At 46.9% G+C, this 288358-nt stretch overlaps 2 protein-coding genes and 4 long non-coding RNA genes across 10 annotated transcripts in view; 5 read left to right on the top strand and 1 right to left on the bottom strand.

Moving 5' to 3' along the window:
• Positions 1 to 77596, top strand: part of LOC126528204 (structural maintenance of chromosomes protein 6-like) — an 82277-nt gene extending 4681 nt beyond the window's left edge. The window contains exons 3-22 of the mRNA XM_055069184.2: positions 3010 to 3124; positions 7212 to 7317; positions 7650 to 7848; positions 9155 to 9235; positions 11961 to 12062; positions 13008 to 13145; positions 16302 to 16382; positions 19668 to 20068; positions 27588 to 27766; positions 35114 to 35295; positions 40824 to 40928; positions 43040 to 43242; positions 45206 to 45422; positions 47360 to 47530; positions 55529 to 55666; positions 62502 to 62620; positions 65136 to 65235; positions 70350 to 70508; positions 76267 to 76425; positions 76922 to 77596. Of these exons, the coding sequence (XP_054925159.1) occupies positions 3010 to 3124; positions 7212 to 7317; positions 7650 to 7848; positions 9155 to 9235; positions 11961 to 12062; positions 13008 to 13145; positions 16302 to 16382; positions 19668 to 20068; positions 27588 to 27766; positions 35114 to 35295; positions 40824 to 40928; positions 43040 to 43242; positions 45206 to 45422; positions 47360 to 47530; positions 55529 to 55666; positions 62502 to 62620; positions 65136 to 65235; positions 70350 to 70508; positions 76267 to 76425; positions 76922 to 77131 (3165 nt within the window). The 3' untranslated portion in view covers positions 77132 to 77596. The remainder of the gene's footprint in view (positions 1 to 3009; positions 3125 to 7211; positions 7318 to 7649; positions 7849 to 9154; positions 9236 to 11960; positions 12063 to 13007; positions 13146 to 16301; positions 16383 to 19667; positions 20069 to 27587; positions 27767 to 35113; positions 35296 to 40823; positions 40929 to 43039; positions 43243 to 45205; positions 45423 to 47359; positions 47531 to 55528; positions 55667 to 62501; positions 62621 to 65135; positions 65236 to 70349; positions 70509 to 76266; positions 76426 to 76921) is intronic.
• A 56061-nt stretch (positions 77597 to 133657) lies between these two features.
• On the top strand, positions 133658 to 135866 carry LOC126528202 (uncharacterized). The gene is made up of 3 exons (XR_007598916.3): positions 133658 to 133768; positions 134872 to 135040; positions 135630 to 135866. It is a non-coding gene; the product is annotated as an uncharacterized lncRNA (long non-coding RNA).
• Positions 135867 to 167124: 31258 nt separating this feature from the next.
• Positions 167125 to 169339, top strand: LOC126528201 (uncharacterized). Its single transcript, XR_007598915.3, has 3 exons — positions 167125 to 167473; positions 168289 to 168460; positions 169125 to 169339. It is a non-coding gene; the product is annotated as an uncharacterized lncRNA (long non-coding RNA).
• A 308-nt stretch (positions 169340 to 169647) lies between these two features.
• LOC126528197 (uncharacterized) lies at positions 169648 to 283610 on the bottom strand. 4 transcript variants are annotated; one of them, XM_072284213.1, is made up of 6 exons: positions 283183 to 283610; positions 275739 to 275857; positions 272822 to 272860; positions 238151 to 238389; positions 229321 to 231315; positions 224585 to 225785 (listed from the first exon to the last, which is right to left on the bottom strand). In XM_072284213.1, exons 3-6 carry the CDS (start codon positions 272843 to 272845, stop codon positions 225368 to 225370), a joined length of 2676 nt encoding a protein of 891 aa, XP_072140314.1. In that variant the 5' UTR covers positions 272846 to 272860; positions 275739 to 275857; positions 283183 to 283610; the 3' UTR covers positions 224585 to 225367. The 4 variants fall into 4 exon arrangements, 2 of the variants coding, with proteins under 2 accessions (XP_072140314.1, XP_050032046.1); XR_011890012.1 differs by lacking the exons at positions 224585 to 225785; positions 229321 to 231315; positions 238151 to 238389 and adding an exon at positions 169648 to 170524 and having other exon boundaries at positions 283183 to 283338; XM_050176089.3 differs by lacking the exons at positions 272822 to 272860; positions 275739 to 275857; positions 283183 to 283610 and adding an exon at positions 240649 to 241508.
• On the top strand, positions 178951 to 181346 carry LOC129384068 (uncharacterized). The gene is made up of 3 exons (XR_008611828.2): positions 178951 to 179054; positions 180053 to 180224; positions 181156 to 181346. It is a non-coding gene; the product is annotated as an uncharacterized lncRNA (long non-coding RNA).
• LOC126528198 (uncharacterized) lies at positions 211269 to 215518 on the top strand. 2 transcript variants are annotated; one of them, XR_008611827.2, is made up of 3 exons: positions 211278 to 211472; positions 213765 to 214097; positions 215424 to 215518. It is a non-coding gene; the product is annotated as an uncharacterized lncRNA (long non-coding RNA). The 2 variants fall into 2 exon arrangements; XR_011890150.1 differs by having other exon boundaries at positions 211269 to 211472; positions 213765 to 215518.
• Positions 283611 to 288358: the final 4748 nt, after the last annotated feature.

The raw sequence follows: 288358 nt of genomic DNA, 5'->3' as shown, positions 1-288358 counted from the left end.
GGCCTCGTCAGAGTTGGGCTCGAGCTAAAGCTTCCTCTTGATGTCATTCTGGTCAGTGTGCACCTAAAATATGACTGGTGCTTTCCTCCATTTCATACACTTCGGGCAATGCCATGAAGGCAATGCTACTCACTGTGTGCATGTGTGGCCATAATATCGTGTGCCATGTAGTACGAAAGTCATAGCATCATGCAATTTGATGTAACTGTTAGTCGTACTTTCATGCCACAGAAAATGGCCCAATTATCGCATGGAAAGCGTTCAGATTTGAATCTGCTTACTGCTGAGTTAATTAACCCTGTGAGACGCCGACTATTTGTATTGCTTAAAATTTTACATTGATCACAATTCTTGCATCTTCAGAATCGTAAAAAGTGTACAGCTGCAGAATAAATAATTTTCAATTCTTCAACAAGCTTTGCCAAGATTACAGAATGTGGACTCCATGTAAAAACTTGCTGCACGTAGATCAAGTATGAGAACATAAACTATTTCATGTGTAGTGGGCTTGAAGTGCACTTATCCAGCCACATTAAAATTATACATGGTACAACTCATTGTGAAAAACAATGAAGGAAGTGAACCTGCTACATTCAACATACGTCAAGCAAGAACACACAACTGTCTACTTTCCCATTCATTTTACTAGAACATTTTGCAGACGTTATTCAGACTTGCAGCACAATTTCAATTGGAAGTATGTCAAGACGTATGCTGTACATTTTAGTTATCATTGGTTCAATGGTTTTGGATATCAATGGTTCTGCTGTTGATGCACTGATCTTGTCATACACAATTGTGTACACAGCGCCTTGAAGCGTTAAGGGGCACATTTCTGCGACCAGTAGCCGTGGTGCACTGATTGCGGTTGCAACCAAAACATGGTATTTCTCCTACTTCAAGTACCAATTGTGCACAAATAGTTGATTTGACGTAACTTCATGTCTGCAAGTTGTATAGTATGTGAAGAGGTTCACATTGAGGTGTGGATGGAGACTCCTTGACTGGTCTGCCTGCACAGCTTCTGCAGTGTTGCCTTCCAAGTACGAAACAGAGTGTACATGGTGATGACCAGAAACTGCCCTAATTTCGAACTGTGTGCATCTTAGCACTGAGTGGCATTTGCACTTCATGATTGTATGTCCACAGCAGTGACTGTCATACTATTGATAAGTGATTTTCTTGCGACAGCAATTACATATGGACTCCTGAGGTGCGGTCATGCCGCTGCCCTTGTTATGCTCTCCCAATGATGACGCATGTAAGGCACACATGCTGAGGTTTAGATGGTCTACGGAAATGCGGAGTGCATTTGGCTGCAAACACAATGAAGCAAAGTGGGCTCACCATCAAAGATGCATGCAATCGCCTCAGTGGTAGAGCCAGGCTAGCGATATTGCTTCCGCTGCTGGCATGAGCGATGTATGCATGCACGCTGTAAGCACACTTGCGTCGCTGCTGAGCTGTTGTGCATACACTCTTGTCTGAGCAGTAAATTGCGGGTTAAAATTATGCTATATTTTGCTAGGCGCTGAGTAGCGATGATGGTTTTCAGTCATTTTCATCTCGTGCGCCATCGAGGTTTGGGACCTGCCACACTACTGGTGGCACTCATCATGCCAGCATTGCGAGATGCCTGGTAGCAGCAATCACGCTGTTCCTTTTGCTCAGCAGCAGTCGCTTCGCATGCTGTGTTGTGCCAGCATGTCGCACCTGCGTGTAGTTAGAACACCATCCGAGAAGTTCAAGCACATAGCTAAACTTCAGTGTCGTTGGTCAATACATCGCCCTTCGGGCAAAACTGCCAAGTTTTTTAATTGCAGTGCAATCTTGATAAATGTAGTGTGATGAAATCGCAGTTGTACTAATTCAAATGGGTCTTAGAATCCACTACTTCCTTCAAACAAATCAATCATTTCAACTGATTCTAAACTTTCAGGTTTACCGTGACAGCGGAATGCAGTCAACATGGCTTGTGTATTTGAAATGTGCTGTACTTTATAACTGGGTTATTTTGTATGTTGAGGGGCAGCACTACAATACGCAATTTAGTGGCAAATGCACTCTGGTCTTATGTATATACCTTTCTACACTTACTTTGTTCAATTATTTCTTAAAATTTGACTAAGTGGGTGCATTTTGATTTGCAATAATCCAACACTTTGCTACGAACCACGTTTTATTACATTCTACAAACTCAACAGTTTAGACAAAAATGTTAAGTTCTTAGATGCTTTAATTCTGCAGTGCATTGTAATTGAAGAGGTACAACCATGTGACTAGTTTAACCTGGACCAATTTCATGACGGCTTTTACTGTGTCACCACTGCCGTAAAGCATACCATTGGTAGAGGTCCCTAGGTGGCTGAAGGGCAACTACAGTGAGATGCATAGGTTTTGTGTACTACAACAAACCTGCAAAGTGAAAGAGGTGAGAATAACAAGATTCTGCAATAGGAGTGCACTTGAGCCGACGCACCCCTGTGACTTCCCCCTAAAGTTAACTAGAAATATCCACAATGATATTGACCTTGGCATTTCTCTCAATGTTGCCTTGGATCCGATTACAGCAGGAAGGTGTTGACAACTGCTGCAGCAGTCTTTAGAACATTCACTTTTGGGGATATCGTATCACTTTTGCAATATCACTTTCGGGATATTACCATTGCGAGATTTTGCAACACGGCAACAAATGTGTCAGAGTCTGCAGCCACCATTTTTCCTCTCACAGTGCTAGGGTCACTGTTCTGCTCAAAACCTATGTGTTTGATGCCATGTCACAAGAAGTTATGCAAAAGTGATTGTATGCCCAAAAGTTATCATCGGAGAATACTTCCCCTGTCATCATGGTGTCAACAGTGCCGTTGCGCATGTACTCTGAATGTTGGGAAATTGGTCTATGGTGTCATTTGGGGATGGCACCTGAATGGGAAGTAATATTGCTGGGGTGGGAAAATGAGCCATGGGTAAGTGAAGTAGACTAAAAACTTTGCGCCTTTTTCTCTCCAGCCCGAACATGCCGTTGGAATCATCGAGTCAGTGCACCTGAAGAACTTCATGTGCCACAGCAAGTTAGACTTCACCTTCTCAGAGCAGACAAACTTCATCGTCGGCAGGAATGGAAGTGAGTGGCAGGCTGCTTCTGCCTCTTCGCCTTGGCCAGAAATCAGTGCCAGTGCTTTTAGAGCAGATGTCATAAGCTACGTTTCACAAAGTGTGATATGTCAGGGATATTGCGCGTGCGTTGTTGCAGTTGCTTCAGGCAAATTGTAGGCTTTTTCCTGCAGGTAATTTTTCAATGGGTGATGACGCTGCCTAACTCCTATGGCATATTTACTTGTGTGGCATCAACAGGGAACCAGTAACAGCAGGACTTGTCAAACACTTCATAGTTGATAGCCATTGTTCTTTGGATGCAATAATGAGTTCAAGCATTAAAAGTAGGGGTTGGCGTAGATTTAAAAATTTAACATACCATATTTTCTGGTGTCTAAGTCGCAGCTTTGTATAAGACATACCCTTACTTTTCGAGACTTTCGAAGAAAAAATTGGTATGTAACATGCACCTGTGTATATAAAACATACCTGTTATAGCTTAGTCAGCATCATCAAATGTGATTACGCAAGGCACTAAATTTTCGTACACATTTCTATGAGCTACAAATTCTGGCAGAGTAAAACTTTATCTGCCCTCTTAGGCGCAGGAAAACTGACATTTATTTCACTGCGCTTAAAATCATTGAAGGCCTCACCCTTCGATGCACTGAAAAAGTTCAGCCACTTTGGCTGGCAGTATCGTTGGGTTACTGTGACAGCCTCTGAATAATTTGTATGCGACGTTGTAAGCATGTTTCAGCATGTCACTGGCATTGCCTCTGCGGTGTGGTGTGCTCTGACTGAACACAATGATCACATCACTCGGCACACCTCAAATGCGTACAGAAAGCAAAATGGCAACTGTAGGCTGGACTATTGTTGGACTGCTGTGACAGGCACCCTAGCTGAAGGAATGAAAACACTACCATATTTACTCAAATCTAACTTTTTTTCTGATAAAATGGGTCCCAAAATTGTCTGCACATTAGAATCAAGTACGACCCTAAATCTGGGTTACCGTATCGCCATCGGCATTTCAAAATGGCCGCCTCATACGCACTTTGAGCCTAGCTGCTGTAGCTTTCTCCATGTGCTGTATGCCTAGACAATGCTTCCTTTGGCTTATGTTAGTGCACCGTCCGTCTTCCCGTTTTCTGCATTTGCTCTAAGTGCCGACTGCAAAGACATGCCGAGTTCATCATGATGTCGCAATTAAAAGGAAAGCAATCACGTGCGCGGAGACGGGCAGAAATCGGGCTGCATCACAAGCGTTCGGAGTTCCCAAAACTTGTGTGCAAGGCTGGTGCAAACAGGAGAGGCGTACACTCGCGGCTGCTATGTATGACACGGCTCCCATCTTGAAAGCGATCTGCAACGAAGACAAGAGTCTATGCATCTAGGCACACTGCTTTGTGTTGTCGTCGCTTAGTTCGCATCGAAGTGAGAGGCTGCACAAAGGTCAATTCCCTCTCTCCTGCTGCCGCACGTCCTCACTCCAGCGTTTAAAGAGTTTCCGTGGTCATTGAGTGAGACGTGTTCATGCTTGCGTGCGCGATACCATGCTTGTTAATTTAGTTCGTAAGCGAATCTTTAAAAGTTTATACGGCCGATAAAACTACTATCCTTTTCGTATAGCTTTCTACTAATTTGCTATCATAATCAATGCTTCACCTTTCGTGCGAAACTGCGACATTTTTATTTACAACTGTAGTGCATTGGGAGTAAACCTTTTTTTCCAAATGAGAGAGTTGTATTTCTGTATGAAAGAAAGAGGCGTGCGGTACTGTGAAGGACTTTTTTCTTTAATTCACGGCAAACGGGTAGGTGTTACAATCAAGGGCGGTTTTCTTTTTTTCTTTTTTTGGTCACTAAAGATGGGTGAGCGTTACAATGGAGGGCATGTTAGAATTGAGTAAATACGGCATTTTCCTTCTGACTGCCGGTGGGGGTCCCATCCGTTCAGGAGACCCACACATAGCTGAGACCGCGCGCGAGCAACTGATGATGATGATACCCAAGTGGTAAATTTTTCTTTAAAGGGACCCTGAAACGATTTTGACGATTTTGTACAAATGTACTGAGTCGTTAGAGTAGGTCCTCCTGGTCATTGACATATCTAAGTGCTCTGCGTAAAGCGTGTAATTTATTACAAGGTTTTAAAAATGTACATCGCTGCCGATCGCAGCACACTGCTCGACGGAACCTTCAGCCGCCCCTAGCCATATGACGTAAATCACCCACATGACGTCATTAGGGCGAACTACCCGATTGGCTGCCCAGGGCATGTCATCGATAATTTTTCCACCTTTATGGTGAACAAATGTTCGTAATAGTCGGAATGTTAGTTCATCTGTTTCTATAGAAGGAAAGTAACAGGAAGAGAATGCACTAGAACAATTTCTCACTACACTTAAACACTTCCGGCACACAGCAAGCGTCGTCTGCTTGTGTTACACCATGCTCCATTTTGACGAGAGCTCCGCGGCCAGAGTCGGTCTCAGTCTTTTCGTGAGAACCATGATTCGACTTTGTTGCATTGTGGGCTGCAAACGTAGGGACTGGCAATATGTCAAGCTGCGACATCGTGTCCCTCTGCAAGGCAGCAGATCAGTGGACTGGCTGGAGCGCATCGGACTGCCACTGTCCGATCAGCACCAGTATTTGCGTGTTTGCGGCCGTCACTTTACACCAGAAGATTACTAACGCAATAGCGTTTTGCGAGTCCAGTATTAGGGTAAACGCAAGCGTAAGGGGACAGGACCTGGCCGTTTAACCATGTCGTGTGTCGTTTCACGGGTCGCGGACAGAAATGAAAAGGCTGTTGGCTCCAGATCCGATGGCCAGCGATCTAGGCCTATACCGTCTTCCAGTGATTGCAGAATCACCTGGCTTGCTTGTTCGCTTGTGTCAGCGTCTACAAAATCAAATGTATTCAAATTTAAGTGCAACATAATTGTGTACACGTTGTGCTGACCAGCATAGATGCTTTGTTACAAGCTGCATGCGGTCAGGTTGCAAGCGCCACTGGTTTCTGATTCGACAGCCCAGCAAGCCAAGCCTGCTGGTTCCTAGGCATTGGTGGCTGTCTACAGAGCCAACACTGCGAACACGACCTTGCAGAAGCACGTCCTCACTGCTCGTATAGCATGTTTATATTGGCACCTTTTGTTTAAAACGAGAGATCTCTGCAAACATGTTTGTTTTCACTTTATTTGCGACGTCTTTCTGAGCGTCCATGCAGGGGCGCCAGTTCTTGGCGGAGCTATGTGCGCTCGCTCATTTGCACCATGACATAGCAAGTCAGACGCTGACGCATATGCGAAGTCCAGGTCCGACTTAACATGTTTGACCAAAATGGCGACTGACGAAGGCTATGGCGTGGCTATGGTAAAGGGTTCTAGAAGGAGCTATGGCTATGCAGATACCTGGCTATGGTGAACTGTCGGGCCTTGGTAGAAGTGCAACTAAACACTAAATTTCTTTCTCGCTAAATTGTTTCATTTTATGTAATTTAATGCCCAATTTCATAAAATGTTGACAAAAAACTGTAGCCAAGCGGTCCGGTGAACATACATGAAGTGGTGAACAGGGTGAAGAAAGGGCGGGGCAGTTGCTCAGTTGCTGGTGCCAATTTCAAATCACTCGAAAGTAGAAGGGGGAGGGTGCTTGCACAGAATTTTACAGTAGTCGCTGCCCGTGATCGTATCGATAGTGACCGTGGCGTCGTCTGCAGTGTATGCGGTGAGCAGCAGTTTCGTTTCATTATTATTAACAAGGTTTTAGGGTAGTAAAATTCTAGATCGATATGGTAGCTCACACGCACCATGCGACTAGGTAGTTTGCTGCTACACCGACAAAACAGGTTGAGGATTGGTGACTATCGGCATCATTAGTTGAATGTAAAGTGGGGCTACAGCACCACTGGCAGATGCAACTATTCCGATGTCTTTCAGCATTAAAAACTGGAGACTTCAAAAAATTAAGATTACATTAGTTTTTCAATGTTAATTTTCTTAGATAGCCTGCCTAGTGCCATGACTTGATCGTGACAGTATGGCATTGTTTTACTTGCTAGTGCTCACACAATGCTCTTTTTTTTCCTTCTTTCTTTTCAGGTGGGAAAAGTGCAATCCTCACATCCCTAATCATCGGCCTTGGCGGCAAAGCGAATACTGCGTCCCGTGGGACCAGTGTCAAAAGCCTTGTGGAAACTGGAAAACGGTCTGTCCTGTTTGAACACTCTGTGGCGACATTGTGAGAGTGTGGGAGCCCTTGTAACGAAAAGCAGCCTACCAATTTCTGTGACCCTGCTGTTTCACATTGAGTTCCTGAAACTTGGTAGGTTCCGTCTTTGGCAGACTTATACACGTTACAGAAAAACGTAACCGGTTAGATAGTTAGACAAACCTACGACCTTTGGTGGAAATCAAACCCACGACGTCGCCGTGCTTCTGCTGACGTGATTGCTTGAGTCACATCGCCGCCGTGCTTGGTTTCGCATTAATCCACGTAGGCATAACTAAGTGCCCCTTGAATTTTCTTGTCATTAACAGCTCTGCAGAGGTGTCAATCAGGCTTCAAAACAAAGGTTTTGATGCTTACAAGCACGAGCAGTATGGGGACTCCATCATGATCTCCAGGAGGCTAACAGCTGATGGCTCGTCTCAATACAAGATCAAGTCCTGCAATGGCACCCTGGTGTCAACCAAGAGGCAGGAACTGACTCACATTCTGGACCATTTCAACATCCAGGTAACACTAATTAAATACTCTTCTTTCCTGGTGTTTTCTGCTTTCCTGCACACCAACTAGCCTATCAAAGCATATTGCTTTCGATAAGGTGAAAAAAATTGCCAAGGTCCCTGTGTGTTCGTTAACAAAGTCATCGTTTTGCCTGAAAGGCAAAGCATCGATTGCGATAGCAGGTTAGTAGACAGATGGCTATGCAAAGTAAAGATAGTCTTATTGGCCGTATAAACTTGTAAACAGGCATACTAACTAAATTAACAAGCATGGTGTCACATGCGCACGAGCAAACATGAACACATCTCACTCGTTGATTGCGGAAACTCACTGTCAAAACACTGGAGTGAGTAAGTGTGGCAGTAGCAGTGAGTGGATTGACCTTCGTGCTGGATCTCGCATCAATGCTAACTAAGCCCTGAAAACACAACATGCCGCTGCACGCTGTGCTTGCAGCCATCTGCAACAGGGACAACATCTGTAACAACATCTCTGTTTGTCCCTGTTGCAGATGGCTTTTAGGATGTAGCAACCCGGGCATGCGCGTACAGTCACCCGGGCCACCCGGAGTACAACACACCCTCCCTCCCTCCCTTCCCCTTGCTTCTTGTGTTTGACAGAAGATGGCGCACTTTGTCCCTGCTTTCCTAGCTTGCGTGTGCGAGATTGAGCGCGATCGCTTGCTGATGCTCGCACGCTTTCACTCTCACATACAGCGCACGGTCCGTGGCAACAATTATCGCCCTCATACTCTATACGGCACCAAACAGTGTTAGCAGAAATGCACCTGGGGTGTCTATATAATTGCTGTTGCAATAAACGGGGTCTACTTACTGTTACATTAAAATGTTTAGCATTTATGGTCTTTTTCTATGAAAATAGTGATTCCAAACTGACTTGCTTTATCGACTGTGTGTATAATTATCACAGCATTTAATTGCATTTAGTATATGTTTGTGGCACTAGCTACAGAAGTATGAGTGGGTTGGACGAACATTAGTCCTTAGCTTTGTCCGTTTCACTTGAGCATATAACAGTTAACCTGTCCATTCTTCTGGCACCCGCCATGGTGGCTTAGTGGCTATGGTGTTGTGCTGCTAAGCACGAGGTTGCGGAATCAAACCCAAGCCGTGGTGGCTGCATTTCGATGGGGGTGAAATGCAAGGATGCTCGTGTCTCGTGCATTGGGGCCACGCTGAGATCCCCTGGTGGTCAAAATGAATCTGGAGTACCCCGCTACGGTGTGTCTCCTAATCTAGTTGTGGTTTTGTCACATAATACGCTAGAATTAAATTCAATTCCATTCTTTCCACAGATCGACAACCCTGTGATGATTCTGAACCAGGAGACGAGCCGGAATTTTCTCCAGAGCAAGAGTCCCAGGGACAAGTACAATGTGAGGAACCGTCTGTGTCTCTCGATCCACACTCTCTTGTTGAATGGCGGCTGATATCGGCATTCAACCCTTTCGGTGCCCAATTTTTTTTTAATGCTACCGAAATTTGCTCAGGACAAACTGGTGGGCTAGTTGGTTATGCATGTCTATTTGATCACAGGAAACAATAAATTGATAGGGATCTGGAAAGTAGACACCACAAAGAGCTAACTGCAACTGGTTTATTGCCACACATAGCGCTTGTATATATGCAAATCTATGCATAAGCACACTCAGAAAAAAACAACGAAGCCAAGGTGATACGTGAACCTTGATAGGTGGGAAATATCTAATGTAAATCAAAGCCATGTCGCAGATAAAACAAACAAAACAAAGGGCAAAACTTCACTATGAATGTACTCTGCCGACCAAGTCGCCGTGTGAACCGGCAGCCTTAAAACAACTGTGTTTGGGTCACGCTTGTCTGTGGGATTTTCCCCCGAAAACTGCATTACAACTGCTACTTTATCTCACACGGCTGCACTATAAGCATTATGCGTATGGGTGGAGTTCTAAGGGAGGGTAAATGGGTGTCGGAAAAGGCCACGTCACAACTGTGATTCTGCACTATAATGCTATAAGTGGTCTAAGCTGTATTTTTTTTTTATACCCATATATGCGTGCCTAGATTCGCTTCAATGCTTTTCCCAACATGAACAGTCCATACCGAGCCCAGCACTCTAAAAGAAAAAAAAAAGTATGCAGGAAAATAAGCTTCGGAATGCATTCTATTACTTATTATACTTGGGCGTGCTCTCCTAAATTCCATATTCTTCCATTATGGGCGTGGCAACGTGGCTGTCTTTTTTTCTTTTTTTTAACGACTGCGATGAAGGTGTGCCATGCAGGGTGCGCTGCACAAAGGCGAGTGTAACAAAGTGGCTCGCATACCCCCTCCCAGGATTTTGCATTCTTTTGCCTTTCAGTGGACACGTCCAGTAGCCAGATTTAATTGTTATACAGTGCAGTCCACTTATAACGATATCGAGAAAGACGAAAAATATGATCGTTATAACCGATGATCGCTATATCTGGACTGCAGTTATATAAAAAAAAAATTTTAACGCGTTTGCGCTCTTTACCTTTGCAGCTCTGAACTCGAATTCGCTACTTGCTCTAAAGAATAGATGTATACAGTAGGCCGTGAAAAACAAACTTTATTTCTAGCGCCAATGACCGCGTCAAGGATTAGGCGCGCCGAAATAGTCCGAAATCTGCACTTGCTTTTGCGGCAGCTTCAGCTTCACAACCGCGGTATGCATGGATTCCAGCTGCTGCGCGAACACTGGCGGCAATCCTTTAGCATGCATAAAATCAATTAAGGAGTCGATCGACGACAGTGCACTTTGCGTGGACATCGTGGTCGGGGTCAAGGAGCCACTGTCGATCTCGTTGTCACTGTCGCTGATGCCGTCGCCACCGTCGCACAACTTTGCGTCTGTCGAGACAGCACATCTTCGGCGATCGCCTCGTCGGTGACCTCATCGCAGAACGAGGCAGCACTGTCTGCAGTCAAAAACTCCGCCTTCGACACACCACCTGTGTCACCAGTAGGAACGAGCTCCCAGAGCTCGGTTATGTCAGCGACTTCCACCGGGTCGGTCTCAGCGGTTTGGGGAAGTTCGTCCTTACGCACAAAGCCCGCCTTCTTGAAGCAATTGGTGATGAACCACTGGTAAAGCAGCTCTTCAACATCGGCGTACAAAGGGTCTCAACCCCTTTTCCGCTGATCGGAATGGCCGCTGATAGCTCCTGCCTTCACAATCGCGGTGCTCCCGGTTTTCAAGATGGTTGATATCGTTAACTGGACGAGCTCATACTTCTTCACGAGGGCGCTCACCTTGAAGCCGCATCGAGAGTCCTGCAAAATATCCATCTTCGTGTCAAGCGACACAGCTTTGCGCTTTGTCGGCGCCATCTTCGAACTGGGTTGAACCGTTGGTTGCACGCTGCTTCGGTAGCATCAGCCTGCTATCGCGAGAGAGACGCGGGACGGGCGCCACTGCGCCGCTTTGCTTGCCGCTTCTTTTTTTCTTTCTCTCTCTTTCGGAGCGACTGTGGCCTGTGGCCGACGCGCATGAAGCAGCTAGCGCCATCTTGTGGCGCGCTGCGCTTACTCAGCTATTCTCCGGTGCGCCGGGGCGGGGCGCGCTACGCGGTAATGGCGGCAGATACGAACTTACGGAGGTAAACATCGTCTCGTCTCGACATCGTTCGTTTCAGGGAACTAAGCAACGCAAACGTTACGATTATTTGGCACGGAAAACGCCGTCCAGACTGCAAAATTTTGATCGTTATATCCGATATGCGGTGAATAACCTATCGTTATAAATGGTTTTTTTCCCCATAGACCTAATGCATAAAATGACACTCTCATGTCGACCCATCGTTATAACCGATATATCGTTATATGTGGTATCGTTATAAGTGGACTGCACTGTAATCGATAATGCAACGTGGGAGCATTGTTGTAAGCAGTTTATTTTACCATAGAACACAAACAAAAATGGACTTTGCATTGGCTGCTTATTGTTATATCTGATATATTGTTAAAGCTGGGGTCGCTACAAGTGGGTGTCACGTGCCAGTGCGCTGTGTTCATTCTGGCAGTTGTGTTGGTGACTTTTCAGACGCTAGTGTTTCATGTTCTTGCATTTACTCACTCATTGATGCTCCTGCATTTTAGTTCTTCATGAAGGCCACGCAGCTTGAAAGGCTCAAGGTCACGTACAAGAAGATTGATGAAGAAAGGGTGGCAACAGATCGCGAATTGGCCCTGAAAGAAAAGGTAGGGTTTGAAATGGTTTTTTGCTAACTCATTCTTCCGAGTTAAATTTTGGTGTCTGCATGTTTCCCAGAGTGTTTCATTAGCTTGCTAGAAGGAATTGTGGTGTTGTACCTATTCACTTGAGCTTATAGAATGTCAACCTATGTAGGACATAGCACTGCATAGGTTGACATTCAGAAGCCACAGGTTCATTTTATTTGCCTGTACTTCCTGCACTAGTTAATCAGGTGTCGCACTTCTATTTGTTTCACCAGTGCAACGTGGCGCAATATGCATTTGTGTTTTCTTTTGCTTTGTTCTGTTGTGATCCTATTTTGTCTGCTTGCCTTTTCAGACCAATTTGAATTGCAGACCATTGTGAACATGTCTTTTTTTTTTTTTTTTTGACCTCATTTGTACCCAAACTACAAGGTCAGGATGCTGGTTCAAACTGTTATTTTCGCTCTGGAGGTAAACCTGAGCGGAACCAAAAAGTTAACCCTCACCGAATGTAAAAAGACTTCCGTTCAACACCGCCCTGCACCTGATGCGGTCCCTCGGCTCCAGTATGGGAAAAGGCAGGAAAGAAATGCCTGCAGATGCTGGTCGAGGCGAGGGATGCGAGTTTCTGTGTTGGCTGGGAAGCTGACCTCCTGGCAGCATGGCAAAGCAACATTAAAGTTTTTCCCATCCTGTAATAATGAACCAATTAAAACATGTTCTTGCTGTAAAACGCTCCCTAGATGCGCCTGACAACATGTATAACCACAATTTTTACGAGTCCTGATGGAGAGCCCTCTAAAGGACAAAGATGATTTGCATACAAAGGGCGAGCATCTAAATCTTTCACGTTTGATACAAACTGCTCATCTTATTCTCTCTGGTTGAATTTAAGCATTTGTGCTTTCCTAACTTTGCTTCTATTTGCTTAACTCATTATTGTTTCTGGTTGTTTTTATGGTGCAGCTGCTCCCAGACCTGGAACGGGAGGTGAAGCAGCTCGAAAAGTTGTGGCGGGCCTTTGAGAACCTGGAGGACCAGCGGGTCAAGCTGAAACGGCTAAGGGCAGAGTTGCTTTGGGCGAAGGTCAACGAGAAGGAAGATGTAAGCCAGATTGTGTTTTGCCATGCTTATTAAAAGGGATTTGTTGCGCCTACTAATCACTCAGTACATGTTATGTCTGCTTAGGTGCCGTTTTATAATGTTTAAGGTAGTAAAATATACTTAAACAATTGCCAGCCCTGTAGCTTTGCCAGGAATGGTTCAGTAGTACAGTCCAAAACCACTTATAACAATATTCTAGTGCCAAGAAAATCCCATTCTTATAACTGATAACTCTTATAACTGGGTTGCAAGAAAAAAGCAGTGGGGACAAACGTTCAAACATTTGTTTAGGCAGAAGTAAGCATAGCTGAACCCACTTTTAGCAATATGGGAATTAACGGTACTCGAATGTAACAATGAGTGGCTGCCCCAACCTGCACATTTGGTTTTTTCCATGGTAAAATAAACCTCTTCTAGGATGCTCTCATGCCACATTATTGGCTATAACAATTATGATGAACAATATAATGCTGGCTTAAAGGTGGGTGTGACAAATGGGCTTGCATTTGTCTTTTTTCGAGGAGGAGATATTGTGTTCCTTTTTCTTTCTGAGCACACATCATTCTGAGCCTTTCCGAGCCAGATTTAATTGTTGTAACTTGCATTGTAGTAAGCGGCTTATTTCACCATAGAACACATACAAAAGTTGGTGGTGCGTAGGCTGCTCAATGTTATGTCAAATATATCGTTAAAAGCGGCATTGTTATGATTTCGTGTATATACTACTAATTTATAAGAAATTTAGTCAAAGTAAAATTTTGTTACAGTTGGCCTTCAATCAATACTTTCAACTGCCCACCACTCGCAGTATGTAGCCACCGAAATGTATCGTGCATCTTTGGGTCATCTTTAAAGCAAAGCTACCTTATGAAAGTGGCAACTGAGGAATGAAATGTTTGCACAGTATTTGATGCTTGAATTCACATGACATTTGGGTTATTGGCATTGGATAACTATCAACTTAAAAAAGTAAGAATGCAAGCTTTTGTGGCCTTATTTCATGCCTGTTCTAGATAGGTTCTAGCACAAACTGGCTATCATTTTCGCGTTGCTTCTTGAAGCCGAGATTGTTTGTAAAGCGTTACGGGAAAGCCTGCTTTTTTGTGTACGTTAAGGTAGCAGATTTTTAGTGTGATCCTCCGAAACAAATTGTTTATGTAGTTACCATATTTACTCACATAATGATTGCACTCGCGTAATGATCGCACCCCTGATGTTTGTAGTCAAAATTCGATTTTCTTTATTTCTGGTGTAATGATCGCACCCCGAACTTGCCGCAGCGATATGTAGTGTGCCAAGTCTAGCTAATGATCGCGCTTACCATCTATCGAATGCCACGCGAACGACTCTTCAAGACAAACCAAGCGGTCTGTACGCACCAAACATTCTTAAGTAGATGCCTCATTTAATTACTTTAATCACTTTCCGCACTTCCATGACTAAAAAAAAAAGCTGCAACCAAACTTGCCTTTATTATGTGTAGGCTTTATAATGGTTGTGGTCAACAACAAAAAAGGCGCCTTTCGATTCTTTTCATCTGCACTCGTGGGCACGCAACAAATCGCGAGCGGCAACAATAGTAGCCACGTTTACACTGATACGTTAAAAGTGTACCCTATTCATACGCCGACACTTGTAATTCAGCTAAGATATTCGCCCACCCTTAGCGGAAATGTGCCGTATTAGGATAGTAGTGAAGACAGATGCCGCAGTTTCCGCAGCATGCCGGCCATGTATTTCTATGTCACTGGCAGCTAAGCACGGCCATCTGTTTCTGTCCCCTCAAAGTGGACATGGCTACGTTATTGCCACAAACTTGCCAATATTAACAATATTATGCATTACTGATACAGAAGAAATTGTTTCAATGCACGTAATGTACTCACGAGAAGAAAAAAAAAATTGGAGGACGCTTAAGCTTCGCCTTCAAGAGTGGAACGCAATAGCGTTATCGCACCCCGTTCGCACCGCCTACTCAAACGATCTCCGCTAGCCAAACGTTGCAATCTACGCGAGCCAAATAGCCGGGCCGTGACATGCCATGAAGGCGGACGCGATCATGGGGCGAGTGGCACGCCATGTGTCGGGGCAGCGCCGTACATTGCAAGGAGGGGGTCTGCTGTGCTTGCCGCAAGATGGCTCTGTGTGTGCGCATTGCGCAGAAGAAATGTAGCGGAAACATACTTCGCTACTCGTGAAACTGCTACTTCTGTAATTTACATGGTCATAATTACCGATATACACTGCAGTATAACTTTCTACGGCACGTTTCTAAGGCAACACCGCATTCACTAGAGGCGATTTTGTCCTGCTTTGAACGATCGAACTCGTGGCTGAGTGGTAGCGTCTCCCTCTCACACCCCGGAGACCCTGGTTCGATTCCCACCAGCCCATCTTGCAAGATGTTCTTTATTTATGAAGTGCCCTCTGGGATTTATCGCTCACGGCCAACGCCGCCGACGCTGACGACACCGGCTTTTCTGTGACACGAGCTCCTTAACGGTATCACATCAAAATCGCGTTCAGCTTGCTCCGCCGGCCGCCATTTTTGTTTTGGTGTCTCGCAGCAAATGCGGGACAAAAAAAAAATTTTTCTTTTTGCGGGAAATTTAACCAGTGTAATGATCGCACCCCTGATCTTGCGTCAATTTTTCTAGCAAGAAAAGTGCAATCATTATCCGAGTAAATACAGTATTCTCTAATTTAAGCACTAGGGCATCGGACTCCTCACAGGAAAGCATTTGCGAATATTTGAGAGCTAGCTCACGAGACTGGCAAATCCTTGGGTGTCAAGTTTCTTCAGTGTTTTGTTTATTTATACCTTGAAGGTCCCAGTGGGACATTACATAAAGGGCAGTTGTATGAAGAGTGGAATTGATGAGAATGTTGCAAAAATGAATGAACACACTGAATGTCCGATCCAAAGCGCACTGTGTCACTGATCAGTGCAGTTGTCTCGGAAAGTCATTCCCAGTCTGGGGTAGTGCGCAAAGACTGCAGGAACGTATCATGCAGGCATATGGCAGGATCGCGGTGTTTGGATGGCCAATATGATGATCACGTTGTGCCGGTTGAATCGGCCAGTTGTTGCTTGATAGTATGGAATGTTTGTGGTGTCTTTAAGGTTTGCGTGCTGCTCACACCTTTCACTTGCAGGTGTTGCAGCAGACCGAAGCTATGTGCCAGAAGGAAGGCAGGGTGCTCTCAAAGCTGGAGGAGAAAATCACGGAAGTGGATGTGAGTGCGGAGTTGCATGGAAACATTTGGGCATAGATTTTTATGACTTTTTATTGACATTGGTGGCATCCCATTGATATACGAGGCGATATCAAAAAGTTTATAGAGACTGGCTCTGCTTCGAAGAAGGTAATTTATGTACATTCAGACACTGTCACCTTTGCAATAATGCCTTTGTACACCAATACAGTGCTTCCAGCGTTCCTGACACTTCACAAATACCGCCAAACCTCTTTGTAATGAAGGCGTACTTGCAGTGGAAAACTTCGTTAAGCTGCGTATTTTGTTGATTCGACGTTTCAAAGTTTCAGCCGTAAAAATAATTTAACAAATTTTTAGGACATGCCCGGTGGATAGTATTTTGTCAGTAAGCACTTGTAAACAAATTCCAAGACGGTCGGGCCATAATAGCGTGGTTATGAGTACCATTGTGTGCAGTGCAGATCGTGACAAGAGCTATGCATTGGCGTGGCTCCCGGTGTGTGAGATTTGCGAGTGTTTCGTCGCGCAGCGCCGCGTATCTTAAAGGGGGACGCGGGTCTTGAAATCGCGAAAAATGGTCAAAAATGGCAATTTTAAAAAATTTCGTTTTTGAAGTCTTTAATGTCGCAACTGTGCCTCTACAAAATATTATGGCTCAATTCCTACTCGAAGTATAAAAAAACGGCAAACGTCGATGAGCCGAAATTGAACACCAAGCGCGAAGGTTTGCCTCATTTTCAAGCTGCCGTAGCTCCGTGCGACGCGAACCGATCAGCGCCATCTTGGTCTCGTTTGAAAGCTGGTTTCCCGCTCTCCATTCTGGTGCCCCTTGGCACGCTGCAGACCCTCGTGCAGCGGAGCGATCAGCACCCGTTCTCAAGCGGGAAATCGTCGCGAGACAGCCGCTGATTGGGTGAAACGGGCGTCTCCTCAAGGTGCAGCCCTCTGATTGGCCGTGACACATGCTTCGCCTGCCGCGGCCCCGCGGCCGCGTTGTTCGACTCCTTCATGTCGTCTGCTTTTGCCTGCACGCGCATCATTTTTTGCGCTCCTCTTTGTTTCCTAGTATTTTTCGTTCTGCCTTTTTCTTTATCGTTCTTGTAGATATTTTGGCTATTGAGTTGCTTCTTTAAACCACGAATTTCTTGCTTTTGCGTGCCTGGTGTCTTTGTTCCGCGTGTCACGATGGCGCGAGTCGCGCGCTTGAAAGCAAGCACGAGAAAAACAGTCAGCAAAAAGAGACGCACATGGAATAAGAAGAGTGCTACATCGTCGAGAACTACAGCTTCGGTGATGCCGCAAGCTGCTGTGCCCTTGGTGGATGCGGCTGAACTGAGCTCGCCAACAACAGCTTCGCCGGTGGACGTAGCTGAACAAACCCGGTCGACGCTAGCTTGCTTTGCTTTTTCGATCAAATGCCTTTGCCTTACAGAACTTTTCATAATGTTTGCATCAACTGATTTTATTGAATTAGGTATCATTTTTTTCAGTAAAACCTCAGCTACATCCTAACGCTTTCCATTTTTCATTAAACCCAATATACCGGCAATTAGGTCAGATGTAAGCTAATTACTCCCGCATTGTTTTTTTCTTCCTACTTTGTTATTCATTCATGACCTATATGATGACTTTTTAAAAATTTCTTTCGCTTTAGGATGTGCAGTGGGCCCTTGGAAATGACAGCTATTCTTTAAAACTAGTTTTTTTAATTAAGAAATTATCATAATGGCCCGTAAGGAAAGACCTATGTGGGATAAATTATCTTGCAATATTTTCATTTCTAGATGAGATATATAAAATCTGAACATATATTTGGGATCAGCATTCAAAAATATATCTGCATGCCAATTTCCAGGAAGATATGTTAAGAAATAAAAAAAAGTTTTCAAGACCCTCACAGCTGACTAAAGCTTAGTGCCCGCAGCCGTCATCAAATGGCGTTCACAATTAAGGCAAGCATAAACTTCCAATAGTAAACGCGCGGGAAGACAGCTTACATGGTTATTGCATATCATATTGACCACTAATAAAGATGGAGATAAGGGAAGAGAACACAAAACGATGATATGGGCGGTAACTAACGTACCGCCTGTGTAAGGTAAGTCACTCGCCACTTGTCATTGTAAGACAAGCGTGAGCGAGACCAAAACAAGCACGAGCGAGAGCTGATGCAAGCAGATGATAGGGCGAAACAAGTGGTCCAGCGGAACCAGACGGCACTACGAATAAAGTGGTTGGGCAGGTCCGCATGACACCAGTTTCCCGCGCATACATCACTGTAGGGGCCGCTCTCATTAGTTTCCTCCGCTTGCAGCTCGCTTGCTGCCGCCGCGAGCCATGAAAAATCTGCCCAGGACCGATCCCTCCCGTGGCACGTATGTTGCCGCTAGTGGGGCTGGGACATTCCGGTGCAATGCAGAGACAGCGACCTTGCCATTTGGGAGAGGGTGAAATTTCTACCACATTTTTTTTTCTTTGCTCACAGCGTTAAGAGGTTTCTGCTAAGCATTTCTTTTTGGTGGTGTCAGAGCGATGCCGGTCGGAGGCACCAACATGTGATCTGGCGCGCTGCTGAGAGCATTGTTAGAGCGCAGTATGCTCGAATGAACCATCACAGATGCTTGCGTGTTCGAATTACCAGGCGTTTTTTGACCATTGGAATACACATAACTTTGACAGGACCACAGCATCAGTTTGAGTAAACTGGAAGTTCGAATTAAGCATGTTCAAATTAATGAGACTCGACTGTGATGACGTTTGACTTATTTACTGGAAGTACTTTTTCCTGTACAAGTCGGGAAATATTGAGGCCCTAAAGGGACATTGAATGAAAATATTGAGTTGAGCTAGTTTGAAAGATTAGGCTTTTGTAGTAATGAATTGGTCATTCATAGCAAGAACAGAGCGTTTGTAAGCGGGAAAATCATGAAAAGGGAAATGCGGGAGTGGCACCACCTAGTTTGTACGTTGGCACCTCTCATGTGACGTCAACGCTTGCCGATTTACAGATTGTGGCAGAGAGGGAGGTCTTCTGAGTCGGCTCATCCGTATTGGCGCGGGAGATTCAAATTGAGTAGTAGCAGCAGGAAGCTTCGGTGGAAGCTCTCCACATACTATCCTATAAGATGAACATGCAGAAAACAATGATAAACTTTTAGACAACTACTCTGTCAATCTAACTTAACCTAATAATTTCTCTTAGTGTCCTTTGAAAAAGTGCGAGTCATAATTTTAGCCTAAAGGGATTATGAAACCCCTTGCTTGTTGTTTGACACATGCATTTCTCGGTGCATATGTTTTCAGGAAAAGGTCCACACACATGAAGAGGTGCGCAAGAGTCTTCAGGACGAGCTGAACGAGGCGCTCGAGCGCGTCCAGGAGGTGCAGCCGGCCATTCTGTCCGTACGCAAGGAGTACACGATCAAGAAAGACCAGCTCCGCGAGAAGGAGCAAGCGATGGCACGTGTTGATCGCGATCTTGTGGCGAAGCGCAAGGAAGCCGAGCTCGTGAGAGGCCGGATTGAAGAGCTGCGTGCATTTGACCATGGCAAGCAGGCTGAGGAAAAGGCACAGCGGGAGGCGCAGATCAGGGACCTGGAGGCGAGAAAGGGCGAGCTGCGGTCGCATCTCCGCACGTCCGAGCACCACTGCGAGCAGGTCAAGGCGTCGGTGGACGAGTGCTCGGCGAGACTGCAGGTCATCAAGTAGGTTTTCATTGAATAGGGTCCTTTGGGCTGAAGGACAGTAAAAAAATTACGCAGACCCTATTCACTGTGGGAATCAATGTTATGCAAGGCGTTCTGCAGGCAGCCGGCTTTACAGATTCATTTGGGGTCCTGCAAAGTGTTACAGTAAAAGCTCATTAATTCGAATTCTGCAGGGACCCTACAAAAATTTGAATTATACAAAATTTGAAATAATCAGTCAGAGAAAAGCGCTCAGTTGAGGCCCGTATATATAGTCCGACGTAGCGTGAGCGCACACACACGCGCTCGCTCACGCTACATCACGTTGGCGAGAACTATAATGTCTATAGTTCGACGCACTGGCGCAGCAACGTAACCGGATGCGGCCAACGTGGTCTGATGTACCCGATGTCGAGATGGCTCTTGCTCCATTTGCATGTTCTTCGCACTGGTTGCGCCAACCCACAATGCACTGTGTAAAGGGAAAAAGTGCCCACTCTGCTTTGCCGACAGTCGCAGATAGCCGTTGAAAGTAGCGCGTGGGTTGAGGATTGTTCTGCGCATGCTCCAAAGAGAGAAGCCAATGGCGTGCGCGTCAAAGTATACAGGCAATGGCATTTCAGCTGGCGCAGCGCGTGACTGGCCACAAACGACACTTGCCTGTGCGCCAAGAACGTCGGACTATAAACGCACCTTAAATAAAGGTCACTTTATAGTCCGACAAGTGTTGGTGCACGCACGTCATGGCGACGCCACGCCAGCGAAATCGCACTCTGTAGTCCGACACGAGGCACGGCCATATCCAGCATCCATGAGCGTTCCCCGCCTGCAGCCGGCGCGAGATGCTGCATTTCGCGCCGGCCGTGTCACCTAGAATACACTGGTGGCAGCGCTTTCACCTTCACATTGCAGCGAGCTCGCGGTTTCTTATCATCTCAAAACTCCTAGATTCATACAGAATGCGCATGCGTCTAGGCGGTGCACTAACAGGGGTCGGTTTTTGCACCAGTTTTACGTTACCAACCTGGCAAAAGCCAACCTCTGCCAACGCTCGCGCTGCATCGGACTATAAAGTGGCCTTAAACAAAGGGACACAGATAGAAAGAGCAAAGCTGTGCGGCCCATGCGGCAGTACCAGCGTCACCAACGTGCTCCCGCGCACTAGCACTCTCCCCAGCCACGGTGGTGCGGGGTTCGAATTATCGGTGGCGGTGCGGATTTCAGTGTGAATTAGAGGGTTGCGTTACATGTTGTTTTCAATTCATTGTTGGACGGACCACAGCGGCTACTTCGAATTATCCAAAATTTTGAATTAACGAGCTTTTACTGTACCGTATGGACCAACGCATTTGTGTAAGACGAGTGACAGACCGATTTCGTGACAAGTTTTATTACGTCACGAAGCATGCCAGTCATAATTCTTTATATACCTCCACGAGCCCGCGTACCCGTCGAGATCAGAAGGCAGGAAGGTGAAAAGAAAAGAATTCAGTTGGAGTGCGGTTGTGCAGACGCACTTGCCCACCCCAACTTCCCCTTAAAGGGAAGCTGAAACACTTTTCGGAAAAAAATTAGTTCCCTGCGGCATTCTACAGTTTTGAGCCCACTGAACACGAATATCTAGCTTAAAAAGGGCGGAAACAAATGCAAGTGGCTGTTTTTTTGCAAGAAAACGTGCACCAGCGCCTCAGGGCATCGCGCGAACGCCGCTGTTGCCCGTGACTGGTAGGGACTGCTTTGACGTCATTCATGGGGATCACTGGTCAGCGCGGCCGTTTCAGAGCATAGCACGCTGTTCTGGTCTGGCTTCACAGATGAGTTGTGTAAGCATCATGGAATGCTCTCGCTGTCTCGGGCAGCTTGTATTTTCGCCATACATACTTGAACCGACAGACGATACAGAAAACGATGGCGGCAACGACGATGTTGAGTGTGCCAACAGCGAAAACGATGTGTGCACCTTCTCGCACATTAGAAATATTAGCTGGTACGGATGTTTTTGTTAATTTTTTTTCATGTAGCTGCACGCTGCAATGACAGGAGAAGAAACGCGCTAAAGTGTCACTGGGAACTTGCTGCTGGAAGAATGCCGAAGCACTAACTTCTCATTAAATTGTAAACACGTGTGCGATTATGTGATGTCAAGCACCTTGTTGCTGCTTGTCTAAAGTTCGGTGTTTTTTTTTTTTTTGCATGTTGATACACGATCGCTAACATAAGTACCACGTTTCAAAGCGCGCACATACAGTGCTGCGAGGTACAGTCATGGAAGTTGCTTATCATACATATCCAGATCGAGATGGCCCTGCAGGGCGATTATATGTGCAATATTCAGACTATGGTTCGACGACCTTGCGATTGTGGCTCGATCAAAAATCGGTGTTTGTGCTGCATGCTAGTGTTGACATACAGATATTAGGCAGTTTTAGCACCGCCGTGTGGTAAACACGGTAACTTTACGGTAACTGCAACCGTACGTTGAATGTCGCTAGGCAACAACGCATTTCCGCATTGGTCGTAAGGCTATCCGGCTACGCTAAACCGTGTTACCAGACGTTCATGGCTGCAAATGTTCGCATTTCTCGAGTGCATCAATGTGGGCACCGGAACACCAGAATTGGAATACCGATTGCCCGCATCATTGTCAAGCTCCGATGAAAATCACTGTCGCGGAAATGGTCCGAGCACAGCACAGTTGATTTCGTCAGCACTAAATTCTCTCTCCTCACCGCACGGACCCACTGCGCTGCTAGCTTCTTGTCCTTCGGGAAAATGTGAAACACCACATCATCTCGCCCGCCTGTGTTCGCACAGCCGAATGCTGCACAGAACGAGGGCATGTTGGGCGCCCTTGGCGGTAGGCACTTACGCAGCACAGAAAGGAAGCACAGTTTACGAAAATCGCAAAAGAGAGAAAACGTCAGCGGCAGCAGATCTCTCGTAGCGTCGTTTAGTAAAGCGCAGGATGGAAAGAAACACGCCAGCACATGTCAGCACTCCGGTCCGCCGGCATGCTCCCCGGAAATGACGTCACTCTCGCCGGTCCTCTCCTCCGGCTGCCTCCTCACCGGCACTCAGGGAAGCGACGGGGACGTGTCCGCGGAGGGGATTTAGAAAGGAATTTCTCCCCTTTATATTAACAAAATGAAGAAAAAGATTTCGGAGCCGTAAATTAATAGGTCTGTTCTTCCCAACCCCAGGAATTCATGGAATTAGAAAACTGCTTCAGCTTCCCTTTAAGATTCACTAGAAAAAATCTAAAGTGGTGTTGTTTGCAGTTTTCCTATCAATATTGCCTTGAGACCAAGTGTTGTGGAACAGTTCTTAGGACTGCTGTCATCACTGGGCAGACAGGGCCACTGCGCAAACACTCCTAATGTGGTTAATCATTGTACAGTATACAGCAGAACCTTGTTCATACGTATCGGGAAAAAAACGCAAGGAAAAATGTACTAACCAGGAAAACACAATCTGAAGTAACTAAAAAAGTTTGACATACTCAACTGTTTTCGACATCTACGTAATGCGAAGCTTCGCGTGGATTGTTGCAGCACGATGAGACATGCGTCGAGCTGGTGCTGCCCCAGCAGCACGAGATGCGTTTTGTTGTTTTCCTGTTGCATGGCGTTTTAAGAGGGCGACTGGAAGCCGAAGCGAAACTTGATCACATCATGCCGCTGCAGCTGGGAACGGCAGCATGCTTGGATTATTGCCTACTAAAAGCACGCAGTACGCTACCAATGGCATTACGAACCACCATGCGCTGTAAAACAGATAGGGGAAGATGCTTATCGCAATAGATTTGGCAGCGACAGCTCTGAATGCAGCGTGCAACGATGTGGGTGGAGATTTGCTGGTACAGGAATCTGAAACTGTGCGCTGTCGTTTTCACGCGAGACGGGCAGCGATCTACTGTTCTCGATTTTTCGCACCTCGCGCCTTTTCTTGTTCGCACGAGATCTGGCGGCTGGAAAACATATACGATCGCAATCTGCACCAGGGAATGGCTGTGCGTTTCTGTTATCTATCACCTACTAAAACTGTGTGCTACGCTTCCTATGGCACCACTGTTGTGAAACAGATAGGCGAAGATGTTTATCGCAATAGGATTGGCGGTGATAGCTGTGAACGGTGCATGCGACGACCCCGGAGAAGATTTGCTGGTACCGAAGTGAGAAACTGAGTGTGTGCCGGCGTTTTCACGCGAGACAGGCGGGCGAGTATTGCGGTGAAGCCGCGGCGGCAGGCAGCTTTATGCTGTACTCGATCACGTGCGCCTTGCGCATTTTCTTGTTTACATGAGATCTAGCAGCTGGGAAACACATCATACGATCGCAGTTTGGCGATGCACTGAATGTTGGTGATGAAAAATTGTGTTTTCCAGAAACATATGAACCAGTCAAAAATGAGCGTAACTCTACTGGGTAATTTTTTGTGCTGACGCCGGGAAAGCGTACGTAGTGGGAATGTATCAATGAGATTCTACTGCACTACCATTAATTCAACTTCGATTAACTTGATTTTTTTGGGTCACCGTATTTGCATGATTCTACCGTGCCCCAGATTATAACACACAGTTATGTTACTGCCCAGATATTAAAAAAATGAGCTTGGTGCCGATTCTACCTCGAACATCAAGTAACGAAACCTGTATTGGTGCGTACCGAGTTGAAACGATTTAATGGAACATACAAAGGCACACAGGCACGCACACAGCTAATCTTAGTGGCTAGTCGCTGAGTCCGACGACACATCCTCTTTGCTGTCTGCCAACCACAGAATGTCATCTTCAGTTCCATCTAATGCATTAGAAGTGCCAAACTTCTTGAAGGCTCACGTAACCATGTCTGCGAGAGGGCATTCCACTCACCATGGACTCGCCTTGCAATGTCACAAAGCAAACGCGAACCAAGGTATAAAGAAACGTCCATTCGATGACAATGTGGCTGGTTATCTTGCAGCGAGATTTTTTTTATTAAGAATTTGTTTTGTTTTTGATTTTGAGTAGAATTAGTTAAGATTGTAATGCAGACAAATTTGAACACACTTTTTATTCAAAGAAGGTGCAGTACTGCAATGCTGACTGCAATACCAGCATCGTCCATTTAGCCAGCGCAGGGTACTGAGAATGTGCGTCTAACATGTCATCTCTCATCAAAAATGCCTATTTTCATTCTGCCTTGGGAAAGTTTTAAAGCAAAACTGACAGCTCACCAGTGAATTATTACGGTATTTATGCAATACTAACATGTGGCTTACAAGAAAATTTGTCTAAATCTGGTACGAAACCAAACTGCGTTTGCGACAACCTAGCATCAGAGACAGCCTAGCAAATGTCACCACCATTACCATCACAACATGGCAAGCATAGATGGTGACAGAATGAGTTGGCGCATAGTGGCACGACAGCGACTCACTGCTTTCAGTCTGATTGCGAAAGCACATTAAAAAAATAAGTTATCTCGCACGTTAAGCTAGCGGCAACAAGTCCCAGCATGTTCTTGTTTCGTAGAATTGGATATGTTGCAGGACGAACTAGCCAAGTGGTTAGTCTAGGTGTGGGCCACCATCCGATCTGCAGTTGTTGCTGAGTTGTTTGAGAAATCTAGAATATCAGTGATATTCTAAATTTCTTGCATGCTATATTATACGTGCTGTGGACCGTATTGAGGATGACATGCTTGTCCTTCGTAAATAGCAATAAAGTGCTGTCTAAGGGTGATGATGGTAAACATTAGGTAAACGAAGTTCCATTCTGTGAAGGTCAAGATTACTTGTAGCGGCCTTTTTTGTTTTTTTCTTTTTTGCCAGAATCTGAGGTAAGCAAGGCTCGTGTTCTACTAAAAAAAAATTTGGTGTGTTCAATTTCTACTTTGCTTGGGAGCTTTAATTTCATTTTTACATTAGCTTTGCACTTCGAAACCATAAAAAGTGGGCACACATTTGATTCGGGGGCACGTTAGAATAGAGGCAAATATAGTTACCTCTATATAATGAAGGCTGTGAAATCGGTAATTTGCTTCGTTATACAGTCAAAAACCGCAATAAAGAAATCCTGCGTCAACAAAATTCTCATGACAACGAATTATTTTCGTATTCAAATCGCCGGTGGACGCCCATAGGATTCAATGCATTTCGTACCTCGCAACAACTAATCCCGCATCAAGGAAGTTTGCCGAAACAACCCAGCATATTACTTTCTCATGCACGGCTAGCAGGCTCCAAAATGTGCTCAAATGCAATTGCTTTGCACTAAAGGTGCATAAAATACCACCGCATTACACTTGCGTGGGCGCCACCATTCTTGTTTACAAAAACAACCAAGCACCGAAAGTGAGTGTGTGTGCTGGAAACACTTCATGGCTGCCACCTTGTTTGTTGATCACCCGTTTGAATCTTCATGCATGTTGCTAACGACATTTGACTACTGTTTCTGCACACCTAGCGCTGTGCGTAATGTGCGCATCGGTGAAAAAAATGCAGCAATAACAAGGAAACCCACGTTCTACGGATGTGCAATTGTTTATGGTGCTTGAGTAGTGGTCTCAGCATCGAGTACCACTCATCGGGCTGTTATTGAGCGACCGTCTCAGAATACCCATCCCTTGCTTCAAGTACGCTGGTTTCAATGCCACCTGATAGGCATCGCATGCGGATTCGGTGCCAGACGTATATTTGTGTGAAGGGGTCGTAATCTTGATCAATTGCCTTCGGGTATATACGAAATGCGATCACTTTCGCACTCAGCTCCGGATGCATTGGCGCCTATGGGCGTGCGCTGGAGAAATGCTCCTGCATGCGTGGAACACGGTTTATCTGCGTCCAGAGCCAAGCTACGCAATATCTCACAGAAGTGATTGTATCTGCGAAAGCAATTGACCAAGAATACTGCTCCACGGCAGTGCTGCCACTGCTGATCAATGCATGCGGCTCACTTTGTACTGTCGGCATTGCGGTTTTATATTCTAAAGCAAAGCTGCGATTGCACTGCGATTGTCTTGCTACCATGGGAATGATCGTCAGTACATAGGTTTTTCTAATCTTTCTGCTTGTGGCTTGAAACATTCTTGCGATGTCGTTTATTGTGCTTGATCTTCCAAAATTATCCTGCTCTTATAGTTTTCTAGACATAGTACGACTATAACTCTTTGCCAATGTGTGCAATAATTGCAAATTATTGCATTTACATTTATAACACATTTTGTTGAAAATGATTACAATATCGCAAATCCATGGAGTTACTACCTGTCATTTCCATGCTGGGATAACTGCCGTGGTTTCAGCTTCCGTAAACACTAACACCCACTAGTAGTAATTTTTTGTAGGAAACTGTTCAGAGCGTGCTATAGCTATGAAAAGGCAGCCGTTGAAAGGTAGTGCTCATGTCATCTTTTTTGTTCCTCTAGTGTCCGTGTTTTCTGCATGTAACATTTCAAACCATGAATTCTTATGAAATGGCTCGTTTTCCTGTAATTTATAGCAATGTGTTCTTTGTTTCTGTGGACAGTATCGCATCTCTGCTTTTTTCCTTTTGCAGGGGTGAGCAGCGTGAGCTGAAGGACAACACGACGGCCCTGTCGACCTCCATCCAGAACTTGCAGGCCAGCAAAAAGAACAGCTTGCAGCGGTTTGGCCGTCACGTGCCCCAGTTGCTACGTGAAATAGACAGCGCCATGTCCAAGGGAAGGTTCAAGAAACGCCCCAAGGGGCCCCTGGGTATGTGCATGCCACTGTTTGTGTGCAAACCTCTCTTAGCTTCAATTGTATGTACAGTAAAACCTTGTTAATTCGACGTCCGTCAGATGGCGTAAAATCTTCAAATTGAGCACATTGTCGAATTACCCAAAAAGGAGTAAAAATCCAGGAAAAGAAGGGCAACACAGCACGATACAAGCACGTCGTGTACCAAGCAATTTGCTTGTACGGTAGTTCGCTGCACCAAGGGTCGTGAGGCCGTATTGGGCGATTATTTTACGAGGATTCGGGAGAGTCGCTGCTAGACGCATCAAAGTATGTAGCCGACGGTGCTCTTGGCATGCAGCGCTGTCGGCTATATACAAACACATCCGTCTCTAAGTCACGCGAATGTGAAACATCTCCCAAATTGATCACCTGAGAATACCGCCCATGATCTCTTGCCTGCTAATCATGCACAATGTCTTGGTCACCACCACTACACTCAACAAAGCTACTGTCGACGTTCATGTACTCAATAACTGTAGCCAAACCGGGTGCACGAGTGAGCTCATTATCGTCCAGGTCATCGCCTACTGGCACCCTGTGGGTGACTGGCCAGGACGACTGCAAGTCCGTTTCCATGTTTAATGCCCTGAAACGCTTTTTGAACATAGTAAAAAAAATATTGCCGTTCTTTCAACGAAGCTCCTGTGAACATGTGAGGCAAATATTATTGCATTAGTACATGCAGCAGGGAACTTACAATCCTGTTTCAAAAGCAGTGCAATGATGTGATTGAAAGCACTTGGTCCACTAACGCTATTGGCTGGTTTCGTGATCGCAAAAACATTCTCACTAATACATAACTGCTAATTCCGAGTTAAACTTCAAGATACATATGTGCGCAATGTCAAAAAAGACAGAAGAATTATTTAATCTTCACACTGCGCTTAACTGCATCTGCTGCATGCGGCCTCCGAGGTGGCAGTGGCATGATGCGTAGCGTAGGCCATCGTGACCATCAAGGACTACTGCGATGACCCCTTTTACCACCGTGACACCCAACTTTTGGCCGGGGCTTTGCCCTCTTGACTTCTCCTCACTGTAGCTTCCAGTGCACTAGCAGAGACGAAAAAAGAGAAAGCCGGGTATCGTTGCAATAACTCCACTTATAATTGAAGGATTGGAGAAAGTTTTGCGGGATGAGATACATGGGACAACATACTTTAGTAGCGTGGCCATTCTATGATTACAGCCAACGACCGATTTTCCGGACGGCCAATTTTCTGACATACCCGATAATTTGGACGCCTTCGAGGCACCGCCACATACCCTGCAGAGTCAATGTATAAGAAGTCTGAAATTTCGGACACAAAAACCCTTCGCCTACCGATTTTTCAGACTTTTTGCCATGACCGCAGGTCCGACACGGCATTGATCGAAGGCACCACCGCCGCCATTTTGATTATCTCGCCGCCTCGAACAGGAACTCTTGCACACATATTCACTGGCAGCTGTAGCCACCACTGCGGCAACGCTAAGCCTAGCTACTTCAGTCTGCTACTAAGCTTCTTGCTCTTCGGTGCCTTGTTTTTTATTAAAACAATTCGCCACTGCTAGCAATGGCGTCGACTCCACCTTTGTAATCCTCGCCAATGGCTTTGAAGGTCGGAAAGCACGATGCGTTGCATAATGCCGGTTTCTGAAAATAAGCTTCGCCTCACCACAGCAGTGGTACGCGGTGAAGTATACGCCAAGTATTGCGGTGAAGCATACTTAAAGTGGGAAGGGGCAGTTGTCACTGTACAGTGTGTATTCCTTAATTTTACACGCGTGCACCCGCCGTCTCCTGTAACAGTACGAGCACCGATACACCTAATAAGAGTACTGGCAGGCCTTGAAAGCTATTTCGGATGTGCATGTGGCGATTTGAGCCCTTGGGGGCAGTAAAAGGCATGCATTCGTTTTTTCCGGACTGTCCAATACTTCTGACATTTTCACAGCCCATATGGAGTCCGAAAAATCGGTTGTTGACTGTAGTTGGTAAAGTGTTTCAGGGCCCGTTTTAAGTTGTTGAAGCCTAGTAGGTCAGCCCATCACTCCTGTCACTGTCTTCGTCACCAACAGAAATGCCCACGTGGCCAACATTCTTTATGTGGTTGGGAATTGTATGCATGCAACACACCAGCAGTGGAGAAAACGAGACGGCACATGCGACGCAGCTGGCATGCAGTAGAACCTCATTCATATGTTTTAAAGAAAGTGAAAAAAAAAAAGTCCTAACTTAAATAATGTACAATCAAGTCACTAAAAAAAATTGACTCAACTATAGCTGAAATCTATGTAATGTGAAGCGATGCGTGAATTGTTGCAGCACAAGACGCTGATGGGGCTCGAGGGGCGAGATGCATGTTATCGTTTTTACGGCTTCGGCTAGCTTACGTTTGTGCTCCTCGAATTTGGCCGGTGCCAGCCGTTTCTTCGAGCAGGGCATTGTGGCGGGACATTTTAACGTGCCCACTCGGCACAAATCATTGCAGCACGAGTCGCAGACATGCGTTGAGCTGGTAAGGCCCAAGTGACCAGAGACGCAACATAGTTGTTTTCCCATTGTGTAGTGCTTTAAGTCTGCGATGGGAAATGTAAATGAAATCGAGCTGGTGGCAGCAGCACAATATGATGCATAGGATGCTGCCACAGTGGCACATGATGCACCCTTTGCGCTGCCTGCAGCAGGGGACAGCAGTGCGTTTGGGTTATCGCCCATTAAAAGCGTGCAGTATGCTTCCTATGGGGGGGGGGGGGGGGGGGGAGGGGCCTGCATACTGTGACACCGATAAGTGAGGATGCTTGTCGTAATAGGGTTGGTGGCGATAGCTGTAAATGTAGAACAAGAAAGGGTGCGCCTCATGCCTTTTCTAGTTAACACGGAATCTAGTGGCCGGAATACATATCGTACGATTGCAGTTCAGTGATCTACTGAGCATTGGTGCCGAAAGATTGTGTTTTTCAGAACCGTATGAACTCCTAAAAAAGAAATGTAACTGTATTAGGTAATTTTTTTGTCTTCTCAATTGCACACCAACATTGGTGCCAGGATATTGTACGTAATGGGATCGTATCAATGAGTTTCTACTGTATTTACACAGGACAAACCAGCAACGTAAAATAAAATCGTGATGATGTTCTGACTCTTCTTTGCAGCAGGTGGAAATACATAAAATTAATGTACACCACCACATAACATAGGCACTTCGCTCATCTGTAAGGATTATCAGCACCCACATTGCATAATCGCTTGCTCAATCAGTGGTGCCTGAATTGGAGTTCCAGCAATTGCATTCTTATGATCTTGGAGGCCATGCATTTATACATTGCAAGCTCCAGAAGCGATCGGTGTCACTACATTGAAGCATTGCAGGAGTCCAAAACTGCCATGCCGGCTATATATCTGACATTGCCTTTGAGATATCTAAGGCCAGAAGTGTGTCGCAGCATGCCAGTCTCTGAGGCCAACAACCAGAAACTACAAATTATTCGGATAGATGTGCACAGGCTTTTAAAGTTCTCTCGTTTAATTGGCATCACAAATTACGGTACTGCACAAATTCTATGAATTAACCGAGTTTTCAGATAAACTTAGATTGGATTATCAAAGTTTTTTCCATATTCTTGCTAAACATGTCTCAAAATAAATGTCCTTTCAGGTGCCAAAAATGTCTAATGAAAATTGCATTTCGCCACAATCGTTGCATCTTCAGGATCAGGAAAAGTACAGCTACGAGTGCATCAAGAATTTAAAATTCTTTAAATGAGTTTTGTCAAGTTTGCAGAATCTGGAGTCCATGCAGAAACTCCCTACAGGGACACCCGATAACATTAACTATTCTATATCTAGCATACTAGGAAAGCACCCATCTTGCCATTTGAGTAATGTGCCTGATATGTGGGGTTGTGCGAATATGTTCAGTGAAAGCCCAATATTTCAAAATCCCTTAATTCGAATTGGCAGACAATTTGGACTGCTCTGTTGGTGCCGGCAAAGTCCTATGTACAGTAAACCCTCGTTACATTAATGTGAATGGGATGGCGAAAAAAATTTGATATAAGCAGTAATTCAACAAGCGTGACTACTTCGTAAAAGCTGAAGAAGTAGAGCTGAAATGGCACAACTCCGTGGTGATCTAATCCTGGTGTCACAAGGCGAATTTTTGATTGTGATTAAGCCAGATCAGGATTGGATTTCTTAGTTGCGATTGGCTCCTTTGCTTGGTTCTTGGTTCGGGTGGCTATGGGCACGCTGGGCGTGCAGAAGGTGACACGGAGTAACATTTGTTATTTCCACTACACGCTTGTTTAACAGTACTGCCACCGCTTGTCGCTGATAACTTGCAGGACCACCACGGAGCAAAACGAGCTAGTGATGCAAAGTTTCACAATTACAGCAGTTCTCAGAAAACAGTTTTCTCGTTGCTTTGTGCAGGCTCAGCCCACTTTGCGCTGCTTGTTGGCATTGTCACATCTGACAACTCTCCTAAATTCTACGTTAATTTGACGAATTTGGGCTCGTTATATGATTTTACGAATCTTGCATCAAGTTTTGCGAAAAATGAACTGTTCTCTAAAACATCTTAACACTGTTGAAAGACGGGACATCGCAAGATTGAAAAATAGCACATGCAAGAAGAGAAATTGTGCTGGTACCTGTGCCCCTCTCTTGCAGCAGTGTAAGACGCCATATACCAGAAGGGCGCTTGCTTCGACAAAGTTTACTCGGACGCATTCCCAAAGCAGGCGAAATTGGCAGCAGCAGAGTCTCTAATAGTTGCTAATCTCAAAATAATGTTGCTACTCTGTGGCAATTCAAGCTTGCTGCTGCTTGTGTGCTGCATCTAAAGGTAAATCATTGTTAATAAAGTTTGTAACGGACAAGTGTATGCTAAGAGCAAATTTAAATGTGTGTTATTCCCCTCCCTTTTCGTGTCCATGAGATTTTTATGAATTTTGAAGTTCACAGGTTGGCAGTTATGCATTGTTACACAGGGTGTCTACCAACCGGGAAAACTGGGAATTTTCAGGGAACTTGAATAGTCTGGAATTACTCAGGGAAAACTTAGGGAATTTGTGCTTCTATCAGGGAAAATTAGCTGTAACTTTATCGAAAGGGAACGAAAATCGTGTTAATGCTGGCTCCAGTAACTGAGGAATTGCAACGAATCGTCGTTGACGTCGTGTCATCGGCACGATGAATTGCCAGACTAGTTAACGACCGATTTTCCAGACACCCGATCTTTTGGACATGCCCGAAAATTCGCACGGCTTCGCGGCACCACCACGTACTCCATATAGTCAATGTATATTGCCCTGACTGCAGGTCTAAAATGGCATTAATCAAAGCCACCACCGCCTTGCCGCCTCGAACCGGTGCTCTCGCACGCAGATCCGCTGGCAGCTGTAGCCACCACCGCGGCAATGTTAGGCCTAGCTGCTTCCACGCTCACTATTAAGCTTCTTGCCGTGCGGTGCCGTGTGTTTCATTGAAAGAATTCGCCGCTGTCAGCAATGGCACCGACTCTGCCTTTGTAATCCTCGCGATTGGCTTCGAAGCTTGCAGAGCACAGCGCGTTGCGTAATGCCAGTCTCGGAAAGTTAGCTTCGCCTTAGTACAGCATTGTTAGGCGGTGAAGCATAACAAGCGTGGGAAGGGGCGATTGTCACGGGACGCAGTATGTATTCCTTAATTATACATGCGTGCACCCCCGTCTCCTGTCACAGTGCGAGCAGCGATATACCTAATAAGTGCACTGGCAGGCCTTGAAGGCACGTTCACACCGAAGGCGGAGCGGACAAGCAAATCTGGCCAAGCGGCTGGGATTTTCCGCTTTGCGAAAAATACGCGGCCGCTTGGCCGGATCGCGCCCGGACCGATTTTTTCCGCGCGGATAAGTTGGCCGCTTTGGCCGCAGCCAATCAGAACCCGACACTGCGGAAGCGCTGGTGAACAAATGTAAACGACTGTCTTTCTCTGGGCTTTTCGCTTCTGTTATTCAAAAGCGTCAAAACGGCAAGTTGGGCCAGTTTGTTGGGATTCATTTGTTACAGCGCAACACAACACAACGACATAAGAAGGTATAAAACGACGACACGGCGTCGTGTCGTCACTTTATACCTTCTTTTGTCCTTGTCTTGTGTTGCGCTGTAACAAATCTTGAAAATCGACTAGATAAGTGACGAGTAAAATGCCAACGATCTTGTCTTCTTCGTCTGCGCTCATAATTTTGCAGAAGTAGATAGCGGACGGGAGCGCGCCGACCCACGACGAAAAAAATATCGAAAGTGCGCGTACAAACCCAAAGTACCGCGAGATGGCGGCACGTCCCTGAAATTGCTAAAGAAATTGCGAGATGCCCCGCCTTCTCGGAGGTGCGGATAGCCAGACAACGCGGCTGGTCTGAACAGGCGCGGGCGCTCGCCGCCTCACCGCTTTGAAAATCCGCTTGGCCGCTTAGACACTCCGCTTTTGGTGTGAATGTGCCTTAAGAGCTTTTTCGGACGTGCCTGTGGCAATTTTAGGCCTTAAGAGCAGTTAAAGACCCACATTCATTTTTTTTGGACTGCCCGATTTTTCGGATGTTTTTGCGGCCCATAGGGAGTCTGAAAAATCGGATGTAGACTGTACAACTGACCAAGAGGATGCTTCAAATGATCCATGGGGTGAAAGCATGGTAGAAGGAGAATGAGAACAGAAAGGACCGACGCAATGAGGAATTAATGCGAAAGGAAGCGTGCTGCCGCTTCTGAAAGAGCTTGAGCTCAAAAAACAAAGTGTTGGCTGATGCCGAGATGCAGCTATCCCTCATCCAAACCAAAATAAACTCTTTAAAGCAGTGAAACCCAACACTGAGATGTTGTGTATGGGCTGAGAGTATGTCAGGACTGTTGAGATTGACTTCCCAGCTGCTGAGAGAGAATCTTAGTTGCGACAAAGTTCAGGCCTCATACTGATGAGCTTGCTATCAATTCCTTTTCATTGCATCTCCTTTTCATGCACCTCCTTTTCATTTGTATTTGAAAATATTCGACGCAATTTGGAATGGGTTTTACCATTTTTTCGCTGTGCATTTTACTAACACCTTCCTTCTGTTTTCTTTTTAAATAAAATAGATGTTACTCCTTACTACTCACACTGGATTAAGTCATTTTTTTTTTCAACATGCTTACTAGAGAGTGACAGCAACATGGTGTCAGCCTGTCTTGGCATAAAGCAAAGTTCTGGCTCATTCAAGGAATTTTGGAATAGGGCTCAGGGAAAACCTGGAAAACTCGGGGAATTTGGAAATGTCAACTTGGTAGACACCCTGATTGTAGCTTGTTGTATTATTGTAGGATCACTGATGAAGCTGAAGGATCAGCGCTGGGACCTGGCCACCGAGTGCTGCCTCGGGGGCCTCCTGTTCGCGTTTTTGGTGGACAATGACCAGGATGCCAAGACTCTGCGGCAGATAATGTCGAAGGTCATGGGTGCTGATCGCAAGCCATCCATCATCACTAGTTCCTTCATGGGAACTGTGAGTTCATTTTCATCTGGCATGTTGCAAAGTGCTGTCCGGATATATCTACCATATTTACTCGCATAATGATAGCACTTCATTGTAAAAAAAAAATGACGCAAATTCAGGGGCGCAATCATTATGCGGATTAAATTTCCTGCAAAAAGAAAACTTTTTTTTCATCCCACATTTAGTGCGGGATGAAAACAGCTCAACAAATTGCCGGCTGCTGCTTTAACAGTGCAGGACACCAAAACAAAAATGGCGGTCGGTGGAGCATGCCGAACGCAATTCTTTTTCTTCTCGTGAGTACATTACGCGCATTGAAGCAGTTTATTTTGTATCAGTAATGAATAATATCATTACTATCGGCAAGTTTGCAGCAATAACGTAGCCATGTCCACTTTGAGGGGACAGAAACAGAGATGGGCGCGCTTAGCTGCCAGTGACAGAAACCCATGGCGGGTACACTGCGGAAACTACGGCATTTGTCTTCACTACTATCCTAATACGGCATGCTTCCGCTAAGGGTGGGCAAATATCTTAGCTGTGTTACAAGCGTCGGCGTATGAATAGGGTACACTTGTAACGTATCAGTGTAAACGTGGCTACTATCGTTGCCACTCGCGATTTGCTGCGTGCCCACGAGTGCAGACGAGAAGAATTGAAGAGCGCCTCTTTTGTTGCTGTTGACCACAACCATTATAAACCTACAAATAATAAAGCCAAGGCAAGTTTGGTTGTAGCTTTTTCTTCATGGAAGTGTGGAAAGTGATGAAAGGAATGAAATGGGCCAAACGCTTAAGAATGTTTGGTGCGTGCAGACAGCTTGGTATTCCTGAAAGTATTCCTGAAAAAAAAAAAATTTGTGTAAGATTTAGTGGGAGCAAAGTAGTGCACATTATGACACGCGATCATTAATGTTTTCTTGCAGTGACCTTTTTTTCACCGGCTAACCACTGTTGCAACGTTATCACACGGCACAAGACCGTCTAAATGTGTCTGAAAAATCCAGAATGTTGTCACCGATACTATAGTGAAAGAATCTCATCTAAACAGATAGCGGGCACAATGCAAATAGTGGCGTACATTCTCAAACATATACAAGCGCCAGTGATTACGATAGAATGGTCGATGAGTCATGTATACAGTTAAACCTGGATATGACGAAATTTACAAATGCTTGAAAATTTTCGTTGCAAAGGGGTTTTCGTTACATGCAGTATTCGCACGAAAATCATAAAAATAAATGCAAAAGCTAAATGAAGAGGGAACTGGAGGTATACTTATACCAAAACACATTGATTCAGTGACAAAAAAGTGTTATTTTGCTCTGTTGCTTGTTTGTGTGAGATGGCAACGCTTGTAAGACATCAAGAAACACAACGCTGCTCCGTCCCCATGTAGCGAGCCCGTGACGCAGCTCAAAACGTCAATGGCATCCAGCACTTCCTTCACAGAAGACAAAGCAGGTTATGAATCAACCTACAAGGATCCATTGTTGTTACTGTGACAACGGACACTTTCCACCAGCTCGTCATCCGACATCTCTCCGGTAATAATGGCGCAGTCGTCCGCATACAAAAAAAATCGCAAAACTGCACATCGTCTGGGGCTGCTCCATTCATGCGCAGGGAAACCCAAGCTTCAGTGAGTTTGGGTGGGCCTGAAGAATGAGACTGGATGAAATGATTTGATGCAAGGGCACAGGAGCCGACTCACATGCATGCACATCGTCAAAAACGAGGAGTAAACGACATGATGACAAAGAGAAGTGACTGAGAGACACCACTACTCACAAGACGTGGAACGCTACAGTTCTGTTTCTGCTAGTAGTGTCACCTGGTGTCAGACACCACTACTCACAAGACATGGAACCCTACAGTTCCATTTCTTCTAGTAGTGTCACCTGGTGTCAGGTTAACGAAGTGAAGTGCAGAGACTTCTGCAGCGATCAAAGCGTGGTGGTGCCGGCGCGCCACCAGAGCCACTGGGAACAAGTAAGAGGTAGCAACGTTTTGAGTAGCAGGATGAGGTTTGAAGGGAGGAGGAAAAGATTCGGCCGAGGCGGTAAGAAACGTGTCCGGTTCGAGGAATGCAGAGGGTGCCTCAATGCGCGCGTAGATACGCACAGACCAGCGTCGTCTGCATTGTTCTTCCTGTGCCGACAGCACGCCACTCTGTGAAAGCCTTGCTGGCGCCGAGGCTATGTGTGTGCCAAGCACAATGACATCGCTTTGCACTCCTCGTTGGCGGGGCAACTGCAGGAACTGCATGCAGCTGTTGCTTGCGCTATAATAACAAAATTTGGGGCAAGATCACTAGGTGGTCGGCGGGGGAATTTATTTCCAGGGTGTCTCCCGCTGACACTTTGTTATTACATAGAGGTCACAAATACATGTGCTTCTGTAGAGTAACGACAGGGAATAGAAAAACTTCGGAGTATCGAGGAATTCGTTGTATGGACCTTTGTTATAGGCAAGTTTAACTGTAAATAGCTGGTGTCCTTGACCCATAATTCAGGTTTCAATGGCCGACAACTCTGCTTGTCGCTGTCGTTGTGCTTTGACTGTTGTTTTCCGGGGCAGAAGTTAGTCCAATACGTAGTTTCATTCGTGAATCAGTTTTGGCGCTGTCTGGTTCTTCAATGTCACTGCAACGTGACTATCATGATTCGTAAAATATTGCATCTGTGTTTATCTCTTGTAATCAGCCAAAATATTAAACAGACAGCTGCTGTTAAAAATATTCAACAGGAAATCTTTGCCTTTAATAAAAAAAAAAAGCCTTTGCCTCCATGAGGGTTTAAACTCATGACTTTTTGTTTACGAGCCATCTGTGCGAGCCACTGCACTGTGCTGTTCCATCAGTCATCACAACATCGCAACATTCCTGTTGCGTAGGATTTCCCAGCACCAATGTTCACAATCGAGAACACGAAAAATGATCCAGTCCAGTTGCGCTTCTTTTTTACCTGTTCATATGTTCCCAGAAAACACGATCTTTTGGCACAACGCTCTGTAAATCGCCAAATTGCAATTGTGTTGTATGTTTTCTTGCTGCTAAATCCCACATTAACAATGTTTTTGTTGGCATTGTTTGTGGAACAATGCTGGCATCCTATTTCCGCGTCGCTTACCAGCTTGATTTCTTTTCGGTTTCTAGTCGCCATCTTAAACTGGGACACAATAGGAAAATGACAATGCACTTCTTGAGCAGCTCGGGCTCCACTAGTTCGGCATGCTTCAGCGTCTCATGCAACAATGATTTGTACAACACTTTGTATTCTTTGATGTCAACCACTGTTATGCCTGCAAAACTTTCTAATACATTTTCCACTTATAACGTTTTTTTTTTTCCTTGCATTTTTTCCAAAACGTATGAATGAGGTTCTACTGTATTAGGAGCATGTTGTGGAGCTGATTGTGTGTAAGGTCAACAATACAATTTTACGGAAGAATAGATTTGAGGAAAAGCTGAATATCTGCGCAGCCTCGCAACGCAGTCTAGTATTTGCATTTACAACCTCTACCGGTATACATGGACTACATTGTGGTGTTTGGTTTTACTGGCTACTGTTACAGGGTGCCGGGAAATTTAAATATTTCTGAGATCTGTGGTTTGCATACTTCTGTGGTGGATTGTACATGTATAGAGGCAGTTAGGCAAGCACAGTAATTGGCACATTCGTTACGGAGGACCAGAGCATGTTTTGCAGTCATCAGAATTCTATGTGCTGCAGTGAAATTACATGCCAGAACCATGATCTGATTGTGAGGCATGTCATAGTAAGGGACACCATATTAATTTTGGCCACCAGAAGTTCTATAAGCCTGCATCCAATGCATGGTACAGAAGTGTTCTTTTACATTCCGCCGCTCTTGGAATGTGGCTGCATGGCCGGAATTGAACCCATGACCTCATGTTCGCTCAGCCGTGCATAGCCACAAGACTTACTGCAGCGGGTCTGTGCTACAGGGCTCTCTACTTGTATAGTGATACTACATATAACGATGTATCGGTTATAACAATGAGTCAACTTGAGAGTATTAGGGCTATGAGGAAAAACCCATATGTAATGACATGTTATTCACCGCATATCAGATATAACGATCAAAATTTTTCCTCTTAAACTAACGATGCCGAGACAGGGCGGAAAGTTTGCCTATGCGAGTTCGTATCTGCCGCCATTACTGTACAGCGCGCCCCACCACCCGCCCACGCGGCAGTTGCGACATCCACAAAGAGTATCGTGACTCAGCGTGCCACAAGATGGCGCCAGCTGCTTTGCGTCTGCGTCACCCACGGTTGTGCTCTGCCTGTCCAAAGAGAAGATAGCGATAGGGAGGGGAAAAAAAAGAAAAACAGTGAAGCAGCGTTTGCCCTTTCTACAATCCTGTCTGGGTGAGTGCTGAAATGCACTGCAGAGGCAGCGAGCCCAGTTAGAAGATGGCGCCAACAAAGCCCAAGGCTGTGCAACTTAAACGAAGCTGAAAATTTTGCAAGACTTGAAGTGTTAGCTCGCACCGTTGATGATACCGACGATTCTGAATACCGGGAACACTGTGATCATGAAAGCTGGAACCAGTGGTTGTGCCGATCAATGGAAAAGGCAGGCTTTGTGCGCCAGGACGAAACCCCCGAATGGGTGAAACCAACATGGTGGAAGCCACTGACATTATGGAGCTCTGGGAGCATGTCACTACTGACTATGAAAGAGGTGGTGCTTAAATGGAGGAGTTTCTGAGTTCACACAGTGGGGCCTTGTTCTGCAAAGAGATCTCCGACGGACGGCGGCGTTGTGTGACGGAGGTGACGACAGCAGCGGCAGTGATGATCAGATTGACAGTGGCCCGTTTGACACCGACCTCAATGTTCACGCAAAGTACGCTGTCGTCGATTGAGTCACTCATTGATTTCACGCAAGCTAAATTATTGCCGCCAGCGTTAGCGCAGCAGCTGAACACGATGCACACCGCAGTTGTGAATCTGAAACTCCCGTGAAAGGAAGTGCAGATTTGGGACTATTTGAGTGCGCCTTACGCTTGATCTGCTGCTTAGAGGTACAAATAACTTTTGTCACAGCCTACTTTCTACAATCAATTTTTTTTAGTGTAAGTGGCAAATTTGATTTAGGAACTACAAAGGTGTATTCGGCGGCTTTTTTCTTTCTGGCAGTCCAGATATAGTGATGATTGGTTATAATGATCGTATTTTTCGTTCTTCTGTATATTGTTGTAATTATAAGTGGACAGCACTGTACAATGAAAAACAGGTTTCCTTGTGTGTTGCCAGATTTTTGCTGTAATAAAATACAACCACACTTGTGAATGGAGTGACAGTAAATGAGCAGTCTACACATTGTACTACCATTTCTATATAGGGGCTCCCTAAAGGAAATGCTCATGATGTACCACACGGCACTGTCATGTTCTACGCTATGCCTTTTCGCTTTCATCGAGTTGCAAGTTGCATTCATGCTCATTGTAGCAGTTTGGCTTTTCTGACCTCAGTTTCCTTGCATTCTTTCTTTTTCTTTTCACCAGGTTTACAACTACAAGTCCAAGGCAATGCGCTCGTCGAGATATCCTAACCTTCTAGAGAACCTTGAAATTGAAGATCCTGATGTGACCAACTGCCTTATTGACCAGGTGATTGTCACAGTGACCAATGGTTTTTCTCTTGCATGACTGCTTTCTTCCATACCCGAGGGGGAGGGGGGTGTAGTGGTGGCAGTATTCTGCCTGTTTTTTTTTTTTTTTTTTGCTGTATCGGGTTCGTTTGTACAAGAAAGCTTACATGTCTGTCAAAACTGTTGTGTTGGTTATACAGTGCAGTCCACTTATAACGATATCGAGAAAGACGAAAAATTTGATCGTTATAACCGATGATCGCTATATCTGGACTGCAGTTATCAAAAAAAAAAAAGATTAGGCGCGTTTGTGCTCTTTACCTTTGCAGCTCTGAACTCGAATTCACTACTTGCTCTAAAGAATAGATGATGTATACAGTAGGCCGTGAAAAACAAACTTTATTTCTAGCGCCAATGACCGTGTCAAGGATTAGGCGTGCCGAAATAGTCCGAAATCTGCACTTGCTTTTGCGGCAGCTTCAGCTTCACAACCGCGGTGTGCATGGATTCCAGCTGCTGCGCGAACACTGGCGGCAATCCTTTAGCATGCATAAAATCAATTAAGGAGTCGATCGACGACAGTGCACTTTGCGTGGACATCGTGGTCGGGGTCAAGGAGCCACTGTCGATCTCGTTGTCACTGTCGCTGATGTCGTCGCCACCGTCGCACAACTTAGCGTCTGTCGAGACAGCACATCTTCTGCGATCGCCTCGTCGGTGACCTCATCGCAGAACGAGGCAGCACTGTCTGCAGTCAAAAACTCCTCCTTCGACACACCACCTGTGTCACCAGTAGGAACGAGCTCCCAGAGCTCGGTTATGTCAGCGACTTCCACCGGGTCGGTCTCAGCGGGTTGGGGATGTTCGTCCTTACGCACAAAGCCCGCCTTCTTGAAGCAATTGGTGATGAACCACTGGTAAAGCACCTCTTCAACATCGGCGTACAAAGGGTATCTAACCCCTTTTCCGCTGATCGGATGCGCTGATCGGAATGGCCGCTGATAGCTCCTGCCTTCACAATCGCGGTGCTCCCGGTTTTCAAGATGGTTGATATCGTTAACTGGACGAGCTCATACTTCTTCACGAGGGCGCTCACCTTGAAGCCGCATCGAGAGTCCTGCAAAATATCCATCTTCGTGTCAAGCGACACAGCTTTGCGCTTTGTCACGCCATCTTCGAACTGGGTTGAACCGTTGGTTGCACGCTGCTTCGGTGGCGTCAGCCTGCTATCGCGAGAGAGACGCGGGACGGGCGCCACCGCGCCGCTTTGCTTGTCGCTTCTTTTTTTCTTTCTCTCTCTTTCGGAGCGACTGTGGCCGACGCGCATGAAGCAGCTAGCGCCATCTTGTGGCGCGCAGCGCCAACGTTGGCTGCGCCTACTCGTGCGCGGGCGGGGCGAGACGCGCTGCGCGGTAATGGCGGCAGATACGAACTTGTGGAGGTAAACATCGCCTCGTCTCGACATCGTTCGTTTCAGGGAACTAAGCAACGCAAACGTTACGATTGTTTGGCACGGAAAACGCCGTCCAGACTGCAAAATTTTGATCGTTATATCCGATATGCGGTGAATAACCTATCGTTATAAATGGTTTTTTTCCCCATAGACCTAATGCATAAAATGACACTCTCATGTCGACCCATCGTTATAACCGATATATCGTTATATGTGGTATCGTTATAAGTGGACTGCACTTTACTGTGGTTCCGCTTGTAGTGCAGAAATTCGTAGCTCTGGTGACTTACGTAATAAGTGGTGTATGCTGTAGTAGAAAAGAAAGACCGCAACAAGCACACCCCTCCAGCACTGACAAAATGGCTGTCACCTATGTTGAACACCAAGACTGAATCAATGTGACCTTCAAGGGGCCGAAGAAGTGCCGACATCTGTGTAGTAAAACAAAAGAAAGAGAAATAACTGCTGATTTCAAATGCTAACACTGCTGCCGGCTATGCAGTAGAACAATAAAAAACTAAGTAGACATGCTGAGTTCACTCAAATAGCTATGAAAACGGTGTTATTGCCATTGACGAGCTGAGCTTGTCCAAAGCAAAATTAGCCAAGATCGCATTGACTAGCTGAGCTCGTCCGCAACAATTAAGGGGTTAATATGTGACCTTGTGATCTTGCAGAGGTCGTTGGAGAAGATTGCGCTCATCGACACCAACAATGAGGCAAGAAACGTTATGATGAATGCTGCAACCATTCCGCCAAATTGCTTGGAGGCCTTCACGGCACAGGGTGATCAGTTGTTCCCGGCGCCCGACTTCCGCTACTACTCTTCCAACAAGCAGCGGGCCGAATTGCTAAAGGAGAATGTGGATGATCAGATTCGGTGGGTGCCTTTTCTTCAGTACTCTGCTTGGTGTTGATTTCATTTACCGTAGGCACTGTTCGTACCATTGTACAAGCCACGGTAACACTTCAAAATTTGAAGTGCCAAGTGATGATAATGATCTTGACAGGAGTACTGACATGATGTCTAACTTGTTGTATTTTCTGTGGTCATATTTTTGTGGGCCGCACAACAAGCAATGCTACGAAAAATGTTGGGCATGGTTCCAAGAGACAGGAAAACAGCAGTTTGGATTAAAGAGCAAAGAGCTTTGTATGCATGTAATGCATAGGGCTGATGATTGCTTATCTACTGGAGTTACAGAATGTGTGCCAAGAGAAGGGAAGTGCAGTCGATGATAGCCGAGAATGAGGTGGTATGATGAAATCTCAATATTTGCAGGTACAGTATTAGATGGTGTCAGCTGGGGCAAGGCAGTGGTAATTGGAAATTGCTGGGAAAGGCCTTCGTCCTGCTGTGGAAATAAATAGGCTGGTGATCCTGCTGAGCTGTTATGGTAAATGAAGGTTCGAGCTCCTAAACCCCAGAAAGAAATAGTGGCAAGTGGTGTTAGTGCCCTGAACTAATTACTATGATATTGTGCTTATTCAATTATAAGGCGTGTCAAGGGTGCAGTTGGAGGCCTAATACAAAAAAAAGCTTAAGTATGCACACTGTTATAAGGCATCATAGAGAAGTCTGCATATTATGACTCGGCTAGGTTATCCCGAAATGCTAAATTGCTAAAACAGCGAGAACACAAAATGATGACCATGAAGTTTAGAGGAAGGGAGCTTCAAGACCTCAGCCTGCTTTTCCTCTCCTACTGTGGCCATGGCTGCGCTTGGCACTGTGTAGTGCAGCTGCATGGGCCCTATTTTGGTGTTAATCTGTGATGGGCGTGTAGAAACAGAAAGCCCACAAAGAGATGACTGTATTGATGTTGCGGCTACCATCGTCGAGCCTATATGCCTGATGGCGCAAGTCCAATCTCTTCTTCCATCATGGGGCTCTGAGTGCTGTACACTACAGGTGTGAAGGCGAGACAGCTAGATAGCTGTCTAGTTAGCTAGATAGCTGTCTAGCCAGCTAGATAGCCGAGATAGCTGATGGCTTCATGTGCAGTGTGTTCTTGCATGCCTAGTTCACATCGAAGCGACTGGCAGTGTGAAAGGAAATTTACTTGCGCTCGCCACTGCTGTTACTCTAACATGTCACCATTGTGACGGCGAGTGTCCATAGTCATTGAGTGAGATGTGTTGATGTTAGCCTCTGTGTGGGCATGACATCATGCCTGCTAATTTAGTAAGCGAATGTTTGCAGCAGTTTATATGGCCGATAAAATTATTAGCCTTACTTCATATATCTGCCTAGTACTTTGCTATTGCAATCAATGCATTGCCTTTAGAGTGAAACTGTGACTCTTTTTTTTTTTTTATTGGCAATGTCGTCACACCTAGCTCTTTATTGCTGCCCGTTGGCAAAAACTTTGCTCTGTGTAACAGCACCATGTTAATGTTGATGACGCCAGGTTCTGTGTTAGAGACCAACGTTAACATCAAATTAAAATACCTTGTTGCACAAGCTTTATACTTGCTAAGGGTGATCCTCTTACATGTGAAAAAAAAAAAAAAAAGGAACAAAAAAATTTACTCGTCTTATATTCCTTGCAGTCAATGTAAACATTATATAACAAACCCCTTTTTTGAGAAAGACAGCTTTTCTCACAATTCGTATAAGTCTTCAACAATATCCTCTTAATACAGGAAAGCAAAACAAATGTAAACTACAAGTGCCCAGTCTCGGCAGCACACGATGAGATGAGCCGAGAGGCAGGACTCGTTCCTGGTGGTCAAAGCAATAGAAACTGCGGCGTGGATTATTAGGGCTAATCCTGGGTGATATTGGTCGAAATTGGTACCACGAATGCAGCTCGGGCTTGTGCTTTTACCCTTTCTTCTAGGGAGAAGAAAGCAGAGCTTGCAGATGCGGAGAGAAGACTGAAAGAATTGGACTCTGTATGCGCCGACAATCGAGCTGAGCTGCTGCAAAGCCAGAAGGAGGCACGTCGCCTGACAACCCAGCTGGAATCGCTGAGGCGGGAGGAAGTCCAGGTGTCCTCTAAGATCCGTGAGCTGGCGAGCGTTGAGGAGCCTGAGCCAACAAACGTTTCCATGCTGGTTAGTATCCACGCCACATATGCGAGTCAGGGAGCAGTTGAAACCTGACTCTGCTCTTTCTTGCTTTTTTTCTTCTTACTTTATTTCTCTCTTTTATATTTGCATGTTGTCTAGTGACTCAGGCTGTTTTCCTTCAGGAAAATTTGGGGAATGTTCATTTCAGTTATACTGAATTGGGAAGGATAGTGCCTACACAGTTTCTGACCGATAAATGGTACTCGATTGGAACAGCCAAAAAATTTGAATAATCGGCAGCCTGAAATGTTAATTTTGCTAGAAATTAAGGGGCTTTGTTTCGCGAGTAAAAGCTTGTTAGTGCATTACTGTGTGAACATGTGATTGCCTGCAATCTGGTCAGTCCATATTTCGACCATTGTCACGCTGCCACTAAAGGTCCACAAAAGTACAGTCAACGCCTGCACCCTATTTCCATTTCCTGGCATTGACCATGCCATATATTTCTTTTATGAAGTGGCGGCAGGTTACATTCAGGTGCACTTTCATTTTCTTACTTTAAGCCCTCAAAAATTAAGCGCGTGTTAGAATCTGGTGAATACTGTAAGTAGGATCTTGCAGTCAGGCTACCACTGCTGCTTCAGTGATACCACCAGCAATAAGAGATCTCTGTTGAAGCCCTTGTTGCCTGCTTTGAAGAGGCAGTAGAAATGTCATTGAAGTTCAGGGCAGAAATCTATGATTCTAATGACGTAGGCATAGATATTGCTGTGCCAGTGCATGTTCCTGTTTTGAACCTGACGACAAGAGATGCGGAGTCTGCAGCGCTATTTTGAACGCGAGGACTGGGCAGAATTATCGGAAATTTTCTTGCTAACTAATGCGTCCTTGCACAAATGAAGCTTTGGTGTAGCTCCAATAGCCATGAAACTACAATATGCAAAGTGCAGCAGTACCTTGTTTTGTTTTCACATTCCTTGCTGTGGACACCGCAACTGTCTCGCTTGACGTGCACACCTGAACTACTCCAAAGCGCAAGCGCACGTATACGACAGTGTCCTGAAAGTGCCAAGTGCGACCATGTGGCGTCCCCACGAGTACGGAGATTACATTTCTCTGCGCACCTAGCTATTATGGCCGTTGAAGGAAGTGTGAAAGAAAGGTGTGTGCAGAAAGAAGGGCAAAAGGAGGAAAAGACGCGCCTCCGTTGCTAGGAGACGGTTGCCTGGGCAGAGCACGCGCTCGCAAAACCCAATGCGTCGTCGCCTCCGAAATAGATTGAAAGAAAATTATCTCCTGTGTTTTTTTATTGAGCGCAGTGCCAGGTTTTCCGAACCCATGCATTGCGGCATCCGCTTTCTACACCTTGTCGTCCGCTAGCCTACTGTTTCTGCTGCCGTGGAGGGTACACGGAATTCTAAGAATCTCCAGATTTCGGAATATTAATTAGTAGTTCTGAGGCATTGTTAACATGACATGAAAACTTAATAATGATTGTTATTCTGAAAAGTTCTGTATTCCAAAGTTTGTAGTGCTGAAATATTTTTACATTGAAACCATAAGAAGTGAACTGGGAAATTCTGAAAAGTTTGTTAATCTGAAAAGTTTGTTAATGTGGTGTTCGTAGTTTTCGCTGTAATATAATTTTCGGTGACATTTATGTCCTTCACCTAATTGAAAATTTGGATGAATGGAACACTTATTTGTCTGTCCCTTCAAGTTCAGTGTAAGCGGAGTCTACTGTGTAAGTACAAAATTTCATATCTGTACTCTCTTAACCTTGCTCACATGGCATGTTTGCACACCCACTGGTAAGGGACACAAACAGCTGGGCATACAAAGGAATTTAAGCAGAGTGTGAAGCTTTGAGTATGCAAAGCCATTTATAAAACTCCCAATAATCCCTGAACTTTGCTAAGAGCAGCAGAACACCGTGGCCATTTAGCCTTTGAAATGAAAAGAAACTGTATTGTCTCTTGCAGGAAGAACTGCTGCAAAAGTTGGTGAGCGAGATCACCAGTGTGAATGAGGAGCTGACTGAGCTGAAGGAGCAGCAAATCGAACTTCGTGCGAAGCTCAAGGCCAAGGCGGCAAAGATCAGGGAGATCGAGGCAGGCCGCACTAAGCTGCTCAAAGAGAGCAACGACATCAAGGTACTGGAGCACTTTTATTGCTTTGTTGTTTTGAATGTCGACACTGGTATACTGCAAAGTTTTTCATGGTGGTTTCCGTGGGAACAGCCCTAATGGCAATATGGTCCAACCTCGATATTATAAATGTAGATGCGATATAGTTGCTGACGGATTTTTCGCACTAAAAAAATTCGGACTTGGTGAATATGCCAGACTTCATAAATGCACCATCAGGGTTCTCAAAGAGCGAATGCATTTTTGTGTCCGATTTTTCGGACGATGTAAGACCCCATAGTTCGATTTTCCTGACTAAATAGCTTCTGTTGAGCCGCGCTACCCGATCATGGGGGCCGCTGCATTGGATTTCCTGCTGGCTTAGCCAGGCTTGGCTTCCAGTGGTTTACTCTGTAGCCTTCAAGATTGGGAGGCGCATGCTTTCAGTACAGAGCGCGTGACATCCTTTTGTCTCGGAGGCCGTGCCCGCTCTTCCTTGGCTGACAGTTTTCTTGTTTCTTTCTTTTGTCAGTCGGCACTATCGTCCTAATCACTTAACGGGAGACACTGGTCTCTTAAATTTAAAAACAAATTTGTATCATGTACAAGAAAAATTTTCAGGCAAAGTATACTTTAGCCTGCTAGATGCAGATATGAAATCTATTTATTTCTCCTTTGAAGTAGTTTTTTAGATATTTAATGTCTTACAAATAAATCAATTTGCCCAACAATTTTACCGTTGAATATCCGAGAAAAATTTATACGTGCATATTCTAAAACAGTTAGAGATTTCATTTTATTTATTTTACCCTCAAGGTACATAGTACATTATAGAAGGGAGGGGCTAAGAGAATACAAAGTAAGCATCGGTAAAAGTAACTCAAACAAAATAAATAACAGCAGTAATAATTCCAAATTTTGAGTTGACATCCGATGATAAGAAAGAGGTACAAAAGATACAAATGCGATGTACACAATGGTAAAGAGGTTCAAAAAACATATTATGTACAGTAGATTTACAAAATGCATTGTTAACTTTTTGATCATGATGCTGATGAAAACGCTGCAATAGAGACAGGTACATACACATAGGCAAGACAAATGGTAAGTATATTGCAAAAGTTCGTTTTCAAGTGCATTTCTAAACATAAGTGGATTAATTATACCTGTTAATGAAGGGGATAAGCTGTTCCAGTCTTTGCTAGTCATTGGTAAGAATGAATTCGCGCCCATAATAGTATTGAAATGCAATATGCTTTCTGATTATGATCACGGCGAGAAGAAATCAAAGGTGCTGGCCTGATCCAAAGAGTGTGTAAAAAGGTGTTATGATAATAGACTTTGTGAAAAAGAGAAATGCATGAGTGTTTTCGGCGGTCGGATAAGAGAGGCAGGTTTAATTAACATTTCATGTGTGTTACTCTTGCTGTTTGATTGAAGTTATTTAAAATGAAACGGGCTGAGCGGTTTTGTATAGCTTCCAGCGTGTGCATTAGTGTTGAATGCCAGGGATCTGATATTGATGAAGCATACTCAAGTTGCGAGTGAACATAAGTGGTATGCAGTAATTGTTTTAATGATGATGGTGCGTGAGAAAAATTTCGGCGCAGATACCCTAAAGTGCGGTTAGCTTTGGACACTATAATATCAATATGCGATTTCCAAGACAAATGGTTAGTTATGCTCACTCCTAAATAACGATACGAGGTCACACATTCGAGTGATATATTAGTGAGAGAATAATTAGGAAAACTAGAGTTAGTACGAGGAACCCTCATAGTTTTGCACTTCTTTATGTTAAGCTGCATTTTCCACGTGCTGCACCAATCAGTTATTTTATTTAAGTCAGTTTGCAGAGCTGTTACATCACAGTCATTGGAAATTTTGCGGTATATCACACAATCGTCTACAAATAAACATATCTTTGATGAAATATTAGTAGGTAAGTCATTAATGTATATAAGAAACAAAAGTGGGCCCAGGACAGATCCTTGAGGGATGCCCTGAGCCGACAGGGGCTAAAGAGGAATTAGATTCATTTGCAGAAACAAACAACGCGCGATGTAAGAAAGCTACAGATCCAATTAAGTAGTGTAGGGTCCATGTTTAAAATCCTTAGTATGTGTAAGAGCAGAACATGGCACACCTTGTCAAATGCTTAGCGAAATCCAAAAATATACAGTCCGTCGTGAAGCCTGTGTCAAGGTTAGAGTGTAAATCATTTGTGAATGTTAGAAGCTAGGTTTCACAAGAGTTTTTTCTAAACCCATGCTGGTGAGAAGTAAAGAAATTATTGTCGTCAAGGAAGTTAATGAGATGCATGTAAATTACATGTTCCATAATTTTACAAGGTACTGAGGTAAGAGAAATTAGTCTATAATTAAAAAGATTATGAATGTCACCTGATTTGTGTACGGGAAAGATTTTTCATGTTTTCCAATCTAGCGGAAGCATGCAAGAGTTATGATTGCGAGAATAGATATTGCAGTATGATAGACAAATATTCAACTGTGCTAATTAAGAATTTGGTGGTGACTTTATAGACACCGCAGGAAGAAGTAATTTTCAAATTTTTGATTATTTTATAAATTCCTGTTGCATCAAATATAATAGGGTTCATAGGAGGAAAGCTACAGCCCTGTAGGACGGGACGTTCGTTGTTAGGTGCGGGAGATGAAAATGATTCCACAAATGCGCCGTTCAAGACGTCTGCGCAAAGATAGCTGGAAACCTGACTACCAGACTGTGTTAATGCAATCTTATTTTCACGTTTGCATTTTGCTATGCTCCAAAAGCGCTTCGGATTGGTTTTTAGTAGTAATGGCAGGGTTTTGTTAAAAAACGTGTGCTTAGTATTTTTAGCAGTAATTGAGTAGTTAGAGGCAGCGTTTTTATATCAAGCCAATGTGCAGGCTTTTTTGTCCGTTTAGTGTTGTGAAAAAGGTGTCTCTTCCTATTTGAGAGCATATTAAGGAACCTGTTATACCAGGGTGCTTGATTATGAGAATAAACGCGCTGGAATGGAACATGCTGATGGTTTATTTCTAACATATTATTTTTGAACATACACTAATTTCTTTCAACTGATCGTTCAAAAAACTGCGGTGAGTCGTCAAGAATGAACATGGGCTTGAGTTTATGGCAGAAAAATTGGCTCTTTTGAAGTTTCTGATTGTCTTTAGTTGTTTGCATTGATACTGCTGGGGGAATGTAAGCGTGAAGTGCAATATGTCGTGATCACTGAGACCAGGTAAGTGAGTTATCGATGAATGAGGCGTTGTTGGGTGAAGATGTGAGCACCAGATCAAATAGTGAGGTTGAGTGCCGAGTTATTCGCATTGGTGACATGACCATTTGTGAGAAACCGAAGTCAGAACAAAGTGTAATGAACTCATTACATTCAGTAGATGAGGGGTCAGAAAACGTAGTGATGTGGGACCATAGGATGTTTGGAAAACTAAAGTCGCCCATTAGATATATTGGCACTCCAGGGTAGCGTATTGTTATCTGGTTAAAGTTGTCATACAGGTCATTGCAAAAAGACAAAGGACTTGAGGGTGATCGGTAACAATCTCCTATTAGTAGTTTTGTAAATTTTATTGTGAGGCAGCACCAGATGATTTCTAAATCTGAAACAACCGGCACACAAAAGCCCTCAGATCGGTCACTGATTGCAAGAAGCACACCACCGCCTACTTTCCGGTGCGATCGCTCTGAAAAACAGTGTATTTATCTCTGAAACAAAAAAAAAATGTAACTGAGTTCGCCTTCTTAGATGACAGCCAGGTTTCAGTTAACGCAATAGCGTCAGCGCCACAGTCAACAATAATGGCACACAGTTCGTCCCTCTTTGGCAGAAGACTACGCATCTTCGAGAAAAGCAATGAGCAAGAACACAGCTGAGAACCTCCTCCCCTTTCGTTCCCCTATATTTCTTTCAATGGGAATTCATGTCCAGAGCGAAGAGTACGAGGGCTGAGGCCGTTCTGTTTGCTATCGAAAGCTTCTATTCCAGTTACAGTATTATGAGCTTCATTGTAAACATATGTTTTTCCACCGATAGTCAATTTATTGTAATGCAACTTGAATTACTTTTTTGTGTCTTTTCCAAATTCGATCAACTTTTTGCAGCAGTGTCTTGTTGCCGGGCAGTAATCTTTGCTTATGAATATATTTTTTTTTCATCCTTTAGAACTTGGCGCTTGGAAAGGACTAAGTCCTTACTTTTGTACGTCTCAAATTTTACTATTCGTGGCCGTGCTTTCCCTGTGGCAAATCACCCGATTCTATGCGCTCTGGCTATGTTGTTACTTGAAATATCCACTTTTAGAGTATCTGCGAAAATTTTCGGTATTTTTTCTCCCGACTTGGAATATGTTTGTGCCTTAGTGGAGTCAGGCACATCGTAGAACAACAAGTTATTCTGGCGAGTGCGGTCTTTGGCGTCGTTTAGTCTTGAGTGGAGTGTGTGCGTGTGCTTTTTGACACGGACTCGGAATCCCGCACGTCGTCGAGATCTGTCTACTTCTGCATTAGGCCTAATGAGCTAGACAGTGTGGCCAATGGTGCAAACCATCCCAAAAATCTTGTCGCTAATACATTCCTACGGGCGGCTCACCTGGGATCAGTCGCAGAATCACGTGTAGGGGTCAGATTGATGGCCTGTGGTCGACCAACAGGCAACTACTGCGAGCACATGTGTCAAGTTTGTTCGTGTGCTTGCATGTGGGTACAGAGCTCCCACCTGCATGCGTACACGTGGAACTCGCATATTCGATGCAATCAGCGTGCCTTCCAATGGCTGATCGGCCCAATCTTCACACATGCTCTCGTGCTTTCCATACACACTGCTGTCGTAGTTCTCTCTGTCTGCGTCGTGCTAATTGTTCTGATCAGTATCGTCGACCTGGGTGATCCTTGCACCAATGGAAATCGTGGGCCCTGGGAGCGCTGCACATGTTAAGAGGCACTGACCACGTCCGGGTCATTCATCGAAAGTACCGATATTCAAAAAGTCGAATTTTCGAGAAATGGAATATTAGATATTCGATTTGCAAATCGAATTATTCGAGCATTCTCCATTTGATTCGAAATGGAATATCCGTATATATTTGCACACCCCTACCGTAAGTGTTCACCACAAATATCAGCTTACTGTGAGTATATGCTTACAATGAATGTTGGATATAACGAGTGCTCTTGTGTTGGATTCGATTGTTATAACGAGGTTTGACTATATAATGAAGGGCTTGATGGGTTATTTAATATAAAAAAAATCTAAAATATTTTTGCCAATACCAGCATGTTTCTAATATATGCGTTTAACAAATATTAGATGTAGTGAAGGTGTTTTCGTATGTGACAGAGCTTTCTTGTGAGGAGGTCAATTGAGCAACTCTAATTGCCTACTTGTAGATTTGTGGGAATGTCAATTTTTTGGTTTGAAGTCAGTTTGAAGCAAATAGTAATATAGTGTCAAATAGTTGGACTAGTTGTGGGATTTGCATAAAATATTAACTGAACAGCCAGAAGTTGACAAAGCTCTAAATAGATTAAAGCAAGGGAGGCAGAGGGGTGAGTGTTCTTTAGTTGCTAAGATGGAAACGGTTTCATCTAGTGAAACAGTTTATACAGTTGATCCTGGGTACATCAAACTCTGATACTGTATCGAATTTGTGTTTGACAGTCGTGACATCCCCTTGGAGATCTCACGCATAAGTAAACAGTTTACCACAGTGAAATCTCGATGTAACGAACTTCAGGGGATCGTGGCAAATTGTTCGTTGTTTTGATAGGTCGTTAGAATGAACGCCCCAAAATTAACCATTCCACAGATCAGTTCATCAGTTATACCAGTATGATCAATCAATGAAAACGTCGCTGCTAACACTCGGCCCGCGCTGTTGCTTATTTTTTTCACAGATTCCGCTGCCTTGCGCCACCGAAGCATCGTTATAGTAGTAGGAGTGACTTGCACGCAAAAGAGACACTGACGCCGAGAAAACAACTGAAATGCTCTTGTCTACAAAGGGCAATGTTTTGTTTTGTTTGTTTGTTTATCACATTCCTTGCCATGGACACCGTAGCTGTCCCGTTTAAGCACAGGTGAACTATTTCAGAGTACAAGCACGTGTAAACAAAACCGTCTGGAAAGTACAACCGTGTGGCATCCCCACTAGCACGGGGGTTACATTTCACCGCACACATAACTGGTACAGCTGCAGAAAGAAGCACGAAAGAAAGGTTTGTGCACAGAAAGGCCAGCGAGAAAAGGAAGAGATGCATTGCCGTTGCTAGGCGACATTTGTCTGGGCGGAGTACGCGCTAGCAAAACCTGATCCGTCGTTGCCTCCGCAATAGACAAGAAAAAAATCCCCTCCCATGTTTTTTTTTTCTCTGGCGCTGTCTCAGGTTTTCCGAGCTCGTACGACGCGGCGTTCACTTTCTGCACCTTGTTGTCTGCTAGCCTGCTGTTCCGGTTGCCGTGATGAAAATCTAAGAATCTGCAGATTTCCGAATAATAATTCTTTGTACTGAGGTGCTGCTAACATGACACGAAAACTGAATAACGATTTTTATTCTGAAATGTTCGGTATTCCAAAGCTTGTAGTACTGGAATATCTTACATTGAAACTATAAGCATTCAGCAGGGGATTTTTGAAAGATTTCCGAAAGGTTTGTTAATCTGAAAAGTTTGTTAATGTGGTGTTCATAGTAATGAGATTTTACTGTATGCGTGTATCGTTCATTCACCGGCACATTTATTATAGAGTCACCAACTAATTTTACGGACCTCATGGGGACCGAAAAATAGACTGAAGAAACGAACAGTTAAAAAGAACTTCTTCCACCAAAAAATACAATTTATTAGGCTTAGAGAGGCTTAAGAAAAGCTCTAATAATGCGCTGCTTAGATTTGTGTAAGAGTGATGTCCTCATACACAATCGACTAGAGTATCACCGCGTTGGTGATCTCTGCTGACGGAGTTCGCCATGGATATTCGGAGAAAGGAGCCACGTTTCTTCGTACCACTTGTCTCTTGTGAAATCACAGGAGAGGGTGCTGATCACACAAATGTGAAACTACACAAACACACACAAAGATACGACGTCTTCGAAACATACCTGCTCAATGGCAACAGAAAAAAAAAACACCCAGGTCATGTATTGAGTGATTATGTCGCCAGTATGGCTGCGACAAGCCAGTGCTCACAGGAAAAAAAAAAAAAATGTGCCATCCCCTGGAGTGCTTTGTCAGCCAAGGAAGAGTGGGCATGGCCTCCGAGACTGGAAGAATAGAGTGCAGTGCGCACTATTCATAGTGTGTGCCTCCCAATCTTAGTGGCTGTAAAGTGGGCCACTGGAAGCCAAGCCTACCCTGCGAAAAATCCAACATGGCTCTTAAGATTTGGTAGCGTGGCTCGGAATGAGCGATTTAGTCCTGAAAATTGAACTTTTGGGCCTAAATTCATCTGAAAAATAAGTTGCAAAAATGCATTAGCTCCATGGCGGCCCTGATGGTGCATGTGTGTAGTCCAGAATATTCAGTCGAATTTTTGGAATCCAAGAAATTCGTCTGCAACTAGTATTAAACGCTGCACCACACCGTTGCAAAAGTGTTTTTCATAATGGGTGTGTGGTTATTTCTCACGTCATTGAAGATAATAATTGCTGACTAAACAGCACTGTTTTGGTAGATGCTGAGCAAGGTATGTGTCGCATTAAGCAGCCATTTGTTTTCGATAGAGTGCGGTGAAACTTGACTCAATTGACTGTTGGCCTGGTGGTCATTAAGGCTGCCTATGTAGCAGCGCCTACTCCGTCATTAAGTTGATAGACGATTCAACTGAAGGTAAAGGCCTTCAAAATGCCCCTGTGAGAACAGTATTAGTGAAACTCACTCCACCGCTGAAGGACCTTTGTGTCGATGTACATGTAAAGAAAGGCTCGACAGTTGGAGCTGTTGTAGTGACCTGTTTTGCTTCGAGAATGAAAATTTTTGTTGCATCTTGTGTTTTATTGCAGACAAAGTTGCTCGAAGCTGACGCCCAGTTGCAGAAGGATAAAAGTCAGATGGAAAGCCTGAAGGAAGAAAAGAAAGCCATCGAGCAGAGGCAGTCGGCCTCGGAGCGGCAGCTCAAGGCTGTCAGCCTGCAGCTGAAAGTAAGCATTGGCCAAGGTGCTCTTTCATTTGCAGTTTCATCTGCAACGAAACACTCTTGACTATTGACTTTCTTGATGCTTCGTTTCGTGCATGGCAAGCATTGCCGCTGAATTACGCTAGTGCAGTTATGCAAGTCTCTCTCCACATATTTACAGTGCAGTAGTTCTTGATCTCTGCCACATTCTACGGAATAACTAGTTTATATGCAGTGCGGTCCACCTATAACATTTTCTAGAAGAATGAAAAATCCTATTGTTACAACCGATCATCGCTATTTCTGTAGTGCTGCAAAAAAAATAAAGAGAAAAAAGGTGCCGTACATACCTTCGTAGCTCCGAAACCAAATTTGCCACTTACAATAAAAAATTTCATCTTGCAAAAAGTAGCCTGTGAAAAATGTAACTTTTATATATCTCTAAACGGGATGTCAAGCGTTAGGCACGCTGTAATGGTCGGGAATCTACACTTCTTTCGCAGAGGTTCGCAACTGCAGTGTGAATCGCATCCACCAGCTTCGCGAACACTGGTGGCTATAATTTAGCGTGCATGAAATCAGTGAGCGACTCTATCGACGACAGTTCGCCTTTTTTTAACATTGGGGTTGGTGTCGTAGACGTGCCACTGTCAATCTCGTCGTCACTGCTGCTGCTGTTGTCGCCTCCGTTGCACAACGCCGCCGTGTGTCGTGACAATGATAGCCCCGTCGGAGATTCTTCACAGAACGCGGCGGTGCCGTCTGCACTCAGAAACTCCTGCATCGAAGCGCCACCTATTTTACCACCTGTAGTAATAGGCTCCCAGAGTTCAGTAATGTCCTCGGCTGCCACCGTGTTGTTTTCACACATGGGAAGTTTCGCCCAGGTGCGCAAGCCCGCCATTTTCGGTGATCGGCATGGTCACTGGTTCCAGCCTTCATGATAGTGACGCGAGCTCGTACTTTGAGCCTTGCAAAATTTGCAGCTTTGTCTCAAGTCACGCCACAGCTTTGCACTTTGTCGGCGCACCTGTCACTGCTTCCGCGGCGCATTTCCACGCTCGCTGAGGGAGAGAGAGAGATTGTAGAAAGAGGGGCACAAGCGCGATTAGCTTCTTGCATTTTTTCCTTTTCTTCTTTGGACGCTCACCGGTAACGCGGATGCTGAGCATCTGATGCCAACTTGCGATGCTCTCCCTAGCTTTCGCAATTGGTGCGCTGGCAGGGTGCACTGTGTAATAATGGAGACAGATACGAACTCGCATAGGCAACCTTTTTGCCCATGTCTCGGTTAAGGGTAGCTTAGCAGTGCAAATTTCACTATTATTCAGCATGGAAAATGCCACCCAAAAGGCAGAATTTGGATTGTTATATCCGATATGCAATGAATAACGCATTGTTACATATGTTTTCTTTTACTCATAGCCCTAATGCATAGGTTCAGACTCTGAACGCGACTCATCGTTATAACCGGTACAGTAAAAGCTCGTTAATTCGGACTTCTAGGGACCGCAAATTATGTCCGAATTAACTGAATGTCCGAATTATCAAGCGGACAACAAAAACAATAAATGCACGACTTTCATCAACAAACCTTTACTGCGCAAAGTAATCGAGGATGCTCGTCTGCTTTTGAGCAGAAACCCGCGCGGATACTATTTTACGAAAGTCCTTCCAGGTGCTTAGAAGCTCGCATGCTGTCTGGAGTGTCCCAACAAAATTCTTCCAACACAGCGAGGGCCTCCGCGGCTTCCTTCACAGTGCGAAGGGGCCGAGGCTGCTCCTCTCGCAGCTCCTGTTCCTCCTCAGAATCTTCGCCGTGCAGCATGTCCCTGACAATTTCTTCTTCAGTAAGTGAGCCGGCTGTAACAACGCCGTCATCAATGCCGACGTAATCAGCGAGCGTCACCGCATCCGGCAGAACTCCTTCAAAATCCTCGCAGTCATCTCTATTGTCATCTAGCGACACTTCGGCCACTGCATCATCGCCAGGCTCACGCACAACGAAGCCACTGTGTCTAAAACAGTTGGCGACGACATCCGCGGGAGTGTTGTGCCAAACGTAGGCAAGAATGTTGACCGCGCTCAAAAGATTCACGTCGTACTGCTTGCCGACTTCATGGCACAGGAGCATCCGTTCCAGCACGTGCCTGCGGTATTTGGTCTTGACATACTGAATTATGCCTTGGTCCATCGGTTGGAGGGCCGATGTTGTGTTCGGCGGCAAGAAAACAACTTCTATATTGTCCAGTCCGGTGACACTGTTATGCGCACTACAATTGTCCAGCACCATTAACACTTTGCGGTTCTTTGCGGAAAACTGTCGGTCTAACTTCTGCATCCAGCCACGAAAAATTTCCGACGTCATCCAGGCCTTTTTATTCGCTCAGTATTTCACCGGAAGAGCAGGCATGTTCTTAAAGCACCGTGGCTTTTGTGCCTTTCCAATGATGACAAGCGGCAAGCGCTCTGTTCCTGTCATGTTGGCGGCTAAACGAATGGTGACGCGTTCCTTGGATCTTTTGCCACCGATGCACGGATCTCCTTTCATGGTCACAGTCTTGTCTGGCAAAGCCTTAAAGAAAAGTGCTGTTTCATCAGCATTAAATATGTCATTTGGATCGTAGGCGGCGATGTGCTCGAGCAGCTGAGCGTTCTTCCAGTTGTTGGCAACATCTTCGTTGACAGCGCCTCTTTCGCCGCACACAGTCTTAAAAACGAGGCCATGTCGCTCTCTGAAGCGCGCACACCACCCTTCCGATGCCTTGAATGCATCGATATGCATCATCAGTGCAAACCTCTCGGCTTGCGCCATGATGAGGGGTCCACTCAATGGCAGATTTGCATTACGCGAGTCGACCACCCACCGAAGCAAAGCCTCTTCCAACTCTGGTTGAGCTGCTGTTTGCAGACGCTTTCGTGACGCTCGAAACTTCTCGCTTTTGAACGCCTGAAGAATCTGTTCATTTTTCACATACGTGCTCAAGGTACTTCTTTTCACATCGTACTTCTTCATGGCTTCTTGTCGAGAGAGTCCGTCCTTCAGGGCCCGCGAAATTTTCACCTTGGTAGCCAAGTCCTTCGCCTCGTATTTCGACCGCTTCGCCGGCGTTGCCATCGGCGGAGAATGCAGTGACACCGGCGCACAACAGAAAAGCACCAATAAAGTTCAACAACTGAGCTGCGCTAAATCCAGCGGTCCTCGGCAAAACAGCGTGCAAGGATGTAGCGCACCAACAGCAACAAAGCGACAAAATGGCGCCGTCGATAACGCCGACACATGCGAAAACAAGGAAAAGTACCCATCCAGCCACAAGTCGAGCCAATTGGATTGGACTGGCCAAGTTTCAGCCACTTGATGTCAATGGCGATGCTGCGTTTGGGCAACGAGGCGTTGGTTTGGGTATCAATTTTGTGCCGCGTTTGCCGTATTTTCGTTTTTGAGCCTCGGTGGCTGCCTGAAATCGTCCGAGTTATCCAAGTTGGGCTGGAATCCGTCCGAATTAATGAGAGTTTCGTCCCATAGACTCCTATATATAATTGTAGGGACCAGGCGCGAAGGTCGAATTATCGGATTTTCCGAATTAACGGAAGTCGAATTAACGAGCTTTCACTGTATATTGTTACATGTGGGATCATTATAAGTGGACTACACTGTATTACAACTACAACTTGTGTGGATGCAAAGTTATGTCAAATCATATGCAGTAGAATCTTGATGATGTGATTACAGTTGATCCAACTTTGGCAATACGAATTTCAAGAATGTTTTGGACAGACTACATTGTATAGAATACTCTACGATTCTGCATGACACGAACAGTTTCTTAAGCCTTTGCGGATGATACGAACAGGCCAATGACCGGCGCACGCGGCCGGGGCGACGGGGCTGGTCTCGGAGGGGGAGTGTAGCCACCGTAGCTAATGTGCGGCTGGTGGCCCTTTTCACACCTGCTTTCCTTCACCTCCAGTCCCTGCTGGCCGAGTGGCAGCAGCCACCGGCCCTCCTCTCCATGCTCGCCTCCCTTCGCCTCCACATCTCCGCCGCCAGTAGTGTAGCATACATAGTGCGCGTGGCATGAAACCTGAGAAGCCAGGGTGACTCACGTGCCTGACAAGGCTGCATCACCCATTTCCTGGCAGCTCATTGGCCTACACTAGCTTCTTTTTTTCCCCCTTTGTTATTGCTATGCCTGCTTGATTTTTTTTTCCCCATTGCCGTACTGTGCTTTCGTGCAGGCAACTCGATCTTGACAAGAAAGCCGAATCACCATCGCCATCACAGGCTGCTGCATGCTGCTGCATTCCTCTGTTCACTGTTCACTGCTGCAGCTGCCCTGTACACTTAGCATAACTGCTAGAGCGTTGCAGTGTGGACTGCCTAAACGTTCCGAAGTGTTCACTGTTCGACATATCACAGCAACGGAGGGCCCTTTCTTTTAAGAAGAAAATTGAAATCCTCAAGAAGGTCGACGAAAACCCTAAAAAGAAATGCACTGATTTGGCAAAAGAGTTAGGCGCCGTCACCGCTCTGTACCATTGTTGGGCAGCGAGACGTTGTGTTGAACAATGCCCAGCATTTCCATGTGAATGTCAAACAGGCAAAGACATCTACACACGTAAAGCTGGAAGAGGTCCTGCTGACATGGTTTTGCGAATGAACGGCAAGGTGCTAAACCACAAAGCGGACAACATTGCGCTTTCCCTTGGAATTGAAAATTTTCAAACTTCCAGGTGATGGTTGCATCGGTTTAAAGAAAGACACGGACTTGTCCACAGAGTTATTTACAGTGAAGGGAAGAAAGTGGTTGAGTCTGCTGTCAGTGACTGGCTGAACATGCTGCCAGCACTGATTTCAGACCACTCACTGTGCGACATATTTAATGCTGATGAGGTGGGTCTCTTCTTCAGCTTGCAACGGGAGAGGAGCTTGTGTGTGAAAGGCCAGGCTTGCCAGGGCAGCTAAAAAAAAATAACCAAAGAGTTACCATGCTTTTTTTCATGAATGCCAATGGCTCAGAGAAAGTGCAGCTTACCTTCATAGGCAAGTCTAAACAGCCGAGGTGTTTCTGATTGGCAGGACATCGGCAGGACGTTTCTGATCAGCAGCACTTAACTTGTTTGTACTTGGGGAACAAGAAAGCAGGGATGACCTCGCATTTCTGCGAGTGCCTCATAACCCTGGATTGGAAAATGGCAGCAAAGAAGTAAAAGATTTTACTTTTTGTAGACCAGTGTTAGGCCCATCCAAAGGAAACGACCTTGAACGTCATCGTGAGGTTCCTGCCTGCGAACACTGCAAGCCATGTGCAGCCACTATATGCGGGAATAATTCGGAATGGGAAGCGTCACTTCAAGGGACGATTTAGTAAGGCGCCTCCTGGCAAAAATTGATTGCAAGGATGATAATTTGCGCATCAGTCTACTTGATGCGTTGCATTTCTTTTCCATGTCATTGGACAGTGTGACCTCGGGCACGATTGCGAACTTTTCTTGCAAATGTGGATTTAACATGGGACTGGATGTACCTCCGATAGGAGATAATCAAGAGCCCGATAAGGACTTGGTGTTTGAAGGCTGTGAGAGTCTGGAAACTCCAAGCTTTTGCTCAAGACTTCGTCACCGTGGACGACAAGGTTGCGACTTGTGAGTTAAGGTTCATTGAAGACTTGGTCGACGAAGTAAGTGAAATCGAGACGGACTGTAATGGTGAAAGTACCGACATGTGGTTAACTGCCATCAACATCAGAAACCCTTCATGCTCTCCATGTTCTGCTGCCGCACCGTAAGTGCCGACAGCGTGAGCGACGAAACCGTTGCACGACATTGTGTCTTTCAGGCGGGTCTTGTCGGCAACATTGAGGGCAGGAAGGTGTAAACAAACATTACGGACTTTTATTGCGAAGCAATACTACTTTAGGTCGCACTTCAGCCCGTTCCGTGGCGAGGCGGTGGTAGGCACCATTGACCTTTAGCGTGACCTCGCTGCGTGACGTCGCGCTACATGACCTAGAGTGACGTCACACCAGCTGTGTAAAAACGGGGCCCCATCTCACGCCATCGCGAGGCAAGGCAGTAGCCACCAACGGCGGCCTAACTGCCGCTCCTCTCACCAGGGGCGCTACGGTCGGTGTGACGTCACACCAGCTGTGTAAAAACGGGGCCCCATCTCATGCCGTCGCGAGGCGAGGCGGTAGCCACCAACGGCGGCCTAACTCCCGCTCCTCTCACCAGGGGCGCTACTATTGCTTCGCAATCACCAGGCTTAACCAAGCTAAGCCACGGCCGCTTTTTTTTGGCCGGAAGTAGTTGTGCCCAATAAAGTTTGTGTTCATTTTCGTGTTCAGGCTTGGCTTGTTTTGCCTCATACAAATTCAGGATGATATGAATATTTCACATGCTCCCGAGGAATTATGCATCATTGAGATTCTACTGTATTCGTACGCCTTTGTGCTTCCAATATGTGACGAACTATGTAGTGGTCGTGCGAGCGAGTGCTGCCCGGTGGCCGCTGGTCGATGAAATATGTCTCTCCACTTCTTTGGGGTATGTTCAGATCTGCGACCCCTTCTACGTAATAAATACCTCTTATATTGCTACATTAAAGTAGGAGACTTACTGTTACATTAAATTACATTACACACACCTATATCTTTCTTTCATGTGTGACACTATGTGTTACAACTTCTACTGGTGAGAGACGTCTCCCTAGCCTTCGTAGTGCTGCCTGCTACATGTATGTAGTAAGCAGGGTATTTCCTGGATTGACATTCTACCCCTTGACATCTTCGACTCTTGTTCTTCCAGAGCTCTGTCTGTGGCAGGCATGATTGTGACATCAGTAAATTTCTGTCACGCAGGAACTGACAGAGAAGGCTGTCGAAGCTGCATCCGAGCGAATCTCGTCTAGGCGGAAACCAACTGCCATCGCTGCTGAAATTGAAGCGCTTGAGAGCCACCTACAAGTTGAAGAAAAAAGGCAAGTGATCACGCTAAATTCCTGGTGATTAGGGGTGACTGTGATTACATCTGTTGAGATTATGAAAATTTTGGTTCTTCATTTTAAGTGAACATTTCCATCTGCAGATTTTATATTACCGCAGCAGCAGTTACCATAATTGTCCAGTTTGAATGCACACACTAGTCTTTCTTGTTGGAAATTGGGCCTTCACATCCTCTCTTTCCGAAAAGTCTTGGTGACTGTATTCAGCAGTAAACTTGAAACGACGCGTGCAGGATTCGGCGGGCACGTCTTGGCCAGCAGCTTAGCTTGGTTGTTGGACTACACTTGACAACCCTATGTGCAGATTGCGTGTGATAGCATAGACTGCACAATTGTGTACTCATGGCTCAGCACAGTGCATGTATGTACAGTAAAACCTTGTTGATTCAGAAAATCGGATAATTTGGACTCGTCTTTTGATCCCGGCAGGCATACACTATATGTAATACAATCATACTCTCATTAATTTGGACATATTTGGCTGCACAACGGTTAATGTGGACATCTCTCGGAGCTAGGCAAGCGCAGAGCGCTGCAAATGCGCAATGCAAAATAGCAATAACAACATTAGTTCCCAACCGAAACGAAGCTATGGAATGCAGCATTGCATTCCTGCATGGTCTGCCGCTGCATTTACTACATAGCCGCCGCGCCACGTTCTCCTTTGTGACAAATGCAGCATGCGGTTCCTGCTCGTTTCTGGCCCTGTGTCGGAAAGGATTTTGTTCGTCTACTTCGACGCATCTGATGCAGAGACGCGCAATATATCTTGGAAGATCATGCACTACCAGAAATACTAAGTCCAAGAATATTGCCCTTGAATACAACTTACCCTTGAACGTTATCTTTGGTATTCGTGCGCCATTGCAGCATACAGTACTAATAGTCACCCCGAGAAAGCGTTTGCCAAGCACATCTTGATGGGTTAGTGACTGTTGTTGAAATGTAGCTTTTGCAGCTTCAACTACAGCTTGCCTGCTTTGTGCGCATTGACTGGTCTGTGTCACACTTGCCTGCTACGCCGTGGTGCGTGCTTTTGCCCTGAAAGCTGGCACCGGAAAGATGTGTTCGGCCTTCCTCTACTCAGCGTTGTGTACTGCACAGCCATTGCTTGTGTTCGCTTACCTGTTTGAGCATACGACAGCGACGCAACGGATCTGCATTATTGCAGCAGATCAAATCACAAGCGCTACAGGGAGAACGCACACTGAGAGAGAGACACCTGTAAACTTGCAAATAATAAGCGAGCAATGTGCCTGAGTGCCTAGGCACAACTTGGTGCAACTGAGAAGTCAACAGTTGCGTACAGTTCTTCAATATTTGCCATATCCGCATCGCTACTGCTTTGCTGCCAGGTGCACACGTCATCTGCATAGGTGCTATTTAATAGCTGATAACGAAATTAGGCAATTACCGTCCCTGCGGCTTTGCCAAGACTACTTTGAGAGTATACGCTAGGCATTTATAGTCAATTTAGCCCAAGTGAAATTTCATTGCAGTTGGCCTTTAAAACATAAATAAAATTATCTTCTTTAGATACATTAGCTTTCTTCTTTTTTTGAGCACTCGATAGTTTGGACTTATTTATGTCTCTTGTGAAGTCTGAGTTATCGGTCGTCGACTTTACAATGTAAGCAATAATTTGTTATATCTATTTTGATTATATGAAGGTCGTGGTGTCACATCTTTGTGCGAGACTTCTGCGACGCTGGAAATAAGAAATCCGAGAACGGAATGCAAGGTGATCTAAGTCAACGTATGGGTTAGCAGCCGTATAACACAGTTTGTTAATTTTTAAAGATGAAGTTTTGTTTATTAACGACTAAGTTTATATAAAAAAGGAGTTTTGCACAATTTACACAATGACCTATTTCTTGGTGTAAACTTGGCTACTGCAAGAAGTCTTGCTAGCTTCTACACCATTGCATGCTACATACGAAACAAAGTATAGTGTCATGTGCCCGCGAAGGCACGCACTTGCGACACAACAAATAATGTCATAGTCAAGCTACCTTCTCAGCTTGATTCACTCTCGTCATATGACAAAGAAAACAGTACCGCCGCCGCAGGGGATCCTACTTCTGCCTCGGCACCAATGTGTTGTTGGGAGTCAGATGCGCTAGCTGCTGAGCTAGTGTGCAAGATTTGAACATGGCACTTGGTAGTTTTTTTCACCAAACTGCGCTTCTGAGAGCAGTGCTGCCTGTGCATGTATATCAGAGGTCAGAGCAGGCGATGCCGTTGTGGACAAGAGCTATGTTGTGTACATTGCACGTTTGCAGCTTCTTCGTAAATGAGGTCATTGCCAGAACAATAGCTGCAACCTTATTTCTCTTTCCTTTTCTGTTGTTACGGTAAGAGATGAGAAAGACTCCATATTTACTTTCGATCGTCTAAGTTGACCTTTGCAAATACTTGTTGCACGGAAGGCTGTAGTCAGATTCTTCAGGAAAGCTTTCTAATGGCATTCGACGTTGGCTTTTGCAAACAGGAAGGGTAACAAAGAAGAAGCAGCAGAACTGTATAAATCGTCCCTGGCAAAGTACACAAAGATCAAGGACAAGGCACAGGAGCTCCGAAGTTTTGTATCGGTGAGTACAGCAATTGATGTTTGTTGTCTTGACCTTTCTGTGAGGGTGTATTGATTGTTCAACACTGTCTTGATGTTTATCCGACCTAGATTTGTATCTCTGCGCTGCGGTTGTTACATGCAACACACCTTTTCTTCAGAGGTATTGCAATATGCTAAATAAGGAAACCTGCTTAATTTGTTGTGTATACAAGAAACCTTTCCAGTTCTTTTCGTAAGCCTTTTTTTTTAGCCTGCAACCCATTATCGCCTTATGGCAAGAACTAGATCTTAGCAAATTTATGCTCGAAATGTCAATTTTCAACTGTTGGCAATATCAGTAATGTCAACTGGAACGAAATGTTCCTTACCGTATGTTCTTGTATGTGCTACACTTTCTCTCCAAAATTTTGTCTGAATTTTTTAAGTGAATTCTGATAATATAGTGAATTCACAATAGGAAATAAATGTGTATTGACTTTGTAATCTGTCATGTCTGCACATCAGCAACAGTTGCCCACATTATGGGCCGAGATGCAATATAGAGGATGTTCATTTCTTTAACCTATACTAGACTCATACCGGCAAATTTAGTGACACCTTGGATAAGTGTCACTTTAGTACGTACGGCTGGATGAGAAGTGAAACTGTCATTTGCAATTGATGGCAGTGTCGATGAGTAAATCGGCCAGTGCGTTACAGTCAAACCTCACTAATACGTAGTCGACCAGGAACGACATTTAGGTACGCACTAAACTATAGATGAATTAACTGCCAATGCCAGTTTAGAAGCTGCTTACCGGCCAGAAAAGAATTACATCACGATGCTCTCGAACACATGCACTCAGACAGGCTTTATTTGTGGGTAGGCAGCAAAAAATCGGCGATCTTCACTTGCCGCCATCGTGGCCTTGCCGCAACATCTTCAAGCTCTGTAAGGCCGCGAGCGAGTTTGTCCGCGAAGCTCCGCTTCTCTGCGAAAGCTTGCATGACGCTCGAAGCACGCGCCGCGTCAGATGATGAGGGGCTGTCGTCCACTTCCACATCGTCCGCGCATGTAACAACGTCGACTTCTCGATAACATAAACACGACACGCCGCAGCAAAGACCGTTGAATACCACTACCACGACAACACCATGACTGCAAACACACTGGCAGAGTGAAGAAAAAGAAATCATGCAAGAACTTCATTGTCTAAGTATCCATAAGCATTGTGCTACTTGCTCATCTCCATGCAGCCCGGTGTCATTATCAATGTTATGAAACTTCATCCGGCCAGTACAAACGACAGCGCTGCGGTGACACGAACTGGTATGCACAACAATTCAAGGTGCATTGATAACGCAAGCATAATACTGCAGGTGGCGGCGCCCGGTGCACTGATGACGTTCCAATCATTATAAGCCGTTATTGCTCGTTAGCGCCTTATCCATCTGCCTCGAGCCATTATGAACCGTGATCAAAAGTACACCGGTAGCGCCTGCGTATATGGCATGGCCGTGCGGACCGTATTTTGAAAACGATCTGCGAAGCGGACAGAGTTTCCCCTGTTGCTCGCTGAAGAGATACGTGCAGGCCCATATATTAAAAGTGATCTGCGAAAGGGGCAGGGGTACGGCTTATGACGAGAGCTTCGTGAGCGCTGTGTTCTCTCCGCCCCACTCACGTTGAAACGACAGGCAGCGTGAAGGTACAGTCACTCGCTGCTGCGTGCTTTATTGTGAAAGCGGTTGTCTTAACGAACGAACGGACGGACATTTTTCTTATTGGGTAAGCATAGAACTGCCTATGCATTTTTAAAAAATGTGCTTCTGCGCAGTTACTACTTGGATTGGATTGAGTTTGACAGCGTCAGCGAATTCGCAGCTCTACTGGCAGCTTTGTGTTACTGGAAGTGTATCTTGAAGGCCATGCTTTTGTGCGCTGCTGTATGAGCAGGGACTACATCATGGTGACCATGTTTAAACATCACTGTCGTTGGTGGCTGTCATCCGGGTGTCGCAACTCGAGAATCGAACGTCTGCACATATGATATTTTGCCGATCTTATGGCTGTGCGTGTAGAACAAAAAAGTTAATAGTAAGCACCAACCGTTTGGCGGGCACTCAGCGACTGCGGCTAAAGCAGGCAACTAATACACGGGGTTCAATGGGGACTGGGTAGGGGAATCTTCGAGACATTTAAACCGCAATTACACATTAAGCGGGTACGTATTAACGAGGTTTGACTGTATATACGTGTTATTTTGGCCATTAATAGCGTTAACACAATCATCACTAGCGAAGATCAGTCGACATTGCATCGAACACCCAAGCGACGTACTGACATTTGTGAAGCGTCATTTTGCAAAATGTTTCGGCAAACAGATTCCTGAAGCAGGTGAACTTGGCAACATCTAAGTCACTGTAATGTAAACACAGTTCGTTGCTTGCCAGTATTTACTGTTCGAAGTTAGCTGCTGCTCGATATGCTGCATTTAAGGATAAACTCTTGTTATTAAATTGTCTGTGTATTCCTGAAACGGTGTGTGTTCAGTGCAAGCTTTAAAAACAGATGCGGGCTATCCCCTCCCACCCTTTGCAAGATTTTATTCATTGTAAAGTTCACAAGTTGGCAGTATACCACAGCTATTATGTAACATACTGTGTAGCCTATGTAGCCAGCATAGCTGTACGAGCCGCAGCTGTTCCTGTATTACAGTCAAAGACCGATAATTCAGGCTCCACAGGGAATGTAAGTACCGTATTTACTCGAATCTAACGCACACTTTTTTTTCCGATAACATGGGTCCGAAAATTGTGTGTGCGTTTAGAATCGAGTTTGACCCTAAATCTGCTTTACCATATCGCCATTGGCATTTCAAAATAGCCCCTCATACGTGCTTTGAGCCTAGCTGCCATAGCTTCCTCCATGTGCTGTAGTATGTGTTGTGCTGTCCGTCTTCCCGTTTTCTGCATTTGTACTATCAGCATGGAAGTGCCGACTGCAAAGACATGCCGACTTCACGATGCCGTAACTAAAAGGAAAGTGATCACGTGTGCTTAGACGGATGGAAATCGGGCTGCATCATGGGCGTTCGGAGTTCCCGAGACTTGCGTGTGGGACTTGTGCATACAGGAGATGCGTTCTACTACGGTGGCTGCTATGTATGGCACGGCCACGCGGCGCCTATCTTGAAAGCGATCTGCAATGGAGTGTCTATGCATCGAGGCGCACTGCACTGTGCTCTCATCGCTTAGTTTGCGTTGAAGCGAGAGGCTGCACAAAAGGTCAATTCGCTACATGATTCACTCGCTCCTGCTACTGCTGATAAAGAGTTTCCGCAGTCATCGTGCGAGACGTGTTCATGTTTGTCTGTGTGCGCGGGACGGACACCATGCTTGTTAATTTAGTAAGCGAATATTTAAAAGTTTATACGGCCTCAAAGCAACTATCCTTACTTTTCGTATAGCTGTCTACTAATTTGCTATCGCAATCGATGCTTTGCCTTTCAGGCAAAACTGTGACTTTATTTATCGTAACTTTAGTGTATTGGGAGTAAATCTTTGTTTTTCGGAATGAAATAAAGTTGTATTTCTGTATGAAAGAATTGGGTGCACGGTACTGTAAAGGACTTTCTTTTCTTTTTCTTTTTTTTGTCACGGAAAACGGGCGAGGCGCGCATTACGATCGAGAGCGCGTTAGAGTTGAGTAAATACGGTGAGTCCAAATATCGAATCTCCGAAAAAACAAATGTATCCAAAAAAAAATATTATTTTATTTACGTTTTGAGGCCCCTCTGCAAAGAAGTGGTTGCAACTAAGTCCACACATATTTCTGCCAGTTTTGTGTTGTCACTGTTCACCCTTGCAAGGAGTGCAAAGGCTCAAGTTAGACCCACATGTGAAGGCTCTGGAGCACACGGCACATCATTATCATCTGAGTTAGAATCGTCGTTTGACGGCGGAAGAACTTGGTCAATTATTTCATCATTGCTTAGTTCGGCACACTACAACACAGCACTGTTGACGTCTGCAAAGTCTTCATATTTAATGGTGGTAGGAATCGGAACACCACAGCCTAGCAGGTCATCGGTGATGTCGGCATTTGAGTTCGTTGTGGTAGATGGCAGTTCATCATCTTCAGTTGCGGAGTCGGGCTCATTCGGACTGTGGCTCATTTGGACTGTCGATAACTTCACGAGAAAGACTTCTTGGAGCCTGCAGAGCGCTGTATGGTATGCAAATAAACAAACAAGCACAAAATGGTGAAACGCTGGCCAGAAGGCAAATTCAACAAACAAGAGAGGACCATGTCCGATGGTGCCGGTGATGATCTGCAATGTTGATGGGACCTTGCAATTCAGGCAAAGCTTCCAACATTCGCATTTGCAGTTAAACTTCTGAGGTGCAGCGTTGCGACCAAGGCAAGGCCTCGGGGATTACCATCTAGCATGTAATCTCTGAGGCAATAGTTGATGGCTCAAATCTCTTAGGCCAACTTTGTCTTGTTGAGGTTGCCAGAGGAAATAATGGCAGCAGAGTCGACGTACGCTACAGCCATGGATGATAATCTAATGTAGAGCTGGCGGCTGTCCGAAGTATTGGGCGCCTTTACACATAAAGTCTGGGGGCCACTGGCAGTGCCGCGGAGCTGTCCGTATTACGAGCACGTCCGGATTATCGGTGTCTGATCTATAGGTCGGCGACTGTACAACAACCCCCATGCAGTGGAGTTTGGCAGAGAACATTCTGAAATGCAGCGTGAACTACACTGCTGCTACTTCATCCACTCAGTCGCTATGACTCTGCCAGTACTGTTGCGAACATGCCTGTCAGCACGAATGAAAAGTTTTGTTCTGTATAATGCTATCACATAAAGCCCCTCGTGGCAGGACAGACTTTGCACATTGGTAACAAAATAGGCTAACCCATATCTTTGATGGCACTGTCTCCGTGATTGATCTGTGTTACATGTGCAGGTACAATGCCAGCAGCCCACTTTTTATCCCTGTAATGTTATTGCTGAACAAGTGAATGTTAGCAAAGCAGCCATTACGGCACAGTGACACAGGAAACGCGACACAAGCACTGACGACTTGTGAAATATGTGTTTTAAGTATGCGATAACTGTATTGTTTTTCTTTTCTTCTGCAGCTACTTGAGAAAGCCATGGTAAGGCGACATGCGAAGTATGCCTACTTGTGCCATCAGACGGCGAATCGGCTCCGCGTCATTTTCGGATCGACACTGTGGCAGCAGAACTTCATTGGTGACCTGGAGATCGATCATGAAAAGCAGCACCTTCATATCAGGGTGAGTTGTCCACCGTATAGGGCTAGAGCTTCAGGAAAGGAAGCACAAGTGTGGCCCCCAAACATACAGATGTCTAGGATAGATGATAGCACTGAATGTGCACGCTACCTGAATCAGTTGGGAGTCTGCTCTTTATGCGAATATTTACAACTTTATACGGTCGATAAAACTACCATCCTTACTTCATATAGCTGTCCACTAATTTGCTATCACAATCGATGCTTTGCCTTCAGGGTGAAACTGTTACTTTTTTGTTTGTTCCTTACTTTGGCCATTCGTCACTCACTCTTTGCAATAACATTGTTACACATTGCGACCAAAGTTACGGAAGGGAGGCATTTCGGATATTACGGAGTTCGGGTAAAACGGGCATCTTTTGTCTGATTATCAGGATCCGTTGTAATGAGTCAACTGCATTAGATTTTTTAAATTGTAATATCTGATAATTCAGTGTAAGACTTACACAGTCCTACATGTTGCGTGCACTGTGGAGCCCTTCGTGCTCGATGCTGTCCAAGTGAGTGTTTCACTTTGATTTCGGCGCAAAAGAGGTGCCGAGTTCGCTGTGGACGGACTGCCCCAGCTGACACGGTTGCGGACTCGGCCACTGCGAGCGCTCGCCAACTTCGGCATGATGCAGGGATCAAACGCACAACACCTGAACATCACAATTTGCAGAGTCGCTCCAAGTCGGCCAGTCCGCCTCTGTCGGTACAAGGTTCGTCCAGGCCAACAGGACCGATTGAAATAACTTGACACTTACAAGGAAATGGCAACAATAGCAACACATATTTCGGAAACTGTGAAAGCATGCGATAGTCCTAAGATAGTTTTGGATACGTGGCGACAAGCTCCGCGCCACTTCAGTAGCTGTCAGTGTAACCCATGATCTCGGGACTGATTACTGGTGAGCCACCCATACGAACATATTAGCAGCAAGCATTCTGTGATGGCTTGTGTCCTGTTACCACATAGGCCAGTCGGGAATTTTTGTCACGGCCATACTGCCTAAGCCATTAGGCTTAATCTGCACTGCTTCGCAGGCAGCAACTGATGTTACGGTTCGGTGCTGAATCGACGGACGTATATTTGCTGCAGCAGTGCCACTCTCTTAACACCGACAAACCGCCTCGGAAATTAAAATGAGTGCACGGGAAGGTTCACGGCGACCACACCTTTTGATGCACCACATGGCGGCCTCTCGTTCCCAGTGCTGTACGAAGGCGCACATCGATCTCCTTTATGTAGCTTCAAGCAAACAGTCAGAAGACTAGCTTTGGATTTACTTGTCAGGCACGGAAGTGTCGCGAGCTGGTTGCATGCATTTGTGCAGACAGTGGATGAATGATATCAGGGGCCAAACGTTGCGTGTACTTGCTGTGACCTTCCAGATCTCAGAATCTTTTACAGGTGGCAAATGACTCTAAATCTGACAATAAAACGGTTGGAAGGTTGGCAAGCGCACGTTACTCTTACGACAGACCAACTGCCGTAAAGTTGGAATAGCCCTTTTGTATTTTGAAGAGAAACTGGAAAGCAAAGCTTTCTATGCAAAAAATGATTGCTGCAGAACACAGGCCCACTATTAAATTGGGGACGTCATTGGTATTCAGTCACTAATTCACTAGTTTCAGAGAAAAGAAAACAACCACTCTGTTCTATTCAACAGAAATTCCATTGATAAAATATTTTCCAGATCCCCTTCATATACCAGAACTGAGCTGTAATCAGCGCTGGCGTACCGCAGTGAAACCTCATTAAACCGTAGTTGGCTGGAGCTCGGACAAAGTATGTACTAAACGGTAGAACTGCTTAAATGAAATAGCATTAGATCGCCCACTTACCTGTCAAAAACGGAACTCAGAGAGAGTGCAATGAAAGGGCAAAAACATGCAGTATTTATTCACTTTGCGCAACAAAAGTGTCATTTTCGTTTGATTCCGTGGCGGACTAGCAGCGATGGTGGCCTCAATCTTACTGAAGCTGCGAGCCAGCTTTTCAGCCAGCCCCCTCTCCTCAGCAAACACTCGCATGGCAGATTCTTCGTTGGCGTTGCAAATTCTCAGTGTGCGGGTACAGTAGTGCTGCAGAAGTCGCAGGGTGTCTTTTTCATTGCGGGTTGCTGTTCTCGCCGCAGCGATTGCATTCATGAGGCTGACGTAATGTGCATCTTCTGCCAGTGTTGGGCCTGAGTCGCCCGTGCTGTCGCTTTCCGTGTCGTCCTCATCACTGTCGTTAGGTGACACTTCAGCATCAACAGAGGCAATAATAGCAAAAAAACGAACCTCGTAGCTGAGATCTCTTCGCAGTTACAGCAGCGCTGCCGAGCAACTTCTTCGCATTCCAAATGCCACACACCGTAGTCAACGGTAGATCCCTGTCACATGCCAGCACCGACTTCCTCGTGCCACGTTTGATAGCATGAATGATGTCCAGTTTTTCATCTATGCTGAGCACTTGGCGTTTTTTATCTGAGCTTCAGCAGGACGCAAGTCCTAGCTTGCATGATGCCACTATGCTCTTTGGCACGGCGACGAAATGATATTGATGTTGATCTGACTTCATGTGCAAATGCACAGGACGCTTATAGGTTGTTCTCATCTCTGAGGATTGTTGTTCTGCCGGGCCGCCCGATGGGGACTACGCAATGCCGTGACTGCGCGATGAAAATTGGAAACACTACGTGTTAACTGATACGTATGCAATAAGCTGGCACTGTTAACTGATAGTGTTCCATGTGCTTTACATGCAAGGGTGAGCCAGCAAACGTGGCTCAGTTTCGCGTGTTTGGTCAACAAAGGTGGGACGGAAGTGCGCCCTGTTTCACGTGCTGTAGGGGCATGGGGTCAGGCGAAGGGGGTGGGGGTGTCTTCTTTGGCGGCTGCTGCTGCTTACGGCGCAGCCGTGCGGGCACCGTATTTTGAAAGCAATCTGAAATGTGGCCAAAGTGCGTGCAGTACCGGTAGCTTCATATGCGCTGTGCTTTAAAAGTTTCGTTCTCGTTTCAGTGAGAGGTGCACGAAGGTCAAATCGCTAGTTGCTGCTGCTGCGATTCCTCACTGGCGTTTTCACAGCGAGTTTCCGCAGCCGTCGAGTGTCATGTGCTCATGTTTACCTGGGCGCACGGCACTATGCTTGTTAATTTAGTTAGTAAGCGAATGTTTACAAGCTTATACGGCTGATAAAATTACTCTCCTTACTTTGTATAGCCATCTACTAATTGGTTATCGCAATTGATGTTTCGCCTTTCGGGTGAAACTGCGACTTTTTTTTTTCCTTTTGTTACTCGAATAACACCGGCAAATACCGTATTTACACGATTGTAAGTCGTTTGAATGTAAGTCGACCCCCCCATATCGCTTGACTGGAAAAAAAAAATATAAGAGCATACCCGAGGGCGCATTCGATAACGAAAATTTATTAGTAGCTGACATGGTCACTGGACTATTCGTCTTCACTAGTGCTGCCATCGTCATCGTTGCTGCGGTCCCACAGCGCGTCGTGGTCCAGCGAAATTTCAAATTTGGCAAACGACTGCACCAGGACATCTTGCAGAACAGCAGCCCACGCCAAATGCACCCAGCCACACGCAGCCGTCAGGGAGGCTCTTTTGACAGGTCCGGTTGGCGTAATTTCGCAGTCTTCTGCCGCCAGCCACTCGTACTCACGGCGGAGCAGAACCTTAAAATTAAGGCGAAGGTCCGGGCTTGTTTCATGACCACGTCACACTTCACTGGCAGGGACCGATCACACATTTCAGCGACGTATGCCGCAAGCTTTGCCTACAGCTCCGGAAAGCACCCAGACTTCGGCACGTGGGAAATTTCTCACTTGCCGTTACACATTTCGCTTCGCTGCAGTCGCCGCTCTCGTACCACCCGTTTAGAAACATCGAAATTGCGGCCCGCTGCGCAGTGATTTGTTTCTTCGGCGTAAAGGATGGCAGCCCTCTTGAACGCTGCTGTGAACGAGTGCCGAACGACTAGTGGGCCTGAAGCACTCATGATGACTGGGGAAGCATAGAAGTAGCACGTAGCCGGCAGTCAAGTGGAACGCCTCAAACCAATACCAATGCCTTTAAACTGTGAAAGAGAAACCCGCGAGCGGTGTCTGCTCTTCCATGAACTACCGATACTCCCCGCAAGTGCCGCCATTCTGAGGGTGCCGTCGCAAATGGGAACAGCAGCGCTTCCATCAACTATTGACACCCCCCCATGAGCGTTGCATGCACTGTAAGACTCAAAAATGCTGAAAAACCCTTCCGAAAAGCGAACAAACACGCAGGATAGCAAAAAGATACAGGTAGGGCCATAGAGCAAACATAAAATTGTAACTACGTTGTAGCTCCCGTTGGTATCGCTTTTTTTGGCTGGGCCATGTTTTGGTTTCGATTGTAAGTCGACCCCCCCCAACTTCAGACTTTCAAATTTAAAAAAAGGGGTCGACTTACAATCGTGTAAATACGGTTAGTGATGATTGGAGCGAGTGTTCTTTGGCAACCAAGTATCACTTCGACAGCATGCAGCTACATGGAGAAGGAATGTGTCATTTGGAATTGACTTGATTGACAGCAGTGTTGATGAACTCATCGTGGTTGCTTAGGGGCTATGGTGTTGGGCTGCTGAGCACGAGGTCACAGGATCGAATCCTCGCCATGGCGGTTGCATTTTGATGGGGTGAAATGCAAAACATCTGTGGACTTAGATTTAGGTGCACGTTAAAGAACCGCAAGTGGTCTAAATTTCTGGAGTCCCCCACTGCGGCGTGCCTCATAATCAGATTGTGGTTCTGGCACGTAAAACCACATTATTTAAGAAATGTTGATGGTCAAACCAGTTCGCACATTATATACCATTTTAAGCAGTGTTTGCAAACTTGCATTGTGTTATAGGTAAAAACTGTATTTAGCATGATTTTTAGTGTAAAGTAACTACAGCTGCATTAACATGATTGTTCGTCATAAAGCAAGATCTAATTCAAGCAGAAGAAAAGTGTTTTACATTGCAGATGACACTGGGATGCCTTTAACACTTGCAGTCACCATAAATGTGGTTTCAGAATAAGCTAAACCACTATTGATCATTCACTTTGTTTTTGAAGCATTGCTACCAAGGCTATACGCTTTGACAGACCAATGTCAGCTCAACGAATGCACTGACTGGTGGGGGCATTTTACATTGAATGTCGCTACTCCTTTCATGAGCAAAGAATACATCTGCGGAGAGTACACTTCCTCAGGTGAAGTGCACTTGCTCGAAGGTGCTCTAGATGTGTCCATCTGACAGGAATATGTCATCTCTCTACGATCTGTGTTTGGTATGGCCTCATGTAAATTGTGAATTATTAGAGAGGTTTAGGTTGTCCGTAAACTTCCTACCGATGACGAATTACCAGTCATGGAGTGCAGTAGTAAGGCTGGTAGCAACCCCTTGTGACAATTTGTGCCATGTCATTTGTTACCCAATAAAAACAATAAACTTACTGTGTGTTAACAATTACATTGCTGCCAGTGCTTTACACGAGCATTTAAGTAGAATATGTAAGTCTCTGCAGCTTGAGCTTTGTGTGCTCTCTGGTTAGGCTCTGCATCACTAAATGTCATTACTGGTGTTGTTGCTGTCGTACAGCTTTCCGGTGTCCTGGTACTATTCCGCAAACGCTAATACTTATTCGCAGAAGCTAAAACTCCATATTGAGAGCTTTTCCACTGGCCCCATAGCTATAGTTTGTGACAGATGTGTTTGCATTGACTATACAGGTGGAGCCCAAGCAGGGGACCAGTGGCTCAAAATCACGCCAGGACCTGAAGGCGCTTTCAGGTGGCGAGCGCTCCTTCTCCACAGTCTGCTTCGTACTTGCCCTGTGGGACACTATGGAGTGTCCGTTCCGAATCATGGACGAATTCGACATCTTCATGGTGAGCGTCCACTCATCGCATGTGGGCTTGGGTTTTCATTTGTCATTATGTCGTAAAGTTCTTCAGTCCGTTGTAGCATATTTATTTGTTGGTGTCCTAGCTTTTCTTGTTGTTTGGAATTTAAACTGAGGCCTGTATTCACAAAGCTTTTTTTTTTTTTTTTTTTTTTTCGGGGTTCATAGCAGTCTTCGAAACCATTCAAAACACTTGAATATGAAACTTCCATTTTGAAGATGTTGAAAATTGTTTCACAGAGTGCTAAAAATCCTTCAATATTGCTTTTGGATAAGCTTGGATGATTATCCCTACTTATCCTGGTTTATGTGAAAAAGGTTTAGTTAACGCTTTTTATTTTGTTCAGCATGCAATAAATAAGTGTATTCACTCAAGCTGTCGGGCGTCATGGCGCTTTAACAAAGCGCTTCACAAAAGCTTCATGTTTCCAGGATTTGAGCAGGGGCTCTGGATCTACATAACATTTTCTTTTTTTCTTCAGGACATGGGGAAGAGGCGGGTGAGCCTCGAAATGATCCTCGAGATGACCAGGCGCAAATCCCAGAACCAGTTCGTTTTCCTGACGCCACTCGAGCTGCCAGCCATTGCTGCGCTCCGCAATGTAAACATCATGATCATGCCAGAGCCGAGCCGCAAGCGCCCAGCTGCCATTGTAGCCGGAAATGATGATGATGATGAATGTCAGCAGTAACTGTGATACCTTGATCGAATTGAGTACATTTAGTACTTCAGGCTGATTTGTACCTTAAAGTTGATGTACAGGAGTGCTTTCTTTTATTTTTTATTTATTTGAAGTAGCATAGATATTCTTTCTTTATTTTATTTTACTAGAAAATGTTCTAGTCTTTTTTTTTCCTCATTGCATTTAATGTGCAAGGCCCCATGTATTACTTGCAGTATATCTTCCTTTCTAGTTTGCATATACGTTGTTTTTTATTGATCGACTTCTTGCAGCTTAGAATGCTGTGGTTATGCACTACAGTGCGCCAGGAGGCGTTCTGTTTTATTAATTGCGTTCACCAATTTCTGTAAGCGCACGTTATAGTTTTTAATAATCCAGATATCTTATCAGCTTAGTTTTAATGTTTTAATGCAAATTCGCGAATAAAATTTGTACATATTTCACTGTTTCTAATTAAATCCAAAGAACCTGCTATGGTTGATTGTGCTTACTGTGTACTGCAAGTTTGCCCGTCCTGCAGGCAACTCATATGGTTCACTCATCGAATATGCCTGGCACTCCTGTCCTTGTTTAATCGCAAGCGTCCTGTCCTGTGTTTCCTGTCCTTGTTTAATTGCGAGCGTTATCGTGACATGAGTTTGCAGCTACAAAACACATTCATGTAATAAAGGAACCTGCTGCAGTCTGTTGGCGGCTATGGCATCATGCTGATGACGATGAGGTTGACAGTTTGATTCCTCCGCTGCTGGTTGTTTCACAGAGTGGGCATTGCTTGGGGATGTAAAACCCTGTCAGTTCTCATGAGAGTGAATGACAAGCACGAAAAGAAAAAAAGAAAGTTCAGTTTAAACAAGTCGAGCTTGTAATGAGCAAAGATATGCCGTATTTACCAGAATCTGACATGCACCTTTTTTTCCAAGGAAATGGGTCGAAAAATTGCGTGCGCATTACAATCTGACATGAAACCAAAACCGCATTCCCAGGGTTAACAACAAGCACCCTACTGTCAGAGTTGTTGGATGTAGCGTCGTAGCCATCACAAGAGGGTGACATAGCACGTTTTCGTGAAGGTTGCTGGGGTTATTGTTTTTGTCGACTACAATCTGGCGAAATATTCTCGGTCAGTCTCTTTCGAAGATACTATCACTTTCGCGGGATTTCGCTAGACTCAGCATTGGATCCGTTGGCGTGTACGACCGCCATCGTTTTTGGCCCTGTGCCAAGCTCGACGTCTGCAAATTGTGCAAGGAGTGTTGTCGGCTGCATACTTCGGCAAATCCGATGCAGAGTCCCGCGATAGGGATACTAATATATAACTCTGAACGTGATCATTCGAGAATGCTGCCCTCGTGGACTTTGTATCTGCAGCCAATGAAGGGCAAATGGCAACAATAATAGTGTTACAATTTGTCCGGCGTTCCGGAAGCACAGGTGGACAGTGTGATGCAGTTACGCCTCTGCGAAAAATTAGACCAGCAACAAAGAAAAAAAAATGCGCTTGGTTACTGCAACATTAGCGCTGCGTTTGTCTGGTCGAGCTCTGTGCCCCGAGGTGGTTGCACCGCTCCGGTGACTCACGTTTATGCCTACGGCCCTCTGGTAAAATGCTCAGTCAACCTGCGCGAACCCGAGTACCGGACAAGCTAAAACTCTCAAATGCGCCGTTTTCATTACAAAAGCTTGCTGTTAAGAATTGTCTTCTATGAAGGTAAATTCTGCAAGTCTCGTATTTTTTTACTGTTATTGCAAACACAGGGGGCGTACTATATTTTCTTTTATAAGTTTACCGCGCATTACATTTTGCTAGGGGCAAGAACTGCAACACTGGACGAAGGACAAAAGAAAGTGGACGATACGAGTGCGGCATTGCTACGCTCGTGTCGTCCACTTCCTTTTGTCCTTCGTCTGGGTTGCGCTGCCCGCCCCTAGCAATATGTTCAGTCACCAACTCGCCCAGCTTGCTGTGGTAATTCGCTGAATCATGGAAGCGTTATGAAATCATGAAAGAGTTATGCCTCCTCTCGTAGAATGATAGTCCGTGAAGTCGACGAATAAGACCTCTTTCCAGAGCCACTTGCAACTGTGCAGTAGTTGCTCAGGGCAATCCTTCTGTGCAAGGACAACTTTCTTTCTTAAGGATAAACTAACGAGACAAAACTTTTCTACACCTCGGCCATCAAACTGCCATGTCACGTCTGCAAATTCTGATTCCGTCGCGTTCAGAAGTTTATGAAAGTGGCAGTGATTTAACCCATGTGATCTCTTGACAAGCTGAAACAGGTTGACGAACGCAGTACACGCCCGCATATTTCTCGCAGAGGGCCTGCTCGTGAACCATGCATTGCGAAAATATTGACCTTAAGAGTCCAACTCCAGAAGCTTTTATTATTTACCCATGTCCATTTATTTATTTATTTATTTATTATTTGCGTATACTCCTATCCCAGAAATGAGAACATACAGGAAGAAAAGCAATACGAAATCACTTGCTTACAGAAAGGGCTTAGTTTAAAGGGTACAAAGTAATCACCAACATGCACTAACAGTCAGTAACGTTACCATTCTCTTGAACAAAGAATACCTCGGGTAAGTATCTAAGCGAACTACCTAACTTATTCCATTTTTCTGTGCTATAGAGACAACAAAACTATTAAAGCATTCAAGATGGGCTTTCAGTACAATGTTTAATGTGTGACTGTGGCATGTTACGCAGAACAGATCAATGAAAGAAGTTCCCAACATGTCATTCCTCTATACATTGTCACAGACAGTTTGCCTCACTACAAGCTGCACTTAAACAGTATTTGCCTACTCTTTAGAGATGTCCACTACTGTTACTGTACCATATATGCTGTGGATTGAAGCTTCCTGCATGCTATGGAGTAAGGAAAGGAGCTTTGTACTATATGTGCAATTATTTACGTGCTGTAGTTTTGCGGGCAAAAAGCAGGCTAAAGCTGCCTGGGCCCAGTGCGCCCGTCAGCGTCAAGGAATCTTCGTGTCTACTGACCATGCAACTGAGGCTGGCCCATTAGCGTCATGCGCTCCTTATGTGATGGTTGCATGAGGCTCCTGTTTCGTGGAGGCTGTTTCACACGAGGTGGCATCGTGGTGAAGCACAGTAGGGAAAAGCTTTGTGGAGAAGCCAAGCTTTCAGGAGGTAGCGCACTGGAGGCTTTGTGGGGACACTGGCAGCATCAGCAGGACTGCACTCAGCATACTCAAACTACAGTTTGCTGCTTTTGTAGCATTTTATTTCTTCGACGCATCAGCCCATACGGGACGACAACTCGTGACAAGTGGGCTTTATCGTAGACTGCCATCAGAGCCATATCTACGCACTTGTTTTATTTTACGCTCAAGCAGCAGTAACGGCCCTGCCCACAGCATACTCAAACTGCTATCTGCTACTTTCACAGGTAACTACAGCAGTTGCAAACTTCCTGCGTGGTTTCTGCCGGTGACTGAGCCGTTGTTGACAGACCCTTTTCATCGCCTACACATTAAATTTTTCTCTGCCCACAGTGTTTTAAAGTAATGCTTTCTTTGCCTGCCATTCCATGGTTTCGCCTGGGTCAGCTAGTCACTAATCAGGTTCTCGCCGTGTAGATTCACATTCACTTAAAAAAAAAAAAGCATGGAGGATGCTGAAGCTTCGTCTTTAACGCTTTCCCTACCATGGGGAAAATAGGTGTTATATGTTACGCCAGTGTTTTTTTTTTCTGAAGTACTGCACTCGATATGTTATGCAATGCATAAACAAAAAGCAGGATGAATGCGCTTTTCTTGCATGAATGTTTTATTTACGAGATATAGGTAATAAAAAAGATAGATTGCCACAATCAAGATTGTGGGATAAAATTGAACAAAGTTTGTAAAGGCACGCTTGTATCGACTAACAAAAATATGTTTAAAAAATTGTGACACTCGAAATGTATTACCGTCCAATCGGCATTATCTCTGAAAACAACTTTTTTTTTAATTGAACGCATTTTCCACTAAAAAAAATTTAACTGCAAGCAATACAGTTCAGCGTGCCGCACTGCCTCCGCCGATGCTCCGGGCTGGCTTGCGTCGTTGTCACTCTCGGAGTCGAAGTCCGAGGAAAAGGCAGTATACCGAGACTCGCTGCTGCTCGATCCATCGATAAAATCGGCCGCAGACGCAGCGGAATCGCGACATCTGCGATCTTTAGAAGCGCGCGCGCCGCTCCCGGAGGCGGCCATTTTTACTTCCTGCTTTGACGATCGCGAAACTTCGGAGCGCGTTCAAAAATTACCGCCTGGCGTGAAAAAAATCAAGCTGCTTAGAAAACAAAAATATAGTTCTCCTTCTTCACGTCCAATGGCGCAGTGTGACCGTGAGCGGCGCGTAAGGTCCCGAAAGCGACGTTTCAAACCATCGATAGCGTGGGCGGCCATTTTTTCTTTATACTTCGACGATCACGAGATTTCAAAGCGTGTTCAAAAATCGCCGCTTTGTAGGGAAAATGCGAACTGCTTAGAAAACAAAAAATATAGCTCTCCTCATTCACGTCCGATAGTGCAGTGTCTCCGTGAGCGGCGCGGAAGGTCTCAAAACGGCGTTTTAACCCATCGTCAGCGGGCGAACTATGCCCAATGGGCGCGGTGCGAAAACAGTTAACGGTGGAACGCGATAGATTTCAAAGATCCCCGACTGCTTGTCACTCCGGCAGCGGCGGCCGCGCGGGCCTTGAAAGCGATCTGGAATCGGTACAGAGTCCAGGTGCGCCGAGGACTCATAGCTTCGTGCACGCTGTGTTCTCGCCGCTCAGTTCGCGTTGAAGCGAGAGGCAGCACGAAGGTAAACTCGTTCGCTGCTGCCGTCGCTCTTCTCATGCCAGTGTTTTGACAGCGAGTGTCCGCACTCATCGAGTTTGATGTGTTTGTGTTTCCCTGTGCGCGCGTGGCATCACGCTTGTTAATTTAGCTAGTAAGTGAATGTTTACGAGTTTATACAGCCGATGAAACTACTATCCTTACTTCGCATCTGTCTGCTAATTTGCTGTCGCAATCGATGCTTCGCCTTTCGGGTGAAACTGCAATTTTTTTGTATCTAATATCAGTTGGCGCCTTTGCCATCTACCCGAAACTATAGACCAGAATACGCTAGCCTCGCACCCAGACTAACCGAACGCATACTCTCGCACCCGGATTGCCCGGTCGACCAGCGCCATATTGTACTGGGCTGCCAAAGTGTGTTCGCCGGCGACCAGTAGACATGGCAAGCGCTAGCTCTAGGACTCCAAAGTGCGGAAATGTGCCCGTTCACACGGATCCAAAGTACAAGAAGTCATCTGGGCATCATTGCGTCGCATTTGGATGCCGAAATAACCAGTGGAAAAGGAGCCGGTTGCTTAGCGCTGTTTGCGAAAAGCACAATACACGTAGGGAATCGTGCCGGTGCGGTGTTTTCAGCCTGCACCGATTTCCGTCCGTAACGAAGAATGACAAGCTGCGCCACCGGTGGATAGCTGCAGTGAGTAGGAAGTACTACCAACCCAGTGAAAATGCACGAGTGAGTATTCGATCTGTGTATATTTTGGTGCCACGTTCAACTTTGCGCCCTACGAACGTAATATGTGTAACACACAGGTTTGCTCCGAGCACTTTCTGGACAACAAGCCTACAGAATCCCGTGCCGGTGCTTCGCCTTGGCTATAACGAGAAGGCAAGCCTTTTCGTGTTTTCATTCAGGCAGAGCTCCCTACGGTTAAGCGGAACAGTTGAGTTTGCGGTTAGCGATACTTGCAGCTGGTGCACGGCATGACCATTAAGCGTGAACGACAAGTTGTAGGCAATAGTGTGTTGCCCTGCTGGTGAGCGTTATTGCTAATGACAGTAAAACGAAGTCCGCTCGTCACGTAGCATGCGTCCACAAAAACGTAATCGACGACTGCTCGTCGCCGAAGGTGTTCTTGCAGCGCGCCTGTCTTTACGAGCTGGTGTTGCAGGTGTCATTCGTAACGAATTCATTTGAGCCTCCTGAGCTCTAAACTGCGTGCGTGCTGTTATGCGGGGCAAAGCGCCAAATTTTTCCGTTCATATGGCGAGGAAAATAAGGTGCTTAATTATTGTTTTTTGTAACAAAATTTTGCTCGTTCTCACCAGTTCCTTTACTGTTTTTTCTAAGGGAGCGCCAACAATCCGATATGACCTCGCACAAGCGAAACAGGTCTGACACCAGGTAGCTGCAGTTGGTGGGGCTAATTTTTTGGAATGCAGGTGCGGTTGTTGTCTTGTACCAAAGGGGTCCCTGATGATGCAGCTTTAAGTAGGGATGGTAATTTTATGTGCCCTGTCATGGTTTCTGCAACTGTACAACACCTGCGTCTGTCATGCTCGCCCTGTTAAACGGGCTTTGACTGCACATGTAGTTGAACATTGTAACTACAGTAGTTCATTTTCCAATGAGTGCAGGTTTAGCATCATATGCTGCTTGTTCGAGTGCTGTAGGCTTGTGTTGTGAATGTTGTACTCTTAAGTGGTTGCACGATACAATTGGCCTGGTGTATTTTCTATTTCATTTTGAGAGGACTTTATGTCTTCGCAACAGTGATGGCATGGGAAAGAACTACAGTCCTTTTTACTATAACATCTATTTTGTTTTCAATGTGCAGGTGGTGATGGGCAGGCGTCTGCTAATCAGGCAGTCAAACGTGCTCGCCAGTTGGTTGCCAAACGCGGCCAACCCAGTACTGACCATGACAAACAAGACCAAACTGAAAGTGCAGAGGACAATGTTCTGCGTGCTTTAATAAAATATGGCACCAACACAGTGCTGTAAAATCCTTCACAGGTTACGTGCCAAAAAGCTCACACGTGTTCTAGCACATAGCGCGCGGTTTGTACAAACGTAATAGCGTACTTACCCGATATATTCGCTTCTGCAGTCTGCACAGCACTCAGTGTGGCCATTGCGGACTTGCATGAGGTCTTGAAGTTTGATTGAATCGAGACAGCGCAAATGACAGGTTAGAAAAAACGCGAAACACGCCTTCCGCCCAGCTAAAAAGCCCAAGTTTCGCTTTCGCGCCGGGTCGCATCTCCCAGCGTGGCAGCCCAGGCCTGCTACTTCGCGGCGCTTGGGATAGATGGCGCGACCGGCGCTCATCAATATGGCGGTGCGCTTAGAATTCACGGTGTTCTGGTGTATAGAGTGTTGCTTCATAAGTTGTAAAGATGCAGTATTGTTTCGGGATGTGCTTCAAAGGAATTTTAAGAAAGACTTCATTTTGAATCGGCATGCCATCCGACACTTGATTGCAGGCCGCGAAGACGACTTATCATTTGATGTTTTTTTTTTTCTAATTGGACTACATAGCTTATGGAAGACACGCATCTTGGACCGGAACGCTGAACACTTTATTTCGTTGGAATTGAAGTATTCTCAAATGATTGGTCACTTGGAAGACGTTTGATTATAGGCCGCTACAGCACCTGCGCTTCTCTCGCACCAACACCAATTAGCACTTTCAAATAGCCCCCACGTATTATGATGATCTTCATTCTATGGTGCGCACCCATTGCAAGGGATTGATCGAAATCTAGCGGGTGGCGCCAACGTCGCCACCTATAGCTCTTTGAGGTGATCGCCGTGTGTGGATGATGATCATGATTTCAACACCGTGGCACAAACACACAACGGGCTGCTGGCCAAGCAGCTGCCCGGTACATTTGAAGTAAGCAAGATATGAATGAAGTGCAAGCATATATAAGATTTGTCACATTGGGGAGCACGGGTACGCGCGAGCATATGCGCCCGCCCGCTTCATTTACGTCACGGGGGTAGGAATGAAATGACTAGATTTAGAGCATGTTATTAACCGCTTAAGGAAAGGTTCCCTTCACTTAGATTCCAACATGTGCGTTGAATCAACACCACTTAGACGGCACAAGGCCTGCTCACTCCGATCCGGGACGTCGTGCTACCTGGCCCCACTGCCATAGAATCTAATGGGGGTGCTGCCGAGTAAGCCGCGGCGATTTTGGCGTCACCGCGCTTTCGTCACACCAGCCTCGGTAATTGAAATACAGGTAGCATGACGTCATGGATCGGAGTGAACAGGCCTTGTGCTATGTAGGTGGTGTTGGTTAGATGCGCATAATTTTTTTTCCACACATCGGCCCGTGTGACGGGGCCACAACGCATGACATGCAGGCTTTATTGTGGACTGCCGCAAGCGTCATATAGGCCGCTGTCTTGCTCAAAATTACGCCCATGCTTTACTTCACACTTTGACACCATCAGCTGGCCTGCGCACAGCATACTCAAGCTACTGCCTGCTACTTTTACAGGTCAGTGTTCTTACTATTTTATTTCTGGTGCCTATAGTGTATGCTGCCTCTGTTGCTGCTGCCGGAGTGTTTATACTCCGGCGGCGACGGAGTATGGCGCGGCCGCGCGGGCCAGGCGGAAATTTCAAAGCATTTCAAGGATTTTAAATAAGGCTTTCGCGACGTGTGTATACTCCCTTCGAAAGAGAGCTTCGTAAAGAAATGAAGGAAAGGAAGACGAGCCTTGAATTCTTCAATAAGAAGTTCGACGAAATTCCAGCGCTCGATAAAGACGACAGTGAACTAAAAACACAAAACGAAGCTTCTTCGACAGAGTGCAGCAAACTGAATAAGCTTGCCCTCGAGAATGACTGGAAAACTACTTCCCTTGAGCAATATTTAAATAATAGAAACACAAAATTAAGAATGTCCCGGTCGTTAGCAATGAAAATCTCATTGACGTCCTTCAGAGGATTGGTGAAGCTGTTGGTGAACATCTGAAGGGCACGCTGCAGTCGTTTAGCGGCTACGGTGTTGCACTGCTAAGCACCAGGTCGCGGGATCGAATCCCGGCCACGGAGGCCGCATCTAGACAGGGGGGCGAAATACAAAAACGCCCGTGTCCGGTGCATTGGGGGCACGTTAAAGAACCCCAGGCGGCCGAAATTGATCCGGAGACCCCCACTACGGCGTGCCTCCTAATCATATCGTGGTTTTGGCCCAGAATTTAATTTCAGCTTGACCTCTCAAGGAAAGTGACATAGATATCGTGTTGCTTCTAAAGATATTTCTTGTCTTCATATAGCTGTTCAGTTTCATAACCGCTCGAAGCGCCGTGCACTTGTTAAAAACGTACGAAAGAAGCTTTCAGTGTATAGCTGATTCCAGATGCCCCGGAACATCGCGAGACTATCTGAATTAACGCCCTTGACCACAAGTGAAAAAATCTACTTGGACACACAATTGCTCAGAAGGAAATAAATTGGTGTTTTGCTTGGTCAAAATGCAGAGAGATATTCGCAAGAAAAGCCGAGTCACGGACCTAGATTGCTTCAGATAACTAACGAAAGCGATCTCGAAAAGATGGTCTAACAAACGCATATCACGGAAATAAAACTAAGATAGCTGGAAATATTTTAACGTCGCATGAACTTAGTATTTCGCTTGCTGGCAAAAGTTGCAACGCATCTTGTCTTCACACCAAGCTCACAGTCGGCTAGAAATAAGGAAATAAAAGCGACAGGCCTGCTTCAGTCTTCTGGTGTTTCTTTTTGATGTAGTTATGGTGACCGAAACCTGGTATCGCATAACTATAAATGGCTACGTATACCAGGATATGAAACCTACTATAAGAATCGCGACAAGGTAAGCGGATCAGTTATATGCCATTATTGAAAAGATGCGATTGAATGTGAGATAGTTGACGCTGTCTGTGTAATGACATATGATTAATTACTCTACGATGTATATTTGGGGTATTTTTTCAATTGTATACCCTTCCCCGAAGGGTAACTTTGCCCTGCTTCAGTATTTTTTTTTACGCCTTCTTTGCGTTGCGAAACGAGAATGAGTGTAAACTCATATTGGGTTGAGATTTAAGTATAGAGTTTCTTAGGTCATCTTCTCGTAGTCGCGGTCTTTGTGAGTGGTTAGAAACGAACGGTTTCACTAATGCGACAGATAATCGCGCTCGCATTCAGCGTGGGTCTTTTACCCTCATTGATGTTTTGGTTCCTAACACTGCAAACATGTACCGTTCTGCCCAGCCGTTCTCAAAACACAAAGTGTCCGCTTGCTCGTATGCGTAGTTTTAAGCCGCAAATTTCAAGTCAAAGATGCAAAGCCGATTTCATCCACTTTCCGGCAAGTAAGTAAAATTTTCCCTGAATGCTTCTTTCACTGCCTCTCTGAAATAAACTGGGAATGCCTTTCCCGCAGTATTTACGCAGACAAAACATATACCATATTTCTATAAAGAAATTAACGATACATATATTCATTGCTTTTCTCCCTCAAAACCAGCGTGGCCTCGAAAGGCACGAAATCTTTCGATTACCTCTCAATGTCTTAAAGCTATAAACCTGAAGAATGTCCTTTATTATCTTTTTATAAAATCAAGGGACATAAAGGGCGGCGAATCATCAAAGTAAACACCGAAACAAGCGAAACTCTCCTACGAATAAATAAACGACAGTACTTTCAAAGTCTATTTAATCCTTTTGCAGCGCAAATGTTTGAAATTATTTGAAAGTGATTAAATGCATTGCTTATCTATGTTGTGTCAAAAACGTATATCAGAATGGGATAACGGTAAACAATAAAACTTACTCGCAAGAACTTGGCTCAGGCATTTAATGATTTCTTTATCACTTTTCGCAGTGCATGCAACCCCAATTGCCTAAGTGTACGCGCTTTATGGCTTCACGAAAAAAAAAAATGAAACCGCTATTTTGTCTTCAATAACTACAGTATGAGGTTGTTCCAGAATTTCTCTCTCAAAACTAGTCACTGTAGCGACGTTGATAGTTTACAAATATGGCCAGTTAAATAAGTCAATGGCATCGTGTTACTGTCCTAGAACACAAAACACAGTCAGTCTCCCTCGCCGCCTCCTATTGGGTGAAGTTTCCATGATTTACAACAGTGGCGAAAAAATAAATAACGTGCCCAATTACATGCTAATTTTAATTGTGCCCGCCTATTGTAAAGTAATTTGACAATTAATACGCACACGAACAATGACATTTATTACCAAACGCAATATTATGACACATCGTCGATTCGAATTAAAAAAAAAAGAAACTAGGAAAATACGTTCGCCAGAAAGTGCTCTTGCAAAAAAAAAAAAAAAAAAAAAAGTATCTTGTATGCGTTCGGAATTTCTGTCGACTACTACAAGGCCTTTGATGCAACTAACCACATTACACCACCAAGAATGCTGCCTCTACCGTAATCGAGAGTAAGATGTAAGCATGAAATGGCTACCGGCAAAACAGATTGGTTGGAGATAATACTAGCCACAATTTTAACATAGGTGTAGTGCACGTTCGCAACGACACACCCCACCACACCTCACCGTACCACGCCATACTGTGGACTGGTCCATATGGACGCAATAGTTTCCTGTCAGAGACAGAACCTCATCGCAAGTCTCGTCTCGGTCAGACAGCCGCGCTGCGCTGGACGTGCCACGGAACTCGCGGACCGCTGGCGTTCAAAAGAGCCAGGCATGTACCTAGAATTTTTCTTGGGGGGGGGGGAGGGGGGGAGCAACCCAAGGTAATTTTTCTGTGCAAATGAGGGGGGAGGGGTACTTTACTAGTAAAAATGTGAATAATGCCCACCATTCGCCATAAGAACGCCTAAACCCGCAAGAAATGAAATGAAATAAGGTGTGTCTCACAGGTACGCCGTGAGATACACCTCTCCTTTACTTGGCAAACAAGGGACGACATAAAATGGACTCGCGCATGAACGAAGCGCAGGAAGAACGCTGCCAAGAACAAGAAAACAAGCGAAACTGTAAAACAGAGATTTCGAGTAGCGTTTTTTTTTTTTTAATTAGCTCTGGGAGAATGATAGAGAAATATATATTTGCGGAACAATCGCAGTTCTTTTGGATCCCTCGTTTACTGTTCTACCAAGTGCCAAAACCGGCTCGTATTGTTATTTGGGAAGTTGCGTAACGATGCGTGGCCACCAGTCCCGTACAACTGCGTAGAGCGCAGGACCCTGCGGTTCTAGACGTACTGCGCCCACTGCGGAAGGTTAGAAAACACCCACATAAGCATAGCAGAGAAGTGGCTGTACGTCAGGCGGCTCTATTGATAACTGTAGAAACGTCATTCAAAACACACGGAATTGTTCTCAAATTCCGACGGCGTTTTCTATACTTCCGTTTTACATAAAAACATGTTGATCCACAAATATTTTCGCAATGAACGGTCAAATTTGTTAATTTTCACTTTTCCTTCCTGCATGGCTGTTGCCTCGGCTCTCTCCCTTAGTAGATCGCTTAATTTCTGAACTCCTTGCGACTCTTGTTTCCAGTTGCCAATTTTGCACGAAAAGTGCTGTACAATTAGGGAAAAATCAGACGAGGTGACAGTCATATTGCTTGTGGGTTTAATAGTTATTGCAGGGTTTGATGACGGACACTGTTTCACATTATTTTATTTTCCACCTTATTTATATGAGTATATGGTTCCGAGGATCTCTCAGCGTCGCGGCAAGCCGTCACTCGAGGAACTAATGAAGCAAAAGGAAAAGTTAACCGCAAGTGGCTATTTCTCCGGCCGCAGCTCGTTCCACGAGGATACAGGCCAGCTGACCACGAACCGACTCCCTTTCCTGGTCCCTGGATCAGTCTGAACAAAGAAGGTTGAACTAACGAAGCAAGAGCGATGCGGGTGACGGTTGAATAGATGGTGACAACTGAATGCATCTCGAGTTAATCTCGCGGGCTCCGAATCGATGAGAAAACTGGCCTCCATGCACCAGGAGATGCCGATAGCTACCGCTATCGAAAAAAAGGGAAAAAGGCAGTAAAATGTTGACCGCCGAATAGCTGTCTCAAGTCTCAAGATTGATGTGGCGGCGCTTTAGGAATGAGTCGGGGTGCTCTTTGGCCATACCTGGCCCTTGCGCCAATAAACACCACACATTCATTAGGAATGTGTCTGAGGAGTGGTGGGGGGAGGGATATGCCGCTTTATTTAGGGGTGGGGGGGACGCTTCCCCCGCCCTTGGGTACGTGCCTGATAAGGCTACTCAGTCACCTATGGCCATGGCTACAACGACATGAAAAATGTGACGCGTGTTCCCATATCACTCTCTTTCTCTGGTGATTGTGTGTCTATGACGATCGCCTCGCAACTAAAGGTTTATTTAGGAAGCAGCAACGAAAGGTTCCGACTTCCCAATGTAATTATTACAGAATCTAGTTCGTTAACATGTCTCCGCCGTTAACGAGACGAATATTACATAGAGATTCAAGCAGCGATGTTAAACGACTCACCGGTATTGCCGTCGTCAGTCGCGGCAGAATCCGGCTCCCGTTTCAATGCAGACGTGTTCGGCATGGCTCACGACTGAAACCTAGCTTTCGGGCTTACGTCTCCGCTCGCAAACACGTCACTTCACCCCAAGTTAACGCGAGCCATATGAGTAACAATTAATCTGCAGAAAACTAAAGTAATGTTTAACAGTCTCGGAAGAGAACAGCAGTTTACGATAGGTAGCGAGGCACTGGAAGTGGTAACAGAATACATCTACTTAGGACAGGTAGTGACCGCGAATCCGGGTCATGAGACTGAAATAATCAGAAGAATAAGAATGGGCTGCGGTGCGTTTGGCAGCATTCTGAGATCATGAACCGCAGGTTGCCATTATCCCTCAAGAGAAAAGTGTATAACAGCTGTGTCTTACCAGTACTCACGTACGGCGAAGAAACCTGGAGGCTTACGAAAAGGGTTCTACTTAAATTGAGGATGACGCAACGAGCTATGGAAAGAAAAATGATGGGTGTAACGTTAAGGGATAAGAAAAGGGCAGATTGGGTGAGGGAACAAACGCGAATTAATGTAATCTTAGTTGAAATCAAGAGAAAGAAATGGCCATGATCAGGACATGTAATGAGGAGGGAAGATAACCGATGGTCATTAAGGGTTACGGACTGGATTCCAAGGGAAGGGAACCGTATCAGGGGGCGGCAGAAAGTAAGGCGGGCGGATGAGATTAAGAAGTTTGCAGGGACAACATAGCCACAATTAGTACATGACCGGGGTAGTTGGAGAAGTATGGGAGAGGCCTTTGTCCTGCAGTGGGCGTAACCAAGGCCGCTGCTGCTGCTGCTGCTGCTGCTGATGATGATATAAGTGAGCCATCGGAAAAACAAAATCATTTGTCCGTGTATTTTATTGTGTTGTCCATATCTTACTTTCTGCGCCAAAATCCATTTCTAAAACACAGTAAACTGGTTTGAGCACAATATAAGCAACCAGCGTAAGTGCACGAACCGATGAATCCGTGCCTACCGTGCAGGCGGGCATACCGGTAAAATTTTTAATCCAGGCCAGAGGCCACGTGGGTGGCCGATGATGCTGAACGGTATTTTGCGTTTATAATGAAAAATAACAGCAGATTTACTATTAAAGACTACAATGTATAATTAGTAAAAATAATTATGTACTCATTGTCATGTAAGGAAAATTTTTCGGTAAGTGTGGGAGAAACTTTTTGAATTAAAATTGCGCTCATTACGGCGCCTCTAGCGGGAGATATTGGGCTCATTCATGAAGACTTTGTATGGCTGTACTATCCTCGCTTTATCTGGTACGCCACGCGGTTCATTTTTTTTTTTTGCCCTCTGTGGCCATTTGTTGAACTCGAGAGTGTGCTACCCCTCGTTAAAAGAGAGGAAGATATGTGCAATTAGGAAGCACACGGGCGTTGACAAGAAAGTTTATTCATCCGTAGGCATGCTTACAACTGTGGTAAGAAGGTAAAGTACAATATAAGGCATAGCAATACGTCATACTTTATGTAAGGAAAACAGATCAGCAAATGAATTAGTAAATGTTGTCTGCTTGACACTGGCTTTGCCACACAAAACAAAAAAAAGGTAACTATAATGTCCATTCTAAAACGTTATTGTCAGCCTCGAATTCATGAATGACACCCAGGGCACATACAAAGTCTCAACTCAGGCAAACATTTGAGCATCATTCTGGCTGTAGGAAGACTTTGCCTCGGGAGACGGTTGGGTAGCGCGGAGACCGGTGGCTAAGGAACTCGGACTCACCGAGTAACAACTGTTCTTCAAGATGACCCCGCACTATCACCCGTAGTTTGCGCATTCTGGAGTACATTGCTCTATTTGACTGCCCAGATAGTTCTGCAATGTTGCGGAAGCACCACAAAACGTAGCTAGCGCTGTAGTAGACGAGTTTTGCAAACCGATCTCAGCGCTGCGGTCGCCGCACGACGGTTATTCCAAACATCCGTGCAACTAGATTCCAGAAGGTGCGTGCAACAACCCACTCCATTGGTCTCTGTTGGTATCTGTTTGTGCTCAATGTATGCATTTATCATTCTCTACCGTATGCCAGCCTTCAAGCCTATCTCTTGTAGGTAGAATGCCCCACTGATATTGCCAATGAAAATCCTTCACTTGAGAGGGCAAATCAGGCGAAAGCACGGCTGTCCATGTTTGTGTAGTAGCTGTTCAAGGAGGTGCAGCTGTGTCACACAACATTCCACAAAGTCTTGAATCTGGTGTCGCACACCACTTTGTAATTCTTAGCTGTTCAAGCTGGCTTTGCAAGCGCGCAGCCGCCGCATAGTGTGGTGCTGGCGTTACTGCTGTCGGAAGCAAGTTGCCTGTACATTGCGGCATAAGCGTTCGACGGTAATGGCCCAGCCGAGAAAAGGGCAGTGACCAACCTGGGTACTCATCATCATCAAGTAGATCACATGTCCTCTTAGTGCGCAGCAGCCTACCAAATGTAACTATGCATAGCAAGCTCCATCCTCCACTGGATTTCGGCAGACGCAAAAATTGCTGCGCTACGTATTGCGACTTGTTTAGCCAGAACCATGAGCAAATAAGCGAGTTTACTACGCGTACTGTTGGTGACGGCGGGAGAGCTATATCTTTGCAGCAAACCAAAGTTTACTGCCCAATACGCTCTTAATAAAGCAAGCCCTTTCTGCCAGCGATAGTGGCGACGCAGTGACTGCTTCCGACTGTTCTTTAATGGAGCCGACAATGTCTCGCCACGTGTGAGGTGAAACACCACTTGTACAAAATTTGATGCCTACTATTTGTATATGCTCGGTCTGTTTAATGTCTCCTGGTAATGTTATCGCAGCGCGACCTAAATTGAATGCTTCACATTTCCTCATATTTATTTTGCCCTCTGACATTGAAGCATATTGATTCTAAATACGAAATACCTCTACGAGACTGTCCCCATCCCGTAAGAACATAGTGATGTCATACGCATATGCTGATACTTTTATGCACCCTGTTCCCGGCATAGGAAGACCTCTTACGAGCGGGTTCTCGCTAAGACGCCTTAACAACGGGTCAATCGCAAGCACAAACAATATAGGTGACAAAGGACAGCCCTGCCGCACTCCCCTTGTCACATCAAACCTAGATGTCAAAATGCTGTTATGTAGTAGCCCAGCTGTTGTTACCGAATACAACATCCGCAGGATATCTACGAACTCTTCGGGGAAGCTATAACATTGTAAAACCTGAAGTAAGTAATGGTGTTCTAAGCGGTCGAACGCTTTGGCTCGGTCCAAGCTTACCAATACTCCTGAAACCTCACGCGCTGTTGTGTATTGTATGATATCACGTGTTAAGTTGAGATACGAAAATATACTCCGACCAGGCACAGAACATGTTTGATGCACACTGACTATTTTCGGCAATAATATCTTCATGGGATTTACAAGAAGGGTTGTCAATATCTTATAGTCTGTGTTGAGCAGTGTTATAAGCCTCCAAGATGAGGGTTCTGCAAGGTTGGAGTCTGGCTTTGGCAAGAGCATTACGCGGCCCCGATCAAACGATTTAGGAATACCTTTCCGTGCAAGGATTCCCTTAAGGAGTGATACTAAGGCAGTGCCTACTTCTTCCCAGCAAGATCCGTAACATTCGACCGGTAAGCCATCTGGAGAGGGTGTTGATCCGCTGTTCATAGATCGTATAACATCAAGAACTTCTTGCAGATTTGTTGGAGACAATAAATTCCTGCCTTCTGTATCTTCCACTTGAGGTAGGTTATCGCAAAAATCCAAAATTTCTTAATCTATAAGAGTTGTTCATTGTAAATCTTTTCAGATGAGAATGCTTCTGGGAACCAGCTCCAAAAAATTATTTCAGAATTTCGCCTCACACCGCTCTATGTGCCCTCTTCTATGATAAAACTTTTCTATATAAGAATTGCCATTTTGCCTCCTGCTGGACGTACGAGCCAGCGGCAGTACCTCAGGATCAGAGATTGGCCTGTTATTCATCCACGCTTTTGCAGAGGTGCGAGAGTACCAGCTCATAAGTATATGCTATTGTTCACGCTGGTGGTCTAGATACTCGCGTATTGGCTATGTTTGGGAGCCACCGTCTCGTACTATTCTTATCATTCTCAGGCACTCGCAAAGCTGCTCAGTATCTTTTCTTTTTCGTTTCCTGCTATCTTCTATGCATGCTGACCTCCACCTTTCCTTTAAAGTATCCCACGCTTTGATATTGCATCCATAATCACACACTGATGTAGCTACTGACGCTTTTAGTTCGGTTAGGGTCGCCTGGTCACGCAAGTGAGCAATGTCTAGTTTCCACATACCAGTGCGTTCATCTGGCCTTCCTTCGAGGTTCAACACGACAGCGAAAGCTCCATGATCTGAAATGTGTTCGGCGTCTGCGGGGAGATCGAGGATGCTCCACACTGGACAATTTAAAAAATTAATTATCGGGTTTTACGTGCCAAAACCACTTTCTGAATATGAGGCACGCCGTAGTGGAGGTCTCCAGAAATTTCGACCACCTGGGGTTCTTTAACGTGCACCTAAATCCAAGTACACGGGTGTTTTCGCATTTCGCCCTCATCTAAACGCGGCCGCCGTGGGCGGGATTCGATCCCGCGACCTCGTGCTCAGCAGCCTAACAACATAGCCCTGAGAAACCACGACAGGTTACACTGGACAATTAGCCTTGTTAATTCAGGGGGCGGGGGGGGGGGATACATTCGACCTAGACGACATTGCGATTGCCTTTGCTGCCATGTGGCGCCAAAAATTCCACCATGCATATATCTAGACATCTGATGAATTGTATTCTTTCACTATATGAGATAATTCAGCTGCATGCGCATTGGAAGCGTTTTGTCTTGGCCATCGTGAGTGGCACATGGGCTCGAGTACACAGTCAAAATCGCCAACGATAAAGAATGGGTGGTTGTCTAACAAAAATCGAGAGGGTCCCGCAAAGTCTGAACGTGTGGCGGGTCCACAGACATTCAATGCCCGAACTTTCCTCTCGCCCCAGAAAAAAACCAAAAGCTATTACACGACCTTCCAAATCAAATAGGCGGTGACTTCCATGTAGAAGCACCCTACGAAAAACCACCACTCTTACACTGCGACATCTCCCGGGGCTATATGAAAACGATGCTTTTACGGAAAATTCATCACAAAACCTTTTAACTTCCTGCTTGTTTCTCAAGTTACACTCCTGAAGAAAGAGGAGATAGACTTTTTTCTCGCGGGGGAAATGAATTACTTCTCTCTGCTTATCTCTGCTACGAAATCCTTGTCCGTTAAGTGTCATTATGTCCAAATACATGGTGTGTTAGTTGCGTACAGAAAAAGACTAAGGCAAATGGCTTACCACAGATAAGTTGCGCACTGAATCGGTGTCCTACATCAGTGCAACAGCCAGAACACGGCAAAGTAAGAAATGACATAGGGGTATCACAGCAGCGAACGCGAAACGGGCACTGCTCATGTTCTTCACGCAGGTTAGCCGGAAGCAAGCTGATTCCTAAAATACCGGGGTTGCGAAGGCTCGCACAGGGACGGGAACGCGATGTCTGCGCGAAACATCGTTCCGTCAACGCTGCCTGAGCTTCGTAGCAGGGAGCAGAGGAAAAGCAGCCCTTACGGGCAGCCGAAGCGGTGTAAGGCGCCTTCGTTCGTACGTCTCCGATTCGGAAACAACGTCCATGGTAGCGGTCTCTCGAGGCATTTTCTTGCAATTCTTGGAGGCTGTCGCCGTTAGTTCTGATGACGTAGAGATCTCTTAAGAAAGCATTCTCTTTGTTTCTTCAGACGCCGTTTGTGAGCGTGTGCTCTCTCATTCACCGCTGTACCATTATGGTTGTACTGCTACCACTCGCAAGCGCTGTCGTTGCCTGGACAACCGGCGTGATCCTCGACGGACTGGCCGAGACTTCGGGGATGCCGAGAGGGCGTCCAGCTGCGCCCCGCTAGCGTTCGGTGATGTAGCACATGTAAGAAGCCGTTCCCGCTGTGATAGCGTAAACTAGGCGTCTAACACTTAAGCTACTTGTCGTCTTCCGTGGCAGACGATGCCATTGTGGCAGATAGCGTCTCGTTGCTCTCTTCGTCAGTAGAGGGAGAAGAGACAGCGTCGCTGGCATTGGGGGACGCTGGCGTCGGCCCCTCTGGTGCACTTTATTTTCCTGGCTGATGAGTGGCTTGCGTCTGTGCTGTCTCCAGAGGTGTTTGGGCGGGCGTTCCTGGCGTCACTGCAGCAGCGTACGAACGTGGCAGCACACAGTCAACAGTGGCGTGCTCGCCGTTGCAACGCCTGCATGGCGCATTGCACGTTGCAGTCGTATGGCCGAGAATGGCGCATCGGGCGCATCGAGACGATGTGCAGGAGGCCCCAAAATAACCTTCTTCTCCACACTTGGAGCACACTGTCTTTATTCCTTTGTATTCCAGCATTATCCGAAAACCAGCCACCATGATGAAAGTCGCTGGAGGTTTTACCATCTCAAGCTTGACCAGTCGGCTGCCATTGCCGATGTCTGTCCTGTCCTTGAAAACAACGTCGGAAATGCCCCGGCACTTCCCATACAGTGCAAATAAGTGCAGCAATCAGGGCGTCGTCATTGACGCAGGGAGGAAAACGATGACGCAGGGAGCATGTCTGCTCCCTGCGTCGACCGTGTTGGCGAGCAGCCAACACGGTCGCCATCTTGGCCTTTTGCCGCCATCTTGGCTGCCCGAGCCGTGGAGTCGACACCGGCCAGTAACTTGTTGCCGCCATGATGTTGCAGATTCTACACGGGAGTTGACAAGGAAATTTATTCACCCGTAGGCACGCTTACAGCTGTGGTATGAACGTAAAGTACAATATAAGGTTTAGCGCACGTAATACATCATATTTGATCTAAACAATACAGATCAGCAAATGAAATAGTAAATGATGTCTGCTTGGCACTGGGTTTGCCACACAAAACCACAACAGCAACGAAACATCATTACAGCGCCCATGCAAAAGTATTATTGTCAGCCTCGAATTCATGAATGACACCCGGGGCACATACATATACAAAGTCTCAACTCGAGCAAACATAATCTGAGCATCATTCTGACTCTAGGAAGACGCTGCCTCGGGAGACGATTAGGTACAGCGTAGACCAGCTTCGAAGAAACTCGGCTTCACCGAGTTTGAACAACGGTTCTTCAAGATGACCCCATACTATAACCCGTAGTTTGCGCATTCTGGGGTAAATTGATCTATTTTATTTATTTTATTTATTATTTATTCACAATACTGCCGGTCTTATTGCAAGATCATAGCAGGGTCAATTAATACAGTGCTGTAACAGACAAATATACACATTCTTCACGGGCAGCAACATAACATCGAATACCGGTAGGCAAAAGAGATAAATTGGCCGTCGGAAAGATATATAAGTGTACGTCGTTGACAATGGCAGGCCCAACTTCACAAGCAGTCATCTTCACATGCATGACAAGTTGTAGAAGTGATATTCTTTATCAAAGGTTAGCACCGCTACTGTGAATTTATCAAACGCTCTATATGTGACTAAAATGAAGATAATGAATGAGTACTAGTAATATCAAGACCTAGACGATTCCATTCGCTAATAGTGAGAGGAAAAAAAGAATTCTTGAACGTGTTATTATGGCGTACATACTCGGTTAGTGTACATGAGTGTTTGTGCCGCGATGGTCCTGATTGCTAGTAGGTTACGCATTCTTGCAGATCAATTTTGTAGTGATTGTGTAATAATTGACACAAAAATTTTAGGCGTGCTTGTTTTGCTCCTACTGATAGTCTCGCAAGGCCAGATAAACCTGCAAGCAATGTTAGGGAGTCGGTGCGCTTATATTTATTATGAATAATCCCACGCGCTTTGCGTTGAATAGCCTCAAGTTTTGTGAGTTGAGTTACTTATTGTGGAAACCAAACTGTGTTCGCGTATTCTAAGAATGGCATTCCGAATGTTGTGTAGGCGACGAGTTTAGCAGATACTGGCGGGGAACGTAAGCGTCTCCTGATGAATAAAGGTTTTCGTAAAGCAGCAGGTGTGATGTTAGTAATATGAGGGTGCCACCCAGGTCAGAAGACAGCGTGATACCTAAATATTTATGTTGTCTGACTTTTGTTAACGGTACGCCTTTTATAGAATAGAAAAAGCATGATGGGTGTTGTTTTTTCTTGTTACGCTCATACAAACAGATTTTTGCGTGTTTATAGTCATTCGCCATTCGTTACACCGTTCGGTTATTTGTTTTAGTGAGCTACTTAACGACAGATGGTCTTCGGGGCTGTTAAAATCCTCGGAAAAGCTACGCCTCCTAAACAAACTATCGAATTAGTTTGGGTGCCGGCTCACTCCTCAGTTGTGGGCAACGAATATGCTCATCAACAGGCCCGAACGCTCAACTCCCGGGCCACTGAGGAGGAGGCAAGGAGATGGCAACCAATCACAAGTTACATAGATATAGTCAAATATTACAGGGACGGCAGGAAGACATTCCCGCACCCCTACCACTCCTTGACCAGAGCCGAACAAACAATATACAGGCAAATCCAGGCAGGATCCTTTCCCCACCCCTGCCTCCAGAACAAAATATACCCAGAAAGATACAAGAACACATGTCCGCACTGCAATGCACTATAGGCATCCTTCGGCACGTCATAGGAGAGTGAAATTTTTCCATAGACCACCCCCCACCTATACCCATAACTAACCTCCCTGCTATCCCCACCCTTTACGAGCGATAGGAGATCATGCTGTCTAGCCCCGCCCTGAAAGACCAGCTCCGACTGATCCTATGGGACCAGGCGGCCTTGCTGGAAGCATATGGAGCTCGGGAAGAGGGAGCCACCCCATCAGACGCTTAACGCGTTCGATTTCATTATGTGCCAGTAAAGTTGTTTCTCTCTCTCTTCGGGGCTGTTAATTCTTTTGTAAAGAATGCAGTCGTCTGCGAACAGTTTAATGCAACAATTAATGCCATTAGTTATGTCATTGATGAAGAGCAGAAATAACAGCAGACCAAGGACGGATTCCTGAGGAACTCCCAACGTAACGGGAACTGTTTTAGATGGCACCTGCTCGAAAACTACAAACTGCGATCGATCTGACAAAAAATCTGTTAACCAAGAGAGTAATTACCCGTCCCCGATAACAGTATTTAGTTTAGCTAGTAACTTATTGTGTGATACACAGTCGAATGCCTTTGCCAAATCTAGCATTACAATATTTGTCTGGCTACAGTCGTTAATACGAAGTGCCAGATCGTGTACAACCTCAGTTAGTTGAGTAACAGTTGAGGGTCCGCGTCGAAACCCATGCTGATTAGGTGATAGTATACTATTGCGCTCGATAAAAGTGGTTATGTGTTTCAAAATATGTTCGAGAATTTTACATGATGTGCTTGTAAGAGAAATTGGTCTATAGTTGGAGGGTGGAGCATTCATTCATTCATCATTCGTTCGTTCGTTCGTTCATTCATTCATTCATTCATTCATTCATTCATTCATTCATTCATTCATTCATTCATTCATTCATTCATTCACAAAACTTTATTAGAGTCCTGAAGCCCGGTCTTTTCAGACCGAGGCGGGCCGCGTCCACGTCGACACCGCCAGGCCGAGCCTTATGGCGTCATCGTGGACCCTCTGGACAGCCCGTACTTGATCTCGATATGAAGAGCTTGATATCATCTTGTGCCAGTAAAGCCATCTTTCTTCAGGGTCGGCGAGAGTCGCGGGACAGCCCGCCAGCATGTGTCTGGTGTCAATGATGCCATCGCACACGTTACATTCTTTCCTAATTTCTCTTTCGGAGTGAATTTCATTTATGAAATACGGTATAATCTTTTCCAGTACATTTGACTGGAGAGATCGTTCTGCATTGTTACGGAAGCACCAATAAACATAGTTGGGGGGGGGGGGGGTGTTAGAAAAAGTTTATTCAACAAGAGACGATACGAACAATGAGTCACAATCACGGCAGAATTCCACCAGGATGATCACATATACAAATTACGAAGCACTGTATACACGGCACGTTTTCAAAGAAGTGTCCGAGTCTTCACTCACTGACACATAACCGCATGGACCCACGCAACACAGTTACACAGGAACTAATTGTCACGTTATACAAAATGATGTTGATATATACAGTGTACAAAATGGTTATGTACAATGATGATGTGACAGAGACATTTTATATAAATTTGAAGTGTTACTATGCGGAAACCAAGCAAAGCTTCTGGCACTTCTTATGGAGCCAGAAATGCAGAACATTGTGCGGAAACTATCATAAATGACCCACCACACCACTCTGGCCGCTCCCACTGCTCATAAGCGAATATTTCACGAACATTTGTCCCTTTGAGAAAGCTGAAAGAAAAAAGTGGAAGCATTTGATTTCCTGCAATTGCCATTTATTTTAATGTGTGTAGATCCTGCACACCGAATAAGTCAATATGCAAGCAGTAGCAACAATTAACATTTACCCGTTGGCCGTAGTGTCGGGTGCTGTGACTGGCTTCGTGAATTGGTCGGGTCTTGCGGCAATCTCAGTTTATTGGAAGAGCTATACCGGTCGTCCGTTGTAGCAGTGCATGCTACGGGCTATTGCATTCGCCCGAACGCAACATACGGACAATTAGTCATGCGCAAGGTTCAGGTTTAATCCAGACCGCATGGGTTCTTTGAGAGAGAGAGACAAAAAAAAAAAAACAACGTGCGGATCCCACGCACTGCGAGAATTAATGCAAGCCAAACTGTGAGTGCCGTTTGCCTTAATTGACGATAATTATCGCTGATGTTGGCGGGGAATGTGTACGTGAGTGGTGAGTTGATGTTAAACGTTACCTTGCGTGCGCCACTGCTGTTTGTCTGCGTAGTCCACAGAACACGCAGGGATTACGTGTTTGCCTGAGGCGTTGTGTGCCATTTTTCGTAATCTCTGCGCGGGTTGAGCATTATCGTTGCCTTGCATCCATGGCGCATCGCATGGTGGCAGAAGTGTTAAACTTCAATTGAATTATGGCGCTGCACGTAACTCAGTTAATTGTTATAATTGTATGCACACATTGTATGCATACATTCGCGGTTTCCACCACGTTTCGCTGCGTAGAGAAGACGCTCCTGTTCCGCGCGACGCTTCTTTCGGGCCTGGGTACGCGTCGCGGTGACGAGGTGGGGGGGGGGGGGGGTCGAATCCCGGCCGCGGCGGCCGCATTTCGATGGGGGGCGAAATGCGAAAACGCCCGTGTCCCGTCCATTGAAGGCACGCTAAAGATCCCGTGGTGGTCAATCCGGAGTCCTCCACTACGGCGTGCCTCATAATCAAATTGTTCTCTGGGCGCGTAAAACCTAAGAATTCAATTCGGGCTTGGGTGTCCTCGACGCTGAGTGCACGGTTTGAAGCCATTTTTTGGGCGCTTGTTGACGCGCTCCTTCTGCTTGCGTGGCCAGCACGCTGTTGAGACGCAAGCTCCAAGCGCTCTCTTCAGGCTATGGACGTTTGTAATGTTTACGCTATCGCTCACTTTACACTCGGCGCACGACCTCCACAGCCTGCATTTTTTGTCGCAGAGGAAAGCAAGCACAGCTCGTGCAATACGCACGAGCTGTGAAACGCCACAGCGGCGGCGGCGGCCGGGATGCGCGGAGGCGAGCGCCATCTGGTGGTGTTGCAAGAAACCCAGCAGCGCGCGAGCAAGACGCTTAGCAAAACAAGGAGGCCAGCGCCATCTGGTAGTGTTGCAAGAAACCCAGCGTCAAGCTCGGCAAGACCATCGCAGCAGCAGCGCCCGGAAAGTCGGGAGAAGAGGCAAAGAAAGCTTCAATTTACAAAAAAGGAAGTGCGAAAACGTGACTGGTTCTCATTGTGGTGGCTCAGTTGACATTTCGTTATCAAACTGAGCAAAAGGTTGCCTGTTGAATTCCATGTGCCGCGGTGGCCGTATTCAAATGGACGTGAAAAAAAAAAAGAACACGCTCTTGTAACTTAGATTTACGAAAACGTTAAATAACGGCAGTTGTCTTGATTTGTACTGATGAGAGCGTAGGCAACCATAACTAACAAATCAATCAACCGATTCTTCATCCGATATTGTGTGTGCTAATTACCTGCTCCGCGAAAGAGCGGATTGCTTGGAGCTGGCTTTGGCGTGCACCTACAGCTGCATATAGGGTGTTTTTATTTAGCCGCTTCAGATTTCTAAAAAATGTCTCTATCAGACAGCACAATTCTAACCCATCAACTAAATTACTTGAGGCGGTCATTACTTCTACGAGAAATCAAAATGCTTAATTGAATAATTAACATAGGTACTCCAACTTCTTAATTATGTACTTTACGGCATATATTTTTTATCTACAAATTGAAGCTATATAATGAGTTTGCAAGGAATATCGACTTGGAACGAATTCTGAGGATTGCACCGGTTCAGAGATATGCGCCGTCAAAGTTGCGGTAAAGATGCGCTGTTGTTCCACTTACTTTTTAAGGAAAACGTTTTTTTTTTATGTATTCAAGCAAAGAAGCAACAGGAACCCCAATGCGTTCCGTCGTGCATTTTGAAAATTAATAGCTCGAAACTAGGGTAGTTCTGAGAATTCGTCACCTAGTCGATATGCCTTGCGAACTGACAGACTACCACTAATCATGTTAAATATGTGCTGTAATTAACGCAAGTAACTAAGAAGTTAATTAGTGTATATATGTTAATTATTCAATCAAGCATTTTGATATCTCGTAGAAGTTATGGCCGCCTCGTCGTGTCACGTAGTTGAATGGTTAGAATTGCACCATCTGCCGTGGACAATCTTTAAAAATTTGGTGCAGCTAAAAAATAAGCACCTGGTATATGTCGTATATCTGTGTTACGAGTGAGCGCTCAGTACGGCGTTCCTATGCACTCGACGTCGCTGTAAGCATAGAGTTTCCTACAAAAATTACTGGAGGGAACTCTGGCGCTGCAGTCGTTGTTCTACCATGGGAATGATGGGAAGTACATGGATTTGTCTGATCTTCGTGCTTGTGAATTCAGACGTTCTTGTGACTTTGTATATTACGCTATATAAATTTTATTGTCGTATATTTCAGCGCAATCTATACTGTTCAAAGTGCAGAAGACGCCGGCAACGCGTACAATTGCGAATAATTGCAACGATTGAGCTTGTCCAGGTGGCCAAATCGAAACGCGCCAAGCATCTCAAGGCACTGGCATGCCCGCAATAAATTCATAAGGGCGTTTCATTCGCTCGTCGATACATGCGTCCCTGGCTTAATGGTTTCAATATCAGGCTTCTGTGCTAGAGTCCCTGTGTTCGAATCGTGCCGTCGGGCAATTTTAATGATGTTTATTTAATTATTTATTACGCAATAAACTGTTGAAAATGACGAGTTTACAAAGTCACAAAGCCGTTTGAAGCCAAAAGAACGAAGTTTAGGCAAATCCATGTACTTCCTATAATTCCCATGCTGGGACAACTGCTCCCATTGCAGCTCCCGTAAACACTAGCGCCAGAGTTCCCTCTAGTAATTTTATAGGAAACTCTATGGCTGTAAGAACAGCGACAGTATGCGGTTTAGCTGGGAGAGTCCTGACCCTCACCTTATTCTTGCTTTGGATCTCTACCGGTACGCATGGCAAAGGCGTACCCGGGTCTGTGCAATCCCATCGGCTATACAGCACTGCGGTAGCATGCGCCACGACAGCGCGCCTCCCGTTGGCCATGTAAAACTTTTCAATATACCTGTTTGTCAACGGCCTTGAACGACAGTGTATCGACGAGGCGAGGCGTATGTAGTGCGTGCTGAACCAGACGACGAGAGAACGCCGGCCGGAAAACAAGGGAAGACAACGCTTCAATGTCGCTACCATCACATGTCATTCACAATTTCTAGAAGCTGTTCAAACTTGTATTTCACCGTAACACCTGCCTTTTCTTGTGTTCACATGTTAACCACCCCTTCTTTAGGGTCTTTAAGGCAATAAAAATGAAATGGAATGAAATGAAATGGAACGGGAATACCGTCCGTGCACCTTGCCAGTGGCCTACTCCTACCCCTGCGGCGGCTGCGTACGACGCGGCTGAGCGAAGCCGTGCGGTCCCTATGTTGAAAGCGATCTGTGGTCGGCACAATGTCTAGGTACCCCGAGGACTGGTGACATCGTGCGCGCCGTGTTCTCGCCGGTTAGTTCGCGTGGAGTTGAGAGGCGGCACGAAGGGCAATTCGCTCGCTGCTGCTGCCGCTCTTCTTCACGCCAGCGCTTTGACAGCGAGTGTCCGCAGACTTCGAGTGAGATGTGTACATGTTTGCCTGTGCGCGCGTGGCACCACGCTGGTTAATTAATTTCACCAGCGAATGTTTAGAAGTTTGTACGGTCGGTAAAACTACTATACTTACTTAGTATAGCTGTCTAATAATTTGCTCTCGCAATAATTGCTTCGCCTTTCGGACAAAAATGCGACATTTTTTGTTGTGTGCCAACTAGGGTTCTTTATCGTGCAACTAAATTTAAGTACGGTAACGTTTTGCTCCCCAGCACCACCAGAATGCTGCCGCCGCGGCCCTTAATCGAGCCTGTGACGTCATGCTTGCCATCAGAATATTACAGCCAGTCACCGGGAGCCTGGAAAGGAAGGGAATGACGAAGCCCGAACAGAGATTTGACAGCGGGGCCTGCAGCATCAGTTTCCATGGGAAATCATTTGATAATGTTCCGCACATCTGCTTAACAATGAGCTAGCCAACCTTAACGTAAACAGTAAAATTATAAAATAGATAGCTAATTTCTTAAGCAACAGATGCCAAGCAATCTGTGTACACAGGTACTAATCTTCATTTTCGCATGCGAAATCCGGCCTACCGTAGGGTTGAGTGCTCGGTTGGATCTTATTGTTAATTTGGTAATTAGCGATATCAGAAACGCGTTTTCTTCCACTATCAGGTTATTTATTCGCAGATGGATCTATCATCTACAGAAGAATTGGCAACACTGAAGGTAAAAACTAATTACAGTTACACTTCGATAAACTCGTATTCTGGTTTGAGGAGTCGCAAATGGAAATCAACATTTCTAAAATAAAGCTTCAATAATACCACACCAAAGGTCCTGGCGTTCGCAGCAGCAGCACAACCTGAAACCTATAGCCACTACTAGCATTCATCCTGGTGTTAACGAGGTGCACTGCATGGGCGGCGCCATTGAAGAACTGCGCAACTGCGTCAACTGCGCACAGCATATAGCAGTATATTCAAGAAGTAAATTTAGTTATCAAGTATATCTAGGAATATTTAACGTTCCTCGCACTCTCCGCATTTCGAAAACATACGAACGATGAGGTATACGCTTGCGTATAGAAATCTTTTGCCGAACAAGAGGTCGCAGGTTCGACTTCCTGTCGGGCTGACCCCATATGAATGCAGTGGAATGCAAAATGATTCGGGCAGAACTAATCTACGGTGACTATCCATGCGTGCGAATAGCCGAAGCGCGTCATGTATGGGCTAGGCATGTATGCTGCAGCTAATTAACTTTTTACATAATGATCTTATGACCCACATTGCGATTTGCAAATTTGCGTTTTCTTCTGGCGCCGCAGCCTCGAAGTTTACGCGCACCACTCGGCACAAGCCCAGTGACCCAAGTTGGCTTCAAAAAGGTCAAAGAGTTGTCCGTAACCAGTGGCACATAATGCCACAAACCAGGTAGCACATACAGAAGTTAGCGCCAAAGATCTTCGTTGCAGAGCGGCACATAACCGTGAGACACAGAGTAGCACGTATCCACGCGAACGGCCCATATTTTTAGATTGTACTATCTCCGGAATCGGCTCATATTTTTGGCGAGACAGGTGGATATTACCGGATTAAAGGCGCAATTGCGAACGAAGACGGGAAAGGTGACGGGATGGGCACTGACTTCCAGCTGCTCTGTTTGTTCTGTGTTCGCAACAGCATAAAAACTTATTTGCAACGACATGTGATCAACCAAGCAAGGTAGCAGAAAGCAAAGGACGAGGTATCTGTCCAATCGGTATGGCTTGCAGGCCTGACAATCAAGAATTGTAGCTCCTTGCTAAGTGAGGGAGCACTGGCGCATAATGTGTCAAAGTGCGCCACTCTAGCGGCTTTTATTCTTTACCTCGTGAGTCTGTTTCCACCCTTGCCAATGATAGAGCAGCGCCGCTGAAACTTGGGTTCGCATCCATACCGCTTGCCATGCGCTGCCAAATGTCGCCCTGAACCCCGCCTTAGGTTATCATGTTCTAGCAACCGGTTGTTCACGCAGCGATCACTTTGGCCAACAAAGCATTTTCCGCATGTCTCAGGGATCTTATACACTACACCCTCAGCGCGTGTCGTATAGGGCCGACGATGTTTCTTGCCATGGCCGCCCACCTTTCCAGCATTTTCTTGTCTTCCTCCGCAATTGCACTGGTAATCTGTTAATATGCCTTACCAACTAGCCCAAACCAACAAGCTCCATAGGTGGATAGCCGGAAAGAAACCTGCTCTGAGGATGCCAAGAATGCTGTGCACATTAAATCACATAGAGGGAAATCGAATGTGAGCCAGCTATCTCAGTGTCGACTCTATGGCCCAATGTACGTCAAACATTTCTAGGTTCGCATACCATCTTCCAGTGCTCCTTCTGCACCCGAATTGCAATTTTGTAAACTACGTATGTAAGTGGGCACACAAACAATCGCTGCGTAATTTAACATACTAGAAACGGGTTCACCATGGAACCTCAGCGCCAAACAGTAATACGATGGAATTTGGACGAACAGAACGTCTTGTAAACGCAACGCACCAACGTAATGCAAAGCCGAACCTAAATTATAGGTTATTACACTGTGGAGTGACGATGCGGAATGAATGACAAATGGACAAACCAAAATGCCTGTGCGTCAACTGCGATTTTACCCGACGAACGTTGACCACCGTCTGGCCAGTATATACAGGCGGCACTGCGACTATATATATATATATAGAAAGTGTGTGTAAGGAAGTCACGCTGGCCCCGGTAGTATAAGAAAATGAGAGTATGACGTACGTTGGATTTGCACAGAATATTATAGTGACGTTTCGGCTGGTGGACCAGCCTTATATATACAGGGTGTTTCAGCTTTCTAAAATTGCGAAGGTTGCCTGAGGCAGAATGCTCAATTCTAGTTTATGAGTCGGTCTACTCGAAGCGGCGGACACTACTTGCAAAAAAAAAAAATGAAATGCAAAGTCGATTAATTAACAATAATTCACTAATTAACTTTTAGGTAATTATCTTTCGACCCATATTGCAATTTGCAAATTGTAGCAGTGGGCTTCGCAAGGCGGATCCACTTGGAGCGAATTCTCAGGACGACACCAGTTTCGAGATATAAGTTCCCCAACTTTGCGGAGAAATGCATTGGCGTTCCAGTTACTTGTGTGCCTCAGTGCACGAAACGACGTTTTCTTACCAAATTAACTGGAACGCCAATGCATTTCTCCGCAAATTACAGGAATTTATATATCGAAACTGGTGTCATCTTGAAAATTTGTTCCAAGAAAATTCATTCCGCCTTGCGAACTCCAAGGCTAGAATTTATAATTGCAATATGAGCCATAATGTAATTAGCTATAAACTTAATTAGGAAATTTTTATTTAATTAGTCGAATTTGGATCCCAATTTTTGTGAAAGTAATGTCTACCGCTTCGAGTAGACCAGCTCACAAACTAGAACTGTGATATCTGCCACAGGCAACTTTCATTTTGTAAGTGTTCGCTGAAACACCTTGTATATACACCTACCAAAACGAAGTTGCTGCGGTTGCTGTTGACTTCGCTATGCCGAAGATTAGAGGGAGAACCCCAGGGCAACATTGCGCTATACCGCCATAAAAACCACCACACTTTCTTAACTTTGTTCGTTTTCTTTTCAGCGGTTGCTGTCTGACTTCGACAAGCCGCTTTCCGCGGAAAGATTTACAGTGTGCCTCGTCGTAGGCGTATTGCGCCTTCTATTAAGATGTGCATGCACGGGTGCTTCCCGAGTGGCTTACACCTTACTTTTGTATGCCGTGTTTCCCCCGAATTGGCTGCCGGTGCAGGCTGAGTCTCGTCATATTTCGACGCTGCAACGCGCGCTGCCGGTGTGTCACGGTTACCCAGGCACTGCCGGTTCTACACACACCTTGGAGAACGAGAGAGAGAGAGAGAAAAAAAAGTCGGGTCAAACTGAGGCCAGCTCTTGCTACAAACGCACCACTTGACGGTGACATTTAGCACACATGGCAAGAAGCCAGCACCGCCGGGCTGTGACGGAGCTTCGCAATCGCTTGAAGATTTGCGGAAGGCGCGAATCGGCGATGCCTCGGCCCAAAAGGGAAGCGCCCGAGCCAAGGAAGTGCGCGTACGTACGCTTCAAAGGTGCCCCCCCCCCCCCCCTTCCAAATCCGCAGATGCGCCAACCGTGAAATTCAGAGAATGAAAGCGATACGGAAAAAGCCGCGCAAATATATAAAGAACGGCCGCCGAAACCTTCAAGGTCGACATGTTCACGCAGGCGTGGGACACTTCCGCTTCACCCTCCATTGATCATTCGCATATGCTTGAGGACCCTGCGCCGTTTTTGGTTTAAGCTGGTTAACCACCGCTGTATTCTTAGCAGAGAGCCGCAGTTCAGCGTAGACGTGCAACGCAATTGAGGAGTGTAGTTCACGAGAAGGGGACTTACGTTCGCAGGCTGTTCTAAGCTGTTCATTTTGTTGAGCTTGCAGGCTAAATAAAACGTCTGTTTGATAGTTGATGTCTGTTTGATAGTAGTTTGGTAGTTTGATAGTTTGATATACGCGGGCGCAGTCTTGCCCGCCTCCACGACCAACGTATGACCCAGAGCTGACCCACTGCGTATTACGAGCAAACAATACGATCACACATAAACAACAGTGGCGCAGATCACTACATGTGATGTCGTCCTGTCGCTGTCGTGAATGTGAAAGGGGATGCCGAAACGAAACCTGTGCCTCTGATACGTTGCCTCGCTTTTCAGCTGAATTTGAAGAGCTATATTAACGTGTTCCCCTAGGCAATCCAATAATTGCTTATACTATCGGTGCCTTACTGACAAAATGCTTAAGTACTTTTATAAACATTGGATCCCTTTTCGCACCTATAATAAAAACATATATATGCCGTTATCAGGTGCTAAGTCGATTTAGGCGTAGCTTTTTTAGATAGTTGCGAGAAGCTTTCTTGTTTAGCGGCCGCTTACATATATATTTGCAGCGTCACATTAAGAAGTTGTGGGGCCCGGGACTAAACTTGCTCCAATTTGACGTTGACACATTCTTTGCTTCTATTTCGGTTACTACTAAACCCGTTTTAAGGCGATTATGGCATGGTGCTTTTTCTTTTGTAGCAGGCCGACGTCAAGCTTACGTCCTAGCAATGATACGTTAGGCCAAAGAAATTCAAAGAAGTAAAATAAACAGAAACAAAACGAAAGAAAAAGAACAAATCCCCGAGCACAGTCACAAAATCTATTGTGTCAGAACGTTCCTAGGACGCCGTGTTACAACCTCCATAGTGAATAACCTAGATTTCCAACGGGACCCTGGTGAGGGGTCCTATTAAGTAGTTGAGGGACCCGTCAATGGAAAATTTTTTTCGTGAGCCTCCAATCAGTCGAGGACCCAAGGCTGCTGCCCCCTCAAGCCCTAGGTGAATCCGGCCATGATAGCGCACACTGCACAGTTGAGCACGTTTTCACCGGAACAAGCTCAACGTAAACCTGTGCCATCGCAACAGCGCAGATACGTCTGACAGGAGCCAGAGCCTAATGCCACACGCTTCATGCCGAACCTAACTACTCCTGTACGAAGTCTTTCTCAAAGGCCTTGCTTTCACCCCTAAATTACATAGTACTACTGCGATGCTGTCTCATTACAGCGTATGGACGCCGGCCGGCTTCGCGCTTGCGAGCAAATGTGCGATTTTTTTTTTTCTGCGTATCGTGATTTCTGCGCTTCGCGTTTCTGGGCAAAATGTTAGCAACGCTCACCGTTGCTCTTCACCGCCTCGCGACGCTGCCCCACTTCACGTTTACGAACACGCATGTGCGCAAACATATTAGATCACGCTCTGATACACATCGACGACGTTCCATGCTTAGTTTGACGCCTCTTCAGAGTCTCTATCTTCTCAGCACTCAGTACACACGCTTCGGCCTCATTTTCTCTACGTTGGAGGTTGCGTCTTCGCTCACTGTATAAAGCCTCTGGTTGCCCGGGCTGCCTCGCTTTGCGCAATCTTCGGGACTGACCCATCGGGCGAGGTATCAGTCACCTGCCACGAAGTTGGGAGAAAAGACAAAAAACGCTTTGCTTTTTTAAAAGTGGCGCTACGTTGAATCGAGCTCGCCGGCCACACACCACTTCCAGCCCTCAGCCTTCGTTACACATCGCGCAAAGCACCAGCCAGCACCAACAAAGCAGGGGGAACTGCTCAGGGAAGCATTCAATTTAGATATATGTTCGTTTTAATGCGTCAGCATTCTTATGGCACTTCGCGCACTTTCCGGGGGCTATGTATACCGGGTGTTTCAGCGAACACTAATGTTTTTTTTTATATTATTTGTGACAGAAAGCACAATTCTCGTCCATGAGCAGGTCTTCTCGAAAAAGGCGGACATTACTCGCACAACACATTGGAATGCATAATCTATTAATAACAAAAATGCACTAAGTTTTTAACTAATTACTTTACGACACATATTGCAATTTACAAATTCTCTCCGGGGAGTTCGCAAGGCGGATCCACTTGGAACGAATTGTCCGGATGACACAAGTTTCGGTATATTAATTCCAGAACATTGCGGAGAAATGCATAGGCGTTCCAGTTACTTATGTGCTTCAATGCGCAAAACGACGTTATCTTAAGAAAGTAAGCGGAACGACAGTGCCTTTTTCCCTCAAGTTTGATGGCGTATGTCTCATAAATGGCGTCAGCGACACAATTATTTACAAATGAATATGCCTTTCAGTCTCATCCGCTAGGATTTGTAAATTGCAATATCTGCCACAAGGTAAGTAGTTAAAAAATAATTAGCGAATTTTCATTAATTAGTTGATTGTGCATACAATTTTTTTGTGCAAGTAATGTCCGCCTCCTCGAGTAGACAAGCCGATGTTCTAGAATTGTGCTATATGCCACAGGCAAGTTTAAAAAATGTTTGAGAGCGTTCGCTGAAATACCCTGTCTATCTATGTATCTACTCGTATCTAACCATTATCCCGCCTACCTGTGTCACTGGGTAGTCCGTGGCCGAATGGTTTGCACGTAGGCCTGCTGTGCTGAGGTAACAGGGTTAGAGACCAATCGCACACACGTACACACACGCGTGTACACACGCGCACACGCACACACACAGAGAGAAACTTTATTGAAATGAAGGGGCATAGAAAAAGCAGGCCAGTTGAGCCCTCAGTCCAGGGCTCCACTGGCTTCCACTTCCCGTCTTCCCGTATGTAGATACGTGCAGCTCTTCAACGAACCTCATTCGCGCCGACATGGGTCACTGTAGAGGCGGGATAGGGTAGGCGCCGCTGTTCGAAGAAACTCATTGACGCCAACTTGTAGCACTGGACATCTGCCACTCGGTCTGTGTCGGCCTTCAATGAACCTCTTTGATGACAACTTGGGTCGCTGGATATGCGTCAGTAGTTGCGTGCCGCTCTTCAATGAACGTTCTTGAGGCCAGCTTGGGTGACTAAGTGTGTGCCACTGGGAATGTGCCGCTTTACAATGACGAAAAAGATCGCTTAAATTTCTCCGTTGCGGAGCGGAATCGAACCCGCGTCGCACGTGTTTGTCGAGGAGCGTAACCCGACGCTTTAGAAGGCTGCACCACAAATGCACTAGGCATGCGTCGCTCTTTAATAAACATCTCGCCAAATTGGGTCACTTCGCATGTACCACTGAGTCCGCGGCAAGTGAGGGAACAATTTTCAACCTTCAACGGCACCGGCACGCCACGCTTATTGTCTCGGATGTCACGCGCGAACTTCTTGGCAATGCGACTAGATGGCGCAGCGTGCCCGAAAAGAAGCGCGAGAGAGGAGCCCGGTTACTGCATGGCGCGTGTCTCAGCGTTCGCACGCACCGGCGCATCGTGCATTTGGGAGGCCATGCGCCAGCTTTGCGGCGGCGACGCTAGATGGCGCCGAGTGTTCTTAGGGAAGCGCGAAAGAGGAATACCGCTGCAGTGCACGCCTCATACATAACTCGTTTTGACGATGGCAGTACGTTGTGTCGCTAGTGATTCAATACTAACGCATTACCGTTGACAATCATTGTGTGATGGGTTCTGCCGCCATTTTATCATGTTTATGTACGAGGGGAACTGTAGATCCAAATGTATCTCAGTATACTTTTTGTAGTACAAGAGTAGGAAGTTTGGCAAGCTTGTAAGACTTCGTTTACTAAAAGGCGCGAAACAGACGTAAACAAGACAGTAATAGTGGGCTTGCCTGTTCAGATGTGCCTGTCTCTCTGTGCATCTCTGCGACCATCACAATATCGTACAATAGTTCCCAACAATTCCGAATTCACCCCAATAAGCCATCATTGGTATGCGCTAGCGGACCTTTAATACATCTGTGAAATTCGCTATGTTTCTATGATATGGATCTTGTCCTCAGAGCAGTGCCTGTCTTTTTTTTTTTTATCTGTGCCCACACTTCGTGTTCGTTATGTGCTTGTGGCATGGTGAATCTGTGAAATTGACTGTTTCTGCGGCGGGCCATTTGCGTGTGGAACTGTAACTTTCTGTCTTTGCTCGATGGGGGCGAAATGCGAAAACACCCGTGTACTTAGATTTAGGTGCACGTTAAAGAACCCCAGGTGGTCGAAATTTCCGGAGTCCCCCACTACGGCGTGCCTCATAATCAGAAAGTGGTTTTGGCACGTAAAACCCCATAATTTTTTTTTTCAGCCTTTGCATCTCAGCTCCGAAAAAAGAAGGAAGTTATCGATACATGTGCTAGTGGAACAGTGCGTCTGGGAGCTTCCCGCTGTTAAAGGAATAACTATATTGAACGTTAGAACGGTTAGAACGGTGAACAAAAGCAAGGCGAAAAGACAAATGCTACGTTGTTTTTTTTTTTGGGGGGGGGGGTGTTACTTTTCAGCTGAAACGTTCTTGTATGCTTGCGCGTCTCTGCCTGAACATCGTGATGTTTGCGTTTTGTATCATTTGAACTACGCGTCTGCGAACCTGACAGCGTTTCTTTAATGCGCTACTTCTGTGTATAACAGTGATTTTATGAATGTATCCTTGATTTCCGACTGCTATTTATTGCATCTTCTCTCTACACTGTGAGACGAGCAGCAGACGGGGCTAACTAAAAACATAAACGATGTCTTCAAACATGCTTAGCAGTGAAAGAAACGGCCTGGGTGTGGCAGTTACGAGCCGAAATTTGTATCACATTCGGTGACAAAACTTTTGGGATTATAGAAGCCGCGAAAAAGCTTTATCGTAATTTTTGTCGTCGCCACATCACAACCTCGATCAGATTTTCCGTAGTTGTCGCTTTAGTGCGTGATCACTGCGCTTTAAATTTTGAGGTAAAAGTCCACACACGTCAGCGGAGAACTTTCGTTTCTTTTTGTGCCCTGTGGGGCGTGAGCATATTTTTTTCGTTCAACAAAAGTATGGGCATTGATGAGGAGGTGGTCATCGTATGTTTTAGATCGAAACATTCCAGTGTTGTCCTTCTGCGTGTCTTCTCTGTTTCCTTTCTTTTTTACTCTGGAAGTAACACGGACATATCAGTGTCATAGAGCACCAGGTGCGATCAGACTTCAGTTTATTCTCATGTACAAACTTTTGAGTTGACCTGATGTTCAGCTCTTAATGGCATTACATATGCATCGTTTAAGTAACCTAAGTAAGCTCTTTTGTGCCAAGGAGACTCCCCGCAACCTGGATACTTCACATTGCCTGTAAACTGAGAACATACAGTATTCGATTCGACATTCGAAAGTAGTTTTCATGGAACTTTCGCATTTGATTCGGCTCGTAAATTTCTGTTCGAACGCCGCTACTAATATTAACTCTCCCGAGCTGTTTTCCTTGCGAGAAAACCAAATCACCTGACGTTTCACATAGCTCGTCGAACAAGATTTTTCGATAAAGAACTGAAAGGAACAGCTCGTAAAATTTAGTTTTACAATGATAGCTGTTTAATGCAGTCAACGGCTTTGCACCTACCCCCCCCCCCCCCCCCCCCCCCCCGCCTCCCCCGTACAACGGTACGGCATACAGTTGCTTCTCCCCGTGCTCTTCATTATTATTTTTTTCCTACGCGTCTAGTCACGTCGGAAGCGGTTCAAGGTCACCTCTAAGCAGAAGCATGCACGCACACACAGCTCGGTGCGCGCGCCGCCAAGATAAGTGCGGATCTATTTGCGCGACACGGCCGGAATTTCTTTTTTTTTTCTTTGCTGCTTGCATTTTCTTTACCGCTGCCACTTTCCCATTCTCGTCAAGTCTTCCGGCGCCGCGACATGCGTGTTTCCCCGCTCGCATGTGCGACGCCTGGTTGAACATGCCAACCTCGACCTCTATGCCGACTGACGTCGGAGGTACCGAATTCTCGCGTCTACAAGGCAGTGCTGAACATTTTTCAACGCTGCTTAGCACGAGGTTGCGAGATCGAATCCCGGCCGCGACAGCCTCGTCCGATTGGGGTGAAATGCAAAACGGCCTTGTACAGGGCTCTGAGGGTGAATAGAAGAATCCGCAGGTGGCCAGATTTAATCCGAAACTCCGTGTATCTGCCTCATCTCTCCTATGTTTCGTTGTAACGTTAAAACCCACCAGTCATCCCAATCAATCGGTTCAATCCAACTAAACAAGAAAAAAAAATTATGAAAAGATATGAAAGGAAAGCTCGTCAGTAATTAAGAAATTCTTTTTGCTTAGTGGCATCTGGTACGCGTATTGATTTCTTGGCCGGATATCGCTGCATGTGTATCGTCGGTTATGATTAGCTGAATTAGAAAACAAAAAGCTTATTTTCATTCACAATTTGATAACGGGTTTGGCTAAGCCTGAGCAGTCAATCGTGTCAACGCCATCGTGACATTGTTGTAATCGTTCCGTCGTCGTCCCATAATCGTCTACGTGCCTTCGTTCCGCCGTTGCCCTTGCTCTGTTAGCCGTCTTCGTTGGGTCAGTTACACCCGGGTTGCGAAGCTCGCTTTCTGAGAAATCCCTGCGGGTTTCCTTTGTAGCTTCGCGCCACAGAACGGGTGAATGTCGCTTTTTTTATGTCATAAAAAGCCTTTCATACGAGTAACTAACTCACTACAATTGCTATCATTTCGTGCACGCGCGTGCATGTGTGTTTGTGTGTGTGCGTGCATGTTAACCGCAAAAAATTGCAGGTTTAGCAGCTTGCATATAGGCAAGTGGCAGTTAACCGGTGCCAACTTCAGGTCAAAAACAGCAAAAATCATAAATGTTGACCAGAGTCTGATTACATTAGCCAGCTACTCTACGCTAGGTAAAGGAGAGAACGTGGCAGAAGGAAAAATAGGTATGTTACGTGACGATGACTGCAAAAGCCTGGCGGAAGATTGATGAACATAACTTACGTAGAACATAAAATCTAGACTACGTTTCGGGAAAGAAGAAGTAAGGCTCGTATAGCCGTCAAAGAATATTTCGAGCTGCACCGAAGCCTTCAGAATACCGTGGCTGTCAAGACGAAACTGCCGAGGGGCAATGTCGGACTTTCGCGCGTTCACTTGGGTCGGACGTACAGTACATGGTCCGTTCAGCGTTTCAGGAAGTTGGCACAATCATCAACCCAGAGACTCCGCGCGTGTTGAAAGGTTTGCTTGGTGTTGTACGACTGACACGCCTAGCCTTCGCCCATGCCTCGTTTGGCTAGATGCCAGAGAGGGTACCCTAACGTCATGCGATCAAGCCGATGCCGTAGGCCTTCGGAGGCTAAGTCCATAGCGCGGGATCTAGACAAAGAGAGGAAGAACGTAACAGCGCTTGTAAGCGTTTCCGTTCTGCCTGTCCTTGTCGGGTTACCGCTCTGTGATTTTAGCATCACATTTCCCCATCTAACTAGCCAAGTCATATGCCCTGATAGCCTTGCTTCTGGCCTAAAGTTGGCGCCTGTGACTTTTCGAGAAATTTTCTGAATAAGGAGAGGTTCTTGTACCGGTGGATCGTAAGGCGATATACTTAGGCGGGCGGCTGAAAAATGAGTGCTAGAGCAACCGGTCAGAATTACAGACTCGTCACATCATATCACATTTGGAAAAAAAATTATGTCCTGATGTTTGTGTGATGTTTGGTGCCGACAGAGCCGTCGGATAAATGCTCGAACGAGGTCGCGTGGTAGCGAGATGTAAGCGGGCTTTCTCGGTTGTGCCCCGACATTACTTTCAACGCGTCACACTCAGTGGCATCTGGTACGTGCATCTCCTGTGCTCGCACACATTTTGCAATGAAAGGATGCTGGAGGAGCTGGTGCATGGCAATACTGGTAGGTTATATCAAATATATTCCACAAAGAAGGGAGTAGGGAGTAGGGAGTGCTCAGATGGGTCCCTATAGTAATGCCCTCCGGGAAAAGCGGAATTTGTTTAGGGCTCAGTGAGAACGTCTTTATTTTATGAATATTAGTTGGTAGGTTTCCCTCTGTGTACGGCTCATACTCACTATGGGAGGTTGACCAAGAATCTGATGAGTTAGAGAATCACACGTCTAGAAAAACACAATGTATTTGATATGAAAAGAAAGAAAAGTAACATATTTCTAAAACTTAGCACGAGGATTGTCCTGAATCAAATAGAAATTTCTCTGCGGCTGCGTAGATATGCTTGCGATAATGCTCGCAAATTCAGAATATTAGGATTGGAAAGGGTCAGTCTAATAGAGTTAAACGGTGTTCTTAGACCGTTTTTTCAGATAACAAGCGACCGCTGAATAAGTAGTAGTCTATCGTCACATCATCACCACTCAATGGAAACAATGGAAAGGGCGCCAGATGAGCTGTATGGAGATAAAAGCCTAACGTAGCTACCCGAGAGCACACTTCAGCGTTGAGCACTTCGGCTCTTCGAGTAGGGCAGAAATTTCTACTCCAAGGGGATGGGTGATGTCGATACTTAGGTGAAATTGTTAAGAGGAATCCTGCTTTAGCTCGGCCGGGGGCTCCTATTATTGCGGTATCAGTTAAATTGACAACACTCCATGTGAATTTGCGCCATCGGCGTCGCCCTGATGTTCCGTGTAAAGTCCAAGAGCAATAACATCGTGGCCGCGCGTCGTATGCTGTAAGTGCGAGGGAAAGCTTGTGAGTGTGAGCGGAGAATGATGGTGGCTGGACGCGGCGGCGTTTTCTCATGCGCGCAAAAGAAAAAAGGCAGGGAGGGTGCTCGGTGTTCTCATGCGCTTAAAGGCCCGACAACACGGAGCACGGGATACGCGTCTCGCTAAGCGTGAGCGTACGCGTCTCGGAGTCCGTACGTGTGTGACGAAGGGAAGGGCGAGCAGCCACGCGATACGTGCACAAGTGATCGTTTCACTGCGCCTACGTAGCACAGTGATGCTAGAATCACCTTCGCGGGAAACGTTCGTTTTTGGGTTTGAGGAAAAAAAAAACAGGGGGAGCGGGCATATTTGCGCGCGCTAGGAGGGGAGAAATGGGGCAGGTTAGTGCGCATCTCTTCTACTCCGGCTATGGCCGCTGAGCGCTTCCGCCTGCGCCCTGCCTAGGAGGCGATCTACGACGGGCTCGAAGGCTACGCGGCCCGAGATAGCTGATGGCTTCGTGTGCGTTGTGTTCTCGCGCGCCTAGTTTGCATTGAAACGAGAGGCAGCACGAAGGGGAGTTCGCTCGCCGCTGCGCCCACTCTTCATCATGCCAGCGTTCTGACAGAGCGCGCCCGCAGTAATCGAGTGGGGTGTGCCCATTTTAGCCTGTGCGCGCGTGACAGCGTGCTTGTTAATTTAGTTAGTACGGGAATGTTTACAACAGTTTATGCACTTGATAAAAGTACTGACTTTACTTCGTATAGCTGACTAATAATTTTTTTTCGCAATCAACGCTTCGCGTTTCTGGCGAAACCATTACCTTTTCCTAAATACATGGGAACAGAAATATCGTTTTTCTCGGCAGCAGCTGCATCGACCTTTTTTTGGTTTTGTTGTATTTAAAAGTAAAAGTCAAAATCTAGTGAGTGTTGTAAGATAATTTCAATTTCTGCCGTTAATTTTTAACAAGAATTGTTGAATATTGCAAAATGCCTGAAAACGAAACTATAAAGTTTGCAACTCGAACTCAGCAATGTCAAATTATATAGTTCTGTAAACTACACCCAATAACGCATCTAAAGCGTACAAGATTGATACATCATACACCACTCTGACATATATCATTAATATGTGAGCAGGACATTTGCGAAACCTTGATAAACAGTGCAACAAATTCACGCAAGCTTTAAATTTATATATCAAATTTGTCCACTTTAGATACTCTAACGCATGCAGTTTATAGAACGTCAATATCTGTTTCTAACACAGAGAGACACACTAGTAAAATTCTGGCTTCCATTTTTTAAACTTCCCAATTAAAAAAATTCTGTAAGAAATTCAAGTCTCAAAATATTCCCATGCAACAGTCGCTATAATTTAACTTTCTCTCTCAAGTACAGCACATTTCATTCAAATTGGTCCAGGGGTTCTTCCTTGAAAGCATTTCTGCGCTTTACGTTTATTTGAATAGGTGGCATCGGAGGTATGCCCGAGCTAAAGCCTCCTCTTAAGAATAGGTGTCTAGAATTTTGGCATAGTTGCACGCTTCCTAAATAACCTAGCAGGATTAAGTAAAACAATGAAAGGAGCTGGTTGATGCACATTCATGGTTACCTTGCGCTGGATTATAGACTGGCATACAAATTACGAAGAAGGGAACAAGGACGTAGACGCACGAAGCGCGAACTACCAACACTTCACATTAATATGCAAAGTGTTAGACAGACAATATACAATATGATACCCCTCTCCCCCTTATCAATTTGTATATTAATGTGTTCTCTAGTGAAAATAAAGAATTGGCAGTTTGCTCTTGGTCCGTTTGTATCTTTGTTCTCTTCTTTGTAATGTTTTGCCAGTCTAAACCTCAGCGCATCATGATTCTGAACCTTGCAGGAGTTGTAAAAGTGGCGCCGGTGCCGGAGCGCGAGTCATTAGCAAAGATTCCAGCTGCATAGGCGCGCGCTCATGCCACGCGCGCAACCAATCAGAGTCATTTCGCTTCCGCCGGGGAGGGAAGGGGCAGGAAAGGGTTTCAAGCGCTCTGCGCCGGCTTCATTTCCGTTCAGTTCAGTCTCAGGAAACAGATGGGACGGCCACGCGTTCTGCGTTCCCCCGAGGAACGGGCAGCCTTCGACGAGCAGCGGCGAGGACTCTCCCGTGAAAGGGCTCGTCATCGACGCGCCGATACAACCGTTAAGGGTTTAATATAGTCTGACGCAGCATGAGCGCGTGCACACGTTACGTCACGTTGACGGGAACAACAGCATCTGTATAGTTCCGCCGATGGTTCGACGCACTGGCGCAGCCAACGTAACCGGATGCTGCCAACGCGCTCCGACGCGCCCGGCGTCGAGAGACGCTCGCCCGCGCGCCGGGAACGTCGGACTGTAAACGCGCCTTTAGCGTCGTCCGAGCCCAGGCAATCCGGCAGCAGCGAGAAGATCCCGAGCTGAGGGAGTGGGAGGCCGAAGCAGTCCGGCACCGTTACCTGTGGGCTACGTAACCGTGACGAAATTCAGGTGCGCGCAGGATAAGCTTCGCATACCCCCATTTTCCGGTAGGGGAATGGTTGGTCATTTTTAGCTCCATTGCATGATTTTGTATTAGACAATTCGTACAATTATTAATACTGAGTATCGACAGTCACGCACGAGCTCTAAGATTCGTCGATGTGTTTCATATCTGGATTGGGTGCACGTAGAGAACTCCAGGTGTTAAAAAAAATTCCCATTACAACGTGACTCGTAGTAATATCGTTGTTTTTGCACGTAAACGCAATAATTCAGTTTTTTATTTGATACTGTCACGCTGAAACGAGTTTATTTAAAAATGCGAGGATGAACGATGATAGCGCGAGGCTTAGCTGGGGAAGCCGCGCAGTGAGAGCGTCCATCTGTGGATAGTACGGAGTATGACGGGACGAAACTGCGAAGTAGAAAGGCTGGGCAGGCAGCTCCTCAGCTACACCGGTGGCGAATCGGCGCCACGTTCATTGATTATGACACGAGGGGGCCCATGCCTCAAGATTATGAACCGTAGCATAAAGTCAGAAACGTGAGCCACCGTTGCTGTAGAAATCGTCGCCGTTTCGGCATAGCGAGTTAGGTGGTCGACACAGACAATAATCCAGCGGTTTCCGCTGGCTGATCGCGTAAAAATGCCTAAGTCAACTCCGACAATCTGAAACTGAAAACTCGGAGGCGGGATGTGGTGGAGAAGTCCCGGCAAGGCACTAGTGGGATGTTTGTAGCGTTGACACTGCTCACAACTGGAGAGGTATGTAGCCATAGCGTGACGCAGTCTCGGCCAATAGAATCGTTTCTGAGTGCGGTGCAGTGTTCTGGCAGAACCCACATGGCCAGATGACGGGTCGTCATGCGTGACTCGGATGACGTCGTGTCCCAAAGCCCTAGGTATGACCAGAAGTAGGCTGGCGCCTTCTCCAGAGAAATTCTGCTTATAAAGAAGGTCATCTTGCATAACAATGGGACACTGATGTGGCTTCTCGGCACTGGATACGATCGAAAGGAGCCACAGTGGGTCGTTGCGTTGTTCTGCGCGGAAAGTGTCCGGATGTGGAAACTGCGAGTCAAGAGCGGCCAGGTCTTCGTCGAAAGTGCTGGCGTCGCATTCCGTAGTGGGAAGGGGAAGTCGCGATGGACAGTCAGCGTCCGCGTGACGACGGACACTCTTGAAGCACACCTCAAGTTCATATTCCTATAAACATGGGGTTCAGCGAGCGAGATCGCCGGAAGTATCACGGAGACCAATGAGTCAACATAGCGAGTGGTGGTCTGTGACGACAGGGAATCGACGGCCATAGATGTAAGGGCGAAACTTGTGTACAGCCAAGACGGCCTCAGGACACTATTGCTCTTTTACGGTGTAGTTTGGCTTAACTTTACTCAAACACCGGTTGGCATAGGCAACGACATGTTCAACAGTGCCAAGACGCTGTACCACGGAGGCACCGAGATCAATTCCACTGGCGTCAGTGTGTACCTCGGTTGGAGCTGATGCGTCAAAATGGTGAAGGATGGGTCCTGAGGTGAGCACAAACTTCAACTGCATAAACGAAGACTCGCATTCTTGTGCATAGTGGAAAAGGACGTTTTTGTTATGCAGGCAAGTGATGGGTTGAGCCACATAAGCAAATCTGGGAACAAAACGCCTGAAATACATGCATAGGCCCAAAAAGCTCCGAAGTTCTCGCAGCAAATGTGGGGGCTTGAAACTGCTGATCGCAGCGACGTTTTGTGGGTAGGGTCGAACACCATTCTTATCCACAAGATGACCAAGAACGAGTGTCACTGTCGCCAAAATGACACTTTTTTGAATTCAAGGCGCCCGGGTGGTGAAACTCGGTATGGCCTGTGCCGGATGGGATGGGCGGATCCAGTATCATTCACATGGCGAGTGCGTGAAAGTTGTACCGAAGCTTGATGGCCATTTTGTGCGATGTCAAATACGGGCAACTTTTTGGAGAGGATGCGAACCAAGGCTTGTCTGACGATAGGGACTTATTATGAATGAATGAATGGACTTTATTCCCCTTTTAAGAAAGGGGAGGAGCCGGGGGGGAGAGAGGGAGGTCTAAGTACTCCAGTCCCAGCAGGCGTCCATCACCACATTATGTGACTAGAAGTCCGTCTACCAGTCGTGGTAGGCCTCCGCTACCTCCTCAGCCCACCTCAGGACTGGGTCCTGTAGGGTGGGATCGGAGCTACGCAGGGCAGTCTCCCACAGCTCCTCGCTACTAATTAATGGTTTGAGCTTGCGGGGGGGAGTTTTGATGGGGCATTGCCACATGATATGGGAGGGATCTGCTATGGAGACAGGGCAAAAGCGACACTTGGGTGTCGGGTATGTGGCGGGAAAGAATAAGTGCAAAGTGCGCGGGGTAAGAAAAGTGCGAGTTTGTAGTTGTCGCCACAGTATTTCTCTCTGAAGACCGCAGAAGACCAGCGAATCTAGAGCTGATAAAGTTTTTCACTCACTCACTCACTCTCTGGCGCGTTCTAGACACAGAGAGAGGTGGATACAATATGCGTTGGTTTCTGTAATGTGTGCAAATTTCATGTAATGTGACGAGTGTGTCTTTATTGGTGTGTTGTTGGGAGTCATTGGGTTTTAGAGTTAAGCCCATATTTGCGGCCACTCGGTCCGTGAATCCTCGAGCAGCGGCATGAGCCATTTCGTTGCCATGGAGTCTTTGATGTGCTGGAGCCCATACGAGAGCGATGTCTTTTTCTGGTGGGTGAGCTACGAGCAGAGAGTGCGCGAGGTTGTTAATGTAGCCGTTACTGAAGTTCCGGATAGCAGTCTTGGAGTCACTAATAATGACGTCGCAATCGGGTAGTCCCGATGCAAGTGCAATGGCGGCCTCTTCCGTGTCACCCGCCGAGGTGATCTTGACTGATGCGGAACAAACAGTGTTGCCCTGGTTGTCTACGACCGCTATAGTATAACGATGTTTAGGGGTGTAGGCTGCAGCGTCCACATAGTACACTCCTTCAGCCTGTCCATAGTTGCGTTGTAGCGCCTTGGCTCGAAGTTTGTGGCGTTTGACGTGAAATTCGGGGTGCGTGTTTCTGGGTAGGGGCTGGATGTTAATATTGGCCGTGTATGTTCGGAGGAAGTTGATGTCGCCTGCTCTCGTTGAATGGTGGAGCATGATGAAGTTGTCTCAGGATCTCACGCCCTGCTTCAGTGGTGGTGAGTCTATGATATTGCGATGACAGATGGACTTCGGTTAATTCTTGAAAGGTATTTAGTTTGGCGGTGGCCATCAGCCTTTGTGTGGATGCTCTAATTGGAACGCCAAGAGCGACTTTGTGTATCTTGCGAATCAAGCAATTCACAGTATCCTCTTCCTGCCTAGAGAGTGAGAGATACGGTAGTGCGAAGGTGATTTTGCTTAAGACAAAAGCCTTGATTAGCTGAATTAGCTCCTTCTCTCGAAGCCCTCCGTGTTTGTTGGAGATCCTCCCTATCAGGCGGAGCGTATTATCTACCGTTGTTTGTTGTGCTTGCAAGGTATGCTGATTTGCTCGGTTGCATTGGAGGTGTAATCCTAGGACCCTTATCCTGTCTACTTGGGGTATAGGGTGCCCTTCAATCGTGAGTTGGATATTCGGGGGTGAAGTCCTGAAGCGTCTTGTGGGGCGTAGAAGGAGAAGCTGTGATTTGGTGGGGGAGCACCTGAGATTCAACTCGTGACCGACTTGTTCGACCTGATCAATTGCGGCTTGGAGGGTGTCTTGGATGTGCCCGTCAGAACCTCCGGTCATCCACAGCGTAATATCGTCCGCGTACAGTGTGAATCGGAGGTCAGGAATCTTCTTGAGAGTGAAAGCTAAAGGTCGCATAGCCAAATTGAAGAGGAGGGGGGAAAGTACTGCCCCTTGGGGCGTGCCAGTGCTTCCTAAGCTTATTTGGCTAGATTGTTCACTGCCTAATTGTAGCGTCGCAGTGCGCTTCGTGAGGAAGCTGCGTATATAGCGGTAGGTTCTCTCTCCGCAGTTTATACTGCTAAGTTCACGTAGTATGGCCAAGTGGGACACGTTGTTGAAGGCGCCCTTAAGGTCGAGGCCGAGCAACGCTTGTGTGTCACGTGCGTCGCTCGGTTCGATAATGTCTTCTTTGAGCCTTAACATGACATCCTGACAAGAGATTTGCGAAAGCTAGTCATTTCCGAAGGGAATAAGTGATTATGTTCGATGTATTTGGAGAGGCGCAGGTGGATTACGTGCTCCAAGATCTTCCCTATGCATGGAGTCAGAGAAATTGGACGGAAGTTATCAATGTGAATTGGCTTATTCGGCTTTGGAATGAAGATCACTTTGGCTGCTTTCCATTGTTGGGGTATCTCTCCCTCTTCGAGACAGTGGTTGTAATACTCGGTGAGTTTGCTTATGGATTGCTCACCGAGGTTGCGAAGCGTTTTATTAGTCACAGAGTCTGGGCCTGGTGCCGTGGTGGTTCGCACTTGGTTGAGGGCATGTCGAACCTCCGCTTCTGTGATGGGGCTGCAAAGCTCCTCATTGGGTTCACCAGCATAGTCGGGCATGGGTATTTGCGTAGGAGGGGGCATATGTTTGGAGGCCAGGTTGCTGAACATGGTCGGCAGGTCGGCTGCATGTTCATGCAGCAGTTTATTCATCTGGTGGTTATTGTGCGTCCTAGACGTGGTGGAGTCGAGCAGGTGCCGGAGCAATTGCCAGGTCTTTTTAATGCTGACAGTACCATGCGCTCCTTCGCAAACCTGAGTCCATTGCTGCGCCGCCAATTTGATAGCGTATTGTTGGATCTGAGAGTCTAATTTGGCGATTCGGATTCGGAGTTTACGATTGTAACGTGCTGTTAGCCATTTCCTAAGTAAAGCTTGCTTCGCTTCCCACATGTGTAGTAGCCTGGAGTCAATTGTGGCCAAGGGCGTGTCTAACGGGAGAGTGGTGGTATGGGCCTCTACGTCTGCCTGCAAGGCGTTCGCCCATTGCTCAATGTCGGTAATGGTTTCTTCGTTAGTGTTGCAGCGAGATTTTCTGAATTCCGTCCAATTCGTAAGGCTTAGTGGTTTCGTGGCTAACGGTCTGTGCTTAAAATCTACACGGAGTTCGAGGATGTAATGGTCGCTTCCCAAGTTGTTTTGGAGGTTTTGCCACGTCGCCTGAGTGATGCGGTGAGTTAGGGTGAGGTCGGGGGATGTATCCCTACTGACGCTATTTCCTAGCCGGGTAGGAAGAGTGAAGTCATTGTAGATGGTGAAACCTTGATTTTGTATGTGCTGCCATAGAGCGCTTCCCTTAGGAGTGGATGCGGAGTGGCCCCACATTTGATGGGGGGCATTGAAGTCGCCCGTTACGACTAGCGGCTGTTTATTGGCGTTAGCTTTGGCCTGGGCAAGCATGTTCTCAAAGCGGTGTTGTCGAGCATTGGGAGGGCTATAAACATTCAACACGCATAGGGTGGGTTGTGTGTGGCTTTGAGGTAGAATTTTGATGAAATCATGGGGGATTTCAGTACTGCTGAATGTGCCCCGTTTAACATAAAGATGTCGCCTTGCAAGTATGGCAGTGTTGGGCTTGTCTATGTGAGGGTCTTGAAACGTATTGTATCCAGGTAGCGTGACTTTCCCGTGTGTTTCCTGCAAGGCTATAATGTCAGGGAGCTCGTTAAGACTCTGTAGAAATAGTGTTAGAGATGCGCGCTTGTTGCGGAACCCCCTGCAGTTCCACTGCCAGATGACTAGACTACGGGCTGGCTTCATCATTATTGTCATTTTGAAGGAAGGAAGGAAATCAACTTTATTCAGGTCCTGCAAGCCACGAGAGCTTTGGGCTCTCATGGAGTGGGCGTCTCCCACGACGGAACCGGGAGGTTGAGTTTCCTGGCGGCGTCGTGGACCTGCTGGACGGCCCAGAGTTGGGGAGCGAGTTCTTCGCTCCGGATTGCCTCTTCAAACTTGCGCTTGTCCTGTTCGTAGTTTACGTGAGCTTGCGAGCACGGCCAGAGTAAATGATAAACGTTAAGGGATGTATTGCAATTGGTGCAATAAGACTTGTCGTAGAGCTCAGGCATGTAATGGTGTAATCTGTTTTGAGTGGGGTATGTGTCTGTTTGTAGCATTCTGAGTGTAACTGCCTGAGCTCGAGTGAGCGTGCGGTGTGGCGTGCTATATTGTCTGCGTTGTAGGTAGTAGTGTTTAGTGACTTCGTTGGATGTAGTGGGCGCGTCCTTATTCTCCGAGTGGTCGGGTGAAGGACGGGAATTTGTGACGTCGCGGAGCGTTTTCCCCAACTGTCGATTAGCTCTTGAAACCGGCAAAACTGTGCAGATGCTTCACAAATAAATGCATCAAGCTTGCTCTGTAGTCGATTTTCAAGGGCAACAAGTTTGTTTTCCAGAATGTCCATGCGGTCAGTGAGGACAAATATGGCGTTTTCAACGGTGTTCTCGGTGTCTGTTATTTCGGCATTCTTCCTTTTTGTGGGTGGGGGCTGCGTGTGTGATGAAGGCAGCATTGGAGTTGCGGCTTCCGCCGTCGTAGCAGTGGATGCAAGTGTGTCCATTTGTTCTGTCGGAGGACGTGTGAGTGTGGGCGCAAGCGTTTGTGGGAGTGGTTTGGAAGTAGCAGCAGGAGTGTCAGTGATATCGATGGGGGGGTGGAGCATTGCTTTGAGCTGCTTGATTTCGTTTTTAAGCATTTCGTTCTGATTTAGCAAGTATTTGATGAGAGAGCTATCATCATATTGTGAGGAGCTGCTATTGTGGGAGACTACTCCTGCCCAGCTCACCTTTTTATGGTTGATGGGCGGTGTCTCCTCGTTGCGTGGAGTCAGCGGAGGCCAAGCTTGCTTCTATGATGGGAGCTGCGCCGATGCTGCAGTGTTCTTGCGGCCAGAGCTGCTCTGCGGCGTCTCTTGTCCAGTGCGTTGATTGGGGGCCTGTACAGCGTTCCTGGCCGGAAGTGTCAGTTTAGACTCTGGAGGTGCCAGGGGCGGTGTGCGTGGTTTGTAACGAAGTTTGCACTCTGAGGAACCAGTCTCGTGTGTTCTGGTGCAGATGATGCAAGTGGGAGTACAGCTATGGTCCTGAGGAGGATCTGGCGTGCCGCATTTTGGGCAGAGACATATGGTCACATTGGGGCAGACCTCTTGGCGATGGCCAAGCTGCCGGCACTTAATACACGCCTCCACTTTTTGTCGATATGGTCGGCAGCGGAGGTCTGTGCGGAGGTAGTCGATGTAGAAGGGGACCTTTGAGCCTTCGAAAGTGACCAGGATGGAGTCTGTAGAGCCCATTCTTCGAGCAGCTAGGATGTTGATTGCTGGATTGGACTCTCGAAGGTTAGCCAACACGTTCCCTTCTACCAGGGAGGCCGGCAGCTTGATGATACCCCTACACGAATTTTTAGGGTCTGCCACGTGCGTGGAGACTTCGTAGCTCTTGGCCATGATGGTGAGGGTGGCGATCTTCAAATAGCGGTCAGCCCTGTCCATGCAGGGAGTGTTTATGATGATTGTGTTGTTAATCTCGTTGGCCCGGAGTCGATCTAGCGATGCTGCAGCCGTGGAGAGACCAGTGGACTTGATGACGATGTCGCGGAGAGAGACTGGATGTATGTTGGCGCAGTTGACTCCACCGTGTACACGAAGAATTATTTTGTATTCTGCGGCTGGAAGTGGAGGAGGACGAGGCAGAATGTGGCTTACTTTCGGTGGAGTTTTGAGGGTGCTGGGCGAGATTGGCGAAGGCTTCTTGGTGTCGGAGTAAATAAATTTCTCGCGCCAATCGAGGATATCTTCCGGAGTCATGTCGACGCTGTCGACGACGCCGTCCTGACTCATGGCTGCTGCAGCTGCTACCGCCGACGCACGCTGCCGGCATTGCGCGGCAGGGGCGCGGGGGTTTGGATGTTTCGAATAATCGGCGATGAACTGAAGATGACAGGTCCGATTTCCGCTGAAGAGGTGTCGTTCGACAGCGGGTCACTTACTGCACCAGTGGTCCAAAAATCACAAGAGTCGAGGCAAGAATTTAGGCGCAGCACACGAAAAAAGACGGAGCCGATGCATCATGCAACCACAGCGTTCGGAAGCTGCGTCGATTCCCCTAGGGACTTATTAATTATCCTCAGAAATATAGTACTTCCTGAGGAGGCAACAGTGGAGGCATCTTTGTTGTCGTTATTTATCACAGCTATGGTACTGCTACTGTATCGCTCAAATAAGGCCAGTCGCCCTCCTTTAGGCAGTGCCACAGGTTGAAAAGGGCAGCTTACCACCCATAATGCCGTTCTTCCATTGTTCACAGAAAACACACAGCGCGTTACATGTACGTTCTTCTTCGCGCAGTTCATAGGGACCGGCTCGACTAGAACATCAAAGGAACCAGCGTCGATGCCATGTACATCATAGGGCAACTTGTTTTCGTTTTCAATCTACGTATCAATGACGATAAATAAATAAATGAATAAATAAATGAATAAATAAATAAATAAGTAAATAAATAAATAAATAAATAAATAAATAAGCTGTGTTATAATTCTGTTTAGCTCAATTATATACTTCTTATTCCGGAAGTCTTACTGAAATATAGCCGTTGCAACCATGGGTCGATTATTCTAAGTTATAACCACAAATAAGCTTTCAGGACTACTACCGAGTAAGTGCAGCTCAAAGTTGAAATTTCATGTTCAAATGAAAGCAATAACAGTAGAAAGGATCAATAACGATTAATTGGAAAGCACACAAAAACAGGGATGTATACAAATTTAAGGGGACATCCAGTTGGACTCCGCAAGAAATTCCGGGAACGCGGAGCAAACATCACTTTAGCAGAGTCCCATATTACAGTTCCCAAACGAATGTGTCCAAGCGCAACGCGAAACCCTGCTCTCGCTGTAAATGCTTCGATCTTCCTCTGAAACTGCCACTATGGTAGGTCCGGACTTACAGGTTACAGAAAAAGAGTAACCGATTATAATTAAAATTACTTCATTCAGAAATGCAAGGAATTGCAATTACGAATTACTCTCGAACAGTAGTAATGAATGAATATCTGAAACGTAATCGATTGCTGCTATTCCTTTCTTCCGAGCTTTCATTACCATTGCATAGGTAGAGTAAGCAAAACGAGCTGGCCTAATTACTTGCAGTGCGTCCTCTGCCGCCCTTCGTACGTTGCTCATCCGCACTAACAATTGCTTTAAAACTTTTTTGTCGATCACTGCCCCTCATTTTTGTTGCGAAGGCATCAGCATCGGCACTTAAAAACTCGCTAAAGTGTGAAAAAGACAGGGAAAGACGGGGAGTTTAGCCAGTTCACTCGAAGACCGCGTTGTGTGGCAGGGCGGTGTTGTAACCTGTATGCGGGCCTTTCGCTCAATATTGTGGTCACTCATCACCTGGGTCCATCGTGAAGGCCAGCGCTTTATTGCTGCTGGTTCGTGAAGAATGTGTCTTGGTTGGGCCAGTTCTGCTCGATCGCTCGGTTACGTCGGCGCCGCCTACGCTCGCCTCAGGAACGGGCGATCAAGAGCTGCGCTCTAGAACAGCTCCTGTTTACAAAGGCGAAGCAGAACGGGTCGCTGGGTGTGACAGGGTGAGTTGAACTGAAGGAAGCGATGACCAACATTTTAAGCTTAGCCCTAAGTCTCAAGGATAGTGAATTATATTCATGCTCTCACGAGGTACGTTTTTAACAGGACACTAAATAGAAATACTAAATCGATTTCTACTGATGTAGTATTCTTTGAAAACTCTGTTTTCATCAATTTCATAGTGCTAGGTTGATTATCAGGGGGAATAAACGGTGAAAGTTCCTCTTTCTTTTGTTATTTCGCACCAAAACCCAACGGCCGCATATTAGTGGGACGTTGCGAATTTCACTGTATATTTCCCCATGTTTGTCACTATGGCACCGAGAACGTGTTCGAAAATTGCTAAGTTGTTCTCCGCCCCTGGCTTCTTTAGAATACAACGTACGTAGTCCGTCTTTGCCGATAAGTCATCGACTAAGCCCGATAAGACACCGTTAAAATCTATGACGTTACGTTCAAGATGACGTTATCACCCGTCTTTCTGCGTTACCAAGCCTTCTTTTGTAGTAGGAGAGGGTATTGTGGTATTGCAGAAGAGTAGTTTACTAATATGTTTCGAATATGTTTTTCTCTCTTTTGTGCCCACTTAAAGTGACAGATATTTGACGAACACGAAAGCACTCAGACATACGCTTAATCTTCGTGTGTGGCTCAGCTTCGTGTAGCCCTCTGCATCGATTGCTTTTGATTTCATTGTTAGGGACTGAGACCCACAGGAAAAACATCTAAAACTTTTGAGCGCGCGCCAATATATCTACACAGTATGGATCCTTCTCTTGACACTCGTCGAAATGCAGTCATGCAAATCGGCGCACATATGCGGAAGTTTTCCTCAGCGTGTGTCAAAATTTCTGCGTCATTTCTTTTCCGTTTGCGTACGTAGTGGCTCAACAAATGCGGAAATAGACCACGAACGCACACATGCGAGCACACAAACTGAACGATGTGCTTGCACCTTACGTGCGTGAGAAGACATGCGGAAGTTCGTGATAAACATGACTTTCCGTCGGGCTGGCAAAAATAATTGGCGTGCCGAGGACTGCGAGGCGATGTCAAAAGAGTTGTCGACGTTGGTGAGCAGAACGCCCCTATATGTTGTGCGTTTTGTTTCTCCGTGTTAATAAAGGATAAGAGCAAAGAAACATAGGCCACAGATAGTCCTGTTGTCAAAGGAACGTAGAAGAGAACTGGTGAATAAGAATTGCGGAGAAAGAACAGGCAACAAACAAAAACAGCAAAGTCAGAAAGACAAAAAGTTCACCGGTAATTGCGATACTCCGTAATGGGAAATTTGAGTACAGCTCTATACGTGTTTTCATTAAGCGACACACTGAGGTAAAGAATGTGAGAGAGACATGTAGGCGATCGTCGAAAATCTGATCTGCGGGTCAAGCGCGTCGGCTTTCGTTCGTGACACGTCGAAAGTTCCTGTGTAATCGCTGGTGCTCGCATGGCTTCTAGAAAGTACTACACATTTCTCGTCGTGTATACGATCACCCCTCCCCCCCGCCCCCAATACAAGAAGCCTTGGTTACATCAACCAACGGATGGAACTATCGGTAGCATTCGAGAAACTTCCTATTCAGGCAGGCACGTCGTGCCCCGAGGGATAACGTTTAACATTCGTTAGCCGGTGAAAAGCAGTGTCCAAAGAAAGTTAACGAAGTCATCGGTAAACAAACGACGGCGCGCTCCTCTTGCGCCATCTCGTAGCGGTCGTCGCCACAGACACTACCCTTGCGCGCCACTGCGCTGTTCTCATGCTTTCCCCATACCCTTCTCCCGTTCCCGTTGCACCCTCCTCCACAGCTTTCCTCCTCGCACTCTCTTCGCTCTCCCCACTGTTTTCACCCGCCGCTGCGCTCCACGTTCGCTTTCATCTTTGGCTGTGCTCCATCTCTCGGTTACGAGGGCCAACGGCCACACTCGTCGCAGCAACCGGCGCAGAAGAGCTGCGCTCTAAGAAGCGATCGAAGCAATAAGGCATCACGTAGCCCAAAAAAATTAAGTTAAGGAGTTTTACGGGCCAGAACCACGATCTGATTATAAGGCACCGTGGAGTGAAGGACTACGGAAATTTGAACCACCTGGTGTTCTGTAACGTGCACCTACATCTAAGTACACATGTTTTTTCACATTTCGCCCCCGTAGACGTGCGGCAGCCGTGGCCGGGATTCGATCCCGCGACCTCGTGCTCAGCAGCCCTGCACCGTAGCCACTAAGAAACCACAGCGGGTGATCGTCACGTAGCCCAAGAACAGCCTTCCGTGTTCTACCTATAGCCAGAAAGCACGATATATTTGTAACACATGAACGTAAAATCACTGCACAGATTATCAGCACATCTGTATGCAATAAGAACACGCAGTTATGTCAGTACATGTAGGGTAGCCAACCGGGCAAAACGTTGGCTAAAGTAAGGCATGTATATTAATGCTATAAGCATGAACACTTAGGAAGGAACAAGTATAAACAAACTGAGCGGGTGCTCCTTTCCTTCTTCTGTCTCTGTCCCGGTACAGAAAAATCAAAACAGAAAGTAACCTTGTACACAGCGCAGAATAAAAGTATATCAGTGCAGATACTACATATAAGGCAGTGAAAGTAGACGCCAAAGAAAAACAAATATTCGTACGAGATTACGCGAGCAGGCACAAAGTCAGATTATGAACATATTCCCGGATGCCACAATATTGTCACAATGTTTTGGCCCTTATGACAAAGACGACGTGGGGAATGGTGTGGCAGAAAACGACGATTAGGAATGTAGACAATCCACCATCTTGTCTGCTTTGCAGTTCGCAGTAAAGCGCCTGCAAATACATATTCATTTATGGATTTCCGCTTAACAATATTGGTACACGATCGCCGTTCAGAGATGATCTCTTTGTCTATTTAGGAAAAAGTCTCAGCATTGAGACAAATTGCCCCGAGCGGTCAGTCGCGCGGCAATCTTGCATGCACTTGCGGGCTTCTTTCACGCTCGGAAAAACACTTTTATGTAGCACGTATCGAGCAACAGAAAGCTGTACAGGGAGTTTTTCATGTCACTCTACAATTTTCTGATTGACACTTTTCATGTAACTATAATATTTGAGGAGTTGATTATCAATTAAAACTAGGTATCTAATTAGGCGCAATGAAAAAAAAAAAATCATCTGAGTATCTCCAAGCGACCGCAAACAACATTACCTTGGTTCTGTCCACCTACGTGGATTACGCATATTTTTAAACTCTGGCTAAAATTAGCTGGGACACCCTGTATACGGTCATGGGAGGTATTATTTTTATAGGGTAGCGCAACATCGAATACTGCAGTCGAAAGAATGCATCTCAATCTTGTTCGCGACGCTTACTAAGGAAATCAGGCAAGTTGGAAGAGTTCTTACAATGTACAGACGGCGTTTGGATACTTCATCGCCTCTATTGGTAGCTGGATATTCGCGCCTCACCGAAAAAAGGCAGGGAAGAAAAAAAAATAACACCGAAAAGAAAAGCATGCGATTGAGTGAGTGAGTGAGTGAGTGAGTGAGTGAGTGAGTGAGTGAGTGAGGGAGGGAGGGAGGGTGTAAATGAGTGAGTGAGTCTTAGTACGGGTGCAGGCGAATCTGCTCTTCGTTTTTGCGTTTCCGCTCCTTTTTTCGTGTCGCTTGCGAACACAAACGCGCGAACGATTTCCTTGCGCAATTACGGAGCCGAGCCTTCGTGGCGGCGCGCGGAAGGGTACGTGCCGCCTTGAGCGAACTCGTATATAACGGCGGCAGTTCCGGCAACGAGGTACAGACATCGACCGCATCACGCAGCCTCTTCTCTCGAGCAGCAGCCCTCGGAGCACCACGCACCCAGCCACCATGATCAAGGTTCTGGTGGGTATCGGCGTTAATCTGTCGTCTCGTTCGTCTATATGTTCCTGTCGGTGAAAAAGCTTCGTTTCTGTTCGTTACATCGTGCCACGTCTACCTACTGGTACGAGTTAGTCGAGAACCACGAGTATAAGTAAGCCGAAGAATTGAGCCTTCTTAGTCGAAAAGGAACGATGTTAGCGAGTGTCAGTGCGCTTGCGAACTTTCTCGTATTGAACCCCTGATACTGGTAGTTGATGCAGTCAAGTGTCGCAAATATACGGCAACCTTGACTTTCCATTCATAGACGAGGCAAGGCAGTGATCGCAAGACAGTGACAGTGACAAGAACTTTATTAGAGTGTCCTGAGGAACCCGATTGGGGGCAACCGAAGGCTCCCCGATCAAGTTGGTGGCTCCGCCCACGACGGCACAGGGAGGTGGTGACTCTCCGCGACGTCGCGGGCCCTCTGGACGGCCTGTAGCTGGTTTGTGAAATCCGAGCTCTTCAGCAAGGCGTCCCACCTGGACTTGTTATGAAAGTCGGATCGCAAGAAAACGATTTTTTGCTTTCCTGTTTTAAATGGAAGCTGCAGGAAAAATTAGATACAAGGGGATTACAATGTTTACCCAGGAATGAAGTGCGTTGGCCCAGTGTATATCGCTTTCAGCAATAATGGCTATGAGAAAACAATTAAGCAGTGTCTTTAAAAACTCTCGTCTGTAGGCTCTCTACAATGTCATAGCAAAGTGTGTATGTGTTGTCGATGCCCTATGTACTGTACACGAATCAAGATATTTTCCAGTATCCTATAGCATGACATTGCAGAGTTGACCCATTGACGCGTTATAGTTACCCCGATACGTATGTCACGTAAAACAACACCTAAGTTCAGATTTCGACATAGATTGATGAATCTCGCTTGGCTCAAGGACTCTACCTTAAACCTTTTTGCGGCATCTCTCAGAGCCCTTGAACAGACATAGTGTGATAAACAGCGCCTCCGATTTAGAGTATATGACGAAATTTTATTTCTGAAGGATAGACGCACCCTTCATATGGGTTGCTGAAGTCGCAGGAATTTGCTATTTCATTTTATTGACCAGAAACTTTGGTTCTTTTCTCAGGTCCTCCTTGCCATGCTGGCTTTGTTCGCTGTCTCCTACACTGTGGCAGCGCCACAGTACTACGTCGCAGACAGCCTGTACTACGGCTACCCGTACGCGGGTTACTATGGCGCCTACTACCCGCACTACTACTACGGGCGCTAAGCTCGATCCACAACGACAGTTCACGGTGAGCATCGCACAGAACCGCTGTGCCAGATGTAGGCTCATAGCATTTACAATAATTACAATGATTATTATTGTAAGTAGTCTTATCATTTGCTGTTAGAGGGGCAAGCTGTTTTCACTGAACTGTCTCTAAGGGACCTTAGTTGGTCTCCAAGAAAGAGGTATCTCTGACAAAGGGATAAGCATTCTGTGGAAACAAGTATTATCTGAAAAGAGCTCGCAGCTGGCGTCACAGCCGAATCGATGAACTTGCTCGCGCACATTAAGTGTAATTCTTGAATTTGTACATGCTCAAGATAAACCAGAAACTTCCAGCACAATGATGTAGGCAGTCATAACTGTAGCATTGTTGGTCGTTGCACTGTAAGCCTTCGAGATGGTAATGTGTGCGCACAACCAAACGTAAATTCATGGTTCCCTGTTAAATTATGCTGAACTGCGAGCGGCTGACGTGCATGAGTTCGTGTTTAATGTGAGTGAATATGCAGGAAGAGTATTTCTATGTATAGAAACATTCGTATGTGCAAAAAGTTATTATTTAAACTATCGTGAGCCGTGTGCAGTTTATGATAATTGCTCTAATTTTTCAGGTAACATTTTCTTCGAAAGCCACCTCAACCTCACCTCGCTAACGCATCCCACTGTACACTGCCACTGGCACCTGTGAAGGACTGCCTCTTCTTCCCGGCATGTTCAACTTCGAGCCGCACTTGCTCAATGAGCTGTCGTCCTGCGTTTCCCGAGAACCCAGCGATGTCCGCTGTTCTAACATTGGGCTTCCTTCTTTCTGGTAACTTGGTTCTAAAATAAAAGCCATTCTAACCAGATTTCCAGACTTTTGATTGACACGGTTTCAACGTGAAAAAGTAAGAACAGGCAGTTGTTGGGCTTATGATACGTGTTAATTGATGGGACAAAACGAGCATGAATATATCACTCGGCCTGGTCGTTTTCGCTGTCGCAGTAGTAAATACCTGTTAGACTTCGTTTTCATTTTATTCCTGAACGAGGACAGGTGCCTAGTTCCATTTCCATGCCTCAGCGAAGACTTGGGTGTCACATGTTATACACACGAACGATGTTGTACTTCAAGTTCTGTCGTTGATAGTTTTTACACACCCGTAAAGCGCTCAGTGGTTGCTGTCCTACCTACTACAGTGCAGAGAATGAAAACTCACACAAACGAAGCAGTCACGCAATAGATGTTTAACTCTTCTGTTCACGATGGTGAGTGCGCGAACCACGTTGTATAAGTTGGGTTCCTAATTGAATTGTCATTGCTATCCTATACGAAGACAGGTGCCTCTAGTTCTGTCCTATGCTAGAACAAAGAAAGCTGAAAGAGTTGGTAAGAATTTTCGATACTAGAACACGAAATTCGGGAAGGGTTCGTGAACAAAACTACGGTGTTTGCGTTCTTCTCGTTTTTTTTTTTTTTTTTGTGTCTTCGTCTACTGTGCCTAACCTTTCAAATGTACAACCGGCCACGAAATATTACGGACCCTGAAATCTGAGAAAAAGCTGAATATCTTTGTAACCTCACAATGCAGCCTTGTATTTGCGTTTCAGGCCTCGACTAGAATATACTAATAGCATTGTCGTATGCAGTTTTACTGGCTACTGCTACAGGCTGCTCGGGAATTGAACGTCTTCTGAGATCCTGTGATCCGTAAACTTTTGTGGCAGGGCGTACCTCTTTTGCTGTTGGTACGAGAGATGGGCAGCTGCAGGCGGATACACCTGCCTCCTTCTAATTGCTCCCCAGCTGAAGTGTCCAACGGCTGGGCTTCAGCATTGCTATGATCGGCTTTGAATCCGGCGTTGCAAGTCCGACAAACACTTGCAGCTCACCTTTGTTTATCGATTCAAGCGCACGGCTTCTTAAGACAACGTCTCATATATATATATATATATATATATATATATATATATATATATATATATATATATATATAATAGAGAGAGAGAGAGAGAAACCTTATTTGTCAGGAATAGATTATAAGGAGGGGTGGTCGGAGCCCCCCCGTCCATGGCCCCCACTGGCCTCTGCCGCCTGCCTGATATGGCTAATTAAAGGCGTTTGTTCTGCCAAGTCGAAACGGGCGAGTTGGGCCTCCCACTGCTCCATTGTGTCATTGCTATTTGGCCTATGAGGGCGCTTAGTGCACTCCCAGGTTACATGTATTAGCGTAGGTATGTCACAGCACCAAGGGCCGTTGGCTTTATAGGGAGGGGGATACATGGCGTTTAGCAATTTTAGATGGGGGAATACCCCGGCCTGTATTTTACGCCAATCGACGGCCTCTTTCCCGCTAAGTTGTGGGTGAGACAACGTCACAACTTTTGTTGTCTGGTTAGATGCACCACATTCCAAGATGATGCCGGTGAAATTCCAAAACTACGATAAGGCCAACTTGTCTTGGGAACTTCATCATGTGCAACCTCGCCCAGTCTGTTAAGATCACTATTGCGCTATCATTGTGCAGAGTAGCGGTGTGAGGCCCTCCATTCTGTTCCCACTCCATTCCAGAGAATCCCCCCTAATTCCACTCCTATTAACTCCTTGGAATGGTCAGAGTTTGAGCATTTTCACTCCTGGAGTGTTTGAAGTGATCATTTCATTCCTCAACATCCAGTAAATGAAACGCTTCCTTTAAATTGCTTACTACTTGCGCTGCGCTCGCCTAGTAATTTAAACATATTTTTGAAATTCCAGCATTGTTTCGAATAATGTTAGGCACTTATTTCCTGCACATTAAAAAACTCGTGCGCTTTGTGCGTTCTTATCGGGGCGTCGCGTTTTGCCTGTAAGCCTCTAGTACAGGCTGTTTCTTTTTAGCCTTTGCTAAACTGTGGTTCCGGCGCAAGTCTCTGTGCCTATGTGTGGTGAAAACTTGGCAGAAGCCCTTAAAGAGCATTGCGTGAAGACTCGTATTGTGGAGCATGTGCACATTCCTGGTAGCGCACATCCTAGGTCAATACAGTACCCATACTTTAGGAACCTTACTTCACGAACACAAATGCAATATCAGTACTTCCATTTTCATGAAGTGTTTTCTACACGAGATATGTGCTTTGCTTTTCCATGAAATGTTTTGGCTCGACAAATAAGCATCAATTAACGGGTTGCAGGTGTGCTCATCGCCCCCATCCCCTCCAGGCCGCAAAGATTACAGGGCCTTAATTACCGGCTGTTACAAGGAAATCCTTTTTTTACAACGGAATGAACCATGAGTGAATGGTCGTCCAAACCTTGATCAGCACTATGGCCGATTTGTGTCCCTCTTTTAATGCACACCTATATCTGCTGCGACATAGGCCTTCTCCCCATGGGTATTCTCCCCCCCCCCCCCCCCTGGGACGCCTTCCTTATGAATATTGAAACGGTGCACTATTGTACAATAGATTCTGTTTTTCTGAGCGAGACGCATGACGTTGCTCAATACGAATGATTATCGAAGTCAAAGACAGGTCGATGCATCCTCGAGTCACTCGGCATCACGTACCACACTCAGCATGGAGAAAAGATGGCGGTTCCGGCCTCGGTTTGCGACCGCCTGGTCATCCCGCCGCTTCCCAAGAACCACACCGGGAGACGCAACAAAGGAGCAAGCGACCTCCAGAAGAAGTTTGGCAACAGCAACGAGGCGGTGTACGTGGACGCTGCGTGATATGGAGGAGGGAGAAGCGCACACGCGATCGTGGTTGTAGACCGCACGGGTATGTGCCTCGCGAGCGCACGGTGACCATGGGACACACAGAGGCCGCCGAAGAAGCCGCGATAGCCCTAGCACTCGCCACGGTGCCGAACGCTGCGATCGGGATCAGCGACTCGCAGGCGGTAATCCGCGGCTTCGCGCGCGGTCGCGTCTCGCGGGAAGCGGTCCGCATACTCCAAATTTGTGACGACCGCGACTCGACATCACCCTTGAAACTCCAAAATTCTACGGTCTTCCTCCTCTGGACCCCGGCACACACCGATGTCCCGCTCGCGGGCAACGATGCGGCCCACGCCACGGCTCAATGTCTCGCACGCCGAGCCGCCGCAGATTATGTGGCCGACTCCTCCACCCCCCAGAGCGTGGCATCGGATCTGCCGGGTCGGGACACTACGACACAAATGCAGCAACAAGAATCACAGTGGGCGTGCGGCGATCGCCTAACCACGTTCAGAGACCTCACCCAACACTACAGACTCGAAAGACGCACATTCCCGCCACCGCACGATAAATTAAGCAGGAACGAGGCCGTAACCTTACGCTTGCTCCAGACACACACCTACCCTAGCCCCGCCGTCTTACATCACTGCTATCCGGGTTTATATCCAACAGATGCGTGTAAAGCTTGCGGACAGAGAGCAACGCTGTGACACATGCTTTGGGAATGTGCCCGCAAGAACGGTAATGAAACCATCTCCGTTCGAGACGCATCCATAATCGCGGCAGAGCACGGAAAGCCTCGAGCTCGCTTCTTCCCGACGCTGCCCCGGCTGCGGGAGCCGCCGGGGACCTTCTCTGTCGGCGTCGACCGCCGCCCTGGGAGGCGGCTCTCAAAAGTTCAGAGTTGGCAGACCAGCTCTGGGCCGTCCAGCAAGCCGAAGATGCCGCCCGAGTCCAAGGACTTCGAGCCGCCACCTGAGGCCACCACAACAAAAAAACTGCCGGACCATTCTTTAATAACGTTTCTTCTTCTTATTATTATTATTATTATTCTTTCAATCAAAATATCTCTAACATGGCAATTTGGGCTGACAGCCTATGATACGGTCCTATCTTCTGAATCCCCTCGCTAGTCCTTGCATGGAAAAAAAGGGAAGGGATACAGGAAGGGCTCAGTCACTCTCTAGGCCTTTTCGGCATCGTAACGAAAGAGGTGTTTAATGACTGGAGCTTCCATAAACTAAATTTGACTTCGTCGTATTTATGCGATTTTCCTTCAGTTTACGATGAGGCTGATTTTTTTTCACACCCGGACATGACGCTGCTTCCATGCAGCAGAACGCACCAATTTTGGAAATACAAGCCTACAGCTGCTCGCTCGTATTAGCTGCACACGTGATAAGGCGGTTCACGACCACATCGCACGGCGTGTTACAAGTAAGGCTTGTTCTATGAAAAAGTTCACCATTTACGAGATCTGCAATTCTTATTAAAATATATTTATTCAAGAAAAGGAAAGTGCGAAATATTGCTCCGTTGTGTGTGTGTGTTATGCATAGAGCTACATTATTCGTCACTTTGTTGACAAGCACAGAAGCGAGATGCACTAATATGCTTTACGAGAGAATGTTTTGTTTCGCGTTTAGCGTCATTTTACGAGCACAATTTTGTTTAACCTAGCTCTCTGACCACTTAGCACTGCTTGTGGATACTCGGCAGCGTGCGAAAAGAACATGGTGCACGTTTCAAGCGACCGTAGACTGAAGCAAGGTGTAACAGTTTGCGAGGTTATTTTTGGCCTTTCTCTTTTTGTCGTAAAGCAGGCTCTCGCTAAAGCGATTCATACGGTACTACAAAAAGTTGCCATCTTTAAATGCACTTCAACCTTTCTTTTGTAAAGCTGAAATGTTACTGCAGTTTCAGAAGCATAGAATTTGCAGAATACCGTGCTGTAGTCACTTTAAGGTGGTTACTTAAACAGCCGTGATTGAGTAAAATTGTAATGTAATGAGGAGGGAAGATAACCGATGGTCATTAAGGGTTACGGACTGGATTCTAAGGGAAGGGAAGCGTAGCAGGGGACTGCAGAAAGTTAGGTGGGCGGATGAGATTAAGAAGTTTGCAGGGACGACATGGCCACAATTAGTACATGACCGGGGTTGTTGGAGAAGTATGGGAGATGCCTTTTCCCTGCAGTGGGCGTAACCAGGCTGCTGCTGATGATGATGAGTAAAATTTGAGAAAGACAGATTATAAGTTAGCCAGATCTAATTTTTTTCCAATCGGCAATTTTACCCGTTTTGTAGTCTCAACTAAAATCAGCATTCACTTCTCCGTGACTAGGTGCTCGTCCCATTCCAACTCCATTTCGGAATCTCGGGGCCCCATTCTCTTTCACATGTAATCTTCCCGACTGGCGCCATTATTCCATTCCCGTTCCATTTCGGCTCTTTAATTATGTGGAAAGATTCCGGAACCATTCCAACTCCAAAGTTTCCGCTCTTCGAGTCTTCCATTGTGCGCACCTACAGGCACATCCTGAGATGGTTTGCACAACAGATTTGTAGAAACCACTATGGCAAAATAAACCTCGCACGGCACTCTGGGTCGGTTATCTCGAACATGCACGAGATCTTATGCAAGGCCGTCACGGGCACACTATTAGTAAAACCACTCCGCCCCTGTTTACCCTGTACATATAGTGTAAATACACGTTTTCTCGTTTTTGTTTCGTCACCATGGTGCCCACGTTCGTCATCGTCACCCGATTCCTGCGGTGAAGTTCCACCTCACCCGGTCGTGGTCGTATGAGCGTCCATCAATTAAATCTGTCGTCTGAGCACTTGTGCTTTGCACGTGTTGGTCATTCCTGCCGTGCCGAGATAAAGAGCATGTTAAACATTATACATGTGTGAGTGTAGCGATTTCAGCCATCATTCGATGAAACAAACGATGGGCATAATGTTAAAAGACAGGAAGACAACGGTGCAGATGCGAGAGCAAACGGGAGTTTGAGAATCCAACTTGGATGAACAAAAATTGTGCCGGAGCCTGAAACAAAGAACATTGAGCGCAAACTGTATTAAATAACCACCTACATCACTCTGGCCGTTTCTGCGTTTTATTAGTTACTATTTCACGAACATTTGTTACTTTGAAAAAGCTTGAAGAAAGAAGACAACGCTTTCGTTTTTCTGCAATTCACTTTTATTCTAATGCTTGCAGCTCTTGCACGCCGAATGAATAAATAAGTGCAGAAGCTGCAACATTTCGTAGTCCTGGCTACAGCGGCTGGCTTCGTGAATTGATCAGGTGTTCCCGTGACTTTAGTTTCCACAACGGTGCAGCCCTGCGCCGTCGCAGTGCATGATGCGGGGTGTTTTGTACGTCCGAAACCAATACACGGACCATTAGTGATGCGCAGGGATCGATTTTATTCCAAAGCGTATGGGTTCTCTTAAGAGGAAAAAAATGGAGCTGGGCAGAACATGTAATGCGTGTGGTAGATGACCGGTGCACAATTAGAGTCACAAAGTGGGTGCCAAAAGAAGGGAGGCGCATTCCAGGACGGCAGAAAGTTAGGTGGGGTGACGAAATTAGGAAATTTGCAGGCCTAGGTTGGAATGAGCTAGCGCATTGCAGGGGTAATTGGAAGTCTCTGTTAGAGGCCTTCGTCCTACAGTGGGCATAGTACTACAGGTATACTAATGATGTCTTGCGAAAAGAATACATGATAAAACAAAGACGTTTATAGACACTTCTCCACGGATATAGAAGCGAGAGGAGCAATGGGCTAACATCTCGATATCGATCAAATGGATTTTCCTTTTTCGCGACCCAATCCCCGCAATACATCTTGGGAGGTGTTCCCGCTGTGGTTAGAAATGACTTCACCTCCAGAGGGCAACTTGTATTATATGACAAGCCGTAAAAGAGAGTGGAAGTTGAGTTTGCGTTGGTAAAGTAGCTATGTATAGCGTGAAGAAAAAAAAACTTATTATTTAGTTTTATTTCTGGGCTTTAATTAGTCTTGAATCTGGTGCGTGCAAGCCACAACAGGCTACATGCCCTGCTTGTACAAACAATAACACTAACACCCTTTGTGGTTATTTGGTTATTGCATCCTTCAATCTCGCATCCGTGGTGGGCGATGACGAAGTTCCGTGCTCGATTGATGGTTTCTTCTGGTACTGAAGCTTTTCTCTATGTGCTTTTCGTGCATCAGTAACAGGCAACAATGTTTGCACTGAACGCTGAAGAATCCTACTCTGCTGGGCGATCCTCCCTGCAGAGCTTAGAATGGAAGAGATAGTCTTGGACTCGTCCGGAGGCCAGCACAAACCGCCCTTGACTTGAACGCTGCTCTGTTCTTCATTAGAATCAGGCGCTGCTGATTCGGAGCTTTCTGACGCAAGTTATGAAGATCCGCATGCTTCCATATCGGCCAAGCGCCGCCGTTCAAAGCAGACATCTCCAGCATCGTCCTCAAGCGAAGCGCCTATCATATACAGCAGCATCGTGATTACGACAGTAGCTTTCATGCCCGTCGACCCGACGGTAAGCCTGATTGTTATCTTCCGACAGAAACTTCATGATTTCCTCTTCAAACTTGCCCCTGGACTAATTAGCGTCAACCCTTGGAAAAGCTTTATTGGCGTTGACGCAACAGATGATAAGATGGTGCAAACTCTGCTTGGTTTGTCTGAAATCCGTGGTGTCCACACGCAGCCATATATACCCCAGGGCGCGCATATAGCAGCTGGTATCGTATCTGATATCGACTTGGAACTCATAGACGATGTTTTTAAGAGCGTAATCATTTGCCAGCCACCATGCAAAATAATTAGCGTTAGAAGGCAGGGCTCATCAAAGTATGAAGATACTGTTTGCCTGTGGAAAGCTGCCTAGACATATAAAGGCTGGACTTGTACGCTATCCTGTTCGGTCTTGCGTGCCAAGGCCCTTACAATGTGATAAATGTCTTAAGATTGGTCATGTTCAGGGCTTTTGTACCAGAGATCTGGTCTGTGCCAAATGCGGGTGGAAATCACCATATAGATTCCTGTGAAAGTCAGCTATATCTGTGCCGTAACTGCAATAATGGCAAACATTTGGCAATGGATAAAGCATGTCCCTCATTGAAGGATTAACTAAGCACACTACAAGATACAGTAAAAAAGAAAGCAGGAAGCTCGCGTTGCCGTAGTGCTGGTCCAGCGATAGGAAATGCCTCCACTAAGCAAAAAAGCGCCTTCAAAGAATGACAGACATAACGCATCGAGAAAGAGGGGGGTGGGTTTTCTACCTCTCAGAGTCATCGTGACCAACAATGCGATCGAAATCGTCGGACGAGTCTCTACAAAGAGTGCGACCACAGTGGAGAACATTCCAGACACAGCACCTAAACCGGTCTCAGCCAACTATGACTTGCGATTTGTCTATATTCTGAAGATGCTGTCAACATCAGATCCCTCATCACGGGTCATCAGACAGCAGCAACGCCAGCAGCAGAGAAACTTTTGGAGGCCCTCGTGCAAGCCCTTGACGGCACTCACTAAACGTTTTACCGGGAATGATAACAGTTGCCAGCAACCTCGACCCTTCGTGTTGCAATAGAATATCAGGCCGCTGCGACAGCGGCACGCTGACCTAGTTCGCCGATGCAACGCTATGAAGACTCCAGCAGATGTTATAACGCTTTAGAAAACTAACGTAAGGAAGGACGAATATCGACTCCAGGCTTTGTGAGTGTCCACAGTAACACTCGATGCGTGGAACCAGCCTGCGGCTCTTTCCATTGTGTGGACGCAGGGCATGCGCGAAATACTTCAAAAGCATCTGTATACGTACGCGCTGACTTGGATGTCGCGTTTCTTGACACAAACGACATCTGTGATGATGAATTTGAGTGCACAGGTGTTACTGTGAGCCTCAGGGGTGTGACTACAACGGTGTGCAAGCATATACAACCGGCCTACACGTGCTTCGGATGCCTAACTATTTGAGTGCACACTCACTCAGTGTGGTACATCGTTTGTGTTATGTGGAGGTCTTAATGCCCACCATCCGCGATGGCATCGCGGTCTCCAAGACAATCGTGAGATAGAGATGATTCACTGTGCTACCAAGATAGATCTGCATATATTGAATGACGGTTCACCTACATTTATAGGTGGAGGAAAGGAGCATTCCACTATAAGCCTTGCGATATCAACGAGAGATGTGTGCTTATCCTGCTTGTGCGAAGCTGACCTGTGGTACTCAATTCGCCTACCCATTTAATTAACACCAATACATACTGTGGGCCGCCAGACTGCTGTCTATGCAGTGACAAACTGAGGAAAGTTTCGTCAGCTGATCTCAAAGGAACCATCTCAGACAGCCTGTTCAAAGTGATGAGTGTTTACGACAAGCTACAGTACAACGACGATGCAGTATCGGTAAACCTAACCCCGATCTTAAGCTTTTGCGACTCCGTAAATGTCGACGCCGCGCTTGTAGGCGAGCACAGCGCTCTAAGTGACACACCGACTGGACTCTGTATAACCGCATCTATGCAGCCATACGGCGGCATACAAAAGAGATTCGTCGCAAGAGCTGGGGAGCCTTATGTAGTTCTCTGCATACTGCAATTGGTTTTGTTAGTCTATGGTACATAGTAAAGGCTCTCCGGACTCACGATCTGCAAGAGTAATATGGTTACATAGAGCATAGCGACTGGCCAGTTACCAAAAGTTCTAGCGGAGGCATTTGCAGACCTTTTCGTCTCTTCTAAGTCCAGTGACACCACAAATGGCGACCTTCCATCCTTGACAATTCAGAGTACTATGACAGCTTCCTGTGGTCCACCCTGCAAAATGGATGAGGTAGACTTCGCACTTCAGGAGATGCGACACGCGCTTAGCCTCTCCAAACGTCGCATTGCTCCAGGTGAAGAAGGTGTGACGTACCAAGCATTGTGGGATATTGATAAGTGTTTTCATGACCCTTTATTGGAGGACTATAATGAAGTATGGAGAACCTGTGTAATCCCTGCCCAGTGGAAATCGTCTATGGTAATGCCCATATTAAAGCCGGGGTGCCTTGCAAGACAGTTCAAATCCTACCGGCCAATATCCCTAGCTTCAAATGTCATCAAGTTAATGGAACGAATGATCCTGTTTCGCCAAGATGTCAGGCTAGAGAAGCTGAATTTTTTCCCTCGTGTTATGAATGGTTTTTGGTGCCGCCGTTCAGCTCTGGAAAGCATTTCAGACCTTGTCTCCGCGCTTGAATTTTCTAGAGGAAACAAGCGATTTGCCTACATGCTCTTCCAAGACATAGAGCAAGCTTTCGACTGGGTTCCGCATAAAGCGATTATTATCGGGAATGCAATCACGGGAATTCCAGGTCATCTGCTTCGCATTCTGCAGAATTTTCTATTGGAATTCGGGATGAAAGTTCGTGTCGGAGGAGTAACTAGTAAATACCAAAACGTGAAGTGCGGTGTCCCTGTGGGACACCGCACTGTTTAACATGCTGTCCGCGCTTTCAAGTCGCTTGCCTCGGGACAGTGACTTCCCTGTGGACATAGCTATCTATGCAAATTATATTTTGTGGATAAGCGGCCCCCCGCACCTTGGCCTGTGGCTCCGTGCAAGCTTCCACGGAGCTCTGAACATGACTTCGGAGTACTTGAGTGAAGTTGGCCTGCAGATATCGCGTGCTAAGTCGGCTGCAATAGCATGTCATCCTAAACAACGTGCACGTCGAACAATCAGCCGACTGTACCTTGACGAGACGCCGATAAGCTGGTTGCGACAGCACCGTTATTTGAGCTTAATTGTGGATGATCGCATCTTTTGGCGTCCTGCTGTTAAATTTGTTTGTACGACGCAAATCGCAATCCATACTTAATTATGTGGCTGCATTGACTGCTAGAGGTGCCGGCTGCGACCAGACAACGGCTCTGAACGTGTACCAGTCATCTGTACTCTCGAGCATGACATATATTTTATCAATCCTTAAAGGGAAGCTGAAAGGTTTTCCAGAAAAAATGAGTGAAGAGCAGTACGCCGTGGTTTTCAACCCTCATAATTCGAATATCGCATCGAAATTGAGTGAAAGAAAGCGCAAACATATTTTATTTCGACGAAAAGTGCAGCAGCAGACACGCCCAGCTCGCGCGCCTCGTTTCCGCCTGTGATTGGTCGGGCGCCTCGTGACGTCAACAATGGTGTTCGTCCGGACCGACTGCTGCCGCTACACACGAAGCACGGTGCAAAGTAGTTTGGTGGTGTTTTGCTGAGACGGTCATGGAAATTTTCGAGAGCTTGCGTTTCCCTGAGGAGTTCGGCGTTAAGTCCAAACTCTACGAGAGCTATATTGCGCGCGACGGTGACGGGCGACGGCTTCGAGCGACAAAACGGGCCGTCGCTTGAACAAATCGCTCGGTGTTGTCGCTCGATCACTCGTTTCTAGATATCTAGAACTCGTCGCTCGTCGCCCGGAAATGCTATGAGCGACTAGCCAATTGCGCGAAGCCGAAACTGGATGTACATAACTCAAATACTGCTGTTTGTCGCACGGAACGAGCAAACTATTGAATTTTACACGTGCAAGTATAAGAACCTAGTGCAAGACCTTCAGAAATATTTTACGCTCCTTGTTCAGTAAAATACATCAACTTAAATTGATAAAGCATGCGTCACGCTAGTTTCGGTGCGTATATTGCTGCCCTCATTCCGGGAAGTCATCGCTCAAAGCCGTCGCTCGCGTGGAGTTCGGCTTGCAGACGACGAGTGAACGCGACAGCCATCGCCTCGCTTGTAGCGCTGTCGCTGTCGCGTGCAAGATCACTTGTAAAGGGTTTATACTTGTACATACTACACGTACGTACATACTTGTACATACTACATGTACGAGCCGATTGCGAAGAGCCGGCCTCTCCAAGGAGCAAGAAATGCTGGTGCAAGCACTGCTTTCCACGCGAACGAAGGCGAAGTGTTAGCATCTCCTTGTGTTGGAAATGTTCTTTGGCGAGTATGTTTTTTGCTAAGCTGCATTCAGCGTTCCAGTGAGTACGTTTCCGGGCAAACAACTGTAGTGTTATGTTCCTGCATGCCTCCTCGTAGAACGTAAGCGGTGATGCGATCTTCAGCATTTGTGCGCTGCCCCAAAGCTGTCGGCAATCTACACAGACGGTTTAAACGCGGGAAAAGTTTACCGGCTGTTGTAGCACGTGTAGTATAGAACCTTCATCAGCGCGCCATCCGCACGCTACTCGTAACCGGCGAATTCCGTCGGCTACGTGAGATGGTCGGTTTCTTATGTGTGCGAGAGAAGGGGGAGTGCAGCGTCTTGGCGTGAGCAGGCTTTCCAACACATGCAAACTTTACGCTTGCACTGCGTTATGGTAGCTGCATGCAGGCTGTTTCACAACACACGTGCGAATAGAAAATTCGCGGCGCTTGGCGATGAAACCTGCGTCAAGGGTGGGCGATAAACATGCACCTTCCGTTCAGCGTGCTAACTATCTTTTTTTTCAGGAGAACCCAAAGCACGCATTATTGATAAACTCCGGTAGTAATCGTCACGGAAGTGGTTAGAGCACAACACTTGTTCTTGAGCGCTTGAAGTTGTTTCGCTTCACAGCAGCCTCCCACTTAGCTGAAAGCTTCTTGTCTTGCAGGAACTAATGGAACATCGGAACATCGTCGCGGCCGCTGGTGTTCGTGCAAGCGTAGGCTGCATAGAACGCCGGCATGATCGGCTTACAAGCTCAATTGATGCTGCGCACGTCAACTACCACTCCTATATACACACAAATAAAGGAATGTAGGGTCGAGCGAAGCAGATTAGGACGGCACGCACGCAGAAATAAGCCCGGTCAGGCACGGTCGCGGAGGCTGCGAAGGAGCGGAACACCAGTGTTGACGTCACTACGCCGCCGTTTCCGGTCTCCGCTCGCATTGTCAGCGTCAGCAGCAGCGCGCGGCGCTCAACGGGGGGCGGAGCTACTGCGCAATTTTAACCGACGATTGCGTCGCTCCTAAGTGAAAAATCCCCCCAAAATTTTACCTTCATGGTTTATAAGGTTCCCGCATCCGTATATGAGCGTCTTATTGAATTCGACAGACTCTTCAGCTTCCCTTTAATGTGCCTTTTAGTTTGATGGCCCAAGTTAATTGAGACGACCGCGTTGCCCTCCGACTAATGCTTGGATTACCTCGTGAGGTGCGGTCTGTTGCATTACTCACTGAAGCGCAACAGTTACCCCTAATGCTGCAAGGAGACCAGAGAGCTCTATTTCATGCATTGCAGTTACAACCTATGCATTCAATCGGTCGGCGCTTCCTTGTGCCATTCGATTGTGGAACGCTCTTCCTGGTTTCATCGTTTCCGAACCTAATCACGATAAATTCCGCAAGCTCATCAGTTCATATCCCACCGCCTAACTTCAATAAAGGGCAAGATGCATTTTCTTCTGTTTTCCAGTTATGCGCTCTCTTGTATATGAGCTCATTATTTCTCTTATTATTCTGGTATTCAGCTCTCTAGGACTTTACGGGAAGAAGACGAAGTGCCTTTCAGGCAGAACGCCGAGTCTTCCAGCTCTACTCATTTTGTGAATTTCTTGGACTCTGCCTTGAACTGCTGTTTCCTCCTTAACTGCGATGGAGATGGAGTCTCACGCGCGTCCGCCGGACTCGGCAGTGTCCACGACGGCTGCCTCCAGGAAGCGCAACGGCGCCGAGAGCGACACTGACAGCGACGACACGATGCAGTACTATGTCAGCAGTGAAGATTCTTGTGACGACACCTTCGAGCTGGTGCGGAGTCGTAAAGCAAAGCGAAGATTTCTCAGCGCATCATCGAATTCGAGTGAGTCCACCGTGAGATCTTCGCGCAATACCGAGGAGCTCACCATCCTGTTCGCGCCAGTTCTCGCCACTGACAACCTGAGACGCCTCAACAGGCAAGCCGTGTCTTCACATCTAGAGGCGCTAGTTCCGAATGAAATCAAAGACATCAGAGTGAACACCCGTAAGAACGTCCTTGCGATTGACGTAGAACACGCAGCTGCGTTGGATTCTTTGCGCAATGTCACGGAACTTGACGGGATGAAAGTCCGCCCTCATATTCCGCTGGGCAAACAAGTCAGTACTGGCGTAATTTACGATGTTGACGAGACCATTGTCGACTCCGATCTGTCGATCTTAATCAAGCCGGCTACCGAAAACACCGTCATCACAAACGCGTTTCGTCTCGGCACGTCACGGTGTGTGAAGATCATATTTAAGGGCGAATCCCTCCCATCGCATGTAAAAGTGGGCCACTTTCGACACGCAGTTCGCCCATTTATACCAAAACCGCTGCAGTGTTGGAAATGCATGAAGTTTGGACACGTGAGTAGTGTGTGCAAGAACACTACCGTCTGTTCTCGCTGCACTGGGCCCCACACCACTAACACGTGCAAGGCCAATGTGCTGAAGTGCACAAACTGTAGCGGCCCTCACGATGCATCCTCGAAGGAATGCCCTTTGATACGAAAGGAAATGGCAATATTGAAAAAAATGGTTAGAGACCACTCGTCTCACCGAGAAGCAGCAGCATCTATTAAGCGACGACGATCACGTCGCCGACGTCGATCAAGAACCTCCAAAGCCTCTGCAGAACGCCAGCCGCGGACATTACCACCCGCTCTTCCGCCCCGGCCAAACGCAGTCAGCTCAAAGGACACAGGTGCATCGAACAGCACGGCTGCTGACGCTTGGCCTGCACTCCCGCGGCTACATGCCCCTACTGAGCGAAATCAGAGCTCTACAGCAAGGGATACCTCATCTGTTCCTGATAAATTGTCAGACCAGGATCAACAAGTTGTTGTCATGATAAGCTCTCTGATGAGTGCTATTCGTGTTCTCCTGGACAAGCTACAGACACCAACAGCTCGAAGTGCGTTGCAAGTGCTGGATGCCATCAATCCGGTTCTTGAGAGCCTTCAGAAGTCCAGTGCTTGAGGGCTTCTACAGCGGAACCACGGCTCATCGACAACAACAGCGATCGTTCCGGGATTATGTCAGAAGTGCCTCCATATTCCAATGGAATGCGAGAGGCTTGAGGTCACGTATTTCGGAGTTGCGGCAGTTCGTGTTTGACAACCACTTCCCTATACTGGTTATCTGTGAACCGAACTTATCAGCCTCCATAAGACTATCAGGGTATCAACCTTTTGTTTCAACCACGTGTGTCCGAAGTAGTAAGGTTTTGGTTTACATCCGCAAAGACCTTACGTATTTTTCCCAACCCGTAGCGCCACACGACGGTAACCAATATGTCTGTGTTACTGTGAAAAAGAAGAGGCTGTCTTTTACTCTTATTGGCGTCTACCTATCCCCAACCAGTCAGTTTGATAGCAAAAGACTAGAAGATATCATGACTGCTACTCCCGGTCCTTGGATAATAACAGGGGATTTCAACGCTCACCACCATATATGGGGAAGCTCCAGGATAAACTCGAGGGGCAGGTCACTAATATCTTTTGCATCTGGCCACAACCTATATCTTCTAAACGACGGAAGCCCGACATTTCTGCGAGGAACAACGTACAGCAGCTGCCTTGACTTGACTTTTGTGTCACGTTGCCTGACTTCGAGCGTGCAGTGGTTCACCGATATTGAAACCCATGGAAGTGATCACATTCCGACCTATGTGAGAATCGATGGATTAGACGCCGCATTACCGGTTGTATCTCGCCAAATCGACTGGTCAGTCTTTCAAGCTCGTGTAGAAGACACATGCAAGAAACGTATTGCACGCAAATTAGAAGAAATAATTGCTGACGCAATGCAAGATTGCACGCGTTGCTTCACACATTCATCAAAGCGTACAGAGAATGACATTGAGTTGGAAAGGCTTCGTGCACTACGTCGCCGAGCTGAAAGGAGGTACAGGCGCACGAAGTCAATTCTTGACCTCAGAGAAGCTCGGCGCATGCAAAAGAAGATAAAGCGGCGAATGGATAAGCTAGCGGATCAAAGATGGAAATGCTTTTGCGAGTCACTGGACCCCCGCAAGCCATTATCCCGTGTGTGGCGTACCCTACGGGGTCTTAGCTCAAGCTCCCAGCAACGACGCCCTTTCAACGCCCTTGCTCTCTATGAAAACCGCCGCGAGATAGAAGTTGCGGAGGATTTTTGTGCGAACGTCGCCGGCGGCACAAATTTAGTCTTTGACATGACTTTAGGTGACATCCCCGGTCCACGAGATACAAGTATGGACGTTCCATTCTCTATGGAAGAGTTAGAAGCTGCTATGGCGCTCTGTAGGTGTTCATCTTCACCAGGGCCCGATGGGATAACATATAGTGCTTTGCGCCACCTAGGTCAAGAAGCACGAAGAGAACTCCTCAGCCTTTTTAACAGCTCATGGCGAGATGGTGTCGTCCCACAGGAATGGAAACGAAGCCGCCTGGTACCGCTACTAAAAACTGGAAAGTCACCGCTCGAACTGGCATCGTATCGGCCGATAGCACTTGCCAGCTGCGTCGGGAAACTCATGGAACGTATGGTCCTCATGCGTCTCGAATGGTACCTTGAACACAACAAAATTTACCCTGACTCAATGGCGGGATTTCGACGAGGCCGTTCATCGATTGATAGTGTCATCGATCTGGTATCATCTGTAGAACAACAAAAATCTCGGAAGCGATTATCAGCAGCACTCTTTCTTGACGTGAAAGGCGCCTACGACAATGTTTCCCATCAAACCATTCTAGACGCACTTCTGACAGTTGAACTAGGAGGGCGAGTATATCGATGGATCAGAAACTACTTGACACAAAGGTCCTTGTTCGTGCGTACGGAAGATGGTCCGACTACCGACCACTACACATGCCGAGGCGTTCCCCAAGGCGGTGTTCTAAGCCCTGTTCTTTTCAACCTCGCACTTCTTGGGCTGGCTGAATCCCTACCGGAAACAGTGAGTGTTTCAATATACGCCGACGACATCTGCATCTGGACATCAGCGGTCACTCGCCTGCAGGTTCGCGCAAGGCTACAGCAAGCAGCAACACAGGCATCTGACTATCTTCGGACACAAGGGCTTACCATCTCAACAGAAAAATGTGCGTTAGTCGCTTTTACGCGAAAAGCGATGTCTGGTTATCCAGTGTACATCAATGGCCAGCCTATCTGCTACAAAAAAATCATCGGTTTTTGGGTGTCATTGTTGACCGGGACCTCTCTTGGAGCCCTCAGGTTGCCCACTTGAAGAAGAGGCTCACATCTATTGTTCACATCTTCAAGTTCATCGCCGGCAAAACATGGGGATCGTCAGTGGGCTCCATGCTACAGTTATATCGAGCACTCTTTATCGGATTTCTACGCTATAGTTCTCCCGTGCTTGCTAAAACATGCAAGTCAAACCTTCGAGAACTTCAGAGCGTGCAAGCACAGGCACTACGTGTTTGCCTAGGCCTTCCGCGGAGCACCTCAACAGCAGGAACCATTATAATGGCTCAAGACCATCCAATCACGACTTACATCAGCACCGACTCGCTTAGGGCCCATGTTCGTCATATTTCACGGATTCAATCAAGCTTTCTTGCCTGTCTGCCAGAACGACGACCACAGGCATCCTTCTCCAGCGAGGTCAGCAAGCATCGTGCCTCCCTACCATCGGGCTTCACACCATCAGCACGTTCAACCTCAGCTTTGTGGTGTTTAAAACAACCTCAAGTGCGTCTTACGGTTCCAGGGATAAGAAAGAAGACCAACCTGCCTACCTTGGCCTTGAAGCAAGCAGCTCTGGATTGTTTGCACACTTTCTACTTTGACCGCGTCCACATATATACGGATGGCTCTTCCACCCAGACCAGCTCCACCGGGGCAGTGGTTATACCATCACGATCACTAAGCATCCGATACAAGATTTCTCACTTGACAACATCGACCGGTTCGGAGCTTGTTGCCCTCCGAGGTGCCGTAGATTATATTAACAACCAACCGGCTAATCGGTGGGCAATATTCTGTGATTCAAAGGCGGCCTTACAATGTCTTCTGTCATCTCTTCGTCGCGGGTCCTGTGAACAACTAGTGTCGGAGATACGAGAAATGCACCATGGTATCATAGCGAAAGGACACGACGTCGTGTTTCAGTGGCTGCCTGGCCATTGCGGTATCTCCGGCAACGACGTCGCTGACGAAGCTGCTAAGAAAGCACATGAAGGAGCAACCCTTGTTTCTATACCTTTATCGCGGACTGACGCAGCCCAACACTTAGGCAAGCTAGCGCACCGTATGACATTGGAGAAGTGGCACACACCTGATTTCACTCAACATCGATTGCATTCCCTCGATCCATCTATGCAACTGCGGCTGTTACCAGGGCTTCCGCGTAATGAGGAAACAATGCTGTGCCGCTTACGCTTGGGCGTCGCATTCACGAATGCATATACGTTTTTAATTGGAATGGCTGATAGCGCCGAGTGCAATGCCTGCGGTGTCGAAGAAACTATAGACCATCTACTGTGCTACTGCCCATCATTTGAAAATGAAAGACAAGAACTCTGCACAGCTCTCAACCAGTTAGATAGAAAACCGTTCACCTTGAACAAGATCTTGGGACCATGGCCTCGCATATCGCAGCTACAAAAGGCCACAAAAGCGCTGCTGCGATATTTGAAAGATACAGGGTTGAGTCAGCGTCTGTGATCCGGACTGAGTGACTGAACGATATCCCCGGTGGACTTTCTCTTCTTTCTTTAATCTTTCCGTCCCCGTTTCCCTTTCCCCAGCGTAGGGTAGCCAACCGGGCTCAGTCCTGGTTAACCTCCCTACCTTTCATTTATCATTTGCTCTCTCTCTCTCTGGTATTTTTTTAGTATTGTTTAGTATTTGTACTGGAGTGGCGACATTTTATTGCATTGTTTATCGAAAGAACTGTATCGTTTGTCTTATTTTAATATGTATATTACCGACCCTGTTATTTTTCTACAATGCTTTAATGCTTGTATAAGATGTGTACAGTCTTATATGTTCGGAAGGTTTCCAGACTATCTTGAAGTATTCACAGATGCATCTGTACACAGCGACGTTAAAGGCGCCTCTGATGTTTCTTTTTTTTTTGCGCTTCGACGAAAGTACGACGTATAAGTCATAAACCCCATCCGGCTTCGTCAACAACTGCGGAGCTAGCATTGACTAATGTTGCACGGAAAAAGGAGTTAATCGCATCGACGATTGCCATCTTTACGGACTCTTGCGCTGCCCTTAGCAGATTACAACGCATTCAGATTGATTGTCCAGTTGTGCGCAGTATCGCTGTCTTTGCTAACAAAATTGCATCACGTGGGGTATTTCTCGTTGTCCAATAGGTGTTTTCACACGTATGGAATGCCGGAAATGAAAAGGCTGAGCGGCTGGCTTCAACTTGCGCTAATAACGATTGTGTCTGCCATAAAATATTGTGAAAGCTTATGTATTCCCGTCTGCTGATTCGCCGCCACCTACTTAAGGAGCATACACACTAGGGCGTCGCAAACTGGAACGTTCCCGCTCCGTGATCACGGTCGAGGCTTGCCTCGTCCCGCTAGAGCACAACGAATCAAGCTAAGATTGGCTGCGTAAACGTGTCCGAACATTTATGCGGAGAAGGACGTGTGGCCAGCCCGTCGGGTACGTCTTGCGGTTGGTGCGAGACAATTCAGCACCTGATATTGGAGCGTCCCGCTTTCAATGTGTGACGCGCATCGCTAGTAAAGGAGGATGTTCACATTGACCTGCGGTTTACGACATTCGAAGAATGTTTGTATCCCAGTTGCTGTGACAAGACCTCAGGCACATTTTTTTTGTCAACTTTTTTTAGTAGCGTGACCTGCAGTGACTGGGCGGGCCTCTGTGCGTGACCGGCACTGTGTGTGTGTGTATTCTTTCCTCTCTCCTCCCCTTCTTCCCATCTTCCATTTCTATGGTTCTGTGTCTTCCTCTTTGAAGAGTAAGCAGGTGTTGCGCCTCTTCGGGTTTCTTCTCGCTTTCCCTTTCCTGTCAAGTGCGTATATATTTTTAAAATCAAATAATAATAATAATAATAATAATAATAATCATCATCATCATAATGTCACTTCCATGGAGGCTGTCCTCCAAACAAACAATTTCCGAGGAAAGAATCTATGAACTTTGCCGTGGCGTCAAGGAGATAAATTTCGATTCAGGCAAAAACAAAGTTCTTTAATGCATTCCAATACCTTTGCCCATGAGGAGTCATGATTACCATTTGTTACAGGTAATTACAATACTATGCAGCTAAATTTTGGTGGTTGATTTTACAAAGAACATTGGCCACATTATGAGCACAACCGGTGGCAAAGGTTTCGAACAAATTTCCATTTTTACGTGCAGGTCAACGGTTCTCTTTAACGCTTTCTATAGTGATTTCCTCCAGCTATTTTTTGTCTACTAGCACAACATCCTAAAAAAAAAAGCGGTTCTTCGTATGTCGTTAGGCAGAGTAGCAAACCAGAGCTTGAAGCGTCGCCGCGAACATCTCACTGGTCAAAAATTTATATTTTTCTCCTACGTCATCGTTGCTTACGCCGCTGAAGAAAACTGCCTCCATCATATATACGGTTAGGTCAGGTATTATTATTATTATAGGGTAGCACAATGTGACGTACTGCAGTCACAAGAGTACATCGCAATCTTGCACGTGACGCTTACAAACTAAATGAGGCAAGTTGGAAGTGTCGCTACAATGTACATACGGTATTTGCATAATTCATCGCCTGTAGTTCTATGGGATATTCGCGCCTCACAGAAAAGAGGCTGCGAAAAAGAAAAAAAAAAGAAAAAAGAAACACCGAAAGGAGAAACTGAGGATTGAGTGAGTGAGGGACATGCGGCCTGTTGACAGCTGCAAGGAAATCTACTCTGCGTTTCAGCATTTCTTCATCTTTTTTTTTCCGTGCCGCTTGCGAGCACAAATGCACGAACGATTTCCTTGCGCAACTACGGAGCCGGGCCATCGTGGCGGGCGGAAGGGTACGTGCCGCCTTGAGCGAAACCGTATATAACGGTGGCAGTTCCGGCAACGAGGCACCGACACCGACCGCATCACGCAGCCTCTTCTCTCGAGCAGCAGCCTTCGGAGCATCACGCACCCAGCTACCATGATCAAGGTTCTGGTGGGTATCGGCATTAGTTTGTGGTCTCGCTCGTCTGTATCTTCCTGTCAGTGACAATGCTTTGTTTCTGTTCGTTACATTGTGCCACATCTACCTATGGTACGAGTCAGTAAGCCGAAGAATTAAGCCTTCTTAGTCGAGAAGTGACGATGTTGGCGAGTGTCAGTGCGCTTGCGAACTTTCTCGTATTGAACCCCTGAAACTGGTAGTGGATGCAGTCAACTGCCGCGAACATCCGGCAATCTTCACTTCCCATTCATAAGCTAAGCAAGACAGGGATCGCAACAAAACTCTTTTTTTTCCTTCCTGCTGTAAATGGAAGCCACAGAAAATATTAAATACAAGGTGATTACAATGTTTACTCAGAAATGAAGAGGGTTGGCCTAGTGTAATTTCGCTCTCACCAATAATGGCTGTGAGAGATCAGTTCAGCTATTTCCTTAAAACCTCCTGTCTGTAGGCCCTTTACAACGTCTTATCAAAGTATGTGTGAGTGTTGTCGATGCCCTAAACACTGTAAGCAAGTCAAGCTTCTTGCAGTATCTTATGGCATGATATTTCAGAGTTGACCCATTGCTGTGTTGGAGGTACACCGATATATACCTTGCGGAATATAACTGCCAGGTTGAGATTTCGTCATAAATGGGTCATCCGACTTGGCTGAAGTCCTGCCACTTAAACCTACATTTGCGATTTGTATCAGAGCCCCAGCTTGGATATGTGATAAAATATGGCTACAATTAAGGCCTCCGATGACACTTGCGAGCTAGAGGACCAAATTTTATTTCTCAAAAGACGACGCACCCTTCACATAGCTTTCTGAGGTTGCAGGAATTTGCTATTTCATTTTTTGACAAGATGCTTTGGTTCTTTTCACAGGTCCTCCTCGCCATTCTGGCCTTGTTCGCTGTCTCCTACACTGTGGCAGCGCCACAGTACTACGTCGCAGACAGCCTGTACTACGGCTATCCGTACGCGGGTTACTATGGCGCCTACTACCCGCACTACTACTACGGGCGCTAAGCTCGATCCACAACGACAGTTCACGGTGAGCATCGCACAGAACCGTTGTGCCAGATGTGGGCTCATAGCATTTACCATAATTACAATGATTGTTGTTGTAGGTAGTCTTATCATTTGCTGTTAGAGGAGCAAGATGTTCTCACTGAACTGTCTCTAAGGGACCTTAGTTGGTCTCCAAGAAAGAGGTATCTTTGACCAAGGGATAAGCATTCTGTGGAAATAAGCATTATCTGAAAAGCGCTCGCAGCTGGCATCACAGCCTAATCGATGAACTTGCTCCCACACATTAAGTGTAATTCTTGAAGTTGTACATGCTCCAGATAAACCAGAAACTTCCAGCACAATGATGTAGACAGTCATAACTGCAGCATCGTTAGTCGTTGCATGCTGAGCGTCCGAGACGGTAATGTGTACGTACATCCAAACGCAATGTCATGGTTCGGCGTTATATTATGCAAAACCGTGAGTGTAAGACTTGCACGCGTTCCCCTTTATTGTGAGTAAATATGAAGGGAAACTACTCCTAACTGTAGAGATATTTTTGTGTGAAGAAAAGTAATTCCTGAAACTATCCGGAGTCGTGTGCTGTTCCTCATGATTGCTGCCATTTTTCAGGTAACCCTTTCTTCGAAAGCAACCTCACCTCGCTAACGCATTCCAGTGTCCACTGCCAATGGCACCTGTGAAGTACTGCCTCGTCATCCCGGCATGTTGAACTTCGAGCCGCACTTGCTCACTGAGCTGTGGTTCTGCATTCCCCTAGAACTCAGTGATGTATCCTGTCCTAACGTCGGGCTTTCTTCCATCTGGTAACTTGTTTATGAAATAAAACACCATTATAACCAGATTTCCAGACTTCTGACTCACTCATATACAAAGTGAAGGACTAAAAACGCGAAGTTGTTGCGGCCAGTTGCTACGTCTTAATGAATAGGACAAAACGAGTACGAAAGACCACTTGGCCTTGTAATTTTGGCTGTCTTCATAACATGTATTTATTGATCTTCGTTTCGTTCTATTCATCAATGAGGACAGGCGCTTTGTTGCATTACCATGCCTCCGCGAAGATTTCAGTACCACATGCTATACACACGACCAATTTATCTTGCAAGCTCTTCCATTGAGAGTTTCTGCACGCGCGCGCGCGCACACACACACACACACACACACGCACGCGCGAAAAAAATTAAACGCAGAATTTCCTGTGGGAGTTATGTAAATGATGCGTAAGCATTTCGTACTAATCATCCGCTGTTTCGTCGTCAAATTCTGCTGTGTTTTACATAATTGCAAACATCGCAATTATAAACAGAAATAAAACAGAAAAGCGTGGTTGAAACACTTGAATGTTAACTGAGAGGACGAAGAGGCGAGTAGTAGTAATGTCCATTCATGTTATAGATAAATCCGGGAGGATATGGACGTGGGTTAAAATGACGAGAGATATTGTGTAAATGAAGCAATTATATACAGCATTTATTATGTAGAGTGTCTCTTCATTGGCTCTTCTTGTTGCGGTTGTTATATTCGAATTGGATGATGCGGCGTTTGAATATTGTCGCTGTTTCGTCGAAGATGAGCACAGATGAGTACATGACGTAATTGAACAGTGTCACGTTTGGTAGACTTCGCTCGTAGACGTGGTCAATTACGTTGCCTTCTCTCGATGTGAACCGTCATTAACCATGATCAACCGTACTACAGCGGCTGCGGCGTATTGCGTGGCTGCAGGGTCTTTATCTTGGAAGCAATATGCCATGGGGACAGAGTGCCCCGAGTGCTGCTAGCTCCGTGCATGCCGTGTTCTCGCCACGTAGTTCGCGTTGAAGCGAGAGAGGCAGCACGACGGTCAATTCGCTCGCTGCTGCGGGCCCTATATGGTTCTACGCATCTGGTTGTACTAGAAAATCGGACTTTCTTCCCGTCAAATTGCATCAACAAACGTGTCTGTGCCGCACGGGTTAGAAGTCACGACAACGTGCCGTTATAGCAAAATAAGTTCAGTTTTTGTGATCAAAATATCTCTGACACATTTGAGGTGACCGCCTGTCATGCGGTCCCATCTTCTGAATCCCTTCCCTTGTCCGTACATGGGAAAATAGCGATGAAACACAGGAAGGGCCCAGTCATTCTCTAGGCTTCTTCAACGTCTTAATGAAGAACAAAAAGAAAGGTGTTTAATCATTGCGACTACCATAAGCGAAATTCCGCTTCATCATGTTTATATATATATATATACGTATATATATATATATATATATATTTCAATTTAGGATGAGGCTCGTTTTTTTTTTCGCACCCAAACATGACGCCAATTAGACAACAAAAAGCACCAAACTTGCAAACAGTAGCTCAAAGGCGTGCGCTTGTACTAGCTGCACCTGTGTTAAGCGATAGATTAGCACATTGCACCGTCTACATCACTCTAGTGGTGTCCACAGCTTATAGGTTAATATTTCACGAACATCTGACCCTTGGAGAAGGTTGAAAGAGAAACGAATCATTTGCTTGCCTGAAATTGCCTTTTATATTCATGTTTGTGGATCTTTATCACAGAATAAATAAATACACAAGCAGCAACAACAACATTTACCTGTCGGGCGTAGTGCCGGGTGCTCCGGCTGGCTTCGTGAATTGGTCAGGTCTTCCGGAGTTCTCAGTATATTGCAAGAACCGTTCCAGTCTTGTGCTGTTGCACTGCATGCTATGCGGTATTGCGTGCGCCCGAATGCAACACAAGGGCAATGAGTCTAGCGTAGGCTTCAGGATTATTAAAAAGCACACTGGTTCTTTTACAGAGAAATAAATGGAGCTGGGCAGGAGATTTATTGCACAGGGCCGATTAGCTCTGGTCTGTCGGCCGTGGCGGCAGCATTTTGATTAGGGCGAAATGCGAGAAAACAACCGTGCACTTACATTGAGGTGCACGTTAAATAGCTCCTGGTGGTCTAAATTATTCAGGAGTCCCCTACTACGGCTTGCCTCATAATCAGATTGTTGCTTTAGCACGTAAAACTAAGTAATTATAGAGCGCAGTTCTGAATAGCCCGTTTTTGCGGCGAGGCAGTCTCGCCGCACTTCGCTCCGTTTCTAATCTGCCGCACGAGAGAGATCGTCCGCGCCAGCCGATATATCGCCACATGAAAACACGCGTAAGCTGCGCTCAAATTTCTCATTAGTGAGTACCGTAATCGTGGGCCAATTTTTTAAACTTTTCTTATTAAGTTTCTTTTCTAGTATTAGGCTTTGTTCTCACTTTCTGTTTACATTGTTTTTTTTTACTTACACTCTTGTGTTGTTTTTGTTTATTGTTTTTAATGTGTGCCAGCGCCAGCACTAAGACCTCACACTTACCAGTGAACACATTAACTCAATGAATATTATTAGATTTAATATACGAATTATTATTTCCTATATTATTATTATTTAATAATAACAGGAAGGGTGCCAAATGCCGGTGTCCTTCCTGTTCTGTCGTATTTTCTTCTCCTAGTATTTCTTTCCCTCCGCGATCCCTGGACCCCATCAAGGACACAACTAAGTTTTATCTATCTCAACCGTTTTGTTATTTATACAGTGCACCGTACCCAAGATAGCTCAAATCGGGCGGATGCCTACACAAATTCAAGTGAATGTCAAGTGTGCGACATCGATGCAGCGGTGTGACGAGGGATAGCCGATACGTGACACTCTTCTAGAAAAGAGCGGTGACGAGAGGTGCACGTCATATATATCTACACATATTTAGGTTTCGCGCACCTCTTTCTGTTATAACGGAGCATACTCAGACGCCCAGTAACGGGTTGGTGCCTGGTGGTGGTGAAAACATTATTTTTGTCCGGCAAGTTAATAATGTGGGCTACACCCTGCCTCGGCGTCTGCCACGAACCCTTGGACTCTGGCGGCGTCGTCGGCCCGCTGGACTGCCTACAGTTGATAATCTGGGGCTGAGCTGAGCAGCACAGCACACCAGCGCGCGTGAATGCTTTCGCTAGAGGCTGTCTCCCCGTTGCTACTCATCAGCCCGCTGCATTCCCAGAGCATGTGCTCAAGGATTGCTTTTCAGCACATAACTTACATATGTTTATCTTGTATATATCTGGATAAATTATATTCCGATTACAGTATGTCCTTGTTTGTCACTGCTGCCACTGGACAGACTGCGAATTATTTAGTTTTTGATGAGTTGGTGAAAAATACACCTCTGCATTTTGTAATGTATTGTTATATCGTTGTGTTTGGTCAATCTGTCTCCCCGCTGCGAATCGCTGTCCCCACCTTTTTCGGCGGCCCCCGAGTTGACGGCACCGATGCTTGTCGCAACTTGGTCGGTTAGCCCTCAAGCTCCGTTGTGTGCCGCCTCGTTGTTTCCGCCGTCCCCTGGTGAGGTCGGAGTATGGGCAGGTGTCAATAGTAATTGAACTTTTTTGTTTTATTTGCAGCGAAGCTGTTTACCGCTACCCACCAATTGCATAATCGTGTCCACGTACAGAAAAGTACGAGCAAGAACTATCATTATCAGCAATGGCTGATACCTCCCTAAGCAAGCAAATGCAATAAACATTCATACAACCTAGAGCACAGCATGTAGAAAGCTGTGATCATCAATGGCTCATGCCCGCGGAAGCAATGGCTCATAACCCCGCAAGCAAGCAAAATATGCAATGGCTCATAGCACCGTATATCGTAGGAATCAGTGTATCACAGTAATACGAAGAACGTTCGCCAAAGTTCGCTGTTTGACTCGTGCCCACATCGTAGGTGGTAGTACCTCCACAGCTTCACTGTCCAGCTATCTTCACAGGGTGGAATGGGTCCTGATTCTTTCGTTTTTTTTAGAGGGGAGGGAGGGCTCCTTTCGATAATATGTGCAGTGCTACTGGGGAAATCCGGCTATTTGCATAGTTGCGAAGTGCTGCCTGTGAGTCGCTGAATACTACGTATGCGTCAGTTTGTGTTATTGCTAGTGCTATCGCCATTTCTCTGAAGCCTCTGTATATTCTGTCTTTATTGTGACGCTTTTTACAAATTCTTTTTTGTGATCGACTACGACTGCAGTGAATCCTTTCCTGCGTTTCAGTCTAGCTGCATCTACAAACTGCTGCGTTATTTATTCCAAATATTTTCCGTATCTCCTCTGTCCTGCTTTGTCTTCGTCCTTCATGTTGTGTGGGGTACATGTTCTTCGGCCGGGGGGGGGGGGGGGGAGGGGCATTATCATATGTCTGATCTCTCTTGGCATTTCCTTCTTTTCTCCGTGTTGTGTGTGGTAGTTAATACCCAATCTTTCTAATATACTTATTCCTTTATTTGTCTTAGAGAGTATTTCATACTGTGCTATGCTTTGAGCTTCTATGAGTTCATCGGATGTGTTATGTAGTCCTATGCTAGTAGCCTTCCTGTACCAGTGCTTATTATAAGTCCTAATGCCTGCTTGCATACTTTCCTTTTTCGGAATTCTAGTTTCTTTTCAGCGGCGTACCATCTGAGGTATGGTGCCACGTATACTATTCTGCTTAGGACAAATGTCTGTACCGGACTCATTGTGTCTTTTTCTCTCATTCCGTTGTGTTTGTTAGCTATGCTTTTGATTAATCTTGTTATTTGAGAGACCGTTCTTTCTAACTTCCTGATTGTTTCCCCGTTGTTGCATTTGTCCGCTATTATTAGCCCTAGGATTCTGATTTTATCCACTTTAGGTGTGAGTGTTCCATTCGCAGTTCTTAGTTGTATTTCTGCTTATTCTGGCTCATTCCCCTCTGTACCATTATTTGGTTTGCATCGCCTCCGTATTGACCTTTGCAGCAATAATTCTGACTCTTTTGTCGAGCAGGCAAACCCGGTCCCTTTTAAGCTAGTATAGTTCTACTGTCTCTACCGCGTTCTGAAGCGTTTGTTCTATTTGCCCGTCACTGCCACTAATCAGCCATATGAAGATGTCATCGGCCTATAAGATATAATTTAGGCCTTCTATTTCCTTTAATTTGGTTGGCAATCTGAAAGGTGTTAAGTTAAATAGCATTGGCGATATCCCCGATCCTTGTAACATGACTGCACTGCCTATATCTATTTTTTTCCGATTCCAAATCTCCTATATTGATTTTTGCTATTCTGCCAGTTGGGAAGTCTCGAACATATTTGTATGTTCTTTCTCCTAAGTCTAGTTCATTCAGTCTGTTGAGTATTGTTGTGTGCGTCACGTTGTGAAATGCCTTTTATAAATCAAGATCGAGAATGGCTCTGGTTGACCTACTTGGGACATCTATGATTTGGTGCTTAAGCTGGAGCGTTGCGCCTTGTGTAGAGAGGTTCCTTCTAAATCCCAGCGTTGTGGTAGGGAGGTCATCTGTCTTCCGTGTAATTATTCCCGTTAAGATTGTATGCTTCATTATCTTTCCTACACAAGATGTGAGGGATATAGGGCTTAGATTGCCCAATGGAAGGCGTTTGCCTGGCTTAGGTATTAATAGGACAAGCGCTATCTTCCATTGTTTTGGAAGTTGGCCCGCTTTTCAGCATTCATTAACCTAATCTGTTTTGTTACTTTTGGGGGAAAGAAGGCTGAGAGGAAAGAAGTATTGAAGATTGGACCGAGCAGCTAAAGAAAGGCGTAACCAAGGCAACACAGATAGTTCCGCCTGAAGCACAGCTGAAAGGCACAGACAGCAGGCTCCTCCGTATGTAGGAAGTGAAAGAGGGGCTACAAAGGAAATGGAAAAAGCAGAGTCATAACGAAACACTCAGAAAGAAAATTGCACAGATAAATGGAGAGATAGAAGAACATACACAGCAGTTATGTAGACAGAAATGGGAAGAAACATGTAATGGCATGGACAATCAGTTAGGATTAGCAAAAACATGGAATTGACTCAAATATCTGCTCAACTCGCAAGAAACCAAAACAGCATACATGCAAAATATTAGTAAAATAATCCATGCCTATAAAGAAACGAAACAAGACCTACTAAAGGAAGTCTCGGAAAAGTACATTTCGCAAGCGAAGCCGGTTCCACATCCAAATTACACCGAAAGAACCAACGAAGATATAGACGAAGAGTTTAGTGAATCAGGCATAAGAGCTGGACTGTATAAAATCAACACCGAATGGGCACCCAGACCAGACGGCATAAAACTAAACGTTAAGAAACCTAGGCTGCGATGCTATAACAGTAATGGGTTAGGCCAAACATGAAAAATAAGGCAAATCAAAGGGGCAGTTGAATATAATGCGCTATTCAATTAAGAGGTCTGTCTGCTTTAAGAATGCCTGTTCGTCGGCAACACATGTAGTAATTTCATGTCGTGATTTAATGTTTCATTGCGCAGATCATAATTACCTCGAATCATGCTACATAATGATTTTGTTGATAATATCTCGCTCATAGCATGCGAAGAAATTCAAGAATCCAACGCACTAATGCTTCACATAAGATATTCCGACTCTTTGTTCGTGTTTACGAGCTCGTCAAGCATTGATCGGCATTTTAGTATACTGCTTTCACTACACAGCGCTACTTCAGAATATTGTGGTGGAAGCCGTCGACTTTCAGACATCAGCTTCACTGTTAAGCTCTGCAAGTGCGAAAAACCTCATTCCGTCTTCTTCCCTCCGTGCAACTTTTCCATGGCAAGGAATTCATTCTCCACCGGGGTATTTCTGATCAGCACTGCTTAAAGAAAGCTCAATCCTAAGTTATCGCAGCTGCAGTTCTTATTTTGTTCAATCTTCCGTATGGTCCACTTTAATCTACGTAGTAGCAATGTGCCACTGATTACAAATAAGAAATACCCTGATGGTCTGGAAACTACACTTGCGTCTGTAAACTATGTCTTAGTGCACGGATGTTTGTCTTGTACATCTAATCCGCCGCTTTAGCCCTTCAAGGTTGAAGAAAGTTTTCAGTTATCTTACCTTAATTGTTTGTTAGGTGTGCCCTCGAAAAATGAACCAAGCTGTACGTGCGTTTTGAGCTTACATTTCGGAGGACAGTTCCACCCATGGCCGTGCCACCAAGCCCAGTGCGAGATGAACAACTGTCCCGAAAGGGTTGAATCTGGACTTATTCGGAATCTGAGTTCTTTGACGGGATCGAGAACAGCCTAGCAGGAATCAACAAGGATTGGTGAGCAGTTGTAACAGCGCCAAGGTGGTACTTGCTTGCTTTCGGGTGCGCCCTTCGCGATACTTGTGAGCCGTCGGCTCCAAGCTGAGGATAAGGAGTCGCACAACACGATGCGCTTGGGGAAAAATTATAGAAACAAAAACAAATAGTAGCTGTGCCTCATATGTCAAAAACAAGCTCCTCGTAAAAGTGTATGAACGCTTTCTGAAAGCATATCCTGCGTCATCGCACTGGTGGCTGCATGTAAATGAGGTGGTGGTACCGGACGCCTAGCTACTCGCCCTGCTCCAGTATCCTCTACATGGAGAGAAATGGCCCGTAACTTGTTTATCTCGAGCACGTTCTGTTGGCATGCATTTATTTTAGGATTTAGTTCGAGGGACACCAAGAAAACCACACGTTTCTATCCTCGAATTTTTGTGCTAGAGTGATCATACTAACGTGATAAAATGAACCGGTTAATCGCTGACCAGTTGGATTGCGTTTCTAGTGGGCTGGGAAGAATGACAGCGGCATGATATAAAATGGAGGCCTCACGCGTTTTCACGTGGACCACGGGGTATACGTTTGAGCTTTCGTCGCATATAAAGCTTCTGTGATGTCGTAACCTTTAATCAACACTCCTCTCTGGCTCTGAAAATTCAGAGGGATACCTTGAAAAGGGTCACGGACTGTACAGGAGGCTCAACACGTGGCGAAACTTCCAGACAACTCGGATAGGACATATGGGGATAAATCAAAATGTTATAACCATTAATCTGTTTTACCCTTCTATCTGCTAACGTTCTACCCGGAGCTTTCACTCCCATTTCACCCATGTAGCAGTATGTAGATGAACCTACATAGACAAACTACTCAGCTCTTTTTTTTTTTCAGGAAAGGGTTTTCTGTCTCTCCCGAGACGAAAAACCGCGCTGGGGAGTTTGACACCGGACTCGGGGTGACGAATAATGATGTGGCAGGTTGGGATCGTCGCAGCTCTGAGTACGCAAATGCGGTACTTCCATAATTCTCCACTTGCGGTGCTAGCTGGCGAGGCGTTCTCGCCTTCGCTAGAAGGCGAGGCGGCGTAACATGAAACGCGTGATGAAGAAAAGAAAAGAGTAAGCGCGCCGAGGAATACGAAAGCGGGGAAACTCGGCGCGTGAGTGAGTGACTGACTGACTGATTGGTCGAGTCCGCTGTGCGCGAGGGAATCCTCTTTTCTGCGTCCTTGCGGATTTTTCTTTTTTCTTTTTTTCGTGTCGCATGTAAGTGCACAGCGCGCGAGCGAGAGTCCCTTGCGCAACCCCGGGGGCCGGGCCCGCGTGGAGCGTAAACGAGGAGTGACTGCTCGCCTTGAAGGGACCCGTATATAACGGCGTCCCTACCGGCGACCAGGCACACGCACCGATCCTCGTACGGAGCTTCTCATCTTGGGCAGCCGCAGTCGGAGCACCGCCAATCCAGTCACCATGATCAAGCTTCTGGTTAGTACATGCGGAGGTCCTTCTTTGTGCTTTACGTTCTCCCACCGAGTTTCCGTCTTTAGTTATAGTGCAGGGGAGATTTGATCCTTCTTCTGGCAACTGTAAGCTGAGGTATGGAGACCCTAAAGTTTCGAGTGCGTGAAAAAGCCTGGGAACTATTTCTAGCAGTCCTTGCTTAAGGGTGCATAAGCACTTTCGCAGGAGGTAAACTGTGCACAGCAAACTCACGTTATCAGCCTTGCATTTCCAGTAGTGCCTCCGCGCAGTCCAGTGCGAGCATACGCAAGAGCGATTTTCGGGTAGTTCCGAGGGCTCTCTAGCTTGCCCAGCATATGGACAAGTGGTAGTTTCGTATTTGTATACAATCGCGAAGCTTGAGAAAGACCTCGGTGACTCTCTGTGTCCGTCTTCCTTCTGAGCAGTCCTTAGTGTTCACATTCGCCCTTTGCGAAGCGCTGTGACTTTCAGAGAAGGTTCAGTCACATGCTGCTAGTGCAGCCGCACACCTTGCTGAAGGTTTGACGGATAGCCGTGCTAGCTGCACCTTGGTGCCAGCGACAGCAAATTAGGCAGCTCATTATTGTGTTCATAAGATGTCCAAACCACTCTGGTGGTCAATACTAAGCCCTAGTGGACTATAGCCCCACTTAGGGAGCTCTCATGTGGTCACGGCACGCTCACTGCCGGCTGTATTACGTACCTATACATAAATAAAGAAAAGAAGTGAAAGAAAGCCTATGAATGCTGTGCACACATTCATGTTGGCCGCGTAGCGCGTTTCAGTGACTAGACAAACTTTCTGTTTCTTCTTGCAGATCCTCCTCGCCGTACTGGCCCTCTTTGCCGTCTCCTACACTACTGCAGCGCCGCAGTACGTTCTCTCGTACGGCTACCCGTACCACTATGGCTACTACGGTGCCTACTACCCTCACGCCTACTACTACGGGCGCTGAGCCAGCACCGAAGCGAGGGCAGCAACAGTCCGCGGTGAGCGAAGATCGAACCTTTCACTAGACTGTTTGCTATGTGGATCTTGGAATATCAGGCACTGGATAATAGAAGTGCCTAAGCATACGTGAGCCATTGTAATGAATGAAAGCGCAAGGGAAACAAACTGATGGTAATTTTTTAGGAGTTACGAGTGTAAGGTTGAGGCTCACATTTCTGAGAAAAGCTTTTGTTATCCGGTAGCGATCCCAGATAACCCATGTTGTTTCACGGCGTATCGAGGCCAAGTGGGTGTTTGACTTGGCTGTACAGTTATATTTAGCATGTGATTGATCCCTCATCCCATTGAGCTATCTCACTGAGCTTAGGCAATTCTTTATCTTTCGGCGATAATACTGAAGGAGCTATAACGTGCGAACATTGAGCTCAAATAACCTTTTTCCTAAGCGAAAGAGCTTTCGATTTGTTATCGCTACATTAGAGAAGATCAGTACAAACAATGATGATTAACATCGTATCTAAGTATAAGTATCGCAAGAAGTGCAACACTTCTCTGACAAGAGCATGCAAATAGCTATATCTAAGTGACCGTAGCGTGGTACCCTACTGAGATGCGATGTCGCTAGTTCCTTAAAAAGAATGCTGAAGGACTCTTGAAACCATTTTATTTACTGTGTTCTTTCTTGCCTTCAAAACTTTACAGGCGATTTCTGCGAAAAGGAACCGAAATTGCTAACGCACTCATCCACTGCCATTTGTCTGACTTCTCAAGAACTGCGTTGTCACATATCAGCAAGTGAAACCTGGAGCCGCACTTAGTCACCTGGGCTGCCCTGCGCAATCCAACGATGTCCGCTGTTCTAACATCGGGTCTTCATTCTGCGATCTTGGTTCTGAATTAAAATTGTTCTGACCAGATTTCCAGTATTCAGGATTGTTCATTCCGGAGCCAACTGAACCAACCACCGCGGCTCAGTGGCCACGGCGTCCAGCTGCTTGTGTTAGAGGTAGTGGGTTCGATTCCTATAGCCCCACCGGCAGCATTCTGATGCCGGCATAACGTATAAACGCTTGTCTACTCAGCTTAGGTGCATGCGAAAGAATTAAAGGTGTTCAAACGTCATCTGCACATCTACACTACGGCGTTTATCTTAGACTTTTTGTTGCTTTGAGACGTTAAACTCCATCAATAAATCAGCACACTGCACACGTGAAAGGCTGTTTCACTGGCACTTTTATTTTTCTTATGATCAGCATGACAAACAGACGATTCATTGAAATCTTGCAAGTTTAATGCGTTGTTAGGCTTTTTCTCATCAACAGCATTATCTACAGACAATGCTTATCATAAAGCGTACGGGCTAACACGGTGTTTTTTGCGTTCCCCATTGAAGCCCTTGCCCTGAAGAGAGTTTATTCACCAAAAACTCACGTAGGGGCAGCCAATTTCCAGAAATGTGCGAATTCACTTTCGCTGGGGTATTTTACTAACAGGTTGCCCATATCATAGGGGACCAACTATTTGGATCCGTGCAAAGAAATTGAATAATATGCTCAAGGTGTGCTTTATAAAAGAGTTTTGGAAAACAGTCTCCAGGGTGGTGCTTCATTCGTGGTGCTTGTATTTTGCCATGTAGTAGGTCCTCTGATTTTTACTCTTTTTGTGAGCAATAATATTTCTTAAGTGGTTCGGCTTTTTTCAAGCACAATTGACATAATATAGTGTTTTTGTATATGATGCACTCTTCAAAGTCAAAGTGTGGAGTTCACATTTATGGCTAAACAAAGATCACACGAAAAATTTAAATGTTTAATACGCTCTGCAACCGGATGTTTATATGACGTGCAGGATGCAAGAAATCAACTAAAACTAAATTTTCAGTTGACAGAATGAATTGACGAAAGAAGAGCATGACACAGGATTCCGTGCGGCCCACTTCATAGAGCTTGACGAGGAGAGAAAATTTAGGCTAGCGATTAGACAGCCTATGACTGGGTGGATTCCTCACAGAAGAGCTGTCCATTTGACGTGTTCGCAAATCACAACGGCCTTCTAAGTCTTCTCATGATTTTTTTCACACTTCGCCGGCTTTCTTGATAGTCCTGAAACGAGAACTATGACTACAAACAACCTCACTAAAACAATTGCGTAGGGTATCCACGAACAACTCTACAGCTTTCTCAAGTGCTACTTAATATGGCTTTAGCGAGTACTCAAAATTGTTGGATAACGAATCGAATACTGACCTTTGTGACTCTGTCCTTGAATACAATAGCCACGCTTCGCAGGTCGCAAAAGTTTTCGCGTTGGTTTCGAAGACTTCACACAATCATGTGTACAGGATAAAGCACGAAACTCAAGCAATAGATGCGATAACTTTGTTCGCGGCCGCATGCCATATAAGACATGAAACAGTTCGAAGTGCATGCACGTTGTTGATCAAGAATCGAGACTTAGATAAACCACTGGACCATTCGCACTGCAATTTCGCTCACAGAATAAAGCACGAAACTCAAGCAAAAGATGCGATAACTTTGTTCGTGGCCACATGCCATATAAGACATGAAACAGTTCGAAGTGCGTGCACGTTGTTGATCAAGAATCGACACTTAGATAAACCACTAGACCATTCGCACTGCAATTTCGCCCAGACCTAGCATCCGGCAATGGACTTTGCTTTGCGCAGTGTTTATCGGTACTGCACGTGTCTGCATGAATCGGAAATACACATAGTCTGAATGTTAGTTAAGATAATAGTGGCAACGATCCTTATCAATCCAACCAAGGCAGACATGTGCATTTGGCGACCGACTATCGCCGCAAAGTTCGCGTATTTTCGATTTTGTATCGATGATACACAGCACTTTAATCTGAGTCGAGAGTTTGACGCCGTCTCTTGCGATCGGTAACAGTCCTGATGATTCTCTACAGACTGCGGATCAATCATCATTTTGAACAAAGCCGTTGTGTGGGAGTCGAATGTGTGTCTGTGTTTGTCATGTCTTGTCAATAAAAACCCGAGGACACCTAAGCACTTCTTATGTGTTGGGAAAGCGAAAGCATTAATCTCCAATTGAACGCCACTGAGCGGTCCTTCGACTTAACTCTTCACGGGCGAGTGCGTCGCGAGGCTTGGCAATCGCCTCCTAGATAGCACAATACCGGTGCGCTTCGAGCCGTAGCATCCTTCTACATTGTCCGACTGCCACAGAATCTAATGGGTACGCTCCCGAGTAAGCCGCGATGATTTTGACGTCATCGATTTCGTCATGCCGGACTTGGCAATGTAAATTTCGGTTCAAGTAGCATGATCGCATGAGTGCGCAGGTCTGCAGTCAAGGAGGCGCTGGCTTAACCCAATGTTGAAAACACTCGGCTTCTGAGCATGGGGTCGTAGGTTCGAAACTCATAGCCGGTAACGTTTTTCCTTTCGGATTTATTCTATTTTATATACATTAATTTCTTTACAGCGATTACCGAGGTGGAGTTAGAACGCAGACGAGAGCTTGCGCGGACAAGGAACGTGCGGATAACGCAAGCTTCCGAAAGTGAGGCTGACGTGGCGTCGCGGAGATGCCCTCTCCCCTCACGGAAAGCCTGGCGCGCCGGCGCGGTGGCAGCTGTTCCCTTTCGCCCGCTCTGCCTCGTCGAGGCGCGCACGTGACTTGTCGCAGCAGCCAATGAGAATTTAGGTGCCGTTTCCCTGCTACAGGCGCCGGCTTTCTCCCTGAATGGGCCATTTTGATGATATTGCATCAAAAAAATTTAGTTGAGCTGAAGCGTAGTGCTCCGGCAGCAACTGGGTATTTCGCGACCCGACGCAAAGGATAACTCACAATCGCGGCCAAATCTCGACGCGCGATGAAGAGGCGAGCGGGGAGGCAGCGCGGCAGGGAAGTGGGGGCCGGGGCGGCTTTGACTCTGCGAAGAACCGCGTAGTTCGCGAGGCCACGCGCAGTGTTGAAAGGAATGTGCAGAAGGCTCATACCCTTGTGCGCGCTGTGTTCTCGCCGCTCTCGCGTTGAAGCGAGAAAGCACAAAGGCCGCTTAGCTCGCTGCTGCTGCAGCGCTTGCTCGAGCCAGGCTTTTGACAGCGAGTGCCCGCGCTCATCGAGTGGGATGTGTTCATGTTTGCTTGTGTGCGCTTACATCATGCTCGTTAATTCGGATAGTAAGCGAATGTTTCAAAGTTTATACGGCCGATAAGACTACTAGCCTTACTTCCTTACAGCTGTCTACTACTTTTCTAGCGCAATCGATGCTTTTCCTTCCGGCCAAAAATGCCTTAGGTAATTAATTAATTAATTAATTAATTAATTAATTAAAGCAAGTGCTCTCAAGGACATGAGGCATGTCAAAGAGAGGAGTGGGAGTGTGAACAACAAAAGAAAAGTGAAGCACAAGACCATGGTACACTTCACTGCAAAACTTCTTCAGTTGCAGACTTGAAGGATGTAGTTGCTGCCAGGGAGACGATGGATGTAGGCAGGTGATTATAGTCGACCCTGGCCTTTGGCACAAAGGATTTGTAATAACGTTTAGCATGGTAATTTGGCGCGTCAACGTCGAGATCATGGTGAACGGACGATGATACGTAATGAGGGACGGAGAAAAGAGTTTCATTCAGGTAATACATTTTGTGAAATGTGTACAGTCGGGCTAGGTGGCATCGTTCAGAAAGTTCAGGAAGATCTCAACTTTCTTTATTTTTTTTTTCATTTGCGGAACATTGGATTGGCGCAAATAATTACAAAGAATGAAGCATGCAGAACAATTTTGACGTGATTCAAGGGACGTGATTAGGAATTTAGTTCGGGGATCTCAGATAGACGAGGCATATTGTATTTTGGATCGGTCTAAAGTGCTGTATAGGAACAGTCTCAATGTCACTGGGGCTTGGAAAAGTTGCCCCGAAGGAAGCCAAGCGTGCATTTGGGGTTGATATTGCATTGCACATGCAAATTCTAGGAAAAATCATTAGTGATGTGAACGCCTGGGTGCCTGTACGAAGTCACCGAAGTTAGAAGCGAACCATTAATACTGTAGGAACTCTTACGGCAGGCGCCCGCCATATTCTCAAAAACAACTTCATTGCGAAGCACCCGTTGTCCTCGTGAGCCTATATTATTGCCTGTTGTGACCCCAGAAATGCATGCATGGACTCCGCCGCTCTCAGAGTGGCGTGCAAGATTCCGCAGGAATAACCGAACGAACGAATCTGTGCGACGGCGCCTCCTTGGCGAGCTCCCCCCACCCCCTATGCCACGTGCAATATGCATGTGGTATGTGAAGGAAACTGGCCAAAGTCATTCTCTGCATGCCACATACGATATGTGGAATGTTGAGAAAGACGAAAATATCGCGCGGATAGAAGAAGTCCCCGCCGAATCGTTCCAGTTTTACCTATAATTAAGGTGGCCTGCCCTGTTTTCAAAGCTTCTGCTCTTTGTGCATCGTGACACAATGACGAAGATGAAGCTGACAGCTAGGAGGCGGCCTAACAGCAACGACGGCCCAATAAACTGCATTGGCTTCACTATTAAGACGACAGTCGTCGTCATGACGGAAATGACGGAAAGACTGACGCAGCAAGCCCAGTCTCGAACATATAACTGCGGTTGTAGTAAAAACGATAAATATTAGAAGACGGTACAGTGAGGGGGGGGGGGGATCATGAGCTACCTCACGGTAAAATCGAAGAAACACACGAAAGAAAGCTTTAATGCGGAGAAATATTTTCCATGACAAAATGTTTAGCAGACAAAAGTTCATGCGAAGCATTACGCGAATTTAGCAGCACGAGACACCGGTACGCGTCGATCTGGTGGGTCCCTAGCGCCTGAGACGCGCGTTGTAGTTTTCCGATTGCATTGTGTTACTTTAAGACGTCTAAAGAAAACGAGCAAACGAGCGAAAGAACGAACAAGTGAACGCTCAAGCAAGAGAAGGAATGAAAGAGCGAACGTTTTTCGTGACCGAACAGCTCCACTACTGCATCTTAACTTTAGACACATCAAAGCTTACGCCCAATAGCAGGCGACGCCGGAATACAATGCCCACAAAGCGAAACTGAGCGTGGACACCGCTCCCACTCAACAGGCTTGGCTGGTTCTTGCCCATCAAGCCGCGAGCGGCCGCCAACTGAAGCGTCAGCTACTTTTCATTCTCGACGCCAGATGGCGATAGTTGTCTGCTCGTTGAAAAGGCGAAGCCACATCGACATCAACATCACGACCATCGACACGCGAAAAAGACGAGAGGCAAAAAACTGACTCTCGACTCAGGGGAAAAAAAAAATGCTTCGAATTAAAAATCAAGCATTGGAAGAGGCAGTTGGAAACTAGCTACATAATCAGGGCACCAGAGAAACTCGAGTGAACTTTACCGCATCCACGAGAAAGCCAGGCTGCCGCCTTTATGCAGAAATGAGGACAAAACTATTTATTACCATGGAAAACTGAGAAGTTGCCTTGAACCATTGCGTTCTAGATAGTTACCCAGCATCGGTGTAAGGGGACATGAAAGAAAAGGAGATTGGAAAATGACAATGATAGACGTAGTTACGGAAAAGACGTGAAAGTGGGGTGTGTAATTCTGGGTCAAGCTTGAAGGACCTTGCGAGATTTGTCCGGGGGCAAAGTTTCAGGACGATTAAATAAAAGGGTTAAATGATATTGCGCGACAAAAAACGACACGGATGTGAGAGAAGACGACACACCAAGCGCAATATCATTTAAGTAATGGATTACCAACTTGCCCGGAATGCTGCTCTCATATAAAAGGGGACAGGACAAAAGAGGGCGAGGTACTGCATACTGCATATTTGAGAATACGCGTTTCCAGTGTTTTCGTATTTCTAACATGCAGACCGTTTTCGTTCGTCGAGCGATTATAGACTTTAGAGATCCTCGACGACGCATACACTTTTAATTCATTTTTATACGAAAGTATTACTATAGTGGTTCCTTACTGGCGCAGTTTTTTTCTTCATAGTATTCGTTAAAGGTTCTCTTTTATTACGTATACATTTTAAAGGACGCCCCATTAAATTTTTATCCCTTGGAATTAGGAGCGTCAAAGTGGGGCAAAGAGCAAATATATATATATATATATATATATATATATATATATATATATATATATATATATATATATATATATATATATATTCATTTATTTTAATCGTGACCATATAAGGGAAACTAAGAATGAAGAAATATGTAAAGCATAAAGCACCTGGAAATTAGATGTGGCTCAAACTGAAGAGTATACAATAATGAAGACAAGGAAAATGAAAGTGGACAATGCGACAACTTGCTGCCGGTGGGAGCCGAACTCTCTACCTCTGCATTACGCGTGCGTTGCACTACCACTCGTGCTACAGTGACGGCTGTCAATCCGTCCACTAACTTGGGTATTTATGTTTACTAAATGCAGCCCTTGGAGCGTTAGCCAGCGCCACTCAGAGCCATATGGTCGGCGATCCATTTTTGCCCGATGGCGTCACGTAACGCGTGAATTTAGAAGAGCAGGTATGTGGCTAAAAAAAACCAGTGGCATTGAATCCACGCTGTGACGGTGGTTGACAAACGAAGCTGTGGTATCGTCTGATTCGATAGACCAATGTGACGTAGCCTTGAACGATTCAGCAATGCACTACATGAAATTATTGACAGCAAAACAATTAAATGCACTGTGTACCAAGAGCATATTTCTTTGAAGTGATATTGATAATTGTCGCCGCTGATCGCGTTCACGGTTCTCTTCGGGAGTCCTAACTATGGGTGGCCTTCCCGTAGCGCCATCACAACACAAATAAAATCAATTTCTAGGCGGGTTCTTCTTTCACATAAGAAAGTGTAGTGACGTCACTCCCTGCTCCGTATGCTACAGTTGCCGCTTCCCGGCCACTGCAGCTTATGCAACGGTAATCTTTATCGGGAAACGCTGCCGTTTCATTACCTAGGCTGGCGCACGTTACGATATACATACGCATTTGCGGCGCTACATAGAGTTTTCGGCGTGCGAACAACCCAGGCATGATTTGTTTTGCTCTGTTATTTCGCAGTATAGTTAGGATCTTGAATATCGGAGATGATCATATAAAGCCAACAGATAACGAAACAAGGAAAGCATCGCAGAAATTAGCTGCGGTTGAAATGGAAATGCAGAAAGTAAACAGAAATGAAAGTGCACGAAACGACAACTTTCTGCAGATAACTTGCAACGCGTGCGCTATGCGGAGGTTCTGGGTTCGGATGCCACCCACGGCAATCTATCTTTTCGTCCACTTTAATTTCCCTTTTCTTCATTATTTTCTACATTTGAATCGCAACTGCAGCTAATTTCCCTGATGATTTCTTTGGTTTCATTGTCTTTTGGTGTTATAGTGTTACATGGATATTGCGCCTTCCGTGTATTGAGTTTTCAGTCTTCAATACATCATTCGCGTAACAATACGGTCATGTTTAACAACAAATCACGTCGTTCAGTTTCCCTTCTTCTCTCGTATATATATATACTCATTGTGCACAAACATTGACTGATCGCGCACCATAAAAACCGCGAGGAGAGTCAACATGAGACACTAGGTGTGTCCTGGCTGCTGTATTGCCGAGCAGATAACACGGATCACCTGTTCCGTCACTTCATCAAACTCGATTTTGATAAGATAATGAAATTTTTTTGGCATAGAATGGTCTCGAATGACGCTTAGGCGGGCCAACACAGGGTGAGTGAAAAAACCTTATACTTGCACTTGAAAAGGCTGAAGAAGATGGTGATGACGACCAAAAAACAAGGTTGGGTTCACGGGAACGTTTCGCCTGAAACAACCGATGCACATTTTCTGCCGAAATCTGCCCCTGAGAGCGTAGACATCGTCAACATATAGAGTATCGGTGCATATCAAGATAATAAAATTTCCAGCAAACTATCAGACTGCAAAAACAAAAAAGTTGCCAAACCTGAAATGAGCCATTGTGTTAACAATTAGAAAAATGCCGCGGCTGTTATAATTTTTTAGGAAGGTCAAGAAATCTCATGTGCTGTCTCCGCGAAGCGATCGATTCAATAGTAACATTCAGAGAATCTCTCATATGTTTCAAAAAGGAATCTCCAGCAAATACGGTTACAAAAATATGAGGATTCCATTGCAACGATATGGCTATACGGCGCTCTTGCACGCAGCGCAAGTGCCCTGTCTGATTGTCCTTCCTCTCAGTCTATGCTACTTAAGTCTTAATCAGCCCGCACGGTCGCTCAGTGGCTGTAGTGTTCTTCTGATAAGAACAAGGCCGCGGGTTTGATTCCTGGCTGTGGAGACGGCGTTTTAATAGAGGTGGAGTACTAAAACGTTCGTGTACCGTGAATTGGGTGCACCATGACGAACCCCGTGTATTCAAAATAACTTCGGCGTCCATCACTTTACAGGTTCGGGACTATTACCCCTCCACTCCCCCCTCCCTAATTTTAAAGCGGTAGCTTTCTTTACTTAATTCACCCATTGTGGACAGACGTCGGCTGATCTCGCACCATAAAAACAAAGTCAACTTGAGACGCTAGGTGTGTCCTGGCTGCTGTGTTGCCGAGCAGATAACACGTATCACCTGGTATTTGTCCCTAGAACAGACAACTTGCGGCTGGGTGCTGCCTGGCCTAGTAGACAACTGGATTCATTGGGTCACTTAGACCCGAACAGACAACTTCTGCACCGCGTATGCGACCAATTTTGGCTAATTACCCATACTGGATTTTCTGAAGATGTTCAAAGGTAACAGAATTAAGGGGTATTCAACCTTAAGTAGGTCTCGTGGTTCAAGGACGGCATGAGATGTAAGCTATCGCTGACTGTGACAATCATCTTCGACAGTTCCTTCCACAATTCTTTTCTTGAAATTCTTGATTATTACACCCTTTTCTAGTTCTAGAAGTCACACTGTGACCCGCAGAAGTCGCGTGCTTGTTGCGTGGCTGGGCACGTGACTTGAGACTTGAGTTTGAAGGTAAACCAAGATGTCAGCAGCTGTATCTTTCTCAAACCTTTCTTTAGTCCACCTTATTCCCAGAGCTAGCGCTACCTTTCCTCCTCAAGGTCTTTGTAGCATATAGGTCAATGGGCTGAAGCAAAACACTTTTTGAATTAGCAGCTTGTCATCCCTCGCATTACAAGATCCGCGATTCGCCGTTTTGCACCCGAATTTCAAAGGCGAAAGGCGTAAGAGGCTGGATGCATGGATGCGGGGGAGGTTCGGAGACTTGTGTCAGCGTGAGTGCGGTGTATTTGCATTTTTCTCCGCTTCTAGTGCTAGCGACACGTTCGCCACTTATGCGGGAAAGCCAGGCTAGCCAAGTCCGCTCGCAAGCGAATCCTATTTTCTGCGTCCTTGCGGTTTCTTTTTCGTGTCACGTGCAAGCGCTGAGCGTACGAGTGAGGCTCTTGCACAAGCGCGATTCTAGGGCCGGCCCAGTGTGGAGCGCGAACGAGGAGGGGACTTTGCCTTGACGGGTACACGTATATAACGGCGTCTGTGCCGAAGACCAGGCACACACACACCGATCCTTGCGCTCAGCAGCAGCAGCAGCAGCAGCAGTCGGAGCCTCAGCGACCCAGCAATCATGATCAAGCTCCTGGTCAGTATTCGGAAACACTTCCTCGGCCTTGTCCTTGCTGGTGTTAGCTTCACTTTTTGAAAGCGCCAAAGTTTCGACCCCGTAACTCTATTGTCATAGAACCGCTCTAGACCCGAGCTCCGTTGGTCCTGCCTATTGGTAATAATGTGCTAAATTCGAGTCCTACTCGTCCAGGCGACCTGTGGCAATGGACTATGGCGCTCTGTGCTGCTGGCTCGATGTCGTGGTTTTGATTCCCAGGCAGCAGCTGCCGCGTTCCGAGAGATGTGGCATGCACTAAAGTATTTTGACGTCAGAAAGGTGCACTATGTGCTGAACGTGTTCCATTGCAGCCCGCCGACAGCTATGTACCAGTTATGCAGCCCATTGCTTGCCATACTATGGAACATCACATTAACTCAGTACATGCGAAATGATTGCTCAGGATAAATCGAAAGCGTTCTCGCTGTTTAGCAAGAAGTTATGCTTATTGTTACACTGGTCGTAAACATGACTAAACTCCTTTTCAGTGGGCGGTCAGGAGCACTCGGAAATTCTCTAAGCGGGGTCGGTATTGCGACAAAATTGTTCAAGCGATTCCTAATGTTCTTGCTCGATCACTAAGCACCACTAAGCACCACTAAGCACCACTAAGCACCACTAAGCACCAAAACTAAGACAGAAGAGCTTAGTACTTCTCAAGCCACACACCATGTCTTAGGTTCGGAGGAAAGCCGAGGTCATTGCACGTCGATGGCCTCCTGTAGCCAAAACGACCGCGTATTGTCGTGTTTTCGCAGGAGTATGACGATATTCTCGCTCTACAATCCAATCAACAGTGCGCTTTAGCACGGCGTTGTTGCGCGCCCGCATGTGACTCCGGCGCTAAGTGGTGCCTGTAATACGACTTTCGTTAACGGAAAGGTTTTGAAAGAATGCCATTGGTGGAATACCGCTTGCCCTAATGCGGCGTAATGCGACTCGGTGATTCGGCAAACCCTCTCTCATTCTCCTTGCAGATCCTCCTCGCCGTACTGGCCCTCTTCGCCGTCTCCTACACTACTGCAGCGCCGCAGTACCTTCTCCCGTACGCCTACCCGTACCACTATGGCTACTACGGCGCCTACTACCCGCACGCCTACTACTACGGGCGCTGAGCCAGCATCGAAGCGAGGGTAGCGACAGCTCGCGGTGAGCGAATGTCGGACCTCATTATCAAACCATTCCATCCAGGAGACGAATTAGGGCATATTAAACTCAAGCGCCAGAGCAGCCTGGAATAGCGGTAGAAAATGGTAGTATAAGGGAATCGTAGGTATCTTCTAGTAGTCGAGGTCAGCAGTGCTATCCTTCGTCATAGTTGCGACAATGGCTTCCGGTAACAGGTAACAGATGAAGGTTGCATGGGGCGTTCGTGAGTGACTAGAAGTGAAATTTATTCGAATGAAAGACCACCGTTAGAAGCTTTCAACAACTCAGTGTAAGCATGTATCGCTGCATGATTCTATATGCACAAAGCATTGCAGTAATTTTAGGTCGTACTTCATATTTGAGCTTGAAGCCTTCTTGTAACTGACCATATTCGAAATAACACTTTGAAACGCAGGAGTGCACATTTGTACTTCATCAGACGTGTTTAATATAGGATAGCACGTATAAATGTTGTATACTACGTTCTATACTTAGCGCCTTAACATGAGTTGTGGCTTCGTGTGGTTCTTTCTTACGCAAGGCTTTATTGTATTGAGAAAATGAAGTAGCAGAGTAAACACGGAGTTCGAAGAATCTTCGCGGTGACCGAAATAGTCAATGACTAACTACCCCGAATCCATGTATGTTACGCACCACATGCTGGTTTACGGTGTTGTGAACCAAAGTTTGCTTTCGTACTTAAAGAAGACGTGATAATGATAAATAACATGGTATCCCAGCGAAAGGACCGAAGAGAACAGGCACTGAAAATAGTATCAAGCTTGATCTAAGCCATCTATCGAGGCATCTATGTATACCATGTATGACATTCCGAATAGTAGAAGGCGCAAGTCTTCGGAGACGTACTGTAGAGGAGACTTTTCATACCTTGCCTTGACCAGTGCTGTGTTGCTGTTTTCAAATGTTGCAGGCGACTTCCTCGAAAGCAACTGAGACTTCTTAACACACTCCTTCACTGCTATGGGCATTTATCGTGATCACCACCAAGCCGCACTAAGTCACTTCTGCTGTCCTGCGAACTCCAATGAAGCCCGCTGTTTTAACATCGACTCTTCGTCAATCTTGGATCTTGGTTTGGAATTAAAACAGTTCTAACCAGACTGAACAGACTCCTGCTCCAGTTATCGTATTTTTAAAGGAAAACACCGGTCGCACGCTAAATTACACTTCTTTTTGGCAAATACAAAAGCAGTCAGGACCTCAGGCGGTGCACCTAGAAAGGAGAGGGTTGTGCTGCGGGATATTTTTTCTCGTCTGACAGCTTCCACGCACTTGTAAGGCGTATCGGTGGCCTGTCATTAAACCCTTTCCATACTTGCAATAATTCATTTCCTTTCCGTAATTTGTGTACAGCGTAGAACCAGCACAAGCACTTTTGACAGCTGTTTGTTGGCAGCCAGCGTAAAGCTCATCCTCTCGTAACCTCTAAACACCTCGAGTAATAAGAGAGTTCTAGCTGGCAGTTGTTGCCTGTATAATTTGGATTGCTGCGCTCAGCCATGGGTCGAGAACTTCTGGAATCGGTGCTTTCTTGCGCCCTTTCTTTCTGGTATTTCAGCCTTTTCTTGTTTTAAGAATTTCTTGACTATCCCAAGACTACATTATCTTTCATTGAGTTCTTAAGCGCAATATGCCAGTTCGTGTTGAAATTGCAATCTATCTGAGTTACGGTAAAGCGTAATGGAATGTCCTTTCTGCTGTTACATTACCTAGGATGACATTCCGAATATACGTATTTGTGGCGTTAAGCAGATAATTTTTGGCGTACAAAAAACCTAGGCACCGTGTGCCTTTATCTGTTATTTCACAGGATTATTAGGGCCTTGAATATAGCAGGCCTCTCTGTTAAACGCAGGCCTTACTGCTAAAGCAGGGAAGTTAAGCTTCACCGCTTAAACTATCTTTTCCAAACACCTTCATGCTTAAACCGCCGCTGTTGTTACTACAGCAGAATGGTGCTCAATACAGCAGTAAAGAAAGAACACACGTATGAGAAATTCATGTTTACTTGCTTACGTTGCGGCCGTGGCTCAGCCTTCGTCAAAATGGTATGGCTTTCGTCTTCGCTCATCGTAGCCGAAACATAAGCAAGTAAACGCGCCTTTTTTCTATGTGTACTCCAGCTTTCTAAATTTCGTGCATACCGGACCTACAGAGCATTCTGTTTGAAATTATATATGTATATGTTGTAGTGAAGTGGGGGGAGGAGGGGAATGCTCGGCGCTGCATCCACATTGCCAGTTCTCCGGGGAGGAGCGACCTTGAAATTAACTGGGCTGCTCTGACTGAAATGCTGCCGACACTGCCCGCAGCTCTCGTGTCCGGTTCCTTGCTTGATTTAGATTTTCATAGAGGTTGCTGCGTTTTTAGACCACCCTGGAATTACGCAGCCGGACTCCGCCATCCGTCATGCCTGACGATGCCAGCCAGACGTCCGCCCCGGTTTAGCCAGCCATCGTATGTGCTGGCGCCCAGCGTCAGCGAGATCCTGACATCTTCAGCGGCACCTTTGAGAAAGACGTTGAAAACTGGCTGGGATAGTATGAAAGAGCGAGCAACGTCAATAAATGGGACGATCCATTGAAGCTGAACAACGCGATCTTCTATTTATAGGGGTCGCCAGCTGTGGTTTGAAAAGCACAAAGCCGATCTCCGCACGTGGGCTAGCTTCAAAACCAGCATCGCAGAAGTTTTCGGCCGCCCAGGCGTGCGCAAGCTTCGTGCTGAACAACGCCTACGGCGCTGATACCAGCAAACTGGTGAAACGTTCACCAGCTATATTGGCGGCGAGGAGTTACGGAGTCGCCATCTTTCGGAAGCGCCTTGCTGGCGTAGTATGAGGGATCACGTGACACGTTCCTCATAGGTTTGGCTGTCAGCGCTCACTGAAAACACAACGCGCGAGCTCTCCCGGACATTTTTGTAAGTACTTTCGAAACGAGAGAAGTTTTCTACTGTCTAAATAATAATCTTGGTCAAACTGGAAGCACAGAATCGTTTACAGACGCCATTTCTTTACCGAATACGTACAGTGCACGCCACTGTGCGCGGTCGCCGCGATGGAGTCTCCCGAACCGGCTTCTTGCGTGAAAGGTAGGCAAACGCTGAGAGTAAACTATAGTGGGCTGTCTGTATAACCAAATGGGGCATAACAGAATGAAGCCTCAATGCAGCGATCGCACGGGTTCGCAGCGACCGACTGCGCGTCTGCATGCATGTCCACGCACAATGTTTTGCTTTCGCTGTTTTCGCACCGTGCCATGAGCTTTAGGCCGCAGAATATGAGCATTTGACAGTATACAAGCAACCATTGTTGCGTGGGCGCTATCAGAGCTGTTCAAAATAATTCCATTGTAGAGACTTCGACGCCTACAGGGACTGTGATGTGCCGTCGCGACGATTCAATCTTTCTTTTTCTTCTAAATTCTTGGACGTTTCCATATTATTTCTCGAGTTGCGTCGCACTGTATGTTTATCGGTGTTCTCAGCGTGCGATTCCCGCTGCTTCTTTTTTTGTAATCCAGTGCATTAATTCATAACACGTACAAACATGACCATATGCCATGCCTTTTTTAATGTGCGTCTTAGCGCTCTCTTTCCATTCCAGTGAACTTGCCAGTATCTATAGCATCGACAAGTTCATAGACCAAACCGTCATGACATTAGTCGGGCAGCGGACTCGGGCGAGCGTCTCAGCGCGCGTTTTCCGAACATCGCAGACCCGGCGCCGTAGCAGAAATCTTCCTCGCGTCTGTGCTTGCTGCATACCCGAGTTGTAGCCGATGACTGTTTGCCGGTTTTATGTTTCGCGAGCCAAGCTTCACGCAGCTTCTTGTCCTGCGGCTACGTGTGAATAAGGCTGACACCGGGCTCCGTTGCGTATATACGTGCGGCACTGCGGCACCGAGCAGTAGCCTACCATGTTGCGCGCCTTCAAAGGCAGCCACTACCTATTCTAGTGCTTTCAAGCGTTGTAAAGAAGAAACTCGAAGCGGGAAAATCTCGCCACTAAATGAGGACTGCAGCGTACGAGGGAATTTAAACTCTTGTTTTCAGCTCGCTTCGGCGCTCTCGAAGCAGCCGACGCGGCCGCTATGTCCACGTGATCCCTAATAGCACGTCACGCCGACGGTGGCGCCAGCTTTTCCAGTGGTGGAGCTCGAGGCCAATAGAGGACGTCATCGACCTCTGCTGGCGTGTCAACCCAACAATGGCGGAGGAGGACAAGGTGTATCATATCATGAAGGGAATTTCCGACGATGCCTTTCATATGTTGCGGTCAAAAAACCGTGGCACTGTTTGTCAAGTCACTGAGCTTTGCCAGGGTTTCGACGAGCTCCGCCAACAGCGTCTTGTCACGCGACGCCCACCTGTCGCACAATATTGCCGTCGCTGCGCAGCATCTTGACCCATATGCTTCACCGTGACTGTCGTCTTGTGCATCTCTTAACACCGGCCAGATGTCTTCATACTCCGACCGCCGCCCTGCTGTTTACCGCCGTTGGCCATCGCCTCGACGCGGCTCGTTTTCGACGATGCGTCGTCGTCTCTCTACACGAGAACAGGAAAACTAATCACCACAGTTAGAGAGGCAGGTACTGCGTCACCCACGAAAAGACCAATCTCTCCCTTCTCCGACTAATGTTATTGACGTTTATGTGGACACCGTTGCTACATTCGCCCTCGTCGACACCGGTGCCGTGGTTTCAGTTATTAGTGCCAAGCTTTGCCTTTTGCTCGGAAAAGTTACAACGCTAAAGGTATCCCTTCATACTGCCAGCGCAGACCGCATCACGCCTGTGGTCATGTGCAGTGCTCGCGTTGTGATTAACGGCCTGCTCTGCGTCGTCGAATTGTTGGTGTTGTATTCTCGTTCCCATGATCTCATTTTGACCTGTGACTTTCTTTCCGCTAATAAGGTCGTCATCGACCCTTATCGTACAGAAGTGGAATTTCACATGCTTTGCAACGCTCCGCTTCTTTACGCTCGTGCAGCTGAAGATAAAGTAATTATTGCAGAAAACTTTAAAATTCCAACGCCCTCCTCTACCCTTGCCACGGTGTCATGCAACATTGTTGCTGATCCAAGCGCCCTTTTTACGCCATCTGCCATTTTCGTTCGTCGCAAATGCTCGCCGCTACCATTCTCTCTTCTACAAGTTTACGTCGGCGTCAGCAGACTGCTCTTCTCCAACCAATTGTCATGACCACTCACTTTGCTTCGTGGGGAGGGCGCTGGCCGCGTCCAGTGCGTCGACCCTGCTGCCATCGTTGATATGCCAACTGGTTCCATCATCACTCATGAGGTAGCCAGAGTGGCCTGCAACCCCGCTCAAGAGCCGACTTCGCCCGGTGTTCTAAATAGCTCTATCACCGACACGTTGACTTTTTCTCGACGCGCCCACCTTCTGTCACTTCTCAACGAGTTCAATTCTTCTTTCGACTGCCAGAATGTTCCCTTAGGCCACACGTCAACTGTTCGTCATCGCATCGACACGGGTACCGGTGCGCCATGATGACAATGACCATATCGTGTATACGCAACAGAGCCCCGTTTTATCGACGACCAAGTAGCTAACATGCTCAAGAGCTGCGGCATCCAGCCTTCGGATAGCCCTTTGGCATATCCAATCGTTCTTGAAGGATGGATCGATTCGATTCTCTGTCGATCACCGTCATCTTAACAAGATAACTCGTAAAGATGCTTACCGTGACTGTGGTGTTGTGCTGCTAAGGACGACGCCGCGGGATCGAATCCCGGCCATGGCGGCCGCATTTCGATGGGGGCGAAATGCGAAAAGACCCATGTACTTAGATTTAGGTGCACGTTAAAGAACCCCAAGTGGTCCAAATTTCCAGAGCCCGCACTACGGCGCGACTCATTATCAGATCGTTGTTTTGGCATGTAAAACCCCATAATTTATAATAATTTAGATGCTTACCTTCTACCGACAATTGACAATGGCATTGACTGCCTCCAAGGCGCGGAGTTGTCCACTATCGACTTACGCTGCGTATTAACAAGTTCCCATGACACCAGACAACCAACCTAAAGCGGCCCTTGTAACGCCAGATGGCCGATATGAATTTCGTGTCGTGCCTTTCCGGCGCAGTCGCCTCCGCCGCATCGCCGTCCATATCGTTCACCGACTCGCCGCCGCTCTCCTTCGCCGTCGTTTAACAATCGCTTTTCGCCAGAAAAATAGACTGCGCAGCCTCTGGAGGGGAAGCTGCACTGTCGACTTTGACCCAAAATCATCTGTTGCCCTTAAGTGCCTACAGGAACACTCTTCAAGTCCACGTTGACAGCGACCCTCTCGGAGCTTTGGTCCATGCTGGGGTTGGGTGCACTGTCATGAGTGCAAGTTTTCGTCGTCTTACGAAGACCTTTACACTTCCCACGACCCCAGTTGCACGTGTGCGACGGTCGCTGTTTTTGGGATGTGCATAGCTTGGGTTACCGTTGCTGGTCACCAAGTGGTTATTCTTTTTACGGTCCTTGAGTGGTGCCCTCACCACCTGTTACTTGGACTTGATTATCTTTCAGCCAATTCCGCTCTTATTGATTTCTCCGCCGGTGTCCGCCTTGAACTGCCTCGCCTCTGTGAACTCAGTGACCAACCTCCTCCGTTTCGCTTGCATTGCAGAGATTTTGTTCGCCTACCTTCTGTGTGTGTGTGTGTGAAGTGATTTTAGGAAAGGAAACGGAAGAGATGAGTGCAGCGTCGTAACTGTCCCTCACAGGAGGACACCTCAACAGCACTGCACGGGGAAGGGGGAATGGGAAGAAAAAGATGAAGGAGAGAAAGACAGGTCGAACGTGGCAAGGGGAAAAAAAATGTGAGTGCGGGGCTCAGAGCCGCGCTCTCAAGTGCGTCGCATTACAGTAGTCTAGCAGTGCCGAAAGAGCGTGCTTCACGATGGACGAGTGGGCTGCAGGGAATAGCAGCGCGGTCGCCGTATCGTAAGTCACTCCCAGTCGCCGATAGACTGTACACAAGTCCGTGCGCTCCACATCGAAGGCAGGGCAGCGAAGTAAAACCGCGATGTATTTCGAATTGTCATGTTCGCCAGCTGCTCCAGATGGCGACTACTACGTGATGCCTCTTATGGATGTCTTGCTCACTCACGCTATCACTGCATCCTACATGGTCCTAGGCTATATGGCTAACAGGACCTGCCGTCCACTTGTGAATTTTTACTTCATCAAGCAAGCACTTCCGTAGAGGTTTCCGTAGCTCACCTTTGCCCCTTGCTAGACTTTCAGCTTGAAGCTTTGGCACTGGATGCTGCATGTCTTCAGAAGGGCACTCTCACTTCGACAACTTGTGTCAGCCGCAACATTCGCGGCATGATCGCCAATGACCATCCACCTGAGCACACTGAAGCCCTCAGGTGTATTCTCGAGTCATACCGAGATGTTTGCGACTTCGGTAATCGGCCTTTGGGCCAGACGTCCGTTGCCGTGCATCACATGAACATCGGCAATGCCATATCGATGCCATAGTGGTGACCATATCGAGTGTATGCGTCTGAGCGAAGCGACATCCCGCAGGAAGTCAACAAGATGCTTGCGAAGGACGTTATCGAGCCATCATCCAGTCCCTGGCTTCCCCTGCTGTTTTAGTTAAAGATAAGGATGGATCGCTTTTGTGTGGACTGCGCCACCTCAACATCATCACGAAGACGCTTACCCTTTACCGCGAATCGGTGATGTCATCCATGGTATCTGTAGTGCCGCTTCACTACTATCGACCTTCGATTTGGATATTGACAGATTGTTGTGGACCCAATAGACAGAGAAAAAATGGCTTTCGTAACTCCTGATGGGCTTGATCAGTTCAAGGTCATGCCTTTCGGTCTGTGTAATGCCCCAGTCACATTCGAACGAATGATAGACTCTCTGCTTCGTGGGTTCAAGCGGTATACATACTTGTGGTATTTAGACGATGCGATCGTGTTGGCGCCTACGTGTGCTACACACCTTGAACGCCTCTTAGCGGCTCTTGACGCGTTCCGGCGTGCCCGACTTCAGCTGAATTGATCGAAGTGCCGTTTTGGCTGTCGCCGCATTACTATTCCTTGACGGTATTGCATGCGCTGCCAGCGTGCGACGAGACCCGGAGAAAACTCGAGCCGTGAAAGACTTCCTTGTGCCCCATGTCCGCCAAAGGAGTTCGCAGCTTTGTGAGGCTCGGGTCCTATTTTCGCTGGTTTGGGAAGAATTTCGCAGTGGCGAAACCGCTCACCGATGTTCTTAAACAACACGTCTCTTTTACCTGTGGTCCTACACAAGCCGCGGCTTTCTCTGAGTTGACCACTCTACTCACAACGCCTCCCATTTTCGCCCACTTCGACGCATCAGCCCGAAATGAAATCCAAACTGACGCGAGTGGTTATGGAATAGGCGCTGTTTGTGGCGCAACGCCCACGTGGAGCGAACTGCGTCATCGCTTATGCCAGCAGGCTGCTGTCCACATCGGCGCGCAATTACTTAATTACAGAACGTGAATGCCTCGCTCTTGTATGGCCAGTTGCAAAATTTCGCCCTTATCTATTCCGGCGACCGTTCACAGTAGTTGCTGACCACCAAGCCCTATGTTGGCTCGCCTCTTGAAAGACCCTACAGGCAGAATCGCACAATGGGCGTTGCGCCTACAAGAGTTCACCTACACGATCATATCCAAGACCCGCACAAAGATGCGCATCCACTAGCCTGTGGCCGACTGTGACTCTCCGCGCACTGAATCCCTCGGTTGCGTCTTTTCCGTGGGCCAGTTGCTTAAAGGGACAGTAAAGAGAAAAATGATTCCCTCTGCATCAATAAATTACCTTTCTACGACACTAAAGACACCACTCTTACCACAATAAGACACTTGGCAGGCAAGAAAAAGCGCAAGAACGAAAGACGGGTGGCGACGCCTCCTTGAAGTTTCCGCACCTGGTCGCTATGACGTCATGAATTTTGAGGGAATCCTTTAGGGCCTACTTACTTATACAGCGCTACAGATGGACAACATTGTTCTCTAAAGGAACCAAATGTTAAATATAGCAACTTTCGGGAACCCTTACTCAGCAATGCGGCCCAAATGCGAAAACATACTTTGGAATCCCTGACGTCACACCGACGTGCCGGCGTCACAGGGTTCTCAAATAATACTTTATTAATTTAAGCTGATTTATTGCTTTACTTTAGTTTCCCTTTAACATTGCCGACGAACAGCGTCAGTATGCCAACTTAAGAGAAATAATCGAGTGCTTGGAGTCTGCTCCCAGCGACGCCTCTGTGTGCAAGTTCATCCAGAAGGATGGTACTTTATATCGGTGTAGCGTGTACCCATACGGTCCTGATGTTCTCCTAGTTTTACCATCGCACCAACGCTCCGCGGTTCTTTGTGAGCTTCATGATGCCAAACCCGCTGGCCACGCTGGCTTTACTCGCACACATGAACGCATGCACCGTCGCTTCTGTTGTCCTAGTCTATCCCGTTCATTGCTACGTTACGTTAGCGCCTGCGAGCTCTGTCAACGCCGTAAGAAACCGTCAAGGCTTTCAGCTGGGTACCTTCATTACACCGACGTCCCACCTAAGCCTTCCTTCTATGTTGGTTTGGACCTTTTCGGATCCTTTCCTACATCTGCCTCAGGAAACCAATGGGTTGCCGTCGCTACCGACTATACGCGACGCGCTGCGCAATGACACGAGCACTGGCAACTAGCTGTCTACAGACATGGCAGACTTTCTCCGCCATTACGTAGTCTTAGTACACGGTGCCCCACGTCAACTGCTGAGTGCCCGAGGTCGCACGTTCTTATTGTCTAAGGTCATCGAAAATATCTTGCGCTACAGCTCCACGTGGTACAAGATCACCAGGCCCTACCATACCCAGACGAGCGGTCTCACCGAGCGCTTGAATCGGACCTTATCAGACATGCTTTTAAAGTACATGTCGGCTGACCACCGTGATTCGGACCTTGCACTGCCATACGTGACGTTCGCATTCCTCTCACCGCGACACTGCAGGATCCTCTCCCTTTTGCCTTTTGTTCGGACGGGAACCAATTTTACTGTTGGACGCAATTATTCCTTCCCCTGCAACTTTGACTAGAGAAAACGCACGCGATACCATTGCACGGGCTGATTACGCGCGGCAGATAAGCCATAGCAGATTTGCTGTTTCTAAGACAATCAGGAGCATGTTTACGACCAGAGACACCACGACTGTTTTTCTCCAGGTGCTTCGGGCTACTGTGGACCCCGTCCCGACGCGTGGGCCTTTCTGAAAAGCTCCTTCCTCGCTACACGGGCCAATACCGCGTCCTTCGAACAGTGACTGAAGTGACGTATAAGATTGCGTTCACCAGTCCAACTTCATCTTCTGTTCCGTTGTCCAGCGACGTCGTCCACGTTTTGAGACTCAAGCGTTACCACTCTTCCTCTGCTGTAGGTCCCTAGTGGCGCCGGGCCGGCGCTTCTGTCGCCGGGGATCATCCTATGTGCTACGTTAAGCAAATGAAGTCGACGTTTGGATTAAGTGGGACGTACCCATAAGTGGCCTCTGGCTGATCTGAGGACGACGACGTGCTTTGCTTGATATTGTTGGCTGGCTTCCGTGTTGGCCAGTGCTTGCTACCCCTTGTAAATTTACCTTGTAAATAGTTTCCCTACTTTGCTTCCACGTAACAATATATATGACAGCCGGATATGCTCGTATCATCATTTAGCATTTGTATACTATATAGCGAGCACAGAACATCTTTTGGTATGTTAACGTGTAACGCCCCTTTTTTCATTGACATTATTTGTCTCATTATTTTCTCACTTATTCACATTGTTTTTTTTTTTCCCCGCGCGGCTGGTGGGGACGCACTCGTGCTACGTCGGTGAGCGCTCACACCAATAACCTCCTGTAGACCTGCCGTGTCTCTATGCTGATAATTTTACCCCCATTGCTTCTTCCGCAGAACAGCAAAGCGGACGTACTTCCGCAAATGCCTCAAAGGATAAGCCGAAGGCTCAGCGGCCTTCGTGACCCATAGCGCCATAAAATCTTCAACTTCATGATCGTCATGGTTATCATCATAACTTATACGTTTCTTTTCCCTCTTCTCCAGGTTTTATAGTTTACAGTTGTCAAGCTCTCGCATGTAAGTACTGGCCTATGGCGCACTGTAAAAGTCCATGTTTCCACGCTGGCGGAAAGCTAGCGTTTCCTAACCCGCGCGAGATCGCAACGCTGCCTTCATCTATGATTTCGCGCGCCTTCGCACCGTACGCGCATACCAGACTCCAGAGGCATTCCTTTGCGGAAGAGACTGCGAGCCGCGTGATATCGCCGTCGCATACCCCTGGCTATACACGACGTACGGAGATCAGGTTTTTCCCCTCCAGCACTGCTCCGCATGCATAAAGCGTCGCGAAAGAGCGCCCCGTCGCTGTTTGCGCAAGCTGGCACGTGAACAGAGAAAGCTACAGAAGCAGAGAGAAAAAAAATACAAATGCGTTGACGGCAGAGAAGGTGTCGCAGTAGAAGTGTACCTGCTGGTAAAAGGGGGTTGGCGCAAATGTTTTTTCAGGCGCCACGCGCGCTGCTATGCTCGCGCTCTATCTCTATGTCGTTTTTTTTTTCGTCTTTATTAATCTTTTCGTTACCTTGAACTTGCGATTACGGCGAGTTGTTGCCTTCATTTCTTTTCTGCGCTTGTGCGTGTGTGACGAGCCTGACTTGAATATGTTTGCGATCTTTCCCGGCGCTCCAAGATTAAATGAAAATAAAACGTGCTTGCCAGAACGGCAGGGAGCGCGCTTTGCGGATGTGGACACGCTGCGCGGATTACACGGACGTGCGCTATCCGCTTCTGCACTTCGAAACACCGAGTGGCCACTGTCTGTGTTGACAGAGCAAGATGGAAGCCCGCAGCCTACTTGAATGTAAACAGGGCCTCGGGAGGGGTAAAGGAGAGAAATTACATTTTATGCCCACCATGTAAACATTAATGTGAGATTGAGCATGCAAGAGAAAATCGGACAGAGCATAGGCACGTGCATGACGGTGCCACGACAGTGAAAAAACTGAAGAGAGAGCCGTGAAAGAATTAGGCCAGGTAGGAGCTCGAAGTGAAAGTGTAAGGAGGGAGTAGAGAACGGTGGAAAACGGACTCTCCGCCGTTACTCCGTGACAATGGCCTCCCGCTGCGGAGCCCGAGGTCGAGGGTTCGATTCGCCGCCGCGGGCGCGCGCATTCCGATGGAGGGGGCGAAATGCAGGAACACTGGCGCACCGTGTTCTTGGTGCCCGTTCAGCGCCCTACATTCAACCTAGTGTTTGCCTTCTATCGGTTCTCTTTCCTGTTTCTTATTTGCTCGCTGGTGACAAGCTGTACCGTCATTGATCACCATAATCAGCAATTCTTCTTGATTGTTATACCCCATTTTAAATATTCTTTATCGGTAGTAAGCTTTCGAGACCTTGTTTGAAATATTATTCATTTATGTATTCGTTTCAATGCCCAAGGCGCGTTTCACGCGGGAATGGTGACTAAATATCAAGAAGTATACAGTCACATTATGACATGAGTTACAGCGCACAGTAGTCATTGATAGCGGTTTTAAATTCAGAAATAGTAATGACGTGGACGGAGGGAAGTTGATTACAATCAATCGTTGTATTTGAAATGAACGAGACAAAAGACAAGTTAGCTTTACCAAAAGAATCCCCTCTTTCTTGATGTAGTCTGTACGTGATAATTTGGTTATCCCACAAAACTCGTGGCCCCGCATATTGTCACAAACTCACGATTGCGCTAAACAGAACTTCTAGCTCGTTAACGCAAGTCGCACCGCAGGAATGACCGTCTCTCTCGTCCACGTCTTTTTTCTACCCTACACTAAAAAATATAATAACAACAACACTACGGAATATGTAGAAACAGTGCTTCAATGGCCTGAATGCGAGCTCATCGGTATGCATACATGGTAGAGAAACAGTGCCAAAAACACGGGCAGAAGGAAGTACGCAGGACGAACGCTGTCCTGGGGTCTACGAGATCCCCACCACGTGCGGCAGAACGTATATCGGCCAGACCGGACGGTGTCTCAACGAGCGGTTTGTGGGAACATGCGTACAACGTTAAAAAATGCTTTCCGGCTGCCCTGGAGAGGCGGTGGTCCCGGGCGGTGGTCCCGGGCGGTGGTCCCGGGCGGTGGTCCCGGGCCAGGACAAATTTTTCTTCAACTGCGAGGCTTTTTTTTTTTTTCGTAGAACACGTCTGGGTTTCCTCTGTAGCAATTGCTACGAAAGGGTGGATGTCTGATTCTTCCCTTATTAATTACTTCTCTCCACTTTGCAGGCTTCCGCCGAACTATTACCTCAAACTCTTCCTTTTGCTTCGAGTTGTTGACGAATTCGACGTCGCTCTGCCATCTGCTAGCCACCTCGTTAGCTCAGATGGTACAGTGGCTGCCCCGGAAAGACGCTGGTCCCGGGTTGGAGTCGCGAACCAGGACAAATTTTTTTCAACTGCGAGGCTTTTCTTTCGAGGAACCCGTATGGGTTTCCTTTGTAGCAGTTGCTACGAACGGATGGGTGTCTGATTTTCTCTTTATTAATTTCTTCTCTCCAGCTTGCAGGTTTGATGGAGGCGAAATGCTAGAGCACCCGTGTACATAGATTTAAGTGCACGGTAAAGAACCCCAGGTGGTCTAAATTTCCGGAGGCCCCCACTACGGCGTGCCTCATAATCAGATAGTGGTTTTGGCACGTAAAACCCCATAATTGATTTTTTTTTTAGCTTTCGGGTTTCCGCAGAACTATTACCTCAAACGTTGAAAAACAAGAATGGGAGCAATTTCGTTATCTGCTACGCCAATTGCGGCTGCAAGCCGCTACTTCCAAGAAACTAAGGTTTTGAAACCTTCACGATGATGCGCAATGTTCCTTTATGCGTCAGCTCCCCTTCACTAGTCCTTACTCACAATTAATACAGGTATCTACTTGACTGCTGATTGTGTCTATGTTAGTTTTTGCCTTCCGGTTCATGCGCGACTGGTAACTGGTATTCCAACCCCCTTTCTTCCCTGCCTCATTCCGCCTCCCTTTTCAAGCTACATATTTGGGCACGCACAGGAATGCAATCGTTGGCAGTCCATCCTGCGTTCTTCCTTCTGTCCGTGTTTTTAGAGCTGTTTTTCTACCATGACTTCAATGGCAGCCACTATTCTCTAGCGTCGAATAAGAAGTGCATACCTTAGATGGTACAGTAAGGCAGGCAAGGGAAAGGCGCTAACTCGCAACTGAACTTTATTGCAAGCCACGTGCGAGCATTCATAGACACAAAGCAGCTGCGCAGTCCGCACCGTACACAAGAAGTCACATGGTGTCTTCTTGAAAAGCACGCAATGAAAAAAAAAAAACCGTATAGTAGTAATTCTAAAGATATTTCTTCCTTGCTGCGTAACAATACCAAGGTGTCACTTATCAATGCGTTCTCTTCTTGGTATGGTACGCTTCCGTTAGCTTTCGAGCAAGCATATCTCCGCTCTTGCCCAAAATTCGGATGCTAGATAGTAACGGCTCGCAGGAATAGAAAGGACAAAGTGCCAGCAACTGCGATTTGGCATTATTCTTGATAGACAGATCATGTTGCTAGTATCTAGTTACTGACACTCTGGCAATACCGCCCTGTTCGGACGGTAAACTAAACGTCACAATTCAGCTTGGGCGCAGCCGGCTTGCCCCCTTCAGGCGCGCAAGGCTGTCAGCTCGGAATCTGTCACGTGCAACTGTCTGGCCCACTCTTTTTCGCGTCAAATTCGTGTGCAACGCTTCCAGTTACCTGTTTAAGTCCCTTGTCGGTGCGTGCGCATACTGTGTTTGTGGTTCCAAGTGCTATGGGCAAGGTCATTATGCGTGCCGCAGCCGAACGTTCTGGAGAAGATGGAACCTAGTGAAACACCGTCGAACTGGAGCCTATATACTGCATCAAAATATTTTTGTAGCCTGTGCTTACGAAAGTGTTGACGCCTCGTTCCCGCCAAGGTAAAGTGTTTACGACCTCTTTGACGGGTCGCTCGCACGGCGAAGCGGGCGAAGTGGTTTTGCACGTTACTTATCGAAAGCAGGAGATCGCTGCCTACTGCCACAGAAGGTAAGTTGCTTTTCGCATCTCTTTCCGCCACAGGCGCCAGCGAGTACGACAGACTGGCACTACGAAATTCAAGGCGCGATAAGAACTTGTAGTCATATCTTCATCCGGAGCTCGCGACGGCGGTGCCATCCTGTTGCGCCCTTAGTAGCGCCTGAGTAGCTATTTGTACATCAAGTACGAAAGCAGGTGACAAAATTGCCGAGTGTAAAAAAAAAAAAAAGAAAAACGTGAAGTAATGGAATACGAACAAAATAGTTCTCGCTATTGGATTCGCATTTTAATGGGAAACTTTCTAATAGTATGCAAATGGCGATATTTTCGAATCGAGTGGAAGACAGAGATAAGTGTAAAGGACACACGCGAAGGTTATACAGAGTATATGTTAGGTTGGCTACCCTGTACTGGAAAAGGAGGGGGAAAGGGGCTACGAAAGATGAGTGGGCAGAAACCACAAAGGAATAGAAGGACGAACAATGTCAGACTGTGCGGGGCGCTGTCACACAGCCTGTCAAGGTGCCACATCGTCACTCACGATGTTAGCGTTCTTACACAGGGCCCAGTGTCGCACAAGCACATTTTGTTACACATTCGGAAAGTATGGTAATGAAATCGTCATTGGTGTGCGGTATATCGTTGCTATTTGGCGAGCATAGAACCAAAGTTAGAGGGAAAATAGTCGCAACAATCTGATTTACACCCCGTGAGTTACAAGCACGGTTCCTTGCAATGTCAGTCATGGGCATTTTCATTATGGCCAAAAGAAAGAGGGTCAGTCAGTGCAGTTTGTGTAGTTATGAAAAATAGCAATATTATATAAGAAAATGAATCGCAGGCAACTGCGGACTCGCGTAAAGTGTCAAGCTGATTACAATACTACGTGGCGAATAACGCAGGCGACTTTGCACGCGCAGGGCACTCGCGAATCATTGCGCTGCTCACAATGAAAATTAACTAGCCCAGCTAAGAACTCTCGCGATTGCATATGGTACGAAAACCTACGGCGGACTTCTATATGGTCCAGCAGAGACATCAAATATAATTTCCCAACATCATGCATTTCATGAGTGACACAATTATATAGTGAGCTTCTGAATGGGGGAAGAATTCTCCTGCCTTGTGATAGATTCTACGTTGGGCAAACCTAAGGATGGCTAGGCTTAGATATTAAAGCTGATGGTGGTGACACTGACAATGGAAAGCGCAAGTTTACGCATTTTCGTTCTTCACAGTCCCGGTGCACGCGATCACTGCAAGAAATAGTTTGGGAAAGACAGACTTGTTCATAATCGGACGTCAAACGGAAAATATAAGTATTTGAAGCATTGTGCACGCATTATAGGGCAAGTTGGGTGTGTAGACCTGCTCAATGTCTGTGCTTATGACTGGTGCATAACATTCTGTACATTAAAGTTCCAGCACTTCCAGGCTGCTCTTTAGAATGTTTCTGCTTTCCCTTTCACAAGACGACTAATGTCCGCCGTGGTTGCTTAGTGGCTATGGTGTTGGGCTACTAAGCACGAGGTCGCGGGGTCGAACCATGGCCATGGCGGCCGCATTTCGATGGAGACGAAACGCGAAAACACCCGTGTACTTAGATTACGGTGCACGTTAAAAAATCCCGGGTGATCAAAATTATTGCGGAGTCCCCCACTACGGCGTGCCTCATAATTAGATCGTGGTGTTGGCACGTAAAACCCAATGATTTAAGACAACCAGTCTTGAGCGAATTGTGTTATCTATGCAGCATATCGCCACATATAAATGATTTGTATTGACGTCATCATGACCGCATTCTTAGGGCCATAGCACGTCCAGAAGGCGCGTAAGCAAGAGACGTGACTGCACGACAGGCGCATCTTGCGCTGTGCGAAAGATCGGTAACATCGATAATCCGGTGAAAAACTATATATAGCTACAAGCAACTGTACTCTTACACGGAGAACGTGAACTAGCGTGATTGAGCTAATATCTTGCAATGTAAAACCAGTGCGTTCATGCTCGGAAAAAATCCCTGTGCAGGCTGATATTGACAAAGATTCCCGGTGTTGTAGAGGAAAAGAAATTTGCATACTTCTCGTTGTGTGGCCCCAGAGCTCGTGGCTTCCAAAACCGAGTGCTATATACGGAGCCTCTAAGTGAATAAAGGTGCGCCTTCTGTGATACTCCGCGCTATTTCGACGGCGTGGAACACATGGCGTTTCCTTACGTCGGCCGCAAAGTACAGCGCCCATGGAGAAACCACTAAGCGTACGGCGTCCACGGTTTTCAGCGTACGCCGCGCCGAGTGTAACACTGGACACACGCTGCTCGCGCTTCCTGACGGTGTCGCACACCGTTGCCTTCGAAAGGAAGGCCCTTCATTTATCACCAACCTGTCAAGTTAGACGTCCGCAATCGCAGGAGTGCAATGCGCGAACGTGCAACTTGAACTTCGTATGTTTGCTTGTTTTTTTCGTGCGGAAAAGGGCTAGCGAAGAAAAAGAACGTTGTTGTTTTGTTTTTAGTGCGGGAAGTGACATGGCCGAGTTGGTCTTTCAAAAGGAAGCAAGTCGCATTGCGTCTAAACCAGGTCGTGTACTCTTCCACAGGGTCCACCAGCGCAGTAGGCCCAAGGCTAAGGGCCCCAGCCTCCTCCTCAGACCCGCCCCCGCGAGTGGGCCCACACGCGCACAAAACCGTCACGCATGCGCAGGAACGCCGGGACGCCAACATAAGCGCAGACGTGCCACGCTCACGCACGCGCAGACACGCCCGCGTGCTCCGCTGCGACGCATACGGGCCATTAAATTACACGAGCTGGTTACGATCTGCATCGCATTTCAGTTTGTGCAAAGAAAGGAGTTAGGCGAAACGAAGCGTGGTTGACATTGAGACGACGGATCCTGCACCATGCGGAACACATACTCGTGTACCTTTGACTCCTACCGTTGACGTTGAGACTTACATCTAGTTAGGAAAGGAGTCACCCTTGCGACTACTTTTGGCACTACTTTCGGCACCACTTTTATATGCTCACATCATGGCCACAATTTCTCATTGTTTTTATAGCAACCGTGATCAGATCATGAACAGCAGGTTGCCATTATCCCTCAAGAGAAAAGTATATAACAGCTGTGTCTTACCAGTACTCACGTACGGGCCAGAAACCTGGAGGCTTACGAAAAGGGTTCTACTTAAATTGAGGACGACGCAACGAGCTATGGAAAGGAGAATGATAGGTGTAACGTTAAGGGATAAGAAAAGAGCAGATTGGGTGAGGGAACAAACGCGAGTTAATGATATCTTAGTCGAAATCAAGAAAACGAAATGGGCATGGGCCGGACACGTAATGAGGAGGGAAGATAACCGATGGTCATTAAGGGTTACGGACGGGATTCCAAGGGAAGGGAAGCGTAGCAGAGGGCGGCAGAAAGTCAGATGGGGGGATGAGATTAAGAAGTTTGCAGGGACAACATGACGACAATTAGTACATGACCGGGGTAGTTGGAGAAGTATGTGAGAGACCTTTGCCCTGCAGTGGGCGTAACCAGGCTGATGATGATGATGATGATGATATCAAAATTATATACCATTATTTTGTAATATTGGCCGACCTCTATGTCTCTGTGTAAGTAAATCTCTCTCTCTCTCTCTCTCTCTCTCTCTCTCTCTCTATGTTTCGTGTAATATTGTCATGTTATATGCAGCCGGCATAACTTCTTCCTTCGTGCGGCAATGTTCTCAATCATTTTTCTCTCCAAACACTGAATGTTCAAGTTTTCAGTGCAAGTAACAAAACTAGATGCAGTACGTTGCATAACTGGTCGCCACTTTTCATTTTATGGCACTAAACTCAATATTGACTGAACATAGTAACCCAACTAAATTAGACCCGCCGCGGTTGCTTAGCTATGCGTAGCGCTGCCTATAACGAAGTTATGGCGGGCGCATTACGGTGGGGATGAAATGCAAAAAAAAGTGTGTGTGCCGTTCATTGGGTGCACGTGAATATTCCCAGGTGTTCAAAATTCATCCGGAGTTCCTTACTACAGCGCGCCTCATGACGACATCGTGGTTTTGGCGCGTAAAACCCCAGAATTTAACGTTCAATCAACTAAATGAGGAACTGGCAATTGCCAAGGCAGTTTGCCCTACATACGCAGTCGTTGTTGGAGCTTCGTGTCATTCAACCGCATTAATTAAGCAGCAAGTATCACAAGGACTCAGCAGTTTGCAATACGACGACGAAGAAAATTATCTTAGCTCCACTAAATGTTCCATTGGAAAGTGCAAACCTACTAATCTAATTGCACCCTTGAGTGCAATTAGATTACTACCTTACCAGAAACATATAAATATTTCAAGCGTCCAAACCGAGCAATACGTATTTATTTTGGCTGTAACGAAAAGTAACTTTTCCTAACGCAAGCTTTCTTAATTTCACTGAAGACTTAGCGCCGCGCAGTTCGGACGGCGCATTGTAATGTCACAGGTGACTGGTCCCACGGTGTCGGCTGGCAGACCACTTCTATTAAAATCTGCAATGACGCACGCAGCAATTCTGTAGGAAGGAATTTCAAGACGGGACTCAAAGATTTCTGGACTCGTAAAAGCTAGATAAAACACTGGAGAAAGTAAAAGTCCGTCAACACAGTTTGAGAAGCTATATCATGATGCAAGTCACGTAGCTGCACAGATATTTCAATAACCTGTGATATGCTTTAACGAATAGGATTTCCGACTAGTCGTTTCGCAGCATTCTTGTAGCGTTACAAAGGTGTACTGCGAGATAACGGATAATCTGTGCTCAGAGAAAACAGGGACTTTTGCTGTGCGCAGGAGGGAGCTTGTGGCTAGGCAAATATCTTGACTGCTGTTTCGCGCGACACTAGCGGCGGTGCCTGAACACTCAAATGCTTCAAAAAAGAAAAAAAAGAAGAAAAAAGGAAATGCGCTGCGCAGCGCTTTTTTAACTGCTCTTGCTCTTGTAAGCTAAGCTTCCTTACAAAGCTATTAGTTGTTGTCACTGTAGTTTGTGTTTTTGCCATCGTCGTATTAGCTGTGGTCGACTTAAGATTCGTAATCGCCAGTCAGCCTCTAGAGTCTGTACAGGAGTACATTTATCCTAGTCAATTACTCACAGGCGACCCTGACCACGAGAAGGAAACGTACAGAAGAATAAAAATGGAGTGGAGTGCACACGGCAGGCATTACCAAATACTGACTGGTAGCCAATCACTATAATCGAAAAGTCTACAATCACTGCACTCTACCGTTGATAACACATGGGGCAGAAACTTGGAGGTTAAAAAGAAGCTCGAGAACAAATTAGGGACTATGCTAATGGCGATGGAACGAAAAAAGTTGGGCGCAGCGTTAAGAGGCACGAAGAGAGCGATGTGAATCGGAGAGCAAACGGGGACAGCCAATATTCTAATTGACATTAAGAGCAACAAAATGGAGCTGGGCTGGCCATATAATGCGTAGGGCAGAAAATCAGTGGACCATTAGAGTTCCAGAATTGGTGCCCAGGGAAGGGAAGCGCAGTCGAGGACGGCAGAAAGTTAGGTGGAGTGATTAGGAAATCAGGACATTTGCAGGTGCAAGTTCGAATCAGCTAACGCAAGACAGGGGAATTGCAGATCACTGGGAGAGGCCTTGGTCCTACAGTGAACATAAAAATAGGCTGATGACGATGATGATTTAAGGTCACCAGACTGACCCCTTTAACACGTCGAATAATTCTGGGACAACAATTTCTCCGTCGACTGTCTCTGGTTGTCACTCTCCACTTTAAGCAGTGGATCGTACATATTTATTTGGCTCATTACAAGGTTTACTCTAATTTATAAACTCCACCAGTTCGTGGCAGTGGAGTTACGCACTTTTAAATCCTTTTCTCTTCCTTCAAGTCATTATCCTCCTCTCGCTTTCGCCTTTCAGTGTCGTAATAAAGCGATTTCGAACAATGTAACAACCAATCCTGGCTGCTCTTCGATCGTCTGTGCGCGCAGCTTGGCCTCTGCTGACGCTCGTTTTCGTCTTCCGGTCGCGTGTGCGCAAGCGACCGCAAGGCTGTGTGTGTGCGTGCGCGCACGCACGGTTGCCAGAGCGCGACGACTCACCCGCGCCAAGTATGCACCCTGGCGGGTTCCGGGTCGTCCCCCGGTCGCTCGTTCGAATCGCCAAGCAGACGACGCCCACCGCCTCTGCTGCTTAGAAATCAGCAAAAGTTCTCGAACGGAGGGGGGGGGGGGGGGTTGTTCCGCTCCAGTATACGCACACCGCAAGTTTGTGGGCATTGGTGAAGCGGTAGGGGGAAGGGTGAGGACTTACTCCCGACTTTCTTGCCTGCCGGGAACGCGCATACTCGTTTCTCGTCTTATTTGCTCTGCACCCCCTTCCTGCATTGCAAGAACTTCTTTTTTTGTTCTTTACGGAAGCTGAAGGCAGCATTTGACGCTGACTGTTGCCGACGTTGCTCACAGCCGCTAGACTTACACGAGCACGCTGCGCCTTGGCCCGCGATGCTTTGCTTTATCGCATCGCCGCACGAATACGCACGTATTCTGGCGCAAAAACGATGAAGGTGTTTTAAGATGTCACGAAAGGCGATGAAAATGCTTCCGGTGATCAAAGTGTACAGATCAAATACGTCACGTGCACTAGCCCGCTGATAAGGTTTACGAGCTCGCTCGTTTGCAGATGCATGTGCACCCGTGCATACGACGCGTGGATACGGACGCATGAATGCACGTTATTGTATAATTTTATTCTCGCCCACAGTGCTACGTGTTCTTCCGAAAGCAGAAGAGGCCTCAGGGACACAATCGCTTTTTCAAGTCGCTTATCTTTACCGACTGGTAGGTTGCGAAGATGAAAAACATGTTTTCTTGAAACAACACTGATAACTATGACTGCATCTCCATGTACGTGCGCAAACTAACCATAAACTCGTGTTCGTTATCTTAAAAACCGATTTTCTTTTGCTTAAAGACCGAAATAAAGATGCAACGTTGTGTGAACGGTTGGAATGTTAACGCTGCATCCTAGATTTGATGTAATCTCTCAGCATTCGAGACACATTCTGACGACGCAATGTTTGCCGACACAAAGTGACGTCGCAAGGACCTAGATCAAATTGATGTTAATATTCATGTAAGCCGGGGGCATAAACGCTTTGAGACGGTTAGGAGTCAATGTAAAATATAATGCAAAAAACAACTCAGAAGAATGTGTAAAGTATCATCCCTCATGTCACCCTTGAACAACACTTGCATTCAGTGACGAGTCAAGATTGCAACGGCAAGTTCGTCTGAAAAGACGCCTGCATACGTGCGTCAGTGAATCACCTCGTTCTCATCTTCCTGTCATTTTTCATATTTGTATCTTTGTACCCACCTCCAGCGGTGCTAGGGTGCAGTGCTGAGATTGTCACCCAGTTGGGGAAGCCTTCACTTCGTCACCAGTCAGTGATGTTATCGTGAACGACTCAGCCGGGGTCATTTAACTTTCTTGGTGCATTTCCTCGATAACAGCGCGCACCGCAACAATAGCTTCCTGATGTTCCTACTTCATTCCCTTTCTTTATTTTCATGCATCCCCTATAGTTGATGGAGTTTATTTTTTGATAATTAGGATAGCCGGTCCTTCGGTGGCCTAGTTTTCCGCATGCTCATCCACATGATGAGCACATCAATAGATGTAAGCTACAACAAACAACGTCAGCGCACCTACACTCTGAGGGTAGGAAGTGCTGACAAGAAAGTAGTTTGTACACAAGAGGAAAGGCGCATCCTTCTAGGAATCGCCATTTGAAACGGTTCATTTATGCTGAGCTGTCTTCTTCCTCACACTTGAATATTTGGCGCTTTGTGCGTGCGATGGGTGATCAAGCCGGGCACATTGATGCCGACTAACTGAGGCCTCCTCGTCCTGCGTGTGCGGGTACGTGTGTGCGCGCGTGTGTATGTGTGTGGCGGTGCAAGTTCTTCCGGGACTTCCAGATTTAGGGAGATTTATCAGAACCTCTACCGCGGTGGCTGTTTTGGACATTGTCAATTTCCGCCGTAACACTTCTCTAAGAAAGTCAGAGTCGACAAGAGGACGGATTGGACTTTATGGTGGAATGTGGCAATGTCCACAATACACAACCCCGGTGTCACCCCGCAATTTGCACAGAGCCGCTCAAAGGAAACGCCAGTTGTTCAAGTGTTTGCAACCCTCTTTAAGGCTATGGAAGGCCAAACGCTGCCGTATATAGAGCCTCCTGTATACATATGACTGCCGTTGCTCCACTGCGGAGCCAATCGATGGTGCGTTCACGTAGATTATTTTGTCGTTTCGTAGCCAAATCTGGCCAAACCAAGGAAAGCCACGTTAACAGCATGGCACTCGGGTCTCTGGGAGGCGCGATTATCAAAAATGTTGTGATCAACGTAATACTCTACCCTGCCTCAACGCGTGAGATGAGAACGGTGCAAACTGTCAGGGGCGTTCAGTTCGAACTACATTTTGTGGCTGGAGCGCCTTTTGGACATGGCTGTGCCATGAACATGATGATGTATCGTGATTTCAAGCAATTAGCGGGCAAATGTGATTTCCCTTTACAGCGAAGCTGTATATGCCTAGGTTTCCGTTTTTTCTGCGTGCGTAGAAGAGGTTCACGTAGACCAAGAAATCGCTATAGCTAAGTCCAAAGCGTGCGCCTATTTACTGTGACGTCAACATCGCCTGGCGACGTTATAAGCAGTTGCGTTCAATCAATATAGTAATTACCATATATCGAGCCAATATAGCCATAACTATACAGAACTTCACTGGTCATCTACCTTCACAGAGTGGAATGGCGCTGAATTTTTTTTCTGGAATCTTTTTTTCGTTTCTTTTCCCGCCGTGATAGTAAATACATGTTATACGGTGGTTTCCTGCCACGAGGTTGTGTGCCAACTGTGAAATCATGCACCATTGCAGGATTTCTTCCAATGTATGCTGCGCATAGCGCAATTGCACGCAAGATTCCGGTCTTCAGCGTACCCCGTACTGAATTTCTGGTCAATTGTGGCGTCATGGCGGCAGTACACTGCAGCTCCCATGCGTCGCGAGTTGACAACTTGAAAAAAAAGAAAAGCTGGTGGCTTAAAAGTTACTTCGATAAGTTACGCTAGAAACAGTCAGCGGATGTTGGAGTGGCACATCACGTTTGACGCATACCTTCCGCGGTAGCGAAGTGGCTTTGGCGTAGAGCTGCTGAATACGACGTTGCGGGTTCTGTTCCGAATGAGGCTGCCGCACGTTGAGGGGAGGGGGAGGGGGCGGGGGTCAGGATGCAAAAACTCGTGTACCGTGCAATGGGTTAAAGAACTCCAACTTTGTAAAATAAATCCGGAGCCCTGCACTGGTGTCCATCATAACATACCGCGTTGTTTCCAAATGCTAAACGTCACAACTTAACTGTTTCCTGCCGGCACACGAAGGAGAAATGCACAGTGACATATGTTGCTGCGAAGTCAATACAAATGAAGTAAGCCACTTTCTTTCTTTTTCTCTCTGTCTTTTCTAAGGACCGTTCCAGTGCACTCACTGCCTTTTGATGCGCTGCTTTCGGTGACGACGCGTACTCAATACACTGATGAAGGCTATATGACCGATCTTGGAGGGGGTTGGGGGGGAGGGGTTACTCTGTAAGTGTGCACCTAGTGGGCACGTTCATTTCGTCTGCTGTTGAAGTTCTGATTGGCTGGGCTGAAGTACGCGTCGGGAGAAGACATGCGCCCCAGCGGATCAGTACTTCAGTAGCAGACGAAATGGACATGTGCACTCGGTGGACACTGAGAGAATACCCTCCTCCCTGCCGTGCGCGTCGTTGTGTGTGTCCTTCATTAGTGCGTTTATAGTATTTCAACTGAATGGTCAGGAGCACCGGCACGTTTTACTCCCGAGAAAAAGACATAAATAGCCTCTTCTACCTATCCAAAGCAAACCTGCAGTGCATGTCCCTTCTCTTTCTCTCTCTCGCTATGTATATATCGAGGGAGAGAGAGAGAGTTAGAGAGAGATTGTGTGCGCGTTGTTACGCAAAATGCAAATACTTTTGCGCCCCAGTAAGCGCATCATTACGAATTCAGTGGCACGGGACGACAGGGTCCGTCGACTTTCCGTGTGCGTGCATTGTCTTTTCGCCGCAACTTCCGCCACGGCCCTCTAGCGAAAGCCGGCGAACACCGACGAGAGACACCTGATTATTGTTTTTTTTTTTTTTTTTTTTTGATAGCGCACTACCGGAATATAGATGACGACTGACCCCCTGCTCGGGACCCAACCTACAGCGGCAATGCGTGCGCCACGCGTTCAGGAGGTTCCCATTACTGCGTTCACATCTACCGACCTATATCGCTTTCATTCTCGAATCGCGGTCGCGGTGCATTCTTAAGTTCAAGACGTTTACGCAATGCGATCTCTGCTGCGCAACTTGCGGTCAACCACGCGCGTGGGAGCGCATGCAGTCCACGAGGCAACAAAGAAATGTCGCCCCCTTCGTCTTTGCCCTTGCTTCTCCGCGAAGCAGTTTCAGATGTCCGAGAGAGTTAAGCAGAGACCCCGCGGATGGAGCGGGTATCTCGATTTCCGTGTCAAGTGCCGCTCCAGCGGCGTCGCAGTACGGCCGCGAAGCCAGGTAAGAAAGGCTCGCTGACATGTAGACTCAGACAATTCGCGTGAGTTTGCATATTGCGGGTGGCCGGACGCCCTCATTTGCTTGTGAGATTGTTACCAAAGGAGCAGTCTGTGTCTTGTGGGTAGGTTGTTTACAACTCGACATGACCACGAGAAGCCCGTTGTTTTTCTTCCTTTCAGCCTTACGCACAACCCTATCCGCGTGCTTGTTGCCAGTGTCTCTCAGCGCATATATCGCGAGGAACTGTTCCGGTTATCCCCATCGCCGGCCCAGCGTACTGTCTCGGTTTACAGGCTCTATGTCCTAATTCGCCTAACCTGGCCATCATCCCAGTGGCACACTGATTACTCGGTTGCGAAGAACTGGGACACACGCGAGGTTTGCGCGTAAAGAAAGCTGAAAAGCAGGGTGAAATGGAGCAGAGCGTAATGTAGTACGCGTGAATCGTCAGGTGGTGCGTCAAGGATAAGCTCAGCGAAAGTATAACGTTGAAGTCGCAGAAGCTGTGCCGACCAAGAGTGCGGACATACTGATTTGCAAGTGCGTGGAGGTATACTTCGGAGCCACACGATATGTGGTGTGGCACAATTGTGAAACAGATATGTTTTGTGGCGCAGGCTTCTAGCCTGGTTCGATCACGGTTTATCGGATTCTTAACAAAGCACCGTTCTTTCGAGATACGAGAGACAGCCAGTTAGCTTGGCATGAGTGAATAGCTTGCTATAAGCGCACCGTTTGTACACAATCAATACATTTCGAAGTGACTAACGAAAGAGTTTAGCGTTCCAAAGATACGCCGTGGCTATATATGACGCAGTGCGTACAGGGAGGCGTGTTTGCTTTGATCGCATGGCGTTTAACATTTTTGTCATTTGGTGACACAACTAACACATACTAACACATACTAACACATTCAGATGGATAAAATAATTTCTAACTGGTCATTCTCAGTCGTTCTTCATAATAACCTGACTTCTAATCCCCTTTTTGGATACGCCAGGCGCCCCCCCCCCCCCCCCCCCCCTCCCGAGGTATAATTCTTGGGCCATTTTACTTCCTTGTCTATAGACACAAACGACTTACCGCTCTCCATTTCCTGTAACATGCGTATGTTCGCCACTGGCTTTAAAATAATCTCTACACATTTCTAGCTCACACCCCGTCGTCTTTCTGTTGCCGAGAGATGTCGGCCGCATCAACAACATCTAACAAACCTGCGTATTGATCCTCGTCGACGCTCGGCGGTTCAATCGGTGATCTCGAGAGGCAGTCGGCATCTAAGTGCTGCCTTCTCGACTTGTAGACTATTGTCATGTCGTATTCTTGAAGCCGTAAGCTCCAGCGTGCCAAACGTCCAGAAGGATCTTTCATATTGGTCAACCAACAAAGGGAATAGTGGTCGCTTACGACGTGAAAAGCGTGGCCGTATAAGTACGGGAGAAACTTCGCGACTGCCCAACGAAAGCCAGACATTCCTTCTCCGTGGTCGAGTAGTTGGACTCTGCACGTGACAATGTTCTGCTCGCATAGGCAACTACTCTCTCAGCACCGTCTTGCCACTGAAGGAGAACCGCGCCAAGGCCCACGTTACTTGCATCTGTGTGGATCGCAGTTGATGCATCCTCGTCAAAGTGAGCGAGCGCAGGCGGAGTTTGCAGATGCTGCCTAAATCATTGAATGCCGCTTCTTACTCCTCTTCCCTTTACAAACGCAACGTCTTCTCTTGTGAGGCGGGGGTGTGGAGAGCGTAGGTGCGCAAAATCCGCGATAAATCGCCGGTAGCAGGCGCAGAGACCCAGGAAGCGTCTGATTGACTGACTTATCCGTAGGCCTTGGGAACTTTGCGACTGCTGCAATTTTATCCGGGTCAGGCCTAACATCGTCTTGACTGACTACATGACTACTGAAGTTCTTCAAGCCCAAAGTTACATTTTTCTGATGTTAGTGTAAGCGCCGCGGACCGTATGGCTTGAAGAATTGACAGCAGCTGTTATAGATGTTTTTCAAAAGTGACAGAAAAGGCAGCCACGTCATCGAAGCACACCAGGCAAGTCTTACACTTTAGACCAAATAAGACAGTGTCCACGAGCCTTTGAGAAGTGTCTGGGGCCTAGCATAAGCCGAAAGGCAGAACCTTAAATTCGTAAAGCCCATCAGGCGTCACAAAAGCAGTCTTCTCTCAATTGCGCTCATCCACCTCTATTTGCCAGTATCCACTTTCAAGGTCCATAGAGGAGAAGTTACGCGCACGCCGTAGCCTGTCCAAAGAGTCATAGATCCAGGGCATTGGATTAACATCTTTCTTTGTAACGTGATTCAGCTTGCGATAATAAATGCAGAACTTCAACGTACCATCTTCCTTTTTTACAAGCACCACAGCTGATGCCCAAGGGCTCTTTGTAGGCTGGATTACATCGTCCTGTAGCATCTTCTCGACCTGCTTCTGTATTGCCTCGCGTTCTTTCTGGGCCACACGATATGGGTTCTGTCTAATGGGTTTTGCTGCCTCTTCCGTGATTATTCGGTGCTTTGTCAGCGTCGTTTGTCCTACTTGCGACGTAGATGAGAAGCAGTCCTTAAACTCTTCTAGCAGCTCCATAACATGGTGTCATTCTGTTGGCGTTAGGCCTGGACCAACGTCAACAGCGGGCGAACATGTTGTACGAACCTTGCCTTCTTCTTTCATGGCAAAACAGTCTAGGGCGAGGTCGATTTCATCTAGGTTGGCGACATCGGTGCCTTTACTGATGTGCCGATGTTCGTTTGTGAAATTTGTCAAGAGCACCCCCGCATGCCCATCGACTAAGCTGACGATGCCACGGGCGATGGCAACACCTTGGCGGAATAGAAGGACAGTTACAGGTTCCGCTACTGCAGCAAGGTTTGGGTACGGGCTACTTGGTATTTCATGCTATCAATCGTCACTTACAGCGCATACATAGACGAGGGACAAAAAAGGACGACGAAGACAAGCGCTGTCTTCGTTATACTGTGCGCCGCAACTGAGGGAAGCAAGTCTGCACGATAGCGGCGGTATGTACACATCCTCGTCGATAACACGTAAGGCTCGGCGTTGGGGAACTGTGCCACGGGTCGTGCCTTTATCGAAGGAAAATGTTTCCATGCGGTCGCGTATGCTGGCGACGGCACCGTATTCCCTTAAGAAGTCCATTCCTAATATGAGTGATTAGCAGCGCTCTGGTAGAATCGCGAATGTGGCGAGATTATTCTATTTTGTTCTAAACAGCCATAAACCGGGAGCTTAGCAATTTTTCATTTAGCCCCCGATTGGCCCACGCACTCCAATATTTGTTTGCGTATTACCCCTACAATACACTCCATTCACTTTTATACAAAGCTCGCAGTACGCCGTACAAACTGCCTTATAACATTGCCGCGCACTTCCACAGTAAGACAAACAGCTTCTCTGTCAAAGTAATACGCAGGTGACCGTCTAACGCATTTTTTTCCTTAAATTTTGAGTAGGTGCAACCCTAACTTGCAGATGTAGTTTATCTGTGGTGTTTAGAAAAGAATGTTTACAATCGTGCGCGAAAGAGGAAATAGTTTGGAGGTGCAGCAAGTTCTCTGTTTTTTGCATCGCTTTAAAATAATGGTTGTTAGCACTCCCAAAAAAACTTGAGCAACAATTATGGCCACGCATCATTAGAAGTGGACACGACTCGCGTCGTAAGCGTAGGCTCACAATCAATCAGTGCTTATGTTGAGCTCCTCTAGGTTGTACCTCTACATTGATACTTCGGCATTCCAACAACACATTTTGAAAGCTTCCAAAGCTTCGTCCTCCCTAGTACCATATAGTCGCGGACAACTTTCTCTGACAACGAAGGGAAAGCTACACCCGCCGTAGTTGCTCAGTGGCTATGGTGTTGGGCTGCTGAGCACGAGGTCGCGGGATCGAATCCCGGCCATGGCGGCCGCATTTCGATGCAGGCGAAATGCGAAAACACCCGTGTACTTAGATTTAGGTGCACGTTAAAGAACCCCCGGTGGTCGAAATTTCCGGAGTCCTCCACTACGGCGTGCCTCATGATCAGAAAGTGGTTTTGGCACGTAAAACCCCATAATTTAATTTTTTAAGGTAAAGCTACGGGCACAGAGCTGTTGCGCATGCGTTACGTTACAAAGTAGTCCGCCAGCGTTTGACAGTGCTTTTGGTGGCTCGGAACAGACGCTGAAGCGACGCAGCTTCCACATGTGACGGTTTCGCGTTTGCCCAGACGCGGAGGAGAAAAGCCGCAAAATAAGGAACCTTTTACAATCAGTGGCGTGTTCTATCTTATTTAACTGTTGGTAATGAGGTGTTTATGTTTTCTCTCCCCAGCTTAATCTAACGCGGATGAAAACACGGGACTCTTTTCAGACGCGCTCTCACTTGTGCGCGCTTCGCCTCCGTAGCTTTCCCTTCGTTGTCACCGAAAGTTGCCCGCGAGTATAGACAGCGCAGCCCGTGGAAACGAAGGAACATATTTAGGGCCTTTTCAGAGTGCCGAATTACTCATGACCCAGATGAGACCGTTCGAAGCCGGAATGGACAATTCCGCAATGAGAATGAAAAGATCAACTCTTTCTCCACTCTCGCTTGGCCGGTCCTCCTTTCCACTCGGCAACAAGCGGACGGGTGCTTGCCCTCCGGAGAACAGCGACGTGCCAGCGTGAGGGCGAAAGATAAATGACTTGGTTCCGCATGAAGCGGAAAGTGAGAGAGAGAGAAAGAAAAGTAAAGCCACGCCTAATGCAAAACGAACAACGGCAGAGTATAAATGCGCATTCGTACGCACGAACACAAAGGGGCGCGCACATACGGACGAGAACATTTACCTGCTCACCCATTTCTGTTTCCACCCTGCTACGGCGGTGGCAGGAAGAAAAAAAAAAAGAAAACTCGCATCGGTGGTCACCGAAGGCACGCAAAAACCTCAAGCACGCCCGCGTGCTGTACCGCAACATGTTCGCGCTCATATTGTCGTCTGTGCATGCGCGTGTATATTTGTGCCTCTGCTCCCTTTCTCCCCGGAATTAAGCGTTGGCTGCCGCCACCTCGCCAGCTTCGTTGGTTTGGAACGCTTTCATAGGTTCCACTGCTAGAACAAGAGAGAGAGAGAAAGAGAAAGAAACAAAGAAAACTAAAGGCTGAGCTTGGCCGAAAATCATCGAGGCCCCACCTGCGGACATTGCTTGTCGCCATCGGCCCCGATTCGTTCGTTATTCGTAGCGGAGGGGAGAGAAAAAAAAACTTTCCGAACCGAGGGGCTGTGGGAGCGTCGTTCGCATTTCTCAGCTTCTCGAGTCGGACAGACGGCAGTTCAGTGCCTGAGGCGTGAGGACCTCCGCGCCGGTACGGGAACCATATAAGGACCACGGCGAGCCAGACGTGGAGTCACCTGTATCATGAAGCTTATTCCGGTGAGTGGGCAGCTGAATCTTTGCAAGCGTTTCTTTAGTTCGCATGTATAGCTAGCATTTTTTTTTTTTATTGGCCGTCAACGCAAAGTCGACAATTCTTATTGGTCAGCGTTAGCTTATTGCCGTGAGTGAGCCGGTAGTAATGGCAAAGCGATTCTTTTTTTGTTAGCCAGGACAGTATTTTTTGGCTTCCCCTGCTGGCACGAAGGTTGTACGCACAGCATGCGTTCGGGTTCCTGCGGAGAAGCTGCGTGCATTCCACACTGCGGTGAACGTCAAGCGCTAAATTTATGCAGTCCTTGCCGTAGACCCTGACCGACGTCGACAATGTTCATTCGGCTCTTACCTCGCGAACCGTCGAGGTGCGATGCCTGCACAGGTGCGACAGCCGGTACGCTGCTCATGAGGCCGCCATTCTGAGACGTCTTCAGCGCGACGCTAAACCTTGCTTTCGTATTCAATGCTTCAAATTCAGGCTTGGTTTCTATGCGCATTATCGTTGACACTCATCGTAACATGATTTCTGTCATAATTTTTTCTTATTCAGTAGATTTTCTTTTATGATCTGGGTCCCCTATCACCAATAGGCCTATATAAAAGCAATTCTCCACAGATTCCAGAGGCTCGGTGCCAATCACGAGTATTCGTTTCCTTGCGAAGTTATTGAACATTATCCCAGTCTTCTGCTCGTCAATTCTTAGACTTACCCATACACCTTGTCGGTTAAGGCCCCAGACAACTCGTTGCATGTCATCTACAGCGTTGGTGAACAGGACATTTCATTTGCGAGCCGCAGGTTGCTGAGATGTTGCCCGTCGATCCTCACACCTGACCTTTCACAGTTTAAGAGCACGAACACTTCTTGTAAGCACGCAATGAAGAGCGTGGGAGAGATTGTGTCTTCCTTCCTGACCCTGTACAATCACGCTGGTGTCTGCAGGGGAACCGCTGCTGCTGATGAGAAATGTAGATTTACGTACTGGGCATGGTACACGTGGTCGTGTGAAGGTCGCTAAAAGGAAAATGCGAATGTTGGGCCAACGACAAAGCAAATAAAGCGGAGCAAAGGCATGAGCCAAATCTTGCAGATAAATCCATGCGAAATAAGTGTGCACCAGGAGAAAAACAAATCGCTTGTACAAAGAGGAACTTGACAATGCGAAACAAGATCATATGTAACGCCAGGTCGAAATTATCTCAGTTTGCTTGTGAATTACATAAGAAACACGAATTAATCTTATGAGACGTGCGTCTGCTCGAGGAATATCTTCTCCGTGAGAGACAGGTATTGAGATGTATTGAACATTTTGAAAGAGAAACCAGAAAAAGAAAGCAGTACAAACATGCGCACGATAAGCTAGTACTGTGTTATACATTTTAAAGCTGGACGTAACTACACTTCGTTATTTCTTATCCATGTTTCTTGGCTTTACATTACGCTAAGCTCAGATACAATACTTATCCGAATCAACGGTTGTCGCACGATATATCTGTCGCTGGTGCCAGCGTTTCGACAAGGAGACTTGCCCGCATCAGTGCCCCGACGAAGGCGGGTCTCCTTGTCGAAACGTTGGCATCAGTGACGTATCTCTCATTCGACAACTGTTGATCAATTCATCTATCAGCTGGTAGAAGAAAGGCGCACAATTTTACGCACACACACAAACAGGTCAGACAAGATGAGCAACACTACCAACTGCTTTAGTAGGCCTTCAATGGTCGCCTATATATTGCACCCAATACCTTTAGAGCATGGGCAGAGTCGCAAGACATGTAATAAATAAAAAGCGAAAACAGTGCTTTTCTTTCTTTTTAGTTTCAAGTCACGAATTCCTACTCGCCACTTTCTGACCGGTATATGGATACGTATAGTGTGGTATTGTGCAGTATGTATCACTATGCAACTTGCGACATGAAACCTAAAACCCATATATCTGTTTCTTTTCATGTTTTCACCTATTGTATCGCAATTCTGCGCATGTCTTGGAGGCATTGTGTGCAATGTATTGACGACGAAAACCTACTAAAACAGTTGGTAATGATGCTCGTCTTGTCCATCCTTCTCTGGGTGCGCGTGAATTTGCGCGCTTCTGATAGCTATGTTTCACGAGCTAGCCCGCAAAGAAGCACTTCAAGAATACATGTTAGTGGGATACTCTGTCCAGCTTGGCCTAATACTTACTGCAATACATTGAATGTTGTGTTGTTGAGTCTGTATAATGAACTCGCTGTGTAGTTTTTATCCCGCAGGATATATATTTTCTCGATTTTGTTTTTATCGGACTACCATAGACGCTGCCCGGACTTTTGCTGTTGCTGGTTGCGAGCAGCGTAGCGTTCAAGACCAAGAAGCTTCTGGCTCTGGCAGCGCTGAGTCATGCCGGTTTGGGTGGCATTGGAGGGCTCGGCCTTCTCGGGCTGGCCGGTCTGCATCACCACCACGGACACTACGGCGGATACCAAGGCGGACACTATGGTCACGGGTATGGCCACGGTTACGGCCATGGTTACGGACACGGCTATGGGTGGCCTTCCTATGGATACGGCTACGGATACGGGTGGCCCTCGTACGGCGGCTACGGCGGTTACGGTGGCTATGGTGGTTACGGATGGTGGTGAAAACCGGTGCGTTTCAAGTCAGTGCCGTAACGCAACAGCTGACGAGCGTCACACATTTTCTGCCGCAGTGGGCGGGTTTCGAGGCGGTGTGTATTTTGCAATGGGATCAGGTCTGAGTAGAATGTCTGTGCGGCTCTGAATCCTTGTTTCCTTATGTGTTGCCTGCTCCTTAGTCCATTACCATGAGCATCTTTAGTCACGATTGATGTTGACAAAAAAAAAAAAGATATTGTACGAGAATCTTTGTTTGTGCACTGTAACTGTTTGTCTCTTTTTCTTAGCCGTATTTTGCCACGCAGCGCAGCTGCTTCCTATACATGCGCAAGCGTACTCAAAGCGAAGTGCACAGAAACAACGCACGAGTTTCCTTCTGTGAGCAACTTTAAAGTAACGTTTGCTTAATATCAGTGCAATTATCTTGCTTCATCTGGGAGCTGTGCAGGTCATGATTGTTATAATGAAGTGCATAATGCAACGAATACTATTCGCTCTTTCGTATAGATTTCGATATGGAGGCTTCTCATAAAACTGCTTTGCTGTATCAACGGGCTAGGCACTTCATTGATCCCATATCCTTTGGTGTGACAAATTACATTCTGACCACAGCCCAGCATAGTGAGACGCCCTGAATCTGTAATGATACCCTTACGCAAACAAAGCGTAATATACGATAGAGGAAAGATGTCGATACCTTATTGTTACCACATTAGGTCCATGTCTTGCAATCTTGCTGTTTTGAAACAAATGCGTTATTTAAGCTTGTATGTTACTTATACGGCCCATAAGTAGGAATCACCGAGTGCCTACTCTACTAACTTATTTACCGAGCTCACCTGTCCTCAATGCAAACGGGATGCCGTTTTTGTTGACACAACAGCCATGCTTTCTTCATACCCGCGGACGCTTGGCCACATATACCAAATTGGCCTTAACTTTCGAGCGAAATAAAAAGAAACCGATGATGCGAACGGACACGTCTATGCACCAACATCAAGTGACTTCATTCGGGACAGAGTAGAAGTATATAAGCACACTGACAGACCTCACGAAGAAGCAAAACTGCCATGTACTTAAGAATTAACATTTACGAATGATAATTACAGTTATTGAAGGGATAAACAGGACGGGATGTGTTAGCACCGAGAGGACACATCCTTGTTTTGTGGTTGCCTCAATGGTCCCTCGTTTGTACGTACAATAAAGCTAAATGCGATTTCACACTTGGCCGCGATATCGCCATTACATTGCTGCGTACTGATTAAAAAAAAAAAAGAGGTGGGGGGTAGTGTATGCTTCTATCCAATTGAGCAACTACATTTGTTTCTGTTGCAGCGCACTCTGAATGCTCGACGACTGTAGAAGTTCGAAGACTCGGAGTCGTCTGTAAATAGTAAAAGCTCTATAGCTTAATAAAACGAGTAAACGAAGCCAAGAAGTTGTGGAATCTTTGAGTGGCTGCTACAGAGGATCTTTCCAAGTTCCATGAATTCTTTGAAGGTCATTCACTATGCAAGCGCTCTCACTTATCTTACCCGAAACATCGTGTCAAATCGTGTCGAGCCGTCACCTCTCACCACGATGTTATCGCATGTGCCCATCAGTCGTCGCACGTCACTACATTTCCTCCCGCTTTCCTCCTCGCAGCGCTGCCCTCTATCTTCCCCTCATTGCCCGTGCCCTCCTCTCTGTAGTCCGATCGACCATGCCATCTCACGAGCGACCATGCCATCTAGAACCGATGGAAGCCCCACAAAAAGCTTCGGTTTAACTGTTGCCTTGACGGTAACACAGCAACCCAGGAACTCAGAAATACAGCGTCTGCAGTAACTCAGTCCAGCCATCGACCGCAAGATCAAAAGCCGCCCAACATCCAAACGGACAAAAAAAAAGCCTCGCATTAAAAGCAATGAGGGCTGATTAAAAATTAATGACCCGCCTATCCTTTGCCTCTCAGAAACTTCGCTTACTATCTGTACGTTGTATCCCTAATGTATTTGTGCTTGTGTAAACTCATTGGACGCAGGGTGGTGGTTTTAGAGAGTCTTGTGAGGGTGGTATTGCTGTTTGTCACTTACTCGACACAACCATGCTTGCGAGTGGGTTCCTGTTGACACCATAAAAAACCAATAAACGTTCGTAAATGTCTCCGCAGATGCAGATAGAGATAGCACATGTCCATGCCATACTAATACTCTGAGAAACAGAAGTAAGCTCTACCCATATTCTCGGTCACATAGTAATCCAGGAGAAACACTGCTTTAAGGGGTAGAGTAAACGGGTAACGTCGGTTTCAGCATTCTGCTGTAAAATATGCGGTGATACGGAGCAAAGGTATGATGCCTCCCACCACAAAGTCGTCTTACTACGTCAAGTCTTGCTATATTACGTCCATGGGAGATTATTCTCCTTGCAGGGGCGCTGGATCTTGAAAAGGAAGTCGTTTAACTTCTGCATCCTGGCGATGTTTCTCAGAGACCGATTCACCCAGCGGCTTGTGACGTTTAGCAGTATTTGCTCTTACACGTACTGTGGTGCGTTATCGCTACAGGGAGGCCGTGATATGGTTAAAACACGTTGGCGGGCTAGTTGGTTAGAATCCATGGTAGAGTGTATAAGCGCGACTGGACGAGGACGAAGAAAGAAACAGATACACAGACACAGCGGTTGTCTGTGTATCTGTTTCTTTCTTCGTCCTCGTCCAGTCGCGCTTATACACTCTACCCTGATATGGGACACCGATGTTTCTGGGACCATTACAGCGAGGGAGGGACAGACAGTGCGTCAACAACAGAAGGACGTGGAGTGAAAGCTCCGAAGTACCCGCTACAGGGAAGCTTCGAGGGACGTTTCAATGCGATTAGCATTCTTAGGATACATTAGGCGCTTTCTGGGGTCTGCCTGGCTGTCTGTCTATTTGTGCCTCTAGCCGTTTTTCCGCCAAATTGGTTGACTATAGTTAAGTTATAGTTCTAATGGGTAAGGCATTGGGCTGCTGTGCTAAGGAGTTCGAAACCAGTCGTTGTGCCAACTTGTGCCGATGGGTATTTGACACTGGGTATGGACCACTCTCCAAGTAATCTCTTTGACGCCAATTCGGGTCGCTAGAATGTGTGGCTATTCAAAGAACCTGTTTGACGCCAACTGGGATCACTAGGTATGTTCACTAGGTAGGTGCCCCTCACCAATGAACCTCTTTTCCTCTAACTTGGGTCAATGGGTATGTGCCAGTGGGTAAATGCCATTCTTGAGTAAACCTCTTTGACCCCAACTTGGATCACTGGGCATGTACCCCAAGGTTGTAGCTCCTAAATGAGAAAGAAATAACTAAGGAATTTTCTGGTGCTGGGGGGAATAGAACTCGCACATGCGCAATGTGAGTACTTCGCGGCGGCGAAGTACTCACAGGGGAAACATGCTTCACAAAATAATTGAGGACATGGATCTCACGCTCGTCAACGATCCAAGGAATAGAACGAGGCTCGGCACAAGTGTTCAAAGAGACACGAACCCCGACTTAACCCTCACCAGAAATATCCCCCAAGCTTGCTGGACCAATCTGGAGGAGTACATAGGCAGCGACCACGCGCTGCTAGCCACCACTCTCCATGGGCTCGAATACAAAGCCAGGATAGGCACGGCTCGCCTCACGGATTGGACCAAGCTGCGGGAGATAAGAGAAGAAAGAGCTGCGAACGAACAGAACCAACAGCTTCAGTCAATTAAGGACTGGATTACTCAGCTTCACCAGGATGTGAAGGCGCACACCAAAATGCTTGAAACATCCACCACCACTCCAAGCATCGACGCTCGCTTGCTCCACATGTGGGAAGCCCGGCGTAGCCTGCTGAAGCGTTGGAAAAGGCAAAGATTAAATCGCAAGCTCAAGAGGCGAATAGCACTACTCACACAAGAGGCTGCGGAATACGCTACCAAGCTATGCCGAGAGAATTGGCTATCCCTCTGCGACAGCTTGAGAGGAAGACTGAGTACTTCCAAGACGTGGAAGTTATTGAGGTATTTAATCAATCCGGCCAGCAGCAAAACGGAATCCCACCACAATATGGCCCGAGTAATTCACCAATTTCCTGGAAACGAGGCGGACCTCCTTTTGGCTCTCAAGGCCCAGTACTTCCCCACACAGACATCGGAGCCTCTGCCACCCTACACCGGCACCCCTAACGAGCTCCTAGATGAGGACATTCATCTACATGAGGTAACAGCGGCGATAATGGGCTTGAGACGCCACACAGCCCCGGGAATGGACCAAATTACCAATAAGGCACTAATAAATCTTGACAGCCCCTCGCTAGTAGAGCTTACCGCTCATCTTAACGAAGTATGGAGGAAAGGAAACCTTCCCGAGGACTGGAAAATAGCCGAGGTTCGTCTGATACCGAAGCCAGGCAAGCCACCAGCCATTGAGAACCTACGACCGATCTCCCTCACTTCGTGTGTAGGAAAGCTCCTAGAGCACATCGTTCTCAACCGGCTACAACCATTCCTGGAGGATTCGGGGAAACTTCCAACAACGATGATAGGATTCCGTCCACACCTCTCAACTCAAGACATCCTACTTCAGCTGAAAGAGGAGGTGATTGTACCAGCGACACGCAACTCCCCCACGGCTATCCTCGCCTTAGATCTTAAAGGGGCGTTCGATAACGTCAAGCACACAGCAATCTTACAGAGGCTAAACGCGCTGGGCTGTGGGGCCAGGACGTACTCCTATATCAGAGATTTCCTCTCAGATAGAAAAGCCATCCTAAAGGTCGGGGACAAAGCCACAAACCTCTTCCTACTGGGCGGGCGCGGCACACCACAGGGCGCAGTGTTATCCCCTCTCCTTTTCAATATCGCCCTAATAGGCCTACCGCCGCTCCTCGATAACATCCCAGGGATCCGGCATGGCCTGTATGCCGACGACATTACCATCTGGTCGTCCACAGGGTCCATCGGGGAAATTGAGAACCGCTTGCAGGATGCTGCAGACGTGGTGAGCGACTATGCTAAGTCATGCGGGCTCAGCTGCGCCCCCCAAAAGTCGGAGCTACTCCTGGTCTCACCGCGAAAGAAGCACACATCCGACTCGCCCACTATCAACATACAACTGGAGGGACACACCATCGTTCCGTCTCAGAGCGCAAAGATATTGGGAATGGTTTTCCAGTCGGATCGCACCAATACAATATTAATTCAAAAGCTTAAAAATACAACAGCCCAAGTTACGCACATGATCCGGCGAATAACAACCAAGACAAGAGGCATGGGGGAGGCGGACACGCTTCGGCTTGTCCAAGCCTTCGTCGTGTCTCGAATAACTTACGCTATTCCATACGCACTACTCAACGAGGCGGAACTGAAGAAAATCAACACAATGATCAGAAAGGCATATAAGCAGGCGATGGGCCTGCCAACCAGTACGTCCACAGAACGCCTACTACGACTAGGTGTGCACAACACGGCCGAGGAGCTGATCGAGGCACATTTATCCAGTCAGCGAACAAGGCTGGCGGTTACGGAAGCAGGGAGGTCCATTCTCTTACGCCTGGGGCTCTCTCCCCTCTGAGCCATCCGCCGCCTCAGACTGTGAGCTTACCCCATGCCATCCGGAGAAACATCACCGTACGTCCTCTACCTCGCAATATGCACCCAGTGCACCACGCAGAGCGAAGGGAGGCCCGCGCCCTGGCCATACACAAGCGATACGGGACTTTACCCTCTACAGCCTACACGGACGCGGCTTCTTACTCCAGACGCGCAGCCACAACAGCCACCGTAGTCGTCAACACAGAACATCGGAGCAGCATTTCGCTCACACGAAACAATCCCCTCCAAGCCGAGGAAGCGGCCATAGCCCTCGCGCTCTCCCAAACAGAGGTTGAAGTCATAGTGACCGACTCCCAACAGGCGTGCCGCAACTTTGCTAGTGGCAGAATTCATAGCACTACGCTCCGGATCATCAATCAAAAGCCGCCAACGAGATCAGTCATGATCATCTGGGCGCCAGCTCATCAAGGCATTCCTGGCAACGAGGTCGCCAACCACGTGGCTCGAGATCTGACCCACCGAGCCGACGCCGAGGAATCTGAACCCGAGCGCATGCACCCTCTGGTCTCTTACCAAGACATCACACAACACTACAAGCTAACCCGCAGAACATATGCACCCCCACACAAGTCACTACCTAGAGAGCAGGAGCGATTCCTCCGAGCTCTACAGGTTAATACATTCCCCCACCCAACCAGAAATCACCTCATAGACCCTACAAAATTCTCTCCGCAATGCCGCTTCTGCGCAGAGCCCGGGTCCCTCTGGCACATAGTAGGGGGTTGCAGAGCGGCACCATTAAATCCTCCGAACCCTTACCCCACTAACGAGCTTTGGGAGAGAGCCTTGGCCAGCTCCGACCTCGAGGATCAGCAACGGCTGATTGCGAGGGCCCAGGACGCGGCCCGAGCTCAAGGCATTCTGGAATGAGGACGCCTCTCCGAAGCTTCATTCACCGAATAAAAATGTTTATTCTCTCTCTCTCTCTCGCGGCGGCGTCGCTAGATGGCGACGCGTGCCTAGAGAGAAGCCTGGCTGCATATATGTCGCATCCATGACGCGTCTGTCAGGTGGCAATAGGGCGTGCCGCTGCATTGCTTCAATGCTAATCAAATTAACACCGACAATCACAGCGAGATGGATCCTGCTGGAATTTTGATTGGAGGCAGTCGCGTCAGACGTGAGCTGCACAAAGGGTGCGACGTCGTGCTGGTTGGTTCATAGTAGCGTGGAAGCAGCGCAAAAGACGGAGACTGAGACACACCAGACGAGTGCTCGAGCAATGCCTGTCCGAGACCTCGTTTATCGCTCTTATTTCACGTGGCGATATGGGAGTTTTCGGGAGTAACCCAGGAAGACAGAAATCTAGACAAGAACGACGATTCTCCCATTTTTTTTTTCGGGAGCCCTACCCAAGCCTTTGCAAACCCTCTGCTATATTTGGCCCAATTCCTTCGCTATCTCAATGTCTTTTCAAACACTTCTGAGCTTAGCAATGACACAGTGACCGCTATAACAGACACAAGGTCCTGTATTCCGTACCTCCTTTACCAATGCCGGCCGCGCGTGCTGCCGGCGTGGTTCAGGGCTTTCGACGTAGGCTGCGTTGCTGACTTCTTGTCGAAGGACATTCTATGCCATCTTAACCGACCTTCGCCGCACGAAGCCTTTGTAAAACTCATCTTAACAGCTTCACTGCAAAAGCGCCCCGAGTGTATCACGCATCCCTGACATTACCGTGATCTATCAAGTCATGCCGTGTGGCTCGGGATTCCTCATACAGCGGAAACATATTTGTTGGCACAATCCAGCAATGGAAGTGCGAACACCACAATGCAGTGAACGGCATATACCTACTGGCGCGTACCTATTGAGCCAAGTTAGAGGAAAAGGAGTTCATTGATGAGGGGCACCTACCTAGTGACACATACCCTGTGATTCCAGTTGGTGTCATTGAATAGGGACAGATTCTTAGTGGTTCGTGCCGAATGACCAAAGTTGGCGTCAGAGAGATTCCTTGAAGAGGGGTACAATGGTTTCTAACAGAAGTGTGATGACGCCTTCAACCTTTTTCTTTCCTATCCCGTCTCTTTTTTCTTGTCGCCTCCTTTGGTGTTTCTTCTTTTTTCACTTGTTTGCTGGTTCAACACTAGGTACGTTCGCTTCACATGCCCGACCTGAACCACTTCACGAGGTGCGACACCCTGCCATTCGTTTCCGCGGTGCAGCACTGGCGCCCTCTGAACCCCACCACTCGCTTCAAAAGGTGCAGGAAAGGTGCAGGGCTGGGTTACGATTTTGCTGCACCCTCTCTATACTCTCGGCGCCGACTTGGTTCAGACGAACAGGTTCGAAGCAGCAGTGCAGCAGACGACGCAGCACGGATACGCAAGCGCCGTGAGAACCTCGCTTAAGTGCATATGCCGTGTCTGCGCAAACTCGAGTGTACTAGCGCTCACAAGCCGATAACACCAACAGTTCAGAACCTCTAAAACTTACGCACTCCGTGCATACTGCTCGGACAAAACATAACGCCTGTACTGCGTCTGCACCTTACATTCGTTTCGAGTGTCGCACTTTGCCTGCACCGCAGCAATCGGGCTGCACAATTTCTGAACTTCTCATAAATAAACGTGGTCTGGTTCACAGTAGTGCAGGCGAATTGAACGCACCTACAGCCTCGCCGTGTCGCGCATCATGGCACTAACGGCTGCAGCACGAGCCACTCTCAGCGTTCGCATATGGTCGATGCACTGGGCGGTGAGAGGAGGCGGGGGGGGGGGGGAGAACTCTTAATTTAAGAGTCCACGTAGTGGACTGTCCATATCGGCCAGCGCTCATTGGCTGGAGTTGTACGAGCAAGTGCGCAACTCACCGCACAAATCGAGCGCCTCTCTACCACCAAGACGGGCTGCAGTAAACTGACGTCCCTGGGTTACAGCCCCCAAGCTCCCAGCCGGAAACCCTGCGAGATCACAGATGAGGCGTGGGCCCACATTTACGTGGACCCCATCCTGAAGAACATGCACCCAGAGTACAACTAACAACGGCGGCAGGCGCGGGCCAAGGCCCTCACCGAACAACCCGCCCAAGACCCGCACGCCCGGTACGTGAACGCTGCGGAATATAAGCGGGAATGCTTCGCGGCAGTGGTCGTTGCGCCAGTGGTCGTTGCGGCAGCTACCGGCACCAAGACAACGGCAGCAGCATGCGGTGCACGAACGCCACAGACGCTGAGGAGGTTGCCATCGCTCTGGCGATCACCGAGGCTGAGTGTCGCACCGTGCTCAGCGACTCGAGGAATGCCGTGCACAACTTTGCCAAGGGGCGAATATGCGCGCCGGCGGCCGCCATCATCGGCAAGCTGCAACTTCAAGACCGCACCCGCCGTGGTTGCTCATTGGCTATGGTGTTGGGCTGCTGAGCACGAGGTCGCGGGATCGAATCCCGGCCACGGCGGCCGCATTTCGATGGGGGCGAAATGCGAAAACACCCGTCTACTTAGATTTAGGTGCACGTTAAAGATCCCCAGGTGGTCGAAATTTCCGGAGTCCTCCACTACGGCGTGCCTCATAATCAGAAAGTGGTTTTGGCACGTTAAACCCCATAATTTTTCAAGACCGCGGCAGCACCGTCCGTATCAAGTGGCCGGCGCACGCCGGCGAGTGTGCACCCTCACCGAACCACAACGAGACGGCCCATTCGGCGGCGCGAGCGCTTACCTTCCGCGCCCCCGAGAGTGACCGTTCCGTGTGGTGGTTCTAAACCATGGACAGATTGACCAGTTATGCCGAAGTAACCAAGTGTTACCGCTTAGCTCGACGGACAATGCCGCCTCCCCACCCAGCACTCAGTCGGGAGGAGGCCGTAATCCTAAGGCAAATACAGACCGCGTCACTCCTCGCCCCCGCAATGCTGCACGTGCTTCACCCAGAGCTCTATCCGAGTGGGCTGTGCGGTGTTTGTGCAGCGGGTCCGGCCGACCAATGGCACATCATGTGGGGCTGTGCCAGGTTCCCGACGGCAGCTACCTCCAGGACTTACCCGCCCAACTTCAAGGTGCACTGCAGTCTGCAGACAAGGACACACAACTATGGGCCATCCAGTTGGCCCGGGGTGCGCTCGAAAAGCACAAGCCTCATGACCCACTACAAACGGGCCCAACTGGGGTAGTGCAGAGTAGGGTATAACCCCGGGTCGACGCTTGGCCAGCGTCACGACGCGTTAAACCATCGTTTTCCGGCACTTTATTAATGTTATCCCTATCCTACCAGCAACTGGCTGAAGGGGCCAGTCTATTCCTCGCAGACCCGCCGTGGTTGCTCAGTGGCTATGGTGTTGGGCTGCTGAGCACGAGGTCGCGGGATCGAATCCCGGCCACGGCGGCCGCATTTCGATGGGGGCGAAATGCGAAAACACCCGTGTGCTTAGATTTAGGTGCACGTTAAAGAACTCCAGGTGGTCAAAATTTCCGGAGTCCTCCACTACGGCGTGCCTCATAATCAGAAAGTGGTTTTGGCACGTAAAACCCCAAATATTATTATTATTATTCCTCGCAGGCAGAGCTCCAGCCAATCAGCGGTGGCCAATTTGGACAGTCTATTTAGTGAACTCTTACAGAATACCCCCCCCCCCCCCCTTTGGTGACGTAATCGGTCGGAGTGACTATTTTTGGGCGGTAAACTCTTTTTGAAAGCTGTTGAAGTATCCACTTCACGAGACAAAATAAAGTACCAATACAAAACTCGTGCGCCCTACCTATCAACGAGGGGACGGCAGCCTCCACAATACTAAACACAAAGTCAGTGCTGCAGGAACGCAGATATAGCGTGTGCGGGTACCCGTACTAGATACTATCCTGCTCATTAGCGTAGCATGCCTAATAATGGGAGACAAGCGCGACACTTTTTCAACAAAGGTAAATGACGCGAAGCAGTCGCCAGAAGTTGCCTTGTAAAATGATTTTAGTGATAAGATACAAAAACTGTACAAAGAAATAAGGTCATTTTAAAAGTGCTGAAGGTTGCATTTTCAGTGCGCAGTTCGAAAACCTCAAGCAGTTTTTTTATCCCACTTACAGAAACACAACAAGAGCCTAGACCTTTGTGCTGAAGCTTGTTGCTTCAGAAGCTTGCCTTGATCGACAGAAGTTGCTGTACGGGCCACAGCACAGCGGCTGGACCAGCCATGCGACATCCCTACCATCTCTGCTTTGGTGCTGCTATCCTAGAAAGTCGCCTCGGCCTCGATATCTTGGCCCTAGGCAGGAATCCTTGGTCAGACCAAGCACAGGAAGGCTTGGTGTGGCAACTGGTGCTTGACATGCCAGATGATGTCTTTGACCGTAGTGATACTGCGCTCCCTATATCTGCTTCTTTGCCAATTGCATTGTACACTACAAATCCAAGTTTGTTACAAACTTTTGAAGTCACATGCGTTTTACCGTTCCGTCATTTCACACACCCACAACAAACACTCGTTTTCACACCTACAGCTCTAAGCTGTATCACAGATGTGGGCGCATTCGCATTCGTTTTCCCGAGGCATTAAAATATTCACCATTCACCTCCCGTTCGGTGCATATTCACCGCCAGAACTTGAAACATTTAGAGCGCGCACAACGGACACGTCTTTCTGTCCAACTACTTCACGAGTTTTTCCGCCTTCGGCAATACCACAAACTGCGTCGTTCCCTTATGTCACCCTCAGAAAACTGCATGGTTCATCCTTCACTTGCACTTCTTTCGCTTAACCTTCTTCGTTTTCTTCACCGGCTTCACTTTCCGTCTGGTCCTGCGTTCCTCAGAGACGCTCGTCGAGGAAGAAGACGAAGAAGACGTGTCACTGGGCGACTTTCTCTTCGACCTTGTCCTCGCTGAAGACCTGGCACCAGCCGACCCCTTCCGTCCCTTCTTGCTGGCTGTAGTGCCTTTCTTCTTCGAAGGCTTCCTAGTCGTGGCAGATCGTGCGCTGCGCTTACTAGAGCCGTCTCTCTTCGCAGCTGGGCTCTGGCGCGTCCTCTTTTTCTTGGTTCTGGTGCGCTTCGCCGGTGGGGAGTCACTCGACGTGAAAGACTCGCTGTCCTCCTCCTCCTCCTCCTCGGTGGTCGATTCGACGCGACGTCTAGACGACTTGCGGGTGTCCGCCCTGTGCACGAAAAGCATGCTTTGTACATCGACAGAATGTTGTAGCACACGTACTGCGAGCTAATCTCGTGTATCTCAAGGCACGCTGCGCTTACACTAAAAAGCAGTGCTGACTTGTAGTTTTGATACTTGCGACAAGTAACACCGGCGTTATTCAAGGTAGCATACAATGCCTATAGCATAAATACGAAAGTGCACGCAGAAACACAACAAACACGAGCATAATGACGTAAGCAGTTCCAGGGAAAATGAATAGCATAACAAAAAAGATGGCTTGGTAAAGTTAATTATTAGCTTATTTGACAAATATCCTACCGGGAATAAGCCGCGGATATAATAGTCTGTGCATACTTAAGTCTATGGATAGTATGGAGTCAGCTGCCGTAAGGCGGACAATTGGAGATCGCCCGGAGAGCCTTTCGTCCAGCAGTGGGCATAAAAAGTAGCGGTGGCAATGGTGGTGGTGGTGGTGGTGGTGGTGGTGGTGATGATGATTTTGATAATGATGACTACTGACGACTGAGATGAGTATGATAATTTCGTGTTTGTTCTATTCCCACGTACACTTTTGTCTTTGTGATTTACTCATAAGGCTCGAACAGTAGTCATCCTCCCCGTTCTGTCGCCAACACGCCACCGGTGTCTGTCAGGGGAGAGCGTTTCATCGCCGGTTTCTCGAAAAAAAATCGCAGTTCCGCCTGAAAGGCGAAGCACCCATTGCGAGAGCAAATTAGTAGATAACTGTACGAAGTAAGAATAGTAGTTTTATCTACCGTATAAACTTGTGAACATTCGCTTACTAATTAAATTAGTAATGGTAGAATATATGGGCGTGACTCAATGAGGAGGTAGAAAGAAACAGACGCGCAGAGACAGCGCAGAGACAGCGCTGTTTTTGTGTGTCTGCTTCTTTCTAAGTCCTTGTTCGCTCGCGCTAACACATTGTATCATGGATTAAAATGAGCGAACCCGTCAACTTGTTTTAACTAAATTACCCAGCACGGTGTCACGCGCGCCCAGGTAAACATGAACACATCTCAGATAGATGACAGTGGAAACTGCGTCTGAACACGCTGGAATTCAGAATCGCGGCAGCAGCCGCGAGCCAGTTGACCTCCGTGCATCTGTCGCTTTAACGCGAACGAAACGTCGAAAGCATAGCGCATACGAAGCTACCGGCAGTACGCGCACTCCGCAAACATCGCAAACAGCTTTGAAAATGAGACCCGTGCGGGCGCACACTTTGGCCACGGGGCAGATCGCTTCAAGGCACACGAGCGTCGGCAACGCGTCCCTACGGCGTCCGCCAAAGGTGTCTACTACGGCGTCCGCGATTCGCGCGGCCAACGCTGTAGTAGACGCCGCGGTTGTCTCCACTCTACACTCTTTACGGAGAGACGGGCGAGAAGGATATCGAGGCACCCTAGCAGCCACCCGAGAAGAACGCCCCTCCTCCCTTGCCTGACCCCCCTGCCTCGCGCGCCACCGCAGAGGGCACGTATCTGGGCTGCGTTCGCCATTCGCGCACGCGAGGTTGAAAAGCGTTCGCCGTCTCACGCTTTCACTCATACGGAACCTCACGGCGACGGCGACGGCAGAAACGCGCTTGGAATGTCCGTATAATTGCTATCGCAGTGAAAAAGCACGCCAGTGGCGTGGGACGATGCTCTTAACGTAGCCGGCGTCACATTTTTTAGCGTATACCGGCAAGGATAGACAGACGCCGGTGGTGTAACGATGACTTGACGGGCGGCGGATGGCTCCGATTCAAGCCGTCGGCCCGATTGAAGCCATCGGCCCGATTCACGAAGTCATCAAACGCCCCGTTCCGTAACCGTCGCCAACACAGAGCGTTAGCCATAGGTCATTGTTTTCTCACCGGTTTATCTTCAAAAATGAGACGCAGGCGACGTTAAGAGCATCGACAACGTTGCTGGCGTGCTTTTTTGATGAGATATCGCTGAGGAAACACTGTCGTGACGGACGCCGGTGCTGTGATGGTGACGGGACGAGGACGACGCTGTGACTCGAACCTTACACGGCGCTGTTAACGAGTATGTGGCAACTAGTTTCGTCAGTACGCTTACCGGCAATTTTCTACAACTATTGTGAAGAACGTGGATTTGGAGCTCTAGTGAGGAAATGGTACGAGCGTTCGGGTCGTACGACCGCTTGTAGTAATGTTTGGTGTCATTCATAGCGCCGTTCAAAGAAAGCATCTGCGCACTATTTCAGACTTCGAGAAAACGAGCCCACATTGCCATGATTTGGTACTAAAATCTTCATTTGAGTCCTACAAGGTTGTAGTACTTTCCCACTACAGCCACAGGGATCGTCGTTTTTATTTATTTATTTATTTATTCATTTATTTATTTATTTTACCCTCAAGCCCACATAGCTTTCCAGAGGGGAGTGGGTTCATAAAATAAGGAAACAAAATATGAAATGTATTAACATCTAAAATGCATATTAGGAGGCAATGTTAGGCTAACACAACAGAAGATTCGAATAAAGGTACAATGCGAAGTACAGCGTATAAAAAAGGAAAAAAGAAAGCACTTCACGCGACATAAAATAAGTAATTGTGTATGGTTGCATAAACTAAGCGATGGCCCGAAATGGAAAGGATATCTGAGGGTAGGTGGTTCCATTCAGTGGACGTGTGTGAAGGCTATTCAGTACGTGTTCTCCACATATAAAGAGCAAGCTTTTGTAAGATTTTACGATCCCTAGTGAGCGTTAGGTAACATGTTGGCACACTTTCTAGATATTCTTCATGGATGTACCACGCTAAGCCTGAAGTCACCACTCTTCAGTATATGCAGACCACTGAATCCTTGCGAAATCCGGGCACTGTCACTGACCTCATATTTATATTTGTAAGGCTTGACACCCTTCACTGTTTAGTACCCTAGAATTTAACTTAAATTGTCGCTTTCAAGCATAGCTCTTGGCGTTTCCTAATGTTTCTCAAAATTTAGTGCTGCATTCACAAAATCTTTGCCTGTTACCTTCAAATTATTATACTATAGAAAGCACTGGAAGAAGCATGCTCCAGTTGCCCCGTAAATATGACAGAAGCAAAGCGAATGCTCGCCACCTAAAATGGACTTGTCCAACCTTGAAAGCAGAGTGCTCCCGTACTCATATACAAGCGGACCTTCTCTACAATGCCATATACAGCTGTGAACGCTCGTTACGGGTAACGTACCAGAAAACGGCCCTCAAGTTCAAGCTCAACACGCTCCTTGTAGCACGCGTATAAAAGGTTGTGCCATAGGGCGAGCTTTCATGAAAAAATCTGGCCTCGTAGTGGCAAGGAATCTGCGCTAAAACGTGAAATGCTAAAACGCTAAAAGCATTAAAATTTGCTCGAATGTTCTCTCACGAAGAATTCTAGCGTCAGGAGCCTATTGCGACTACAGGCCCTGCACTTTTGGCATTGGGCCTTCCACTTAAAATTCTACCTTAGTCCATGACGCCTACTCTGTGCAGTAATATGACTGAAAGCAAGAAAAAGATACTGCACCACTTACTTTCGTGACATCCTAGCAGCTTCTAATTTCATCTTCTTGTGAAGAGATCGCTTTCGATTCTTCGCAGGCTTTTTCTTGGGTTTCTTTACTATCTGGTAGTAAGTGCTTGACTCAGTACAGCAAGATTCGTCACCAGAGTCCTCCGTTTGTGTCGACTCCCTTTGCGGCGACACCCGTTTCTTTCTCATTGGCACACCCTTGTGTGGTTTCCTTGTCATAAAATTCTCTGACTCTTCGTGATTGATAGAAGGGCTGTTAGATCCTGAATGCTCTTGCTTCGCACGTTGTTGGCAAGATTTGTCGTAGTCGGAGCTCTCGGTTGTGCAACCCTCCTTATCGGTTGTGGATCCCGAAGGTTCCTGCTTCGCGTCCGTCCCCACGTTTTCGGATTCTTCGGTTTGAACTGGTGCCGAGGAGTCTGTCGCGTCGTTTTCTGAGGCTTCGTTTGCAACTATCGTCGAGCTTGAATCGGCGTCAGCAGGCGCCTTGCTGTTCGGCACTTGTGTGGCTGCCTGTCCCGGAGCAAGATTTTTGTCGACCTGTTCTTTTTGCGACGTTTTCTTGTTCTCATGATGCAATCTAAAAAACCGAAGGCTAGCAATGTTTATGACAGGTTTCCTTATCGTCTTCCAGTCCTTGACAGCAGTTACAACTCTAGCCTTCCCTTTACGCGCTTTATGTTGCGAAGGCTGTGGGTCATTTGTTCGGCCGGATATTGTTTCTTTAATAACCAGCGCGTTCATGCCTTCAGGCGAGGACGAAGACTTATTTTCTTTAGCTCTTATCTCTCCTTCAGGAGCGCATTCCGCCTCCCCTGGCCTTGGATTTAGGTTCTCAAATGCGGGATCTTGAGCAGGGCTGTTCGGTTTGTCCACAACATCAGGATTCGCGTCGACTGCGTCGATTTCATTGTGGCTACCTTTGAAGGTAGCACCACACACTTCTAAAGCTGACATGCAGTCAGCCTTGGGAGAATTCGGCGCCGAAGACAGTGGTTTCGAAGTCTCTGTTCGGCTGTCATCTGTTGTCGCGAAAGCATGCTCGGTAGACTCTATTCCTTTGATCCCCGGAGTTGGGGACCCATCTTTCCGTGTCGGTGTTCCTTCGGCTTCCATTTCTAGTAAACGAGACCATTTGGAGTCGTCCGTCGTGGCGGGTCGTTCCGGCTCGCCTTCTGAGGCCTGCGTAGGCTCGAGCTCTTCCTTTACTTCCGCGTCGTTTGGAGCTTGCTTCGATGCCTCTGAGCTGCGTGCGCTGCGCGACCGGTGCTCACGGTCCCCGCTCCGTTGGCTGTGGCCACGGCTGTGCCTCGAGTGAGAGCGACTCCGGGACCTGGACACACTGCGGTGCTTCGTGTGACCTTGTGACCTGTCAGTGTATTGACTGCTGCAAGAGCAGCTACGGGACCCGCTGCACGAACGGCTGTAGGACCTGCTACAAGACCGCGAGCAGCTGCGGCTGTAGCTGCTTCCCGACCGGGACCGTCGCGGTGACCTGGAACGCGACTTGCAGTGCGACTCCGAGCGGGACCTACGAGAGCGGTGCCGGGACGCTGAGCGCGACCGTGAACGTGACCTAGAGCGGGATGTCGACGAGCATTCGCCGCTGCTGCGGCTGCTGCTACGGGAGTCTGAGCTGTAGGACCTCCTGCGGCTGCGACTTCGGCTACGGCTGCTTCTGCTGCTTGACCTGGACGACCTGGGCGAGTAGCTGTGCGCCCTGGTCGAGGCCAGGTCGAGGCGCGACGTCGACTGCTTTGACTGCTGCTGCGCCGCTTCGAGGCGCGACCAGTCGCCCGGCACCTGCGACTTCTCGAGGCTGGCCGCGAGCTCTGCGATCTTTCGGCGCATGTCGAGTATGGCGTTGTGCAGCCGGCCGCTAGAGTGGTTGGCGATGCGCTGCTCGTTGTCGTCGAGGCCGATGCAGAGCTGGCACTCCTCGCAGATGTTCTGCTTCTGCTCCTTGACCGGTTCGTTGGACTTGCGGTCCAGCATCCTGGGAGGCAAAAGATGGAGCACGGAGGGCAGGACCGAGGGGTACCGCTTAATCAGCGAACATGTTTGGCACAATGGCACAATTTTTCGATCCCTATACGTAATTTGAGGGGAAAATGGAAGTTGTTAGAACCGATCTATTGCTCCAAGGCTTAGGCTTTTCGTTGTAAAATTTGTTTGAACCGTGCGACTAAATTACGTTTCCGCAATGCCAGGAATGCCATTCCATGGGAAGACTCTCTACCAAGAAATTATCCAGCCAAGTCAAAGCAACGTCATGTATTTTGATGCCATTTCCTCGTACATGATAATAAATTTTAATGGTAACGATGGACAATATTCTATTCGTAAGGAGCCAAAAATAGAACTTATGAAGCTTCAAAAATTTTTACTGAAACACTCCGGCCAAAATACAAAAACATACTTGAGCAATCTATGACATCACACTGACGTACTGGCCAACGGTTTCCGACCCAACATTCGAAAATGGAACTTTGACCATTCCATTCGAATGGAACTTCTCATAATCAACTTATTACTACAAAATCACCGGAAGCTGATTTCGTAAAAACAATAATTTATCACTCTGAACTGATTCAGCGTTTCTCTTTAGTGTTTCCTTAAAAACGATATTAAATACGCTTGTGCACCGATCTCACTGGAAGACTAGGTAAATGAATTGACTCTGACAAGGTATCAAATGGGTCATGCGCCACGTTAAGGTCAAACTTCGGGAACAAATGTGAGATTTGGGACGTCAGCTATGCACAAGAAGGAATAACGTATTATTCTTCGGGAAGATCGACACACTTTATCTTCCTAGCAAGGTATTCTGCAATGCTCTCTGATAGGTGCGCTGGCTTGTGGTCAGATTGATCTAAAAGAATGCCATGCTTCTTCGCGCAGGAACAAAAGTCTGCGTTAAGGGCTGGAAGAATGCCATGCTTCTTCGCGCAGGAACAAAAGTCTGCGTTAAGGGCTGGAAGCCCTTAACGTCCCGGATCGATACATTTAGTCTTGCGCTATCACTTTTTCCCTACAGCATTAAACTTGATTCTATATATTCCTAAACTATTTTGTAAGTCATCGACATGGTCCTAGTTTTTAGTTCAGCAGATGCTATATGCATGACATATCGAACTAATCTGTTTCTATCTCACTATTCCAGCTATCGGCCATCTCTATTTTTTCTAACAAGGAAGCGAGCTCCGAGTAACAAGGACACCTTTATCCTTTAGTTTCCTCCTGACATTGTCAGGGCGTTAAACCTCTACATGCCACTAAACTAACGACCGATAACTAACATCGTCGGCAACATTTACTAGCATCCAGCAGCGTCTGTGATGGGTAAGCGACCCTGACAAAGACAAGCATCTATGTCAAAAGGTTGCTCCAACGACATTCCTTGCCTCCATCTTCCTGTGAACTTCAGTCTAGTTTGCATTAGCCTCTAACAAGGTACTGACGGCTTCGGGCACAGTCGTTTGATTTGGTACATCGCAGCAGGCATTCAGTAAAATGACAAACAAGAAGGACAGGCTATAAATTCCTCGTGGTTAAGTTCACTGCACACACCGCCATGCAATTTCAGCACGCACACACACACAAGGTGGTCAGTGAGGAGGAATGAAAAAAAAATGAAGGAGAGAGTAACCACTGCAAACAAACCCCAGGAAACTGCCTCTACTTACATTGTTCGGCAAGAAAAAGGCATCATGCAACGCTGAGAGACATGTACTTACTCAGTAATTCAAGTTTTCTCGGTAAAAGAAACCTGAGATTAATTCTTGCAGTCAGATCGCTTTATAAGAAGCAGTCATTAAGTGGCATCAACAGAAAATTAAGGTTCTCAAACAAACCCCGAAGCGCACATGGATTTTTCGTCGACTGTACTTACCGAGGTCCCCAGCAGTAGCCTACGCGTGACAAGACCAATGCGGTTTTTTTACAGTCATACAATCGCAAGCACATTCCTCAGAATGTATGCAGTGAAGAAAAGCTAAATATATTTTATGGTATGTCAACGATGCCGATACTCGGGTAAGAGGCTCGCTTTTCTCACCACTCTCAGTCATTCGATACTAGCAGTGAACGCAAATCTTGCTGTTCTTTTCATACTCATCGCACTTGAAATAAGGTCATGTTCTTTGGCATGTTTGTTTCGTTCCGCAGCGTCATTTATCCAGCAATTTATTGCGCGACTTGCTCTTCAAAATAAACGAGATTTAGGGCTTCACGAAGTCCCTTAGGCACCTTATTCTTCATTCGCCAAGCTCTGCACATCGCAATAAACAAAATGTATTACTAGTTTCTAATTACACTGAATACGAAGAAAGCCATGACATACCATTGACGTTCATTGCCCTTTTCTGTCCAACGTGACAAAGTAATGATGATTGCATGTGTGTTTTTCTCTAACCACCTTTGAGGCGTCTGACAAATAAAAGGTATGTTTATTCTAACGTATCATAAAACATTGAGTGCGTAGTAGTGCTTTGGTTTACAGATGACAGTGTGTCAAGCGTTCCAATCTAGAACAGCCGTATTTTATTCGGGCATGATTGGGGGGGGGTCTGTAAGAGTACTAGCAACCTGTCCTCAAAACGTATATCTTTCCCACTCAAATGCCACTTTGTGACTCTGTTGCAAATCACTCGAGCGCGCATAGACAAACACAACTTTGTGTAGCTGCATAAGAAGGTGAAATCAATACTAAGTGGCAACCATACACTCAGAAAAGAGAAACTTGTTTATGGGAGCAAATTTTCACATTTTAGAGGCCCACCAGCGCACGTAAATTCAAATAATGGTCATAGCCGCCTGATTTTAGTAAACTTGGGTATATTTTTCAAGCTTAAAGTTGGGGTGAATTGGAGTAAACATTTTGTAGGAGAAAACCACAGGGGGCCTACATGCTTTTCGTGTCATTGCGCGACATTGTGGCCCAGTGGCTATGGATCTCCGCTGTGGCTATGGATCGGCTATGAATGTCCGCTGGTGAGCACGAGGCCGTACGGGCAAATTGACCGCGACAGCAACGGCTGCAGTCCAACAAAGAAGGAATACAAAGCCACTGGAATGCTTAGATTTAGGCAAGTGATAAAGAGGCGCGAGAGGTCACAGTTATTGCGGACCTGCTGACAGTGGCGTCCCTGAGCAGCTTTAAGAGGAAGCTTTGGCTCGCGGCCAATTTTGATTTCGCTATTCAAGTACATCTAAAAGGCAGAAAAGCTTTTATTAGGCAGCCGCTTGACAGATTCGAATGAAATTTGTTGAACTTGAGAAGGGTTAGTTCTAGTGACAGTAGAAGATAGATTATTTAGGGCTTGGAATTCTTAGAAATGTTGCGGAATATCGGTAAGTTATAAAAAGAAACAGAACTGCGAAGTTCACAAATCTTTCACTGTGCATAAGGAACATATGTCACAGTTCTGTAAACTTCATCCGATAGAGCATGTAAATCGGATAAATTTTATATACAGATTTGCAGCTTATGTCAAGTTCTTAGTGTTTACGAGGGTTCTGCAAAAGTTCTACTTATAAATTAGTGGTATATTTCAAAGTGGTGCATAATGCGTTACTTAAGTTAGGCGCAGTCTACGTAATTGCGGTATCAGTTTTCGTGGCTGATAGACAGTTACAAACTTCACACTTGAGCTTTCTTTTTTTGCAATTTTGCAATTTTTAGGAATTAATAAACATATTTACAGCCTGTCTAAAAATAGTGCTGCCTTGAATATTACTATTTTTAACTGCAACAAGCCTCATTAAAATTGGTGCAATGGTTGCTCAAAAATCCAATTTCTCCATCCCATATAGCTAGATAAGAAACCCCGAGCCTAAGCTTCCTCTTAAGATGTACGACCCATTCACCCAATAATACTATATTTGTGCCGCTTTCTTTTATTTTCTAAGCCCATAGATGACAAAGTGCATCCCGAAAACAATCATATGCGGAACAGCGTAAGGAGCACTGTTATGCGAAGGCGAAAATATCGCTAAATGTTTAGAGGGGGGCGCGGGGGAGTTCTTTATTTTTTATTTTCTCGATGCTCAATCATTGTCTTGTGGCATGCCATAAATGACGAGCATCAAAAGTTACGCTCAGCGTAAAATAGCGGTCCGTTCGTCCAGTAGTCCAACTAGGGCGAATGGTGGCGCCCCCTTACATAGGTTTTTGGTCGTCCCGCTAAAAGAGCTGAAGATACACGTTAATATTGCTTTAAACGCTGTTGCAAGCGTCTCTGAACACGAGCAGCGTTCGCTAAATGTCCGAACTTTGTCCTAATATCCGGAAAATAAATATGAAAGTGTTCGTCATCTAGTAGAACGTTTAAAACATCCGTTTGAAGTTTAGTGAGAGCTTGCTGAGAATCTTAAGACCAATGTGACGTGTGCTTACGTGCTCTCTTTATTTAGGATGGCACTGGGCCGGCTGATCGCAGAGAAAGCACAAGTCACGTCCATACAATTTTAGTGAAAGAAGGTTCCGAGCCTGGGTATATTCATTGCCAACTGTTAAATCCGTTCGCAGAGCAACTTCTATAGTGGTCATCGGTGTCTTACTGGTGCAGGCACCCTCGCTTCGGCTACAAATTCATCGACACTGTGTATAAAGTTCGGTAACGTGAAGAAGACGAAGCTAACGTCATCGATGCTTCTAAAAAAACAATCCACTGATGTAACGTTAGTTAAAAAAAGGAAAAACAATACATTAGGTAGCTTTCTGGCATCTGGATGAATATTCGGTGTCATTTGCGCCGTCTACTTAATTTTTTGCTTTGTGTATTGAGCGACGCCCCTTCCCTATCGTGTTGTAAAAACAGTAACCAGCTAGCCCAACTATCAACAAAGGGATACAGGTTCAAGGACCACAGGCATAGAAGTACGGACAGAGCAAAGATATATACTCTACAACTGGAAAAAAAACTGTGTTGCAGTGGCAATGAACTAGCACGATTATTAATTGAGGCAATATCAACATGTATATTTGCTTAGGGAAAATATGTGCCTACATACTGGAAAATTCACGTAATATGGCTTAAAGTGAGCTGATCTATTTAAATGTCCGCAAATGAGAATATTATTGGTTAAATATGAGGATTATGTAGTGACTCGGAGCAGCGACACAAACGCCCCGCCCAAAAAAAATGCTTTATAACACTAATTGCATATTCACCTGGCATTTATAAGCGTTCTGGCAGCACTACCTAGGTAATGTAAAATAGTAACTAAGTGTTACTGCCAGTATGAATAGACTCCAATGAGGATAAGGAAGTAGGATTAACACTTCCATGGCCGCTTATTCTCGTAATGAAGCTTAAAACTTGTTTTTCCACGCTTTCGTAGCACTTGCAGTTCGCTTGCGAACGAACATGCGAATAGGCCATAAATGGTCGACCGTAAACCTATCTTTAGCATATTAAGATGTTTAGTTCATTTTCATATATTCAGTGCTTAGAAAGGAACTTGGTGTTCCTTTTCCTCTCTCTCGCGACTACACATATACATAAATCATTGTCCATATAAATATAAAAGAGAACAGTTTTGTGTGCCTGCGATAGATACACGGAATGTTCAACGCTTACGTTCTACTGTTACGACTCGTTCCTAGTAAATGTGCCCTTTTGTTCTGAATACTCGGGTTTCTCGTCAGCTCCATGAAGCCGGGCAGGTACATTTGTGGTTACCACTCTTATTCCCAGCTGACATAACTCGTAAACAAAAACATAAGAAGAACACCGACGATCACGATATTCCCCAATGAGAGATTCGAGCGCAGCTGTATGCGTGTTTTCATTTCGCGATATACTGGCTGGCGCGGACAATCTGTCTCGTGCGGCACGTTATTAACGGAGCGAAATGCGGCGCGGCTGCCTCGCTAATCTGGGGATCGTGAGAGGCAGCGTGACGCGTGGGTGCGATTCACAACAGCCGCCGCACAGAGACCTCCCAGACGACGCGCGCTACTCTGGCGCCATCTCGCAGCCATCGTCGCCGCACTACGCTTTTCCTCTCATGTTTTCGCCATACCCTCCTCCTCCGCTTTCCGCCTCGCGGTTCCGCTGCACCCTCCTCCGCCGCTTCCTTCCTCGCATCTTTCACCCCCGCTGCGCTCCGCGTTCGCTCTTTCATCATTCGCTTTGCTCGTTCGCTCGGTTACGCCGACGCCGACGCTGGCCTCAGAAATGGGCGCCTAAGAGGTGCGCTCTAAAGGGTGGAGTGTCTTGACGTAAACAGCACAAAACGTTCATAAGCTGAGCGTGAGGAATCCGCTAGAGTGGCAGGCTATAGGCTTCCCTCGTAAAGTACTGCTTGCGGCATGTGAGTACTGCATTTTACTGACAAGCACACGCTTTAAGAAAAGACAAAGGCCAACTAAACGGTGCTACATCGCATCCTATTACAGCCGCCGCAACCTGCGCCCCTAATTGGTGGCGTCCAAATCGCACCCCGCCTAACGGCTTCCTTGGAGTAACGGAAGCCAATCTCAGAGGCCAAGGTTTTGTGTGCTGCAAGCGCCAGAAGCGATTGCAGGAACCCGGAACATGAGATGGTCATCATGTTTTAGACATGACATTTGCAGACATTTAGACGGGTAAGCTGTTGCGCTTTAAGATCCACCGTTTTTCAGCGTTGGAGGGCGTTCTCTCGCCCCTACGTGTTTGCTTTCAGTTGCTAGACAAGCGAAGTGGGAGGGGTGGTCAATTTTCAGGATGGGTGGTAGTGACGGATGTTAGTGATTCGCTTCAGAACCTGATCGATGCCTGGAGCGGGCAACGCGCGAAAGAACGTGACGAAATCACGCAGTCAAGCCGATTGCGTATATTCCTCACCTCTCGAGTCGGTTTCGGCGCCGCTTGAGGCGCTCGACCTCCTTGATGACGGCGAGCGCCTCTTGCACTTTGCCCTTGTTGCCGAGTTCCTCGGCCTCGGTGAGCTTCTTGTCCACCATGTCTCCGTAGGACTTGAGCGTGGCCTCCTTGTCGCCGTGGCGATTGCTGCGCGCGGTCGTCTGGCACCGCGTCAGGCGGCCCTTCTTGGCCCGGTCAAGGATCTCGCACGAGCGGATCACCTGCCACGGCAAGTTCAAAAAAGAACGACGACCCTGGTAACGAAGAAGCCCTGGTAAAGATATATACATGCTACGAAGCCGGCATGAGGCAAAGGTCGGGAAAAGGTCGGGTCCCGTAGTCCACGCGAATGTATATAAATTGCACGGCAAATGAGTTTGTATCTTTGTTCACAATTTTGTGTCACCTCTGTGTCGAGTGCTAAACAGCTTCGCCGGTCATCCACTTTCACAGTGTGGAATTGATTTTTTTATTTTTGTGTCGAGTGATATTACCGTTTCAATCATATTATTCATAACAATGATAGGATATTCTTGGGTGGCAACTATAATATACTGATAAACCAGTAAATTATCCCATAATTTATGATTTCACGCATCGCGCTCCTTTTCTCGCTGCATCTATCCTTTCAACCGCAGCACGCAAACTTACGGAGCTCAACACGCGCATTTTTTTTTTTATTCCGCAGTGAAACCTTTCGCAAAGCTTGCTGCACTTTAAGTGAAACATTCATAGTGTGTTCTCACTTTCAGTGACACTTCACCTTGAGCATTTGCATTTAAACTGGCGCACTTATTCCTGCAAGTGAAGTTTGTCCGCTAACAAAGCCAACACTAGGAACGTAGTCGGCTAGTTATTAGCTGCGTATATTTTCTGCGCGTCTGATGACGAATTATGGCAAAATATACTCGACTTCTACATACCCACTTGAATGTAACGGGAGTATATGTGCAGACAAAACAATTAAATCATTTGAGAATAAATAGCCGCCAGCACGCGCTTTGCCTTTCGCAGACCTTGAGCCATCATTTCGTAATCAGTGAGGGATAGTATAGCAGTGCAAATTCCTGTTTGTCGCGCCTCGTCCAAGCCGCACCAACAACACTGCAGCGATTGAGAGCCGCCTCGACGCTTCAAAAGCTCCCGGGTTCGAGTGCCGCGGCGCGGAGGAGCTGGCCACGTCCACCACTGAAATTACGCTCTCTCTCTCCATGAGAATGGGACGGCCGGAGTAAAAAACTGCCAGCGTGCGCGAATCTCGGAGGCCATGGTGGGTTACTAGCGGCGGTAGTAGGCTTGCGTGATGTTAGGAAAAAAAGGATAAATTTTTTTCGTGCTTGGAAACTACGTGAATGCTTCCCAAAACGAGTTCTGAAAGTTCTGAAGGTTTAGTTCACCAAGCAATCGAAGGTAATTCAATTTTTATTTCACAAACCCATTTGTTAAAGACAGATTTTGGTTGATTGGTCTAAGTGCATTGCACCTGTCGACAAATCAAGCAGTATATTGAACATTTAAACATGTATAGCAAAGCTTGTACCACTGAGTTGGTGCACCAATATCACACGCTACACATTGTTTGACGAATTCAAGACAGTCATCTTCACGAAAGTTCAAGGAAGAACACCAAACTAAAACAAGACAAATATGAATATCTGCATCCTAAAACGAAAGCAGATATTTCCAAAATGGAAGTTTCGGGAAGCAGACGACGCTAGAAATTATGACCTATACGCTGATTTCGTTTTCCGAGTAGCTCGGAAACAAACATCTAGCACGTAACCCCGCCTTGTCAACTGGTTTTTGCTAAAGGTGTGCTACACATTGCCCGATGCGTGTATTTCTCATTAGATTAAACAGAAGAAAAAAACGTTTTTTTGCGAGAAGCAGCAATAAGAGCAACGTAGTATTTTATGCGGTCGGGGCGCGGTCAGCCTTGGGCCGCCGAGCGTAACTGCAGCAGCAATGCTAACAAAACTGCTGTCTTTCTCAATCAGCTTAGCTCCGGAGTTAGCGACGTAGCAAAACAATATTTTCACGAACTGCAAATCGTGGCATCTCTTCACGCGCTTATTGCGACGAAAACAAAGTTGAAGAGGAAGAAGTTTAAGAGATGAAAAAGATAGCGCGACTACTTCTGTGAACCATTTTTGCGGCTGGCACAAACTCCACTGCCTGCTCTTTTCGCACAGTTACCGGTACCGAGGATGCCGCTCCCTGTCTGCGCATGCGTACCTGCTGCCTACAGCGAAGTAATTCATCATTGATGAATACAAAGCTAAGAGCGAAGTGCTCATTTCAAGCATTGCACCTTTTTAAAGGTAATATTTGTGCGTTACACGATTCATTCGACAAGTTTCACATTTCCCTGCCCTATAGACGTAATGTGACGTCTCGAAACGCGACACGAGCTCATCTCATGTCCAAGGGCGCCCGTACTTCCGGGTCCGCGCAAGCCCGTTGTGAAAGAGGCCGCTCACCTTCTGCAGGTAGGTGAGTACCGTGAGCTCGTAGAAGCGGTGCTGTCCCGGCCGGTACATCCTGGAGCTGTTCTCGAAGTCCGCCTTGAGCGCGTAGTTGTGTATCTTGGAGCAGGAGCCCATGGCCATCTTTGTGCCGGCGAGCGCGTCGTGCGGGCACAGGCCGAGCAGGAAGCAGCGGCACACCTTGGGGTCCGAGTAGTGGAGCGAGTTCTTGACGCCGTCCCAGCCGGTGCCCATGAGCTCGTCGAGCTTCTGGCGCATATGGTCCTTGGCGGTCATGGCCATTCCTCGGGCCCGCGATGACGTGTACTATCGCGGGGCAACGGTGCAGCACGGTCGACCGGAGGCGACAGACTCGCCGCCGAGCAGGCCGGCTATGGGGCTCCGACTGGTAGCGGAGGAGGATGGTCGGGCACAGTGTTCCAAGAGCCTAGTGCTCGCAGGGCCAAGAAACAGCGGACTTCTGAGAGCGTGCGGCACGGCAGCCGGTGGGCCACGCGCTCGGCCGCGAGCTACTCGCTCTTCTTCTTTCTAGTATTGCCGGCTTCACGTGAAATGTACGGCGGGTGAAAGTATCGTTTGCGAAGAAGTGTTCGCACGCGATTTGAGTTGCGGTGGACCAGTACCGCTGTTGTTTCTTTCAGCTCGCTCATAAAGTGTCGTTGGTATAGCTGTTTGTTACCGGGACTCTCCACGTTTGAGTTCCTTCTGCAAGGCATGCCATCTTGCTTGTTGCGTCCCAACTGTACTGAAGAGATTAAGTGACTTGCCCAGGTTTCAATGTTCTTTTTATTCTCAATCTTCGTTTCCAGGATTTCGAGATTACTTAGGTCGCTATCTGTCTCGCTCTCTGTTTTTTTTTTTTTTTGTTCTTCGGCTTGCGGACAGACAGGTATTGGCTTCAGTTGACCTTCATGTGCATCTCGACCGATTTGTCGCATTCAGAATCATTTTCGATGGATCGAGGATTTTTATCCAAAATCGCTTACGATGTGGGAAGGGGAAGTGTTTCATTCTATTACACCGGAAAGCTTCAGCATCAATCTCTGTGCTACCCTTAAAATATGGCCGCAATGCCGAGAACGTGTACGAAGCCGCCATGCCGATGATGACATTTTGTCATGTTGTTTTCCACCAAGACTTGCAGACGCCGAATACTTGGCTGGGCATGCTTAGTGGCGATGACAGGGAACGCTATGTTCGTGAATGTTTGTTATTTTTGTCTTCTTGCTTTTCATTAGCCCTCAAAATATTATTCGACACAAAGTAACTTCGTTATGTAGTGTAGCTGAACACATTGTTACAAGGTCTGACCCCGAACACTGCCATTAGAGTTTACGACTGCAGTATCATGTGGATACACTCACAGAAATATTTAATAGAGCTATAGTAATGTCAGTTCACGTATAGATACTATTAGTTTTCTTTACGGTGCTATAGCGTTTACATTATCGGTTATCGTGTACCTCAGGGGTGGCAGGAAATCCTCAGACCTGTGGAAACGGACGGATTCAAAAGAACCTGTTTCTTGGGCCAATTTGTACATTGCTCACATCAACTAAAACAAGAGGATGTCACTCGGTGGAGAAATTTCAATGCAAAGTGTAGCTATCAGCTTCTTAAGCGTCTCGCAAGCAATGAAAGACGAATGAGTTATTCGTAGTTGGCACTGAGACTCATATTACCACCCGATTCGTGTCCTATCCCTCAAGGTGGGATTGCGCCAATAAATAAGGCATAATAATCTTCATCATCATCCTGGAGAGAAATTCTGACCTCATTGTGTGTGAGGCCTTATTTGTTAAGAGGCCATACAGGGGTTGAAAAAACCTGGGATCTTACAGGCCAAAACCACGGTATGATTATGAGGCACGCCGTAGCGGGGTACTCCAGGTTAATTTTGAGCCCCTAGGTTTCTTTACCAGGCACGCAACCCACGGTACACGGGCGCTTTTGCTTTTCGCCCCATCGAAATGCGGGCTCCGCTGCCGGGATTTGAGCCCGTGACCTCGTGCTTAGCAGCGCAATGCCATAGCCGCTAAGCCACCGCGACATCTACCAGCAGGAGTTGCTTGCCATCAAAAGCACCAAGGCTTCAAATCCGCACGCTTTTAACGCAAATAACTTATATCATTGCAAGCCCTTTGCAGTAGGCACGTAGGTTCCTGTCTCGCCTCATTTCGGGCCCATTCAATAAAAGAGGTACCTGTCCAATAGGGGGGATGGAACCTCGGTCCCCGCGCGTCATTGCAGTGGCCAGGTGCTCATACTATTAAGCTAGGACATTTTTTTTTCATTTATTGATTGCACGCATGCTTCTTTCGTGCCCGCACCAGTAGGTGGTGTCCAAATCTACGTCCCGGGGACAACTCGCTTTGGGTGTCATAAAACTAATCTCGAAGGCAGTGCTTTTGCTAACTGCATGAGCCGGAAGCTATTGCGCGGCCGGAAACACGTCACAAGTGCCGCGTTTCGGATGTCAACGATTAGCTATTTGAGACGACTGGCATGTGCCTATCACCTCGCACGGCACGAGCGACAGCAGGTGAGCGCGGGCCAGTTTCCATCCGGTTCCACTGCCACAGTCTTTCATCTGTGTCACGTGTGGGAGTGTGCCAGTTTCTCCCATTCGTGTCTCGTGGTAGCTAGCGCTTTGAGGCACTGTGTTAGATGGCACCACCTGTCAGATGAGTCCACATCTCCAGTCATTTCCTCGTAGCCGGTACCGCTACGAAGACACTATGTCACATTGTACCGCCTTCGGCATTGGTCCAGGTCATAATGGAACGCCGTGTGGAGTTTTATTTTTTGCCGGAGCTTGAAAAGGACAATCTTCATATGCCAACGCCGTCCTACAGTCGAACGCCTCTGCAACGAACGCCATTACAACCAAATTAATCTGTAGAACGAGGAATTCCTCGTGCACTGGCCGAATTCTTATCTTTCATTTGTAGACCACTGCAGTTGATTCGCCTGTACAAAGAAGGAATTAGGGCGTCCCCAACGGTTGATTTGTTGCTTTTGTGAGCTTCAGCTCTAAACATAGCGGTATTCAGGAACCAAGTCAAGCAACCCTGAGAGCCGTTGGACGTTTTCCGGACAAGAGCGGAGAGCCGGAGTTTTTCAGCCTCGTACAATGCGACCGTACTTTGTAAATCTGCCCAATTAGACGTTTTCCACCCTTTTCGCCCGCTTCCTCCCCTCACACTTTACAACGAATACTCCTAAAAGTGCCACCCTGTCCCACGCAGCTTAGAACTAGAAATCTGCTTGACGTCCACGCCGATCACAACGAGTATTTTAGTCTTGTTGCACAGCTCCGGGAATCACTCACCTCAGCTAGCACCTCGACCGCGTGTTGCAATGGCTGACGAAAACGTCGAGCTAGATGACGACGTCAGTCGCTCGGAACTGACAACGTACGATTCTGTTGAAGTCAACGAGGACGGGAAGAAGGCCAAGTTAGGCGACGGCAACTATGATAAAGAGCTTCAAGACGAACGAAGAAAGTTTTAGCGACAATAGTGGCAATAGTAGCGTTAAACGCTCTGAAGCCGTACCTTGCATTGCTCTCTCGTTTCGTATCACTTTATTTCGTGTTAAATAAAGGTTTTATTTTGCTTGACGCGCTTATCCTGCTCTATCGGGAGCAGTATCGTGCCTGATTTACAGAGAAGTGACCCCTATGGCTCAGAATTTTGGAGGTCCCCGGCACTTCGTATTAAGGGCGTTTGACTGTATTGTCGTCACCTTAATTGCGGCTATCGCGACACAGACGCTCACGTCGTACACGTGTCCTCCACAAACACGTTGTTCCATCTGATAACGTTTCAATTAAGTTTCGATGATGCTGGCTAGCCAGCCGCCCGCTGAATGTTTCGCACACCTCTACGTGCTTCTCATACCATCCAATCTCGCAGTGCGCGAGATATGCGTATTTTAGGCTATTTTCGTTCTATGAGAAAATATTACGCAATGCTCAACGCGTTAGCAATCTTAGGGTATTTGACGCACTTTCCGAGGTCAGTCTGTCTGTCTGTCTGCATGTCTGCCTCTCTGTCTGTTTTCCCACTTACACAGGTCATGGTCCGTGGTCAAACGGATAGCGCATTGGGCTGGTCTACTGAGGTAACAGTGTTCGATACCAACCATCATACCAACTTGGGTCACTGAGTATATGTCGATGTGTGCATTACTGCGCCGCACTGCGTGCCTATCCCCGAGGCAACTTGGGTAATTAAGTATGCGCCACTGGGAATGTGCCAATTTACAAGGACGAAAAACATACCTTCGACTTATTCGTTGATGAGCGGAATCGAACCCGCGTCACAAGGGTTCCTGAGGGGGATCCATCCGATGCTTTAGAAAGCTGCGCCACGTGGGTACTGGGTGTGGGCGGCTCTTCGACGAACCTCTTGCCAACTTGGTTCACTAAGCATGTTGCCATTGAGTGTGCGAGCAAGCGAGGGAACGATTCTTAGCGTGCGCAGGCAGCGCCGAGTCATGCTTCTCGTCTCGGAGGCCACGGGCGGACTTCTCGGTAGTACAACTAGATGGCGCAGTGCGTCCGGAAAGAATAGCATGCATCGATGTCCTCTTCCCATGCCGCTCCGTGCAGGGTGGAGACATTCATTGTTCGAGCTAAGTGCTGCCCGATTTTAAGCGCGTCCGCCATTGAGGTGCCAACGCCTTCGCTCGCACAGTGCGTTGGTCTCCGCACTCCGAAAAAGATCCCCTGATATTGCGTGCCCCTGTGCAAGAATCATTTGATAAATGGTTGAAGAATGTTTCTGTTACCGAAAGAGCCAACACAAAAGCTCTTCTGGATCGTCCAAAATCAAGAGAGACAAGTGGCGAACGACCAGCTACTCGCGCGTACATGTACTTTTTCCCTGTCCGGCTTGAGCCCGTTTCGGGCATGCAGTACGTATTAAATAAAAATAACAAATACGGTACATTTTAACGGCCCATTATAGTTAGAGCTGATTCCTACTTGCCGGACGGCCTTGTTTATTTTAGTTCCACTCTCAAGAAAATAATGTCCCTGCGTAAAACGTGAGAAGTTAAGACACCGGTAGGTGCTGTGACGGCCTATCTCAACAAGATTGTGTGTTCAAGTGTAGGAGTTTTAGAAGTTTGCCAGTACCATAGAGAGATTGTGCAAAGTTATCTCATCTCTACTCATTGCAGAATAAGACTCCGCATACATCTGAGGCAAATGATGGCGAGAACTGCTGTCGGGCATGGCAATAAGGCATGCGATGTGGCTAGTCTTGAATGAATTCTTGTTTCCTAAATGCATGCTTCGGCGTTCTTGGTTTTAAACAAAAAGAAAAAAGAGACCGTACATTTTTTTTCTCTCTCCTTTTTTTAAATTTCCGTTGTACCCGCCGTGGTTGCTCAGTGGCTATGGTGTTAGGCTGCTGAGCACGAGGTCGCGGGATCGAATCCCGGCCACGGCGGCCGCATTTCGATGGGGGCGAAATGCGAAAACACCCGTGTATTTAGATTTAGGTGCACGTTAAAGAACCCCAGGTGGTCCAAATTTTCGGAGTCCTCCACTACGGCGTGCCTCATAATCAGAAAGTGGTTTTGGCACGTAAAACCCCATAATCTAAATTTCCGTTGTCTTCCACCTAAGACACGCACTTTCCGTTTTCTTGTTTTCCTCCTCCGTTTCTTGCGACATGTGCGCCACGTAGTCTGGATACCTGCGTTTACTCTTCGGTAAACGTTATGGCGCCTCCTCGCAAGGTGGCACCAGGTGGCGTTATGGCGCCTTCTCGCAAGAAGAAGCAAACCGTAGAGCTACTGGGGCGGCTGCAACCAGGCAACATTGGGCTCAATAGAGCACTGTGGAAAGAGCAGCGCAAGCCGCAGCTCGCCGTCGACGCCGGGGGGAGGGGAGGCGCTGTTCGGATCGTTCTTGTGAAAATGACCCGCAGAGACTTCGCCGCGAAGACCCTGTAGTGCGTAGTGCGGAAAATGGAGCTCTTCAGCTCCATCTTCAGCTCTTCAGCTTCAGCTCCTCCAGCTTACGCTGTGACTGTGCTTCGGGTGTGCATAGGCCTGTGACTTTTTTACTGAATACTTCAGGGGTTAACGGAAGCGGCCGACCAGTGGCTAAGCAGCTTTTACGAACGAAAGGCTCTGTGAATTCCGAAAAAGTTGGAGAGCGAAAAACCCTTCGGAAACAGTTGCCTCAAGAAACAATGGAAAGTTATGCTCTGCGACGTATTTTTCGGTGCCAGGCAGCGGCGACAGCAGTACGTCACAGCCTCGAAAGCACGCCACCTCATTGTCAAGACCAAGAGGAGAGCCGCACAGCAGAGACAGCCACGTGTGAAGTAGGTAAAGATGATGATGATCTGCGGAATAGTACGCATTTGGGCGGGTTGGTTGTTTGCTGCTGTTTACTGCTCGTAATGATGAAGATGATGATGATCATCAAGAACTGTAGGACATAGCCAAGGGGGGTGATTGGAAAGAATCGAGCTGAAATAGAAATAGATTTAATTATATTTGCATTAAATTTGGGAAAGATTTTCAGAAACACAGAAAAAGAAATTGACGGCATTCAGAGGGGCGTAAGCGGAAAGGAATGAGGAAAAAATGAAAATTTGGTAAGAAGCAATGAGAGAGATGGAGAAAAAGTCACGCAGAAACTCCTCTAGGAGTTTTCTAAGTACGCAAAGGAAGGAAGGAAATCAACTTTATTCCAGATCCTGCAGGCCACGCGAGCTTTGGGCTTTCATGGAGTGGGCGTCTCCCACGATGGAACCGGGAGGTTGAGTTTCCTGGCGGGGTCGTGGACCTGCTGGACGGCCCAGAGCCGGGGAGCGGGTTCCTCGCTCTGGATTGCTTTTTCGAACTTGCGCTTGTCCAGTTCGGAGTTTATGTGAGCTTGCGAGCACGGCGAGAGTAAATGATAGACATTAAGGGATGTATTGCAAATTTCTGCCGTCGCCGTCGCCGTGATGTTTCGTAAAAGTCCAAGGGCGATAAAATCGTCAATCTGGCTGCATGCGCGATCGAAAGCATGCGAAGGTGAGCCGGCGATTGTGGCTCAATCTCGCGCGAGAAAGAGAGGAAGTGCGTCGTCTTCGGTCGTGCGTAAGGCTCTGGGGTAAGCAGTGGTGGGGAGCTCTTCTCCCCCGGGTGGGCCTGTTCGCCTGCGCTAGCCCTCCCGGACGCATTTTCACAATTGCTAGTAAGTACAGCGGGGCTTAGCACTTTCAGCAGCGCCCGACGTTTCTGCGCAGGCGCTAGTAAGAGCGGTTGCGAGACAGAAATGTATGATGCTCTGAGACGATGCTAAGCCTCGCACGCGTAATGCGAAGACGTGGGATGTTTCCCCGCCTACGGCGAGTTGTTTTTTCATCCACTTTCGTTGCCATTAATTTATTATGTCTTTAATTCAATTAGTAAAGAGAAGTATTTTCCCCTACGTTGTCCTTGGTGTCTTTGTTGGTTTCTCATGATATAATTAATATAAATCGGGCCACTCGTTTAACCCTCTTTCTTCTGGTTCACTACTTTTGTTAAGCAATTCGAACGGCAAACGGCCCTGGCTGGATCTCGATTTCAGTGCTGATCAAGTCCTCGTTCTCAAGGCCTGACGTTTGAGTCAAATAATGCGAAAATTCGGTATTCGGCCAAGAACTGTTAGTCGGGACATAGCAAGTTCTAAAGCGTTAAATTCAAAGTAATTGTTGAGGAAGTTACGTGGCTGAATAAAGGTACACTCGCCAAATGAAAAAAATTCAAAACACAGATTGACGTTTCGGCGCCCAATACGGGTGCCTTGTTCACAATGAACGAATGCAAGGTGGTCTTTAATATATACGCGTCGGAAGACGTAATGCGCTTGCGTACAACTCAGGGAGGGGTCCCCGTGTCCGGTTTATCGTGTTTCTAGCACTATCAACACTAACTAAGACTCGGAAGTACTCGGAGAGCACCATGATCCCCAAGTCCAACAAGCATCTAAGCTTGTAGTACGCCCGATCTCCCTCACCTCGTGCGCGGGAAAGCTTTTCGAATACATATGATGCACGACCGCTTTACCCAGTACGTGGAAGACAATGGCTACCTACCAGACACCATGTTCGGCTTCAGGCAGCACCTCTCAACGCAGGACATACTCTTACAACTAAAGGAAGGCCTCCTAGATGGCCTAAACAATCGAAGCAAATACTCCATAGTGGCAGTAGACGTCAAGGGAGCCTTTGATAACGTTAGCCACGACGCGATGCTCAACAACCTCGAAGGCACCGGCTGCGGCACTAGGACCTACGCATACGTCAGAAACTTTCTGATGGACCGCACGGCAACAGTTGGGATCTGCGACATCCTAAGTAAAAGCTTCCTACTTCCAAACAGAGACACCCCGCAAGGGTCGGTCATCTCACGGCTACTCTTTAGCGTAGCTATGATCAAGCTACCCCCACTCTTCGAGACCATATGAGATCTGCGTCACGCGATGTATGCTGATGACATCACGCTCTGGACCAGAGCTACGAACGCTGGAAGGCAACAAAGTAGCTTACAAGAAGTCGTAGACACCATAGAATGTTATCTCCGAAACTACGGCCTCCGCTGTGCCCCCGAGAAGTCTGAGCACCTCGTCCTGAAAGCAAGAACGAGAGGCCAGCCACCCAACTACGAAGAGCCCGACCCCAGCGTCACCCTCAACGGGACAACAATCCCGAAAGTCGACACCACTCCACTTCCACAAGGACGGAGCCGGAGCTGCCAGCCTACCCACGCTACAGCGCACCCTTTCGCAACTCACACACCTCGTCAAGAGGATCTCAAGCCAAAGAAGCGGGCTCAAGGAGCAAGACACGCTAAGAACAGTACAAGCACTGCTCACCAGCCACATCACATACGGCACGCCGTACCTGGCTTTGAAGAACGCTGAAATAGAAAAGCTCAACATCATGATAAGCAAAGCAATCAAAGTCGCCCTAGGACTCCCCGCCATGGCCTCCACTTCCCGTCTCCTTAAGATGGGCGTCCACAACACGTGGCAAGAGCTCGCCGAAGCGCACAAGAACAGCCAACTGGAATGACTCAAGCTCGCGGCCACAGATAGATCAGTACTCCGACACCTCGACTACAGTGAGACGTACGTCGCAGACACGGACAAGAAAGAGCAAATCCCACCGGACGTTCGAGAGCGCATTTACAGCGCATATGCCCCGGGCAACATGCATCCCATATACCACAAGGGTAGAACACAGCTAGAGCCAACGCCATCAAACGAAGCTTCAAGCAAGACCCGAATGCCCGCTACACCGATGTGGCCAAGATGTGGCCAAGAGGGCAGTCGAAGCCAGAGGGATCCTAGACTAAGGAGCCCATAGAGTTTCTCACTATAACACCTACAGGGAAATCTGGCGCCACCGTCTATGGGAGTTTCTTAAGGGGCGCTGTGTCTTCATGGGAATGACGGTATATGTGTTTGCGAGGCTTGTGTTGGCTGGTGCTGTAAGAGGTTTCGTCTAAAACGTGGATGTGGCCTAACAAATAACGTGCTATTAAAGTAAAATCTTCATAAAATTTTTCCATTCACGCATATTACATCTTTACTCACCTACAATGCGTGACCAAGCGAAGAAAAGCAAGAACAGATGACAAACTTTCAAAGCGAGCGCTAATCTTGTCGTCTGTCCTCTAACTTTAGCGGCCCGCTGATAGTTTTTACGTATCATACAACTGTCTATGCAATAACAAGTTCTCATAGTTAAACAAAACATGTTTTTGTGTAATAATAAAGCTAAAACAGCTTTTTACGTGCAGTTTAATTCAGTAGAAAATGAGTCATTATGACAGGCGGAACGGTGCTTGCCTGGCTCTCCGAGAACGATGCCAATCCGAAGTCACAATCTACCGGCATTCCCATGCATACCCTAGCGCAGCAACACCAGATTTCCCTCTAGGTAATATAGTGAGAAACTCTATGAAGGAGCTTTCCCACCTTAGGGTGATACCGGGCCTCGTCGAGACACTGTTTCATATAATAATCGTTTCTTTCTCTCTCTCTCTATAGTGCAACGGAAAGCTGAGTGGCCTGAGTGTGTAATCGTACTGTGGGGGGAAACGCCGTAGAACAGCTTTTATCAGAATTTTCGGATCTGCATTGAGCATGTAGTCGTGCTCAAAAAACATGCTGGCAACAGTGATCGGTGAGCGTGATAGCGCTTGTACGCCGGCACTAGTGGGAAACAGACTAGACATGCGGCTTTAGACGTCAGATATTAATATTTTGTTTATCAAGCCGACGCTCCTGCGATTCGTGTATTATGAAGCGTTGAGTTATTTTCACAGTAATAGGTGGTGGCGGAGTCTACGCCCCAGTGACGCAAGTAACGCAAACCGATCTCGAAGGCTATGGTTTTGCGGGTTACATTAGGCAGGATTTCTTTTTTTTAGATAAGTCAAGCTAAGTGGTAGGATATTCCACTAATTCTATTGTTGGCAATGCTTCCACCCATTCACAGCACAATTCGTCGACGGCATATTGTATTTCACAGAGACCACAGGTCTCGGAGTACTGTATAAGTCGCTATCTCGCCCGCATGCCACAGTTGGCACGTGTGCCGCGATGCATTGAACAGCTCTGCCCGCTCTGCCGTTCCACCCGTTGCCAAAAGGGAAGCGTCGCTCGTTAGCGTGCACTTGTTTTACACATGATATGAAATACGCACGAAAGAAAACGCAAAACCTTAATAATACAAGAACTGCAATATTAAGCAATAAGTATGCTGTACTTAATAACAGCCGATTTGCGTGCAGTAATCTCATATACTATACCCGAAGTACAAAGACGTCAACACCTGGTTTTTACTGGTTTTGGAGGCTATCTTTGTGAACTTAATATTATAATTCCTGCTTAAATCACGAGAAGTCTGTTTGATTCTATCAATATAAATCATGGTCATATCATTTCAATCAACGTATCACAACAGCTCCTGGGCAGTTGTCGGTCCCTTGAATAAACAGAACCGTTTTATAAGTTTTTACCCCCAAGAACAGCCAAAAAATTTACTTGAAATGGCCTTCAATGTACTAGCATAGAGAACTAGACTGAACAAGTGGAAATACTGGTGGGTGTATACATATAGGCCATGCGGATTGTAGCAGACGACAAGCGAGTGTCCTGCCCCTGACGTTAAGCAGGCGACCTTCGCAGCGCCCCTGTAGGCCGTGCTCCGGGATAATAGGTGGTGTGCAAATCCAGGGCCTACAGTATGGCGCTCTGTGGATTTAAAATGCGTATCGTAGACGCTATGATTTTGCTGGTGGAGTGCGCTGGACTCGATTGTGGGAGCCGGAAACGCGTCATAGTCCGGTCCGGTTTTGGACACCCCCTATAGATAGACCAGCTCTCGGAGGTCAAGTGGCGGCGCGACAGTGGCGAGCTTACTGCCGAGAGGTAAGGCGCTGCCGGTTGCATGTGTTTAAGAGCAGCATTGCATTTATTCATTTATTTATTTATTTTATTTCGATCAGAAAGCGTCAAGTGAACCATTGAGCGAAACAGCCGGCGTCTGTAGCAACGAAACGGCCCCTAAATTCCAATTTGATGCGACACCACTTCGCGAGCAGTGCGGCCATATCGGAGCACCTGCTGCCGCGATAGCGCGCCAGGTGTTGCGTGAGGGGAGAGGACATTGCCGCGACGCCACGTCACCAGGGCGCCTCGATGGAGCTAAAGCCCCTTCATAATTTGAAAGTAGCGACACTCTCCTCCTCACGGCGGTTTCCTCCTCGATTCTACTCGCCCGCCGGCTGCGCACGGCGCGCTTTTCCTCCTGGGCTCCCGCGGACGGGCCGAAGGATTCTATGAAGACGTGTTATTTTGGGCCAGTTGCGCGCCCCATTGGGGTTGAAAATTTTGAGAAATGCTAATAACATCATCGATAATGCTGGAGGCGACGTTTATGAGGAGCTTGGTTTTTTCTTAAAGCCGTATGAACGGGGTATACCGATGTAAAGGGAGCTTTGAGGCGAGTTCTATACTCCAGAGAATTTTTCTGCCACATGATCAGATGCTTTACTTCGTGCGTCTGATCTAGTATTGCTTGTGACACATCCCTTTGTGTGTGGCTTATTAAGCGAAAGCCTTAGACCTCTGTTTCAAGGTCCCGTTGTGAGCTACAGAAAATATCACGTGGCCGAAGGAAGGCGGGAAGCGAACCAAAGCATGTGCAGCCGTGTATAAGAGATGATTAATGATTAGCAAAGTAATGATTGATTAAGGATTGGATTAAGATGAATTTGGATGCACTAAGGAGGATTAAGGTGGATTAAAGTCGATGAAGGTGCATTAGGGTGAATGAAGGTGGATGAAGGTGCGTTGAGGTGCATTAAGGACGATTATAGTGGATTAGGGTGAATTAAAGCGCATGAGGAAGGATAAGGGTGGATTAAGAAGGATTAAGGTGCATTAAAGAGGATTCTGGTGGGCTAGGGCGAATTAAAGTGAATGAAGGAGGATTAGTGCGGATTAAGGAGGATTAGGGTGGACTAATGTAGGTGAATGTGGATTCGGATGGATTAAGGTGAATTAAGGACGATTATAATAGATTAGGGTGGATTAAAGTGAATGAGGAAGCATTAGGGTTGATAAAGGAGGATTAAAGTGCATTAAGGAAGGATAGAGTAGATTAAGGTTGATGAAGGTGAATTAGGGTGCATTAAGGAGGACTTTCGCGGATTATGGTGGCTTAAAGTGAGTGAAGGAGGATTAAGGTCGATGAATTAGGATTCGGTGGATTAATGTGCATTAGAAGGATTATCGTAGACTAATCGGTCTTAATACTCTATCAACCCTAATTCACCTTAGTCCACCTTAATGCTCCTTCATCCACCTTAATCCAGCTTAATACTCCCAACCCACCTTAATACAACCTAATCAACCTACATCGCCCCTAATGCACCTTAGCCTACCCTATGCGGTCTTAAACATCCTTTATCAAACCTAATCCATCATAATCCGCCTTAATCCTCCTTCATCCACCTTAATTCCTATTCATGCACCTTAATCCAACTTAATCCTGCTTAATAGCACCAATCTACCTTAATACACCCTAATCCACCTCTAGCAAGCCTAATCCAGCTCCGTGGTCCCTAAGCCACCTTAATCTAGACTAATCCACACTAACCCGTCTTAATCCACCTTTATTAACCCTGATTCACCTTAATCCACATTAATCGACCTTAATCTTCCTTTATCCATCTTAATCCTCCCTAATACCCGTTCATGCACCCTAATCCACCCTAATCGGTGTTAATACCCCTTCATCAACCCTTCATCTTCATCCAACAGAATCCGCCTTAATCCTCCGACAACCCACCTTAATCTTTATTCATGCATCTTAATCCTTCTTAATGCACTCTAATCCACCTTAATTTTCTTTAATACACTCTAATCAACCTTAATGCTCCCTAATCCACCTTATGTGAATCACTAATGATTCCTTGGGTAATCATTCTCTTATACAGGGGTGGACATGCTTTTTGCCACCTTTGGCCTTCCTTGAGTCGCGTGATACTTCCAGTTTACAACGCGACCTTGAAACATAGAGATCTAAAGGCTTTCGCCTTAAAACTTGAAAAAAAAAAAACTCAATGTTGACTAGCTAACGCTCATCACCTGCAATACCACGGGTATAGTTGCCACAAATTTTTTTTAGGGCGCAAAGCAAAATCTATAATGCTGCACTTCCGACTGAATAACAACAGTTAGCGACATGCCGCCCCAGAATATTAAGCATACCGAGGACAACCGCAGCAGAAACGCTGGTGAGCAGGCTGGAAGAATGAAAAAAAAATGCAGCATTACGGGATGCTTCGCTACGACCTATAAGAAAGACGCCTCAGCTCGCAAACAACGCTGTTCTTTGACGGAACAAAGTTCTTTCGGCCGATGTTATGCAGCAACTGCTTCCTGCGCAAGCCGTCACGCTTTCCTTGCGGTATCGTAAAAACGGCATAACCATCTTCAGGCTTCTTGCTGCAGTTATATGCGCAACAGCCCCGCATAGCGCTAGCACATAGAGCAGGGAACGCAGCGTACAACGTTCGCTACGCCGAGCTAAAGCGCCGAGCCAGCCGTGCTCAGGAGGAAAATGGCGCGAACGAGAAAGAAGAACACAAGCAAAACTCAAGATCCGCGCGCTTCCAAGGGCAATGCCAGGGAGACCAATCGTCGTGCAGAAAACCGGGGGCAAAACTGGTTGCCGCGGGGGAACGCGCAAGGGGCGAGGAGGAGACGAGGAGGTCGCGCGGTGGCGGCAGGGTTCGAAGAGTGTCGCTACTTTCAAATTATCAAGGGATTTTAGACGGAGCAGATACTGCGGCGCCACACCGCGGGAGCGAGACGGGTTGTAGTCATCGAGGCAGTCGCGTGACTCGTGCCGCCGTCTCGCTCTCGGAGGCCAGCGTGCGGTCCGTATCTCTCTCTCTCTCTCTCTCTCTCTCTCACTCCCACAGGGCTTAGATGCTGCGGACATTAATGCTTTCGTATTCACAGCTCGTAACAAATGCTTAGGTGTCTTCGAATTTAAAAAAAAAAATTATTTTTGCTAGCAATAAAGTCATTATTGGGTAGAGTACAGCAACGTGTCAACAAGTTTTCTGGCTTGCGTAAACCGTGCATGCGACGCAGACGGTAATTATGGGACATAAAGACGATTAAACATTCTCTTCAGCAAGGGACCCTTATCGAAAAGGAGGTACTCCCTTGTCGTCTACCACCTCACGTGAGTTATTCCCTTTCCAGCGCATGTCCCCTCACGTTTCGAGTGATTGCGTGGAGGGATGTAAGAGAACAAAGGCGGCTACCAATGGTTTATTACAGTATGGCAAGCTAAACCAACCTGTAACTCCCACCGGCACTGCTACTTCCGTTGCCATTAGACGAGAGAAACGAACCCGAAGCGTTATGTCATGTTAGGGTAACCACAGTGGCTGTTGTGACTTCTTTAGCTTATTGGCTATAGCTTGACGTTTTTTTTTTTTTTTTGTTTTGTTTATTTAGGAAAACAAGTGAGTTCATTTCGTACGCCAAGAAAGGAAGAAACTTTTATTGGTATCAGATGGCTCTCATTTTTTCCCTGCTTTCGCTGGCCGTGACTACATTTGTTTCATACTGTGTTGACACCGAAGAAGAGCGCAGCGCGCTACATTTCCATTATTGGTAACGGTGTGCATCCCTGCTTCGTACAGCCGAATCCATACTGGCAGTCCATGTCCAGTCCGCATGGCTTCTAACAAGGGTTAAAAAAAGCAAAATGTTAGCAGAGCGAATGTTGTTGATGTGTAGCAGCGACCACTATGAAAGAAGACACGTGATGGACTTTCAGAACTGTCGTATGTCATTGTGTTCGCACAAAAATGAAGGAACAGCATTCAGGTCGATTCTTCGAAAGGGCAGCTACTCGTGGAATGTTAAAAACGTTGGCCTTGTCACATTTTACAGCAATTGTCGCTTAATTACAATCTAAGTATTTACCTTCCTCCTCGCGAACCCTATATGGACAAGAAATTGTTCACCCATGACATTACTGAATATTATTAGGTTCGAATAACGCTAGAAAATGTATATGTGCACGAATGCGACTGCATGTGTGATATTTTGAATTCACTACCCAATACGTGTTGTTGTTAAATTCGACAATTGTACGTCGTATATTCGCTAGTATCGAGTATCCCCTTACCCGGACATTAGTGTCGGTAATTAGTAGGGCAGTAACGAGGTGAACGTCGATGCAAACAACTGCTTATTGCAAGCCACTAATGCAAGCAAGCTGTTCGTTGGCCAGCTCTTCCTAATATTTTATTGTAATATCAATCATGTGAATACCCCAGGCGCATTTCTGCCATCGCCGTCGCCGTGAGGTTTCGTATAAAGTCCGAGGGCGATAAGATCGTCGCCGCGCGCCGTGTGCTGTATGTTCGAGCGGAAGCGCGCGAGGGAAGCGAGGAAGGCGGGCGGAAGGGCGCCCTCTTCTCTCACACGCGAGGCACGGGCGTAAGGCGAGGGAGTATGGAAAGGAAGGAAGGAAAAAAGGAAGGAAGGAAGGAAGGAAGGAAGGAAGGAAGGAAGGAAGGAAGGAAGGAAGGAAGGAAGGAAGGAACGCTCTTTTCCGCTGGCTGCTCCTTATGGCGCGGCCGTGCGGGCGCACGAAATATTCGTTTGAGGCAGATTTGAGGTATCGCCAGTCGTTTGTGCGCAGGCGCGACTAAGAGCGGTTGCGAGAGGGAAAATCCGGTGGGTTTTGCTCCTTGAGTAGAGAGAGAGAGAGAGAGAAATTTATTTACAGAAAGGCAGACAGGTCGGCCTGAGCTATAACTTGCTCTGGCCGGCTACTCTTCATTGGGGAAAAGGGATAGGGAGAGAAATGGCTGATGAATGATGATGGTACAAGGAAGAGATGCATATATACAAATTCACAGAGTTGTAGCATGTCTAAAGCCATGCGTCCAGCCCAGTGGCTTGGAGAAAAGCTATAGCGGCACTTTTTACCAGTGCTGCGCTGCTTGTATTAGGCCAAGGACCTAAAAGAAACTCGTCTGACAGCGGCCTCTTATGGATCTTTGCAATGGAAGAGACAAGTTGCTGTCGTTCTTGCGCGTACGCGGGACACACGCAAAATGTATGTTCAAGTGTTTCTGGCACCTCACAGCATTCACAGTTTGGGCTAGTATCACTAGCACCTATCATATGTCTATAACGGTTGGTGAATGCGACACCAAGGCGCGTATATGAGTACATACTCACACTTGAGTATATACTTGAGTATATGACTGCCTGAGCCATACGGAGGAGGTTTCTTAGAGAGAGAGAGAGAGGAAGGCAAAAGAAAGACAGGGAGGTTAACCAGAGATTATCTCCGGTTGGCTACCCTGTACTGGGGGAGGGGCAAGGGGATGCAATAGGTGAGAAAGAAAGAAGGATAAAAAAGGGAAAAAAAATCTAAGCACACACACGCACGTACACACGAACTATTTCTGTGGGCACTGTCACGCACCCCGCAAACGCGTCTTACGCAGTGTCACCGTACAGTCCTACGTCACACAGTGAACAGTCACAATTTGTCAGAAAGTCCCGTGTCTTTCAAGTATCACAGCAGCGCCTTCATAGCGGATCGCGCTGATGTTCGCGTAGGCCAGGTTCCAAGGATCTTGTTTTCTGTCATTGGGCGCTTGTCCAGTTTGTCTAAGGTGGCTGAGAGGACTGCTCTTTGTGGGTTAAAACGAGAGCACTGACAAAGAAGATGCTCGATCGTTTCGTTGCACCCGCAGAAGTCACACAGTGGGATGTTGGCCATTCCGATAAGGAAAGAGTAGGCATTTGAAAATGCTACTCCAAGCCATAGACGGACAAGGGTGCAGTCACGTCGTGGAATCTCGGGCGGAATATGGAGCTGTAAATTAGGGTCCAGGGTATGGAGGCGTGCACTTGTGAAATCGGATGAATTTCATTGGGCTAATGTCAGGTCACGCGGAAGTGCGGAAAGTTTTTCTGCTGCGTCTGCTCTCGAAAGAGGAATGGCAACGCAGTTGACGCCGTCATGGGCAGATCGGGCAACTGCGTCTGCTCGATCATTGCCATGTATGCCACAGTGACTAGGCAGCCACTGATATATCGTGTCCTTCGTCAACTAGTCGATGGTGGACTTCTCTGATCTCTGCGACGAGCTCCTTATGTGATCCATGGCGCAGTGCTGAGAGTACACTCTGTAGGGCTGCCTTGGAATCACAGAAGACTGACCATGCGTGGGACGGTTCCTCCTTAATGAAATGAAGAGCAGCACGCAGGGCTACTACTTCAGCAGCTGTCTTTGATCATACATGACACTTCTTTAGCTGTATTTTGACGGATCTTCTTGGTATTACCACAGCGGCAGCTGCGCTTGCAGATGTGACTGAACCATCGATGCAAACGTGTACGCGGCCACTGTGCAACTCATGTAAAAGTTCTAATGTATCCTGCTTAAGGGCAAACGACGGCATGTTGGCTTTCTTCGTGATTCCTGGGATGGTGAGGCGTTATGTCAGGTCTGTGCAGGCACCATAAAGGTGAGGATGGTCTTGCTGCAGGCATGTAGTTCGATGGTAATGAGGTACGATTGGCATCAATTATACGACTGAAACTTGTGCGTGGCCTTTCTGCGGGTAGAGCGGCAAGATGATGAGAAGGTATTAGGGCAACGTGCCGCATATGCGCCCTGAGAGCGTCGGTTGCCAAGTACGTTGATATTGGATGATCTCGAGCTATGACAATCGTTGCCGCTGTAGACGCACGCCTCGGAAGACCGAGACACGTCCTTAGGGCTTGAGCTTCTAATCCCTGGAGTGCACGCAGGTTTGTTTTGCAGGTGTTCCCAAGCACAGGGAGGCTGTATCTTGCGAAACCGAGGAACAAGGCGTTATAAAACTGCAGCATTGACCGCACCGAAGTGCCCCATGACTTTCCGCCGATAAACTTGAGGAGATGTATTATTGTCAATAATCTCTTCTTCAGGTATGAAACATGCGGGCTCCGTGATAGGTCGCGGTCAATAATCACCCTGTAGTAATCGCCCCGCTGGCACGAGTTGTTGGGGTCTCGGTGCTGACGCCCGTTATTGCCAATGGGTCGCAAGCCCCAAGGGTAGCGTTGGCCTGGCGGCCTGGGGCACTGGAAGCATCCGAAGGTCCCGGCAAAGCAAGAGAAGACTGGTAACAGAACAACTTGTTTATTCTAACATAGCAAAAGAGCGGCCGGTCAGGTCGACCGAAGTGGAGAGACGGGAGAGCACGTAACTCAACAGTACAAATCGGAGCCTCTCTCCTGGCGTCCGGGGGCAGCTGCTCTTATACTCTCGGCGTCGCGGTCCAAAAGGGAAGGTCACGGGAAGAGCCCACGCGACGGCGGAGCATGAGCCCACGACGGCGCGCACGGTCGAGCCGACAGACATGGCGAACCGAGTGCAGTGACGCATCGCCAACCCGCCCACACGACGGCGCGCACGGTTGAGCCGAGAGACCTCCTGGCTCCTCATTTGGGGAACTCCGCTCCCCGGCTGCCGCGCTTTGACAAGCGAGGGCACACACACACACACGCACACACGAAGACACGTGGCACTGAAACACGCCTGGACACGCTTGGCGGGGAAGCGTTGCGGCGGCGTCGCACGGGCCAAAATGTCCGCCGCTTTGAACGAAGCCCCGGCGTCCGTTGCATCCGCGCCGGCATTACCGCGCGTTGTAGGCGAAACGTAACAACCCCTAAAAAGCGGTGTTTTCGTGCATTTGCTACTGCTTGCCCATTGACCTTTACAGTGTAACGCTTCATTTATTTCCGAGTGAATGTAACAAGGCAGCATTTCTCTGAAGACAGCTCTAAGTTCTGTTTTCGCAAGTATGGTGATATTAGCCTAGCTGCCTTTTGTAGCCGTGCTCGTACCTGCAGTCGTGTTACAGCAGACACCCAAATGCAGATATCGTCGGCATATATTGATACCTGAACTGTGTTGGGCAAGCATCGGACTAGGCCAACGAGCACTAGGTTGAATAGCGTCGGGCTCAACACTCCGCCTTGCGGTACTCCACGGCACGTTTGGTGTTGAGTCGTGGCGCCATCCTCGGTCATCACGAAGAAATGCCTGTCGGTCAAATAACTGCGCAGCCACTGAAAAGTGCGGCCACCGATTCCGGCTTCAACCAGAGCATCTATAATGGCATAATGTGCTATATTATCATAGGTCCCTTTTATGTCTAGGAATAATGCAGCAGTGAGTCGTTTCCGACGTTTTTGATGCTGAACAAACGTAACCAAATCAATGACATTATCTATGGATGAGTGCCCACGCCGGAAGCCAGACATAGCATCTGGGTACACGTTGTAATTTTCCAGGTACCATTCCAGGCGCGTCAAAATCATTCTTTCCATTATTTTCCCTATGCAGCTGGCCAGAGTGATGGGGCGGTACGATGACAAGTTTAACGGTGATTTACCAGGTTTCAGAAGTGGAAAGAAGCGGCTGCATTTCCATTCACCTGGAACCAAACCGTTGCGCCAAGACTCGTTGTAATGGTTTAGCAGCATGAGTCGTGCTTTCTGCCCAAGATTGGCGAGCGCTGCATAGGTAACCCCGTCCGGGCCAGGTGACGAAGAGCGCCTGCAAGTCGCCAGTGCCGCTTCAAGCGCCTACAGCGAAAAAATTACATCCATGCGGGAATCCCGTGGCACAGGAGTGGCACATGGTGTAATTGCGCGTTGGAACTGCAAGCTGGAAAGTCTTGAGCAAAATTCTTCAGCAATGTCAATTTCGCTGCGACCTTGGTCCAAAGCGAGGGATGTGAAAGGAACACGCTGTTGTGGTGATACGCGAAGCCCACGCATGGTTCTCCATATCTGAGATAATCGCTGACGTGGATCCAACGACTCACAGAAACGTTTCCATCTTTGAGATTGTAGTGCATCGATGCGACGTTGAATCTTCTTTTGTATCCGCCTTGCCTCTCGGAGATCATGGATGGATTTAGTCCTCCTGTATCTTCTTTCAGCCCGCCGGCGAATTGCTCGTAGTCGCTGCAGTTCTGCTTCAAATTCTTCATATTTCGGGAAAGGCTCGAAACTACGCGTAGGCTCTTTCGTGGCTTTTTGAATTTCGTGTTCCAGACTTGAATGGTTCCCTTGCTGACATACTCTCTCCATGTGCGATCGAAACGCCGACCAGTCAATTCGCCGGAGGGCCATGGAGGAGCATTTCGATAGTCCCTTGATCTTCAGGTACGTCGGCATATGGTCGTTTCCATGTGATTCGATGTCTGTAAACCATTGCACGTTTCTTTCAAGACGCCAAGAAACCAGGGTCAAGTCTAGGCAGCTGCTCTACGTAGGCCCGCGTAAATATGCCGGACTACCATCGGTGAGGCAGTAAAGGTCGTGCTGTGTGGCAAAGGATGCTAGTCCCCTTCCCCTGGAGTCCATCTTCAAGCTCCCCCAAAGCGGATGGTGAGCATTAAAATCTCCTGTGAGAACCGTAGGGCCGGGTGTCGCTGATAGCACGTCGTGCAGTCGTTTAGAGTCGAAGCCACTTGAAGGAGCAATGTACACAGCGACGAGTGTGAACGTAAGCTTATTCGTTTTCACGATTAGACAAACGTACTGGTTGTCGTCGTGAGGCGGGACTCGGTGCAGCAGGTAAGTCAGATCACACCTAATATATACAATTACCTTGCTCACATCACCACACGTAGAGGACATGAATGCCTCATAGCGAGAAATGCGTATAACATTCTGCACGTTCGGTTCGCAAATTACGAGGATGGGAAAACGGTTTTCGAAGACAAAATGGTTAAAATCTGAAATTCTTGATTTGAGACCACGGGCATTCCACTGCAGTAAAGATGCTTTCTTGACTTCCTTGTGGAAGGGCAGCGAGGGGCGAGCCATGGTGCTATGCGATGCTTTCAAGTACTGGAGTCAGCGCGTCGAATACTTGCAGGGCGCTAGGAGCAGCCGGAGTGTCCATGTTCGTCAGTAGTAGACGCATGACATTCGTGAGCGATTTGAGCATGACAATCACTTGTGAGTCCTTGTCTTGCATTTGTTCAACTGTAGTGACATTTGACTTTAAGTGGCGAGTCATTTGCTGTGGTTCTGGCGCGTGGCATGTCCTCGGCCACGCCTCACTTGATGAAGCATGGCGACTTCTTTCGTTGACATTCGTGCTCTTATTGGAGACAGATGGAACAGGAGGCGGCGTTGGCGGACGAGACATTTCCCTTGAACCGGAAGAGGATTTCATAGACTTTCGTTTCCGGGAGCGATGTCGCCTTATCGCTTCAGAAGCATCTCTGTGTGACGATCCGTCTCTGGACATTTTAACGCGACAGCGTTAAGGAGCTCGTGTCGCAGAAAAGCCGGTGTCGTCAGCGTCAGTGGCGTTGGCCGTGAGCGATAAATCCCAGAAGGCACTTCATAAATAAAGAACATCTTGCAAGATGGGCTGGTGGGAATCAAACCAGGGTCTCCGGAGTGTGAGACGGAGACGCTACCACTCAGCCACGAGTTTGTTCCTTCAAAACGGGACAAAATCGTCTCTAGTGAATGCGGTGTTGCCTTAGAAACGTGCCGTAAAAAGTTATACTGCGGTGCATAATTGTAATTATGACCATGTAACTTACAGAAGTCGCAGTTTCACGAGTAGCGAAGTACGTTTCCGCTACATTTCTGCTGCGCTCTGCACACACGCAAAGCCATCTTGCGGCCAACACAGAAGTCCCCCTCCTCGCAATGTACGGCGCTGCCCCGACACGTGGCGCGCCACTCGCCCCATGATCGCGTCCACCTTCATGGCGCGTCGGGGCCCGGTTATCTGTGCCGATCGCGACGTTTGGCTGGCGTAGCGCGTTTGAGTAGGCGGTGCGAACGGGGTGCGATAACGCTATCGCGTCCACTTTTGAAGGCGAAGCTTAAGCGTCCTCCAATTTTTTCTCAAGATTTTGTGCTCTTTCTTTAGGCGTGGACAGTCTTTTGAGGATGCAGAGTGCGATCCTTGACAATTTGGGCACTTGAGCTCTGTTGCACGGCAAGTGTCAGTGTCGTGTTGTTCGGAACATCGTGGGCATATCGTTGTATTTCGGCAGACAGCACTCACATATCCAATTCTTTGACACCTTCTCCACTGAAGTGGTTTGGGTACGAAAGGTCGTACCACATGCCGAAAGTGGCCTACCTTTACAAGTGATGGTAAGCAGTCACCTTTAAACACGAGCCTTAAACAGGTCGACTTGCCAAGGCGCCGAGCTTGTAGTAAGGCAACACCATCTGTCGCAGGTTTGATTAAAATTGGCAGGTCGCTGTCGTTAATGAATGTGTCAATGTCATAAACAACACCATCCTTGGTTTCGTTGTCTTGCGGAATGAGGTAGTGGACATTGATGTTGCCCAGGAGCTTTACTGCCATCAAAGCATTGATTGCGCTTCGGCTGTGGACGTCGATAGCTATGACGTTCTTTCGAGAATTAATTCTGATATCTTTGATTTCTCCTGGGACAAGAGCCTCCAGAGAAACGGAAATCGCTTCTCGCTTAAGGTAGTTGAGGTTGTCGGCAGGTGTGTCCGGCACAAAAAGTATTGTGTGCGCCGATGGCTTTCGCTGTGGAACGACGGTAGACTTACTTGACGACGACCGTCCGCTGATGCTTCTTCTCTTGGCCTTCCGGTGTACCACTCTTTCGAAGCCTTCGTCATCTTAGGCGTCATCGCTTGAGCAGGAGTACAACACAGTGTCCTCGCTGTAAGCTTGACTCGGTGGGCAATTTCTCTTCCTCGGGCCGGTACCTGCCGAAGCAGTCACGCCGCGTCGGCATTCTGCCGACTCCACTTCCATTGCCGTGGGAGCGGGAGCGGCATCTCCCAGTAAAACACGGGGAAAAGCCGAAAATACTGCAGCGCGAAGCAGCGTGTTGTATGGTTTTGTCGCCTAGACATGCCGGTGTTGCGGAGCGCGGCCTCACAGCGCGGGCTGGATGCCCGCGCGGTGAGGCAGTGGGCACCGACGCCCCATTTGGTGATCGCTGTGTCTGAAGGTGCAAGGTTCTGACTGGTGTTGTATAAGTCGCGGGTCGCTTTTTTTCGCCGCGATGATAGATCGGATTTTTTACAAGCACTGCTCCAGGAGGGCACATGTAACCGGCAAACAGAGGCCTCAGCAGAGCACCTGAAGTTATAACAAAATAGGTGGCGCACGATCTCCAGGGCACCCAAGGGGTACCGCGAGGATCAAAGCTGGAAGCAGGGCGCCCGTGGGTTGGGGCCACCGTGGCCGAAGCGTTCCAGGGGGTGTTCGCATAAAAAACTGGCTGTCCGCGATAGCGGGCAGCCGATCTTATACACCCCTGGCACGCGCAGGCCTCAGCGAGCGCAAACCCACGGACCAGTCCGGGTTTTAGCTTTGGTGTCCCCGTTGCCACTTTGTTGTCCTGGAGGCGCCACCAATAATGCGAAATAATGACGCGTTGTAACAATTTGTAAAAAACACGATTGAATAAATATAATTACATACAGCCTCCAACTTGTGACAGTAAGTTTAGCAGTACCATGCCCCGCGACTTCTGCAGCACCAGTCAAAACTTTGCCTTTGAAGGTACGCCGGACAGATTTTCTCGAGCCTGCGGCGCTGGTGGTGTGTCGGTCATCGTCAGCGGTGGCCTTTCATTCACTTGCGTTCAACCGCGAGTGCTAAGGCGTTCTGCGTTCTAGATTTTTAATCTATGCGGCCCGGGCTCTACTACGGTCGCTACTGCTCCAACAGAAACATCTGCGATGGTACTTACGACGTACATCGTCGTAAGGCGCGAGAAAGCCATGATCCACCGCAGGTGCGAGACAGTGTCCGGCAAAGCGGTCGCCGAATCGGGCGCCAGTGCCTACTGCTTCTCCTACTTTACCGCGCCGGCAGCCTGCGTCGGAGTGTAAACAAACTCGACCCCACTCCGCAATGCCGGCACACCTAGGGACAAACGCCTAGAACACGGGCTAAAAAACCTCCTCCTTAGTACCTAGGCATAGTCATATAGTCAAGGCGCAAAATCCCTCAAATTTTCTCTCTCGCGCCCACTCTTACACGCGCCTGCGAACAAACGACTGGAGATCCCTCAAATGAACGTCTCGTTGCGGGCGCCTTATCTTAAAAGCGATTCGCGGCGTAGCCTAAGTGCGCGCCCGCGCGGGCCTCATTTTCAAAGCAATCTGCGATGTTGGCAGAGTGCGCGTAGTGCCGGCAGCTTCGAATGCGCTGTGCTTTTGACGCTTCGTTTGCGTTGGAGCGAGAGACGCACAAAGGTCAGTTCGCTCACTGCTGCTTCCGTAATTACTCACTCCAGCGTTTTCACAGCAAGTTTCCGCGGTCATCAGACGAGATGTATTATGTTTACCCGTGCGCGCGTGGCAACGTGCTTGTTAATTTAGTAATTGAATGTTTACAAGTTTATACGGCCGACAAAACTACCATCCTTACTTCGTATCATCATTATCAGCCTGGCTACGCCAACTGCAGGGCAAAGGCCCCTCCCAAACTTCTCCAACTACACCGGTCATGTACTAGTTGTGGCCATGTTGTCCCTGCGAACTTCTTAATCTCATCCGCCCACCTTACTTTCTGCCGCCCCCTGCTACGCTTCCCTTCCCTTGGAATCCAGTCCGTAACCCTTAATGACCATCGGTTATCTTCCCTCCTCATTACATGTCCTGCCCATGCCCATTTCTATTTCTTGATTTCAACTAAGATGTCATTAACTCGCGTTTGTTCCCTCACCCAATCTGCTCTTTTCTTATCCCTTAACGTTACACCCATCATTCTTCTTTCCATAGCTCGTTGCGTCGTCCTCAATTTAAGTAGAACCCTTTTCGTAAGAATCCAGGTTTCTGCCCGGTACGTGAGTACTGGTAAGACACAGCTGTTATAAACTTTTCTCTTGAGGGATAATGGCAACCTGCTGTTCATGATCTGAGAATGCCTGCCATATGCACCCCAGCCCGTTATTATTCTTCTGATTCTTTCAGTCTCATGATCCGGATGCGCGGTCACTACCTGCCCTAAGTAGATGTATTCCCTTACCACTTCCGGTGCCTCGCTACCTATCGCAAACTGATGTTCCCTTCCGAGACTGTTAAGCATTACTTTAGTTTTCTGCAGATTAATTTTTAGACCCACCCTTCTGCTTTTCCTCTCCAGGTCAGTGAGCATGCATTGCAATTGGTCCCCTGAGTTACTGAGCAAGGCAATATCATCAGCGAATCGCAAGTTACAAAGGTATTCTCCATTAACCCTTATCCCCAATCCCCTTATCCCCAATCCAGTTCGTTGAATACCTCCTGTCAACACGTTGTGAATAGCATTGGAGAGATCGTATCTCCCTGCCTGGCGCCTTTCTTTATCGGGATTTTGTGGCTCTGTGCCGGGGCGGCTGGGTGAGGCCTCGGCTACTGACACTTCGTATAGCTATCTATTAGTTTCCTATCGCCATCGACGCTTCGCCTTGTGGGCGAAACTGCGACATTTTTTTTTTCCTACTACGTTAGTTTAAAGTTATATCTTCGTGAACATACGAACGGTTGTAGCACGTTTTGTACCAGCATGCCGTGCACCAAAATATTATGCCCAGTAACTTGCGCTAACATAACAAACTGCACCTTAAGAGGAAGCTTTAGTTAAGGGCCAACTTCGTTGCCGCCTACTCAAATAATGCAAAACGCAGAAATGCGTTTCTCGGGTGACCCTTGGCCAATTTCCCCCAAATTTGTGGCGTTTGAGAGAGAATGTTAAATTCTAGTGAATGTCGGAAGCGGGAGTTTCATTTATGGCTGGAATTTTTAATGAATTTTAAAAATTGGTAAGGTTGAAAAAAATATTAGCACGAATTTTACAAATTACTAGCTCTGCACTGAAACCAGATATTTGTAGTCTCTAAACCGCATCCATTAGAGCGTCCAATGCAGATAAATTCAATATATCTATTTATATCTTACGTGATTTTGTTACGTTTATTACGAGGGTTTCGCAAAAGTCCTACTCACATATTGGGGATGTAATTGAGATCCATGCAAAACACGTAAATTTTGTCCGCTCTAGATATACTGGTAAATGCACTTCACAGATTTGTTATATTTTTTATGAATGAGTTATAAAGTTGGAAACTTGATATTTTTGTTTTCTAATACTTTGCGATATTAAACAATTTTCATAAAATATGACAGCCTAACTCAAGAATCCGCTTCCAGCAGTCACTAAATTTTAACTTTTTCTTTTAAATGCAACTTAAACCTCATCACATTTAGCGTAGTGGCTTCCGGGACAAACAATTTCTCATTTCCCATGTATTTAGATGTGAGCTTCCTTTTAACTTGTTATTGAAGCTAGAGTTGAAATCTCGAATAGTCCAGTATCGTTCCTTGCAGGAGTCCATAATGTGCCGCTGTTCAACAATCAGCGTTGGATATGTATAGCTTTAGCTTTCACACACAAAAAAAGAAAACTCGTCTGCTTTTGATACCACGTTATTTATAACCGGCCAAGGTTTGCAAGAGCGGCTTGCGTGTAATTATGTTTCATTTTTCTCATCATTATGGCTGCAGAAAATTCGGCAAACTGTTCCCTTTCTCTCTTTTGTGTGCAGAACACTTGAGTGCATATTGCTTTTCTTGCGCCTCCAAACTGTGCAGCACGTTGCAACGAACTGTATTCAATACCTTTGAAAGCGAGTAGCGTTCTTTGTTTACCCGGACAGTTTCTTTCTTGGGCGGTGGCCTGGTTTCTCACCCGTCGGTAAGCGTGGTGCCGGAGGAAGGAGGCGGAATCCTCGCTCCAGCACCGGAGGTCGGAGTAGGAGAGGCCATCGTCGTGAAACAGGCTTCGTGATGCAGTCGTCGTTACATCATTAGCGTCCTACGCTCATCGTCATCAGACTGTCCTCACACAGTTGTCCTACCATCGTATTCATTGCGTCGTCGTCATACTGTGGCCGTGATGCCGTCGCGGTCGTTCTGTCGTGGTCATTCTAACACTCTCGTCACGTCGTCGTCGTCCCACAGTCGTCGCCCAGCTGTCGTGTCGTCATTGTCATCGTTTCAGTATAACGTCATCCCGTTGTCGTCCATCCGGCGTCGTCATACTGCTTTTGTCGTCGCATCGACGTTAGCCCTTCGTTGTTCTATCGTAATCATGCAGTCTTCATTCAGTCGTTATTATACCGCAGTTTCCATGTCGTCGTCGTCATGGCGTCGTCTTCGGACAATCGCAGTTATTCATCCATTATCAGACCGTTGTCGCCATGCCGTGCTCGTCGCTCATGCGTCACTATGACAGGCAAAGCGCCATACCAACATGGGAGCATACCGCATTATGCCACAAATAACCAAAGCAACGGAAGTCTCAGAATGAAAAGTGCAAATGTTAGAAGAAATGACGTCAGGAAAACGGTGTGTCGCTACATTGCGCGAATGCTAATCGCATTACCATCGGCAATCACCGTGAGATGAGTTTTGACATACCTTTTTTTTTTTTCATTTTTGTCATTTGGAGCGTTTTCCGCTTCTTTCCGCAACTCTTCAGCTGCTGGCTACTGCTGTCTTGCCCAAGTAACCAATCCCAGATATAATGATAACCTGTGTCGGATACGGTGGAAACCGAGGCGGCCCGGGATGGCAGGCGATGTACACAAGTATATGTGTGGGCGTGAGCTTCCAACCCAAACCCGCCATCGCCGTCATGCTACCGTTGTCATTTCGTCGTCTTCGTTCCATCGCGATTACTCCTTCGTTGTCGTGCAGCGGTCGCCGTTCCGTATTCACTCTATCGTCGTGATTGCGTCGCCGTCACACCGTCATCGTCATTTCATCGTCGTTCCGTTGTCGTCATTCCATCGTTATTGCGCCATCGTAATTAGTGATCATGTAATCGTCGTCAACCCGTCATTACCTCGTCGTCCTCGTCATGCCTTAGTCGTAATTTCGTAGTCGTCATGCCGTCACCATCACGCCGTCGTCGTCATTCAAACTTCGTTATCTCATTCGTAGATTCGAACGCCACACGTTTGTGTTCAACAATGCGCTTCCCGGTCATTATGTGTCCTGCTTGGTTGTGAGCCCTTCAAGTTGCAAATGGTCGCCAGACAATTTTTCTCACGAACATGAAGCTTTGCAAACCAATTCGCACAGCCTATGGGATGCGCAAATTTATTTTTACGTAGTTCAAGAAATAATCATTCAAACTTGCTTTGTTAGAATGTTCATTCTTCATTCTTCATTCCGGATAATTTTCAAACTTGATCGCTTCTCAAAAAGGTCTGTTCCGTCAGGAAGTGACCTTGAGAAGCGATCAAGAATTATGAGACAACGGCCTCGTGTGAACTGACATCATGCAAATTTCGCGGAGAACGAGTTAACAACATTTGCTAATCGTTCCGCATCACGCCACGGCAGCACATTATAGTAGCGCCACGCGGCTCGCACAAGCCAGGGAGGACGATATTCTCGCCGCGCGCCCTTTCCTCCTCGCCCGATGACAGGAAAAAAATTGTCTCCAATCCACGCCGTAAAGGTGGTCGGTCAGCGAAGCTGTGAACGATAACTAGAATGATTATGCGTTGTGACGTACGTTGAGATTATTCACGTTGCGACATTCTCATGCACTTTACCTAATTATTGCCTAAGACGTACTTTTCGATGGCCTGCGACTTGGTTTGGGCCCCTACTTCGTGCACCTACATATAGTGAACCAGAGAGAAGATAAATTCGCCGCGCCTCGCACGCACGCTGCTCTTCAGGAGTCCTCACTATAGGTGGCCTTCCCATAGTACTGTCGCAACACAAATCACTTGCTAGGCGGGTTCTCCGTTTACGTGCGAAAGTGTTGTTACGTCACTCCCCGCTTCGTATGCTACAGTCAAGCTGCCGTCGCCGCGGCAGCTTGTGCAACAGTAATCTTTATCGGGAAACGTATACGGGGAGCGCTACGTGCTTTGCATTGCATGTAGGCGCAGGAGCACCTCATCATCAATTATTCACTTGGTTCGGATGCTTGTTTTGGGCTTGTTCTTTCTTGAAACGTATACGCTGTTCTGTATGTTGTATGCGTGATTCAAAATAGTGCATGCACTGTTCACTTCACTTTGCTGAGTGCTTGTTGCCTCTGCCTTACGGGGTATGAGCTGACGATGATAGTTTCCTGTCGAGGTTACTCCACGAAGAAATTCCAGGTTCCTAGCCATAGACAACTTCGCTGTACATGTCTATAGGATATATCTATGGTATTGTCCTGCTCCACTTTGTTACAAGGCAGTTTTATTGCATGTTTTGCCTACAACGCTATATCGAAGAACTCCAGACCTGTCTATTATATACCCCCGCTCTCTTAATGGCTAGGCTAACGGTCTTCGCTTGGCTGCGTTCATTTCAGGCCACTAAACGTAATGTGCTGTAGCGCAACAGACATGACACACGACGAAGTTGACAAAAAGACGTTTCACCACGTATCTCGCGCTGCAGTACATCACGTTTAGTCAATACCCGGTGGCTGAGTTTTCTATTAAGCTTAGCACACTTTGCTCACTGCAATAAAGTGAGGTTTCTCAACCGGAACACTTACCAGAACGCTTGAACCAACACCAGGGGCATGAAAAATAAGAAATTGTTTCGTAAAGATACGATGCAAGTTGCGAATAACCAAGTCACTGTGGCTGCATGCGCGCAGATCGCTGGTGTTTTGAACTGAGGAAACGTATTGACGTGTTTCTTTTTTATTTCGCAAGAAATTTTTCAGGACATTTTGATTTTGCATGCCTCAAGCCTAATTGCTTTATTTCACTTCCGTGTATTTGGCCTTCACAATATCATTTTGATTCTGAATACAAGCGTAAACAGAATATTTTCTATAGCTATGATACTGCCCATGCATCGATGTAGCTTTCGTGCGCAAGCGCATTTTGAGTGCATACTACTGCGCATAAGCTTAAAACGTGCGTAAGCGTTAAATTACATTAACTGCGGCAGTAACTATTTGGGCAATCCAGGCGAACTTTTCTCTCGTCTTCGAAAGTCCAAGTGTCGTCCGTAGGAAGTTAAAGTGCGGTAATAACCTGCTTCGGAGTGCCATTTGCTGTAGGTGCTAGAAAACGTGCTCAATGGTGATATGAGAAGGGTGGTGGCTCGATGCATGTCGTCCTCCCGCGTGCGCTATGTCGGTGGTCATGGGATAAACGCGTGCTGGGGAGGGGGGGGGGGGGAGCAGGCGAGCGTGCGCCTTCTCCTTTACCCCTGCTGTGGCTGCACATGGCTGCACACGCGCCGTACCTTAGAGGTTCTCTGCATCAGGTGCAAAGTTTGGGCGAACTGAGAGGCTGGTCGCTTCAGAAGGGTTCCAGGTAGTAGCCTAGTGTTGGAAGTAGACAGTATCCGTGTCACGTATGTAGTAGTGCTACGTGCGTGAATATATTGCGGTATTCAAATGCGCATGCGCCCAGCGTACGGTGCATCGTCGCGTCCCCACGTACGCACGCGAAATCTGCGCGTTTGCGTTGCACACTCCACGTACGTGACGCGGGCTCTGCGAGCTGGTCGCTCGAGCTGGTCGCGCGAGATCTCGAAGCAGCCGAGAGCATTTCCAAGATGGCATCGACCGTGCCGACGGTGCGTGTGGCGCTGCGCTTTTGCGCTTTTGGAAGTCGGACGACCTCGACTTACTACGCGACGTGCTAGAGCCAAATCCGATTGACATGTCTGCCGGCAGAGGGCCCCAGTAGACACGCAGAAGCAACGATCTATAAGTTTGCGAGACCTCCACCCACAGACTGTGGCGTACGTGAAACTACAAGCGCACCACGTGTGCGGCACGTACTGCGCGTAGAACTCTCATGCTTGCGTACGCAAAGCCTTCCGCGTGCGTGAAGCTAAAGCGGCCTAGTGTGAAACACGCGTTGAAACGAGAGACAGCCCGAAGCGTCCACTCCCCGAGTCCGGCGCTCTTTATTACGCCAGTTGTGACAGCGACTGCTCGCGGTCGTCGTGCGCGATCAGTTCGTGTTTGGCTGCGCACGTGTCACATCGTGCTTGTTAATTTAATTAGTAAGCGAATGTTTACTGCAATTTACACGGTCGATAAGACGACCAACCTCGCTTCGTGTAGTTGTTTAATAATTTGCTGTCGTTATCAATGCTTCTCCTCTCGGTCGAAAATGTGATTTTTTTTTTCTGACTGACCGGTTCCATGCTGTTTTAATATAACCTATTCTATCTGGACTTGTTCAATCGGGGAGCACATGAGTCTGCATTTTTTTAAGGAAACGACGTTTCGTGAAGTGAAGTAAATTCACTCATCAGGTAATAGAACGAAGCTAAAAAAGAAATCTCATACAGGTTCCATAGAGAGAAAGCTTCGCCGCCCCCCCCCCCCCCCCCCAGTCGGAGAAAATTTCATTCCTTCAAATGAAGAAATTTGATTGAAGACAAGAATAATCTCTTTTCCGAGAAGCCATAATTAGCCTACAACAACTGAGGTGCAGCTAGTTCAAGCATGATTCTACAACTGCAAAGCTGCAATGTGTTCAGCAGATTTTCATTGAACTGAATTTCCAATGACCTTGCGAGTAGCACAAGGGCACTTACGATTTCATGTCTTCCATCGGCCATTCCTCGCCATATTCACTGTAGGGAAACGAGACAGAGTGCGCCTGAGTGCTTAGAACGATATTTCAGAAGAGGGAGAGAGAAACGAAGTGGGAAGTGTAGGGAGGTTAACCAAAGACGTGCCCGGTTGTCTACCCTACACTTGGGGAGGGGAAAGGGTAAAGAATACATAAGAAGGAATTCCATTTATTCAAGTGTAATGGACCAAGAAATTGCTGCCTGTTCTGATTTGTTGGTTGCCCGAGACTATGCCCCAATATCCGAAGCTTTCACCGCGCCCCCTGAACTCAGAAATGATGCTCATGCTTTTGCTGCTTCCAACTCGGTTGGGAAGCTAGGCCGTCAAAGTACTTTAATCTCGAGAGGAATTTCTTATGGCTTATCATAGCATCTGGTATCGCCTGATAGATTAGAGATGAAACTTGGGTAGGTGAGATTCTAGACATGACGAATATCTTGCTGCCTGAATTTCTTTCTTTCTCTTTATCTCTTCCTTTTGTCTGAATAAACATATCTCAACTGCAAATTACCTTAGGAGCTCTTACCGAGTTACATGGGAACTGGGAAATAATTTTTCTCTGTGACCTCTGCACCAATTTTTACGGGATTTTTTTGCATGTTAAGGTAAACGTTTCGGCCTACCGACTGTAGGGAAAATATTATTTATTTGGGTTGTAAATGCTTTTAGCAGCAAATTTTGAAATATCGCAAGAAAAATCTGAACAATCAAGTTTGCACCTTATAGCTGCTCCACAGTAACAGATGCCACTGTTATGTGAAGCGCACCTATTCAGACAGTTTGATGTGCTATTCACCATTCTGAAGTATGGCACGGATTTCTGTGTAGCAAGTTTGCAAAACTCTTGTAAGCATCGTAGCAATTTCACGTAACCTCTGAACGCCATCTTTGTGCACTTCACGTCTTCTAACATACCGTTTACAGAACGGTATATCTAGCTTTGATGTAGAGTTAAAGGATAGGTTAATACCGTGCTTCAATTTTTATAAGCACACCAATCTATTTGCAATTTTTTAGAAGCCTTCGAGGTGCTTAATTAATGTTCTGCTTCCTGCATTCCGCAGAATGTCTCTTTTTCTATTAACTGCAAGAAATTTTATTCAAATTGGTTAAGTGTTTGTCAAAGGACTGCATTTCTGCGTTTTACATGTACTTGAATAGCAAAATTAGACTTTGTTCCCAAGCTATAGGTGTCTGTCTCAAACCTACCGGCATTTCAGGTTAGAACTTCAAAAACTATAGCTTCGCAACACGCATTTGCTAACGAAAGAAAAATTTCTGCCTCTGCTGAAATAAAAAAAAAAAAGCTTAGATAAGGTGGCTCTTAGCCGATTTAATGCACTATAAGCAAGCTTTCTCAGTTAATGCCGCCGTCTTGTTCGCTTGCTCTTCAAATTTTGATTATGATAATTATAGTGATGATAACGTTAAAGCCAGTGACACGTATTAATTGGGAGAATTGGCCGGGGGCCGGGTTGCCGAAAGCATAGCGTAGGAAATAACGAAATATAATGCTGCTAAATGTTACTATAATTGGACATCGCCACTAGGGGCAATCTGTCGATCTTCAACGTAATAAGCCAGCGCAACTCAATGGGCTGCATCAAAAAAGAAGAAAAAAAATGTTTCAGAAGGCTACCTGAATTCCAACAATTTTCAGTTATCATAGTCTAGAGGGCACGCCCTTTTATTAGCATGCGTAGTTATTTATGTACACGGCTCTCCTTCGTAATCTTGCTGTTGCGTTATCGCAGCGTGTTAATTCTTACCAAAACAGGGCTATAACACAATATATATATATATATATATATATATATATATATATATATATATATATATATATATTATAATATGCTGTCCCTTAAGTTACGTAGGTGTAGTGTTGTAGAGGTTGGCAGATAGCCGAAGGGGCAATGTCCAAAATTACTGGACATGTGTGGTCTTTCAGGACATACTGCAAACGGTCAGGCAGAAAAAAATAGACAAATGCCGCTGTGACACAAGGGATGTGCAGCCTTAAGTGTGTTTAGATACGTGTCGTACCTTCTGTGTACACACATGTGTATGCAGAGGTCTATACACCTTTCAACATTCTTCCCTCGACAAGACTGATACATCCCTTGCGTCCTCAAGGCGCAGATAGAGCTACAGACGATGTGGCTGTGCTCGTTTTTCTTTTCGCACAATTTTGTATTGCTTCTTTTTGTATTTCTTTCTTGCGTATTTTCTTACGCAATGAAATTATTTGACGCCAATTCGTTATTTGTCATTCCTCAAGGTGCATTCCAAGAAAGTGTCTTTTCCTTTCTGTCACACGAAATCTGCTCTTGCATTCATTTCTTTTTGCCAAAGGCAATCGGAGATTGTAATCATCTTCGCCCCGCCATCGTTCTGTAGAGAAGGAACAAAGGTGTTATATACTGTCAACATGAACCACTATCTTTTATTTTTAATATTATTCCTTTCACTACCAACATGCAGAACGTCCCCTCTCACTTGGCTCGGTGTATAAGTGGCTATGGCGCTTTGTTGCTGAGCCTGGGGTCGTAGTTTAAATTTCGGGCTACGGCTGGCCGCATTTCATTGAAAGTGAAATGCGAAATGCCAGTGTGCTTATAGATTTAGACGCACGGTAAAAAAATGCCTAGGTGGTAAAAACTTAATCCCAAACTCCCGCAACGGCGTCTCTTAAAGCGAAGCTGTGCCTTTGAGACCGTGAAAAACTATTGAATCGCTGAACTGATTTCGTAACCCTCTGTGTTATAATAATTTCGCTGTGAAATTTAGAGGCACTGTTTGCCCTACTTCAATTTCTTTTAATCAAGCACTGTACATTTTTTTTAATCATAAGTATGCAATCTACGATGTTGTACTCACTCGACGTGTGTCGTATCGTCTGTCGGTAACCGCGGTGGACTCTTGTTTAGAGCGTTGACTTCCGATGTCACCAACGCAGCAATGACCACTAGCGACGGGCCCAATGATCGCTGTACGGCCTGTGACCATGTAGTGACAAGGAAGGAAGGTAAGAAATAATGCACAAGAAACTTCGCTTTTCTGAGGCGAACATTATTAAGCGTAGCCTCAGGTTTACAAAGACAGCGCGAACATTCGAAAAGAAGACAGAACAAGAACAGAGTCGCTGCAATCTGAATTTTCGAAGTCCACACACACGCAAGCACGCATGCACGCACTCACGTACACACACGCGCGCGCGCACACACACACGCGCACACACACACACACACACACACACACACACACACACACACACACACACACACACACACACACACACACACACACACACACACACACATATATATATATATATATATATATATATATATATATATATATATATATATATATATATATATATATATATACAGTGAAGTAGACGCGCGTATGAAGCGCCTACTTCACTGTGGATATTTACGCGGACCCAGAACTGCTTTATTTCTGGTATATATATATGTATATATATATATATATATATATATATATATATATATATATATATATATATATTGTTTTCCATCCCCATATCACCGATAATGTAGTTTTCGTTTTTTACACTCGTAACCCCTCTCAGCCAAACGATGGACGGTTGATAGCGTTTGCACCTATTTTCACAGAGCAGAGTTTTCACCTATATTGCAGTCACAGTAAAAACGAAGAAAAAGAAAGAAACACTTATCACTGGCAAAGGACCTGTGGGAAAGGGAACAATTCATTTCTTCAACCAAAAAATAGCATAATATTAAATTGCGTTTTAATAGTTCGATCGCGTAGCAAATATCGGAAAGCGACGTTTGGATTCATGATTCTTCAGTAATCCGTGCCTGAATTCCGCTTGTGTAGGCTGCAAGCAGATCAGAGAGCTCTATATCATATTGAGCGTCTGCACTGCACATCGAATGGTCAATCGCTCCTTGATCGTCTGATTCACCGCCCATTATCTCGCATGGGAAAAATGGCGGCATTATTTATGGATATCACTACCATTTCTGAACATGCTGCTTCAGATACGTCTCCGCCTCCAAAAGGTATCACGAAACACGTATTCCCCATTTTCCTCACAATCCCTGACATGCACAAAAAGTCTGATATGGCTGTTTCGGCAATATTCCAATTGGCTCAGTCTCACTTGTTCGAAAAGTTTCCAGATTATCTTCAAGTTTTCACAGATGCATCTGTACACAACGACGGTCAAGGCGTCTCTGCAGCTTTTTACTGCCCTTCAACTCAACTACGACGTATCTTTCAAATACCTCATCCAACTTCGTCAACAACTGCGGAACTAGCAGCGATTAATGTTGCACTGAAATACCTGCAAGAGGAGTTAATTACATCGAAGGTTGTCATCTTTACGGACTCCCGTGCTGCCCTTAGCAGGTTACAACGCAGTGAGCTTGATTGTCCACTTGTGCGCAGCATTAATGACTCTGCGAGCAAAATTACATCACGTGGGGTATCTCTTGTTGCTCAATGGATACCTTCACATGTAGGAATCGCCGGAAATGAAGAGGCTGATCGGCTCGCTTCAAGTTGCGTTCATAACAACTGTGACTGCCCAGAAATTTTGTGCAAGCTTGATGACGCTCGTCTGCTGATTCGTCGCCACCTACTCAAGCAGCATCCAGATCAGCGCGTCGCAGATGGAACGTTCCCGCCCCGTTTGCGTGGTCGAGGCTTGCCTCGTCGCGCTAGAGCACAACTGCTCAAGCTGAGGGTTGGTTGCGTGAACGTGCACGAACGTTTATAGAGACAAGGGCGTGCGGAAAGTCCATTGTGTACGTCTTGTGGCTGCTACGAGACACTTCAGCACCTTATATTTGAGTGTCTCGCTTTCAGTGCGCAGCGCATGTCGCTAGTGAGAAACTATCATCTCCTTGGCCTGCGGTGTGCGACACTCGAGGAATGTTTATACCCCAGTGGCTGTGCATCAAAACATGATCAGGCCCATCGCGCCCTACTAACCTTTATAGAACTAACTAACTTAGGTTCACGTTTGTAGCATGAACATTCAACATTCTGTAGTAGCGTGACCTTCAGTGACCGGTTCTACTGTGTGTGATCAGTACTGTACCCTAACGCTTCTTCCTTCGAAGATGGGAGGTGGCGGGTTCAAACACCTTATAGTGTACATTGTGAACCGACTACCGGTGAAACGGTGATTACGTGCAGCTTTACTTGGCGTCTCATCGTGGAGACGCCTCCCTTCAGAAGAGTAGGCAGGCGTTGTGCCCCTTCCGGTGGCAGTTGCCAGCCTGCTCCTCGCTTTCCCTTTCCTGATACCTGTGTATATGTGTATATGTGTTCAAAACAAATAATAATAATAATAATTATTATTATTATTATATGCTTCACAGTGCAACGTGCTTTTTGCTCCTTCGAAGAACTTTGTGAGGAAGGAAAGGAAGAAAGAAAACTCTGGTCATTTTCGTGCCAAAACCGCGATATATTTATGAGGCACGCCGTAGTGGGGGTCTCCGGGTTAAGTTTGGCCATCTGGGGTCCTTTAACATGCACCCAATACACGGTACGTGGGCGTGCTTGCATTTAAACGCCATGGAAATGCGGAGACCCGAGCCCGGGTTTTGATCCCGTAACCTCGTGCTTAGCATTGGGATGCTATAGCCGCGAAGCCCCTACAGCTGATAATAAGGAAGAGGAGCCTTACTCGTTATTGGCAACGATCCTCTGCTTAACTGCCTAGGGCCTCGTCGTCATCATTGTCATTGCGCCCTGTAAGTGTTACATTACCGAAATTATATTTTAACTTGCTTGATCTTCCGGCTGGATGTAAGCCTGCTCGTTGGTGTGTTTTCTATAAAAATGTACCTTCTCAACCCCGTCCTAGGTAACCCGCTTTTCTCAAGGCACACCCTTACATTCTTCTCGCAAAAACCACGTGGTCAAACTCGGCGTGCCTGATTGCCGTACAAGTTTGTATGTTCCTTTAATTTGTACCGAACGCCTTCCCGAGGACATCGCTTCCATCGTCGTTGACAGCAATTTCAAGACTGCCAATTATACGCGCGTGATGCAATTGCCCGACGTTATCAACTCTTCCCTGCATTGCTGTTAAAACTGAGAGTAAATGAGTGGAATGAAATCAGCCTGTTTATGTCGCTGCAGGACGCCATTATGTTCCTGTGCATTTCCTCATTGTTTACGCCTTTGTACGTGCATCTAACCTGACGCACCGAGTCTCCAGACTCTGAGCTGTGCCACGTGCACGAGGTCATAGGTCACGTGTTGTGTGAGCTGTCCTCAATACGTGGAAGAGCGAGGAAATTTGAGCAATGAGCCTACGCGCCTCGACAGACCGCCGTGGTCAGATGCCTTTAGTTTAGGCCCTTGGCGAGACCTTAAATCTAGTTTTCAGCCAATCCCGGACTTGCCTTGCTTTTGAAACGGTACGGGTCCGGATTGTAGCCCTTGAGTAGACCTAATAGCTCGTATGTTTTATATCCTCCTTCTGTCGACGTCGTCACCCCTCATGCTCTTTTTTTCTTCCCTCCCTTTGCCCTGCGCAGAGTTGCTGGGTAGAGGAAGGTACCTCAGGCCGACCTCTCTGCATTTCGTATCATTAACCTTTTCCCTCTATCCCCTCGCACGGTAGAGTGAGCCAGTCAACGAGGGATTAGGGATGTGTGGACGGATGTACTCTTCAGAGGATTTTCGGTAGCGCTTCTTGTGGGTGTGGGTAAAGCCAGAGCGTATGTGGGAAGGAAGGGTATTTCCGGCTAACGGGGTCGGCCCTATTTTCTGAGCTCAGGCCTGATAGGCTAGCCTCGGTAGAGTGTCGTAGCAGACCCTGTAGCATTTCCTTTTTTCTTTAGTTTATAACTAAAGGTTTCTCCCTGCTGTAAAGTTAACTTCGCCACACTCCGATTTCCTGAATAATGGCGGCAACTGCTGTTATTCAGTATAACATATAAACTATGCATGTTAGTACTCCTCAGTAGCACGTCGTTACTTCTTTAACGCGCCGCATCGACATTGTTCGTCGAATAAAATACATTTTTCGCCCGAGATACGTGCGTGTGTCGTCAGTTGGAAAGATTCCTTGTGGCAAAGCTAACTGTGCGTTTACGAGAATGTTTTCGCAGCAACTTCGGATCTGTACGTTATTATAAAGTTCGTTGCGTTGCTAATGGGTCACAAAACTGTCTTACCTTGCAAGTTTCTTACTGAGTTCTTCCTAAATGCAAGAAAATAGCTTCCCTGTGAGACAGACTTACAGCCAAATGGCGCCCATAAAGTTAATACAAAGCCGGCGTGTTTCAACAGCACACCAACATAAACTGTTTGCGTGCGGTTGTAGTGGTTTTAGTACGCAGCATGTCCCCACTAGGTTAACCAGCCAGGGATGTCACTATATTCACACTTCGTCTTTCATTTAACAAGCTTTAAAGTAAGGAAAATCTTCTTTTTAACATTGTGTTTTACAGGAGCAAACTGGAATGCTCAGGCAGATTCGTTTGAGTTTTGTTTCGACATTAAGTTGCAGTACAGTGTTCTGAGGCGTTACCATGCACCAATAATTAAAGGGAGCTAAAGTTTCATGGAGCGATTGAGAGTATCATATACTAGCCGCGACGTGCGTTAGAAGGAAAAGTCGCTTGGATCTGCAAGTTACAGTGCGTTTCTATAAACACGCCGAGGTGCCAGTAATGTATACGTATAGACATACCCAAAACCAATGTTGTCGCCAGAATGTTGTATATGATGCCGACACACCTTATATCAAAGCTAGAAGTTCGCTACCCCTTCCGCACACGCGCAGTGCAAATGGCAGGTCACAGCTGGACGAAGCCAGGCGTCAGAAATGACGTTTTCGTGCAACGATTTTTGTAATCTACCCCAGTAACGAGCTAATTCTACCTCCTGCATTTTGATGCAGGTTTCATCGTTACACTAGTTCGCCAGGTGCGAATCTTGGTTAGCATGAAATAAAAGTCACCGTTTTATGTGTAGCAACTGCCAATACATGCCACGAACAGTTTGACAGTTCCAGCCCTTATGTCTGTTTTGCACAACCGTTGGCACCACGGCAGAGTCCCGGAGTACGATAACTGTGGCACCATATCGGCGCGTCACTATACTTGTTGTCATTATCATGCATTAACGACATGTGCGCCATGCTACGGTTAGCGGCGTCGTGAAGATGAAGGTGGTACAATGACACCTCGTTGTCTGGCTTCTCAGCAATTTACGTATGCGCAAGCTTTAGCGTAAGTTCCGTCGCGAACCCTGACAGGAAGCTTGGCCAGATAAAAAGAAATTGTAAAAATTACGGGGTTTTACGTGGCAAAACCAGATTATGAGGTATGCCTTAGGGGGCGACTACGGAAATTTGGACCACCTGGGGTTCTTTAACCTGCACCTACATTTAAGTACACGGGTGTTTTCGTATCTCGCCCCCACCGAAATGCGGCATCCTGTTCAGCGGCCCTACAACATAGCCACTAAGCAACCACGGCGGGTCTTGGCCCGATACATACAACCATTAAAAGCATCTACGCTTAAGCCAGAAAAGAGCTATTTTTGTTGGAACAACGTTGAAAATAAGTGTGGTGCTGAAAGCCGCGCTTGACGAAATTGTTGGCGTCCCAGTCTGTGCCTTTCTTGGCAACCAATCCAGGTAGGCCTATTCTCACGAGAGCTCAGAAAAGTGCAGATCCAATTTACATTTTATAGACTACCCCTATGCTAACTTTCATCTCCGTATCTTGATTAGTTTGCCCGCAGAACGAGTTAAATTGTGCGCTTTAACTGTGAGGTAAAGCGACACTTTAGTTCATTGTACGTATACTTGACACTCTGAATTCGGCACCTTTAGCTTGTCACTTTAGTTTTTCTCCACGATTTGAATTGTGCAGTTAACGTAACTCTTTCGGGTTCTATTTCTCATTTCGATAGCTGCTTGCTTTAATGTATGTGTATCAAGTGTTGTTTCACACTACTGTCGTATGACCAACACACACATCTTGCGTACTTCTTGATAAGCGTGACGTAAATATTTTTTGCATGTTCTGCGTCACTTACTTATATTGTTGTTGTTGTTGTTGTTGTTGTTGATGATGATGATGATGATGATGATGATGATGATGCAACTAATCTTCGCTGTAGATAGTATATTGTTTAGGGTTCTGCTTTGCTGTATCTCTCCGAAGTGCAGCAAGATGAGTGGCCCCAGTTAGGAGACCTGCCTGTCTGCCTGTCTTCGTGGGAATTTCTCAAAATGTTCGAATAAGAACGAAATGAAATGAACACATATCGCTGTTTTACGCGGTAAAATCTCACGTACTTATAACAATGGGTGTGCTGTAAACTACACAAGTTGGCCAAAAGTCTTTCGGAGTCTTCGATTACGGCGTCGGTCATCGCTCTAACATTGGTTCAGTGCTTCAAACCGCATAGCTAATCAATGAGGTATACGTACGTGTCGTCGGCAGCGTGTGAAGAAAGTTGCGATAGATACCGAGTGTGTGTGTCTTTTTTTTTTTTTTTTAGACCATGCAGAGTTTTTTAAAATAGCCTGCGGCAGGAAGCATTATGCTAGCCACTGATCTGGATTACTCAAAGAAATTGATATTACTTGTAAGAGAAATTGCTTTGAATAATCGATCTGTTTAAAATTTGTACCAATTAAAGTTTTAATTATGTACATTAGGGGCACACATTGATTGCAATATGGTGAGTTGGCAAGGAATATCCACTTGGAACGAATTTCAGAAATGCCACCAGTTTCCAGATATTAATTGCCAGTCTGTGTGACGAAATAGATGGACATTCCGATTGCCTTTGTTCTTCAAAGGATAACACGGGACTTTGTGGAAAAAGTGAGTAGAAGTATAACAAATTCTTGCGCATATTTCACGGCGCATACCTCGAAACCCGCGCGATCCTTAGAATTTGTTCCAATTGAATATGCATCGCAAGCTTGCTGGCAACAATTCCTAAGTTGCAATATGTGCCGTAAAGTGATTATTGAAAAAGGTATAATTAGTTTATTTTTGTTCATAAGTCGATTATGCATTCCGATTTGTCGTGCGAGTAAGGCCTACTGCGTCGAGTAGATTTAGCTGAAGAACTAGATACAATTACGCCATCTGCGACAGGTGATTTCTATATATATATATATATATATATATATATATATATATATATATATATAAGCGCCCCATACATCGATAAGCTATTAACGGCTGAGAAATTCTTGCGTGCGCGCTTAATTTTGTTCGCATTGCTAAGGTGCCGCAAAAACTACCGGAATGAATTCGCAAGCTTCTGACATGGCACTTACCAATGTTTGCCAAATTCTGCTGTTCATTAAACAGCACATGGAAAAAGCTTCAGACATCTTGTGCGGCAAGCATTACCGCACATTTTTTCAGCCTATTTTGGCATAAGGCAACGTTTGTCGGAACTCATTGTTATTGTGTGAGGTTCACACGGGCTCGAGGGCTCTTTACATTAGAGCCAGCTGCTTTTTTGAAAGAACACTTGCTCTGGGTTGTTTAAAGATAAGCGACGTATTTTATGAGGAGGAGCCCACACAGCGCGGTAAGTTTAACCAAGAAATACGTGCGAGCCCGAAAATCGCTTCCATCATCGCCGGCAAACTACATTACCTTTTTTTTTTTTTTCAGCTCCCGTGCGTGTGCCTAGATAACAAGTATGCAACATTCTTGCATCTAAGCACTCGTGATAGATCATGTTTTGTGATTCCTGTCTGTAGAGCTACAAATGGCAAATAAGTATACCTAAAAGGGACGTATAAACGAGAGCAATATTACAAAGCCATTAAAAAACATGCAACTTTAACGGTTGCATGTTTGCAGCCAGGATTTTAACTTACGAGAATGATATACCACCCGCGCTGTTTTTGTCATTGCGTTCTTTCTCGTCAAGTCTAAACGTAATTTAGACCCTGTCAAACATCACAGGGGCAATTTACGGCAACCATGGTGCCAGGACCAGCGTTATAACGTTTAACACGATGTCTGGTTTCGTGTGATGCACGGAGTTGAATACATGCTTACAAATATATTTTGTAATTTGCGCAGTCGCGTGATCGTCTTCTCAACAAAAAAGAGTTTAATTGATGGGGCTCAAAGCCCCAAACCAACACTGGCATAATGAGAGACGCCCTTGTGGAGAACTAAGCGTTAATGTTTGCCAACGCGGGTCCTTCATTAAGCCCCTAAATCTAAGTGCGCGAGCACATTTTTTCGGTGCAGAATGGGGCGGGGCCATCGCAGGCAAACCACCTACCTCGGCATATACAAATAGAACAGTTTTTCGAAGCATATCTTATGTTCTTACGACCGAATTTCTGTAGCCGTCACCAGCGTTGATGCAACCAATGTTATGCGAACTTGAACGCATTTTTTAAGCGATAGTTTTTATTCCAATCACAGACATTCGTGTGCAAGCACTGGTAACAGAAGCGGAGCTCGGTGTATTAGCACGGCCCGTGAGCACAAAATAGTTTTTACGACACAATTGCCAGTGAAAGCAGGCGTCAGCTAGTGGTGGTGTTGGGAATAATATTAGTGAGATCGGTCGGCCAATGGCAAACATTTCTTACAAGGCAAAAGCTTATTTTGTATTCGGCAACATGAATATTCGGACATGTTGCTTGCTAGGGAGATTTTCGTAAATGTCCCTTGCGCCACAGATACATGTGTTCCTAACATTTGTTAATTATGTGTGTTCTGAATTGTCTGCTGGTGTCTTTTCTGTGGTACGCGTGGTTGGCAACACTCATATGAAATAAATATGTGGCCCCGTCATTTCGCACCGATGCCTACTTCGAAGTTTTTACTCGAAGAACACCCGCCGTGGTTGCTCAGTGGCTACGGTGTTGGGCTGCTGAGAACGAGGTCGCGGGATCGAAACCCGGCCATGGCGGCCGCATTTCGATGGGGGCGAAACGCGAAAACACCCGTGTACTTAGATTTAGGTGCACGTTAATGAACCCAAGGTGGTCTAAATTTCTGGAGTCCTCCACTACGGCGTGCCTCATAATCAGAAAGTGGTTTTCGCATGTAAAACCTCATAATTTTTTCTCCAAGAATTAGAAACAAGTTCCCATGCCCATTTTGACAGCCCGATATGCATTTTATTGCGATATCAATTATATAAACGCTCCAGGTACATTTCTGCCGTAGTCGTCGTCGTGATGTTCCGCATTAAGTACAAGGGTGATAACATCATCTCAGGGCGCCGTATGCTGTATGTGCGAGTGAAAGCGTGCGAGAGTGACCCGACGATCGTGACTCAACCTCGCGGCCGCAAGGGAGGAAAACGCAGAGGAAACCGGCCGTCTTTCGTCGCGCGCAAGGAATCAGGGGCCGGGGAGAGATGGGGTCGGCGCGATCAACTCCCCTGGCGGCTACGTAGGGCGCGCCCGCGCGGGCCGTATCTTGTAAGTGATGTGCGGTGGGGACAGAGAGTACAGAGGGCTGATAGCTTCGCGTGCGCTCTGTTCGCGGCACTTAGCTCGCGTTGAAGCGAGAGGCAGCACGAAGGTCAATTCACTCGCTGCTGCTGCCGCGTTTCTCACTCCAGCGTTTTAACAGCGAGTGTGCGCTGTAATCGACTGAGATGTGTTCATCTTTCTCCTGTGCACCTGTGATGCCATTCTTGTTAGTTTAGTTAGTAACCGAATGTTTACGAGTTTGTACGGCTGATAAAACTGCTATTCTAACTTCGTATAGTTGTCGACTAGCTGCAATTGATGCTGCGTTTTTGAGGCGAAACTGAGACTTTTCATGTTTGCGCTCCAGCAAGAAGGCTCAACACAAAAAGAAGAGGGGCCAAAATCCTCCTAGGTAAATCTGAGGTTAGGCTGGAGTCTAGCCGAACTCATCGACCGTGACTGCCTCCTCGCGATATCTTACTAAGCGTCCCTTGTGGACGTAACCAGCTATTGAGGGCATTGGCGGCCCTGAAATTTGTAACGAGATATATCTAGCACCCCCAACCCCACTTTTTTTCCGGCAATCGAATCGGGCCCGGAACATTGGAAAACAGACATATTAGCCAAAAAGTAGCGCATGTATTTCTGTCCTAGATGACAGGATCATGAGACGAATACATGAATCTGCAACGTGTGCAGCGCATAAGGAGTTCACGTAAGACACAGCATCGGTTTCCTGCCCTCGAGGGTCGCAGCCCCGATCCACGTGCAAGGCACTATATTTTTCAGGCTTGGCTTATCGCACGTGTCCAGAAACAAAAAACAATTTGCCAAAAGCCATGGCACTGTACTAGTCGAGTTGTAACACTATATGAAGCCCCACTGCGTTTCAAACACGAAAACAGAAAAATCCCAGGACAACTTAGCCCTTCTCATGAGTTGTGAACGCGAAATCGTGAATGTCGAATTGAACGACGCAGAGAGATCCTTCGAGTTATGATGAACTCCTCGCGGGCATGCGAGCGTGTTGAGCTGTGTGGCGAGTTTTGATTTATGCTTACCGAGGCGGCAGTTAGAGTGCTGGCGAGAGCTTGCGCGGACTAGGAACACGCGCATAGCGCAGGCTTCCGAGTGGGAGAGCGAGGGTGACGTGGCGTCGCGGCGGTGCCACGACACAGCGACATGCGACACCCCTCATGCGACACAGCGGCAGCAGGTGTTCCCTTCAGTCCCGCGTCTCGAGCATGCGAGACCGTCTCGTGACGTGGCGTCGCAGCCAATGGAAAGTTTCACTGCTAAAGACGTCGCCTGCTTTTTCGCTCAATGGGCCATTTGACGCTTTCGCAGTAAAATTAAGAGGTACTCCTCAGGCAGAAAAGCAATTGGCCTCCCTGGTGCAGCATATATGGCCACTGCTTCCCTCATTGATCGTGCCAATCTTGAGATTAGCCCTGGCCATCAGTGTACAGCGCCTGCGGAGCCCCTGATCGGAGCGGTGGAAGGGCCTGTGAGGTGCCAGAGGGTGCTAGGAATGTCTGGATCCGGAGTGACCACCGCAGGAACCTGAACAAAGCGACTCTCAACACACCAGCCTTCTCGAGTAGAAGAATCTTAGCAAAGCAGTTTGAGCAAATAATAAGCATTACCTGCGATATTATTCTGCACATAACGGCAAGCGTTTGAAAGGCATATACACTGCTGACTAATTTTCACACGCTCTGCGACAGGGGCCTTCCACATGAGAGAGTATAAGGGGTAGGATTTCTAGTTCAGAGGGATACAGCTGGAAGCATCGATGAATTCCATAGCATAAACAAAATTACGGTAAGCCCGGTGAGCAAACAGGCACGATGTCTCCTAACAAATGACCTAATAAAGAAGTGGCAGAGCATGAAGGTGTCTAATCCCTGGACAGAGTCGGATTGGCTGACCTTCAAAACCGATCAACGCGAGATGATCGGTTTTGATATGGCATTCGAAATTACATTTTGTAACATTCTGAAGATTGAAGAAGCAGCAAAGAAAGGAAGGAGCATTAAGTAAGTAGGAAGAAAACTTCGAACATCTATGCTGTCAAAGTTAAGCATGGTAATGTCATCAATATCCGGCAATAGGTTACGAAGACGAAAAGGGAAGCTAAAGGAATAAGTGAATCAGGGGAACTGTAGTCATGGCGTCAGAATCAGTGGTTGATTTAATGTGTTTTTCCCTAGTGTTATTTCCCGCCTAACATGCTACTAGCCACTCATAGAGGCTGGAAGTGATGGATATGGGAAAGTTGTGTCGGTCTTGTCTTCTAAAAAAAGTGCAGTGTACGTGTGACCCCTTGCCCTATTAGGGCGGCAGATAATTTCTTTACCAAACTGCACAGTATACCCAAAACAGCCAAGTAGTCACAATTACACGGACTGGAAAGGAGGACAGAGAAGAGGTAAGTGAAACTATGGACAATGTAATAAGGGCTTTGCGAGTTGAATTGGCGGTGGAAAGCGGCTGGAGATTATAGTTTAGCAGTCGATCTGACGAAAGGAGGCGCAGATATTGTGCTCGAAAAGCTTGCGAAGTTTATACTGAAGGGCTCAAGACTTTGTGTACCAGATACTTTTAAAATATTCACTCACGCCATAATAATTCATAGGAAAGAAGGCGATAAAACTGCAGAATCATAGGCCATTTGCCTTCGGTATTCTAAAAAAAAAAAATTACTAAATCAATTTTGAGTAAAATCAGGGCTGCACTTATCTTCAATGAACACAGAGGACTGGTTGGCGTTAAGAAGTTGTATTCAGCAACGGCTCACACTTATGCAATATATTGCCACGGGGTAGAAATTGTCAAGTGAAGGTGTATTTACAGGTATTTAAAAATTGTAACAAGGCTGGATACACAAGATGGCTGCCTGAAACAGCCGCATGCTCACTTCGCCAAATCGTCGTCTTCTTTCATAGTCGCTCTATGCACCACTGCTCCGGAACAATATCAAGTAGTTGAAAAATATGGGGAATACAAGCAGTCAACCTATCTATATTGGCTTCCTATAGCGTGCTAAAAGGCT

The sequence above is a fragment of the Dermacentor andersoni genome, chromosome 9, assembly GCF_023375885.2.
Source record: "Dermacentor andersoni chromosome 9, qqDerAnde1_hic_scaffold, whole genome shotgun sequence".
Classification (NCBI taxonomy): domain Eukaryota; kingdom Metazoa; phylum Arthropoda; class Arachnida; order Ixodida; family Ixodidae; genus Dermacentor; species Dermacentor andersoni.
This window is presented reverse-complemented; position numbering and strand designations above follow the sequence as displayed.

Excerpts from the sequence above, each read along its gene's own strand:
- LOC126528197 (XM_050176089.3), bottom strand. The coding sequence starts at position 240,936 with ATGGCCATGACCGCCAAGGACCATATGCGCCAGAAGCTCGACGAGCTC. Across the intron at positions 238,390-240,648 it reads TACTCACCTACCTGCAGAAG|GTGATCCGCTCGTGCGAGAT; the intron begins GTGAGCGGCCTC and ends TTGCCGTGGCAG. Across the intron at positions 225,786-229,320 it reads GCTGCTAGGATGTCACGAAA|GGCGGACACCCGCAAGTCGT; the intron begins GTAAGTGGTGCA and ends TTTCGTGCACAG.